A 288358-nucleotide genomic window follows, 5' to 3' on the forward strand; every position below is an offset into this window, starting at 1 on the left:
GTTTGGTGTGTCTGTGGGAGGAGGTGAGTTCAGGATGCTCCTGTGTCACCATCTGGAACAGGAACCTTTGTGATGGTTTTACTGGATGTCACTGGATGGCTTTTATTTCTTTCGCTTGCCAGGTGGCTCTAGCTAGGTCTTCCAATGCTGTGTTGAATAAAAGCGGTGAGAGTGAGTATCCTCGTCTTGATCCCGAGGGATATTAGAGAAAAAAACGTTCAGCTTTTCATAAACAATATATTTTTGGGTTGAGGGCTTGGTGTTTTTGGGTTTTTTTTTTTTGAAGTTTTATACCTTTATTTGACAATCAGCGATTAGTTCTCATCCACATGAACTGTCTGTAGATTTGTGAAAGTGGTGACAGGTGCATCAGTAACCAGCACTAAGCGCTTGTTTGGTGAATCTTCATCCTCATTACGTTTTCCGGACAACCACACACGGAAACAGTATGGAACATTCCTTATTCCTTTGGCCCAGGCAGTTCTGTTGAGACTGGAGTCAATGTACACATCTGGAGTTCCTCTGTCCTTCATGGTAAATTTCCAGATCTCTTTGAGTGCCCGAGGGGCATGCTTCTTGAAACCCACTCCATGCATGCGATTGTCAATGTTCTCTGGTCACTGCCTCAGTGATGGCAGAACAGCCGTTCTTCTTCTCCCCACCCTTCCTTGAGGGAGCCATCCTGCCAGGCCCTGGCCCGAAAGGAAGAACAATGTTTGTTTTGTTTTCAACATGTGTATATGTATGTATGTATGTAGGTAGGTAGGTAGGTAAGTAATCTCTACACCCAACGTGGGACTTGAACTCACAACCCCAAGATCAAGAGTCCCATGCTCTAGGGCACGTGAGTGGCTCAGTTGGTTGAGTGTCCAACTCTTGATTTTGGCTCAGGCCATGATCTTACTATTCATGAGACCGAGCCCCCGCTCAGGCTCCATGCAGACTTTGCAGAGCCTGCTTGGGATTCTCTGTCTCCCTCTCTCTCTCTGCCCCTTTCCCAGGCTCATGCGCTTGTGCACGTGCACTCTCTCTCTCTCTCTCTCTCAAAAGAAAAAAAGAGTCCCGTGCTCTAATGACTGAGCCAGGCACCCCAGAAGAATGTTGTTTTAAACTGGAATTTGATATTCACAGGATAAAGAAATAGGGCTTTCCCTCCGCATTTTACAGATTCCATTCAGAACTGGAGCGCACTGCCTGTATTTTTACTCAAGTGGGTCTTGGATCCCCAGTGGTAGAGCAAAACCTTTCAAATATCCCAGTATAATACAACTGCTTTTCTGGTAAGATCATTAAGTATGTAGGGGCACCTGGGTGGCTCAGTTGGTTAAGCATCCGACTCTCGGTTTCGGATCAGGTCATGATCTCATGGTTCATGAGTTTGAGCCCCTCATCAGGCTCTGTGCTGACACTGTGGAGCCTGCTTGGGAGTTTTCTCTACCTCTCTCTCTGTCCCTCCCTGGCTTGCCTCTCTCTCTCTCACACACTGTCTCTCAAAAAATAAACATTAAAAAAAAAAAACTTAAAAAAAAATTTTTTTTAACGTTTATTTATTTTTGAGACACAGAGAGAACATGAACGGGGGAGGGGCAGAGAGAGAGGGAGACACAGAGTCAGAAGCAGGCTCCAGGCTCCAAGCCATCAGCCCAGAGCCCGACGCGGGGCTCGAACTCGCGGACCGTGAGATCGTGACCTGAGCTGAAGTCGGACGCTTAACTGACTGAGCCACCCAGGCGCCCCTAAAAAAAAAACAACTTTTTTTTTTTCAACGTTTATTTATTTTTGGGACAGAGAGAGACAGAGCATGAACGGGGGAGGGGCAGAGAGAGAGGGAGACACAGAATCGGAAACAGGCTCCAGGCTCTGAGCCATCAGCCCAGAGCCTGACCCGGGGCTCGAACTCACGGACCGCGAGATCGTGACCTGGCTGAAGTCGGACGCTCAACCGACTGCGCCACCCAGGCGCCCCAAAAAAAACACTTTTTTAAAGATAATTAAGTATCTCACCAAATAACTTTATAAATCTGAAAAAGGTTATGTCAAACTCTGTGGAAGTCCAATGTAATTTTTCTTAGATATTCCACTGTAAATTAATTGAAGACTTTGCCCTGCTATTATTTTTGTCACTTGAAAGGTTGATGAATAGTGTGTTGGGGATTTTAAAGTCTCTTGAGTACAAAACTATAAGAAAATGGTAAATTTTTTCTCCAGCTTTATGAAAGTATTTCTGACAAATAAAATTGTACATATTTCAAGTGTACCTTGTGGCGATTGGATATACATATACTTTGTGATGTGATTACCACTGTTATGTTACTTAACGTTCATCACCTCATAGGGTTAATTTTATTTTTTGTAGTAAGAGCGCTTAAGATCTGGTCTCTTAGCAGGGATGCCTGGGTGACTCTTGGTTTCAGCTCAGGTCATGATCTCACAGTCGTGAGATGGAGTCCTGTGGAAGATTCTTTCTCTCTCCCTCTGCCTCTCACCTCCCTGTCAAATAGTAGTAATAATAATAATAATAACAATAATAATAAAAGATCTATTAGCACATTTCAAGTTTACAATACAGTTATTAACTGTAGTTACTATACTGTACGTTAGATCCTCAGTACTTATGCATCTTATAGCTGAAGCCTTGTGCCCTTTGACAAACACCTCTCCATCTCCCCCCCACCCCACCCCAGTCCCTGGTAACTATGCTACGCTCTCTGTTTACATGAGATGAACTTTTTTGTTTTTAGACTCTACATATAAGTAAGATCATACAGTATTTGCTTTTCGACCATATCGTCTGCAAATAAAAATTTATTTTACTTCTTCCTTTTTACTTTGCACTCCTCTTATTTATTGTTCTTGCTAATTGTTCTGGCTAGGACTTCCAGTACCATATGGAATAAAAGTGGCAAGAGGGGCCATCCGTGTCTTGTTCCTAGAGGAAAAGCTTTCACCTTGAATATGATGTTGGTTGTGGACTTGTCACTTATGACCTTTATTATGCTGAGGTACATTCCTTCTATACCTAATTTGTTGGGAACTTTTATCATAAAAGAATGTTGGATTTTGTCACATGCTTTTTCTGCATCTATTGAGATGATCCCGATTTTTATCTTCTATTAACGTGGTGCACCAGTTTAAAGACAAAAACCAACTTTCTTCAGTCTTCCATTTCCTTCCATTTTAATTATTCTTCATTTTAGCTTTCAAATATACACAAATATATACAAATAAATACTGGCCTGTGCTCCACTTCCCGACTCTCTTCTCCACTTATCTTTGCCACCCTCTATAAAATTACTATCACCAAGGTTGCCAGTGGGTTTGCTACTAAATCCTACCTTGTGATGCTTGTCTCACTGAGTATTGGAAAATATTATACATATCAACTCTTTTATTTTTTTTCAACTTATTTTTTTGTAGCCAGGAGTTTGTACTTTTGAAGCCCCTTCACACCCATTTTGTCCACCCTCCAACTCCTTGTCTCTGGCAGCCACCAGTCTCTTCTCTGGGTCTATAAGCTTGGGGTTTTGTTTGTTTCTTTGTTTCTGTTTTTGTTTCAGATTTCACATATAAGTGAGATTGCATAGTATTTGTCTTTATCTTACTTATTTTAGCATTTAGGTCTATCCATCCATGTTGTTGCAAATGGCAACATTTTCTCTTTTTTGTGGCTGAATAACATACCACTGTGTGTTGTGTACATGTCTGTGTTTGGGTGTGTATGGGTGTGTGTGTGTGTGTGTGTGTGTGTGTGTGTGTATACTTTCTTTATCCATTCATCCAGTGATGCACACTTACGTTGCATCCATGTCTTGGATATTGTAAATAATGTTGCAGTGAATATGGAGGTACATACATCTTTTTTGAGTTGCTGTTTTTCTTTTGTTTAGAAAAATACCCAGAAGTGAAATTTATGGATCATATGGTAGTTGAATTTTTAATTTTTTGATGAATCCCCATACTATTTTCCATAATGGCCACTCCAATTTACATTCTTTTTTTTTTTTTAATTTTTTAATGTTTATTTTTGAGACAGAGAGAGACAGAGTATGAGCAGGGGAGGGGCAGGGAGAGAGGAAGACACAGAATCCAAAGCAGGCTCCAGGCTCTGAGCTGTCAGCACAGAGCCCGACGTGGGGCTCAAACCCATGAGCTGTGAGATCATGACCAGAGCTGAAGTTGGATGCTCGACCAACTGAGCCACCCAGGTGCCCCTCCAATTTACATTTGTTTTAAAAGTTTATTTACTTATTTTTGAGAGAGAAGGAGAGAGAGAGTGGGGAAGGGGCAGAGAGAGAAGGAGAGAGATCCCAAGCAGGCTCCACACTGTCTGCACAGAGCCCAATGCAGGGCTCAAACTCACAAACTGAGATCATGACCTGAGCTGAAATCAGAGTCAGACACTTAACTGACTGAACTACCCAGATGCCCCCCAATACACATTCTCATCAAAAGTGTACAAGCGTTCCTTTTTCTCCACATCCACACCAGTACTTGTCATTTCTTGTCTCTTTGATAATAGCTGTTCTAACAGGTATGAGGTGATATCTTACTGTGGTTTTGATTTGCATTTCCCTGATGATGCGTGATGTTGAGTATCATTTCATGTATCATGTATCTGTATGTCTTCTTTGGAGAAATGTCTGTTCATGTCTTCTGTCCATTTTTAATTGGATTATTTGCATTTTTGGTGTTGAGTTCTGTAAATTCTTCTTAATTTTTTTTAGTTTGTTTATTTGGCGAGAGAGAGAGAGCAAGAGAGCGAGAGAGCAGGAGAGGGGCAGTGAGAGGGGGAGAGAGAGAAAATCCCAAGCAGGATCTGCAGAGCCCAATGCAGGGCTCAGACTCATGAACCAGGAGATTGTGAATTGAGCCATTGTTTATTTGGAAAGAGATAGAGACAGGGAGGAAGGGAGGGAGGGAAGGAGCGAAGGAGCGAAGGGGAGAGAGAGAGAGAGAGAGAGAGAGAGAATCCCAAGCACGATTCGAGAGCCCAATGCGGGGCACGAACTCACGAACCGGGAGATCACGAACTGAGCCAAAATCAAGAGTCAGATGCTTAACCAACCTAGCTACCCAGCTGTGTAGATTCTTTATATTTTTTGGATACTAACCCCTTATTGGATATATCATTTACAAATATCTTCTCCCATTCAGTAGATTATCTTTTTGTTTTGTTGATTGTTTCCTTCACTGTACAGAAGCTTTCTGTTTTGATGTAGTCCCAGTAGTTTATTTTTCATTTTATTTCCCTTGCCTTAGGAGACCTATCTAGAAAAGTGTTGCTGTGAAATGCCTTTTAATTTTGTTGATGATTTCCTTTGCTGTCCAGAACTTCTTCATATGATTTAGTCCCACTTGTCTGTGTTTGCTTTTCCTTCTTTTGCTTTTGGTATCAGATCCATGAATGCCCACCAAGACCAATGTCAAAGAGCATATGCCTATGCTTTTTTCTAAGATTTTTATGGTCTTACATCTAAGACTTTCATCCATTTTGAGTTAATTTTTGTACATGCTGTAACACAGTGGTCCAGGTTCATTCTTTTGTATGTGTCTGTCCATTTTTCGTAGCAACACTTATAGAAGAGGGGCGCCTGGGTGGCTCAGTCAGTTGAGCGTCTTCAGCTCATGTCGTGATCTCACGGTCCATGGGTTCGAGCCCCACATCAGGTTCTGTGCTGACAGCTCAGAACCTGGAGCCTGCTTCAGATTCTGTGTCTCCCTCTCTCTCTGCCCCTCCCCTGTTCATGCTCTGTCTCTGTCTCAAAAATAAATAAACATTAAAAAATTAAAAAAAAAAACACTTATAGAAGAGACTGTCTTTTCCCCATTGTATATTCTTGGCTCTTTGTCATAAATGAATTGACCATCTGTGTGTGGGTTTATTTCTGGGCTCTCTATTGTGTTCCATTGATCTATGTGTCTGATTTTATACCAGTACCATACTGTTTTGATTACTATAGATTTGAAATGGAGTTTGAAATCAGGGAACTTGATGTCTCTAGCCTTTACTTTTTCTCAAGGTTACTTTAGCTATTCACAATATTTTATGGTTCCATACACATTTTAGGATTTTTTTTTTTTCAGTGAAAAATGCTGTTGGTATTTTGATAGGGACTGCATTGAATCTATAGATTGCTTTGGGTTATATGGACATTTTAACAATATTCTTCCAATCCATGATCATGGTATATCTTTCCATTTATTTGTGTCATCTTCAGTTTCATTCACAAATGAACATCATAGTTTTCTGAGTACAGGATTTTCACCTCCTTGGTTAAGTTTATTCTAAGGTATTCTTTTTGATGTAATTGTAAATGGAATTGTTTTCTTAATTTCTCTTTCTGGCAGTTCATTATTACTGAATAGAAATGCAACAGGTTTTTTTGTATATTAATTTTGAATCGTGCAACTTTGCTGGTTGACTAGTTCTGACAATTTATTGGTGAAGTCTTTAAGGTTTTTTGTTTTTTTTTTAATGTTTATTTATTTTTGACAGAGAAACGGAGCATGAGCAGGGGAGGGGCAGAGAGAGAGGGAGACACAGAATCCGAGGCAGGCTCCAGGCTCTGAGCTGTCAACACAGAGCCCGACACAGGGCTCAAACTCACAGACCGCGAGATCATGACCTGAGCTGAAGTCGGACGCTTAACTGACTGAGCCACCCAGGAGTCCCTGGTTTTTAAATATAATATGTCATCTGCAAATAGTGACAGTTTTACTTCTTACTGATATAGATGTCTTTTATTTTTCTTGCCTAATTGCTCTAATACTATCTTGGATAAAGTGGTGAGGAAAAGCTTTCAGGTTTTCACTGTTGATTGTTCACTGTAGGCTTTTCATATATGGCCTTTATTATGTTGAGGTACATTCTCTCTATGCCCACTTTGTTGATTTTTTTTTTTTAATCATACATGGATGTTGAATTTTGTCAAATATTTTTTCTATAAGTGATTTTATGATTTTTATCCTAAATTTTATTAATGTGGTGTATCACATTGATTTTTAGATGTTGAACCATCCTTACATCTTACATCCCTGGAATAAATCCCACTTGATCATGGTGTATGATCCTTTAATGACTGAATTAGGTTTGCTAATATTTTGTTGAGAATTTCTGCATCTATCTTTATCAGGGATACTGGTCTGTACTTTTCTTGTATTGTCCTTCTTTGGTTTTAGTATTAGGGTATTGTTAGCCTTGTAAAATGAGTTCAGAATTGTTGCTTAATGTCAGGTAGAATTTACCAGTGAAGCCATCCATTCCTGGAATTTTGTTTGTTGGGAGACTTTGATTACCCCTTACTAGTAATTGGTCTGTTCAGATATTCTATTTCTTCATGATTCAGTAGTTTTGATAGGTTGTAAGTTTCTAGGATTTATCCATTTCTTCTGGTTGTCAAATTGTTGGCATGTAATTGTTTCTGGTAGGTTCTTATTATTCTTAGTATATCTGTTACCAGTGGTTTTGTCTCATATCTCATTTTATTTGAATCTTCTTTTTTTTTCTTAATGATTTCAGTTAAAGGTTTTTCAGTTTTGTCTTTTCAAAGGGGTACCTGGGTGGCTCAGTTGGTTAAGCAACTGACTCTTGATTTTGGCTCAGGTCATTATCTCATGGTTTGTGAATTTGAGCCCTGCGTTGGGTTCTGCGCCGACAGTGCAGAGACTGCTTGGGATTCTATCTCTCTCTCTTTCTCTGCCCTTCCCCAGCTTATGCTTGCGCTCGTTCTCTTTCTCTCAAAATAAATAAATAAACATTAAAAATTAAAAAATAACCAGCTCTTAGTTTCATTATTTTCTATTGTCCTTTTAGTCTCTATTTCTTTTATTCCCACTCTGATTTTTGTTATTTCCTTCCTTCTACTAACTTTTTTTTTCTTTTTCTAGTTCCTGTGGTGTAAAGTTAGGTTGTTTACTTCATTTATTACTATGAACTTTCCTCTTGGAACTGCTTTTGCTGCATCCCATAAGTCTTGGTATGCTGTATGTACATTTTCATTAGTCTTGAGGTATTTTTTATTTCTCTTTGACCCATAGGTTGTTCAGTAACATGGTGTTTAATTTTCACATATTTATGAATTTTCCAGTTTTTTTCTTATAATTCTAGTTAGTGCTATTTTAGTTGTAAAGATGCTTATGACTTCAGTCTTCTTAAATATATTAATGCTTGTCATGCGGCCTAATAAATGATCTATTTTGGAGAATGTTGCATGTGCACTTGAGAAGAATGTATATTCTGCTTCTTTTGGATGGAATGTTTTGTATATATCAGTTAATTTCTTCTGGCCTAATGTGTCATTTAAGGCTGATGTTTCCTTATTGATTTTTGCCTGGATGATCTATCCACTGATGAAAGTATGGCATTAAAGTCTCTTATGATTATTGTATTCCTGTTTTTCCCTTTAGATTTGTTAATATTTGCTTTATATGTTTAGTTGCTTTTATGTTGGGTGCATAGGTATTTAAAATGTTCTGTCCTCTTGTTGGAGTGATCTCTTATTACAGTCTTTGTTTTAATTTCTATTTTTGTCTAAGTAGAGCTACCCATTTTGGGGTGCCTGTGGTGTGGCTCATTTGATTAAGTTACTCTTAATTTCAGCTCAGGTCATGATCTGACAGTTTGTGAGTTCAAGCCCTGCATCAGGCTTTGCTCTGACAGAGAATCCCTGCTTGAGATTCTCTCTCCCCACTCTCCTCTCTCTCCCCCCCACCTCTCCCCCCGCCACCCCCCCCCGCCACCCCCCCCCCCGCCACTGGTGCACTCACTCTCACATGCGTGTGCTCTCTCTCTCAAATAAGTAGAGCTACCCATTTTATTTCTGGTTTCCACTTGCATGGAATATCTTTTTCATTTTCACTTTTAGGCTGTGTGTGTCATAAATGACATGAGTCTCTTGTAGGTAGCATTTAGGTAAGTCTTGTTATTTATCCATTCAGGTACTCTATGTCTTTTGATTGGATAATTTAGTCCATTTCTATTTAAAGTAATTATTTAAATGTATGTACTTATTGCCATTTTGTTCATTGTTTTTGGGCTGTTTTGTTCAGTTCCTTTCTTCTTGCTCTTTTCCTTTGTGATTTGATTTTCTGTAGTGTTATGATTCCTTTATATTTTGTGTATCTGCTATACATTTTTGCTTTGTGGTTACCATTAGGCAAGCTCAATTTCTTATAAAGCTTTTTACTAATAACTTTGTATGTGTGTGTATATATACATATATAGAGAATACATATTCTATATTTCTGGGAAGGAAGCTCACAGGCATAAAATTTTAAAATATTCTTAGTGATGAAGTTAAAATTGTCAAACACAAACATTAATAAATTTTGTTACATTAATTCAGCAACCACCATGGTGTTAATATTCACAGTGGCTTGAACATAAAAAATCTTGGGATCCAAACAGCATCTTTCAAGTGAAGGAAAAAAGACAAAACTCTGGAAACAGACACCAGTAAATTTGCAACCCACAGTAGTCATGTGCCTTAGATGTGCAAGTCACTGGATATGCAAACTTCCAAAATAGCTGCAGGTATTAGAACAGAGAAGAAGTCATTTATGGAAACTGCTGTATGTCATTGGTGAGAGGCAGGGTTCATGCTAGGTAGTTATGCACAGGTGTGAATTAAAATATAGAAATATGTCCATGTTGGTTGATAAATGGCTGCTTCCTAAAATCTCCTGAGCTCCTCATCCCAACTGTTCTCATCCCTTCTTCAGGGTTTACCACAGTCACTCTGAGATAGGGGCCTCTTGACCCTCTCCTGCACTGTGGCCAGTATTTGTTCTGACTTGGCAGAACCCATGCCATATCTTCTGGAGAAGCTTGTGAACCCACTTCTGGTGCCAGGTGCCTACACAGCAGGTGCTTTTAATGTAAACAGTTTAGAGATAAAGAAGGTAAGCCTAGAGAGGTTATTGGCTTATCTAAAGTCACACAATTATTAAGAAAGGTGGGATGCAGGGACCCGTGGGTGGCTCAGTTGGTCAAGCATCTGACTTCAGCTTGGGTCGTGATCTCGCAGTTCATGGGTTTGAGCCCTGCGTCGGGCTCTGTGTGGACAGCTCAGAGCCTGGAGCCTGCTTCAGATTCTGTGCCTCTCTAGGCACCCTCACTCTCTGCCCCTCCCCCATTCGTGCTCTGTCTCTTTCAAAAATAAACATTAAATTTTTTTTTAATTAAAAAAAGAAAAATAAAGGTGGGATGCAGAGTCAAGTCTGACCTCAAAACCAATACTTTTCACATTTTTAAATTATCTTCTGAACACTTTCTTAAAAGGAAGGTATTTGGTTATTAGCAGACAAAAAAAAGATGTACTAGGATCCAATATCAATGACATAATTTAGAACACCAAAAATGACTAATATTCAGAACACTCTGGCCATACTCGTTTTTTGGATCAGGTTATTTTAGTACGTAAATTTTAGTATCTAATTTTAGTAAAGTTAGTATCTAAATTTAGTATAATTTTAGTATAATCTAATTAGTATCTAATTTAGTATAATCTGTCATATTCTAGAAATAAAGCCTCAATATCTCTTTTATCATGTGAATGGTATTTACTCCAACACACCACATGCTCCATTAAGAAAAATGGAACGTTGATCATGTTTATCTACTCTTTAGCTCAGTTAGGTGTATGGTTACTTTTTAAACCAAAGGAAGAGTCACTTGATGAAGTCAGGATTACTCATTTGTGGTCTTGGTGATGGAGCAGCATCACACATGAGTAGTGTCACCAGACTTAAAGACTTTTAGACACAAAGTTTAGGGGTCATGTATAGGCAACTAGTGAAGTTTCCCTAAAGTTTCATGGCCTAATTTTGAGAAAGTTATTGTCCTAATATAGTCAATTTTATAAATTTTTAAAATTAGAGACCACCTGGTACCACTGCAGGGAGAAAAGACAGGATATATCTTTTGTGTTCATAAGAGTGGGCCAAGGATGAGGAAGGTGAACCGATGTCTACAAGTTAGGCGAACCAGATCTGATCTTTGACTTAAATAAAAATGTGACAAAGAATAAATGTGAGGACAAGAAAAGGTTTGCGACCCTTTCTCCACTTTACCTAGAATGAGCCTGGAACAGAAGCCCTTCTCAAATGGCAGCCATCAAGGTACAGCTCAGATTTCATTCTGATCTAACAGGTGAAGAATTGTTTAGATTTGCTCTATTATGATAACAATGATCTGTTCTGTTTGGTGTCACCTTTGAAGAGTCACAAAGATTTAACACACTAAACAAGTTTTATAATAAATAGGCAAGATATTCACATGGTAAAGCTGTGCTGTAGTTCTGACATTACTGTGTATGTGGCCTTACCTAGTAATTTCTTTTCTACAAATTTGTTTCTTCCTCTGTAAAACTGGGATAATACTGCCTGTTCTACTTCAGTTGGTTGCTCCTAGCAAGGAAAACTGGAAAGTATGGTAGAATGGCCTCTGATGAAATAGCATAAGTGGTTAGGGTGTGCTCCTTTTGGAGATTGCAGTTTCCAGAGTTACTTTTTTTTTTTTTTTTCAAATTCCTATACTTGCTTACCTTCCATTTTCAGGTAATCTAATCATCATTTGAAACCTGAGTGGAGCATTGTAAACTATTTCTTAAAAGAATTTAAATTATCACAGGAAGCAAAGCAGGCTGCATTTTATGTATAGGATAAAAGCAATAGAATAATCTGTGAGTTTTAAAAAAGAATCATAATATTTTATTCTATGTGGTATTACAATGTTCTGGGCATGGGTCTAAGTACTTTTTCTATATGAACTCATTTATACCTTACAACCACAATATGGTGGGTACTATTCTCATTTCCAGATGAGGAATCTGAAACACAGGTAGTAAATGACAGTTGACAATTGAACCAAAAAAATCTGGTTCCAAAATCTGAGTTCTTAACAGTATATTGTATCGCCTTTCTCAAAACAGTCATGGGTATGTAGATAATCCATGTTGCCAGTATTTTAAATGAGGATTTCCAGGTGAAAACCATGCATTTCATCCTAAATAAAAACAACTCCTCTAAGTTCTTCTCTGGCTCTGTGCAAATTTTTGAAGTTGGTTTATACACATTTACTCAAGTCTTTCCTATTCAAAACTTAATTCTCAGGGGGAAAAATCCTCAGAAAAAGGGGCAGGGGAGATAAGTGAAAGCAGGGTAGGGTAAATGAAGATGTGTACATTCCAGAAAATCTAATTCAAGTAGACCAATTATTTAAATTCTAAAGCTATTGTAGAGTTCCTGAAATATAGGAACTAGAATTCCACTAATTTGATTTAAAAACTAGCCTCTAAAGCCCTTTTTTACTTTTCCATCTTAACCATTTTTAAGTGTACAGTTTCATGGCATTAAATATATTCACATTGTTATGTATCCATCACTATAATCTATCTCTGGAACTTGTCATCTTACAAAACTGAAACTATCCATTAAACAAAAACTACCCATTTCCCCCGCCCCAGTACCTGGCAACCACCATCCTACTTTCTACGAATTTGATTAGTCTATGTACCTCATATAAGTGAAATCATACATTATTAGCATTTTTGTGACTGGCTTATTTCCCTGAACATAATGTCCTCAAGGATCATCCACGTTGTAGCATACTGGAATCAGACACACTACCATTGCACCCCCAGGTCACTGTGTTGTAGCATATTGCAGAATTTACTACTTTTAAGGCTGAATAATATTCTATTGTGCACACATCACATTTCATTTATCCATTCATCTATGGGCAATGGGTTGCTTCCACTCTTTGCCTATTGTGAATAATGCTCCTATGAACATCAGTGTAGAAATATCTTGATAAGTCACTGTTATCAGTTCTATTGTATAGATACCCAGAAGTGGAATTCCTGGATAATATGGTAATTCTATTATTTTTTTTTAAATCACTCTATTTTTTTTTAATAGTGGAGACACCATTTTACATGCCCATTAAGAGTGTACAAGTGTTATCAATTTGTCTACAACCTTGCCAACACTTCTTATTTTCTGGATTATTTTTTTTTAAACTGAGGTATAATAGACATATACTATTATATGAGTTTCAGGTGTACCACATATCGATTTGACATTTACACGAAATGTTCACCATTATATATGTAGTTATCATCTGTCACCATAGAAAGTAATTGCAATATTACTGTTTTTTCTATGGTATTCATTACATCCCAATGACTTATTCATTTTTTTAAAGTTTACTTTTATTTATTTTGAAAGAGAGATGGAGAGCAAGTGGGGAAGGGGCAGAGAGAGAGGGAGACAGTAATCCCAAGCAGGCTCTGTCTTGTCAGCAAAGAGCCTGATGTGGGACTTGAACCCATGAACCATGAGATCATGACCTGAACCAAAGTCAAGAGTTGGATGCTTAACTGACTGAGACACCCAGGTGCCCCGACTCACTCATTTTATAACTGGAAGTTTGTATCTCTTAAGCCACTTTACCTATTTTGTCCATCCCCCAACTCTTTGTCTCTTGCAACCACCAGTTTGTTGTCTGTATTTATGGTTCTGTTCCTGCTTTTTTTGTTCATTTGTTTTTTAGATTTCACATGTAAGTGAAACCGTATGGTATTTGTCTTAGTCTGATTTATTTTGTTCAGCATAATACCCTCTGGGTATTGTCATAAATGGCAAGATATCATTCCTTTATGGGTAATCTTCCAGTGTGTGTGTGTGTGTGTGTGTGTGTGTGTGTGTATTTTACACACACACACACACACACACACACATGAATGGATAAAGATGTATATGTATATATATACACACATACCACATCTTTATCCATTCGTGTATCAATGGACACTTAGGTTGCTTCCGTAACTTGGCTATTGTAAACAATGCTGAAGTGAATAGGGGTGCACTGTTTGTTGTTGTTGTTGTTGTTGTTGTTGTTGTTGTTGTTGTTTTAGAGACAGCATGAGCAGGGTAGAGTGGTGGTGGGTGGCGGGGGGGCAGAGAGAGAGAGAGAGAGAAACAATCTTAAGTAGGCTCCTTGCTTAGTGTGGAGCCTGACATGGGGCTCAATCCCATGACCCTGGGATCATGACCTGAGCCAAAATCAAGAGCTGGACACTCAGCCAACAGAGCCACCCAGGTGCCCCAAAGGTACGTGTATCTTTTTGAATTAGTGTTTTAATTTTCTTTGGGTAAATATCCCATAGTGAAATTACTGGATCATAAGGTCTTTGTATTCTTCATTTTTTAAGGAATTTCCATACTGTTTTCCACAGTGGTTGCACTGGTTTGTATTCCCACCAAGGGTGCACCAGTGTTCCTTTTTCCCCCCACATTGTCACCAATGTGTTTGTTAATTCTTGTCTTGAATTTTAGCCATCCTGACAGATGTAAGGTGATATCTCATTGTGGTTTTGAAGATTAGTGATGTTGAACACCTTTTCATGTATCTGTGGACCATCTGTATGTCATTTTCAGGAAAATGTCTCTTCAGGTCCTCTGCCTGTTTTTCAGTTGGGTTGTCTTTTTGGGGTAGAGTTGTATAAGTTCTTTATATATCTTGGATTTGGATATTATCAGACACATCATTTACAAATATCTTCTCCCATTCAGTAGATTGACTTTTGATTTTTTTTTCTGTGCATAAGTTTTTATTTTGCTGTAGTCCTGGTAGTTTATTATTGCATTTATTTTCCTTGGTTTTGGAGACCTATCTAGAAAAATGTTGCTATGAGAATGCCTTTTAATTTTGTTGATGGTTTCCTTTGCTGTCCAGAATTTCTTAATTTGATATACTCTCATTTATCTATATTTGCTTTTGTTTCTTTTGCTTTTGGTATCAGATCCATAAATGCTAAGACCAATGTCAAGGAACATACTGCCTATGTTTTTTTCCCAAGATTTTTATGGATCAGGTCTTACATTTAAGAGTTTCATCTATTTGTAGTTTATTTTTGTGCATGGTATAACATAGTGGTTTAGTTTTAATTCTTTTGTATGTGACTGTCCATTTTTCCCAGCAACACTTATAGAAGAGATTGTCCTTTCCCCATTGTATATTCTTGGCTCTTTATCATAAATGAATTGACCATCTGTGTGTGGGTTTATTTCTGGGCTCTCTATTCTACTTTGATCTATGTGTCTGTTTTTGGGCCAGTACCATACATTTTGATTACTACAGCTTTGTATTATATCTTGAAATCTGGAATTTTGATACATCCAGCTTTGCTATTTTTTTCTGCAGATTGCTTTGGCAATTTAAGGTCTTTTCTGATTCCATATAAATTTTAGCATTAATTGTTTGAATAATATGAAAAATGCTGTTGTGGGGGTGCCTGGGTAGCTCAGGCAGTTAAGTGTCCAACTCTTGGTTTCGGCTCAGGTCATGATCTCACAGTTTGTGCATTTGAGCCCCACATTGGGCTCTGCACTGACAGTCTGGAGCCTTCTTGGCATTCTCTCTCCCCTCTCTCTGCCTCTCCCTTGCTCACATTCTCTCTCTCTCTCTCAAAATAAATAGACTTAAAAAAAAAAAGAAAAATGCTATTAGTATTTTGATAGGGATTCCATTGAATATGTAGATTGCTTTGTGTAGTATGGACATGTTAACAATACTAATTCTTCCCTGAGCATGAAATATTTTTCTATTTGTGTCATCTTCAATTTCTTTCATTAGTGTTTTATAGTTTTCAGAGTAAAAGTTTTTCACCTACTTGGTTAATCTTATGTATTTTATTCTTTTTGGTGCAATTATAAATAGAATTGTTTTCTTAATTTCTCTTTCTGCTAGTTTGTTATTAATGTATAGGAAAATAACCAAAATGAATAAAGAAGCAATTTCTGCATGTTAACCTTCGTACCAAAAACTATTAGATGTAATTTACATAAAGCCTTTAGGGTTTTCTAGATACATTTATCATGTCTTCTGCAAACAGTGGAAGTTTTCCTTCTTTACCAGTTTGGATGCCTTTTATTTCTTTTTTCTTGTCTGGTTGCTGAGGCTAGGACTTCCAGTACTATGTTGAATGATAGTGGCAAGAGTAAACATCCTTGTTCTTGATCTTAGAGGAAAAACTTAGTTTTTCACCACCGAGTATGATGTTAGTTTATTTATTTATTTAGAGAGCAAGTGGGGGAGGGGCAGAGAAAGAGATGGAGAGAGAGAGAGAATCCCTTAGCAGGCTCCACACTGCCAGCACAGATCCCGATGTGGGGCTTGAACTATGAACCATGAAATATGACATGAGCTGAAACGAAGAGTCAGATGCTTAACCAATTGAGCCATCAAGGTGCCCAGTAGCTGTGGGGTTTCCATATATGGCCTTTATTATGTTGAAGTATGTTTCCTCTAAATCCACTTTGTTGAAAGTTTTGTATCATAAATGGATGTTGAATTTTGTCAAATGCTTTTCCTGCATCTATTGAAATAATATGATTTTAATGTTGATTTATTTATTTTGAGAGAGAGAGCATGCATGAAAGTGGGGTAGGGGCAGAGAAAGAGGGAGAGAGAGAATCTCAAGCAGGCTCCATGCTGTCAGTGCAGAGCCTGACACAGGACAGGGCTCAATCCCACAAACTGTGAGATCATGACCTGGGCCGAAACCAAGAGCCTGATGCTGAATTGACTGAGCCACCTAGGCATGCCCAAGATGATATGATTTTTATTTTTCATTTTGTTGATGTGGTGTATCACATTGATTTGTGAATATTAAGCCATCCTTGCATCCCCAGAATAAATCCCACTCTATTTTGATGAATGATTCTATTAATGTATTGCTGTTGTTTAAGATTTTATTTTTATGTAATCTCTGCATCCAACATAGGGCTCAAACTCACAATCCCAAGCTCAAGAGTCATATGCTCTTCCAACTGAGCCAGCCAGGAGCCTCCTATTAATGTACTGTTGAATGCAGTTTGCTAATATTTTTTAAAAGGATTTTTACATTTACATTCATTAGGGATATTGGCCTGTAGTTTTCTCTTTTTTTTAGTGTCTTTGTCTGGATTTGGTATCAGAGTAATAAGGCTGGCCTTGTAGAATGTATTTGGAAGCTTTCCTTCCTCTTCTAGTTTTTGGAATCGTTTGAGAAGAGTTTAGTATTAACTCTTTTTAAATGGTTGGTAGAATTCACCTGTGAATCCATTTGGTCCTGGACTTTTGTTGGGAGTTTTTTGATTACTGATTCAATTTCATTACTAGTAATTGGCCTATTCAGACTTTCATTTCTTTCTGATTCAGTTTTGGAAGTTTGTATGTTTCTAGAAGTTTATCCATTTTTTTGAGGTTGTCCGATTTGTTGGCCTATAATTTTTGGTAGTATTCTCTTATAATCCGTTCTATTTCTTGTTACTTCTCTTTCATTTCTGATTTTATTTGTGTCCTTTTATTTTTTCTTGAGGAGCCTGGCTAAAGATCTATCAGTTTTGTTGTTTTTTTTCCCAAAGAATCAATGCTTAGTTTTAATGATCTCTTCTATTGTTTTGTTTTAGTCTATCATTTACTTTTGCTTTTACCTTTTTTATTCGTTTCTTTTTTTAATTTTTAATTTTTTTTCGTTTCTTTTTTTTTTTCGTTTCTTCTTTTTTAATTTCGTTTTTAATTTTGTTTCTTCTACTGACCTTGGGCTTTGTTCTTCCTTTTCTATTCCTTTAGGTGTAAGTTAGATTGTGTGAGATTTTCTTGTTTCTTGAAGTAGGCATGTATTGCTGTAAGTTTCCCACTTAGAAGTGCCTTCTCTGTGTCCTAAAGATTTTGCACCGTTGTGTTTTCATTTTCATTTGTTTCCATGTATTTTTTAAAATTTCCTCTTTGATTTCTTCATTGTCCATTGGTTGTTTAGTAGCACATTATTTAGCCTTCACACATTTGTTCTTTTACCATTTTTTTTTTAGTGATTGATTTCTAATTTCATAATGCTGTGGTCAGAAAAGATGCATATGATTTCTCTTTTGACATTTATTGAGACTCGTTTTGCAATTTATTGAGCCTAACATGTGATCTATCCTGGAGAATGTTCCCCATGTGGCTTTGAAAAGAATGCATATTCTGTTGTTTTTTGTTGGAATATTGTTTGTATCTGTGATGTCCAAACAGTCTAATGTATCATTCAAAGACACTTTCCATGTTGGTTTTCTGCCTGGACAATCTAGCCATTGATGTAACTGGGGTGTTAAAGTCCCCTACTGTTATTATATTGCTGTTAAGTGTTCCCTTTATGTCTCTTAATATTTGCTTTATGTATTTAGATGCTCCAATGTTCAGGGTGTTTAGATACATACAATTGTTACATCGTCTTGTTGGATTGACCCCTTTATCATTATGTAATGCCCTTCTTTGTCTCTTATTATAGTCTTTGTTTGTCTGATAGAAGTACCCTATCCTGGCTTTTTTTTTGCTTTCATTTGCTGGGAATATGTTTTTTCATCTTTTCACTTTCAGTCTGTACCCAGTATCCCCAAATTAATAGATATTTTTCTCTCTCTTTTTTTTTAAGTTTATTTATTTTGAGAGAGAGAGAGAAAGAGAGCGAGAGCAAGCAGGGGAGGAACAGAGAGGGAGGGAGACACGGAGTCCGAAGCAGGCTCCAGGCTCTCGGCTATTAGCACAGAGCCTAATGTGGGGCTCGAACTCACGAACCATGAGATCATGACCTGACCTGAAGTCGGACGTTAACTGACTGAGCCACCCAGGCTCCCCGGCTCTTCTCTTTAATCCATTCTGTCATCCTGTGTCTTTTGATTGGAGTATTTAGATCATGTACATTTCAATTAATTATTGATAAGAACTTACTGCCTTTTTGCTAATTGTCTTCTAGTTGTTTTTATAGTTCTATTCTGTCCCTTTCTTCTTCTCTTGATCTTTCCTTAAGATTGATACCTTTCTGTAGTGGTTGGCTTGGCTTTCTCTTCATTTTTTTGTGTATCTATTATAGGTTTTTGGTTTGTGATAACCATGAGGTTCATCTATAACATCCTAAGTATATAGCAGTCTAAGTTGATGGTCAATTAAGTTCTAACACATTCCGAAAGAACCTCTTTTTTGCTCTCTACTCCACATTTTATATATATGTTGTCATATTTTATATCTTTTAATTCATGATTTCCTTTTAATTATAGCTTTTTTCTTTTCCACTTAAAGAAGTCCCTTTAGCATTTCTTGTAAGGCTGGCTTTAGTGTTGATGAGCTCTAACTTTTGTTTGTCTGGTAAGCTCTATCTCTCCATCAATTCTGAATGATAACCTTCCCTGATAGGGTAGTGTGTTCATTGTGGATTTTTTCATTTCAGCTCTTTGAATATATCATGCTACTTCCTTCTGGCCTGCACCTTCTGCTGAAAAATCAACTGATAGCATTATGGAGTTACCCTTGTACATGATGTTTTGTGCTTCTCTTATTACTTTTGAATTTTTCTCATTATCTTTAACCTTCAAATTTTAATATGTGTTGTAGTGTGGACCTCCTTAAATTCTTATTTGGAACTCTCTGTGATTCCTAGATCTGGATGTCTATTTCCTTCCCCAGCTTAGGGAACTTTTTAGTTATTATTTCTTCAAGTAACTTTTCTGTCTCTTTTTCTCTTCTTCTTCTTCTTTGAGGACCCGTATAATGCGAATATTTGTTCTTTTGATATTGTCCAAGAGATCCCTTAACATATTCTCATTAAAAAAAAACCAAAACATTCTTTTATTGTTTATTTATTTTTGAGAGAAAGCGAGAGAGAGAGAGAGAGAGAGAGAGAGAGAGAGAGAACGAGAACGAGAAGGGGAGGGGCAGAGAGAGAAGGAGACACAGAATGAGAAGCAGGCTCCAGGCTCCGAGCTGTGACCACAGAGCCTGATGCAGGGCTCATACTCACAAATTGCTAGATCATGACCTAAGCCAAAGCTGGATGCTTAACTGACTGAGCCACCCAGGTGCCTTTCTATGGCTGGATTTTTTATATACTAGTTGCTCTTTTAAATCATTGCTTGTGGGGCGCCTGGGTGGCTCCGTCGGTTAAGCATCTGACTTCGGCTCAGGTCATGATCTCACGGTTCGTGAGTTCGAGCCCAGCGTCGGGCTCTGTGCTGACAGCTCGGAGCCTGGAGCCTGCTTCCAATTCTGTGTCTCCCTCTCTCTCTGCCCCTCCCCTGCTTGGGCTCTCTCTCTCTCTCTCTCTCTCTCTCTCTCTGTCTCAAAAATTAATAAACATTTAAAAAAACAAACAAACAAACAAACCATTGCTTGCTTTTTTTTTTTTTTTTTTTGGCGTTGTAAGGTGAATCTACCTAGTCCCTCGGTACTATCCCGCCTCACTGCATTTTGCAGCATTGGGGGTGGGGGTTTCCTTTGTTACTGAGTCTCCATCTTTCTTGCCATTCTCTATGATGTCTATCTGCTGTTCATTCAGCTCTGTTTTTATTCAGGAGAAACTACTTATAAATACATATAGATTTGGTGTATCCATGGAGGAGATGAGTTCAGGGTCTTCCTACATTGCCATTTTATACTGTAAACCCAGGTCTTTAATCCATTTGGAGATTCTTTTTGTTTATGGTATGAAAAAGTGGTAGTCTCTCATTCTTTTCCATGTAGCCATCGAGTTTTCCTGATACCATTTGTTGAAAATAATGTATTTTCTGCATTGTATATTCTTGCCTTTTTTGTTGCAGATTAATTTACATATAAGTGTGGGTTTGTTTCTGGGGTCTCTACTCTGGGCCATTTATCTATGTGCTGTTTGGAGGCCAGTTCCACTCTGTTTTGATTAGTATTGCTTTGTAGTATAGTTTGAAATCTGGGGATGTAACATCTTTAGCTTTTTTCTTTTTTTCTTGGTTGTTTGGGATCTTTTGTGGTTCTGTACAAATTTTAGGATTATTTGTTTTAGTCCTGTGAAAAGTGCTATTGGTAATTTGATAGGGATTGCATTGAATCTGTAGGTTAATATTAACAATATTAATTCCTCTAATCCATGAGTATAGGCTGTTTTTCCATTTGGGTCATCTTCCATTTCTTTCATCAGTGTCTATTAGATCTCAGGGTACATGACTTTCCCCTCCTTGGTTAAATTTATTCCTATGTATTTTATTATTTTTGATGCAATTGTAAATGAGATTGTTTTCATAATTTCTCTTTTTGCTAGTTATTAGTATATAGAAACACAACCAATTTCTCTGTGTTAATTTTGTATCCTGCAACTTTACTGAATTCATTTATTAGTTATAGTAGTTTTTGGTGGAGTGTTTAGAGTTTTATATATATATTATCATGTTATCTGCAAATAGTGATAGTTTAACTTCTTCTTACCAATTTGTAGGCCTTTTACTTTTCTTGTCTGATTGTTGTGACTAGGACTTCCAATACTATGTTGAATGAACATGGTGAGAGTGGGCATCCTTATATTCTTCCTGATCTTTCAACTTTTCACTATTGTGTATGATGTTAGCTGTGGGTTTTTATATATGGCCTCTATTATATTAAGTATGTTCCATCTATACCCACCTTGCTGAGATGTTTTATCATGAATGGATGCTGAATTTTGTCAAATGCTTTTTCTGCATATATTGAGATAATTGTATGATTTTTAGCCTTAATTTTGTTAATGTGGTGTGTCATACTGACTGATTGCCATATGTCAACCATCCTTGCATCCCTGGAAGAAATCCCACTTGATCATGGTGAATGATCCTTTTAATTTATTGTTGAGTCCAAGTTGTTAATACTTTGAGAATGTTACAGTTATGTTTATCAAGAATATTGGTCTATAATTTTCTTTTTTGTCCTTTCATTACTTTTGGTATCATGGTAATGCTGGGCTCATAGAATCTATATGGAAGCTTTCTTCCTCTTATAATTTTTGGAATAGTTTGAGAAGTATAGGTATTAATCCTTTTTCAAATATTTGGTAGAATTCATCTCTGAAGCTGTATGGTCCTGGACTTCTGCTTATTGGGAGATTTTTGATTGCTCATTCAATATCCTAGTAATTGGCCTGTTCTCATTTTCTTTTTTTTCCTGATTCAGCCTTGGAAGATTGTATGTTTCTAGGAATTGATCCATTTCTTCTAGGTTGTTCAATTTGTTGGCATATAATTGTAGTAGTCTCTTATAACCCTTTCTATTTCTGTGGAGTTGGTTATAACTTTCATTTCAGATTTAGTCCTTTTTCTTGATAAATCTAAATGTTTATTAAGTCTTATTTCTCTTTTCAGGAACCAGCTCTTAGTTTCATCTTTTCTATTGACCTTTTCATCTCCATTTCATTTATTTCCACATTGATCTTTATTATTTCCTTCCTTCCACTAACTTTGGGCTTGTTTTATTTTCTGTTCTTTTGGGGGTAAGGTTAGATAGAGAATTTTCTTGTTTCTTGAGGTAGGTCTCTATCACTATAAACTTCCCTCTTACAACTGCATTTATTGTGTCCCAAATATTTTGGAATACTTATTTTGTCTCCACAATTTTTAATTTTTTTTTTTTTTACATTTATTTGAGAGACAGAGACAGAGCATGAGTGGGGGAGGGGCAGAGAGAGAATGAGACACAGAATTGCAAGCAGGCTCCAGGCTCTGAGCCATCAGCACAGAGCCTGATGCAGGCTTGAACTCACCAACTGTGATCATGACCTGAGCTGAAGTCGGACACTTAACTGACTGAGCCACCCAGGCAACCCTGTCTCCACTTTTTTAAAATTTAATCTTTGATATCTCCATTGACCCATTAGTTGTTTAGTAGCATTTTTAGCCTCCACAGGACTTTTTTCCAATTTTCTTTTATTTTTAGAGAGTGCATGCTCTTGAGTAGGAGGGGTAGAGAGAGAAAGAATCCCAAACAGGCTCCGTGCTGTCAGCAGAAAAACCAAGAGTCAGACACTCAACCAAATCACCCAAGCGCCCCTTTCCAGTTTTTCCTTTAATTGACTTCTATTTTCATAATATTGTGGTTGGAAAAGATGCTTGACATGATTTCAATCTTCTTACATTTACTGAGTCTTATTTTGTGGCCTAACATGATCTCTCCTGGAGAATGTTTCATATGCACTTGAAAAGAATGTATTCTGCTATTTTGAATTCAATGTTCTGTATATATCTGCAAAGTCCATCCAGTCTAATCTGTCATTCAAAGCTACTCTTATTGATTTTTCTGTCTGGATGATCTATCCATTCATGTAAGGGGGCTGTCCAAGTCCCCTACTATTATTGTGTTACTGTCAATTTCTCTCTTTATGTCTCTTAAAATTTGTCTTATAGATTTAAGTGCTTCAATGTTGAGTGCATAGATACATATAGTTGTTTATGTCATCTTGTTGAAGTGACCCCTTTATCATTATGTAATATCCTTCCTTGTCGTCTTACAGGCTTTATTTTAAAGTCTACTTCATGTGATGTAAGTATTGCTCTCCTGGCTTTTGTTTGTTTGTTTATTTTCATTTGCATGGAATGTCTTTCTCCATCCCTTTACTTTTGGTTTCTGTCATTAGGTCTGAAGCCATATAGATGGCTCTTGTTTTGTTTTTGTGTTTAGTTTATTTAAAAAAAAAAATTTAACATTTATTTTTGAGAGACACAGAGCACGAGTAGGGGGAGGGGAAGAGGGAGAGAGGGAGACACAGAATCCAAAGAGGCTCCAGGCTCTGAGCTGTCAGCACAGAGCCCAACGTGGGGCTGGAACCCACGAACCGCAAGATCATGACTTGAGCCAACTTAGACACTTAACCAACTGAGCCACCCAGGTGCCCCTAGTTTATATATATTTTTACAGAGAGCAGGGGAGGGAAGATAGAGAGGGTGAGAGAGAATCCCAAGCACACCCCACACTGTCAGCACAGAGCCCAATGCAGGGCTTGAACTCACAAGCCTGTGAGATCATGACCTGAGCTGAACTCTTAACTGACTGATTCACCCAGGCATTCTGATGGGTCTTGTTGTTTTATCCATGCAGTCTCCTAATGTCTTTTGATTGGGGCATTTGGTCCATTTACATTTAAAGTAATTATTGACACATCACAATCCCAGACTTCAAGCTATACTACAAAGCTGTAATGATAAAGACAGTATGGTTACTGGCACAAGAACAGACACTAAGATCAATGGAACAGAATAGAGAACCCAGAAATGGACGCACAAACATATGGCCAACTAATCTTTGACAAAGCAGGAAAGAATATCCAATGGAATAAAGACAGTCTCTTCAGCAAGTGGTGCTGGGAAAACTGGACAGTGACATGCAGAAGAATGAACCTGGACCACCTTCTTACACCATACACAAAAATAAACTCAAAATGGATGAAAGACCTAAATGTAAGACAGGAAGCCATCAAAATCCTTGAGGAGAAAGCAGGCAAAAACCTCTTTGATCTTGGCTGCAGCAACTTCTTACTCATAAAATGTCTCCAGAGGCAAGGGAAACAAAAGCAAAAATGAACTACTGGGACCTCATCAAAATAAAAAAGCTTCTGCACAGTGAAGGAAACAATCAGCAAAATTAAAAGGCAACTGACAGAATGGGAGAAGATATTTGCAAATGACATGCAAGATAAAGGGTTAGAATCCAAAACCTATAAAGAACTTATCAAACTCAACACCCAAAAAACAAATAATCCAGTGAAGAAATGGGCAAAAGACATGAATAGACACGTCTCCAAAGAAGACATCCAGATGGCCAACTGACACATGAAAAATGCTCAACATCAGTCTTCATCAGGGAAATACAAATCAAAACCAAATGGCTAACATTAACAACTCAGGCAACAACTGGTGTTGGCGAGGATGAAGAGAAAGAGGATCTCTTTTGCATTGCTGGTGGGAATGCAAGCTGGTGCAGCCACTGTGGAAAACAGTATGGAGATTCCTCAAAAAGTTAAAAATAGAACTACCCTATGACCCAGCAATTGAACTACTGGGTATTTATCCACAGGATATAGGTGTGCTGTTTCGAAGGGACACGTGCACCCCTGTGTTTACAGCAGCACTATCAACAATAGCCAAAGTATGGAAAGAGCCCAAATGTCCATTGATGGATGAATGGATAAAGATGTGGTGTGTATATATATATACACTCCATTGTGTATGTGTGTGTGTGTGTATACACACACACACACACACACACACACACACACGCACACACACACACACACACACAATGGAGTATTACTTGGCAATCAAAAAGAATGAAATCTTGCCATTTGCAACTATGTCAGTGAGGACTTTAAGACACAGAACAGATGAACATAAGGGAAGGGAAGCAAAAATAATATAAAAACAGGGAGGGGGACAAAACTAAGAGACTCTTAAATATGGAGAACAGAGGGTTACTGGAGGGGTTCTGGGAGGGGGGATGGACTAAATGGATAAGGGGCATTAAGGAATCTACTCCTGAAATCAGTGTTGCACTATATGCTAACTAATTTGGATGTAAATTAATAAAATTAAAATTTAAAAAAGTCATTGATAAGTACTTATTTCCATTTTTGCTAATTGTTTTCTGGTTGTTTTTGTAGTTCTGTCTTTTCTCCTCCTTTCCCAGTCTTGTTATTTGATGACTTTCTTATGCTTGGATTCCTTTTTATTTACTTATTTATAATATAAGGTTTTTAGCTTGTGGTACCATGACGTTTATATATAGCACTTTATCTATATAGCAGTCTATTTAAAATTGATGGATGTTTAAGATTGGACAAATTTTAAAAGTGCATTTTTTTTTGTTTTTACTCCTCGTCCCCCCCCCCCCATGATTTATGTATTTGACACATTTTACATCCCTTTGTCTTTTAACTGTTTTAGATATAGTGGATTTTACTACTTTTGTCTTTTAAGCTTTATCCTAGGTTTATAAGTGATCTACCTTTACTATAGGTTTGCTTTTACTAGGGAAATTTTTTCTTATGTAATTTTCGTCTTATACTATTTTCTCTCCGTTTAATGACCCTTTGATATTTCTTTGAAGGCCATTTTGGTGGTGTTAAGCTCTTTTGACTCTTTATATTGCCTCAATTCTGAATAACTTTGCCTGGTATTTTTGTAGACTTTCTCTTTCAGCACTTTAAGCTCTATGTCCAATGTGGGGCTTGAACTCACATCCCCAAGATTGAGTTACGTGGTTTACCACCTGAACAAGCCAGGCGCCCTTCCCCTTCAGTACTTTGAATATATCATGCTACTCTCTTCTGGCTTGTAATGTTTCTGCTGAAAACTCCGCTGATAGACTTATGGACATTTCCTTGTACATAATTAATTGCTTTTCTCTTGTTGCTTTTCGGATAGTCTTTAACCTTTAACATTTTTATTATTATGTCTTGGTGTGAACCTCTTTGGGTTCATATTGTTTGAGGTTCTCTGTGATTCCTGGACCTGGATGTGTTTCTTTCCCGATTACTATTAATAAATTTTCTGTCCTCCCTTTTCCCTTCTGGGGCTCCTGTAATGTGAATGTTGGTGTGTTTGTTGTTGTCACAGAGGTCCCTTAACCTAGCATCATATTTTTTTTTTTTACTGTTTAGTTTAGATGATTTTGTTTTCTGTATCCTCTATTCTGCTGTTGATTGCTTCTAGTGTTTTTCATCTGTTACTGTACTCTTCAGCTCTGGTATGCATGTATATGCATGTGTGTGTGTGTGTGCACGTATTATTTATTTTCTACCCCTTTGTTGAAGATGAGCTTATCTTCTCCCAAGTTCTGTGAACATCTTTATGACCATTACTTTTATCAGGTAGATTGCTTATCTGTTTTATTTAGCTCTTTGCAGTTTTGTCTTGTTCTTTCATTTGGACCATATCCATGTGTTTCTTTTTGTCTGGCTGTTTCTATATAATATGTAGGCCTGCTACATCTCCCGGTTTTAGAGGTATCAGTATGTAGGTGTCCTGTGGGGTCCAGAAGCACAATCCCCCATGGTCACCAGAACAAGGCGCTCTACAGGTGTCTCCTGTGGGCTGCATGTACCCTCCAGTTGTGACTGAACTGTCTTGACTTTTGTGGGTGTGCTGATGGGTGGGCAGACTCCCAGTGTGGGTGGCTGTAAGGCCCTGCAGTGATTTTGGGATGTGTTGCTCGGCAGGGCTGCCCCCATCCACAGGGCCAGAGGTGCTTTAAAGGGGAGCCAGTCTTGGGACGCTTGGGTGGCTCATTTGGTTAAGCGTCTGATCCTTGGCTCCAGCTCAGGCCGTGATCACTGTTCCTGAGTTCTCTCTCTCCATCTGTTGTTCACATACACTGTCAATAAATAAAACAAATGGAGAGCCAGTCCTAACCAAGACTTCCCACCAGACTGTGGTGGGGCAGGCGGCAGCTACCTTGGAGGTATGCTTACTGAGAGATGGGTTAGGTGGGTCAGATCTGCAGGGAAATGCAGGATTGGGCCTGCTAGGCTGAACGAAGGCAGGAACAATTGCGCCCATCAGCACTGCCCTTCCCAGAGAATATTTCTACAGATCTGTGTTCCTTGTGTTCCTCTGGCACTGGCTTTAAAATGAGTCAATAGATCTCACTTACATAGAACCTAGGCGCTTTTCAATCTGCTGCTTCTGTGCTGGGTCTTAGACTTTGAGAGTGCATTGGCCTTAAAGAGCAGACTCCGTTTCCTACAGCTCTCCCGGAGTTAAACCTGGCTGATTTTCAAAGCCAGACATTATGGGGGAATACCTTCCTGGTGTAGATTCCCAGGACAGGGAGGGGGACCCAATGGGCTTGAACCCCTCCTTCCTCAGGCAAGACCTCTGCACCTGTGATAATCTTTTCTACTTGCAGGTTGCTAAGTGCTTTTCAAACTGCTGTTTTTCTACCGGGTCTCAGGGTGAGTCAGCTTGCATGCAGGCCCTCCAAGCAGTGATTCTGTTTTCCTATAGCACTTTGGGACCTCCTACAGGTCTACCCCGTTCCAAGCCAAATGTTCTGGTGGCTTGTCTGATGCAGACCTTGGAGTCTAGAGTGCCCAGTGTGGGGCACCAACCTCTTGTTCTTCCTAGAGAAGCATCTCTCTAGTGTGAGATCTCTCCCTATTGTGTTGCCACACTGGAGTTTGTTTTGTTTTGAGACCATGTCTCTGCCTCTCCCTTCGCAATGTGATCATTTATATCCTTTGCTGTGGAGGGCAAAGCACAATCCCCCATGGTCACCAGAACAAGGCCCTCTACAGGTGTCTCCTGTGGGGCTGCATTACCCTCCAGTTGTGACTGAACTGTCTTGACTTTTAATTCATTTAGTTTTCAGATCTTTTTCAGAGGGAGATGATCCATATGTAGCTGTAGACTTGGTATGCCTGTGGGAGGGGGTGAGTACAGCGTCTTCATATACCACCATTTTCCCAGTTGTATCTTTTATTTATTTTTGAGAGAGCGAGAACAAACCCCAAGCAGCACGGAGCCTGATGCAAGGCTCGATCTCACAAACTGCAAGATCATGACCTGGGCCGAAATCAAGAGCCGGATGCTCAACCAACAGAGCCACCCAGGCGCCCCTTCTCAGCTGAATCTTGAAAATTAGCTGCTAAAGCAATTTTTGGGTTAGATTAAGCCTTCAGAACACTTAGATTCGGTTGCATTAGGGAAGAAAATGTTCAGATAACATATTAAAATTTAAAGTGAGACTGCGGAAAGACTTGCCAATATCAAAGTATGAGGTTTTTTTCACATCTCAAACAGCAATGTAGTAACTAAATTCTTAAAAGAACTGCTGTCTACATTAGCACTAAAACATAGCTAATAACATCTGATGTTAACATTGTATTTAATAAGTAATGAACAGCAAAACAAACAATATACTCTTTAAATGTTTCGCTGAAACTCTCCACCATTTTGGCTTCATGTAATGAGGTATTTGTAGAATATACAGTCGCATTTGATGTACATTTAAACTGAGTTTTTTTTGGTTTTTGTTTTTAGAAGGGGATGGTGGTAAGGAAACAAACCTGACTTTATTTTTGAAAGACAAAAACCAAAAATCTACGCAACTCCCAATTTAGATTAGGGTGGTTTCTACACTTCCTCTCCACATGCATATACTAAATAAAGCTAATTCACATCAAAGAAAGGTTTTTAAATTATATGCAGAAACTATACATTTTACCTTGTATCATTGCTGACTCCTGATGGGAGACCTTGGCTTTGTCTTAGGGAAAAAAGACATGCTTTAATTCTAAGGACAGAATTCTGTAGATCAGGCAACAATGTATGCTTCAAAAGATATTAGAGCCATAGACTGAAATTATTTAGTGACAGTTACCAATATCCCATATGAAGGTAACAGTAAATGATTCAGTTTGGCTCAGTTAGCCATCCTATACCTGCTGGGTTACTGGCATATGACCCAAAAGCTGTAGCATTTGTTGGGAAATACTTTAGGAAGAGATGGCGTATAAGTTGATTCATCTTTGACTCCAAATGACTACCTAAACTCAGGTCAGGGAAGCAGTGTCATTTCATGGCTTGTTTTCCTGCATTTCCACACTACGAGGCATTTTCACTCACTTGAAAATAGTATGATAACGCAGTGATCTAGTCCATACCACTTATTCGACCTAGTGTTAGCATCTCACTAAAACTTAGAAAACCAGGCATTTTCTTTTAATTCAGGACTTTAAGTGACAATTACTATGTGAAGACAATACTTTATGATTTGGAAAGACGAAAACTCAACAAAACTGAAAAATTTGCAGGCAGCATCTAAAGCACTCAATGAATGCTAACATTCCGTTACCATATCAGTATTTTTTAAAAATAAGATTTCTGTCTTAATCTATGGAAGAACAGGTATAGTAGCCCTTAGGCCACTCCTCATGGTGCTAAATGTTACTTACCCAGGACTAGCCTTGATAATGATTATTAGATTTACTTAAACAGCTTGAAGCACTTGATACTTGAAGTATACTTAAAGAATTTACTGAGCTGATTCTTAAGGAGCCAAGTCAGTTAATATCCTAAGTCTTGAAAGCTCCCTTCAAATGTAATTTTCATAGTCCTTAAATTTTAATTGTCACTGTTTATTACTGTTTTGGCTACATTCTCTACAATTTCAGCAGCATCTTAAAGAGACAATGTGTCTATATGTACAATGAAAAAACAAAATGGCTTGCAACATGAGAAATAAGAGCCACAGTTTAACTGTACAATATTAAGGAGAATCTGTGGTATCACCTCCTTTTTCCGCAACATGGACAACTTACATGTAAGTATCAGCATTATGAATGTGACAAATAATTCTTACAGGAGTAAAATACAACATCCTGAAAAATAATGGTTTCTACCATACAAGGCAGTTAGAAAATGTTCACATTTTAACAAATCTGTACAAACCACAAGAAACTTGTTTATGGGACCATCATCCCACCTTGCTGATAAGAACCTTCTAGAAATGTAGGATAAACATGAACAATTTATAAATCTAGTATCTATGTGCTCCACAGCCCTAGAACCCAAGAAACTGATTTAGTGAACCCTAATATGTCCAAGAAGGATCATTTTTACATGCCTTGATTGTTAATGAATGCCAACCTTTAATATCTCTCTATGATGTACAGTCAACTTGCACCTTTAAAGAGGTCATTAAATTTTTTAGCAAAGAAGCAACGTCATTTAGCAGCAATTAAAGCGCCTTCAAGAAGACTTAAAAAAAATACAATATCCAATTAGAAAAGCCGTATTTTTAAACATTTGTACAAGAATAAGCTGCTGAAACTTGGTAATTGAAATACAACATCTGTACAACAATTTACAATAGAGCTAGAAGGGAACTTTATCATTATCCTGCATAGAACTGGTCTGGTCCACATTTGGTCACATACTATCACTTGTTTATGAACAAGGCCTGGTAATAAAGGGAAAATAATCTTAATTCTAACATGTTGAAAACACCAGAGATAATGCAATTTAGTGAATTCAACTGATTTCAAAACAAGCAGCTCATTTTGTCAAAGGTGTAAAGTATCTAGAAATAACAGCTCTCCCATTAACATGACTAGTGTGTGTGGGGTGGGGAACGGACATGTGACTCCGAGGTACAACTTGGTAAAAGCCAGAATAGGCAAGTGACAAAGTCTAACTTTGTCCAAAGATGCTAACTCTCACATTCTACTACTACAAAACACAACTGTCACTGCCATTCAGTTCTTACTTTGGTTTCAGCAGGTTAACTGCTGAATGCTGAAGAATGTATCCAGGCACTATAGTTCTTGTGTTAGAAATATTTTTTCCGTGTGTTTTTAAATAATGAAAAACTACCCTTCATATTAGAACTCTCTAGTAACAACCAAATGTATTTAAGTATTATAAACGTTATTTACAGTGTTCCCCCAAACAACGATTTTTCTCCTTAGTATGGTATTCCTGTTTCTGTGCAACAGGCAGTCATCTTTCACTGCTTAAGGTTACAAAGTGTACACTTTATTCATTGTCCATGATCCACTCTCATACAAATGACGCTATGAAGAACTTCAGTTCACAAACAACCATGTCTGTGTGAAAAAGGAAACAAAAACAATCAAATGCTCTCAAACTCAAGTGTGTATCTGGAAGCAATTCAAAGATACCATGCCAATTTTGGAGGAAAATCAGTAAGTAATTATGCTTGAAGAAGGGGGTGTGGGGGATGCTGTGAGGCCAGCCATGTGTAAGTTTCCTGAAGAATTTGATCTTCTCATGTGCGGGAGAAGGTATGGGTCATTTGCCAGTTGGTGCACATCAAACCGATCTTCTTTTCGGTAGGCCAAGCAGCGTCTTATAAAGGCCTTAAAAAAAAAATTCAGAAGTTAAAATTTTTGTTTTTAAAAAAATGTATTTTGGGGGGAGGGGCAGAGAGAGGGGGACAGAGGATCTGAAATGGGCTCCGTGCTGACAGTAGTAAGCCTGATGTGGGGCTCGAGCTAAAGAATTGTGAGATCATGGACACTCAACTGACTGAGCCACCCAGGTGCCCCAATTTTTGCCCCTTCTAATCATCCTACAGAAGGATGAACACATTTAATAAATATATTTCATTTCATTAGTATTCAAATCTTTAAAATTCTGTAGCAATAAAATTCTTCAAATTCAACTCAATTCATCCTTAGTGGTTCACTTTAGTCTAAACGATTATTGCTACCGTTTAAACTTCCTGTTGGAGAGATGCATCTCATTTTTTAAAAAATTTACAGCTAGAACAAAAATTAGCATTTTAATCCCTTTTGGATATGCAGTTAATTCAGTGGCATTTTAAGTACATTCATCTTGTGAAACATCAAGATTGACCATGTCCAGAACATTTTCATCATCCAAAACTTATCCAACATCCAAAGCAGAAGTCAAAATTCTGTAGCCATTAAACAAGAACTCCCCACTCCTCCTTCCCCCAGCACTTGGTAACCACTATTCTACAAGTAGAGTAAGATTTGTCCTTTTGTGTAAGGCTTATTTCCCTTACCATAACGCTTAAGAGTTCTCCATGTTGTAACATGCATCAGAATTTCATTTCTTTTTAAGGCTGAATACTCCATTCCATGCAATTACCACATTGTATTTATCCATTTATCTGTTGACTGACATTTGCATTGTTTCTTCCTTTTGACTACTGTGAATAATGCTGCTGTGAGCAATGGTATATAAATATCTATTTGATCCTTGCCTTTGGCGGGGGGGGGGGGGGGGGGGGGGCATATACCTAAAAGTGGAATTGCTGGACGACAATTATTTTTAAAAACTGAAGTATAACTGACTGATCTATAACATATTAGTTTTAAGTGTGCAACCTAATAATTCGATATTTGTATATTGCAAAATGACCAGCACAATGTAACTAGTTAACATCCATCACCAAAGTTACAACTGTTCTTTAAGTTTATTTACTTTCAGAGAGTGAGAGTGAGCAAGTCAGCATGAGTTGGGGGTGGGGGGGTGGCAGAGAGAAAGGGAGAGAGAGAATACCAAGCAGGCTCCACACTGTCAGCACGGAGCCTTATGCAGAGCTTCACTTCATAAACCCTGAGATCATGACCTGAGCTGAAATCAAGAGATGGATGCTTAACTGACTGGGCCGCCCAGGAGCCCATTTTTCTTTCATTTGATAAATTTAAAATCTTATTCTCATAGCAACTTTCAAATATATAGTGTTATTAATTATAGTCACTATACTGTACATTACATCCCCATGACTTAATTTTTTAATTTACATCCAAATGAGTTAACATATAGTGCAACAATGATTTCAGAAGTAGATTCCTTAATGCCCCTTACCCATTTAGCCCATCCATCCTCCCACAACCAACCCTTTGTTCTCTATATTTAAGAGTCTCTTATGCTGTCCCCTCTCCCTTATTTTTGCTTCCCTTCCCTTATGTTCATCTGTTTTGTATCTTTAAAAAATTTTTTAACATTTTATTTTTGAGAGCATGAATGGGGAGGGGAAGAGAGAGAGGGAGACACAGAATCTAAAGGGGGCTCCAGGCTCCGAGCTGTCAGCACAGAGCCCGAATCGGGGCTCAAACTCATGAACCGTGAGATCATGACCTGAGCGGAAGTCAGTCACTTAACTGACTGAGCCACTCAGGTGCCTTGTATCTTCTGTTTTGTATCTTAAATTCCTCATATAAGTGAATCCCCATGACTTATTCTGTAACTGGAAGCTTTGACCCTACCCTCATCGCTTATTCTGCTCACCCCCTACTCCCTGCTTCCCACCAGTCTGTTCTTTGTATCCATGAGCTTGGATTTTTTTTTTTTTTTTTAGTAAGATTCCATATACAAGTGAGATTAGATGGTACTTGTCTTTCTCTGACTTATCTCACTTATTTAGCATAATGCATTTAAGGTCCATCCATGTTGTTGCAACTGGTGAGATCTTCCTTCCTTCTCATGGCTGAGTAATATCCTGTAAATGTGTGTGTGTGCATGTATATATACATATACACGCATATATACATACACACACACACACACATGTTCAGCTACTATGTTGTTTTCATGTCTTGGCTACTGTAAATAATGCTGCAGTGAACACAGAGGTGCAGGTGTATTTTCCAATTTGTGTTTTCCTTTTCTGTGGATAAATACCCAGAAGTAGAATTACATGATCACATGGAAATTGTATTTTTAATTTTTTGATAAAACTCCATACTATTTTCCACAGTGGCCATACCAATTTACATTCCCACCAAACTGTGCACAAGGGTCCCTGTTCTCCACATCCTTGCCAATACTTGTTTCTTGCCTTTCTAACAGCCATTATAACAGGTATGACGGGATATCTCACTGTGGTTTTGATCTGCACTTCCCTAATTAGTAATGATGAGCACCTTTCTGTGCCTCTGTTAGCTATATGTCTTCTTTGGAAAAGTGTCTATTCAGATACTGTGCTCAGGGCAATCAGATTATTTTCTGCTATTGAGTTGTACAAGCTCTGTATATATTTTGGATATTCACCCCATATCAGCTATGATTTGCAAATATTTTCTCCCATTTAGTAGGCTGCCTTTTTATTTTGTCGAATCCTTTGCTATGTAGAAGGTTTTTCATTTGATGTACTCCCACTTGTCTATTTTTGCTTTTGCTGCCTTTGCTTTTGGTGTCAGATCCACAAATCCTCACCAAGGCTGATGTCAAGGAGCTTACTGGCTGTGTTTTCTTCCATTCGAGACTCTCATCCATTTTTAGTTTATTCTCGTGTATGGTGTAAGACAGTGGTCCACTTCTCACAATATCATTTATTGAAGAAACTGTGCTTTCTCTACTGTATAGTCTTGGCTCTTTTTTGTCATAAATTAATCATCTATGCATGGGTTTACTTCTGGGCTCTCTATTCTGTTCCACTGATTTTTCCCTTTTTTATGCCAATATCATACTGTTTTGATTGCTACAGCTTTGAAATATAGTTCAAAATCAAGCAGTTTGATGCCTTCAGCTTTGTTCTTTGGCTATCCAGGGTTCTTCTGTGGTTCCGTACAAATTTTAGGATTGTGGAGTCTATTGTGTGGGTTGTGTGAAAAATGCCATTGGAATTTTCATAGGGAGTGCATTCAGTTTTCAGATTGCTTTGGGTAGTAAGGACTTTTTAATATTCTAATTCATGAGCACAGAGTATCTTTCCATTTATTTGTATTGTTTTCAATTCCTTTCATCAACGTTTTATAAGTTTTCAGCATACACATCCTTCAATTCCTTGGCTAAATTTATTCCTAATTTTATTCTTTTTGATGCAACTGTAAATGGGACAGTTCTCTTAATTTCTGTTACTAGTGTACAGAAATCCAATAGATTTTTGCGTACTGATCTTTATATCCTGCAACTTTACGGAATTTTTTTATTAGTTTTGGGTGCAGTCTATTTAGGGTTTTCTATATATATATTGTCATCTGCAAATAGTGACCTTTTTACTTCTTCCTTTCCAAACTGGATGCCTTTTATTTCTGTATCTTGCCTACTTGCTCTGGCAAGAACTTCCAAATACTATGTTGAATATGGAAAGCTGCTGCATTTTTCCTTATACAATTGTAAACTCCTAGAATTTTTCTTCTGCTGAAAGACTCCTCTCACCCTCCTTCCATTTTACTATAAGTTTATTCTGGCCACAGGGTATGATGCCGCTTTTTGTCATATTTCTTTCCTTTTTAAACATCTTTCTTTAGATGAAGGGAATGCTGAAGTGATACTTCTATTGGGGTTTATTTCTTAGGTTAATATGTATCAGTACACTTTTGAAAAAATTAATGGAATATAATCCGTATCTGTTTTTCCTTCTCAAACTGGTTTTATATTGTCCTTCAAAATGGCCTTTTATTTTTTAAAGAAATCTAACATTTACAAGACAGTACACAAATCCTGAGTGTATAGCACAAAGCAAATCTACGTAACTGGCAACCAGAACAAGAAAAAGAACTTTACCAGAACCTGTAGTCTCTTCATGCCCCTTTCCAGGCACTGGCTCTGTCCACAATAATCTCTTTCCTGATTTCTAATACTGTAGTTGAGTTTTGGTTGTTCTGAACGTTATTTAAGTGGAATTATAGCTTATGTTCTCTTTTGCCTGGCTTCTTTCACTCAGTACTATATTTGAGAGATTCATCCAATTTTTTTAACAGATAAAACATTCTCAAGGGATAACTGATTGTTTCCTTTTAATCCTGACACTAGAAATAACTTTAGCAGCTTGTCTTGAAATTCCCAACTTCCAGATACATTCATGAATGAAAGCATTTGTAGGGAAACTACAAGTAAGAGACATAACTTTAAAATCAAAGCTTAATCACCTTAAAAAGCATTCTGCACCTTCTCAGTTTGAAATTCATTATAAGTAATTTTTTTTTTTTTAAAACAAAACCTAACTTTTCTCATCATTATACCTTGGGTATTAGCTAATATTTACTAAAATTTTTTCCGAATCCTTAGGTCTTAATCATTTTCTGAGTGGTCACTGAAACCCAACATGGAGAAAAAAATATCAAGAGTGACTGATATGTTCAAGGCAGAGTTTTAGAAGATGAAAAGCTGCTGACAGCAAGGTTAGGAAGTCTACAAGGAGAAAATGTACTTCAGATGCCCACACCAGGTCAGTGGAGGTACTTGGTAAAGGTGTACTCTGTAAGGATGAGATCTGAAAAAGAACACATGCCAAACCCCACAAAAAACAATGTGATCTTCCCCATCCCAGATCTGAGGTGGGGGAGCCTAGGAAGAGCCTAAGGCTAGACTCAGGGATCATCAAATGGGACTTCTTTTTGGCACACTACATTCATGCCTGGTCATTTAGTTGATTCATTTAGTTTCTGTTCTCATGAAGGCAGAATTTAGATGCCAACATTGTCAGGTTCCTTTTAAAGGAGACATATTTACCTTATGAAAAATACGTGATATTCTTATTCTGAAGCATAATGAATTATCTTCTAAGAGTCATCCAAATAACTTGCTAAAGCACCAGTTAAGATGTAACAGACAAAATGAAATACAAGACGGTTCCAAAAAGCACAGAGTACAAAAAAACCCTAGTAAGTACATCTTCAGTTATGAAGGTCACTATGACCTCAATGAGTGGTAACATCTAGCAGTATTTTATCTATATTCTAAGAAACTATATAATGCCTGTTTATGAATTATCCTTATGGCCTAGACTACTCACACCAGAAAAAATGGGAACTTCATGTGTTTTTTTTCTCAGCAATTTCATAGGTTTTAAAAAGGAACAGATGCCAACAGGGCTCACAGAGAAATGAGCTTTGTGAGAAGGATAACAAAGCAGGAGTGAAAATACAAATGTGAAAGGCCAACAGGATGAAGGTGGGAAGATATAAGTACCGTAAACATTCTATTAATTAGAAATGGCTATTCTGTGTTACCACACAGACGTATGGATTAGAACTACAGGAAGCCACTATTACAGATTCACAGACCGCTACATGGGAAGCACAGGTGATGAAGAGGTCAGGCTTTTTCCACAGCTACTGTAGGGTGGCATACGGTCAACAGTGAATTCTGGAGTCTAGCATAAGTGAATACTTTGGTCCACAGCTCTCCTACTTACTAGCTAGTTTGCTTCTGGACAACGTACTTCTACGGTGGCTTAGCTGGCTTCCTACTTTATAAAATGGGAATAACAAGAAACTGATCTATACCTCATAAGGTTGTTAATAGATAAAGTATCAACACAATGCTTGGCACACAAGCACTAAATAAATGGTAGTTATTACTACTTTTATTACTTCTTATACACTTAAAATACTTCAGTATTAACCTAAGTTTGTGATTTTCCCTTGCTCTCCACAAAGCAAGCTGGTGTGATCCAAGAATCAGGGACTGTATTTGGGTCTTGAAAACTATCAAAACCAAAGACCGAAGAAACACTTTTCCAGAGCAAATAACCAGTCCCAACGGGACAGATTTCACTGTGGTAGTGATCCCTTTTACTTTACTTGTAAGTACAGTTGACCCTTGAACAATGTGGGGGTTAGGGGCACAACTGAAAATCCAAATATAACTTAAACGCCCAAAAATGTAACTACAAATAGTCTAGTGTTGACTGGAAGCCTTACCAACAACAAACAGTTGAGTAATATATATGTTGTAGGTTATACCTATTAAATGCTGTATTCTGTCAATAAAAAATTAGAGAAAAGAAAATGTTAAAATCATAAAATACTTTTACAGTATTGTACTGTTTACTGAAGAAAATCCACATTAAGTAGACCTGTGTGGTTCAAAAGTCAATTGTACTTTGTTTTAAGCACAATTTATGAAAAGAATTACTTCACAAAACCTATTTACACATAAATTTAATACCTTTGCTTCACTGCTTACAACTGGTTTTACAGGGAACTGGACTTCTGTGGCTTTTAATATTGTATTTTCTTGAAGAATGTCTTGTTGAGATTGATTGTGACCAAATGGCTTAAAAAAAAAAAAAAAAGAATAAAATGTTTAAATATTTTGTGAGAAATTTCTAAGAGTAATTATCAGTGAATCCCCAAGATACAAATGATTTGTATTCTAAAAAATCTTGTCCTCAGTTATTTGGAACTTGGGATGCATTTTCTTAAAACAAGGTTCTGAGAGCAGGCTGAGTAAACCCATCTAATCAGTCCTCCACATAGCTTAAACGTTGTGAATAAGCACAGAAAATAATGCTGTTACAATATAATCAAGATAAAAATATAAAAAATCAAAATTATGACTGGTCAAAAAATTGAAATATGATTAGAGGAGTAAGAAGCAGTGAAAACGTCTGTGAAAATTCCAAAGAATAAAATACTTGATCACAATACACTCCCTTCAATGACAACTCAGGGATGGGAAAGTGTCTATGGCAGCTCACAGTTCTGACTTCAATATAAAGAGAGGTTTGGAAAGAATTAAGGCTAAGTTTGATGAAGTTTCCCCGAGAAAGCTAAACTGAGTAGGAGGAGGGGAGACAATGTGAGCAAATAGAGAGAATGGAGAATGAAAAGTGTTTTCCACTTTCCAATATCCCTAAATAGCAGAAAATGTTAGCACTATTAACAGCTTCTTTTACTTTAAAAAAAAGGGGGGTGGGGGTGGGTAGGGATGCCAAAAGCAACTTAAATAAGCTGCCTGGCTTTCCTTAGAAGGATCTACACTGACTTGAAGTTAGTTAAACTTTGCATTTAAAAAGGAAATTCAACTTATCTCCACACCGTACTTTAACTTACCTTTCTACCATAAAGACACTGAAAGAAGATGACTCCAACTGACCATACATCAACCTTGTTGGAAATCTTTGGTGGTTCTTTTCCAACCACAAAACACTCAGGAGGTAAATACCTATAGTTTTTTTGGGGGGTGGGGATGGGGAGGGTAGAAAACAGGAAAGGATACTGTTAAGAATCTGTAACTTAAAGCCTTCTCAATGTACATTTCGAATACCCAGAACACTCCTATCATCTATACATAAAACCTTAGGACTTTTATCAATGAAAATGACCAAAACTCTTGAAGCATTTACATCCTTGTGTTATCTGACTCTAGAGTCAAAACCTACAACTTTGTGATGAAGTCTGCAATATACACATATTATGTATATGTATTATATATACTAATAAATTTTTCATTTCTGTAAACAATATATATATAATCATTAGAAATTACAATGTTCTAACTTGAGCAAGCAATAATAAATGCTCTCCCACGCCCTTTCACCTGAGTTCAAACCATAGACAATTCTCTTCCTAAAGCACCTATCTGACCACCTGGTTCTTCCTGTTTAAAAAACTGCAACATCATGAACCACCAGCTTAAGACCTCCTAGCTCTTGTTGGTACACACAGACCCATCCTAATCTAGAAGCGACTTAAAATTTCCAAAATCTGCACTCCCTCTTCTCCTTCATCCCCACACCTCCTCAAACTGGCTAGGCAAAAACAATTCACTTGGTTCCCCAATAATGCCCTCTGCTGCATCCACCCCCCCTACCCACCACCTTCCTATGCTTAATATGAATCTCTAATGCCTTCCCTGACCACTCCAATTCATTTGGTGAGTACCTTCTCTCTTTTAAGAGCCACTGGACCTTCATAAGCCTTCTCTGTTTCCTCCAGGCTGAGCTTTGCTCCCTCCCTACGTAACCAGCAGATGTTATGGTACCTCTATTATGGCATTAAACTAAAATCCCACTAAACTGTGAGCAGAGCTCAAGGAGCTCTTATTATTCAATGTGTAGTTTTTGAACATAGCAGCATCTGAAATATGTTAAGAATTCAAAAATACTATTTTCTATTTTTAAGTTCATAATTTTATATAAAGGAAAAGTAAAAATAAATTTGTCACACCTTAGATTGTAAGTAAAAAAATCCACCAGGGATGCAAGCATCTCCCACCTTAAAATTTAGATAAACTTAAAAAATCCTGGAAAGGAGTTTTTTTTTTTCCCTTTAGTTTTATACTATGATAAAATCATTTACATTTCAGCAGAAATGGATAGATTTCTTAAAAAAAAAAAAAAAAACTTTTTGAAAAAGAACCAACAAAAATGACCAATAATTTATTTGGAATGTAAATCCTTTTCTACCCCCCAAATCAAGTAAAAAGCCAGACTTGTTTTATGATAAAAATATGTATTTTGTGTATATTTATGAAACAAGAATGGCTTGTGAACACTATACTGCACTGTCTCTTGAGGCAAAAGGGTAGAACCAGAGAGAGAAATTGTAGGGAGAGAGACCCAAAGCTGGAGAGAAATGACCACCAGGACTTAGTGAAAAATTGCATTTGAGGCCTGAGAGGAAAGGGGGGACAAAACTGATTTTCTTCTAACTGGTAACTGACAAATAGTTTATACATTTCTGGGGATGAGATGTAATTTGTGAAAGTACTATATATATGTATTGAAAAGACTGTAGAGAACATCCCAGTTTACCAAACACACAGCTAAAAAACTTATAACCATTTTTAAAAACGTTTCTATGGGAAATACATTCCAGGTTACTACATGGAAATGCTCCAGCCCTCCTGTCAGAGGTAAATCTCCTTGCCCAGACCTCCACTAGCAAAGCCGGAGTGCGAGGGAAACAACATAGCAGGAAACTCTGCAGAGGAAGGACGATCTATTATTTAGAACTGTCTAAATCGACTACGTCAAGCTGTCGTCCATAGAATCCAGGGTTCTATAAAGGAGACTCGATGCTGCAACTCTAAAGACTGCTGATTGAGAATACTAACTTTTAGGGGGTTACTAATTTGATAATTTTCTTTAAATATGGAAGAAAAATCCATGAACTACTATCTTACTCATATTCCTAGAAAATGGTACAAGCAGAATTTGAGAGAAAAATGGTTTTAGAAGAATATAGGGAAAGTGCAGTTCACACAGACCGGCGGCATCCTGTGGAACTGGTTATTATGTGCCCAGGCTGTGTGAAGACTGTTCTAGAAACTAGTCTCCATCCTGTTCAATGAAGTTGTGTACAGTTCTCTCTCCAATTAAAATTTTACTCCTTTTGCTAAACGAAGTTTGTTTTGAAATCTTATAGTCTTATGTTCTCCACTTTGGTGAATTTGACCAGAAGTTTGAAAATTCACTGAGAAGTGATTTTTGTCAACACCTTGGTACTCTGAAGGGAATGACACTCATTTAGACTTAGATCTATGAATCTATAGTTCTATCCAGAGTTTATACATATGAAGTTATTAAAAGGGATTTCTGAGAGTCAAGTCCAAAGACCAAGAATATGCTAAACTTCTTTCCCATTGTAAGATCAATGCAATCTTCATCTTCAACAAAAACCAAAAAACTTCTACAATGAGGGCTTCATGCTTATGACTATTGCTTGTAATAGTTATGTTGTTTTATTCACGTAAGTATTTTTACTCATGATACACATCACTTGAATATACAGAAAGAAAATCCGTAATTTTCTATGTGAGGCGTTTCTGGCTGGTAGATACTGAAGTCACTCACTGATGCCAAGTCATTCTTCCTTCACTTACGTCATATTTATAGTTAAGAGCAGATGAGAAAAGAAGGCTGATGACAGGAATCTCCCTCTTGACTCAAACTTCGTATTAGTACCCCCTCACCACAGTAATCTCCAAAATACATGAACATAAAAACTAAACTCTCACAAAAAGTAGTCTACACAATTTCCATTCAAAATAAATTATACATTTACCAGTAAGTGCCTGCCCCTTGAGAAGTTAGATCCATTCCATCTACACCATAGCTATCATCATCCATAATCTTCGATAGACCAAAATCAGTGATTTTGATTTCTCCACATGCTGTGCCATCTACCAGAAGAATGTTTCCTAAGAACAAAATATAAGGTTTTTTTTTTTTTTTTCAATGACACATAGATGAAAAACATTACTATGCTAGCTGACTTGTGGGCAACAAACAGATATTTAAAAATACATAGTTAAAAATGTAATCAAATTATAATTTTAAAGTGTGGTAACACAATAAACATTTTAAATTCTTCTAGTATTCCATGGAGTTTTTTGTAAAAAGCTAAACCACAAAGCATATTTGCAGATAACTTAATAAATAAAAACCACAGTCTTTAAAGCTTAAAAAAATAAAATTATTTTGACAAATTTTATTAATTACCTGGCTTAAGATCATAATGTATAATAGGGGGTTTGATTTCATTGAGATATCTTAGTGCATTTACAATTTGCATTACAATAGACCTAGCTTCCTTCTCTGACATTAATTTATGTTGCTTCAGATAGAAATCCAAGTCATTGCCTTCACAGTATTCTAACACTGTACAAAACCTACAATGAAGAGAAAAAAAATTAGACTTAAAATATCACCCAATAATTATCACAGTGGAGAAATGAAGTGTATATCATAACAGAATAGGGAAAGCAAAAAAGCAAACAGTTTTTCTTAAAAACTAAATCCTTATATTCACTTACGTATCTGTATCCAAGGAAAAATAATCATAGAGTTTAACTATCCTAGGGTGATCCAGTTCTTTATGTATTCTATATTCTCTGCAGGCATGTCTATGAGAGAAGAGAGTATATTCATTCTCCATGACTATTAAATGTACTTTCACTTGATACAAACCAGAAAGTATTAATATTTACTTGTGGTAGTTTTCCTTCTTCTCATCCCTCCAGCTTTTATTAAGCTGATGGATCTTCACAGCAGCATATCTTTGTTCATAAAGGTCAAAAGCCTAGAATTCAAGGCATAGTAGAGTTAGGACCAAAGATCAACTGAATAGCTGAAGAGATTTCTACAAATTTTTTGGTGATGATTTTTGCAGTAATATGGAATTAGAACGTACACTACAGTTTTTGAACTATGATTATATATAGTTCTATGACACATTTATTACTGGAAACAAGATACAAATTCCATCATACTACATCAGAGAAAACTTTAATGTGAATTTTCATATTCAAGTTCATAAATACCAATATACTGAATCAAGATAAAACAAAGTTATTGTTTTCTTTCTTTACACATGAATCTGGCCCCTCTCTACCGGCAGTAGCAGTAAGCAGCCAACAGAACAGATGGCTATAGTGTGTTTTTTATGGGCCGGACAAAGCAAACCTTTTTCCTCTACCTTTTTCTAGCAACTCCCCACTTCTTTAAAAATAAACAGGTTCTTGGGGCGCCTGGGTGGCGCAGTCGGTTAAGCGTCCGACTTCAGCCAGGTCACGATCTCGCGGTCCGTGAGTTCGAGCCCCGCGTCGGGCTCTGGGCTGATGGCTCAGAGCCTGGAGCCTGTTTCCGATTCTGTGTCTCCCTCTCTCTGCCCCTCCCCCGTTCATGCTCTGTCTCTCTCTGTCCCAAAAATAAATAAACGTTGAAAAAAAAAAAAAATTTAAAAATAAACAGGTTCCTAACAATTTCCAACTGTTTAAAAAATTATAAACTTTGATTATGAAACTGTTCAAATATAACCATAACCATACCACATATCATTTTATCACACCTAACTACATCAATAATTTCTTAAAATCTCTTCTAATACCCAACTTGTCTTCAATTTTCACTGGTTGTCTTAAAAAAAAGGTTCTTATACTGGTTTGTTCAAATCATCAGCCTAATTCTTACATAAAAAAATTAAGAATGATTAGTATTCTTTTAAGGTCTTGGGTAATTTATAAATTAAAAACAAACCACACTTGACTGTCATTAAAGAGAGATCTACTAATTTAGGTTCTGTTGTGATTTATACATAAAGGTGTCCCTTTATAAAACTTTTTAAAAAATATTCATTTTTGAGAGAGACAGACAGCGAGGGAGTCACAGAATCAGAGGCATGCTCCAGGCTCCGAGTGTCAGCACACAGCCTGATGCGGGGCTTGAACTCACAAACCACGAGATCATGACCTGAGCTGAAGTCAACCACTTAACCGACTGAGCCACCTGGGTGCCCCTGAAGGTATCCCTTAAAAAAAAAACACTTAAGGGGCGTCTGGGTGGCTCAGTTGGTTGGGCATCCAACTTCGGCTCGGATCATGATCTCGCGGTTTGGGAGTTCGAGCCCCACATCGGGCTCTGTGCTGACAGCTTGGAGCCTGCTTCGAATTCTGTGTCTCTTTCTCTCTCTGCCCCTCCCCCACTTGTGCTCTGTCTCTATCAAAAATAAATAAATGTAAAATACATAAATAAACACTTAAAAGGTACATATTTGTAAGAATGAAGGTCCCCAGTCCCTACTCCCCACACCCCCATCAACTTAACCTAAAAATAAACAGGAAACACAAACTGCTTGTCACATAAGCCTGAGATGAGAAATAATATAGGATTCAGTAGTTAAGAATATTCACTTTGGAGGCAGAACTCATCAACTATATGGGGCACCTGGTGGCTCGGCGGGTTAAGTGTCTGACTTTAGCTCAGGTCATGATCTCACAGTCCATGAGTTCGAGCCCCACATCGGGTTCTGTGCTGACAGCTCAGAGCCTGGAGCCTGTTTTGGATTCTGTCTCTCTCTTCTCTCTCTGCCCCTCTCCTGCCCACATTCTTTCTCTCAAAAATAAGCATTAAAAAAAAAGAACTCATCAACTATAGAACTTTGTGCTAATAGCTTCTTAGCCTTAGTCTCATTTGTAAAGTTTGGGTTGTTGAGAGGATTAAATAGGGTAGAGCATATAAAATGTTAAACATGAACTAATTACAATATTAAAAGTTTAAAGAAATAGAAAAGGATAAAAGTAAAAGAAGCTCATGTGAAAGGATGCAAAAAAAGCATAAAGGATAATAGAAGAGAATAAAACTTTAAGTACACTAATAAAAGTTATCAATATATATTTGATTTATATATGATACATCTTTCTCTCAAGATTAGGGGAGTATAGTATACCCTTCCCATAGGCTAATGTGGTAATTACTGAGCAACTGATTCAGTATTTTCCACCTTGGTATAGATAAAAAAGTGTATTTTTTGATTTACAGTCTGCTTCTTTCCCAGTGGACCTGGCCACCACGAAAAGGCTTTTTGAATGGGTTGGAAAGAGTGGTGTTTAGTATTTAGATCAGTATTGAAGATTCAAGTTATTAGGCCCAATCTGCATTTTCTATTTGCTATATAAGTCTTTTCTTCAAAAAGAAAAACCCCTTTTAGCCCCCACCTGTGGCATTAAAAACAGTGCAAATACTGTAGGGCAGTGGCAGAAGGTTGTCATGAAAGGTGTTAGCAGGCTCAAAAATTGGGCAACTCTAAGGCTGAGCTAGTACTAACTGTACTTTGGTGATTTTTAGATCCAGAGTGAGCTACTATGATCTTCTTTTCTACTTCGTGGCCTGGGTAAGCCTACTTGAACCATTAAGTGCTTGAGGATGAACTATTGTTAGAATCAGAGAACCAGGAATTGAGAGAGAGCTCACAGATCACTCCTGATGGGTGAGGAAAGTTGGGCCCACGAGTCTTAATGCTCATCCAACTTAGCAAAACAAAAACAAAATGACTCATAGTTGAACTAAGATCAGAACTGAAGTTTCTTGAATCCAAATCCCATATTATTTCCCAGAGTAAGAACTAGAATCTAGGTTTGTTCTCAGTAAACCAAGAAGGCACAGTCCTTGTTTCACTGAACAGAGAGGATTTCTAATAATAATCTGATGAGCTTACATTTGCTAAACACTAATATTCTATGTGATTTCCCTGTGATAGCTCATTTAATCATTACAACAATTCTATGATGTAGGTACTGTTATTATTCACAGATGAAGACTGAAGCAGAGTTGGTGTCATAAGGCCAAGTATATACAGTTAGTAAATAGGAGTCAGAACTAGTCAGGATTCAAATCCAGCCTGTCTGGCTTCAGAACCCAAGCTCTTAACCACTGACTACACCAATACATAACAAAGCACAAAGTGTCAACAAAGAACTATAAAAGGCAGATCAACTGTGAAGCCTTCTGTAAGAATCGAAATTTAAGGTGAGTACAACCTTCAATATGACTTCATCCTAGCTATGAGCAGATGGGAAGCCCCTGGGGCTTATAAGCAGGAGAGTGAGATGATCAGATTGCGTTTTATAAAAAGGCCACTCTAGCTACAGTATATACATCAAAAATTGGAGAAACTCAGCGCCCCAAAGAAGGTGATTAAGTACGAGGCGCAGGCAGCAATGCAAGTAAGAGACAAGGAGACCTTGGGCTAAGAGAGGACAAGGGTCATTGCTGGATTTGAGAGCTTAATGACATTAGTAGCAGTAGGCAGCAGGGACTGGTTTTATGTGGAGGGAAGGGAGTTAAGGGAGAGGTGGAATGAAGAATGGCTCCTGTGTTTTTCATCTGGGCAGATGAATGGTAACGCTATGTACTGAAGTGGGGAGCAGTGTTAGAAGAAAAAGGTTTTGGAGAAGAGGAAGGTAACTTCTATTTCAGACCTAAGTTTTCAGTCCATATGAAGCATCCAAGTGAGGCAAACAGACTAAGTTATGTACACCAACAGGTATGGAGCTCAGAAGGAAGGGGTAGAATGGCTATACGTACACTGATACAGTAATGGCATTCATTCATTCATTCATTTCATTTATTGAGAGAGAGAGAGAGAGAGAGAGAGAGAGAGAGAGAGAAAGCACAAGCAGAGGAGGGGGCAGAAAGAGAGGGAGACACAGAATCCAAAGCAGGCTCCAGGCTCTGAGCTGGCAACACAGAGCCCGACGTGGGGTTTGAACTTGTGAACCATGAGATCATGACCTGAGCCAAAGATGGACGCTCAACTGACTGAGCCATTCAGGTGCCCCCAGTAATGGCTTTTTTTGTAAAAGTGAAAAATCCTCTCTGGATTTCTTTCAGTTAGGGAGCACAGGCACTAATATAGGTCTTTTTTTTTTTTTTTTTTTTTTAATGTTTGTTTATTTTTGAGAGAGACAGAGCACACAGAGAGCGAGAAAGACACAGACTCCGAAGCAGGCTCCAGGTTCTGAGCTGTCAGCACAGAGCCTGATGAGGGGCTCAAACTGTGAGATCATGACCTGAGCCAAAGTTGGACTCTTAACTGACTGAGCCACCCAGGCACCCCCTCTAATATAGGTCTTTTGTAAAAAGTGAAGAAGCCTGACAAAACTTCAGAAAGCAGGAGATACGCTTCCCTTTACGCCACTCTTGGCTTATGAAAGGTTTCACAGTAATGTTCTATTTTAGATAGCTGGGGAAACCTGTATTTGAAAAGGAGTATACAGAATGATAAAAGACCGTAGGAACTACAGAATTTTAAAGGTTGGGCAGAAAGATACAATGTAAAGTGAAAAAAGGTTAAGATACAAAACACTAAACATGGTGACTAAAACTTTTTCTACATTTACAGAGATGCATTTAAGAAACACTGGCCTTGGGGCGCCTGGGTGGCGCAGTCGGTTGAGCGTCCGACTTCAGCCAGGTCACGATCTCGCGGTCCGTGAGTTCGAGCCCCACGTCAGGCTCTGGGCTGATGGCTCGGAGCCTGGAGCCTGTTTCCGATTCTGTGTCTCCCTCTCTCTCTGCCCCTCCCCCGTTCATGCTCTGTCTCTCTCTGTCCCAAAAATAAATAAACGTTGAAAAAAAAAAAAAAAAGAAACACTGGCCTTAAAATAGGTAGAAATTTGGGTAAATTCAGGACATGTAATACTTGTGACACATGTTTAAGGGGTACAATCTTTCCATAAACGTACTATATTAGATGGCTACCTGCCACTCTTGATTCTAATGACTGTTATCAGATTGGCTACTGATAACTAGGTGTCAGATATTAGCATGACACAAGGATAGTGTCCAGATTCTTGAGACAAGACAACATAAGCCACCAGACTATTTTGTAATGAGAGCTGAAACATAAAAATCAATCAATAAAAGACATGTACCTCTCTCTTTTTTTAAGTTTATTTGTTTTGAGAGAGAGAGAGAGAACATGAGCAGGGGAGAGGCAGAGAGAGAGAGAGCAAGAGAATCCCACACATGCTCCGTGCTACCAGCATGGAGCCTGACATGGGGCTTGAACTCACATATCATGAGATCATGACCTAGCCTAAATCAGGAGTTGGATGCTTAACCAACTGAGCCATGCAGGCACCCCAAGACAAATACCTCTTTAACCATGTACTCCTGTATCTTTGCTCTATTAGTGTGAAGAAAAGAAAAAAATTTACATTACCTTATACACTTCACTAAAGCCACCTCTACCAAGCAGATGAAGTAATAAATATCTTTCATTTAACGTTGGGTGATCTTTGAACCTTAAGGTGGGAGAAAAAGACACTTAGGCATGCAAAAAACACACACAAAAAAGATTTCTTCCACAATAAAGTTCCACTCTCTCTTCTACTACTCTGAGTTATTGTTCTCAGTTACTCCACTACTAATTTCTAATTCCATTCTATACTGCTTTTCTTTCTCTACTTGCGTGACTACTTTCCATCTTAACTCTTTGGTGTTCACTAAGCTGAACATTTACAGCTGAATATTCAAGTTCAACAACCAAAATTATAGCACTCTGATAAAGACTTTTCAACTATCTTACTTCCAAGATCTTTATGAAATCCTGTAACTACTCAGAAGAAATTATTTCCCTTGTAGAAATATACTTTTATATTGAGAGGATGGTTAATCCAGATTTTACAGTACTGACATATGATTAAAAATAATTGTATTTATAAGTTGGCCTTCATACATGATTAAATTTTACTCTTTGGACTTGTATAAATAAAATTTCAATTCCCAATTAAAAAAAGGAAGCTTTAAAACGAAACTTAAAAATCACTCACAGATAATACTACTCTTATTACTACTTAACACTTATTGCTTTTGCTATATATTAAGCATTCACATGTATTAACTCATTTATTTCTCAGCCAACCCCTTCTAAAGCAGGACTTGCTACCATCTCTTATTTTACAGATGAGGACACCACCACACAGAAAGGTTAACTAACTTGCTCAGGTCAACCAACAGTTAATACATGACTGCACTTAGCAGAAAAATGTGATTCCAAAATGTGTGCCCTTGACATCAAGAAAACAAAACAAAACAAAAACAAGAACAATGACAGCTCTATTTTTTTTAATTTAAATTTTTTAATTTAATTTTTTATTTTTTAAAATTTACATCCAAATTAGTTAGCATATAGTGCAACAATGATTTCAGGAGAAGATTCCTTAATGCCCCTTACCCAGTTAGCCCATCCCCCCTCCCACAATCCCTCCAGTAACCCTCAGTTTGTTCTCCATATTTATGAGTCTCTTCTGTTTTGTCCCCCTCCCTGTTTTTATATTATTTTTGTTTCCCTTCCCTTGTGTTCATCTGTTTTGAACAATGATAGCTTTATTAACTCCAGGTGCAAATACATTATATTTTGTTCAAAATCAACTGAATGTAACTTTGACAATTTTTTTTTGTTGAAGAACTTGTTAATAAAAGAGATTTTGCTTGGTTTTTTTTTTCTGTTTAAGTAAACTCTACCCCCAGTGTGGGCTCAAACTCACGACCCCAGATTGAGAGTCACACACTCTACCCACCAAGCCAGCCAGGCACCCCTCTGCTTGGTAAAGCTGTAACAATTCACTTGATTTTCATCAAGTGGACTAAGTCATATCCATAAATAAGTTTGAACATAATTTTCAGAACAGCCAACTGTAAATTAGTTTTGTCCTACCTGCTTTATTAGAATTTTCATCTGGTACATTTTAGGTTATTCCATAACTATATCATTTCGTTCACCTTATACAGAAGAATGATCTGTGTATTTATGAATTATACAAATACAATGATCATGGATAGGCCTTCTTTTAAGCAAGATTATTTATAGTTCACAAGAGAAATTGGCCATTTCCAATTCTGAGATTCAAATTAAGTCATGAAGCTTTAAATGACATGACAAATCTCACAGATAAAGGATAAAAAGACCACCCTTCCTTTCCTGTACATCAATTAAATCCAAGTAGTGCCTTGCTTAATTTCTATCTTCTTCATAAAGTTCCCACCAGTCATCTCCTCTTCTTTTGAATTTCTTTAGCATTTAGTATCTATGGCACTCATTCTGATAAGCAGGGATTAAGGACAGAGGCTATACCTTGAAACTTCTTTTCTGTTTCTTCTACAGTTTTTGCATAATGATGAAAACACGGCTTACTGAAGTCCCGTTGGTTGAAATAATTTCTCCTTCACTACTGTAATACTAACTTTGGTATTCAGTCAACAAACATTTATTTTGTGCCTATCATGTGCCAGGCACTGGTCTAGGCTCTGGGGATACAGCAAGAACAAAACTAAGCCTCGGCTCTCATGTAGCTTATGTTCTAATTGGAGGAGATAGACAAGAACTGGAAAATAAATCTGTAATTCCAGGCAGTGATAGATGCTATGAAAAAATAAAGCAAGGTAATGATAGAGAGGGAATGGAGTGAGTCAGAGACTGCTATTTTAGAGGGTGGCCCAGGGACAGCCTCTCTAATGGTCATTTGGAGTGCAATAAGGAGTAAGCCACTTAGATATTCAGAAGAACAACATTTCAGGCAGAGAAAATGGTAAGCATAAAAGCCTTGAGGTGGGAATGTGCTAGACATGTTTGAGGGGGCCAGCTTATCTACAACATATAAATAAGGGGAGGATGAGAGAGATGGGAGTGGTGAGGTGGCCAGAGAAAAGATCATACAAGGCCTTCTGAGCCATGGGAAGGACTCTGGATCGTTTTCTAAGTGTGATGAGAAGCTACCCAATATGGAAATATTGTGTTTATGCTCTTCACAGGGAAGGAAAAAACTTTTATCATGTAAAACTGTAAAATATGAATAATGACTTACTGTGAATTATCTTCATTATTTATTCTTTTGAGCTCTCGAATGTGAAGATTTCTGACTCTTTCCAAACGTTCAAGTTCTGCCTGGATTTCTGCCTCTTCCTGAAAATGAAGAGAGGGGACTATAACAAGCTCAATTTATTTGCAATATAAAAAAGATATTTTTACCCATGCATCAATTTTTTACAATGACGGGAAGAATAGTATATTATAAAGTACCACTGAGTTAAAAGACCAAAGTGCACTTTCAATGCCTGAAAGATGGAAAGAGATAAGGCAAAAAGCCTATTTCAAGAAACCATCCTCCACATAAAAATCTATACCTAATGAGATGCTGAGTTTTATTCTGTACTACAAGAAATCTATTTTTATAACATCTAAACTGAAAATGACTGCAAGGTAGTCTGAAACTGACTTATAACACAAAATGAGAGCTTTATTTCTGATACATCCTGATTTTAATTTAAGAGGGAATAATTTAGCAATACAAAACAAATGAAATGAAGGTATTTTACAATAGTTAAAAAAAGGAAGAAGACAGAACCACTGATTATTTCTAGGCCTTATAGTGTTTGATATACACAAACATGCACACACATACAATCTGACCACTCAAGTAAATCTCTCTGTAATCATAAAGAGACTAAAATAAAAACTGCACGGATAGCTGTGGCAGATCCTCAGTTATTAGAGCAGATAGAGGCAAATCCTAATGAAATTTTCTTTCACATTTGATATAAAATTTTTGAAAATACTTTTCATGTCTCAAAATATACAATTTTGAGAACATTAAAAAAAAAAATAAGATCCCAAATAAACAATCACCCATCTTACATATCTCTTTGTCAATATAAATTTGAATACTACATAAGGGACAGATAAGAATATATCAAATTTCGGTGGAAAATTCTAGAAATGCCCAATTTTATAGTATTTTTGAATTAGTGTTTGTTGAGGAAATAAACAAATACAAATTGCTTTGGCCTAAATGTGTATCCGCTATCATTATAAATCTATACCAAATGGAATAGAGGTTGTTTTTTAGTATTACACTTAAATATTTCTGTATTATATTAGCTCATTTTCTTTTAATGATTTATCTTCTGATTTTAAAAATCCTTTATCTAAAAAGCAATTTTCAAGTTTACTATGAAAATATTAATATCATTTCATTCCAAAGCAAATAATAGACATATAAAGTCTGTAACACCTTTATCTAAGGCTTAAACTGAAAAGAAGATTCTAATTAAGATAAAGAAAAACAAATGTTCACAGATTAAAACAACTAAATCTAAGTATGTTGTTTGTATTCCACTTGACCCTTGAGGTTATTTTTTTATTGTTTTAAAATAAAACTCAACCACTACTTGTTACAGAGATATTTAATATAAAGTAAAAATTAGATGACAAATAGAACATTTAAAAATAAATTTAAATGAAGATCAGCCTTCCTAGAATTTTGGAGATCTTTAGAAAATAGACACACTAAACAGACTGTCTTAATTTAACTGAAACTAATGCACTTAATACAGCTTCAGTCACAAATATTCCTTATTTCAATGAAAGAAAGAAAGGTAATAGTCTAGGGAATTAAATAATTGAAGACTCATTATAAGGACATGAAATAGATTAAAAACTTCTGGAACGATACTCAAATCACAGTTGTCTTAATTTAGTCATATGAAGTACAGTAAGGAACTGGCTGTAGAAAATGTTTGGGAGTATGAAAAAATTCAAATTCATTTCTAGCACAGAACATAGAAAGTGGCAACCTTTTCCTTTCATATTACTAACATTTGCTGTCTTAAAACTTGCCATTAATTTGATTCTTACACATGCAGGAAACTACTAAACACTTGGTAGTTTATAAAACTAAACACTTGGTGGATTTTTAAATATCTGATAAAACTATGAAATGCCTATTAGGATACCAGATGAAAAATTGTTTTAACTTTTATTTGAAATTGTGGTAAGGGGATACTATTTCAAAAGTGAATTTACAGAAACTAAATCTTACTGAATCAATAAATATATAATTATGAGATCCAACTAGATTGTTGACACATAGTTACATGTGCTTAATATTTTTTGTTAATCTTCAGAGGTTTATCCAATGGCAGTAACCAAGATCACAAAATACTTATTAAAGAAGGTAAAATGTCCATCCGTGTCAGTTAAGTAAACTTTTTTATCCTCTATAAAACAAGACAAATATGTCCCATAAAATCTTACAATACAAAAAGCACAGGCAAGCTGCATTTGGTTTGAATTATAAAGTTTACAGGAAAAAACAAAATGATGCCAGAAGCACTAAAAAAAAAACAAAAAAAAAAAACAAAAAACAAAGCTAGATCCTATGTATTTAAGAGGAAATGTCAAGGGAAGGAATTATAACCAAGTCTTACATACAGATAAATATAAATCCTCTATAGTCAGTGAAATATATTTACAGCTCCCATATTCTAGTTTACTATTTATTCCACAGTATCTTGGACCTTAAACCAAAGTGACATACTTCTGGGGGGAAGATAATTCTGCAACTCTTATAAATAATTTCTCTTAAACCCCACTGAACAAAGGATATATACTGTTATGGACTAAAGGTTTGTGTCGTCCCCCCCCCCCCTGCCCCAAATTCCTATGTTTAAGCCCTAAACCCCAATGTGATGGTATCTGGAGATGGAGGCTTTGGGAAGTAATTAGAATTAGATTAGGTCATGAAGGTGGGTCCCACATGATGGGATTAGTGGCTTTATAAGGAGGAAGGGAGAGACATCTATCCTCCCCATCCTGTCCCCTCTTTGTGAGAGCAGAGAATAAGACAGGTGAGGACTTGAGAAGACAGCCATCTAAAACCAGGAAGAGATAGATCCTCACAAGAAACTGAACCTGCTAGACCCTAATCTTGGATTTCCAGCTTCTAGAACTGTGAGAAAAATTTTAAGACACCCAGTCTATGGTATTTCATCATTACAGCCCAAGCAGATTAATACACATACTTTTGGGCAAATGTTAGGGCAATACTACCTAGTACCCTTTCCTTATACAAAGAGGCAAGACCCAATTTTGGTATGGCCCCAGGGTACAACAGTCTAGAATACAGTAGTCTCATCAACTAACTTCTATTTAGCGCAGATCATGTCCAAATATAAATAATTTATATTTAGTGCAGATCTATCCTACAGACTACACTCTCCTTGCTTGAGATCAACATTAATCTCTGGGCCATCCTCAGAATTAATCGTTTTCAGAGGGTTCAGGAGAAGCAAGTATGACCCAGGCTCACAACTAACCTGAGTTCATTACAGAACAGAATCCTCAAACCATGGCAAAACTAGGCAAGCTTACTAAAATATAAGAGAGATAATCCAACCAGATAGCTCATGCTTAATAAGAATACCAAGTAAAAATTCCGGAGTCATCTACTAGCTGAGCAGTTATCTAGAAGATACAAAGAAATAGCATCTCTGGAAAGGAACTGGTCTCTGTAGGCAATTATGGCATACAAGGGACATGGGTAAGAAGAGACGGTTTTAGAGAGAGAGGTAGATTTGGTGATCACATACAGTTTTAAAAGGACATGGCTCCTTTCTGTTGAAACAGAAAGCTGTAGCAACGGACAATTTAACAGTATTTCTACCGCTATTTTAACAGTATCTTAAAATAAGCTCTTAATATTCTGAATTAAAAACCAAGTCATACAAGTATACAACAACAGATCTCAATATTGCCTTACTGTCTAAGCAACCTGTGAAACACACCTTCCAAAATTTACAGCTTTTAAATTTTTACGTGGAAGGTAAATTTCACAGCAATTCAACCAAAAACGTTTGTCTCTCAGCAGAAGTTTGACATAGAAATGCTTTCTATTTGTAATCAAAGTCTTTTCTTGCAACTTAATGTCCTCTTGGCTCAACACTCTAAGCCAAAAGTCAGTCACGGTACTAGACAATCTCTGCAAAATGCCAGGTGAAAACTGCTAGGTGAAATTCTGAGCATTTCCCATAATGGCAATTTTTAAAAGAGCAATTACTGAAAGGTGGGGTATGTAGGCATTAAAGCTATAAAGCTTTAAGAGTTATAAAATGCATTATCACAGGTAAAACTGATACATTTCCTGAAAAAATTAAACACCTGAGTTTATATTTCTTTAACAAATCTTGAATATGTTACATGTTATACACACAAAAAACCTCTTTTTGAAGTGCTGCTTTTCTATAAAGGAAGATAAGATAGAAAGGATTTTAATGTATCATTCTCAACTTGCCTATATTCCAAGAGGGTTGGTAAAAAAGAAATTCTGCATAGTGTATTATGAAGATTGTAGGAGAGAAAAAAGCATATCACTTCCAACAGTCTATTCAACAGCACTATAAACGTTGCTTGGTCTAGGAAAACAAGTTCAGAATGAGGTTTCAAAAAGTTTAACTCCAAATTCATTTCAGTAATATGAACAAATATTAATCCCTCAAAAGTTAGTATCTGCAGGTCCTCAAATTTTTAATGTCATAAACTATGTCATTCTAAAAGTTTATCACCAGAAAGGGAAAGGAGAAATTAACAAAAGGCACTATTAAAAGCTAATGGAAAGAAAGGGCAGTGCAGAAAAAAGAATTAAGAAGAAAATCATTACCAGTTTACTTCAACTTTATCCCTATTGTGTGTTCCCAGATTATGTCTATTACATGCTTTCAAATATCCTACCTATGGATGTGAGAGATATGAACCATTGGAAATACGAACCAACCAACAAACCAAAAAACCATGCAGATAAAGCAAATCTGAATTTATAGAGATTGGTTTTCAAACTATTGCCCATAATCCTATTTTTGCTTGAGTATATTGTATAGATGGAGGACTGGGGTAGGAGGAGAAGGGACAAAAATTACGAAATTCCTTGGGGAGTGGAAGGTTTCTTTCCTAACTACATAAATCCCGTCACTCCTATTCCCAATCACGGAGCTGGCTATTACTGATGGGAGAATACTCTATCTCCCTCAGGTGTATTTCACTGCCTTACATAATTATTTTAGAACCTTAATGTTTTCCTTTCTCTGCACTTCATTTCCTTGTTTTTTAGGGGGACGGTGTGGGGTATGGCGATTGGGGTGGTTTTTTATTCTCTCTTCAAATGCATAAATACATACATTAAAACCCCTGAGAATAACTGTTGAAATAGGCAGGGTTTGATTCCATTAGTTCCTCCATTCTATTTAAACAAAACAAAATAAAACCCTTCCCAGAAGCAAATAAATATAACAATTCAACTGATCGGCAAAATTTAAATATTTAGTACATTTCTTAAGAAAGCAATTACAGCTGCTGTATTAGGCTAGGAGTGAAAATCCTTGATGTTCAACACAAACCAAAGTGCTGACAGCATGCCACAGCATGTACAGGCACCATGCCCTACTACAACATATCGTAGCCCTTCTCCCCACTGCAGGCTTCCTTTCAACCTTTTTCAGGATATGGGTGGATTCATACCTCTAGCTCATTTTATTGTAAGAATACAGTATTATATATAACAGAAAATTTGTGTTAGTTGACTGCTTATGTTATTGGTAAAGCTTCTGGTTAACAGTAGGCTATTAGTATAGTTAGGTTTTGGGGAGGCAAAAGTTATATGCAGATTTTTGTGCACATGGGGGTAAAGAGGGATCGGTGCCCATAACCCCTGCATTGTTCAAGGGTCTATCGTAAATGGCATGGAGTTATAGTTCTCATTGGGAAGGGCCAGTGGTCAAGCAATTGTTTTTCTTTTTTTTGTGAAACAGTGATCTTTAGACTGAATTTACAAATCTGAATTAAACTCTGCTCTGACCAATTGCTAACATGACTTCTAAAATTCTTTCCAAAATTAAAAAGATTCCATTGCTTATAAAACAACTGGATTAATATTAAACATTACAGAAGCAAAACACATTTTACCTCTAAAGTTTCATTTTGGTCACTGAACATCTACTACCAAGTTAAGATAAATGACTGCAAATGTGGAAACACAGGGCAAGGAATGTTTATGGTTTCATAGTAAGCACAAGAGATAAAATACGAACACTGGGAGTTCTCCTATTGACAGCCAGTTCCATGATCTCTCGGCACGGTCAGAGTCATCTGTTATAGACTACCACTTGTTCTTAAAAGGGAAGCAGTAGTAAGGACAAAATGTCAAGTTTAGAAATCTAACACTCCTCTTGGCACTTTTCTTGCCCACACATGCCAAGAAGTCAAGAACCTCATGACATTCTTCATGGGCTTAATCATGACTTTTTCTACTATAGTGCATTTTCATCAGACTTCCACTTAAAACTACTGCCTGTATATACAAGTAGCCTCTTATGTTCTAGAGAAATATAATGTACAATGTGGTTGGCTTTAATTGAGAGAAGAATTCCCAAGAGATTTCTTCTAGTCATGGCCATGAATATAAAGGGGAACACACAGATTTAGAAATTAAGTCCTCTAGAATTATACTGTTTTTTTCATATTTTTATTCAAACCTAAAGTGACAAGAAATGTCACGTATGCAAATTTATTCTTTGTGGTTATACTAAGGATTTGATAAATCAGATGACAATGGTATTCTAGAAAGACCAAAGGAGATATCAAACTTCAAGAATATTTGGGGGTCAATTCACCTAAAACCAATGCCCTGTATTCTCCACTGTTCAAAAGGCTTGTAGACAATCCATTGTCTTCCATTTCAACTAGATGCATGGTCCACTGTGAAGGAGTGAGAAAAGAGCTGTGTGCTTGTTCTTGACCTGTAAAGATTTCATCATGGAAGATTAATACTGATGCTGCTGCTGCCTGTTACTGGTTGTTTCTCTTTGCAGGTGCCAATATCGGTCAGAGAACAGGATTTCAATGGCAGAGTTGTTGCTATACTGTTATCTCTTCAGAACGGAGGCACAAGGAGAGATGAATGCCACATCGCAAGGAGCAAAAGAGAGAGAGAGAAAGAAATGGTGTCAGGTGGCATGTTGGATGTGATTTTTGTTTTAGTAGAGATTGAGATGACTGCAAATTGTTTAGCTGATTCCTTCGGTCTGCAAAGATACATTTGTGTTGGTGCTGAGGATTCTTGCCTAAGCCTGTTTCAAATTACAAATTGGTTATATTTTTCAAAATAAACTTCCAGCACTTATATTCAGGGCTTATAAATCTCTCTCTCTCTCTCTCTCTCTCTCTCTCTCACTCTCACTCTTACTCTCCCTCTCACACACACAACCCAAAACACATACAACATTAAGGCCAATCCCTACTAACATTATTTAATATTCCATACTGAGATGTCAAATTTCCTATATGTATTATTTTCTTTAGTTAATCAAGTATTTTAAATATAGAAGAGGACAAAACTTAAAGACTAAAAAATAAAGAGCAACATATGCATGCTGTTCACATCACAAACTTAAGTAACAGCAGGGGCAAGACATAGTTATTAGTTCTAATAACCTTCAAAATTCTTATTTCCTCATCATTTTGGGATGCCATGATGGGTAACTAGGATCATTTAAATAACAGTATGACTACAGAGAGAATCTATTACAAGGATGATGGTTTTTCAGGGATTTTTAAAAAATATATTTGTGTTAGGGGCACCTGGGTGGCTCAGTCGATTAAGCATCTGGTTCTTGATTTTCGCTCAGGTCATGATTTCACAGTTCGTGAGTTCGAGCCCTGCACTGGGCTCTGTGCTGACAGGGCAGAGCCTGCTTAGGATTCTCTCTCCCTCCCTCTCCACCCTTCCCCTACTCACTTTCTTTCTAAAAAAATAAACTAAAAAAAATTAAAAATATATATATATATATTTGCGTTAATTTAGTAACAATCCTAGAAAAGCATATCCATGTAGTTTTCTTCAATTCCAGAATTATCTGAATACAAACAACAATCTAGCAGAACTCCTCAAATCAAAAAGATAAACTGCCTTCCCATAACTAGGATTTATCAAAGACTGGTATCAAAACAGGATTAACCATAAAAGCTAACTGACATACAGTCTGTTAGTTTCCTTAAATCCATATTCCACATGTGGTACAGGTACATAAAATGGGACAGTTAGTAGTCTTGCTTCAAAGAACCAACCTCTTAAAGATAGTAAATTATTCCTATTGCAACTACTAGCTTTTAGTAAGTGATAACTGGGTAAATTTGCACATAATTACTACCAGTGAAAGGTCATTTTTTAAAAACTGTCTTGGGTATAATTTGCATAGTCCATGTATTTTATTATATAGTTCTTTTCTGTTAAATCCTTAAGCTACATAAAAGGTAAGATTATGTTAGAGTATTTATACTTTTTATTAAAAATGTGCTTTTCAGTTGACCTTTAAAAATAAATTTAGAGTGAAAAGCAAATGTATCAGCTAATAAGAAATACTGTAGCTGATACAATCATCACTAACATTACCCAAGGAAAGTAATACGTGAGGGAAAGAGTATCTGTGGGTGAAAAACTATACTGCTCTCCTTTATCTGCAATGAAAATGAAGCATGTATCTGAAAAAACAAAAAGCCAACATCAGCACTATTCTAAGACAGATGCGAAGAGAGCTACAAGTGAATGAATTCTTCTGAATACAAAGAATCAACTTGCTATCCTAACTACAACAAAAAAATTGTAGGAATAAGTGTATAGGTATTGCCATTGAAATGGGAGTGGAAAAAGGTTCGTGTTTGGCTTTGCCAGTTACTAGCTTTTATTAATTTCTACAAAACATAGAAGATCCTGGCATTCAAAAAGTTAACATCAATGTTCACTCTAGAATGGTTAAAACTTCAAAATCCATCAAGTGCAGTTATCATGTAGTTCTTCTGAAATGGGGATACGAATCATGCCTGTATCAGGCAGAGTGTGGAAATAAGTCACTGAGTGAATGAGTGAGCAATGATTTCATAAAGTGAGAAAAACTGAAAATATTGAAGAATTCTTGATATATATTTAAAAAAAGGGTGCTGCACAGCAATTTTCCTAATCTCAGAAGAAAAAACTAATAAGCCCCTAAGCCCCAGAAATATCTATTTGTTAGCCATGGACTTACTTTTGGAGACTTCTGCTTACCTTTCATTCCTTACTCTATCACTTTCACAGCTTTGGATTTATTGTATTTCTAACCCCGCAGAACAGCACAGAATGTGAACTGAACTTTATGATTTATTCAATGGTAAATATACTTTTTCATATTTCAGTTTACCTATTCAATTATTATGATGATCTTTACAAAATACAATGCACATCATAAATTATTCATTTCAAAAAAAAGTAAGTAGGTCTTCTAGTCCCGTATGTCCAAATAACATGGGCCTCCTCAATAAAATAAGTTCTCTTTCGGTGCCCACAAATTTAATCTAGCAATTTGACTGAACTTTAAGAGCCTGCTTCGGCTTAAAGACAGGATGAAAGCGAGAGTATGTCGGGCTCTAAATCTAAACCGTAAGCTGGCATACTATAGGTTAATTCCTGTGCAGGTTACAAGGATCTCAAATATACACAGATCAGATCTAGCCTATGGTAGAAACCATATGGTAGTTACAACTTGGGTACAGTTCATGTTAGCTTAATAAACCCAGGAGCGAAGGGAACTGCTAAAACAGAGGTCATAACATCTTTTCCCTTAACTGAAGCTTGTTCTCTGTGTATTAAAAGTGTCCAATCTACTTTTTTAGAAAACAGAATGACCTGTTTTAATGGCCTATTTTCCAGTTGTGCTTTGGAATGCCAAATAACTTTTTAAAACATGTGACTTAATGCTTATTATTTAATTGTGCAACTCAAAATTTATATCCAAGTAGTAAGCAGGCAACTCTTGTTGACTTGTGCTCTGAGATGACACTACTTACTCAATTCTGTTCTCTGTATGTACTACCAACAACTTTCTTTATAATGCATTCATACATTCTTCTCACCCAAAATAGCCTCTTAGAAGAATATGCGAGAATTCAAGACATGAAAGCATATTTCAGCATTAGTAGTTTATCCACTCTCCCAAAATATTCCATGATGTTGGTCAAAGAAAAGTACTGTTGTAAAATGGCTAAGAAGATAAAGTTAGAAATCTAGAGCTGCTCAGTAAATATGATAAAAGCTGAAAAAATAAAGCAGGAAAATGATTACGGAGGGGACAGTTATTAGAAAGAATGAGTAATACAAAACATGGAGAAGTCAAACACAGGGAAAGAGGCTAATATGGAGGTTAGAAGAGAAAGGGTAGTATTTTACAACAGTTTGCAACTATTTAGATAGTGTCTAGATGTGTAAGTATACCTCCCTTAAGAATACTTACAGAAGTGTTTCAGAGAAACCAAATATTTTCAAAGAACCAGGAAAGCTTTAAAGTCAACCAAACACAACCAACCAAGACCAAAACCAACCCTTCTCGGAAGCTTTTCAAAAAGCAAAGTATTTTTTGTAATACAAATAGCCGATTCCTAATATAACTGCTTTGTAATTTCAGATTTTATGTAACAGGTTTTCATAAAATAAGATACACATGTACAATCTCATTATTAGAAAGAGTAATTTAAAATGAACTATTTTATTATATGTAAAAATAATAACCCTCCAGTTAAAGTATTCCATTATCATGAAAGGCTGGTTTGAAAATAATTGATAAATCTTTATAGGGGACATCAAGCATAGGTCTCTATGAATTCATTATGACAACTGCTTAGGTGGGCACACAATACTTATACTAATTCTGTATTACAAAATCCCCCAACAGTCTCATTACAACTCCATCTGTTACAGAGAATAGACTGAAGTTGTCTACTGTAACCCAAAGAGCAGGAAAAATAGTCAATAATTACAACAGAAGAAAATACACTTTAAGAAGAAAAAAAAAAAAAAAAAAAAAAAGACCAGAATAAATCATTTCACAATTTACTGTTAAAGTATTTGGGGTTGAAACTTTTCTGAGTAGGGGCATAGACAGATACAGCATAGTTAAAAATGCTAATGCAAATTACACATATATGTGGACACATTTATGTATCTTTTTCTATTCTCTGTAATTAAATGGCAGGGGTCTGAAAGCAGGTTGATGGCATTCCAAAAACAAAACAGTACATAGTATGATGGCAGCTGCTACCAGAATGGGTTTCTCTGTCCTACCTCACAGGAAGACAACTTCACAGAAGCTATCTTCGATTAGTTCACTAACTCACTTTTAGCAATTATGCAGCCTATTAAAAAAAATATGTAAATGATGTGACAAGCAAAAAGCAGAATTAAAAAGTTTGGTCAAAGAAAAAGAATTTTACATCTGTCATTAAGTTCATTTTGAGTGGGAAAATCTATTATTTATTTGAAATAGTTTGAACTAAAAAACTGTAAAAACAATGAACTGATTACAATTTCGTAGTTTACAAATCAGTACAAAGCTATACATTTAAAAAATTTTACTATAATAACACGTAGCAACATTTTAATAAATTATATCACTTTATACTATTATTAATGATTAAGGCTCTTCTAAATTTGCCAATGTACATATTTTAGTTGAAACATTTACTCAAGCATTTGATAGCTTAAAAGTTAAGCCAAAGAACCAAGTTTGTTATTAATTTATAATTATTTCAGTTTATTATAAATGGACACAAACAATATGGAAATTTACATTTCATCTTAAAAATGAAGCATTTTTACAAAAATAGTACTTAAACACAGTAATCTTAAGACCCTGAAAGTCTGGCCAGGAGTCACTTCTCCACTACAGGGACATGGTATTATCAGCATCTCAATGTTTGTAAGCTGCCACAAGGTAAAAGGCATGTTATTTTAACATATTCAACTTAAAAGGACAACTTTAATGCCCCTCTTTTTTTTGTCTGAGCTTTGGGTATTTTCTCTCTAAGCTGACTTCTCCAACGAGAGACTTACAGTAACAACTCTCCATGACCTCTGGTAACAAACTAAAATTCGAGCATATGCTTCACATACCTTTTTGAGATGTCCTAGTCTAAGTTTGAAAATTTCTTCCTGTTCATGATATTCTGCCAAAGTCAACCTGTCAAAAATGAAATTGTAATTCTAGATATTAAGATGAATACTTATTACTTCTTATTAATAACCAGCAAAAGAAGATTAATGTTTCTCAAAATGCTAAAATGTTGACAACTTTCAGTCCAGAATATAAGCCAGAAGTCCTTTAAAATATTCTTCAGAATATTTCTAACACTTATAGATGGAACACCTAATTGATAAATTCTGCAACTATTTAATGTAGTATCAGGTGCTATGTATCAGGTGATGTTCTAGAATTTCAATCCTAAGGATACAATGGAAAAGACATTTTCTCCTTTCATTTTAGTTTGAACTTACACTCTATAGTGGGGATAAGGAGGCAGAAAACAACTTAAAAAAGAAATAAAATAATCCCAAATAATAGTAAATACTATGAAGAAAACAAAAAGGGTGGTTGACAATGACTGACTATATTACACTATTTGCAGTGAGTATTAGGGAGGCGGTCTTGACCTAAAAGTCAAAAAGAAAACTACAAGAGAACCTGGGGGAATATGTCCTAGATATAGGACAAGTGCAAGTGCAAGGATGCTAACATGGACACAGGGTGGCATACTGTAAGAAGAGGGAAAAAAAAAAAAAAAAAAAGCATCAAAACAGTCAAAGGGGCTGTGAGAAGGAGGAGAGGTAAGCAGGGGCCAGCTTACAATGGACTTCCAGACCAAGGAATGAATTTCATTTTATTCTAAGAGCATTAGAAAATTACTGCACAGTCCATCCAGTTGAGTACTGGTTTAAAAAGAAAAAACCAATACATTTTTCTATTTTCTGTTTCCATGTGTTAGTGAGAAAAAAGAATGCTAAAACTATAGTCAAAGCATCAAATTCTTAATAAAATATAAATAGACATAAGAATTTAAATCCTGAAAAGTACTTTATGGTTATTTTATTATTAATTTCAAACATTCCTATAGAACACTGAAAAATAACTAGCTTATTATGTAGGTCTATAGTAAGACATACATATATAACATTTCCTAAGGAAAAATGATTCTGTTTTCTGATAAAGTAAAAGAAGAAAAACCACTCTACAATAAAACAACTTCCATTTCATACCCCAAAACTGAAAGAATTGCTTTTATCCATCATACTCAGGGCCCATTCGTTTACTTATGTGTTCTGGGGGTACTTGGTGAAGCTCCTAACCTAGGTATGATTTATTTACGTTTTTCATTCAGGCCCCTCAGCAACATTTAATATAAATGCTACTCTCCTTTAGCTAGATGTTAGTTAAATTTACTAATTCTAAAGAAAGGGCATTCAAAGGAAACAAACAAAACCCTCCAAGAAATTCAGTTAGTATTCCACTAGAAATATCTTAAAAGTGAAAAAATAAACATTTAAAATTAAATCAGTCTTAGGTTAACACAACTGCTGGATTTTGTTATACCAAATATAACAACAGTGGATAGTAGCAGCAGATGCTTAAAGCAAATTTAGAGAAATAAGTGTTGCAGTGTGAATACAGATGGATTGAAAGAGGGAGAAGAGGGAAAGGTGATGTTAAAGGAAAAGGATTTGGAAACAAAAATTGATAAAAATCTCTACTAATCCAATAAAGAAAAGCTGTAAGAATTTTTGGTGAATGGTTTTTGGATAGGCATATACACCACCAGTGAAAATTTGGTACAATTTGAATTTCCCATAATTTTTGAAACTGTTTTCTACTAAGAAGTTTGGCTCTCATGCAAACTTGCAAAGCCTTTACATGTACAGATGGCTGAGAATTTCTGTAATTTGGAGGTAAGGATATTTTGTTGTCTTTAGTTGGTGTAGTTTCAATAGCTACTATTCTTGTGAGTCAATAATGAATTAATATCAATTAGCTCCACGATGACTTAGTTTGTTGAATACTGTCTGGTTAATCTTATAGCATAATGTAATGCATACTTGCTTTTAAAAGCACTCAGTTCCAGTTGTTAGTATGTTTTGTGTTGTGGTTCAAATCATCCACATCCCCATAGCTGAAGCAAATGCATACAAATACTCCCTCCCCACATTTACTTAGTAATAATTCTTCACTGATTTAAGAACTTGGACCTTAGAGCATTATTTCATAGGTCTCACATTTCATAGGTCTTTATTGTATGTGTTAAACACATACAATTCTCACTAAAGCTTAATGGTAACTTTCATCAGCAGGAGAATTTAGCTATTTACTTCCTGCATTTTAATGACTACTACTATAACTACTAACTAAGCTTCAAATAAACAGCAAAATATATAAATTTACCAATTTTTCTCTGCTTGGTTTTGATGCATTAATAAGCAAATTCTATAGAAAGCACTAAATACTAGGCTACTGACTTTCTAGACAGTGACTCTTACCACTTTATGATCGTGGATATCGAAAAATAATCTAAGGAAATTTATAAACACTCTCTCCAGAAAATATCACATATACATAAATCAGGGGGTTCACAGATCTCCATTTGATAATTCCTATTCCAGGGTCTTGTCTCACTAAATAAAATGCAAAAGAGACATTTCTTACATTTCTCTGCATTTCTCTATCAGGAGGTACTTGACGTATTAGAACTTTTTAGATATCTCTGTTGTCTACTTCCAGTAAGGAACAATGTTTTTAGATAAAATGTGATTTTAATACACAGAATGAGAAGAGGTAAGCTAGGATAATGTTAATTTTAATGGCTACATAATTATTTTTATGATGTGTTTTTAAAGATCCTAAAAAAATTCACATTCTTAAGCAAGTCTGTTGGTTAGGTTATTTAGCAAATCTTTTATTCACAGATAATGAGAAGATAAAGTCCAACTCCTCCCTGTATGAGTCATACCTGATATTATTGCCTGAATGATTAATATTTTATTATGTTCAAATATACGTATATGTGTTTATTTAGGGGCATGCTAAAAGCTCCTAGAGTAGGTTTATATAAAACTTTATTTTAAAAGCCAAGAAATTTAAAATAAGACTTAACTCTTGATAATCTTTCATAATGAGTCTAAATGGATGAGCATTTTCTTAATGTTTAATTTTTATTTTTGTGACAGCATGAGTGGGGGAGGGGCAGAGAGGCAGGGGACAGAGGATCCGAAGTGGGCTCTGTGACGAAAGCAGCAAGCTCGACACAGGGCTTGAACTCACGAACCAGGAGACCATGACCTGAGCCGAAGTCGGATGCTCAACCGACTGAGCCACCCAGGTGCCCCTAAATGGATGAGAATTTTATTTCTAATTCAAAGAGCTGTTTTACAATAGTTTGATAGAAATGTGAGATGACTGTAATAGAACTAGAACAAATAACAGGAAAAAAGGGAATACTTGATAATCAATTCTTCAAAGACATCCTGTTTAAGAAGGAAATTAACCTTAAGTCTCAAAGTTAAAGAATGCAAGCTATGGTAAAGAAGACTGTTACAGGCATTGAAGAAAAAAAAAAGGCAAGCCCATTTATTTGCATAATTTAGTAACAGGCTATGAGCCCTGCATTGAGGATTAGATTTTTTTTTTAAATTTTTTTTTTAACGTTTATTTATTTTTGAGACAGAGAGAGACAGAGCATGAACGGGGGAGGGTCAGAGAGAGAGGGAGACACAGAATCTGAAACAGGCTCCAGGCTCTGAGCCATCAGCACAGAGCCCGACGCGGGGCTGGAACTCACGGACCATGAGATCATGACCTGAGCCGAAGTCGGACGCTCAACCGACTGAGCCACCCAGGCGCCCCGAGGATTTGATTTTTTAAATGGAGGAAGGTGAGACATGAGACTAGTCTTTTTTTTTTTTTTAAGTTTATTTATGAGAGGGAGACAGAGAGAACGTGTGCACACATGTGAGCACGGAGGAAGAGCAGAGAGAGAGGGAGACACAGAATCCCAAGCAGGATCAGTGCCCATGTGAGGCTCGATCCCATGAACCATGAGATCATGACCTGAACCAAATCAAGAGTTGGACACTTAACCAACTGAGCCACCCAGGAACCCCAAGACTAGTCTACCTTTGAAAAGCCCCCCAAAAAACTAGGAACAGAAGTTCCTCAACATGATACAGGGAATTTATTAAAAACCCACAACTAACATCATACTCAGTGGTGAAAGACTGAAAGCTTCCCCCTTAAGGTGAGGAAGAAGACAATGATGCTTTCACCATTGCTACTCAATATTGTACTAGAAAGTTCTACCAGAGGAATTAAGGAAAAAAAACAAAAATGTAACATAATGCATGAGAATTAGAAAAGAAGTAAAACTATCTTTATTTGCAGATGACATAACTCTAGATGTAGAAAATCTTGAAGAACGAACAAGAAAAAACCACGAGAGCTAATAAATTCGGCAAAGTTGCACGATATAAGATCAACCCACAAAAATAAGTTGTGTTTCTACACATCAGCAACAAACAATCTAAAAAGGATATTAAGAATACATTTCCATTTATAATAGAATCCAAAATAATAAAATACCTAAAAACAAATTTAACCCAGGAAGTGACTTGTACACTAAAAACTAGTAAACAGTGCTAAGGAAATTAATGAAAACGAATTAAATGAAATGACTTCTATGTTCATGGATTAGCAGACTTAACATTGTTAAGAGACAATCCTCTCCAAAGTGATCCATATATTCAGTATAATCCTGATCAAAATACAAATGGCTCATTTTGCTGAAATAGAAAAGCTAATTCTCAAATTCATAAAAAATTGCAAAGGAGGCTCAAATAGAAAAAACAATATTGAAAAAGAACCAAGTTATAGGACTCCCACTACCTATTTCAAAACTTTCTACTACAAAGTTATGGTCATTAAAATAGTGTGGTGCTATCATAAAGACAGACATTGACCAAAGGAATAGAACGGAGTGCAGAAATAAACCCAAATATCCATCGCCAGTTGATTTCTGACAAGGGTACCGAGACCTTTCAATGGGGGAAAGAATGGTCTCTTCAACAAATGGTGCTGGGACAACTAGATAACCACATGCAAAAGAATGAAGTTGGACTCCTGCCTCACTCTATATAAAAAATTAACCAAAAAGGAATCTATAATTTACATATAAGGACTACTAGAAAACTATCAGAAGACAGCACAGGGGTAAATCTTTATGACCATGGATTTGATACCAAAAGCATGAATGAAAAACAAAACAATAAACTTAAGCCATAAAAATTAAAATAAAATAAAAGGACTTTATCAAGAAAGCAAGACAACTTACAGAATGGGAGAAGATATCTACATATCATATATCTGATAAGAGTGTTGTATTCAGAATATATAAAGAACTCTTATAACTCAACAACAAAAAGACAAACAGCTTGATTAAAAACTGAGCAAAAGACCTAGATACCTATATAAAGACCAGCAAGCCCATTAAAAGACATTGAACATAATTAGCCACTCAGGAATATAAATCAAAACCACAATAAGATGGCCTTTTATGGACACTAGGATGACTGTAATTTAAAAATGGAAAATAGGGGCACCTGGGTGACTCAGTTGGATAAGCCTCTGATTCTTGATTTAGGCTCAGGTCATGATCTTGGTTTGTGGGCTCGAGCCCTGCATCAGTCTCCTCAATGACAGCATGGAGCCTGTTTGGGATTTTCTCTCTCCCTCTCTCTCTGCTCCTCCCTTGCTCTCTCTCTCCAAAAGAGGGGGGGGGGGGGGAAGGAAAATAAAAAGTGTTGCCAAAGATGCAAAGAAATAGGAACTCTTGTTTATTGCTGGTGGCAATGTAAAATATTGCAGATGTGAAAAAGTTTAGCAGTTCTTCAAGAATTTAAACACAGAATTACCATATAATGCTGCAATTCCAGTCCTAGGTATATACTCAAAAGAAATGAAAACATATGTCTACACAGACACTTGTACATAAATGTTTATGTCAACATTACTCATAATAGCCAAAAGGTGGAAACAATCTAAATGTTCATAATAGATGAATGGATAAACAAAGTGCACATGTACATGCATATACATACAATGGGATACAGTCAGACATAAAAAAGAATGAAGTACTGATACATGCTACAACATGGACACACCCTGAATATATTATGCTAAGTGAAAGCCAGTGAACTCTCCAGAAAAGGCAAACACATAGAGAAAACTGTTACCAGAAAATGAGGGGAGGAACAAAGAGGAATTAATGGGAATTAATGATTATTTAATGGGTATGAAGTGTTCCAAGTTAATAAAGTTTTGAAACTAAAAGGGTTGCATACATTGTAAACGCACTTAATGCCACTGAACTGTACACTAAATGGTTAACTGTTATGTGAATTTCACCACAATATTTTTAAAAAAGCATCATTGTGAAAAAGAATGGAGGTGTGTGGGAAGGATGAAACTAGTCTGCCTCCGAAGAGACCAAATGTTCTCAATGCAATTAACAGTTGAATTGAGAATAACTTATACCAAGTGCTAATGTGGAATGCAGAATAATGGCCCTCCAACGATGTCTATGTTCTAATCCCTGGGACATGTGAATATGTTAAATTATACAGCAAAGGAGAATTAAGATAGTGAATGAGTTGACCTTAAAATAGGGAGTGATTTTGAGAAGAGATGACCGCTTCTTGAGGTTCACAGATTAAGAGGAATTGTGTTTTGGAGTGGATTATACAGATTCTCACCCATACCTGATTTCGATAATGAGATTCAGAACATTTGAGATGATGAAATTTAGATGAGATTTTTGAATACTGAGTTGATGCTGTAGTGGGGTTGATTCTTTTGGGGATGTTGGAATAGGATGAATATATTTTACATGTAAGATATGAATCTTGGGTCAGAGTAAAGACTGGTAGGCAGAATAACTGCTTCCAAAGTTAATACATCCTAACCTTTGGAATTTGTGGACATGTTACCTAACAGGGCAAAAGATTAAATGGGATAAGGTTGCTAATTAGCTGACCTTAACATAAAGTAATTATCCTGGATAATACAGCTATGAGTACACAGAACAAAGACAAAAATTTTTTATCTAAAGGAAACTAGGAAAAGACACAGAAGAGGTAACATCTGGGCTTGATTAAAGAGGAGAAGCAGAAGGAAGCCAGGAAAAAGAAACGGTATATAAGGCCATTGTAGCTCAAGAGCACAGCATGTAGATATGCATGCCAAAAAAAAAAAAAAAAAACCACGAATGTATAGTGTATGTAGATTAAGGAAGTTTTTCTACTGATTCCTAAGAGTTTTAATCAAAGATTAATGCTGAATTCTGTCTGATGTTTTTTGTTTTGGCATCTGTTAAGACTATCATATGATCTTTCCCCTTATATGGAAAATTACACTGATTTTTTTTTTTTTTAATGTTAAACCAACCTTACATACCTAAAATAAATCCAACTTGGTCTTGACGAATTAATACATGGAAAAATCACACTGATTTTTTTTTTAATGTTAAGCCAACCTTGCATACCTAAAATAAACCAAACTTGGTGAAGATAAATTATCATTTTTACATTATTATATGTTGGGTTGCTAATATTTTATTTAAGATTTTTACATATGGCTTTATAAATGAGATTAGGCTATAACTTTCCTTGTTTGTGTCATCCTTATTAAATTTTGACATCTAGATTATGCTGGTCTCATAAAATAATCTGGAAGTATTTCTGACTTAACTATTCTTTAAAAAAAGTTTTAAAAAGAGTGGCACTATTTCTTCCTTAAATGGATGTTACAATTCATAAATGAAGTCATCTGTACCTGGAGTTTACAATTCATAAATGAAGTCATCTGTACCTTTTTAATTACAGATCCAATTTCTTTAATAGTTATAGAACTATTTAGACTTTTGTTTCTTCCAATGTCAACTTTGTTAAGTTAGATTTTTCTAGAAATTAACCCATTTCACAAAAAATTTCAAATTTAAGCCATTTATTTATTTTTTTAATGTTTATTTATTTATTTTGAGAGAGAGCAAGCATGAGTGAGGGAGGGGCAGAGAAAGAGGGAGAGAGAGAATCCCAAGCAGGCTCTGCACTGTCAGGGCAGAGCCAGAGTCTCCATCTCAGGAACCATGAGATCATGACCTGAGCTGAAATCAAGCGTCAGATGTTTAACCAACTGAGCCATGCAGGGACCCCTTAAGCCATTTATAATATGTATTTTGTTTTCCTTTAAATATCTGTAGACTCCGTAGTAATATTCCTTTTTTCATTCCTGATAATGGTTGTCTTCTCTCTTTCTCAATTTTATTAGTTTAGCTTTTAGGGGGAAAAAAACACAATTTTTTTGGATTGGTTGATTCTCTGTATTGTATGTATTTCCTGTATTGTTAATTTCTGCTCTTATCTTTTCCCCTTTTCTTTGGTTAAGTCTATTGCTCATCTTCTAACTTACTGAAATGGATGCTTAATTTATAAAGTTTGAGTTTTTCTGCTTTTCATATATATGTACATGAAGCTATTAATGTCCCCCAGATACGGTGTCAGATTTATCTCACAAATTTGGCCACGCAGCACTTTCACTATCACGCATCCAAAAATATTTTTCTCATTTCCATTGAAAATTTTTTCAATACCTTTTTTGTTACTGATTTCTAGTTTCATTCCACTGTGATCAGAGGTCATATTCTATGATTCTAATCCTTTAAGTTTCACCCAGGAGTTCTACCAAACATTTAAGGAAGAAACAATGCCCAGTCTTATACAAACTCTTTCAATCTTTTGAAATTTGTTGAAACTTAACTTTATGACCTAACATGGTAAATTCCTATAAAAGTCCGTGCTTAAAAAAGAAGATGACATATTCTGCAGATGTTAGGAGATATTCTGCAAGTGTCAAATTTGTCAATCTCACTGACATTTTCTATACCTACACTGTTTTTTGTTTTGTTTTTTTAATTTTATCTATATGTTCAGGGCACCTGGGTGGCTTAGTCGGTTAAGCATCCAACTTCAGCTCAGGTCATGATCTCACGGTTTGGGAGTTCGAGCCCTACGTAGGGCTCTGTGCTGACAGCTCAGAGCTTGCAGCCTGCTTCAGATTTTGTGTCCCCTTCTCTCTCTGCCCCTCCCCAACTCGCATTCTGTCTCTCTCTCAAAAATAAACAAACATTAAAATATTATCTGTATGTTCAATTACTATAAAATGTTGTATGCTGAAATCTATTATGATTTGTGGATCTGTTTATATCTCCTGGAAGTACAATTTTTTATTTATCTTGAGGTCATATTATTACATGCATGCAAATTTAGAATTACCGTATGTTCCTGGTGATTTGAAATTTATTTATAGTTCTGAAATAACCACTATTTCTTCGTACTTTTTTTGCCTTAAAATTTTACGGAGTCTCATACAGCATTTACCTGGAATATTTTTGTCTTAACTTATAGTCCCAATATCTTTTTTTCATCCTTTGGCTACTTTTAAGAATTTTTCCTCTTTGCCTTGCTTTTTCTGAAATTTCATTATGATGTTCCTAGGTGAGTATTTCTTTTTATTCATCCTACTTGGAATTCTTTGGCCTCTATAAATCTATAGATTGATTTTGTTAATCTGTTTTTAAATATTCTCAATTATCTAATCTTCAAATATAGCTTCTGCTCCATTCAAGATGGTTTTTCTATGGTCAGGTGACTTGTCTAGTAAACAAAAACTGAGCAATCCAATAAAAAGAAAAAAAAATGGGTCAGGGATGAGGCAGGATAAATCAACAGTACAAATAAAGACCAGATTTAAGCCCTAATAAATAACAGATGAAATGAAAATAGATTAAAATGCTCCAATGAAAGATTTTTCAGGCATGATTAAAAAAAAAATCAATTAAATATTTATCAAAGCCAATAAAATGTAAACTACCAAAGGTGAACTTTAATGTACACTGTAAACTCTGGGTGACAATGATGTGTCAATGCAGGTTCATCAACTGTAACAAATGTCCCACTCTAGTGGAGGGTACTGATAGTGGGGAAGGTTATATGTGGGGACAAGGAATAGATGAGAACTCTTCTACTGTCTGCTCAATTTTGCTGTACACTAAAACTGTTCTAAAAATAAATCTTATTAAGAAAAGTCTATTATGTTATTTATAGAAGACAAGTAATCCATTAAATAACTTTATGCTACATAAAATATAATCTTGAGCTAAAATTAAAGCTTTCACGAGAAAACACAGTAACCTCTAAAACTTCATTAATATAAAATATAAGGTAAAATATTACTGTTTACTTTGCAATCATCCTCTGTGAAACATGAAATGCATAAATAAAATAAGGATATTGAAAATATATTTAACATGAGGCCAAATCTTAATTAAAATTAATTACAAAGGTCATTAATTAACCCAAGGGTCATTTACACATCCATAGATAATACTATCTTATGCAAACTACTCTGAATAATAGAAGTCTTTGTGACTAAAATTAGAAACTACTACCTAAAACACCTGACTGAATCTTGCTGGTAGATAAAAATCTGTAAAGAGCCAGGAACCATGCAAGTACTTTACATTTACATGTATTACCTCATATCATCTTCTCAACACTATGATGTAGGTACTTTTAAAAGTGAAGAAATGTAGGCTCAAAAAATATAGCTTACAAAAAATAACCACATCTGACCATCTACAGAAGTTAAAGTCCTAACCACTACATAGTAGGTAACTTCTTTTTCTAGATTAACTTCTTGACAGAAAAATAATTAGGGGCACCTGGGTGGTTCAGTCAATTGAGCATCTGACTTCAGCTCAGGGCATGATCTCATAGTTTGTGAGTTTGAGCCCCGCACTGTCAGCACAGAGCCTGGAGCCTACTTCAGGTTCTCTGTCTCTCTCTGGCCCTCCCCCGCTCACACTTGGTCTCTCTCCAAAATAAATAAACATTAAAAAAAATTAAAAAAGAAAAATAATTAAAGATTCAAAGTCTCTATGCTAATTATACCAGATGTTTTACAAACACACTAGATGTTCTAGTTACCACTAAACAGTGATTTAAAAGGAATTTTTAGAAGACAGTTGCAAAGACTTGGGCACCTGGGTGACTGAGTCGGTTGAGTGTCTGACTCTTGATTTTGGCTCAGGTCATTATCTCACGGTTGTCAGACTGAGTCACAAGTCAGGCTCCACACTGACAGTGCAGAGCCTGCTTGGGATTCTCTCTCTCTCTCTCTCTCTCTCTCTCTCTCTCTCCCCCTCTCTCCCTCTCTCCCTCTCTCTCTCTCGAAAAAAAAAAAACAAAAACAAAAAACAAAAAAAAAAGGCAGTTGCAGAGTATAGCCACTAAAATCAAAGTATAATAATATATGAATCAACGTCCTTCTACGGCTTCTTTTCCCCATTTAAAGCTGCATTTGTATAAACATGCAATAAAACTACTATGTAGTATCACTTCATTTGCCATTCCAAGAACACAGAGCAGTATAACTTCAGGGTTAGTTCTCAGTCAACATATACAATAAAGTGTGGTGGAAATGAGATAAGTCTATGATTATTAAACTATAGTTAGGGCTATCAGCACCTTGGAAGACAAGTAGTAAGCAAAACACCTGTAACAAACCAGAAAAATGGTCTACTGAGGAGAAAATGAAATTCAACCCAATGCTTATGTACTGGAATTTAGCATATACTGACCACTTTCCATATGCCAGGAAACTGTGCTACATATTGGGAATATAGAGCTAAAAAGGTGAGATAAATGCTACAGTATATACACAGGCACATATAAAAGGCTATGGGCACCTAATCTGAGGGGAGAGACAATGGGAAGAAAAAACATCAGAGGTGGCTTCCTATTGAAAGTGGTATGTGAGCCAAGCCTTAAAGGATGGATAGGAAATGAGACAGGTGAAGAAAAGGAAAGAACAAGATGTATGAAGGCACAGAAACAAGAAAGCTCAACCCATTTAGAGAACTAAAAGAGTTTAACGTAAGATGCAGAAGGCAGATATTGGGAGTGAAGTGAAAGAGAAAAATGAGAAAAATAACAAGGCCTACAAAGAGTCCTTCATGAGGGTGAATTTTATCTTAAAGGCCAGTGAAGGAGGTTAAAGGTGAAACTGACATGAAGAGAATCAATTTTAACAGTAATCTAGGTTAAAAAAAAAAACGAGATGAGGTTCAATACTAAGATAGTGGCAATGATGGACAAATACAAGACGCTATAGAAACAGACACAGAGAATGAGGCAAAGGGAAACATCTACAATATTTCTAGTGTCATTAACTGAGTGAATGGTGATGCTGTGACTGAAGAGACAGAGGGCACTATCACTTTACCTTACAGTGATCATTAACTCCTATTCTTCAGGGATCAAGGAAAAGCTTTTAGGAGGAAATACCTAGCATGGGATTTAAACGATGAACAGAAATTAAAAGAATGGTTTGGAGTTTGAAAGTCGGCAGTGAAGGGTAGGCAACAGTTAACGACAAAAGATGAGGCTAGAGTGGTCAGAAGATGCCAGATCAAGGTGCTCTGTGGCACAAAAACAGACATTCAGATCAATGAAACAGAACAGAGAACCCAGAAATGGACCCACAAAATTATGGCCAACTAATCTTCAAAAAGCAGGAGAGAACATCCAATGGAAAAGTGCTCTGAAGAAGTCATCTTAGGGTGGTGACCCATCCATCTCAGCCCGGTGGCTCGGGTGGTTAAGCATCCAACTCTCGATTTTGGCTCAGGTCATGATCTCACAGTTTGTGGGATGGAGGCCCACATCCGGCTCCGTGCTGACAGTGTGGGGCCTGCCTGGGATTCTCTCCCTCTGTCCCTCCCCTGTTTATGCTCTCTCTTTCTCAAAATAAATAAATAAACTTAAAAAAAAATTTTTTTAAATAGTCATCTTGGGACTTTTGGATTTTATCATTCAAGTAACAGAAAGCTATGTTAGGGTGATAAGGAAGAGAACGAAAGGATCGTATTTTGCAAAAATGATTCTGATTGCAAAATGAAAATGAATTGGATTGATGCACCAATGTTGAAAGGAGAGGTGGGGTAAAAAATAACCTAAGTAAGAGATGACTAACCTGAGTTAGAATGGTGTCAGTGGGGACTTGCATAGGTGGATATAATTGAGATCTGGAAGGACTAGTGTCTTACAGGAGTGGGGTTAAAGCTAACACATACTGTATTCTATATAACCACTTTTCTACCCGCTACCTTTTATCAAGCAACAAATTTACTGATTTACAAAAAGTTAACCGTTTGCTAAATTTAAAAAAATATCAATAGCTGAACGTTTCAATTCCAATTTACAAAAGCCCTCTGCTGCCCCCCAGTCAGGAAAGGCTTGAAGATGGAGGTAGATTTTGAGATGGAATTTGAAAAATTATCACCTATTTTTGATGAAAAATAATAAAGAAAAATAAATGGAATCTTGATCTATAATATTAAGGATGATAATCAAAATTTGGCATGTGAAACTCAGAGAATGATAATACAATTTACTAACAGAACACAGGAAAAGGCAAGGGGTGTGTATGTGGATGTGTGTGTGTAGACAGAAAGAGACAGACTAGAATGGGAATAACAATAAATGTTTTGTGTTTTTAGTAAATATGGTTTTGAAAAGGCTGCATTAGAGGTTCCTGTGAAGCACTGAAGTACCAATATCAACTATGCAAGGATATGACATTCAAAACCGAGATACAAATATTTAATACTCAAGAGAAAAGTGTACTGGAGATCAAATCTTGGATGTCAGTAGCATGTATGTGGTAACTGAAATTCTAAGAGTAGCTAGTTTTCAAGAATATGTAGGGGAGGAAGTAAGATGGCCAAGACAGATCCTTAAAACACCTACATTTTGCAAACTGGTAGAGTAAATAATGTCCACAGAAGAGACTGAGAAGATGAGCCAGAAGAGTTAAAATGAAAATTAGGATAACAAGGTATTTCAAAAGAAATAGGCAAGAAAGAGAACTGGGAAAAAATAAGAAGTCAACAATATTCAACGTTGCCAAGTTAAAGACTTAAATGTCTAGGACACTGAGCATCAAAAAGATAATGTTTAAAAGGCAATTTCACTTAAGAAAGGACAAAAGAGAAGTTGAGGCAGAAGAGACTGGCCCAAGTAAGTCTTTTGGAAAACCTGGTTAATAAAGATGACAGAATATGGAGACTAGGGTAGAGATATAAAATGGCAGCAGAGTTTTTTGTTTCATTCTGTTTTCTAAAAGGAAGGAATCAGTAAAGAACAAAGTCAACGATGTAAGATAAAGGAGTATCAGATAGAAGAGGTCCCTCATGTAGCCAGGGATGGGAATCAAAGCATAAGCGAAACACGACCTTCTAACAAAGGAGAGAAAGAATACATCCACATAAAAATATCAAACGGGGATGGGTGGGTGTGTATTTTCTACTCATAAACTTAAGTTCCTGCAGAACAGAAAAATTATAGAAATTTGGATGTATCTTTAAGTCAACATTTTAAAAATGGTCTTCTCTGTGGGATGGGATCATGGTCTATATTGTTTTATTATGTTCTTTCATATTTTCCCAATTTTCTATCATAAGCATTTAATGATTTAAAAATGTCTTTGTCCCTTGAACTATAAATTCATCATTAATGCAGAAAATTCAGAAAATAAGTAAAAGCAGGAAGGGAATAAACAATACCTACAACTTACCAACGTATTGCTTTCACAGGTTAAAAAAATACGTCAGTTATATTACTTAACATTTTCTCAGAAAAAGGAACATTAATGGAAACACTGAATTGAAATAATCAAAACTGATAACTGACTCTATCATTCAGACATGAAGAAAGAGTGGATTCCAGTTTCCTCTTAGCTACCTAAATCTCTACTTTAAAAGAGGATTAATAAATCTCCACTTACAAAGGCAGAATTCAGATATCTGGAGATTATTAATTTAGTCATAAATTTCAATACTGCCTTCATTGCTGGCCATAACTACTTTTAGTATTTAAGTATTAGTTTAACTACAAATAACATCTATCACAAACATTCATGCTCATTGGCAACAATTAAAAAAAAAGAAAAGTTAAAATGGAGGCTTACAGTTGTGGTAAATTTGGTCTAACAAAGGGATCATTCTCTGCTCCATTGACTGCTTTGTTTTTCCTTTGTTTTGGTTCAGAATTGGTAGAGGGTGCCTGAGAATTATTAGCTGTGGGAGGTTTGCGCTTGGCTAGAAGTTTCCTTTGCCTTTCAATATCTTCCCTTTGCTGATTCACCCATTCTTGTTGCCTGTATAAAAATAAATGTAAAAAACCGTATTTACTTTTTATTTACTCTTCACAGTTAAAAAATGAAAATACATTAATAAACATGAAAAAAATCATTTAACAAATCATACAACATAAACATAAATTATGGTTCCACCTTTCTGAACTAACTTGTACTCACTTTCTAGGTCTAATTTGAAGCATTCATTTCTAAATTCCCTAAATCCCTTGAACTAGGGAAAGCTGTGTTGCCATATATAATCTCATGGTAGCTTGTAGATCTCCGCTTCCTTCTTTCTAATAAGCAACAATCCTACAGACATTTGATTAGAATGTCTCTAGTTAGACTACATTACTCCATGAGAACAGAGACTGCATCTATTTTCTACCCTATTGTATCTCTGGTGCGACCACAATAATCAGCACATACTAGGTATTCAGTAAATATTTGCTGAATGACATAAATGGGCTATTAAAAAAAGAACAGAGGTAAGCAAGGAGTATATTTTAAACATGCATCTGATCACTTACTGTTTGTAGAAAAACTTACAAAAGACAAATATGAATTTTTTAAATGTGTAATATTATTTATTTTCTATAATGTATTTATTTTTTTATAATTTACATCTAAGTCAGCACACGGTGCAACAATGATATCAGGAGTAGATTCCTTAATGCCCCTTATCCATTTAGCCCATCCCCCCCAACCCCTCCAGCAACCCTGTTTGTTCTCTGTATTTAAGAGTCTCTTATGTTTTGTCCCCCGCCCTGTTTTTATATATAATTTTTGCTTCCCTTCCCTTATATTCATCTGTTTTGTATCTTAAAGTCCTCATATGAATGAAGCCATATACTTGTCTTTTCTGACTAATGTCGCACAATACCCTCTAGTTCCATCCACCTAGTTGCAAATGGCAAGATTTCATTCTTTTTGATTGCCATCATCCGTTGATGGACATTTGGGCTCTTTCCATACTTTGGCTATTGTCAATAGCACTGCTATAAACACTGGGGTGCACGTGTCCCTTCGAAACAGCACACCTGCATCCCCTGGATAAACACCTAGTTGTGCAATTGCTGGGTCGTAGGGTGGTTCTATTTTTAATTTCTTGAGGAACCTCCATACTGTTTTCCAGAGTGGCTGCACCAGTTTGCATTCCCACAAATATTAATTTAATAAAGTGTTATTTTCTAAATTTATCTCTGTTAAGAAGATTTGGGGAATGTGCAAGTGCTATCTTGAAACAAAAATTGATCTGAATATGAGAAATTTAAGAAGAGGAGAGCCTGGGTGGCTCAATTAAGCATCTGACTATCTGACGCTTGATTTCTGCTCAGGTCACGATCCCAGGGTTGTGGGATGAAGCCCTGTGTCGGGCTCTGCACTGAGCATGGCGCCTGCTTGAGAGTCTCTCTCTCCCTCTCCCCACATGCACACCCACGACTGCTCTCTCTTTCTCTCTGCCCACCCCCCCTCCCCCCAGCCCCGACACACACAGTTTAAGACATTTATGAAGAAAGAGGAAATTTTCACTACCTGAAGGAAACAAAAATTAGCATGGCTTTAAAGAATGAGCAATTAATAAAAGTAAATAAATATTACTGTTTCCCATTCAAGAATCTAAAGCTTACTAATTGTAAAAAACTACTAAATATCATGTCTACTATAAAAATACATGTTAGAGATTTCAGCAATCTGACCAGAGCAAGAGTAGGTTAACAGTGAAGCTTTTTTTTTTTTAACGTTTATTTTTGAGATGGGGGAGGGGCAGAGAAAGAGGGAAACACAGAAACCGAAGCAGGCTCCAGGCTCTGAGCTGTCAGCACAGAGCCCAAAACGCAGGGCTTGAACCTATGAACCGTGAGATCAAGAGCTGAGCCAAAGTTGGATGCTTAACTGACAGAGCCGCCCAGGCAAACTTGTTCTCAAAGTAACCGGTTCCCTTTTAGGTCACCTCAACATGCTTAGAAAAAGTTTTAAAAACGTTATACGGTTATAAGACTAAGATTTAAAACAAGACAAATGTTTCAATTCCTTGGCTCCCCACCCCCACTCAAACCAGAACTACAGAACTTCTACTCTGCTGATGCAAAACTGACTTCATGCACACTGCCTTTTCCTATGGTTCTAGCCAGATGGTAGTAGAATATGACCAGAATGAAAGAATCACTAACCACCCACAGAGAAGAGTAAAAGGGTGGAGAAAATTCAAGAATAGCAAAGCTAGAACAGGACTTTAATCCAGTTTCCACTTGGAAGTAGGAATAACTTTATTTAAAAAGTTAACTTTTAAAGCTACTTTAGAACACAATCAAGATGTTATAAATGAAAATAAACAGCAATTCTCTCTGCCCCTCCCCCGTTCATGCTCTGTCTCTCTCTGTCCCAAAAATAAATAAACGTTGAAAAAAAAAATTAAAAAAAAAAAAAAAAAAAAGGGGCGCCTGGGTGGCGCAGTCGGTTAAGCGTCCGACTTCAGCCAGGTCACGATCTCGCGGTCCGTGAGTTCGAGCCCCGCGTCGGGCTCTGGGCTGATGGCTCAGAGCCTGGAGCCTGTTTCCGATTCTGTGTCTCCCTCTCTCTCTGCCCCTCCCCCGTTCATGCTCTGTCTCTCTCTGTCCCAAAAATAAATAAACGTTGAAAAAAAAAAAATTAAAAAAAAAAAAATAAACAGCAATAACCCTACTGATCAAAATCCTAACAGAAAGTAAAGAATTACTGGAATGAATATATAGCAAATATCTGATTATTCAGGAATGACTACACATTTTAGAGATTAATTTACCATTACTAATACTTATTTATTTCTCTTATCTGTCAACTACTTTGGGTTCTATCACTGATAAACTACTTGATACACACTGATAAGTAACTTGATATAAGATATGTATAACAATACGCAGTAGGCCCTCAATTCAAGAAATGCAAGTAATTTTTTAAAAACTACATTACTTACTTATCATAAAAAGGCACAAAGCAAGAACAGCCAGACTGAAGAGGTGCACAGGGCAAGGCACAAGGGAAGGGCACAGAGCTTCCAACGCCCTCTCCATTTGCACCACTCTCCCCAGACTTCCATGTGTTCACCAACCCGGAAGCCCCAATTTTGCTCTTTTTTGATAGCTCAGTGAAGAAATTTTAACTACTAACAGAGCTTGTGTTTTAGATTTATATTTAAGGTTATACACTGTAACCTATTTTATTCATTACCAGGACAACTGTAGGTCTGGGTTTAGCAGCTGAGGTTCTTGCTTTTAAAATACTCAAAAATCATGGTTTCTACCTCAAACGTATCTCTAGTTTCACTGTCAATATTTTAGCTCAAACCTAATCATCTTTCATTTGGAGACCTCTCCCCATCTCAGTTGTCAATAATTTATCTTCTTTCCAACATCCCCATATTATCATGAGTTATCTTTCTAAAACTCAATTCTGACCACACACACTACAGACAAACCTTTAATAGCTCCGTATTATCCACAGAATTAAAAGCCAAAATCTCTAGCATCACAAGAACAACATCCTTCATTATGGTACACCTTTCACCCAGCACAACTGGTGCTGAACAAAAGCTGAAGAAATCAACTGAGATAGAGAAGGCCATTCTGTGCTAAGTCCTGGGAACCAGTGTTTAAAACAGCGATGTTTATATAATACGGGAGATACAGCTTTGCCTCCATTTTGCACATAACTGAACGAGTTCTAGGAAATCTGATATAGATGCTGCCACTACTCCTGCTTTTCAGGTTTTAAAATATTTCCAGCAAAAAAAAAAGGGGGGGGGGTAGCATAGGTCTTGGCTTCTTAACAGAGTCAATCATTTAAACTCAATAACTTCTCTGTTTTAAAGTTTACCTCAGAAACACTAAAGCCACATGTTCAGTTCAACTGATTTAGAATTATTGTATCTAAAACAGAACAGAAAAAGTTCTTGTCTTTTCCATAGGAACAGAGAGCAGACAAGGGCTGAATACTAAGACTAAAGTAAGGATTGGAGAATGGGGGGAGAAAACTAAGTAGGCAAATCCCAAGATATATATACATATAGATGTAAATCTTCCAATGACAATTACAGGTCCCTCCCAAATCATCTATAAAGCTGGAAGGTCAGTTTATATTTTGGAAAGTCATGTTTAGAATAATACATCATGCTGTATGGATGAATGCTAACTAATCAAGAAATTTGCTAAAGCTGAAATTGTAATACTTGTGTTTTACGTTCCTTTCGAATGTACTAAATTCTGTGATTTCAAATAGTAAGGAGTAGATGTAGAACACAACTCCAAATGTACAATCTTTGCAAGTAATAAAAACTCAAAGGAACACTACATTATTTAAAATGTAAGAATGACTAACTTCACGAGATTCTGAAACGCAAAACCATCTGTCCATTGTTCAGTAAATGAAGCACCATGTCTAACTGTTGTGAAGTGCCCAAGGCGTAATCTGTCTTGCATACTCTTCTCTCGGCTTGACAGTTTTTCTTGCGTACTCTGGAAGGAGAAGGAAAATATCATCAATTTTATTTATTTAAAATTTAAAACTGTACAAGGCAAAAACGGGGTCAAGCGGAATGAAAAGGAAACAAATCACTGAACTTTAAACCTACCTTTTCAATAAGCAGTTTTTTGCTCATTGATATGCACTTATTTAATCGTTCTTTGTATTTTTCAAGTAATTTTTGTTGTTCATCTATTTGTCGTCTGAGATCACAATTAGCCTACAAAATAAGGAGAAAATGGAAAAGGTCTAGAATTTGTGTATATGAGACACTGATGAATATTTTTAACATTCTGAATAAAGTATATAAAAAGAAAGGGTTAATTAAGGATTTGAGTATGATACTAAAAATTTTTTTTTCAACACCTACTTATTGTGGCATAATACTGTTAAATGTTGCCTAACTGTGCAGTGGAAAGTACATGGAATTTGTATCCATATTCCATGGTTCAAATCCACATCCTAAGGTATATAACCTTGGCTAAGTTTAGTCAGTTACCTGAACCTTAGTTTATTTCTTTTGTATTTCTAAAATAGGGGCAATACTATCTATCTCACTTAGTTAAAAATAACTAAAATGTATGTATATAAAATGACTAACACTTAAAAATGAATGTAAGTTCTCTTCCATCTTTTGTAACTGATAAAACTGTTTTCTCCATTATACTTGGGGCTGACACTACCGATGCCTACCCAATAGCTAACGATTTCCACCATCTTTCTTGGCAATAAGATACCCATTTTGCTGACTTTCTAGGCAGCCATATGCTCATGCAAAGGCCCTTATATAAACTCAGGAGATGAGTCAGATTAGTCTAGGATAATGACAGAATAACCTGGAGGGCTTGTTATAATACAGACTGCTGGGTGGGACACACTCCCCAAGTTTCTATGTAAGTCAGTCCGGAGTAGGGTCTGAAAATTATTTCTTTCTTTCTTTAAAAAAATTTTTTTAATGTTTATTTATTTTTGAGAGAGACAGAGACAGAATGCGAGTGGCTTGGGGCAGAGAGAAAGGGAGGCACAGAATTTGAAGCAGGCTCCAGGCTCCGAGCTGTCAGCACAGAGCCCGATGCGGGGCTCAAACTCACGAGCTGTGAGATCATGACCTGAGCCGAAGCCAGACGCTCAACTGACTGAGCCACCCAGGCACCCCTGAAAATTATTTCTAATAAATTCCACAGGATGCTGATGCTTCTGGTCTGGGAATCATACTTTGAGAACCACAGTTCTAGGCCAATCATGGTAGAAGCCAAAAGACATAATATATGGAAGATGCTAGGAGAAAAGAGCTACCAATCTGAAATTATATACCTAATAAAATTATTTTTCAAGGAAAAGGGTAAAATAAAGAGATTCTCAGAGGAACACAAATGGAAGTCAGTACCAAGAAACCCTCCTCATTAGGCACAATTCAAACAAACTGTGGTGTGTGTGTGTGTGTGTGTGTGTGTGTGTTCAAAATTTGATTCTAACATTTCTCTAAAACTACAAAAGGCCAAAAATAGCGAAAAAGAAAGGATATTTCTTCAATCACAAATCAAGATTTAATATAAAGCTACAGCAATTATGATCACCCAAATCTATTTTCTCTTTCTTTATTAGCAATGAAAGCTTACGTTTTATTCTGGATTGATATGTACCTAGCTAACCTATCGTAACTATGAGACTCTAATAAATATTTTACACCTTGATATGACCTTCAAGATAAAAGCCATACACTAAGGATAAAGGAATAAAAAACTGAAGGAGTCAAGATCCCATAAGACACTATGAAGACATCACCAGTTTTGTGATGATCGAACCAGTCCTGTTCTACTCTCAAAAACTAATATTGTATCTCATTTAAACTATTGCTGTTTATGTTCTCTGGTACTAACAAAGACAATTGCTAAATGATAAGAGATGCTATACCAGTGTAGGAATACGCAAACAGAACATGGAACACAGAGAATACAGAAATAGATCCACTTGTATATGGAACATAGATTACATGATGGAACTGGCAGGAAAGAGTGGAGTTTCAATTAAATGAGCTGGGCAACTGATTATCTATATAGAAAGAAAATAAAATGAAACCTTATTTACACCATACCAAAAAACAAATTCCAGTGAGATTAACAACTTGTCTTGAAAACCCAGACTACAAAGGTTTTAAAAGAAAATATAGAGGGATATCTTTATGATATTAGAAATTAAAAAAAAAATTAGTTCTTGTGGTATACCTTTGATAATAACTTGGTACAAACATAACATAAACTACAAACAAAAAGATGTATTTAATCATATAAAATTTTTAAATGCATCTAATCATCAAAAGACAGCATGAAGAAATAAAGAGGCAATTTGCACACTGGGAGAAAATCAATATATATGAACAACAAGAAACTGACATCAATAAAAAAAAGGTAGCAACCCACTAAGAAAAAATGAGCAAAAAACATCAGTTATTTCACAGAAGAAACACAGTTAATAAATATTTTAAAAGATGATAAAAGAGAATGCACAATAAAAGATACCTTGTTTCCCTCTATCAAATTGGCCAAAAAAATTTCTTATATCTGATTATAATAAGCCTTGACAAAGATAATAAGCACCAAGATTATTTCTTGCCCACTGCCGGTAGGAGTGTAAACTAATCCAACCACTTTGGGAAAAATTTGGCATCATTATAAAGCAAAATTGAAGATGTGCATGCCATGTACTCTGGCCACATCTCTCTTAAGCATATAACGTAAGACAAATTTTTCCACATTTGCGCTAGAAGACATGTATTAGAATGTTGTTAGCAGGACCATTCGTATTAGCAAAAAAGTAGAAACAAAATGTCTACCAACAGCAAAAAGATGTATTACGGTATATTCATATAAAACCTTACTATATAACATGAAACAAAGTACGTGACAATTCCACATTTAATGTTTAGTGAAAACAAGCAGGGCAAAAGGGTACATACAGCGTAATTTTTTTTAAATGTTTTTATTTATATTTGTGAGAGAGACGGAGCAAATGGGAGAATGGCAGAGAGAGGGAGGGAGACACAGAATCCGAAGCAGGCTCCAGACTCTGAGCTGTCAGCACACAGCCTAACGCGGGACTCGAACCCATGAGCCATGAGACAATGACCTGAGCTGAAGTCGGACGCTCAACCGAGCCACCCAGGTGTCCTCAGCGTAATTTTATGCAAAGTTCAAAAAAACCCTGAAATATGTTGTTAAGAATGTATAGATACATGTGATAAAACCATAAAGAAACACAAAGGCATAATAAATACAAAACTTAGACCAGTAGGTAATGGTAAAGGGATGTGAGAAGTGACTGGGATAGGATCAGGAAAAGGCAAGCTGGGTGTTTCAAACGTATAGATCATTATGGTAAGACCACAGATGTTGATTTCACTGAGTTTCTATACCAACAGTTCTTAATGCTGGCTTAAATTATAATTATCTGGAGGAGTTTTTAAAACTACCAATGCCGAACCCCTGACCTCACATCAACTTAATCAGAACCCCTCAGGTTGGAGTTTAGGCATGGCCACCTTTATAAAGTGCCTCCCACCTTTCCCATTTGGTAATTCTAATGAGCATCATGGAGTGAGAACCACTGCTTCATTATACTCACATTATAATACTTTCTGATGTGTCTTTTTGCATTAAAAATTTCACAGGATTGCAGCAGTTACTTCATCTTGTATAATACCAAATATCAGAGGGTTTAAGACAAAATCAATTACACCCTTAAAACTAACACAAAATGGCTATCTGTCTTATGATAGTTGATCAAATAAAAATAAATTTTATAAACTTCCCTCTATTTCTCCAACTGTTTCTCAATTCACATTTAAAGAACTAATAATTTGCACTTTAAAATAGTTATTTTCATGTACTTAAAACTACCAGAAAAAGCTTATTCTTCTCAGCTATAGAATTTTTTTTTACGTTGCTAAGTATTTCCTCAACTTTTACTATTGCCAAATAATCCACTCAATTTTCCCTCTATGACTTATTACTTACCCTGAGCAAGTCATCTATACGACCCTCCTTCTTTTCCAGGTCCTGGTTTTTATTACTTTCTAATGCTGCTAATTTCAGCATTGTGAGATCAGTCTAAATGAAAGAAAACTATTTGATTATCTTCATTATATATATCACTGCATGCAAATATAAACTAGATTTTACTCTGATTCTAAAAAGCAAAGAAAATATTTGAGTTTGTGTTCATAAAAGTTATCCCAAAAGTCTTAGTACAGTTTTAAGTTTTAATATCTTCAGAAGTATAACTTCTATAAGGTTACAAAGAAATATTTAAAAGACTGATTACTAAAAGTTTTAGAATATTGTTATGTTCTTCATTAAAATTCAATATAACCACTGCTTTGTGCTATCAACTCTAGCTGACTTTTGAACATGGCAAAAACTTTCATGAACTATTCATTGACTGAAAGCAATGAATAGCCTGAAGTTTTGATGAATGTACAACAATTTGCACATGACCTAACAGAAAAGTCTAATGGCAATAAATTGGGTAATAAAGATGGCTAAGCAAAAACATCTACTCTTCAAATCCCCCTGGTTTGAGACAGTATCATCCCCAAACTGTCATATGTAAAAAGTTAAAATGAAAAACTTAGTAATCAAAATTCATAAAACCAAATAAGCATAAAAGATATCTAATATTCAATTTTCAAATATTTTAAGTATATAGCATATATAAATTTATGTATAAATTTATTATATATTTATTAATTTATTATATATTTATTTATTAATTTACCATATATGTATAATTTTATAAATTTATAAATTATATAAATTTATACATATATATAAATTTATATGCACACATATATATGTATGTATATAAATACATACACCCAAAATGAACACCTTTTATGTCCACGTATGACAAATGTAATAGCTTCAGGAAGACAATGATTATATTTTTGGATGGTATGTTCAAAAAAAAAAAAAATCAGTAAACAAAATTGACATGTTATGGTTGTTCTATTTAATATGCTTAAACCTTAAACATCTAGATATTTTTAAAAAGTTTTTAATGTTTATTTATTTATCTTGAGAGAGAGAAAGAGAGTGAGAGAGCGCGCGCGCAGGGGAAAGGCAGAGAGAGAGGGGGAGAGAGAGAAAGAATCCCAAGCAGGCTCCGCACTGCCAGCACTGCGAACTCACAAACCATGAGATCATGTACCTGAACTAAAATCAAGAGTCAGACACTTAACCGACTAAGCCACCCAGGTGCCCCAAAACATCTACATATTTAACCAGCATGTAACAAAGGACAAGCTGATAGTAAACTGGGTGTTTCAATTTCTCACCCCCTACAAACTACTTTTTTGTCTAGTAATTAGCTTTCTTGATGTATAATTTTACTTTATGACTATGTCCACTAGTTTCTACATTATACTAAGTTTCTTATAAGTCACTAGTTTCTTACAAATCACACAAAGAAATTTCAATTACTATTTACCTGAGTAATTTTAAAGGATAACTGCTTTGGTTGTAAAATAGGGTGGTCCCCAAAAGCTAATGCAGTAGGAGAAGGGCTATTCGGTCGAACCTTAAAAAAAAATATTAAAATTTTTACATTAGCAAGAAGAAAATAGGCTTCTCCTCAGCAACAACTACTTAACACCTCCTATGTTTTTATCAGGATAATAACTGAATTAAAACATAATTGACTTTTTAAAACTTTTTATCATTGTTTATTCAGTTAGCATTCATTTTTAGAGTACCCTCCCTTACATAAAGGTGCAATGAAAGAGACAACCATATATTCCTTGCCCTCAAGAAGCTTACATCCTAGAACCATCAAAAACATTTTAATGCTTTCAATCTGTTAAACAAGGCCAAATACATTATTTCAAAACAAAAATATTAAAAACAGATGACGATGGCTCAAAAAGTAAAACTGAGAAGATCTTAATATAGAATTCTTATTAATAGGGACAACAATGCATGCCCATATATAGTATAATATCAATTTACTGTTGAGTTTCATGGTTTATCTAGTGACTAGTTTTAAAACACATCATTGAAAACAGATTGTATCATTGTATCACTGCTATCACTACAACTCAAAATTATTGAGTCTTATAGTTTATTTTGCATATTACAATATAATGTGTCCAAGATACAAAATAAGTAAGATACAACTAATTATATGTCTACCAGCAAGGACCAGAAGGGAACACTGGAAATAAAAACAAGGTATTTGAATAAATAAGAGATACTTTGATTTTAAAAAACCTTCAATTCATTTTTAAATTACTGAGAGCCAACACTGCTTTTCTGGTTAGACATTAAACTTTCATATAATGAAAGATAAGGAAAAATGAAATCCAATATGCAAAACAATGCATATAAAAAGGACTAGGACTTAAATACACTAGAAACAAACCAAGAAGTTGTAAGATAATTTTTAGATCCAAGATTCTTCTCCTATGCTGAAATAAAATGGTCCAAGGCTAAAGGCTTCCTACCTTTGTCTAGAAAGGAATCATGCTATCATTTTAGTGGTTAAGAAATTTAATTTCTAAGAGAATTAGAAATTAGAAATCAGTAACTGAATATGGACCGATACAAGAGTATTCATTGTAGTCCCCTAAGTTTGACAGCATTCTTTTATAGAAACATTACTTCTTGGATATAATCAATTCAGGAAATCTTTAACTTAAGGATCTCACTTTGAGAAATAACGTTCTAACAGCATCAAATCATTAAAAAGAATTTAACCTACCTCAGAAAATAATTTTCTTAGAAGATAAATACAAATAAATATATATAGAAGTTCTCAATGAAAAGATATTCAGTATACATACATACATATGTTAGTAGATTTAAGACTCCCTACACATGTCAAAACTTACAGATGAGGAAGGAGTGGAATGTGAATGTGAATTTTGAGGAGAACGGATCGCAGGAGGTATGCCTCTTACTGGACTTGAGCCATTCCCACCTTGGTACTAAGAAAAAAAAGAAAACACTTTATGAAAATAGGTTTAGACAGATGTTATTTTAGACATGATATTAATAATTAATTTAAATATATTGTCTTTTAAATTAAATTCAGTAGTGATTTAAATGGGTCAAGAAAAAGCAAAACTAAGGTTACAGCCAAGTCCTAAAAGACTAAAGAGAGAATACTGATCACAAGAATATGAAAAGACTATGTTTAGCAAAGACCCTTATTTTTTTTTAACATTCTGGTTTTAATTTGTTACTGCAGCAGACTCAAAAATCCCCCCCCCTCCCCAACAATGAACATATATTATTTTTCCTTCAAATTTTAATAGTTCCTTATAAATGTTTGTTGAATGGGTATAATCCCTAACACCCCCAAAATAACATATTTACAAGTAGAAGTTAGTGAATGTAATAAGCCATCTTAAAACAGAATCAACATTCTCTAGATCTGTTAAAAATACAAATGTTTGTAGCACTTAATATAAAAAGTTACACAGACAAAGTCTCTTCTGTTTAACAGCACAAAATCTAATAAAAATTAATCCTTTCTTTCATGCATGAGATGAATTACAGTGCATGACTTAGGTGCCTATGAAGAGAAGCCTCCAAATCTATTCCACAGCTACCTTTCTCACTTCTCTACCAAGAATGGGAAGAGAAAACTGCTACTGGATTCCTCTCAGGGTATTAGGAGAAGAGCAGAGATGGGGACCTCCTAGTATGTCTTCCTGCAACCTAGGGACTTGGTCTCATTTATTTTTTACTCTACAGTGACTAGCAGAACTAGTGGCACATGAGGAATATTCAACAGACTCGAAATTTGTTTATTTGAATTGATCCAACCTTTGGCAAAGATTCTTATTAACACTGAGGGACTGACCTTAACTAAAGAGCACTAGGTTAGCAATACAAGACCGTGGTCAGCAATAGTTTTACCTTAGATTCTGTAAATCCAATTAAGAAACACAATGGATGGTTAAAAAAAAAAAAAAAAAAAAAGCTTTTAATGCAGCCCTTCCCCTAACTGGCAAATTCTGCTCTCACACTCAAGTAAATATAAGTATTTTTCAACTGAGTAGATCATGTTTGTTGTTTTAACAATCATATTAATGTACTGTAATGTAAAACTGGTAGCCAAAAGTATTTCTGTGTAGAAGAATAAGGTAATATTCTTAATTGGGTAAGAATCTAAATTTATCACATTTATTATTTTCAGGGGCTCTTAGATTCACATTTCTATTATTTAACTTCCATCTACAGGACTCAAATGTTGCTATGGTGCCATAAAGGCTGCACTGATAGCAGAAACAATTCTAAACTAGAGGTTATTCAAGTTCTCTCTTTGCACTTCCATTTAGAATTTGACTTTAAATAGGCTACTTTACATGTCTGGTCCTCAGTTTCCTCATCTGTAATATAGAAACCCTAATATCTCCTGTACCTATTTCCTGGGCTGTTATAAGCAAGTATGTGAGGAAGTACTTTGAAAATTACAACAATAATATCGAATATAAAAGTAAATTTTAATGTTCCTAGGAAGACAGGACATTACATAGTACTGACACTCTGCTCTAATCACGTAATCAAAAGTTGACCTTGTACTTCAAAGAAATTACTTCAGCCCATACCAAAATAATATTAAGAACTGGAGGTATTTATCAATAAACTTACTTCAAAATAGTCGCTAATTTTGTGGCCACGCCCCCCAATACTTTTTCCTAGAATATAAAAGTAAAAAACTGTTACAGATCTGGTCATGACTACCTATCATACTATATCAGAAAAAGAATGTGTCAAACTTGATTTTGCTAATACACATAAAAATCATCTGCTTAATAAAAAGAACATGATATTTTAGTTGGGTAGTGATAGACATTGAAAGAATTATATTATGAATCCTCAGAGGGTAAGATGCCAACTTCAGAAATCCAAAAATCAAATGACATTTCAATAGAAACATGTCAATTTTTAAAGTCCCAATTACTGGAGAACCACATATATAAATGACATTAAAGGATTTTGTTTTTAAAACTACATTATTCATATTGCTTAATGACTGCTAATTTCATAAAAGCAAATCAATGAATTAAAAAAAAAACAAGTCGCAACTGTATAACTAACAAACCAATTTATACCTGTAAATAATATAAAAGCTTTGGTTAACACAAAACCATAACAAACTGACAATAACAAGCTTTAATATGAACGTTATTTTGTAAAAGTTTGGATTTTCTAAAGAAAGTATTCCCGGGGTGGGTGGGTGGCTCAGTCGGTTAAACATCCAGCTCTTGATATCGGCTAAGGTCATGATCTCACAGTTCACTGGTTCAAGCCCGCATCAGACTTCCCGCTGGCAGTGTGGAACCTGCTTGAGATTCTCTCTCTGCCTGCTCACACACCCTCTGTCTCTCTCAATAAACAAAATAAACTTGAAAAAAAAAAAAAAAAGTATCCCCAAATCAAATCAACAGGATGTTCTTCTTTTTTTTTTTTAAAGTTTATTTATTTTCAGAGAGAGAGAGAGAATGAGTGTGTTTGCACACAAGCAGGGAAGGGGCAGAAAGACAGGGAGAGAGAAAATCTCAAGCAGGCTCTGCATTGTCAGTGCAATGCCAGACGCGGAGCTCAATCTCACAACACATGAGATCATGACTAAGCCAAAACCAAGAGTCAGATGCTTAAATAACTGAGCCACCCCAGGCACTCCTGTGTGTTTTTCTTTAAGTTTATTTTGAGAGAGAGAGAAAGAGCGTGCACACATGCAGGGGCGTGGCGGGGAGAAAGAGAGGGGGGCTGAAACTCCAAAGCTGGTTCCATGCTGTCAGTGCAGAGCCTGATGTGGGGCTTCATCTCACCAACCATGAGATCAAGAACTGAAATCAAGAGTTGGACCCTTAATCAACTGAGCCAGCCAGGTGCCCCCAGAGGATGTTTTTTAATAAACTAGATTTTCAATATTGCTCTTATGACCATATTGATAAAGTGGTCCAAATCATTACATATCACAGTTCTTTGATTAAAAATTTTGCTCTAAAAAGAATCAATTTTATAAATCCTGAATTAAGGGCAGGGGATAGGCTAAATGGGTGATGGGGATTAAGGAGGGCACTTGTGAAGAGTACTGGGCTGTTATATGTAAGTGACGAATCACTAAATTCGACACCTGAAATCAATTTTAATATGTATGTTAACTAATTAGAATTTGAATAAAAACTTGAAATAAAAAAAAATATTGAATTAAGAAGGTGCTAAGAAATACTGTGTTTAAAGATACTTTTTTGGATAAGAGGCACCCACCCTTCATTGGAACTATACAAAATACAGGATTTCTTCAATACAAATAAAACCTGATGACACCATGAAGTCAAAAGCTTCGGATAATATAAACACACACATTTATCAATTTAACACTGACTTATATTAATTTATTCATCTATTTTATTTACATAACAAATATCTGAAGTGGTTACTATGTGCCAGGCACTACTGAGATGAACAAAGGTTACATTTTAAGGGGTGCCTGGGTGGCTCAGTCAGTTGAGCATTCAACTCATGATTTTGGCTCAGGTCATGATCCCAGGGTCGTGAGATCAAGCCCTGCATCAGGCTCCACACTAAGCATAGAATCTGCTTAAGATTCTCTCTTTCCTTCTTCCCTCTCCCTGGCTTGATATCTCTCTCTCTCTCTCTCTTTTTCCCTCTCTCCTTCTCTCTCTCTCTCTTTTTCCCTCTCTCCCTCATAAATAAACAAATCAATCAATCAATAAGATTTGAAAGTTCAGCAACCTTAAATTCTTTTTTATTTTTTAATGTGTATTTATTTTTGAGAGAGAGCGAGCGAGCACTGGAGAGGAGCAGAGAGAGAGGGGGACAAAGGATCCGAAGCGGGCTCTAAGCTGACAGCAGAGAGTCCATTGTGGGGCTCAAACTCAACAAACCGTGAGATCATGACCTGAGCTGAAGTCAAATGCTCAACTGACTGAGCCACCCACGTGACCTAACAACCTTAAATTCTTTTGTTTAACAAGAAAAACTAAGTACTCACAACTATAAAAGCTACCTAGAAAGTTTGAACAATAGTTTTATACAGATTTATTTAGAGGTCGGAAAGGAATGTAAAAGGTTTTACAGGCATACCTTGTTTCATTGCACTTCACTGATACTGTGCTTGTGTGTGTGTGTGTGTGTGTGTGTGTGTGTGTGTTTAAACACAAATTGAAGGGTCTATGGCAACCTTGCACTGAGCAAGTCTATAGGCACTGTTTTTCCAATAGATAGCATTTGTTCACTTTATGTCTCTGTATCACACTTTGGTAATTCTTGCAATATTTCAAGCTTTTTCATTATTATTATATTTGTTATGGCAAATAATCACTGTTATCAGTGATTACAACTCACTGAAAGCTCAGATGACAGCATTTTTTAGCAATGTTTTTAAATTAAGAAATGCATGATGCTTTTTAGACATAATGCTATTGCATGCTTAATAGACTATGGTATAGTATAAATATACTTTTATATACCCTGAGAATCCAAAAAATTCATTTAACTTGTTTACTGTGATATTTGCTTTATTGTGATGGTCTAGAACCAAACCTGAAGTTATCTCTAAGGTATGCCTGTATAACCCAAGGAATTTTCCTTCTGCCTATAACAACTTTCCTGCAGATTCTGAGGGTGCTATCCTTTGATGAAGACAGAGACATTTTTGGTTATCTATCCAGAAGCTATTTCCCTAATCCTTTTTCCCTAACTGAACACAAATTTTGCTCTGTTAACATTCCCTCCCCTACATAGCACATGTAATTTCAGAAGAAGCTGACTCCTGTCTGGCCTCCATCCTAATTTCCTCCCCCTACTGATCAGAAATCCAATTTTGTTCAGGTATCGTCCCCTCTCCACAAAGCCTTCATTTCTAAAAGGAATTTTACCCACTTTCAATTTCAGAGATGGACCTGATTTTTGTAAGGGCAATAGTATGTCTATGGACATAACTGGGTTTGGAATGGACTCATGATCCAATTCTGGCTGACCAGATTATAAGAGAAGTTTGCTCTGGACTTGAAGAAGCTAACGTTCAAAGAAAGGGGAAAAACATAGAAAGCCAACTCTCTCTAAAGCAAATACAAGTGTGAAAGCTGAAGCAAGTAAATCCAATCAAAATTGGCAACCATTCTAAAACCGTAAGGAAACCAGACAATTCTGTGGATAGCAGACCACAAAGAAATAAACATGGATTCTTAAAAACATAGGATCTGGGTTGGATCAACCACCCCAGAAGTCCCACCCTAATTTGGGACCTACTTTTAAGTGAGTTTTTAAAACTAGAGTTGAAACTATCATAACTAATGTATCTTTACACTAAATCAAACTCCCAAGTCCACTTGGAACTACACCAAGACCAAAAACAAGCTCAGAGCAGACTGAGATACAAAGTACCACACGTCTACAGAAAGATGCTAGAGTGGTTTAACTCCTTCCTTCCACACAGACAGTTGCTTCAAGTACATTTCTTGATGCCAGTGCCACATGTAAATACTAGGATACCACATGTTCGTGGCCTTAAGTCTTTACAGCTAAAGTAAGTGGCTCTAAAACATGTAATATATGTATAAAGTCATTACATGTGATTGAAGAACCAATTTATTGGATTTAATTTTGAGTAGCCAAATTAAAGGACAATACTATTTTGTTGTCCATTACAAGAGTTGTGTAGTCTAATGAAAACCATCTTCTTAGCCTATATCACAAAGGGTAGGTATGCAACAAAGAATGAAGAACAAACAGATTTGGAAAGAAAAAGTTGGTGCTTTAATAAAAGTCTTTATATATAAAGTCTTTAATAACCAAAGCAAGCTTTGGGTACTTGCACTTTAAAGTGACATCTAATGTTCTTATTCGAAGACAAGAAGCCACTTCAATACCATAATTCAGATAAAGAAAGAAAAATGAAAGGGATAAGATAAGATTTGGACATGATACTTGCCTTTTTAATTCTCAAATAAAAAAAATAAGGGAAATGTCAAAAAGCCTAAAAATAGTAACCATACACTAACTATCTGTGCTACAAAAAAGATTCCAATTTCATATTATTATTTCTTATAGAAGTACATTTCTAAACTATTATTAGTAATGTATAAGTTACACAATAGCTATAGAAATTACAAAAACATAGTATTACTTGTACAGTTAAACTACTGATTAAAAAATCAGAATAATTAATTGTAAATGGTCATTTGGCTCTGAAAGGAGATTTTGTTTCACTTACCCTGACTACTTTCATTCTGGTTTTCTGATTTTCTCTTTCTTCCTCTAGATGATTCCGATTGTTTCTTCTCTGGTGTCTACAGAAAGCAAGTTAACAGAATTTAAAAATATACTGTTTACATACAAAATTATTAGTCACTATACAAATTATTTTCATTTTCAAAATAAAAACGGTTTTGTTCAATAGTGTTCATGTGATATAAATGGTTACTTTTACACAATTTATTAAAAGATAAAATTTTCTACTGTGTAAGCTTTTAAAATTCAAAGTACAGAAGACTTACACACATTACGTGAAATTCACATTTACAGAATCTGATTTGAGGTGGGTGAAAATCTGAGAGTAATTAGCCTTTTTAAAGGCTGTTCTTTAACATCTTTAAAGAAAAATGAAAGTTCTTCACATTCTTAACTGGATTGGGTAAAAAACAACAAAAATAAAGAATAAAAACTTAGTTTTTCCTATTAGCTTTCTATTATTCACACATATTTAGTCTATAAAAGTAAACTCGGATGAAAAAGAAAAGAGCAAACTTAAACTCTGATATATATACAATCCCTACTAAAAAGGACCATTCACCTAAATGTTTAACAATTATTATGTAACAACAATTAGAGCAAATTTGTAGATTGTGCCCTAAATTAGGGGACAGCAAACTACAACCCACTGGCCAAATCTGGCCAGCCACCTGTTTTTGTAAGGCCCAATCTAAGCCTAACTTTTACTTTTTTAAATAACCAAAAATTTAATAATTAAAATACTATGATATGAAAATTTTAAGAAATTCAAATTTGAGTGTCCATAAATAAAGTTTTATTGGAACACAGCCACACTCATTCATTTATGTACTATCTATGGTTGCTTTCAGACTACAACAGCAGAGTTAGTTCCTACAGAGACTCTATGGTCTACAGAGCCTAAAATATCTGGCCCTTCACAGAAAAAGTCTGCAGACACCCCACCCTGGATGATGGCTTATTCCCAAATTAGTATTTTCATCAGGCTAAAATGACAAGTAATTTTCATGGAGTGTTGACAGACTGTTGTTGTGCTTAAAGATTAAAACTAAGAGCAAAAGCACAAGGCAATGGCACAAGGCCCTCAAATTCTAGAAGCTTGGCAAGTACGTCTGGTGCCAGAACAAAGAATGTTTGAATGAATGAAACATCGAGGCAACTTAAAATAAATCTCTAAAGGCAATGTAGTCCCCAAACAAGGAAGGAACATATTCCATATTTTGTTGTATGAATAGTCTATGATTAAACAGTATGAATGACAACACATAACCTAACTCGTGTTGAGCATCTATGATTCCTCTTCACTATTATCACGGAGATTTTAAGTTTTCTTACCCTCATTTTTATCAACAAGATAACAGATTCTGAGAGGATGAAGTGAATGTTTAGAATCTGAATTCTTTAAAACAGGAGTGACACCATCTTCCCACCTCACCTTCCCATTCTCCCATTCCTGCATACAGTTATCACTTGATAAATACATGAATATTAAATAACTTATTCAAGGTAACCAGGATGGAAATCAAATTCAACTCTGTACTTTCAAGGCCGGAATGGTCTTTTTTTCTCTATGTGACACGTTACCTGCCCTATATCCAGAACTGAATGAATCAATTATACAAAAAAACTTCAAAAATTATCAAGTTTGTAAATAAAATTCATTATGTCTATCAATAAACTGCCTATATGTTTTCACAACACAAACCAGATATCTTAAAGAAATCCACTCTAACTTGCAATCTACTCAGCAGACTCATGTACCAACAATTAAGGGTAAGTAGTTCAGAGTTTAGTTATCAAACTCAGACAAACAATAACCAATCTTCTATTTTCTTCAAAATAACACTAAATTAAAAATTCTAGGTTAACATTTTTATAAACAACCCTAAAATCTATCTTAAACAAAAAAAGAACTGATTCGCAAATAATATTTATTCATATCCTTCCCAACTTAATCTATGTAAAAAATATAATTTAAAATCAAGAATATACGGTTTTTCACAAGTTTAACGTTACACTAATTTTTTTTAATGTTTATTAATTTTTGAGACACACACACACACACACACACACACACACACACACGGCATGAGTGGGGGGAAACACAGAATCCAAAGCAGGCTCCAGGCTCTGAGTTGTCAACACAGAGCCCAATGTGAACTATGGGCTCTGAACTATGAGATCATGAACTATGAGATCATGAACTAGAGATCATGACCCAACGCGAAGTCGGATGCTCAACCAACTGAGCCACCCAGGCACCCCAATGTTATACTAATTTTTAAGCATGACAGGATCCCATCTGAATTCCATTTTAAGTCTTGACTAGCTAACTTTTGATAAACAACAAAGAATCCACACAGAATAATACAATTCTAAAAGTTATACTGGAAACACTGTCTATCTAAATGGTTCCATACTATTTTCTAAAATACATTGCAGGTAACACTGGATCAGTTAGATGAGAGGCTACATTTTAAATGCAGAAGACCGTGGGGTGGTTCAACTGGGGTAAACAAAGTTAGATTTATTTACCACAAAGTTTCTAGGAACCATTAAAATGCTAACATTCACTGGTTATCTCCAAAAAGGGACTGGGATGGAAAGTTACAGTGTATATAGAAATTCTCAAACTTATTTGGAATATCATTTATTAAACACTTCACTGGATATATACTTGAAGATACTGAAGGTCTTTTTTTTTTTTTTTTAAAGACCTACAGATTACTTAGTAAAAACTTCTTTTCTCTGAGGCAACATTTCCCTACCTAAATTTTAAGCCTGATGGAATGGAAAAGTGGGACAGTCCTTTGAGGGAAATGTCATTTTGTTAAAAACTGTTAACAATGAATGATGGGACACCTGGGTGGCTCAGTCCATTGAGTATCTGAGTCTTGATCCCATGGTTTGTGAGATGGAGCCCTGATTTGAATCTGGCCCTATGCTGACAGCTCAGAGCCTGCAGCCTGCTTCTGATTCTGTGTCTCCCTCTCTCTCTGCCCTCTCCCATTGATAGTCTGTCTCTCTCTCAAAAATAAAAAATAAACATAAAAATTTACATAAATAAATAAACTTAAAAAAAAAAACCAAATGAATAATTATTACAGTTAAAACACACACACACAAAAGGAATGGGTTTACCTTGTTTACACCAGAAAAGAATTTGAGGAAGAAGGGGGAAAAAGGATGACTAAAGAACTAAGGAAGTAAAATTAATTTTAAGACTAACATGACTAATGTGGGGTAAGAAGTTGGAAATGGGTAATAAAAAATTGAAAAGTTAAGCAAAATAAAAAATGAGAAAGGAAAACCTAGATATAACTAAATTTGCCTATAAAGTAAATGTTTCCATTACAAACACACCATTTTGTCCCTTCCTATGAACCTTAATCTTTTTTCACTGATGCTGTAGTATGACCACCTCATTCCTCACTCTCACCCCAGATTATTTTAGGCTTGTTCTGTCAGCCCAAATGAACTGTAATTTTCTAAAGAGCAAGTACCATGGCTCTCTGAAGAAAAAGACTAGGACTAAGAATCAAACTCTGGATCCATTATTTACCATAACTCTTAGCATGTTACTTATTAACCCGACTCAGATTTTCTCATCAATTTTTTTTTACATAATGTCTATGCCCAATGTGAGGCTTAAACTCAGGATGCTGGGATCAAGAGTCACATGCTCTACTGACTGAGGCAGCCAGGTACCCTATTCCCATCAATTTTAAATGTGATAATACAGGTATAGGATTGTGGGGATTAAATGAGAAACATACCAGAAACACACTTGATACAGCATCTGGAACAGATACATAACTCTATAAATGTCAGTAAGTACCCAATAAATTTTCTTATCTGAGTAGCTATCCTATTATTACAAATATCCGTGTACTTTCATATTTCTGAAGTTCAATCATGTGCCACCTGTTAAATGATTAGCAGATTCTGCCCTTATAGCTTACAAGTAACTTGTAGGGCTTGCTTGCAAAATAAGTGGTTTCCTCTCTAAGGTCCCATTCAACTCTGTTCTCAATTACAAGCCACAGAACTGGCAGTCTAGGCCCTAAGTGTTGTATCACTAACCTTCAGGACAATGTGCATTAGTTATGTGGTTTTAAATTTAAATAATCTCAATAACACTTAAACAAAACAAAAATTCTCAGTGAAGGCTACTGCTGCCAATTCTCCTGTCACTCATTTCTATATGGATTTATTTGGGAATTTAGAAATGTGGGAATTTAGGATATGTGGAAACTTGGCAAATATTTAATGGGTCTAAAATGGCTCATCGGTGAAGAAAAATTCAGAATGCTATCTGCAATTTTTCAGACAGTACTCCAGAGATACCTTAAGAGAAAGGAGGTTGTGCCTCAAAAGTTTAGTTAAAGAGGAGAGAGAAGGGAAGAAAGAAGCAGGTGGCTGAGCTAAGGCTCTAGCTTATCAGACACATCCTACCCCACCTCCACTTCTGTGCTTGCAAACACTGCATTTCTTATTTTAACACTCGAAATTCTATATTTGACTTACTTTGAAGAAAGAGTTCTATGGCTTAAAAAAGATTTGAAAAACCATCAATCTTGACCAGTGATTTCCAAGAAAATCCAAGGGACATCAACCACGCCAGCTTTGTATTTGCACGAGGCATAAAATTTGCTCATATCAAGCATTTTATATAAAATAATTCCAAGCTTGCTATTGCTCTCGTGGATGCTGTTATTTCATTCTTTTCTTCTGTTTTTTTCTCAACTGTTGCATTACACTTGACCACAATAACAGAGGCAAAATAAATATAGAAGGCAAAATAATATCATTTTGCTTTAAAGCAAAGATGGAAAGATTACAGCAATTATAAAAAGTCAAAGAATTATCACATACAACAGAACAGTGGTTAGGAGAAAATGATGAAAGGAGAGACTGGTACTATTTAAAAAATCAGTTTAGCTTCGTAAGTGCTAATTTGTAATCATACCAAAACCTGAATGATTACTCTGGCATTTAAATGTTCTAAGATATTAGTGAGAATTTAACACAGTACTTCCTAGCAGTTGAAAGTATGTTCAAAAAACAAAGACAAATCTAAAGGATTTAAGAGGTGACTGTGACATAATTGAACTAATGCTTCTATTTTACTTGGAATTTAAGCCAGTGATTATTAAAAAAAAAGGTTTTCATATCTACTACGGGATCTTGTTTTATCTGGCTCCTTGACGTATTTTTAGGATAAAAATACATGTGTGTTTCTTCAATGCAATTAAGACAAAATATAAGAAAACTAGAATCTTAACACTGTCACAGAAGGAGGCAGATAAATCAGTATGGATTGTGTCATGAAAACAGATAACCACCTCTATCAGCCTCCAACTAGAGGTATTTAAAATTATTGGCACAAATGCATTACAGGAAATTTTAACATTATGTGAAAAGATACCATTCTAACATCAACAAAAGAAGAGTGGATATTAAAATTTATTCTTCGCCTCCACCTTAAGCAGAACTCATCAGCCCTGACTAGACAACAACAAAAAATCAGGTAACATCATCTCTAATAAAATTACTACAGTTAACCGACACAGATATATTTAATATTTTCCTGTTAAATGAGAAAATACTTTAAATCAGAAAGAAAAGTTACTCTATTATTAAATAATATCTATAACAGAATATTCAATCCTTAGACTTGTCAGAATGAATGTTTTCCAATCAATTCATTTAGCTTAAGATAGGTTTCAAAAATACAACTCACTGGCTATTCAAATGATTCACAGAGTTACTTAGGTATCAAATTTAAGGTCACTGTACTTTGAACAAATGGCATGACAAATCTTTTTGCCTGAAGCTGGTAATACCAATGTTCAATTTTATTCCACATTTCTAGGCAAAATTTGTTAAACTAGATGTAAGACAGAAAAATGCTGGAGAAGTCTGTTACTTTAATGGCATATATCAAAACAGCACTGAACTAGAAAGGAAAATCTGGAGCTTTATAAAAATAGTCAATGTAAAATAGATGTTCTATTCAAGAATATCAAATGTACAAGATACTGTTCCTTCCAACTTTTTGCTATAAAGATTTGGTTAGAATAATGCACTATAAGAAAACTAAAATTCTATTGTAAAAATTTCCTTGCTGCTTTGCATCAAATTTACATTTAGATAAAACTATCATGAGATATGTACATCCTAACACAAGGATGATTTTGAGCTGGCAGGACCTGAAATTCACAGTCTGACTCTGCCCAAGAGTCAAAACTTTAATATTATTATCTGGAAGTATTTGCTTGAATCTTTGACACCTAAAAGAAGATCGACATTATACTACTGATTTCAATATTTAGTATAAAAAGTTTATATATACATCATTTTGGGGATCCTATCATGAAATAAAAGCACTTCCTTGCTGTCTGAAGTTATTCCAATCAACATGTCAGCAATTTTGAGTGTAGCCTATTTTCTGCTGTACTGCCTTTATTATTTAATAATATGTACTATCAAAGATGGTAGAGAGCCAAGAAGATAAACTTGGGTAACTGCCTAACTAAAATGTGTGCTCTTTTTTTTTTTTTTTTTTTTTTAATGTTTACTTATTTTTGAGAGAGAGAGAAAAAGACAGTGAGACAGAGACAGAGTGCAAGCGGGGGAGGGGCAGAGACAGAGGGAGACACTGAATCTGAAGTAGCCTCCAGGCTCTGAGCTGTCGGCACAGAGCACGATGTGAGGCTTAACTCAGAAACCATGACATCATGATCTGAGCTGAAGTCAGGCGTTTAACTGATTGAGTCACCCAGGCGCCCCAAAATGTGTGCTCTCTATAGGTAACTTAATCTGTGCCAGCTCATAACATTTTTAAAAGCCTGAAGATTTTTACTCTGCTCACAAATATACAGTACCTACAACCGCATTAGCACCTAAAAGAACTATAATACTAAAGCAATCTTACTGTCAATTTTTTAAAAACTACCTTAGCTCGCCATTCTCACAGCCTGACTTTTTAAGCTCCTATCATCTGGACCCATTTTAATTTGCATTCACATATGTTTAAAGGAGCATACCAAGTCTTCAATATTGATGAAATGCAATTTTATCTCCCATTTTCTTACAATTTACATAGCATAACTATTTCTTGGCATTTTCCCTTCTCTGGCTTTCCTTTTAAAGGCTTTATTTGTTGAATAATATAGACTAAAAATTAAAATAAAGTTGGACTTTCTCCCCTATTCATATGATCTTGTAAGTTTTCAAATCATACAATCAGAATAAAACAGCCATATAGAGCAAACGCTGTGGGAGGAAAAAGCAAATTTTCAAGATAAGTTATTCTGGAAATGTTGGCATTTTGAGAGTGCTTACAATAGTAAAATTTAGAGCAGTGATTTCACAACTTTTCTCCCGGTGTGACACTCATGATGGAGTAACATACTCCTGTATAATAGCCCTACAGACATTTCCTTGAACGTGAATCCCTAGATCCTTAAACAATTTCTTTGGGATAGACAAACTTACGTGTAAGTTTTGTGACACAGAATATGCACACTAATAATTTTAAACATATTGCCAAAGTGCATTTTCAGAGGCAATGCCAATCTACACTTTCAATAACACTGTGAGAATGCTCACCAATCGTTAAGTATCTGTCTACCTGATATGTTAAAAAAAAAAAAAAAAAAGGTGGTATTCCATTGTTGTTCTCTATAGCAATACTACATTTATAACCCAAAAAAGTGAGTTTGTTGTAGAAAGAAATCATTCTATCATTCAACCATTAGCCCTGATTTTCAATGTTACTATACATCATAACCACTTAATGCTTTTATGTAAGCTCATGCTCAAGTCCCCATTCCAAATTTAACCATCTCTGGAGAGAGACCAAAGGAATCCTCACTTTTAAAGAGCTCCAAAAGTGATGCCGATGTATCCAGGATTAGCAATAATCTATGTATATAATAATAAGACCTGCATATTCCATACTGGAAATTGTCTAAAATTAAGAAATTATTCTTAATATATTCTTCTATTAAAAATTAAAGACCAAAATTGTGACATATAGCTATAGCAGAAAACTCATTAGGATATAAGTCCAATGGGTTGTCATGGTTACTCACTTATTTTAGAAAATGAGAATTAATCATAATACTGTGTGCTGCTGACATAAAAATACATCTAATATTTTTAAAACTCTACTATAGTATAACACACTGAAACCGAATTTCTCAGTAATGTCAGCTTGTGCTGACTGCCCTTAAAATCCGGACTAAAAGCAGTATTTATCAGATAAAAACATTTGTGAAATGCTTTTAGTCCAGGCATACCTTGGACTGGCAAATCTGATGTTATTATAAATCATTTTAAATCTAAATATTGCCAAAAAAGAATACCTTTTTTTTTCTTCTTCAAAAGACTAGCTAGGATCATTTATCTAACTAATGAGTTATACATTATCTTAGTTATACAGAGAGAGGGTACACACAGTAGTTGAGAGTATCACTTTGAAATAAAACAGATACTTAGGTACTAGAATTTTGACTGTTAACTTACTATCTGTGGGCAAATTAATTAACCTCTCTGGACTTCTGTTTTCTTACTTAGGAGATGCGAAACTTACAGAGTTGTAATCTAGCTCCACAGGTAACATGCTAAAACTATTCTCTCTCCTTCATTAATAGGGTGGTACTCAACGAGAGGATTTCTGGCAATACCTGGAGATATTTTTGGTTGCCACAAGGGAGGGCAGTTGTGGAGGAGGAGAGAGGGGCTACGGAGATCTAGTATGTTAGGCAGAGACGCTGATGAACAACCTGCATTGCACAAGACAACCCTACCCCTAGCCCAGGAATTCTCCACCCCCAAATGTCAATAAAGTGAAGAGATGAATATGTAAGAACCACCTGTAGTTGTTGACGCAAAAGCTACCTGTATAGTACGGTACAACTAGAGTGGTGTTAAATTTATTCATTCAAAAAATATTCACTGAGCATATGCTATGGTCAAGCACTAGGCCAGGTTCCACTTTAAAGTATGTCTTCAGTCTTAGAATGACTTGGCATTTTTCTCTTCCAATCTTATTTGCATCAATCAGCTTAGAACTTTCTTGTCCAAAGAACAACCAATCACTGATGCTAAATGCACTTGTACAAAGGGAAACTTTAACAGCTAGCTGTTTATTTGCTTCCAAAATAAAAGGGTTACAGAATCATCATTTCAAGATTTCATGATTTATAAGAAACTGAAAGATTATCTAGACAGAGTATATAAGAATTTCCAAGCAGGGAGCCTGAATACTTTTCCTCTGAAAAAGCTTCTCAGATGATTTCGACACATACAGTCCTCTAACTTTATGGAAAAAGAGGCACAGTGACAGTATCAAACCCACATTTGATTTCAACTTTTCCTTCCAGGAGACTAAGGACATATATATTCAACTGGATAGATCCACTTCCTTTGCTGTGAACCCTGTCATATAACATATTTTAGGGTCAAACACTAACTTTTAGCTGAATATAACTCCTATAAAAGCATGTCCTTTAATGGATAGTAGTATAATTATAGTTTTCTTTTTAAATAAAAGGAAATTTTACAAAGAAATTCCAGGAATTTCACAGGAACTTCAAATCTTGTAATTTAGAAGTATGATTATTAGTCTTATAAGGGAAAGAAAAAAAAAAAAAACAAACTTACTCTTCTACTGAGAAAATGTCTTTATTAGTGTTATAAAATACACCAGTTTGCATGCACACAGAGTACTCTCCCCTTCAAGATGACATTGTTATTATACATATTACATACTGTATATAGCAACACTGTCATATACAGTGTTTTGGTTTGGCCCTCCTAACATAGTAAGAAGTAATGACAAAATATTACTAGCACAAAGACAAGAAAAGACAGAGGAACCCAATCAAGTAGAACACCACAAAAATTATTTATCAGACTAAAACATTTTAGAAAACAATTTAGGCAGCAGGATACAAAGAATATTTCTTAAAATTGATGAAGGTACTAAACTAGGTGTCTAACAATCTTGAGGAGCTAACAGATTTAAACAGAATAAAGTGAAAAACAAGGTAATTCACCAAAGGGAGGAATAGGCATGAAAATATAACTTTCAGTGATACTTAACAACACAAAACTAAATTCATTTTTCAAGTTTTCTTCTTTCTTACTAGGTGTTCAGACTAAGACATTAAAAAATTCTCTGGGTTATAAAAAATATACATAGACAAGTAAAACTTTAATGATTTTTTTTAACTCAATCTAAAACCCAAAATTTAAGGCCAGTATTTGCAGGCAACATGGATGGAAATGGAAGGTATTATGCTAAGTGAAATAAGTCAGAGAAAGACAGATACCATATGTTTTCACTCATAGGTGGATTTTGAGAAACTTAACAGAAGACCATGGGGGAGGGAAAGGGGGAAAAAAAGTTACAGAGAGGGAGGGAGGCAAACCATAAGAGACTCTTGGATACTAAGAACAAACTGAGGGTTGATGGGGGGTAGGGGAGAGGGGAAAGTGGGTGATGGGCACTGAGGAGGGCACTTGTTGGGATGAGCACTGGGTGTTGTTATGGACACTAATTTGTCAGTAAATTATATTAAAATAATAAAATAAAATTTAAGGCCAGTATTATCTATATTTTCAAAGAGAATCATAATTTCCAACCAACCTAGGATACCTAAGCATTCACTGCAGAAACATTTAAGCCAAACACTATTAAGAGGGCAAAAAAGAAATATGAAAAGTAGAGATGGGTATGAATAAAAAAAAGTAAAAACAGGAAATACTCTTACCAGTATTACCATAATCTAGCCAGTTAACTAATATAAGAAGATAACCCATTTAAATAATTCATACATATGTATAAGTTACACATGGAATTTTTAAATACCGTCTTCAACAAAGGAGATTTTACATTAAAAATAACCTATTAAAGAACTCAATACACAATATCCCTAGCTCTAGAAATGGAAATAATACCCTGCTAAAGCCAGGTTCAAGTTAGCTTTAGGTCTAATTCCCTAGTGTCAACTTCTATTTCCTCCAAAATATGAAAATAAGAAACCACACATGATGTGGTCCTTTGAAAATTCTTTTTAAAAAAGAACAAAACAAGCCATTAATGTTTTAAAGTATCTTTAATGCTATCACTTCAACTCGAATGAGAAAAAAATCTCATTTAAGTTTCAAGACTTCTACAAACTTAATTCAAATGACAAAGCTAATCAGAACTTTCATAAAATGACCTTCATTAATCAACATTAGAGGTAAATTAAGACAATCAAGGCACCATATCATATTTATCTTTCATTACAATCATTACAATTCTAAAAACGCATGTAAGTTTAAATGTCTAGATGCAACAGCTGTGCTGGCTTCCGTATATCTATAACTTAAAATCCTTAATCCTAAATAACTCAGAAATCAAATTCAGTTGGACCAAAAATAAACAGTAATTCAATGCCAGCGGACAGAGGGTTAAAGGATTAAACTTCCTCAAGGGCGGGGGGGGGGAGAGAAACATTCGGTTCTAGAAAAGAGAAATAATTTATTTTAAAATGATTAACTTTGATTCAGGTTATATAGAAGTACTATAAAAGATGAATATTAAACATTAAATTGAGGCAAAAATAAAGCAATTTGACATGTGTGTTTGCTTTACCAACATTATGTAATGTGTTGAATGTAAGCACACAGGTATAAACAGACTTACAGTGTGCTTCTCCAATATTATTAAAGATGACATAATTCAATTATATTTATATTCAGTCACAAATATTTCAACCTTAGTAAGAAATAAAGTAAGGCAGAGAAATATAAAATATATTCTAGGACATCAAGAGGAGACGGAGGGAGAAGAATTATGTTATTAGTATTCATTATAAATTCCAAATGAACTATACAATACATAATTTATCTTAGGATCTGGGGTAAGGCTGGGTGGGGACAGTAACTGCAAAGAATTTATAGAAAGTAGCAAAGGTCTTTGTGCTTAGAGAAGGGTCCTTCAAGAAGAACTGCAAACAGGTGAATAAAGGCAGATTTTAAAACTTAGAAAACACTGATAACCAAAGAATATGGGCTCCATTCTCTTATCCTCATAAAATAATCTGGACTCTCATCCAGCAGACAACGCACGTATATACTGTTTCTAACTCCTTGAGGCATTCTAAAACATTTAAAATAAGATGAACGGCCATCTCCCTCCATTCCCTACAAACTCCTTTTCTGGTCCGTCCCATAAAATTTTTATCATTCTCACACCCACAACCCATTCGTGATTCTCTCCTCCAGCTGATAACCTCTATTTCACTGTGAAGTATGAGAAAGGTCGTTTGGCTGGAAGTTTGCCCATCAGGGGAAAGGATGTACCCAGTCAATTCTATCTACAATGAACCCAATCAACCCAGGGTCTGGATCTTGGCATTTCATACCACCTCAAAAAACAAGTTTAAGTTTGATTCTATTTTCTCTCTTTACAGCACTTTTCTTGTCCCACTGTCACAGCTCTGCTATGAGCCCTTCCCTAGCACATAATATGTCAAGCCTGTTAAGACTCTAGATACCGTCTCCCTTCCTATATCATCAAGATTCTGCCAAGAGTAGTCAATATTTGCTGTCACTATTTCCTCACTATCCAATGTCTCCTTAACAGACTATAATCTGGCATCTTGTTACCATTAGTCTACTAAAACTAAGCCTAAGTGACAATTCTTAGTCACTTTTTACAGTCTTTATCCAAACTGACTTCTGTGACATTTAATTCTCCTTATTATTCTTCTCCTCCACTTTCTCCTCTTTTTCTTCCCACTGTCTGTCTACTTGCTTACCAGACTACTATTCTTTCTCTAGCATACCTATCTCACCTGCTAACATTTCCTAGCATTACAAACACTATCAAGATGAGTTCAGCTACAGAAGCAGTTTTTAAACTTTTGGGTCTCAGGACTCCTCCACAAACTATTAAAAGTGTTGAGGACCCCAAGAGCTTTTATTTATGTGGGCTATAATTATCAATATTTACTATTCTAGAAGTTAAAACTAAAGTTTTGAGACACCAGAATATACAAGTCATCAGAGTGATGATGTCATCATGTGTCATTACACACTAGAAATTTTCACACTGTAAATTCATGAGAAAATGAAAGTTAAAAAGCCAAACATGTCTTAGCATTATTGTAAAAAAGGCAAATAATGTCTTAGCATTACTATACAAATTGTTCTGACCTTCAGAACCCTCCGAAAGAGTCTCAGAGACACCCCCTTCCCCATCCCCCACCCAGGAATCCTTTAACACTCAAGGATTTAACACCCACACCAAAAATTCCTCTAAGTCTTCATCTCTAACCTGACCTCTTTTCCTGAGCTCCAGATAGCTCCTACCACCTAACTGAAGTACCATCTTCATTTGGTCAGTTCACAGATATTCAAACTCACTGTTGTCCAGAATTTAATTCATTACCTTCTAAGCCAAATCTATGTATCTTCCTTCTGTGTTATCTATCTTCATCAAAGGCACTAACATTCACCTAGAGCCAGATAACTCTAAACAACCCTAGGTTCTTCCCTTTCCTTCTTTACCCTCATTCAGTCATCAGACCCTACTGATTCTACTTTTAGAATCTAGTAGAATGTGAGAGCTTGTTAGAAATGCAAACCCCCACTCCAGACCTAAAGGCATAAGGAACCGTTGGTAATTCACTTGCACACTAAAATTTGAGAAGCATAAGCCTGGATGGTGATAATATCAATAACCAAAGTTAGAAAATCTGAAGGAGAAGGCAGAACCCAAAAGGTAAACTTGAGAACACTTTAATTAGCACCCTGCCCACTTTTTTCCCTCCTACTATTAAACTGTGGAGGTGAGCAGTTTCGTAAAGGTGGCAGTATTCCTTAACTAAATGATCTTCCCAACTTAGGTTTCTCCTCTCTCCCAACTCTATTCTCTGTACTGCCACCTGGGGGAGCCTTCCTCATCTCTACTTTGCGTTTTGTTTCTCCTGCTGAAATGGCTCGCCATTATCTAGACCAAAGTCCAAATTCCTTAGTACAAAGAACAAGGGCTTTCAAACCCTGATTCCTACCAATCTTTCACCATCCTTGCATATCCTACCTACACCAGAAGTCTGCAAACCAGGTGAATCACACAGGCAGATTATGTTTTTTAAGCTTCTTGGGTGATCTAAAGTGCAGTTGGGGTTGAGAACCACTACACCATGTCTTGAACAAAACTATTTGCCATGCTTCCAGGCAAACGCAAAAAGCATATCATAGTACTCTCTGCCTGCCTTCTCATACTTTGCCCTTGTGTTCTGGGATGAATTCATAGCCTTTCTAACAACTCAATCACCAGCTCTTCTTTAAAGGAAGACTTCTCTTTTCTCCCCTCTTCTCCCCTGCAGGCAGATGGAATTGGGGGGTTCTTGCTCTTTGCTCCCATACCACCTTGAACTTCTATCATAGCATAATCTACACTGTTTATGAAGTAGTCTGTTCTACTAGACAATGATCTCATGTGAACACAGGGATTGTATCGTACTCATCTTTTATATTCTCTGTGCTTGGACACAGAGGCTAGAAGATAACAGATATGTAATAAATGCTTACTGAAAACACAGCAAATTTTTGGAGCCTATCAAACAGACCTAGAATGATGTAAAAAAAAAAAAAAAAAATGAAGCAAAAACAAGACCAATCTACTTCCTATCTACTAGGCAATTTCATTAACAAAGGGAAAAATCTCTGTTCTAAATTCTACATTTAGTAACAAAAAGCAAATCTATGTATGAAGTAATTCACATCTGAGCTGAAATGAGAAATTTCAGTTGAAGTAGATTCAAATCAGCCTAACAGTGAATATCAGATGCTTTCAGTTTTAACAGTACAAGGATGGAAAACAGAAGGGTTCTGGGTGTCTGAAAAGAGTACTGGGTAGGAGGAAAGAGCCCAATTGAAGAAACAAAAGCTCAGGATATATATTAATATGCACAAATAAAATGTGAAAATAAGTAACAGGAAGAAGGGCTAAAAGAATTGAGGATGCGGTAGGGTAGAGGTGGGTGGCAGAGAACTGCTATTTTTTTTTTCAAATAAACTTCTAGTACTGATTGTTCATAAAAACAAAAACTATTATTTAAGAAAACGTAATGGATCAAGGGATGGATTACCAAAAAAATAAAATGACACCAGAAGACAATGAAATACTACATAAACTTTACTACGAGGTGTATCAGGAAAAAAAAAGCAGTACTCCACCCTACAATTGTTTACTCCCAATAACTTCATTTAAAGACCTACAAATACCTGTATTTTGAAGCGTGTAAAATTTCATCCCAAGGAAATTCATTAATTAAAGTATCTTAATATAGAAATAAAACCTGGAAACCATTTTCCAGATAAGTAGCTTCCTAAATGATAAGACAAAAAAAATTCCTTCTTCAAATCTTAAGGAAAAAGTGTAAGCTGTAGACCTTTCCAATACTGTGCCACTTGACTTAATGATTAATTTTTAAAAATTCCAGATACAGAACACAGAACAGCAAAAGCTCCAAAATTTTAAGACTTTCTATTCCTTCCTGAAATGTCAAATTTCTATACAAATTAAGCTAAGTATATGCAATGCTTAGCCAAATTGTACTTCACTGTAAATTACACTATGGTCTTAAAAGAAAAAATTTTAACTACAAATACAGCCAAAAGCGACTCTTAGAATTCTTTAAAGGGAAGTGGTACTTTCTTATAGACTCATTCTTTTAAAGAATTGAAATACTCTATCTATGGCTTATATTGGGAGCATGGGTACCTATAAAGGACATGGAAACATATAACTACTTTAGGTGATCTAATTACTAAGTTTTGCCATTAAAAAAATCTCTCAAAAATATCAGATTTGGTGAAGAGAAAAGGGAAATATCTAAAACTATTTTATTACCCTTCATAACGTAACAGCCTATGAAAGAAAACACATGTGAAATTACTAAATAGACCAAAATCTGGAAATATCAAGAAATGTTCCAAAGTCCAGGAGATATAAAGTGAAAACATTCTTGATGTAGCTTCTGAAAAGCTGTACTCTGACTAAATCTAAACCTACACTTTGTAAGGACCTAATGTAAATGTGCTAATTTGAGAACAAACTAAACTGCGATAATCTGGTACTACAGGGGCTACTAACGCTTACCTCAAGGGAACCTACTGCAGATAAAGTCCCGTCACTTGCACAGTCCTTTCAGCTGCCTGCCAGTTGTCTCTGTGGAAGGGAAAGCCTGATGAGTGAAAACCCTATGCCACACTCCTCTGGAGTGTCAGGGTGCCTGCATAGAACTGCACAAAACTGTCTACCTAGAGAGTCCTAGATGTTTTCAATAACACAGGACTTAAAAAGATGCCACCTTTGACATTCTCTTTCCACGAACACCAAAACCAAATGGCTAAGAGTTACTAAATGCTAATGACCTACTGATATTATCAAAGAGATATATCTACACTAGCCCAAGTAGGAAAAAGACTAAAATGGATCAAAGAGAAATAAGTTAACATTGAAAGGAAAACACAAACACACATACACACATACACACATACACACACACATGCATGCGTTGAAAAGTAACACAATGCTATAATCTGAGCAGAGGTTGTATCCACAAAAAGTGATGTTGTTGCATCAGCAAGTGAATGCTAAAACCCAAAGAACTTCCTATCTACATATGTCAAAAAAGATGCTATTAAGTACATCATGCCCATTGTTAACTATACCATGGATCCAAATGCCTACTTATAAAATCCCACGTATTTTCTTAGTGGGGTCAGTAAGTGGATGGGAGGGGAGAGGATTTTCCAGGTAGTTTTAAATATGAAAAGTGAAAAACAACAGCATGAAATTCCACAAGAAATTTCCAAAAGAGAAAAAATATGTGTATCTACATCTCAGTACACAAACCCTTACTCAGAACCAAACTAAGAGGGGAGTATAACAAAAAACAGTGGAAAACTGTAGTACATAGTTCAAAAACCACTTTCATCTACTAGAATTATAAATGGCCAGTAACTGTCTTCCATCAAGAACACTTATAACACTAATGTATAAGTTCAGCTACATAACCAAAGAAACTATATTTTCTTACTAATGCCAAATAGTCTTCAGTCTGAATACTGTGCTTCATAAGGCAGAACAAAAATGCTCCCATCAGAAACTTTAGCATTAATGCTTATTAGCACAAAGATGGGGGGGGGGGGGGACTATTAAAAGAAAAAAGGTGATTCCAGCTTTTACTTTAATAGCACCATATTTAAAATGAAGTTACTTACCTCAGATTCTTTGTCACTTAAAGATCCCAAGCTTCCAAAACTGTGATTAGAACTTTCATTATTTGTTGAGGCCTGTTAAAGATTTTTAAAAAGGTAAAAATTAGGAATAATTTTAAATGAAACATACTACAAAAGGTAAACTATCTTCATAAGTGAAAATAAAGTATGATTCCTTTAAGCAAGGAAGTTAAATGAAGTAAAAATGAGAAATATCAACTTCTTAACACTATAAATATCTTGGAAAGTTTTATCAAGTCGATAAAGATCTGTATTTCAGGAACTGACTTGTTTTAGCTGACTTTTTAGAATACTAAATTCAAGAACAAAGGAACTGGGCTATTACTAGGATAACAAGATCCCTAAAATTAGTACCCAACATATAAAAAATGATGCTTCCTTAAAAAAAAAAAAAAAAAAAAAAATGTATTATTTGTGCTCCTTAATTCCCTTCACAGTCTCATCAAATTCCATTATATACCATCCACACCCCTTTGCCTTTTTTTATATAAAACAAACCAGGCAATCCCTGGGGTTTTGTTTGTTTTGGTTTAGGCTTGATCCCACAAACCATGACCTGATCATGACCTGAGCCGAAGTTGGACGTTTAACCAACCGAGCCACGCAGGCACCCCTCCTTTATAATGTATTTTTAAAATTTTTTAAATGTTTATTTTTGAGAGAGACAGAGAGAGAGAGCGAGCAGGGAAGGGGCACAGAGGGAGACGCAGAATCCAAAACAGGCTCCAGGCTTTGAGTTTTCAGCACAGAGCCCAACTCGGGGCTTGAATTCACAAACTGCAAGATCATGACCTAAGCTGAAGTCAGATGCTCAACCGACTGAGCCACACTGGCGCCCCTCCATTATAATATTTTTAAACAGTGACGGGATGACATTTGCTATGTTTCCAATATGTTTCTATGATGCCCATTATTTTGTATACTTTTTTAGACCATCAGCTTTAGATCAGTGTCTTCCAGGAGTGTTCAGATCAGAGGATGACAGACTATGGCATATTTATCAAAGATGATGCATGAATAACCTATGTGTACAGGCAGGCCAGTTGATATCCCTGTTTTTCTCCAATCTGTTAAGAGTAGGAGCTAATCCTACTGTTAAAAGGTTGGAAGTTGGCCTACAATTACTCTTAGGCTAACTTCTAAACTGATGACTCTTGAGTCCTTGCATACATGTCTAGTACTATGCTGGACAATGTAAAGGCTGTTTTCAACACAAACCACCAGCAGTGAAAGTGATTAAGATTCAAGCACTATTTGGAAGAAGGTATAATTAGAGCAAGATTATTAAACACCATAAACAGCCATTAAGAAGTGATAAATTAGATTCAGAAACAATGGAGGCTGTACCCTGTTTTTGAATATCCCCAAATCCTCAGATAAAAATATAAACCCAAAACCCACAGACAACATTTACAACAAAACTGGCTGACAAGGAATCTCCATGAATTCCCCCAAAAGAGAAGGTAGGGACAAATCACCAATAACCACAGGAAATGCATCATAGGAGAGGAAGCAAAAGGAAACAATGACAGATCTGAGAAAAGAGACTCTGAAAACAGCAATTTAAGTACAATGGCTGTCATTGGAAGGGTTTCTGTCCTTTCCAACAGAGATTAAGTATGGGAGGACCATGGTGAAGTGTGAAGAAGTTGGAGCAATCTAGCCTCTAGCTACAAACTCTTAACACATCCCTCAAAAGGGTATCACAATGAAGATAAACTACTGGGTGCAGAATCAAAATTGAGCACAAGAGGTACAATGAAGATAAAGGAAAGAGAATATTCAGATAAAAGTGAGGAAGGGAGCAAAGCCTAGAAATTTCAGAAAGCAGATGCCACACTTTTGAAGAGTGCCCAAAAACAATAGCAGAGAGAGCTCTGTAAGAAAAGCCATTCTAAACCACAAAAATGTAAACAACCGAAAATGATGTAGGTCAATCCCATGAAGTTATCATAAGAAAAAGAAGAAAAAGAAAAAGGAAACATGGGATAACATCCTGATAATAAAACCATACCAGGAATACATATCCACAAAAGAGTATGAAAACTATACCTACTATTTCAAAATGAGCTAAAAAACATTACAAAAATGACTCAAGACATGAAAGAACATAAAGCTGGTTTCAAAAAACTGAGATTTAAGGTTAACAGAAATCAGGAAAATAACAGAAATAAGAAAAAAAAGTTTCAGAAATGAAGATTAAGCCTGAATGAACGTAAGAGAAAATACATACATGTAATGCTTCAAGAGAACTAGAAGGTAAAAAGGAGAAACATTTCTGAAATTCAAATGAAGGGATAAAAAGGACTGAGAAGGCAACAACTAATGAAGCAATAAAAATTCAACATTCAGGTAAAATAAGTCTTTAAAGAATAATACCAGAAGAAAACAAATAGTAAAAAGTATAATTCAAAAAATCTCCTTGAAAATTAAAAAAAAAAAAAAAAAAAAAAAAGGAAACTACCAACAGAAAAGCACACCGTACACCTAAGAATACCAACCCAGAAAGCCAATATCAAATTTTTCTAAGGAAACACTACATGCTAAAAGAAAATGGAGTAACATACTTAAGATATTCAAGAAAACATAAATGAAGAGTTTTATATTCAGTAAAATGGATTTTGGGGACGCGTGGGTGGCTCAGTCAATTAAACATCTGATTCTTGATTTCGGCTCAGGTCATGATCTCACAGTTCATGAGTTTGAGCCCGTCATTGGGCTCTGTGCTGGCAGGGTGGAGCCTGCTTAGGATTTTCTCTCTCTCTCTCTGCCCCTCCCCTGCTCATGCTCTCTCTCTCTCTCTCTCTCTCTCTCTCTCAAAATAAATAAACTTAAATTTTTAAATTGATTTTTAACACATAGAAGGCACTGATAAACTGCTATCAAAATGTCGGGAATCAATACTGCTCCCATGAGCCTTCCAAAAGAATCTAGAGAACAAGTATTAGATAACCAAAATGAACAGAATTTCAACCTAAAAACTAATGGCAAGCAACATTATTTACTTGTTGATAAAGATTAAATGAGAAGTACAAGGAAGAGAGCATAAAATATAATGGCTAAAGCATGTCAAGTTGTTAATAATAAAATACTGTTTTAAAATAGGAGATGGAAGAGTATGGAAAGCACAAGCAAAAATGGTAACGGTTTTTGGTAATCTCTTTGGTCACGATGATAATACAACTATTATTTTAAGACTGCTATGTGTAAGATATGGAAAGGAGTGAATAACTATGTGACCTTCTAATTCTATCATCTGCTTTATGTCCTTGAGAACCACAACTTTTAGTACAGAAGAAAGAAAATAGAGATGTTAAGTAAAAACCTTGTAAGTTCCGATTTGAATTGAAAGTATAAATATAAATTCATAAGGTGTTTTTAACTTTTACAACAAACAACAAAAAAATATAATGGAGATTCTGTAACAAGTAATTGAGTATCTCATCATACCAACATTCCCTCAGAAAACTATATATTCTGGAAAAAAAATAAAAAACAACTACCTGAAGGTATCTGAGCAACCAAAAGTAGGCAGAATCTGGATAGGATATAATATCTGGAAGAAAGGAATAGAACTGGGTAGGTTTCCTATTTCTACAGCTTTCACCTGAAGAAAGGTCCTAGTCTGAACAGCACAGAACAGCTGGAACTTGGATCAAAATATGCAGTCTTACCGGCCTGAAAAACCAGAGGTTGGAGCTACTGCAACAGCTGGAAAGTGAGAGGGCATACGCTGGAGGAGAAATAACCACAAAACAGAATCCCATATTCTACATATTAACTCTACCCATGTCTATGGCTGGTCACTAATATATACATGGGTGAAACAGACTCTAAGCAGTCCAAATAAGGCTACAACAACTAAACAGAATAGTCAGCCACTGTCTCCTGTGGGGAGAGACAGCCTGGAGTTTAGTCCAGCCAAAGTAACTGCTTGTTAACACAAATAAAGACCAAAAAATCAACTTTCTCCAGAAGAAGACACCAAACCCCACAGTCACTATAATGTATCATTTATACTGTGAAGGATATAATACAAAATTCTTAAACATATAAAGAAACAAAAAAATGTGATACATACTCAAGAGAAAAGACAATCAATAGAGACCAACCACAAGTAACCCAGATACTGAAATTAGCAACAATCTCAAAGCAGCTACTGTAAGTATGCTCAAGATGACAAAGGAAAATATGCTCGTAATAAATGAACAAATTAGAACTTTAAGCAGAGAAATATAAAAAAGAACCAAATGGAAATTCCATAACTGAAAAATTCACTCTCTAAAATAAAAAATTCAATGAATGGGCTTAATAGCAAAATGGAGAAAGTACTGAAAAGATAAAAAACTTACTCAAACTAGAGAGAGAGAAAAATATTTAAAAAGAGTTGGCTCTTGGACACTGAAGCAGTCTAACAAAAATTTACTTGGAGTCATAGGAGAAGAAAAGGGGCAGAAAAAATATGTGAAGAACAGCCAGAAAATTCCAAAATTTGGTTAAAGACATAAATGTACAGATTGAAGCAGCTCACTGATTTCTCCAAACAGAAATACAAAGAAAACCATAACTATGTACATTATAGTCAAACTACTGAAAACCAAAACTAAAGAAAAAAATCTTACCACAGTAAGATATCACCTCACACCTATTAGGATGGCTATTACCAAAAAGACAAGAAATAACATGTTGGCAAAGATGTGGAGAAAAGGGAACCCTTGGCCACTGTTGGTAGGAACGTAAACTAGTACAATTCAGAACATTTCATCCTAAAGCAGCAGAATATACATTCTTCTCCAGTGCACATGGAATGTTCTCCACAACAGACCACATACTGGGACACAAATCATCTCTCAACAAGTACAGAAAGATCGAGATCATACCGTGCATATTTTCAGACCACAACACTATGAAATTCAAAATCAACCACAAGAAAAAATTTGGAAAGGTAACAAATACTTGGAGACTAAAGAACATCCTACTAGAGAATGAATGGGCGGGGCGCCTGGGTGGCTCAGTCGTTGAGCGTCCGACTTCAGCTCAGGTCATGATCTCACGCTCCGTGAGTTCGAGCCCCGTGTCGGGCTCTGTGCTGACAGCTCGGAGCCTGGAGCCTGCTTCAGGTTCTGTGTCTCCCCCTCTCTCTGCCCCTCCCCTGCTCATGCTCTGTCTCTGTCTCAAAAATAAATTAAAAAAAACATTAAAAAAAAAAAAAAGAATGAATGGGCTAATCAAGAAGTTAAAGAGGAAATTAAAAAGTTCATGGATGCCAATGAAAATGATAACACCACAACCCAAAACCTCTGGGACGCAGCCAAGGCGGTCACAAGAGGGAAATATATAGCAATCCAGGCCTTCCTAAAGAAGGAAGAAAGATCTCAGGTACACAACCTAACCTTATGCCTTAAAGAGCTGTAAAAAGAACAACAAATAAAACTCAAAACCAGCAGAAGACAGGAAATAATAAAGATCAGAGCAGAAATTAATGCTATCGAAACCAAAAAAACCCAGTAGAACAGATCAATGAAACCAGAAGCTGGTTCTTTGAAAGAATTAACAAAACTGATAAACCACTGGCCAGTTTGATCAAAAAGAAAAAGGAAAGGGCCCAAATAAATAAAATCAAGAATGAAAGAGGAGAGGAACATAAACTAGTACAGCCACTATGGAAAATAGTATGGAGTAAGGTAACTGGATGACTCAGTCAGTGGAGCATGCAGCTCAAGATCTCAGGGTTAAGAGTTCGAATGCTACGCTGGGTACAGAGATTACTTAAATAAACTTAAGGAAAAAAAAAAAAGACAAGCATGGAGGTTCCTCAAAAATATTAAAAAATACAATTACCAGGGGCACCTGGGTGGCTCAGTCAGTTAAGCTCCCAGCTCTTGATTTTGGCTTAGATCATGATCTTACAGTTTATGAGACTGAGCCCTTTGTTGGGCTCTACACTGACAACACAGGGCATGCTTGGGATTCTCTCTCTCCTCTTCTCTCTCTGCCCCTCCCCTGTTCTCGCATCTGCCCACTCACTCTCTCTCTCTCTCAAAATAAATAAATAAACTTAAATATATATATATATAATTACCATACAATCCAGCAATTCCACTTCTGGGTATTCATCCAATGAAAATCAAACACTAATGCAAAAAGTTATCTGATCAGCAAAACTGAAAAGCAACCAACAGACTGAGAGAAGGTATTTGTAAATGACATGTAAGATAAAGGGTCAGTATCCAAATCTATAAAGAACTTATCAAATTCAACACCCAAAGAAAACAAATAATCCAGTGAAGAAATGGGCAAAAGACATGAATAGACACTTTTCCAAAGAAGACATCCAGATGGCTAACAGACACATGAAAAGATGCTCAACATCACTTATCATCAGGGAAAACACCAAACAAAACTACAATGAGATACCACCTCACACCTGTCAGGATGGCTAACATTAACAACTCTGGCAACAACAGATGTTGGCGAGGATGCAGAGAAAGAGGAACCCTTTTGCACTGCTGGTGGGACTGCAAACCGATGCAGCCACTCTGGAAAAACAGTATGGAGGTTCCTCAAAAAATTAAAAATAGAGTTATTTTACAACCCAGCAATTGCACTACTAGGTATTTACCAAAGGATACAGGTGTGCTGTTTTGAAGGGGCACATGCACCCCAACGTTTATAGCAGTAATTCTGACAACAGCCAAAGTATGGAAAAGAGCCCAAATGTCCATCGAATGATGAATGGATAAAGAAAATGTGACATATATACAATGGAATATTACTCAGTGACCAATTCTTGCCATTTGCAAGAATGGAATTAAAGTGTATTATGCTAATGTATTATTTGTCAAAGAAAGACAAATATATGACTTCACTCATATATGGAATTTAAGATACAAAACAGATGAACATAAGGGAAGGGAAGCAAAAAATGTAAAATAGGGAGATAAACCATAAGAGACTCTTAAATTACACAGAATAAACTGAGGGTTGCTGGAGGGGTGTTGGGTGGAGGAATGGGCAAGGGGCATTAAGGAGGACACTTGTTGGGATTAGCACTGGATGTGACACATAAGTGATTTTTTTTTTTTTGACACATAAGTGATTAATCACTAAATTCTATTCCTGAAGTCATTATTACTGAAACCATATTAACTAACTTGGATTTAAATTTAAAAAAAAAAAAAAAAGTGTGCTTGTGATAAGCACTTGGTGTTGTATGGAAGTGTTAAATCACCAAATTGTACACCTAATATTAGACTGTATGCTAACTAACTGGAATTTGAATAAAAACTTTAGTTAAAAAAAAAAAAAGAATTATCTGCACCCCATGTTCACTACAGCATTATTTACAATAGCCAAGACATGGAAGAACCAAAGTGTCCATCAATGGAAGACTGGATAAAGAAAATGTGGTGTATATATATACAAGGGAATATACTCAGCCATTAAAAAAAAAGAAAAGAAATCTTGCCATTCACAACAACACGGATGGACCCTTCAGGGCATATGCTAAGTGAAATAAGTCAAAGGCAGACCAAAGTTTATGATCTCACTTATATGTGGAATTTTAAAAAAATAAACAAAACCCCCTAAAACCCAAGCACACAGACACAGAGAATAGATTAGTGGTTCCCAGAGGCAGGGGACAGGGGTGGGTGAAATGGATAAACAAGTCAAAAGATACAAACTTCCAATTATAAAATAAATAAGTGCTGGGATGAACAGTATGGGGACTATAGTCAATAATACTGTATTCCATATTTGAAAAATGCTAAGAGATTAAATCTAAAAAGTTCTCATCACCAAAAAAGAATTGTAACTGTGTGGTGATATTTTCACTAGATTTACCGTGATGATCATTTTGTGATATATACAAATATGATATATATATTATATATATATATATAATATATATACAAGTATGTTGTATGCATGAAACTAACATGTTATATGTCAATTACACCTCAATAAAAAATTAATCCGCTAAAAATTTTTAAGAAGAAAAAAATCTTTAAAAAGAAAAATCTTTTAAAAAGAAAAAAATCAGCCAGCACTGGCTGGCTCAGTTGGTGCAGTGTGCCACTCTTGATTTCAGGGTTGTGAGTTTGAGCCCCATATTAAGATGCAGAGATTACTTAAAAATAAAACCCTAAAATATATATATAAAGAGAAAGAAAAAAAATGTTGAAAGCAGCCAGAGAAAGCTAACATATTGTATACATAAGGACAAAAAAGGGTATGACTGACTATTATCTCGTCATCATAAATACTGCAAGCCAGATTTAATCTCTGGAAATGATGAGCCAGAACTATGGATTTAGGCACATCCGGCACACCTGAGGAACTAGAAGGTATTAAAAGCAAGTCTACACACTAACTGAAGAGACCCTGAGCTCTCTTTCCATGGTCAATTCTGTAAAGTTAGCAACCAAACTTATACTCCACAGATAGAAGACTATAGACTTTCTCTCTAAAAAAACAGCATCTCAAGATATAAGACCTATAGATATGAAGAATTAAAAATCTCTCAGAAAAATGACCCAATCATGTCATCCTGCTACAAAACCTATCGGTCAATAAACCCTCCCTACTCATACAAAGCTTCCAGTAAGTGTTTCACTGCCCGGGCGCCTGGGTGGCTTAGTCAGTTAAGCATCCAACTTTGGCTCAGGTCATGATCTTGCAGTTCATGAGTTCCAGCCCCATGTGGGGCTCTGTGCTGACAGTCCAGAGCCTGGAGCCTGCTTCTGATTCTATGTCTCCTACCTCTCTCTGCCCCTCCCCTGTTCATGCTCTGTCTCTCTCTCAAAAATAAACAAACATTAAAAAATAAAATGTGCTTCAGTGTCTAAAGCATGTACATGAACAAAGCCCAGTATCACCAGATATGTGAAGAGATACAAACAAAAAATATAAAGAAACTGGTAAGAAATAAAGAAATAAACTTCACACAAAAATAATACCACTATTAAATATCCTAGGATAGCAAACTAAAAATGAAAAAAAAAATCCTCCTGGCAAAAGAAAATACTATAGCTAAAAATGAAAGAAAAAAATGGATGGATTCAAAGACAAAGCTGAAGCAATCCTCCCAGAAAAAGACCAAAAAAATTCAAAGAAAAAAGAAAACTAGAGAATCTATCCAAGAGGTCCTGGTTCAAATGATGTGAGTTCCAGAAAAAAGGACAAGAAAATCAAGGAGCTGAAATTATCAAAGAAATAATTTAAGAAATTTTTCTAGAACTGGAAAACATGAATTTCTGCATTGAAGGACATACTTTTGACCAAGCACCTGGCTCAAGGAAGAGCCACACCAAAACATATTGTAATAAAATATGTTAAATGCCAGGGATTAAAGACAAGATCCTAAAAGCATTTAGGGGGAAATAAACAGGTTACTTACAAAGGATCAGGAATCAGAATGGCATTGGAATGCTCAGCAGTAACACTGGAAGCTAGAAGGCAATGGAACAATACCTTCAAAATTCTAATAAAATGATTTCCAACCTAAAATTCTATGTGCAAACCAAAGGGAAGAAGAGAATATGCAAGGTTTCAAAAATCTGCCTACTAATTTACCTTTCCTCAGGAAATAACTAGAGAATCTGTTCCACCAAAGCAAAGGAGTAAACCAAGAAAGATGAAGAGATGGCATACAGAAAGCAGAGCTCACAGGACAGACACAAATGGAATTCCCACGATGGTCAAGAAGGTAGATTCCAGGATGACAGGCATCCAGCAGAAAGAGAGAGCAACTATCTTAACAAAAGAGCTACAAAATTTCAGGGAGGATGTCTAAATAAAAAAATAATAACAAAAACTTGTATGTGAAAATAATGAGAGATCTGCACACCTCTGCTGGAGAGTATTTAGATGCTTCCACTAAATACTAAAAAACTAAAGATATAAATCAACTATTAACTCCGGTGAAAACAGAAAATTGTATAAAAGAAGAAATGTAATCATGGAGCCTTCACAGCTGTGAATAAAATTTACAGTCATACTGTAAATAATGAAATAACAATCCCAAAATTGCAGTACTGTCTAAGTTAGGATGGAGTCAGGGAAATGTGAATATTTTTATAGAGGTAGAGGGTTGGGTCATTTAAAAGAGTTAATGCCTCATCTTCTATGATACGAAGTCAATAGGCATGCCTGGGTGGTTCAGTCTGTTAAAGCGTCCAACTCTTGATTTCCACTCAGGTCATGATCTCACCGTTTGTGAGATGGGGCTCCGCACTGGGTTCTGTGCTGTCAGGGCAGAGCCTGCGTGGGATTCTCTCTGCCCCTCCCCCGACTCATGCCTGCTCTCCCTCCCTCAAAATAGGTGAACACACACACACACACACACACACACACACACACACACACACACACACACACAAAAGGGAAGTATTAAATACCTAAAACTGAAAAAGACAAAGAACCAAGAACAAAGAACCTATATTATATAACCTTACTTAGAAATACAAATAAAACAAAACCTGCGATAAAAAGCTGTAAGATAAGGATCACTTCTGTGAAAAATGAATATAGGGTTGGAAGAACAGGACATAGTTCTACTACTTTTCATTACAGGTCAGGTAGAACAATTTGGCTTTGGCAACTCTGACCATGGATTACATGTCTTTTTCTTCTTGGTTTGTAGGAATTCTTCACATAATTCTCAGTATGAATCTTCTATGACTTGCCTCTTCACTCATCTTACTGGTGTCATTTGAACATAGTTACATTTATTAAATCTTTTCACTTTATGGTTAGTGCCTTTTGTGGTACACTTATGAAATCTGTCATTCTTATTAAATATTTATAGTTTTACCTTTCATATTTGGATCTTCAAGTCACCTATTACTGATTTTTGTATGATGGTAAGAGTTGAGGGTCAAGAATCATTTTTCCCCATATGTATATTCAACTGATCCATCATCTATTATAAAAGACTATCCCTTTCCCCACTGTACTGTGGAACTACCTTTATCATATATCTAGTTACTATATATAAATGGATCTGTTGCTGGACTCCATTCTGTTCCATTAGTCTATTTTTCTTTTCCCATGCTACTATCACAGTGACTTAATTCCACTCCTTGATATACACCTAAGAAAACTGAAGAAAACCTGTACCAGAGTTTTCAAAGCAGTTGTACTAGTGTTAATTCAAAGACTATTCACATCAAAAAATAGAAACAAGTCAAATATCCAACAACTGATGAACGGATAAACAAAACTTAATACATCAATACAATGGAATATTTAGTCATAAAAAGGAATTAAGTACTAATATATGCTATAATATTCATGAACTGTGAAAACATTATGCTAGGTGAAAAAAAAAACACACACAAAATGGTACATATTGTATATTTCCCTTTATAGAAATGTTCAGAATAGGCAAGTCCATAGAGACAGAAAGTAGACACAAAATGCTGCATTTGTATGAATCCATTTGTATGAAATGTTCAGAAGAGGCAAACCCATAGAGATCGGTAAGACTAATGGTTGCCAGGGGCTAAAGTGTAGGGTAGGAGAGCAGAATGGGGAACTGCCACTAACGTGTAGGGGGTTTCTTTTTTGGGTGATAAAAATATTCTCGAATTAGAGAGTGGTGATAGCCACATAATTGTGATATACTGAAATCCCCTGAAATGTACACTTTAAAATGGGTCAATTTTATGGTATGTGAATTATATCTCAATACAAAAAGATTTTATAAAAGTTTCAAATTATTGAGGAGAAAGGAACACAGAAGGAGGAAGAAAGCTTGGTAAAACCTAGTATATAATCACTTATACACTCAGATACATAGTTATACACACATGGCAAGCACACACTCAGACTTTCAAAGCCTTCAAAGCAGATTTGGTGGGGCAAACACTCATGAGGTATTTTTTAAAATATAAAAACAACACAGGCACATGGAAAAAAATTTCATTACTGAAACATAAATTTCTCCCTCCCATGCTAGTCCCAATATTGAGGCAACCATTTTTTTAAAAACTATTTTTAAAATGCAATTTTTGAATAAGCAATACAAACAGGCTACTTTACTTTCTTATTATCTTTCTAGAGGTTATCTGTCTACACTAACAAATCAAACATACAAACTTGGTTCCTTCCTTCTCATACAAAAAATAACATTATGCAGACTATCCTGCACTTCTTTCTTTTCTCTTAATAGAGACTGGGAAATTCCTAATCAACATATAATAAATTCTTCATTCCTTTTTTCTTTTGCTAATTTCTTTCTTTCAAACAGGGGCAGAGTATTCTACTGTATGTACCTCTATTTCAATAAGTCCTTTATTGACTCTGCCATGAATGATGAAGAATTTAGTTCACTGGCACCACAGCTTCCCCTTCTTCCTGATATATTCGCATTTTTTATTTTACATTTTTCAAATGGTTACCTTACCCTTAAATATACACAATTTTTAAGTTCTTTAAACCATGTGTGACTCCTCACTATATAAGAAAATAAATCTTTATATTTAGCTCCTTTTCCTGACATGACAGCCACACAATAACTTTTACATCAGTCCATAACGTTTACCTTTACCTTCTATTTGTAACCCTACAACAGAGTCACAAACTCATGCCATAAGGATCTGGGACAAGTAAAATAAGCAGGTGAAGCAGGCTTGGGCTAAGATAAAAGAAGTAGAACATGATGGAATAAAAGTTCTCTCTCTCTACAGTCAATTTTTGTATTAGCTGTGAACACTGAATTAAGTGAATGCTGAATCATCGCCACTTGGGGAAATACACAGTTAGGGTCCTGCAAGCTTCTCATCACATTTTTTGTTAATTAATACATAATCTTGTTTTGTATAAAAGTGTGTTTCTGTTTTAAGATGCCTTATTTAATATATATTGTTGATTCATTCATACTGAATTCACAGCTAACAGTACTATAACTCATGCTTGAACAAAGCTTACATAATAACACATGTATTTTGTCCCTAGGGCATATCACAGCCTTCTTGTGCTTAGAACACTAGATAGCAACTCAGCAATACTACCCCTGGGGGCCATTTTAAACAGCAAAATTACCAATAAAAAGCACAAAAAAGTGAAAACATGGCACTGAGTAAACTGTGAAAAGAACACTTGTTTAAAGTATGAGAGCTGAAACACGGAGTGTTGTTTTGTTCAGCCTCAGGCAGCTCAAATTTTCCAACACTGCACATGCACAGGTTCTTGAATGATTGGCAAAAGCAATCTGAGTTTTGATTTTGAGGTTACAAATAAATTTTAGCAAGTAGGTGAATTTGCAATTACAAAATCGTCAAATAAAGAGGACTATTGTATGTGTGTTCATTATCTATCAAATCAAGCATATAGATATTGTGCAAACTGCAAATCCTGTATAGCCTACTGTTATATATATGTGTATATACACACACATGCACATATATATATATACATATATGCATCTATACATATATATGTACATATATATAAATATAACTTAGCAGTCAAAATTTCAAAGAATTTAAAATTTAAAAGAATTAAAATCCTTCACTATAATTACACTTTAATAGATTCACCATGTATTTTTAGAACTGTATGACATGTGAAAGTTTATAATTGTCATATCTTCCTTATGGATTATTAGTCCTTAAAGAGTATCTATCTTTGTACCATTCAGGCTTTTGTTCCTGAAGAATAGGCTTAGTACTATTGCTGATGCTAGAAATTTAGCAATGGAAAAAAAAAAAAAAAGACTTAACTCCAAGGCTTATGGAGTTTAACACTGTACAAGAAAGGAAACAAACAAATATCTAGTAGTATGTAAGGAAATAGAAAATTAGAAATTAGGTGGAGAAAGGGGGAGAGTGATATAGCTATCTTCTTACATAGAGCAGACAGAGAAAGCCTCTTTGAAGAGGTGACACCTGAGCAAACATTTGAACGACGGATGGGAGAAGTATGTTTGAGACAAGTGGCAAATATAACAATGTGGGCATAGTGGAATGGCTGTTAGTTGAATAACGTATTTAGTCTAAAGTTAGATCAGAAGGTCTTGTTACAGTGTGATGAAGACATTTAACTTTATTTTAAATGTGATGGGAAGTCTCTGGAAGGCTCCGAGTTGGGGAGAAACTGATCTCAAATTTATATTTAATTGTTCTCCATGATTATCTGAAATATCTTCTTTTCAGTTATTTCCAATCTTTGTCATTTTTGGGAAATGCTTCTTGTCAACAGTCTATAGATGGAGTCTCATTTGTTGTGATAATATATACTTGGCTTTATGCTTTCCACATTATGTAATAGCTTAAAATAGAATTTTTTGTTTCTTTTTTCTCTCTCCCTCACTTTTATTGGATTATTTCTTTTTATTCCACCTTCTACACCCTGTCACAGTAATTTAAAAGTTCTATTTACAGTATCTCTGTTGCCTATACTTATTACTTTCCTACTTTTAAGCAAACATACCTCAATATAGACAAATTTATGATTACTCCATACTCTTAAACAACTTTCTTACCTCTCTCCCATTCCTCCTCTCCCAGAGCACCATCACTATCAGAATTGTGATCCTTGTGCTTTTACTTCCACATTATCAACTCCTGGTTTACCATTATTAAAACTGCCTACCCAACAATACTGCATTTCACAGGCACATTATCACCAGCAATTTGTATAAAATCATTGTAACAGTCACTGATCAACAGTATTTTACATTCTGTAGCTTCATCTATATTTGTTTTTAAATTTAAATGGATATTTTAAAAATGGAAGGCTACCCACAAAGAACAGTAAGCCAACATTAATTCATCATCCAACACAGAACCCATACTCAAATTTCCTGAGCTGTCTCAAAAAACATTCTTTATAACTATTTTTCTCCCAATTCAGGAGCCAATTGGGATTCACAGATTCACAGACTGCATCTGGCTATGTCTCTTTCACTTCAATCAATCTAGACAGAACAGTTCCTCCACATCTCTTCATTCTTCATGGGACTGAATACTTTGAAGAGTCCAGGCCAGTTGTCCAGCAGGATGTTGCAGGAGTATTTTATCATGACTAAATTCAAATAAAATTTTTCCACTATGGAGAAAGAAAATTCCACTATGAAAACTATAGGGCTTCCTCTTGTTGCATCTCCTCAGAGTGCACCTAATTAACGTCAGACTGTCTGTGTCACTACCAATAAAAAATTTGACCTTGATTATGGTGGTGACTAACAAATCTCTCCATTTTAAATACCCATTTTCTCTTTTGTAATAAATAACTCATCTATAGGGTGAAATTTGAGACCCTGAAAATACACTAGTCTCTGAAACATTTCACTAAATGATTTTAACATCTACTGATAATCCTTGCCTTTAATAATAATTACGCTAGGGAATACTGAATGTTGACTTCCTGATTCCACATTCCTTCTACATTAGCTGACATTCTTCCAAAAGACTACCACCTAACAACAAGCATACCTAGCTTGGTTCCCAAGTACCATTCCCCACCGAAATGAAGCACAGCTCCCTCAGAGAAAAGTCCGTTCACATTCACTGAAGAGACCACAGTGATATTAGAGAAACATGGTAGGGGCTTGTGTACACACGAGCAAAATTTCACAAAAATGATTACATCTCTTAAATCTGGATAAAGAATATGCAAGTATTCTTTGTACGGTATTTTCAATTTTCGATAGGCATAATATTTTTTCAAAGTGAAAAGTTATTTAAAAAATAGGGGCTGGGTGGGAAATCCTGCAGGAATACACGAATATCAGTTTGAGTATAAACATAATTAATATAAACAATATAATTAGTATAAATATACACATGAGTATAGAGTATCATCATAATACTAAAAACAAAACATGTAATCTCGAAACATCAGGAAAAACTCCATCTGTCCAATGGAAAGCAAGGGATAGAAGGAAATAAAAGTAAAGTATAATTAGAAGACACTAGACAATAGATAGCAGAGCCAAGTCAGAAAATAACAATAGTTACAATAAATATACTGGACTAAACCCACCATTTAACAGGTAAAAACACTAATATTCTATCAAAAAAGACATGCAGTTGGGGTGCCTGGATGGTTAAGTGTCTGACTTCAGCTCAAGTCATGATCTCACGGATCATGAGTTCAAGCCCCGCATTGGACTCTGTGCTGACAGCTCAGAGCCTGGAGCCTGTTTGAGATTCTGTGTCTCCCTCTCTCTCTTCCCCTCCCCTGCTATCAAAACTAAACAAACATTTAAAAAAAAAAAAAAAAAAGACATGTGGTCTAAAAGAAATACAATTAAAACGAGTAAAAATAAAATAGAACAACATATACCCATGTATCTAAGACAAAAATGAACCAAAAGAAGGCCGAAAATAGTAAGATTTGAAAAAAACAAATAATTAAGGAAAAAATAATTAGTTACAAAAAGAACAGAATAAGATGTATGCATGTAAAAATATAGCCTCAAAATATTAAGCAAATGTTGATAAACTGCAAGCTGAAATACATAAATCAATAATCACAGCTAATGATCTTTTTTTTTTATTGAAGTGCAGTTGACACACAATGTTACATCAGTTTCAGGTGTACAACATAGGATTGGACAACTCTATATGTTATGCTATGGTCACCACAAGTGTAGCTGCCATCTGTCACCATACAATGCTATTACAATACCACTGACTATATTCCTTATACAGCTAATGATTTTAATACACCACTCAGGGAAAAGGTCAAGCTGACAATACAAGGAAATATCTAAGATCTGAACAAATAAAATTAAGAGTTATTAGATATGAAGTGTTTATAAAATAGGGCGCACTTCAAGAATTAATGTCATACAAACTGTATTTTCAAAATGTAATGCAATAAATTAGAAATCCGCAACAAAAGAATAGCTTAAAACATCCCACATTAATAACCCTTGTGTTAAAAAGGAAATAAAGGTGGGGCACCTGGCTAGCTCAGTAGTTGGAGCATGTGACTCTTCATCTTGGGATTGTGAGTGTGAGCCCCACATTGGGGATAGAGCTTACTTGAAAAAAAAAAAAAAAAAGTAGAATAAGCATTATAATATGTAGCCTTTTGAACCTGGCTTCTTTTAAAAGTCAGCATAATGCATCCATTTGAGATTCATCCATGTTGTTGCAGGTCGTCATCAACTGCTAAATAGTATTCCATTGTACAAATATATATATCACACTTTTTAATCCATTTCTTAGATGAGGAACATTTGGGTTGCTTACAGTATTTTGAAAATTACAAATAAAGCTTTTCCTTCCTTTCAGATTTGACAGCTGCTTATGTGGTATAAATACCACTCAAAACAATATAGAGGATTTCCATTTCTGAAGGCCCTGACCAATAAAAAGAAAAAATACATATATGAGGTGTAAGAAACAAAATGATTTTTGAAAGAGTATTATTTGTTAGAGAATCAACAAACTGTTACAACCAAAAAAAAAAAAAAAAAAAAAAAATCAACAACAAGACTGCTACATACAAGACCATACTATAAAACTCAAAAACCTCCAAGGTCACCTGGGTGGCTCAGTTGGTTAATCAATCCAACTTCAGCTCAGGTCATGATCTCACAATTCCTAAGTTCGAGGCCCCCAATGGGCTCCACGCTGACAGTGCAGAGCCCTCTTAGGATTCTCTCTCTCCCTCTTTCTCTTTACTCTTTCTCTTTCTCTTTCCTCCCTCAATTAATCTATAAATTCAATGTATTCAAAATAAGAATTCTACTTGAATCTTTTAAGGATAAAAATACAAATAAACCATTATATAAAAATTCCCAAATGTTAACAAGCAAGTGAAGAGATACTCAAATTCTTTATGAGGGAATAAAGATCCATAAATAACTAACTCAACCTTAGAAAAGAAGATTAAAGAAGAGACTTGCTTTACCGTATAAAAAAAAAAAATACAAAAATACAACAGTATTTTTTTTTAATGTGATACTGGGACAGGAACACAGACCACTAGAATGTAAGAGAAACCTCAGACAGATCCACCTAAAGACATGGCAACTTAACATACACGATAACGGTGGCATCACCAATCAATGGAAAAATACGGATGATTTAAGAAGTCTTGTGGAGAAAACTGGTTCACTAGATGGTGAAAAATAAAACTGGGTCCCTATCAATACTATATAAAAGATAGGGCCTAAAGTGCAAATATGACAGTAAAACTATAAAATTAACAGAAGAATCTGTAGAATTATCTTTGTAGCCCAGGGGTGGGGAAGATGTATTTAACTCTTAAAATACCTCATGGTCCACTGGACCCAATTTCAGTGTTTGAGCTTTTTTTGAGTAGTTCTAGCTATTTGTAAAAATTGGTACTTTGGGACTTTTATTCTTTCTTAGAGCTCATCCAAAGCATAAAAATAAAATTTATTTTTAATAGAATAAAATGCATTCTATCTGGTCATTAATCACCAAACATCCACAAATTTCACAAATTTAAAATACATTATGTGATCTTATGGATCTAATTTTTCCTATATTTTGTTATTACATCATCCTCGAATTACTTCATCATTACTCATCATTGTTCATCAATTATTCCCAACTATGCTGAAACAACCAAAAATCATTAAAAAAAATAGAATGATGATACGATAGGCAGAATAATGAACCTCCAATGATGCTCACACCCTAATCCCTACAACCTGTGAATGTTACCTTATATGGCAAAAAGGACTTTGTACATGTAAGGGTAAGAACTCTGAATTGGGGAAATTACGCCAGACTATCCAGATGGGCATGAGCCCAATTCTAATCACATGAATACTTAAGTGAAGAACCTTTCAAGACTGATCAGAGGGAGATGTGACTTCCAAAGAACAGTGAGAGAGATGTATGACTGCTGGCTTTGAAGATGGAGGAAGGAGACCACCAGCCAAGAAATTTAGGCAGGCTCTAGAAGCTAGAAAAAGGCAGGGAAAATTATCCCCACCTAGAGCCTCCACAGAAGGAATCCAGTCCTCCACACACCTTGATTCTAACCCTATGAGACCAATGTCAGACTTCTGACCTTCACAACTTTTAAGAAAATAAATGTCTGTTGTTTTAAGCAACTCTGGTAATTTTTTACGGTAGAAATAGAAAAACAATACAGAGTTAATGACCTAAAAGAGTGACGCAATAGTGAAATAAATTATCATCTTTCAGTTATCTTCTTGTCTTGCCCAAAGTACTGCACCATCTTCCAAGAACGTATGAAAGACTGGAGATATCACTGCAGACTGATTTTAGATTGCACTGACTCCAGTGGAGAATCAAGAAATTTTCATCTTCCACCCAAGATGGTCAAGAGAAGAAAATGACAGAAGAAGACATTTTATAATTAATTATAAGACAAATCAGAAAACAAAGAGATAACACCTCTAGATTCTAAAACTGATGGCAATGACCATATAAAATCTCAGTCATTGAATGTTATTACCCGAGATGAATTTTCCCAAATTCAAGAATCAATGAATCAGATAACGCATTTCTAAGGAAAAAAAGGAAACAGAATTTTCACCATTTAACTGAAGAATTTCATCATATAATATTCTTCTACAGGAACGTGGACCACTTCATGCTCAAAGGATGCATGACAATATCCTTCATCCTTTATGATGCCTGTGCTGCTTGTGCACCAAGATTTACTTGACACAAAGAGCTTTTTAGTATGTTTAAATTCTTATTGAATTTCTAATAAAGTTGTTTTTCATTATACTATTATTCCTGCTATAAATTAGTAGCAAAATAACTTAAAATGTGAAAATAGCAAAAGGACCTATTTGACCAGATGGTTCATGATTAGGACTATTTTTCGTAGTATACCAACAGCTATTTAAAACTTTACAGTTATAGGCTCTAAGGCAAAAAAAAAATTGGTAAGTTTGATTATAACAAAATTAAAGAATCCTCTACAATGATCCTGTACAATGCTGGATACCATGAACAAAGTTGATAGACATGACAAAATGGGAAATGTTATCTGCACTGTATACAACTAACGTGGAATTGCTATGTAGAATATACAAAGAACATGGGAAAATCAGTTCAGTTTGAAAAAGTAATCACTAATCCTTATTGGAACAATTTATAAGAGACTCCCAAAAAGCCAACAAGCATATAAAAGAAATGTTCAAAGTAACTGGTGGTATGAGTGAAAAAATGAGATACTATTGAGATACCTGTTAAACACTATCAAAAATGAAGAATCCAGATAATGCCAAATGTTTCTGAGATGTAGGGTTATATAAATGCTCATGCATTCTGTTGAAAGTGCAGATTAGTTGTATACAACTGCTCTGAATAGCAATCTTATACTATTTATTCAACTTAACTCTATACATTCCCTATGACAGAGCAGTTCTGCTCCTGGGAACATAACCTCAATAAATGATCACAAAGGTCCATAAGAGAACAAGTACATTAAAGTTACTACCGTGTGAGGTAATGGGGAGCTGAAGACAACCTGATGCCTATCACTGGAAGGCCTAACAGATACACTTAATTTTTTTTTAATGTTTGTTTATTTTTGAGAGAGAGAGAGAGAGAGAAAGAACACACAAGTGGGGAAGGGACAGAGAGAGAGAGGGAGACACAGAATTTGAAGCAGGCTCCAGGCTCTGAGCTGTCAGCACAGAGCCTGACGCAGGGCTCAAACTCACAGACTGCAAGTCGTGACCTGAGCCGAAGTTGGATGCTTAACTGACTAAGCCACCCAGGCGTCCCCAGATACACTTATTTGTATTATCTGCTGTACAAATAAGAACATATACAGATAGGAACAAGGGTGACAGGGGCAAGGAAGAGATAAAGGACAGGAAAAATAAAAATTATATAATGGGAGAAAAGAACTACAATCTACTAAACTCATTTTTACTCCTGAAACCTATTAAGCTACAACAACATATATTAACGTATATATATTAACACATATATATTATATATACATATATTATGTATACACACATATATATATATATATATATATATATATATATATATATATATATATATAACATAATGCCCCCAAAGCATGTTATGCTGTATTAAAAATCAGATTTATGGGGCGCCTGGGTGGCGCAGTCGGTTAAGCGTCCGACTTCAGCCAGGTCGTGATCTCGCGGTCCGTGAGTTCGAGCCCCGCGTCAGGCTCTGGGCTGATGGCTCAGAGCCTGGAGCCTGTTTCCGATTCTGTGTCTCCCTCTCTCTCTGCCCCTCCCCCATTCATGCTCTGTCTCTCCCTGTCCCCAAAAAAATAAACGTTGAAAAAAAAAAATTTTTTAAATCAGATTTATAAATACTTTTTCCCTATACATTATAAAAATTAAAGTAAGTAATAATTTGCTTTTAAGCACATATGTAGGGATCCTTTACAAAATATATTTTAGATCATTTAATACAAGGAAAGAATGTCAAATGAAGATTACAATCTTACTCACTTTTGCTCCAACACTGCAACTGCCAGTGCTTCCAGTGCTCCCACTTGCAACTCCTGTAAATCTAGCTTCCAATAATTCTTGCCTTCTTGGATCCAGACTATGAAGCTCATCCATTGCAACTATTAGGAAAAACAAAAAACAAAAAAAAAAACATACACATATATATCTTCATATACACACAAACACAAATACATAGACATGGTCAGTTGAGATGTCAATATAAACTTAATGAATCAATTCTACAAACAGATGAGAGAGACTTTAAAATTTTTGTCCTGTCCCACACTCATTTAACAAAACAATCTACAGTGGATTTCCAACAATTTTGACTGCAATCCACAGTTAGAAATATATTTTCCACACATCAGTACACAGACATATACATACATATATTGAAAAATTCCGGGGGTGCCTACATGGCTCAGTTGGTTAAGTGTCTGACTCAATCTCAGCTCAGGTCATGCTCTCACAGTTCGTGAGATCGAGCCCCACGTCAGGCTCTGCACTGACAGCGTGGTACCTGCTTGGGATTCATTCATATTCTCTCTCTCTCTCTCTCTCTCTCTCTCTCTCTCTCTCTCAAAATAAATAAATAAATATACTTTTTAAAAAATTCTACAAATACTTCTTACCACATGCAGTGCACTCGATTATTTTCTATTTGTCTATTAGAAAAGAGAAAACACTGGTTGTGAGCTATTAAATTGATTTCATGAGCCATTAATGGACCATGGGTCCACAGTCTGAAAACATCACCCTCCTAGTAAAATCTCCCTATTCTTAGCTTATACAGAATTTTGACACTAAGTAACATTAGTAATTATTTTGTTTATATATACCTTATATCTGACTATATTTTCAACTGGGAAGAATTCTTTTGACTGTCACATCGCAAAGATTTTTTGGACATTGGATAGTTTTCAGTTTCTATCAAGTACATGAAAAACATACATATATTAAAAAGATCACTGAAGTAACATCTATTACTAAACAATCACTGGAGAATTAAGGGGGAAAAATTAACATCCTCATGCAATTGTTAGTATGTAGACTAAAGCACCACAAACTCTAACTAAAGTGCAATTAAACTTGTAAAATTCTTTTATTTATGTCTGTCAATTCTCTACTGATAAAACCTTAGAACTAATATTAAATGAGTGGTTCTCAAAAGGAACAAGGAAAATATTATCAGAATCCCAAATCACATGTGGACATTTTCAAACTACTCTAGACCCCTTCCACATACTCTGGCATTCCTCTATCTTAAAGGCTAACAATTATTCCTATAGATCTTATCTTTTAAAATTCCTTTCCTTACCTTTCATCTTTATCTGGACATAAGACTAGATGGATAAGGACTATCCTACCATGTTTACTTGCATCTCTGTACCTAAATATATCTTTCTTGCCCACTCTTCTTTCTTTCAACTCAAAAAGGTAACTATGTTTAAAAAGCTAAAGCCTTCAATTTTTGCTTTTCATCCTATTCCTTCTTGATATCCAAGGGATCTCACATTTGCATATACAGACCTAAAACTATAGATTCTTAGAAGAAAACAGGGGAAAGCACCATGATCTTGGATTTGTCAGTGATTTCTTAGATACGAAACCAAAAGCACAGGCAACAAAAGAAAAAATAGGTAAGTTGTAATTCATCAAAATTAAAAACTTTTGTGTATCAAAGGACACTATCAAAAAAGCCAAAAAACAACCAACAGAATGGGAGAAAATTATCTGCAAATCATATACCTCATAAAGGACTAATATCCAGAAATAAATCTTACAACTCAACAAAAAACAAACAGCCCAACAACAAAAAACAAACAACCCAATTTTAAAAATGGGCAGAGGATATGAATAAACATTTCTTCAAAGAAATACAACTGGCCAGTAAGTACATGAAAAGAGGTTCAATATCAATCATTAGGGAAAGGCAAATCAAAACCACAATGAAGTATCACTTCACATGCATTAGGATGCTTATTACGATAAAACAGAAAATAGCAAGCATTACAAAGGATATGGAGAAATTTGAACCCTTGTGCATGGCTAGTGGGAATATAAACTGGTGCGGCCACTATGGAAAACCAAACAGCAGTTCCTTAAAAAATTAAACATAGAATTACCATATGATCCAGAAAATCCACTTCTGAGTATATATACACCCAACAAAAGTGAAAGCAAGAACTGGAATAGATCTTTGTACATCAATGTTCATAGCAGCATTATTCACAACAGCCAAAAAGTAGATGCAACCTTCATGTCCACTGATGAATGAATGGATAAACAAAATGTAGTATATGCAAAGAATGGATTATTCAGCATTAAAAATGAAGAAAATTTTGACAGAGGTCACAACACAGATAAACTTTGAAGACATTATGCTAAGTGAAATAAGCCAAACACAAAAGGACAAATACTATGTAATTCCATTTATATGAGGTTCCTAAATAGTAAAATTCACAGACACAGAAAGTAGATGGTGGTTGCCAGAGGGAGAGGGCCATGGTGGAATGAGGAGTTAAGTGATCAATGGATACAGAGTTTCAACTAGGGAAGACAGAAAAGTTCTGGAGATGGATGTTGGTGATGATGGTACAACGTGAATGTACTTAATGGCACTGAGCTGTACACCTAAAAAATGGTTAAAATGGTAAATATTATATTATGTACACCTTATCACAATTCTTACAAATAATTTTTTAAAAATAAATAAAAAGGACTTCAAATTTTAACATAAAAATTAAAAGGCAAGCAAGAGACAGGAAGAAAATATTTGCAAAACATTTATGTGCTATATACTATTTCTACTCTTTGGCTTAGTAATGGGTTGATGGCCCACTGAAATTTAGCAAGGAAGATGAGAACCTAAGTCCCTGCTTTGACCCTGACCAACTAATAATGTATTTTGTTTCCGATTGTTTTTGTTTCTTAGATATATAGCTTCCTCTAGACCTCAACACTTCCCCATGAGGTCCTACAGGAAGCTATACACTCAAGGAAAAGCAAACAAACAAACAACTAGTTTCTAACCAAAACTCCTTACTAGGGGTCCCAACCTCATTATAGTCCTTAACACCATCTAACAAGTTTTTATGACATTTTAATAGCAATATATGCAAGAACCCCTGGTATAATTCATAACAAATAATAGATGCATAAGAAATATTAGTGTACTTATCTAAATAAAAATGTAACCTTGAATACTAAAGCCTTGCTTCCCAAAATGCAGTCAATGACCAGTAGCATCTATTCTCACCTCAGATGCTTATAAGAAATGCAGTATCTTAGGTCCCATACCAAACCTACCAAATCAGAATCTGCATTTTAACAAGACCCTGAGGTAATTATTATGTGCACTCATGTTTGAGAAGCACTACTTTAGAATCTGGGTTCTCAAACTTTTCTGAAAAGGGCCCAATCATAAGTATTTCAGTCTTTGCAGGCCAATAGGCAAAATCATGTAGATACTTACATGAGAGAGAAAAACTTACTACAAACTTTTTACTGATAAATTCAGGATATAATAATAACAGTATGATACTTTTTAATGTTATAAAATAGAAGTCAGTTAATGAAAAATATTGGAATTGGGGAGTGGTAACATTTTACTTAATTTGAGTTTCCAATCATCAAAATGTATTGCAAATACTCAACTGATAATGTTGATCAGGTTTTGTGTTTATCTTTGAACTGTTTTGTTGTTGTTGTTGTTGTTTTGACGCATAGGTACTGCTAAATACTGAAATCAACCCACAAGCATATGATTTTAATGGAGTATATTCATTACTTTGAAGGCAGCTACAGAAGTCTCTTGGATTCTTCCTTTGATATTTACCTTTCAATGTGTTATTACACTACAGATTAATCATTTCCAATTGAAGGTTAGGTAGAAGTTCCTCAAATGCACAATTAAGTGGATTTTGAGATATGGAAACTTTCTTTGCACTTGCATCAATGTCTGAAAAATGCTGCCGGAGCTGTATTTTATGATGAAAAATATATTCATGCAAATTCATATGGGAATGAAGATCTCACTTTGACAGTATAAGAAATGTATAAAGCAGCTTGATGTTACTTGTGATTTCAAACATCAGTTCCCACTGAAATGACTTTACTGCAGCTAAATTTCACATGAAAGCACTATTTTGCCTCATAATTTTAGGTCTGATTTATTTAAAAATATTTCCAAATCTCCAGAAAAAGCTAATTTCAAAGCCAATCAGTATTTGACTAGTGGTTAAAGGCCATCTGCTTCATTCAGAAAAATTTCAATCTCAGTCCTAAACTCAAAAAATTGCAAAAAAATTTACCACTGCTAATAAGCCAGTCAAGATATTCAGCTTCTCTATGTCTAACAAAAATTCAGGCAGCTGATGCTAGTTAAATCCATGAGAGCAAATGAAGTTCACCACTGACAAACTGATTCAAGAACACAGCATGAATTCAAATTATTTTCTGCAAAGTACCTACTGATAAATAACACAACAAATAACCATAGCTTTGAACCTCTCACATTTGTACAAGCCTTGTAAAGTTGTCCAACTAAGCCTTTTTCTGTTCCACACATATTTTTACCACCATCAGTTGTAGCACATCTTAGCAGATTCCACTTCAGATCGTACTTAAGTGTTTTCTCAACTTCAAAATATTCTCGTCTGTAGTTGCTCTCCACAGACTATTCACAGAGGTTAACTGTTCTGCCACTTCAAATCCGGCATGGACACCTTGAATAAACAACAACTGAATAGTCTCAATAACATCTGTTCACTCATTAAGAGCCAAGGAAAACCATTATAAATTACTTGCCTTGTTGTTGTTGTCTTTTTTTAATGTTTATTTTTGAGAGAGAGAGAGAGAGAGACAGAGCATGAGCGGGAAAAAGACACAGAATCTGAAGCAGGCTCCAGGTTCTGAGCTGTCAGCACAGAGCCCGATGCGGGGCTTGAACCCACAAACCATGAGATCATGACCTGAGCTGAAGTCGGACACTTAACCAAATGAGCCACCCAGGTGCCCCACTTGCCTTGTTTTTTTAATACACTATTAATGTTACTTCAAATGTCATCAATTCTTAAATCAAGTGTTCTTGCCCAAAAAAATCTATGGTCTAAAACAAGTTTTTGTCCGCCCCCTCCCCCCGGACACATTTCTTTGTTACAATCAAACACAATTTAATTAACTCACCATCAGTAAATGGCTTTCCTTGCTTGGCTAACAAATGAACCACTTGGAAACTTATTTTGGTGGCAGTCTCATTTTCAATTTTTATTTTTATGAAGAAATTATGCTGTGATAAGATATTCCATTTTAAATTGACTGTTACTTTAAGAAAATTGAGGGTTGAAAAAAAAGAAATATAGAAATAAAGAGAGAAAATGGAGAGTTGAGAAGTGTGGTGTATGCTTAGTCTAATAATGTCAACATATATTCTTCTCTAACAGCTACAGTGTCACTGCATAATAAAAAAAAATGTTTTGCTCTCTGATTCAACAAAATAATACACACTCCACTGTGCCTTAAAAGTATGCCACTCATAGTCCATTTTTCTTTCTTTTCTTGTTTTGACATGATAGATATGCACTGGTATAAAAAAAATAAAAGAAATATCGCAGGCTGGCAATACACATGGCACTCAAAACACCATCAAGTTATAACTGCAGCACTGAAATTTGTAGTGCACCAAGAGCTGTATGAAGTGCTGAGAATGCCATACAGGGTCTCTGTCACAACTACTCAGCTCTGCCATTAAAATGCAAAAACAGCTGTGTTCCAATAAAACTTTATTTATGGACACTAAAATTTGAATTTCACATGTCACAAAGTATTATTCTTTCAATTTTTTTAACCATGCAAAAATAGGCAGTTTGCAGACTTGTTATAGCAAGTACATTTCAAAGATTTTAATCTTTTATGGACTCAAACTATCACTTCTGACACTTATCCAAAAATTTGGTCCTAATTACAAGAGGTGCGATTTTCTGAAGAATATGTAATTTCACTATAATCCAACAAATTCTTTATTATATGATAAATGTTTATACTTTTGAAAAAGAAACAAAAGCCACTATAAAGACCATACCATCCTTAAAGAATACCTGTCTCTAAATAGAACCACATGACTCATAATTATGCTACTATTCTTACTACTCAATAAAATTTATTATAAACCCAAAATTTCACATAAAAAACATAACAAGATATCACTACCTGAATTAGAAATCACATCCCATTCTATAAAGAAAAATTTTAGGGAAACATAAATGAAAGCCACAATTTTACACAGTTTGTCATGGCCCCTATTTCTCTCTCTCTCTCTCTCTCTCTCTCTCTCTCTCTCACACACACACACACACACACACACACACACTCACTCAATTTTACTTTTTATAAAACTATAGTCTCCCAAGGTGACCAGTCTAAAAAAAAGGATGTATTTGGACACAGTATTGTTCTGGTTAGTCAGCATTATTTTATAATTCTATCACCTTTTTTATAACAAGGAATCTACCTTTCATTGTATCATTTTTAATTACCTTAAGACTTCATCTTCCTTGGCAGATAGTCAAAACAAAATCACGGTATCTAGAAAGCATGTTTTCAAAAGGTTAATACTAGTTACTAAAAAGTAAAGGAAATGAGTTTGTTAACTTAGACCTTCCTAATAGATTCAGCTGCTACTGAGCCATTGCCTCACATTTGTAAATTTAAAACTTCCTGAAGTCTGAAAATATTTTAATTCATTCCAGATTTTAATTGTTACTTTTTATATTTCATCTGATAAGCTGATTTATACAGAACAGTTAAGGTCTTTGTTCTATTAATACTTTTCACATTATGCCTGATAAGGCAAAGAACTCTGATTAAAAACAGAAACACTATGATAAAGTTAGAAATTATTTTCACAAGATAAAATATTCCATTTAAATCATTCCTTTTCATTAGTTTTTTAATGCATTTGAAAATTTAGGACACAAAAAGAATTTAAGAAATCTACACTGTTCAACACTCCAGAATTACCTCCAACTCTTGTCTTTAAACATCCGTTTTATTTTTTTTTTAATGTTTATTTCTTTCTTTCTGAGAGAGTGCAAGCGTGCGTACATGTATGTGCAGGGGAGGAATAAAGAAGGGGAGACAACATCCCACGCAGGCTCCACACTGTCAACGCAGAGCCCGATGCAAGGCTCTAACTCAGGAACACTGAGATCGTGACTGAGCCCAAATCAAAAGTCAGACTCTTACCAACCACCCAGGTGCCCCTAAATACCATTTTAACATGGTTGATAGAATATATCTATTTTCATATACAGTATTTTCTATCACATATTTAGTGAACATAGCTATAATTTTTGTTGAGTATATCACATTTCAACATTTATTCCATGGCTTGATTTCCAATTTAAAACCAAATATCCTGGGGCACCTGCATGGCGCCACTGGTTAAGCGACTGACTTTGGCTCAGGTCATGATCTCGTGGTTTGTGAGTTTGAGCCCCATGTCGGGCTCTGTGCTGACAGCTCAGAGCCTAGAGACTGCTTCAGATTCCGTGTCCCCCTCTCTCTCTGCTCCCTGCTGTCCCCCACACTCAGGCTCTGTCTCTCTCTCCCTCTCAAGCTCTGTCTCTCTCTCCCTCTCAAAAACAAATAAACATTTAAAAAAATCAAATAAACAAATAAATAAAACTAAATATCCTAATTTTTTGGTAGTTAAATCAACATGCTAAATAGCTATCATAAAAGTAGCCCAATTTCCTTCATAACCTTTTCCCCCCATGAATCTAATAAAAACATCTCCCACATTTTTTCTAATGATTTTAAATATTAGCATTTGAAATTTTAATCCATTTAGAGTTTAATTGTCTATCACTAGAATTTTTTTCCAAAAGAAAATGTTACACAACTTCTCAGAAATGCAACCTCTCCCAGTGATTTGAAATATTTTTCTGGTCATCTATCATATTCTCACATAACCATCGGTCTGTTTTTGTATTTTATTCTGTTTCATGAAACTATTTCTGAGCCATATACATTTATCCATCTACCTACACAAATACATATGTACTGTACACATATACATAAATATACTCACACCAAATATTTCATGTAGAATGACTTAAAGAGTAAGCATAGAAAGTCAAGTTCCTCAATCTAGAGCACACATTTAATTATACAAGCCTGTGGTTAAAGAGAAGACAAGTCTGATCTAGAATCACACTCCAAGTCAGATTAATACCTCAGCTTATCTTTAAGATACTTAGTCATTTTAAACAGTTTTGTTGTAACCCTTACAGCAAAGAATTCAGACATACTGAGACCAAATTATTCAGAAAAGGAAATATAGATTACATCAGGGGTAAAGCAGAGAGTCCTAGTTTTTGCTTCTCTATCCTATCACGACCTTAGAAAACGAGTAATAATTTAATTTCAATTTTACTCTTACAAATTAAAAAAACAGGGAGGCTGGGTAGCTCAGTCGGTTAAGCATCTGACTCTCGATTCCGGCTCAGGTCATGAACTCATGTTTTGTGACTTCGAGCCTCTCTACTCTGATAGCGCAGAGACTGCTTTGGATTCTCTCTCTCCTTCTCTCTCTGCTCCTCCCCCACTTGCATGTGCACGCACGTGCACTCTCTCAAAATAAATCAATAAAGATTTTTAAAAAATAATGTCTGACAGCTTTTTTTTCCCCAACAAAAATGAACACACAGACAGGTTGTATAAATATGGCCAAGTTCCTTCACCATGTTTTAACTTTTTTTATATGTAAAATGGATAATAAATGTAACTGTTAGTTGTTAGAGTAAAACAAGTGTATATGCAGAGTTTTAAACTAAATCTGTCACTTAGTAAGTATTCAATAAAGTGTGAGCATATATGTATGCTACAATACAACTGCTTACTGAAGATTGACCTATTTTACACACACACACACACACACACACACGCTCCCTTCTAGCTTTCTCCCTGAGGTTAGAATTTCTGGTATGTAAAACGACATGTACTTCAGTGCCTAAATTTCTTCTGTTAATGTCAAAGTAATATGACTCCTATTCTTCTACCTTCATGTTTATAATTACTTGCTGTTTTTAAAACCAATCTCTCTCATGTACACACATGCATATACATATAAATGTGTGTATATATACACAGACACATAAATGTATTTTTATATTAGGCTATTTCTCTATTTTAACATATAGTTCTCATTTTAAAGATAACATTGAGACGCTGAGAGATAAGTCATATTACCTTTTGTTAGAACTTAAACCCACTCAGCTAAGCACCCCTATCCCAAAAGAGCAGTAAGAGTATGGTATGTGTGGTGTGTGGTATGTGTGTGTGTATGAGAGAGAGAGAGATAGAAAGGGAAAGGAAGAGGGGGGAGAGAAAGAGACAGAACGCATGTGCTTGCTCATGTAAAAAGGAATGTTTTCTGAGAAATCTCCAAAATAGGCATTTGGCTGAGACTTGACCTAGTTCACTTTCTTCTTACTACCACAAAGTAAACTGGTATCCTATCCCCAACCTAAGTACTAATTACTTAAGAATCTTTTTTAGTTTCATGCCTTTTCCCATTATTAATGTAATACATGCTGGATGAAATGATACAGAAAACTAAAACTGAAAGGCCCAATACTCCCCGTCTCCCAAAATCCCACTCCTCAGAGGTAACCATTTTGATATACCTTCAAAAGGACAGTGATGATTTACTGCCCCACACTACTCCTTTTTGGTCTGTTCTATCCCAACAAGGCAGAGTGAAAGAAGGGCTACTGAAAGTTACTTCATATGGTCCATGTGCATCAGGGAAATAAATCTCTGACAAGGAAGGAAGTTGCATTCACTCTACATAAGAAGTCCAAGTTGAGCACTACCTACCCATTAAAACACTTCTTAAAACAATGTATTATAATAAATAAGGATAAAATATCTTAATGTTTACACAGTGATTTCAACATAAGTATTATTTTACCAACATCATCTCTATCATGTCCTCAACAAGACTCCTAAAATGGATTTCTGTGGAAATTTATTGTAGCAATACAGCTTTAGGGTTAAGAACATGGGTTTAATCAGACTGAGTTCAAATTCCAGCTCTGTCCTAAAATCCTGGTAATAACACAGCCTACTTCACGGAATTCTTATGCAAATTAAATGAGATGATACTTGTAAGCCTTGTAGCAGGTTCCTGGAATATATAGCCTCCACAATTTTTACTTAACTATAACTGAGTCCTAGAAAAGTAAGCAACTTGCCCAAAACCACACACGAAGTTAAGTCATGTGAGAAGAGAAAGCAACAGAAGAATATTAACAAACAGTGGAGTATTCTAATTTACTCACTTTCAATTTCTCTAGCCTAAGTTTTCAAATAAAGAAAAAAAAATACTAAAGTCTTCAAATTAATAAACCCAAAAGATTCCCAACAAAACAAACCACTCTGCCTAGGAACCCTACCTGCTCTCAATGCCCACACAGACATGTTTAACATAAATTATCCTGCTCAATGAAAATAAAAACACACTTAGCCATCATTCCCAACTCTAAATGGCTATACAACTCCAGAGTATGCCAACAGTTTAGGTGCCAGATACATAAATGTGTGTATAAACCCATTAAGATCATAACGTGCCTCTAGAAAGACACATTTCCAAAGACCAAACCACCAAACAAAATTTTTAAATTTTAGTAATATTTCCTATTACCTGCAACCTTAATAGAAACACCAACCTGCAATTCCAGATAAATATGTAAACTAAGAAAATCAGTTTTAATGAAGGATGAGAAATTATAATTTTTGACAGACTGAACCATATGCAGCAGTATCGAAACATTTTTAATCTACAAAATGGGTTCATATGGTTCAACCTATGTACTCGATGACCTGAATGGCCTAAAGTATAATCAATCCCCTCGTATCTTTACAAATGATTATGACTGCCATTTTTCAGTTTTCAGTGATTCAAAGAAACTATGGGTGACATCATTCTCATACATCTTTTACTTGTGTATTATCTCAAAGCTGCCAAAACAGAGTGATACATGCAAAGCCTTATTAAGTATAAGGCTTACAAGGTAGCATTAATATGCAATGAAATTAAATAAATATATAAGTTTATAATTTATCTGAAGCTTTGGCCCTCAAATTTTACACCATAATGTTCCAGCAAATCTATACATTTAAAACCTCTGACTTATACCAAGTTTTCTTTCTATTATACCAATTTTCTGACTTAACATTTCCCAATATCAAGCTATCTGCCTTATGAAAAAAAGGACATTATCTTTATAAAATAAGGACAAGAAGCAATTTCACTCCTTTCCTTTTTTACCACTGGTCACGAACCCCAAATTGCCAACAATAAAGAAAAACACAAAAATGTAAAAAAATTGGAGCCTAAAATTCCCACCCATAATCCTACTACCCAAAGATAACCAAAGTCAACACCATTCATGTTTATTTTCTCCCAGTCTTTTTTCTATATACCTTTTATCCAACAACTAACATTATACTTCATAGTAGCCCCTGGCATTCAAAAATGTTTCCACGTTCATAATATCAACCATTTGCAAAAGACCCTAAAAGTAATGACATAATAAAATTATCATTTTTGAAGTGCTGCTAAATGAGACACTTCTATAGCCTCCACCCATTCAATTCTCACTTTGGGTTTGATTTTCCTTATCTATAGTCATATATCTAGAAAATCACAGAGTTATCCCAACCCCCACCCCCGACCACCAAAAAACTATTTTGTTTTTGAAAAATCTTTCCCCCAAATAAACCCAATTAATAACATTAATAATGAAAATGGCAGTGGCAGTTCTTTGCCATAAAAAAGCTTCAGATAAATTATAAATTTATGTATTTAATTTTACTGCATATTAATGCTACTACCCTATGCAGTATACATGTTTTAATGAAATTTATTTAAATTTCCTACAAGCAACTTAAACTTTTGTATTAAAACTGATGATTGTCAAACTGTGTGATGGGTATGTTAAGGTTCACTGCAATATTCATCCTACTTCGATAAATTAAAAGATGTTTCCATAACAAAAAATTAACAATTTTTTATATTTTCCTGCATTCCTATGAAGGAACTTGTCTTCTCTTCACAAATTTCAGAACTAAAAGCAGAATCTGGTAGCCATCACTGTCAAGATTCTACACTAATTACTATTTTGTATCTGCTGTTCTTACAAAAGCAATTTTCCACATTATGACATGTTTTCATGAACATTATTTCATGACTACCTAACATTCCATTAAATGGATGTACAGTAATATATTTAATTATTTCTCTACCACTGGTGATTCAAGCGTTTTCTAATTTCTTGCTATTGAAAACAGTGCTGCAACAAACATCCTTCTACCTAAAATGCTTTGTTTGGATTAGAATTATTTCCTTAAAACAATGACTCCCAAGGCATAGTAGGAAAACTACTATGTAAGTATTCATTTATCTCTCCCAGATCCACCTCAGCAATCTCCATCCAGAGTCAAAAGGTAACTGCAGAAATGAGTTAACCAAGCATAAGGATGCGATCTTTAGAAAGGCCTGCTGCAAAGAAATTCCCACCTTTCCATAATTGATAGGAATTATGTGCCTGACCAGTGCCTGAACTGGTCGTGGAAACAATGTGGTTGGTATATGGTAGGAAGAAGGTATCCCCAATAAAAACCTTGAAAGCGGAGTCTCTAGTGAACTTCCCCAGATAGGCACACTGCACACTTGTTGCTGCACTCTCATGGGGGAAGAGTGTGTACTCTGCGTGCCCCCTCTAGTGAGGGAGAGAACTTAAGGAAGCCTCCATATGGATTCCTCTACTCCTGCCTATGTATTTTCCCTTAAGATCCAGCTATGTATCTTCACTATGTTATTATAATGCACATCAAAGATGAGTACAACTATATGCTGAGCCCACTAGCCTTTCTAACTAATCTCTGAAATAGAAGTGGCCTTGGGGACACCTGACATAGTATGTGAAGCCCCTTTCAGCCTACTTGACCACTCTAAAACAGGCTGACACCATGTTCATAGCCCTAAGTAAAAACTAGAGACTACCTGCCATTTGAAGTTATGGAGAACCCCAAGTAAAGTTAAATTTCACAAATCTCCCTTCCCCTGCCAAGACAGGGAAACACTGTAGTTCTGAAACTCCCTGGCAAACAGTCATTCTGAGTCTGCAGCTTTATCAACGAGCTGGCATATCTCCTCTTACTAGAAGATAAGTTCCAAAAAAATAGGAACTTGGGGGAGTTTGTTTACTAAAATATCAAGGTGCCTAAAAGAATGCCTTACCACATAGAGACTCTCAATAAATATTTCTTGAATGAATAAATGGATATTCTCAGGCATCCCCAAAATTTCAAACTTAAGAAACCTGGTCTAAAAGACAACCAAATCGGTATTTCAACTCTACTGCTTTAGTAATTCTCAGCCTCAGTTTCCTCATTCATAAAATGAAAACAACCATGTAACCTACTGGCACGAAGACAAATGCAATACTTCTCCTGGCATATAACAGACAGTCAGTAACATGAAGACACCTTATTTAGAAAGCCAAAGAACTACAGTTTCACATAACTCAATAAGAAAATCAACATAATAAAAAAATTACTTTAGTCAGGTAGAATATTAAATACTGTCACTTGGAAAGTATTACAGTTTCTATGTTTCTTCCTAATTAGAGATTCCAGGGTGGATTCACGGACACCAGTTAGGAGTCCACTATAGTGATCCAGGTAAGAGGCACTAGACTGAACTAGTGTCACAGAAGATCAGAAAGGTACCCAGGAGATGAAAAAAAAACAGGACTTGGTAGTAGACTGAATGTGAAAAGTAAGGGAAAGGGGAATGTTTCTGGTTTACACATGGATAACTGGCAGTAACAGTAAGTAACTATAAACGGAACTGGTTTGGGGAAACAGATCACGAGTTCCTTTTTGAAGACACTGAATTTGGTGTGTTTCAGCGACAACAGTGAGTTTCTTCCTGCAGGTCTCACTTATCTGGTCACCTGACAATAAACACTAAGGCCCAGTTACCTTTTTATGGGCAATGGTTCCATTATCATTAGCAAAAAGTATGGGGTAGCAGGAAGGAAGAATAGGTACAAAATAAAGCCCAGTTCAATATACAAACAAGTACAAAGGATGAGGAAAAACTGGTTTCACTGACCTTTTAGACATTTAAAAATGCATCCATACTATGGATCACTTATACAATCAGCAGTATTGTAAGTCACTGGGCCTAAAAGAAGACTGTGCTCACACGAATAATTCTATATGATGCATAAAATCAATCCTGTGTCTTTTTTAGTCATATTATATGTACTTCATCTTCCCAAATTGCTGTTCATGTACTTTAAAAACAATGATGGGGGGGGGGGGTGCACCTGGATGGCTCATCAGTTAAGTGCCCAACTTCAGCTTAGGTCATAATCTTAGGGTTCATGGGCTCGAGCCCTGAGTCTGGCTGTGTGCTGGCAGCTCAGAGCCTGGAGCGTGCTTCAGATTCTGTGTGTGTGTGTCTCTCTCTAACCTCCCCCACTCACACTGTCTCTCCCTCAAAAATAAATAAACATTAAAAAGAGAGAGAGACAGAGGGAGACAGAGAGAGAGAGAAAGCTGCATTGGAAAGGTAGGATTTGTTCATCAATAGATTGTCCTGTCATAGTAAAAGGAAAAAGTAGTCGCAGATATCATTTACTTAACTATGCATTCATTATTACCACTGAGAGGGTGAAAAAAATTTCAAATTCACCCAAAATTTTCAAGCCAATTGAAATATTAAAAATAAAAGCAGGGGCACCTGGGTAGCTCAGTCAATTGAGCTTCCAACTTTATCACTCAGGTCATGCATGAACTCACAGTCTGTGAGTTTCAGCCCCAGGTTGAGCCCCGCATTGAGCTCTGCAAGGAGTGTGGAGCCTGCTTGGGATTCTGTTCTCTCCTTCTCTCTGCCTCTCACCCACTCACATGGCAAACACTCTCTCTTAAAATAAATACACTTAAGGGGCGCCTGGGTGGCGCAGTCGGTTGAGCGTCCGACTTCAGCCAGGTCACGATCTCGCGGTCCATGAGTTCGAGCCCCGCGTCGGGCTCTGGGCTGATGGCTCAGAGCCTGGAGCCTGTTTCCGATTCTGTGTCTCCCTCTCTCTCTGCCCCTCCCCCGTTCATGCTCTGTCTCTCTCTGTCCCAAAAATAAATAAACTTGAAAAAAAAAAAAAATTTTTTTAAATAAATACACTTAAAAAAATAAATAAGAGCAAACAAGAAGTTTCTACTTCTAGTAATGGTGATTAGGTAAATCAGACCAATCTTCTGGCTCAGGAAACCTGAAAAGTTGGACTTTTTTTTTTTTTTTTTTTTTTTTGTCTACTAAGAGATATCAGGTAATGAAGAATCATGGGGCCAAAGTTCAAGAAAAGAAACTCCAGAGAGTGGAGTCTGATATACCAAGCTTCCCCTACCTGTAGAAGCATCTGCTGATTCTAGAACTAGTGACTTAGAAGCTGAGATGCTAAGCAAAACTTTGGCAATATCACTGGGCCAGCCAGGCAAAAAAAAAAAAAAAAAAAAAAAGATGAAATCCAGAGCCTCCCCCAAACACTGCACTGGGATCCCAATCTTGGAGCAAAAGTGAACAGGATTAAAGCCGAGCTTCTAATCTCAATCCTTAAAAGTAGATCAAGAGAATCTGAGATTTTACAGTGCCCCTGTATTTCTGCCAAAATTAATGTAAATCCTCTGTCATAGAAGACTGCCATTATTCTAGGCCCCAAATTATCTCTATGGTTTTTCATTAAAAATGTCCCGAATGCAATTAAAAAATAAAACAACAAAAAAGAAACCCAAGAAAATAACACATGACTGAAAAGCAAACAAAACATGGAACAAGACTCAAAGGGATCTAGATAATAAAGTTACCAGACACAGACTTCCAAATAATTACACTGAAAAGTAAGACTGAGAACTTTGACAGAGAACCTGAAACTAAAAAGAGAACCAAACTGATTTCTAGAACAGTAAAAGGACCTAAGTTAAGAACTCAGCAGATGAGTTTGACACATATTAAACATAGCTTAGAGAATTAATGAGATAGAAGGTATCTTAGAAAAATATACCTTTTATTTTTTTTTAATGCTTATTTATTCTTGAGAGAGAGACACAGAGTGACAGTGGGAGAGGAGCAGAGAGAGAGGGAAACACAGAATCTGAAACAGGCTTCAGGCTCCAAGCTGTCAGCACACAGCCCAATGCAGGGCTCGAACCCACAAACCGTGAGATCATGACCTGAGCCGAAGTCGGACGCTCAACTAACTAAGCCACCCAGGCACCCCAGAAAAATATACCTTTTAAAATGTACATTAGGAATAAAAAGATGAAATACAGAAAAAGGCATAAGAAATATAAGGCACACAGTAAGAAAATCTAATACATGTATAACTACAGTTCCAGAAGGAGAGAAGATGACAGGGCAGAAGAACTATTTGAAATGGTATGGGCTAAAAATTTCCCAAAACTTATAAAAGCCCTCAACCATGCTGTCCAACAAAATATTCTGCAGTGATGTGATGAGGGAGCATAAGGCAAGCTGACACCCCACAAACCACTCCCCTCCCCCACTAAAAATGGGATATGTGTGATATTCCTCAGGTACTCCTGGCTGCCCAAGAACAAGGGAAAGGACAGAAAACAATTGGTTAAACTGATAGAAGTTCCATCAGTTTACACAAATCTATCAATGGCCTCATCTCCAAGAACTCTCTACTACCTTAATTATAATGCTTTGCTAGAGGGAAAAACAACCTTATTAGCTAGGCCTCCAGTAATCTGTTAAATCCTCTTTAGCATATGGAAATCCTTTCAAGAAATTTCCTCTTGGGGGGTGGGAGGGAGGGGAGGGTGGGTGATGGGTATTGAGGAGGGCACCTTTTGGGATGAGCACTGGGTGTTGTATGGAAACCAATTTGACAATAAATTTCATATACTGAAAAAAAAAAAAAGAAATTTCCTCTTGACTTTATCTCCCCCAAATCCACAGTATATAAGCAGTCACTCTTCACAAACCCAGTGCAGCTCTTTCTGCCCAGGCTCCTGTCCCCATGCTTTAGTAAATTACCTTTCTGCACCAAAGACAGGTCATCTCTACACTCCCAACCCACTAACACCCCCAAACCTCATCAGAAAAGGTTTTCCATCTGCCAGTAAGGCAGCCAATAACTGCATATAGCTACTGAGTACTTGAAAAGAGAGGAACTTAATTTCTAACTTCTTAAATGATCATTTATCATTTAAATAGCCACATATAGGGGCGCCTGGGTGGCTCAGTCTGTTAAGCGGCCGACTTCCGGCTCAGGTCATGATCTCGCAGTCCGTGAGTTCGAGCCCCGTGTCAGGCTCTGTGCTGACAGCTCAGAGCCTGGAGTCTGTTTCAGATTCTGTGTCTCCCTCTCTCTGCCCCTCCCCCGTTCATGCTTTGTCTCTCTCTGTCTCAAAAATAAATAAACGTTAAAAAAAAAAAAAAGTTTAAATAAATAAATAAATAAATAAATAACCACATATAGGTAGTGGCGCACTGGATAGTACAGCCACAAGTCACAGATCTAAGAAGTCCTACACACACCAAGTAGATGAAAAGAAAAGCATACCTAGACACATCATGATAAAACTGCCTAAAGCCAAAAATACCGCCCGGTCCCCCCAAAACCTGGAAAGCAACCAGAAGCTGCAAACTAGATTACCATCAAAGGAGCAACAATAAGACTGATAGCTGACTTTAGAACAAAACAATGGAAATCAGGTCTCGACTGGATAACACACAATGAGCTGAATGAATGAAAAGAACTACCTATCTAGATTTGATGTCCTGTCAAAACAAAAACTTTTCAAGAATAAAGATGGGGAAAAGACTTATGGGATAAGCAGTAACAGAGAATTCCACACCAGATAGGCCCAAATAGAGTAAACACTAAAGAGCATTCTTCAGGCAAACAGAAAATCAACTCAGCCTAAAAAAAAAAAAAGTAAATGCAACATCACTATATAAAACACTATTATCTTATGGATGGCTAAAATACATGTAGAACCAAACTATGCAGTAATAATAGTATATAATTCAGAAGAGGGAAATGTACAATTCATTTTTCCAAAGTTGTTGCATTGACCAGGAAAAGGAAAAAATACTTACACTGAACTTTACTAACTCAAGGAGGTATGTATATATGTTAAGTTTATTTTAATTTTTGAGAGAGAGAGAGTACAAGCCGGGGGGGGGGGGGGGGGGGAGCAGAGAGAGAGGGAGAGAGAATCCCAAGCAGGCTCCATACTGCCAGTACAGAGCCCCAATGAGGGGGGCTTGAACCCACAAACCGTGAGTTCACAACCTGAACCAAAGTTGGACACTTAACTGACTGAGCCACCCAGGTGCCCCAAGGAGGTATATTTTAATTTCTGGGATAGCCACTAAAAAAAAAAATTAGGATAGGGGCGCCTGGGTGGCTCAGTCAGTTGAGCATCTGACTTTGGCTCAGGTCATGATCTCACAGTCTGTGGGTTCAAGCCCCACGTCGGGCTCTGTGCTGACAGCTCAGATCCTGGAGCCTGTTTCGGATTCTGTGTCTCCCTCTCTCTCTGCCCCTCCCCCACTCTCACTTTGTCTCACTCTTTTTTTTTTTTTTTTTAATTTTTTTAACCTTTATTTTATTTTTGAGACAGAGAGAGACAGAGCATGAATGGGGGAGGGTCAGAGAGAGGGAGACACAGAATCCGAAACAGGCTCGAGGCTCTGAGCCGTCAGCACAGAGCCTGACGTGGGGCTTGAACTCACAGACCACAAGATCATGACCTGAGCCAAAGTCGGCCGCTTAACCGACTGAGCCACCCAGGCGCCCCATGTCTCTCAAAAATAAATAAATGTAAAAAAAAATTTTTTTAAGAAAAAAATAAATGAAAAAAATTAGGATATAACCATTAAGCCACCTGTGGGGAACTGTCTGAAATTAAAAATAATAACAATCCAAAAGAAAGTTCAAACAAGGAATAAACAGAATTAAATATATCAATTTAAACCCAAATATATCACTAAGTATATTAAATGTAAATTTACCCAACACTACAATTAAAACAAACATGGTCAAATCAAACTAGTTATTTTTTAAAGAACGTATGCTACTTACAAGAGACAGCTAAAATATAAATAAGTTGAAAGTAAAAGCATGGAAAAAGATTTACCATTCAAACATTCAGTAACTGAAAGCTAGTGTTATCTGTCTTAACACTGGATAAAATACACTACATAAAATACACTAGGCAAAACACATTACAAGAGATAAAGAGAGGGGCGCCTGGGTGGCTCAGTCGGTTAAGCGTCCGACTTCGGCTTAGGTCATGATCTCACGGTCCGTGAGTTCGAGCCCCGCATCGGGCTTTGTGCTGACAGCTCAGAGCCTGGAGCCTGCTTCGGATTCTGTGTCTCCCTCTCTCTCTGACCATCCCCCGTGCATGCTCTGTCTCTTTCTGTCTCAAAAATAAATAAACATTAAAAAAAATTAAAAAAAAAAACGAGATAAAGAGAAATATTTCATGATGATAAAAGATATGATTCACCAGGGACATAAAAAAAAATCCTTAATTTGTAAACACCTGTAACAAAAAAATATATAAATACATAATACAAAAAATGACAAACTATACAGAGAGACAAATCTACAATCATTTTGGGACATTTTAAACCTTTACACTCACTTTAAACCTGTTCTGGGGGTGCCTGGGTGGCTCAGTTGGTTAAGAATCTGACTCTTCATTTCAGCTTAGGTCATGATCAAGCCCAGAGTCAGGCTGGGCACAAGCACGGAGCCTCTCTCTCAAAATAAATAAATGCTCACTCTCTCTCAAAGTAAATAAAGCTTAAAAAAAAGTTTTTAAAAATAAAATAAACCTGTCCTTAATAAGAGCAAGCAATCAAAACAAGTAATGATAATTTTAAAAAGGAAACAAACTTGACTTAACTGATACACATATTTTACCGCATCTAACAACTATAGCCTCCAAAATTTTGGGAGCTCCTATACAAGAATATTTACCAAGACCATAGGTCATAAAGCAAGTCTCAAATTTTAAAGAATTGAAATCTTACAAATTTAGTTCTGACTACAGTAGAGCTAGGTCAGAAACCAGAAAAAGCCACTTGAAGTATATAATACTTCTACAAAATATGTGCTAATCAACTATTTATGTTATTGGTAAGGTTTCCAGCCAACAGTAAGCTATCAGTAATTAAGTTTCTGGGGAGTCAAAAGTTATAGGCAGATTTTCAACTGTATCAGGGGTTGGTTCCCCAAACCCCTACATAGTTCAAGGATCAACTGTATTTCTGAATAATCCAAGGATCAAGAGAAATGATGGAAACTGTAGAATGTTTTCAGCTGAATGAAATACATACACATACATACATAACATATATCAAAACCTGGGGGAGTAAATTAAAATGGTTAATTTTGGGGGCACCCGGCTGGCTCTGTGGTTAAGCAACTGATTTCGGCTCAGGTCATGATCTCAATGCTCATGAGTTCCAGCCCAGCGTTAGGCTCTGTGCTGACAGCTCAGAGCCTAGAGACTGCATCAGATTCTGTGTCTCCCTCTCTCTCTGACCCTCCCCTGATTGCAATCTGTCTCTCTCAAAAATAAACTTTTTTAAAAAACTTAAAAATAAAAAATAAACAAAATGGTTAATTGTACGTTATGTGAATTTTGGAGAGAAGGCAAAAAAAAAAAAAAAAAAAAAAAAATCAGAGAACAAAAGCCAAACCCATGCTTAGGTAACCTGATAACCTCAAACACCTGGGAGGTGGGGAGGAGGGGTAAAAATCCAAGAACTAAGCATTTGTCACAGAAATCTAGAAAAAGAACAGCAAATTAAGCCCAAAGAAAGTCAGAAAAAGAAACAAAAATCAGAATAGAAATCAATCAAACAGAAAACAAACATTAAAGAGAAAGGATGAATGCTAAAAGTTGGCTCCACGAGAAGATGAATAACCTAGTAAGAGGGATCAAGAAAAAAAGAGACAGGACACAGTAACTATCTGGAATGAAAAGAAGACATCATTATAGATATTAAACACAGAAAGATCACAAGGGAATACTATTTACAATTTTATTCATACACATTTGAAATTTTACATAAAATGTAGGCAATACTAGAAAATACAATTTACCAAAACTGATATGAAAACTGAAACTCTAAAGAGTACTATGACATTATAGAAACTGAAGTCATTATTTACAACTTCTCCAGAGAAAACTCCAGGCCTAGAAAGCTTCCTCAGTGACTTTCTACCAAATATTTAAAGAAGCTTTAATACCCTTCTTTAAAGGGGGAGAGAGAGGGAGAGAGGGGGAGAGGGAGGGAGAGAGGAGGAGAGAGAGGGAGAGAGGGAGAGAGGGGGAGAGAGGGGGAGAGAGGGGGAGAGAGGGGGAGAGAGGGGGAGAGAGGGGGAGAGAGGGGGAGAGAGAGAGGGGGAGAGAGGGGGAGAGAGGGGGAGAGAGGGGGAGAGAGGGAGAGAGAGGGGGAGAGAGAGGGAGAGAGAGGGAGAGAGAGGGAGAGAGAGGGGGAGAGAGAGGGAGAGAGAGAGGGAGAGAGAGAGGGAGAGAGAGAGAGGGAGAGAGAGAGAGAATAGCAAGCAGGCTCCATGCCCAGCGCAGAGCACAACACTGAGCTCTCACAACCATGAGATCATGACCTGAGCTGAAATCAAGAGTCTGATGCTTAACCCACTAAGCCACCCAGGTGCCCCAAACGTCCAACTCTTGATCTCAGCTCAGGTCTTGATCTAAAGCCCTGCATTGGGCTCCACACTGGGCATGGAGCCTAATATAAAAAATTAAAAAAAAAAAAAAAAAAAAAAAAAGATACTATTTACAATATCAGAAGATAAAAATAAAAAACCAAGAAGTGTAATAAAATTATGCAAGATCATTACAGAGAAAAGTATAAAAATATCGAAATGATGAATTTATACTATCTACATGGACTGGAACATTATTGTAAAGATAAAACATTATTGTAAAGATAAAATCAACAGATCCAGCGCAATCTCAAACCCTCATAGATTGGTTTTGATTTGGTTTGTAGAATGTATCCAGAAACAGCCAAGGCAATCTTGAAGAAAATCAACAGAAAATCAATAGAATGTGTATTGATTTTCTATTACTGTTCTAACAAGTTACCATAAACTTAGCAGCTTGAAAAAACACATGTATTATCTCCAGTTTCTGTGGGTCAAGACTCTCAGCACAGCATGGCTCAGGGGGTTCTCTGCTTAGACTCTCACAAGGATGAAATCAAGGTATCAGATAAGCTATGTCTCTGTCTAGACACTCTAGGAGAATCTATTTCCAGGTTCATTTAAGATGCTGGCAAAATTCAGTTCCAAGCAATTATAGGACAAAGGTCTCCATTTCCTTCCTGTCGGTCAAGCAAGAGCTTCTAGAATACAAGCTACTCTATATACAAGAATATTGTGTGCCTCACGGCCCTCTTTTCAAGGCAGCAACAGCAGGCCAAGTCCTTTTCATGTTTCTGAGCCAAATTCCTCTGATCTCTCTTGATGCCCCATCTCTCTTCTGCCTTCTTCCCTTCAGCCTCTTTTGTATTTAAGGGGCCTGAGTGGTTAAACTGGTCCCACCAAAATAATCCAAGGTAATCTCACTATTTTAAGATTTGTTGCCAATAACGTTAATTACACCTGCAAAACCCTTCAGAGCACTACTGTAGATTAGTACTGAATTGAATAACTGGAGAAAAGAAATCTTGGGAGAACATCTTTAGAATTCACTTATCAAAAGGCGGGATAGTTTGTTTTAATGGATATCAAGGTAATTATATTTACTGGATATCAAGCTGGTAATTAAAACAGTATTGATGAGGGAGCATAAGGTAGGCTGAGGGCAAAATATGAACTAGCACACACACACACACACACACACACCCCAGGTGGGATATGTGTGATATTCTTTGGACACTCCAGGCTACCCAAAAACAAGAAAGGACAAAAAACAAATGGTTAAACTGGTAAAGAGTCTCCACCCGTTTACCAGAAAAAGGCAACCTCATCAACAGCTGAGAAAGTCCAGGACTCCCTATGGTCTTCATGTTAATGCTTTGCCAGAGGGAAAAACAACCTTAGCTTGACAGTAGCTAGGCCTCCAATACTTCGTGACTCTTCAGCATATGATAATCCCTTCAGGAACTCTCTCTCCTCCAACTCCATAAAATGGTCACCCCACACTTAAAGTGCAGCTCTTTCTGCCCACAGGTCTTGTCCCCATGCTTTAGTAAAATCACCTTTTTGCACCAAAGACGTCTTCAAGAATTCTTTCTTGGCCGTCAGCTACAAACCCCACCATCACCCCTAAACTTCATTGGCACAAGAACAGACAAATGATACAGAATGCACGGCCGAGAAACAGACACGTTCCTGGGTACAAACACTTGATTCATAAAAAAAGGGGGCACTGCAAAACAGTGGGAAAGAAGAGTCCATTTCAGTAAACGGGTATCAGGACAGCCACATGGAAATGACACTTACTACTACATCACACCACACAGAAAAAACCAACTTCAGAAAGAAAAGCATATGAAAAGCATAACATGGGTGCCAGGGTGGTTCAGTCAGTTAAGCATTCGACTTCGGCTCAGGTCAGGACCTCACAGCTCATCATGAGTTCAAGCCTGCATCGCGTTCTGTGCTGACAGCTCAGAGCCCAGAGCCTGCTTCAGGTTGTGTCTCCCTCTCTCTCTCTGCCCACCCCTCCCCAGCTCCCGCTCTGTTTCTCCCTCTCTTTCAAAAATAAACAAACATTAACAAAATAACAATAAAAAAGAAACAGAAAGAAAAGCATAACAACGAAGTTTCTGAAAGACAATATTGCAGAGTGGGACAACTTTAGGAATAGTGGCATAAGAAGCTCAGTAGACTATCCCTCCCATCCCTCCAGTGAAACAACCATTTAACTGGTGAAACTTTTTTTTTAACCTGTTTTGTTTTTTTGTTTTTACACCAACCAACCAACCATTTAATGTTTCTGGAGATTGTCCTAAGGGCATACAGCAAATGGAGAAACACAAATTCAAGAAAATATACCAAACTAAGATGAGAACAGCACCTCATCTGAGCCACAAGTCACTCCCATTCACACGTCACAACTATACCAGATGGGTTCTGCATGAGCTCCGCTACCCCAGTCCAGGAGTATAATTTCACCCTGGAGGAGAAGGATGCTGGCATCTCCCACCACCCACCCCACCCCCACCCCCAGCTCCATGTTGCAGAAACTATGTCAGGCAGGCATGGATGAGAAAACTAATGGGTCCCTCTTCCCAACCAATTCCCACTAATACAGCAGAAGCTCTACTCCAAAAATACTGTGTCACAATTGCTCACTCATAAGCAAAACTTCTTTGCCAGGAGGAGCAAGCTGAGAATACTGATTACCAACCTCATCCAGGGCCCTACTCCTACAGCTGGGTGTCAGTTTAAGAGAAGTTATCTCTTTTCTCTATCCCTAACTCCACTGAAGCAAGGCAGAGATTCTTCCCAGGAGGAAAAAACAGGCTGTAAGAACTGAGAGCTCTGTTCTCCACCTAAGGAAACAGACTTTATTTGGCAGATCATAGGGAAGTTCATTCCTAAGGGAATTTTCCAAAACTATGAAGATTTTGGAGGTAAACAACTAAAAAGAGGATTGTAGTTCCATGACAGAAGTAGCAACAAGCAAAGCTACAGACCATCTAGAAGTTTAACCGTGAGAATGATGCAAACTGTGAGAAATGCAGTTACCTCTCAAAGCAAGTACAAGTCTCAAAGACTGGCAACCCTTAAGCTTCTGTAGAAACCTGACTTAATGCAATCAGACTGTGGAGCAATTTATGCTCCGGGAAGTTGATGAAAGCAACAGAGCAATCAGCTAGCAATTAATGGAGGCTGACAGCTGAGTGTGATGGCAGTAGAAGCAGACCAGCCAAATGCTTAATGGAAAATCAGGGAAAGACAAAAAGAACAGGGTCAAAACCACAGTCATCTCTGGTGGTCAGAAGACTATGCACATGCCTTTGAGAGGGCCCAGATGTTGGATTCAGCAGAGTTCAAAGCAGCTATTATAAATATGTTCAAAGAACTAAAAGAAACCATGAAAACTGTGTTTAAAGAATTAAAGAAAGGTTATTACGACAGTATCTCTTCAAATAGAAGAGAATGCCAATGAATACAAAATAATTAAATTAAAACTCTAGAGTTGAAATGTAGAGTAACTAAAATGAAAAATCCACTAGAGGGGCTGAAGAGCTGATTGGAGCTGGCAAAAGAATCAGTTCTTCTGGCTACACCATACAATAATCTGAGTCTACATGAGAGAACCTGAGTGTCAGCAAAGGCAGCATAATTGCATATTTCTCCTTAATTCTCTTAACCAACTTAAAAAAGTAACCACATACAACATGCATATAATTCTGTCATTAGGCCTAAAACATTTAGAAATGGGACATCTGATAATAATAGCATAAAGGAAGCAGGTGGAGACAAACTTTATTGGAGTAAGGAAATGACATTAGATAGTAAACCAAATCTACAGAAAGAAATGAAGAGAACTGAAATGATAAATGAGAAAGTTAGTAAAAAACTATTATATGTACATGTTTTCCTTTCTTATCAGTTTCTTTAAAAGACAGAACTTATATGAAATAATTATAATAAGGTGTTTTTTAGTTTGTAACATAGCAATGTGATTTAAAGAAAAGGATGGAGTAGAACTAAATAGAAATAAAGCTTCTATATATCACCAGAATTATAACTCTGAAGTAGATTTTGACAAGTTGTGTCATGTATACCCTCAAGCAATCACTGAGAAAATAACCCAAAAATAATTTAAAAATCATTAAAGGAATTAAAATGTTACACTAGAAAATAATGCAAAAGAATGCAATAAAGAAGGCACAGAAAGACAAAAAGAGACCCACAGAAAACAAAAAGCAAAATGGCAGATGTAAATCCAACCGTACCAATATCATTATCAAGAGGCAAAGACTGGGGGCGCCTGGGTGGCTCAGTCAGTTGAGCATCCGACTTTGGCTCAGGTCATGATCTCGCGGTTTGTGGGTATGAGCCCTGCGCCGGGCTCTGTGCTGACAGCTCAGAGCCTGGAGCCTGCTTCGGATTCTGTGTCTCCTTCTCTCTCTGCCCCTCTCCCACTTGTGCTCTGTCTCCCTCTGTCTCTCAAAAATAAATAAATAAATGTAAAAAAAAAAAAAAAAAGAGGCAAAGACTCTAAGACTGGATTAAAAAAGGACAAGATCCGACTAAATGCTGTCACACTTTAGATTCACAGACACAAATAGGCTGAAAGTAAATGGATGGAAAGACACGATGCAAATAGCAATGATTAAAAAACTGGAGTAGATATACTACTATCAGACAGCGTTTAAAACATTTCTAGAGGTGAAGAGGAACATTTTATAACAATTAAAAGGTCAAGCCATCAGGAGATAAAAATTATAAACATGTCTGCACCATATAGCAGAGCTTCAAAATACATGAAGCAAAACTGGCAGAATCAAAGGAAGAAACAGACAATCCTACAATAGTTAGAAGACTTTAATACTCCATTTTCAATAGTAGAACTAGACAGAAATTAATAAGGAAAGAGAAAGCTTAAATACTATAAACCAACAAGACCTAACAGGCATGTAGAGGATACTCCAACAACAGAACACATATTCTCCTAATGCACACATCAACATTCTCCAGGACAGACCACATGAGAGGCCATAAAACAAGTATCAACAAATTGAACAGGGCTAAAATCAAAGTATATTCTCCAAGCACAAATGAATTAAATCAATTACAGAAAGAAATTTGGGAAATCCACAAATATGTGAAAATTAACATACTCCTAAATCAGCAACAGGTCAAAATAAGAAATCAAAAGGAAAATTAGACAACACTTGAGATGAGTAAAAGCAAAAACATAACAAGGGTGCCTGGATGGCTCAGTCGGTTAAGCTTCTGACTTCAGCTCAGGTCATGGTCTCGTGATTCACGAGTTCAAGCCCCGTGTTGGGCTGTGTGCTGACAGCTTGGAGCCTGGAGCCTGCTTAGATTCTGTGTCTCCCTGTCTCTCTGCCCCTCCCCTGCTCTCTCTCTCTCTCTCTCTCTCTCTCAAAAAAAAAAAAAAAAACACAAAAAAAAATAACAAAACTTAATGATGAACTGATAGCTAACTGAGTGCTTAAAGGGAAATTTACAGCTGTAAATGCCTATATTAAAAGCAAGAAAATACAGGAAAACATTTTTATGAACTTGAGATACTTCTTAAATACCATAAAGGGAGGGAAATAGCAGGCCACAGAAAAGGGGAAGTAATAGTAAAAGAAAAGAATACTTACCCAAAATATAAAAAGAATTCCTTTAAATACATTACTGTTTTTTGTAAGACAAACACCACAAAGGAAAACTGACCAAAAGATTTGAACACTTAACATATGTTAGACACCCAAAAGCCAATAAACTTATGCAAAAATGGTTAGCTCATCAAGGAAATGAAAATTAGAACCATAAAACCACCTCACACCCATCAGATTAGCAAAAATAAATAATACTAATAAGACGTGGAACAATAGGAATTCTCATAAATTGCTCATGGGAGTATAAATTGTTACAGCCACTTTGGGAAACCAGTAGGATCTACTAAAGGCAAATAAATATCCTATAAGCCAGTAATTTACTGTTAGGTATATACTCAATAGATATTAATAGTACACGCAGAGACAGGTATAAACATGTTCATACAGCATTATTAGTAACAGTCAAGAAGTGGAAACAATCTAAACATCCATCAACAGATTATATAAACTGTGATACAGGCACACAAAGTAACATTACAGAGCAATGAAAATGAACTACAGTTACAGGAATTAACATGGATATCAAAAAACAACGTATATACTGTGTGAATCTATCTATATAAAGCTCAAAACAGGCATAACCAAGTCAGAATAGTGATTTCTGTGGGAAGAAGAGAGAAGGTAGTGACTGATGGGAGAAGGAAGAGGGCTTCTGAATGTTTTGTTTTTTTTTTAATGTTTTTATTTATTTTTGACAGAGAGAGAGAGACAGAACACTAGTGGGGGAGGGGCAGAGGGAGAGGAAGAAACACAAAATCGGAAGCAGTCTCCAGGCTCTGAGCTGTCAGCACAGAGACCGATGCAGGGCTAGAACTCATGAACGACGAGATCATGACCTGAGCTAAAGTCTGATGTCTGAGCCACCCAGGCGCCCCTGAATGTTCTGTTGACTGAGTAGTAGTAGTTACACAGATCATGGTTTATAATAATTCACTAAGCTAAAATATATTTGTGGGCATTTTCTATATGTCTTATGCTTCAATAAGATAAAGCAATATACAAAATTTAAAAAATCAGCTGCATCACAGCAAAATTAGAGTACTTGGACTTTAAAGGGCAATATCACAAGAAAATACTTGTGTTGAATTTAATAAAAGTATAAAACTTTATATAATGGAAAATTTACAAATATATAGAAAGAAAAAAATGGAGAAAATGGTCCCATCAAATATAACAAGGACTGACATCACTACCATATATTCTATTGCCTAAGGTAAAATGTATCAAGAAAGATCAGCAATGGGCTCTTGATACAAATACTAAGTTCAAGGGGCGCCTGGGTGGCTCAGTCGGTTAAGCGTCTGACTTCAGCTCAGGTCATGATCTTGAAGTTCATGAGTTGGAGCCCCATAATGGGCTCTGTGCTGACAGCTCAAAGCCTGGAACCTGCTTCAGATTCTATGTCTCCCTTGCCTCCTCTCTCTCTGCCCCTCTCCCACTCATGCTGTCTCTCTCTCTCTTTCTCTCTCTCTCTCAAAAATAAAGATTAAGAAAATTTTGAAAAATATTAAGTTCACTCTCACTAGCAATCAAGACATAATTGTAATTCCCTTCTCTAGGGAGCACTTTGTTCATACCTCTATGATAGAAATACAATTCCCTCACTTGCTACTTTTCTTTCTTAGAGAACTTTCCTTCATAGCTGCAAAGGGTTGCTCTATGATCCACAGGAGAATAGTGCTGCCTTGATTCCTGAATGTCCAGTTTCTATTTCAGTCCCCCTGAGGTCTGCGTTCTAAGATATACCCAGCTGTATATCCTTCTAATAGGAAATCTTATTTGCTTAAGTTTTTTTTCTAGCAACCAAATGACAAATACCTTGATATAGTATATGCTGCAACTACATCACAGTTCTTTTTATATCGTAAGTTGAAACCTAGTAACACAGAAACTGTTTTACTTGATCCACAGTGTGTTTTTTTAAAAGTATATTTTGTAAAAGTACGAATTACATGTTATGAATTATAGTCTTCCCCATCAGATTGTGACCAAGCTCCTAAGAGGCAGGGACTCTATTATGTATCTTTGTTTTCCCAGTACTAGGCTCTAGGTCCAAAAATACTTGCTGAGTAAATAAACAAACTACACCAATAAGGTTTCTATAAAACTCTAAAGCTATGACAATTGATTCATAGCTGAGAAGCAATAACAGACTTTAAAATCCTAGTTATCCCACTGGGAAGAAATAATAATACACAATAAAATATATGACGCTTAATATTTGTCTCCTTCTACCCAATAAACCAAATCCTTCAAATATACACTAAAGAAGCAATTCAAAGGAAGAAATATTATTGTATGCATAATAAATGTCAAATATTATACAGTGAAATAACAATTATGATTAAGTTTTGGTGTACATATCAACTAAGTTATGTTAGTATATATTAAATATATTTATTTAATTATATTATACATTTAATATAATTAAAGTATAATTATGAAACCTACAATACAAGAACACGTAGAGATGAGGGAATGTAACCTAAACATTAGTTTTCAATGACTCTCTAATATGAGCTGGTTTTTTTATCCTTGCCTTTCACCTCAAAAGAAAAAATTGACCATTGCATGAACATACATACACAAACACTAACAGCAGCAGCAAGTAACTTAACCAAGGTCACACAGCTCAGAAGTGACAGAGAATGGATATAAATCCAGGTCTATCTATAGTATCCCACAATCCTAACCCCTGGACTACACTGCCTACACACCCACCAGTAAACAAACATTGTTAAGCACCTACTGCACATAAAGCAATCTCCTTGGTATACACATAAGAACACATGAAAAAACACAATACAAGGCACTTTTACAATTTTCAATGCAGTGCTTTCAAGTATATTTCTGCATATCGAAAGCAATATGAAAAACAAGATGAATCATAAACACTGCTAATCCAAATATATACTGCTTGATGCTTGCTTAAATGTTATAAACATGTCTCATAAATTTGATCAATTCTCAAGCCACAGAAAATTACAAGAACTAAAATAATGAAAGTAGCAATTTTGAACAACGTTCGAAATCTGCCTCTGTCAGACACAACTTCACTAGAATTCTTCAACAGCCCAGGGAGACAATCCATGTGAATTAAATGTGCTCCAGCAACAAGGGACCTCTATCCAGATAGTACTTGTTTCTTATTCTTGCCATTTATATATATTTTTAAGTTTACTTATTTATCTTGAGAGAGAGGGAGAGGGAGCACAAGCAGGGAAGGGGCAGAGAGAGAGAGGGAGAGAGAGAATCCCAAGAAGGCTCCGTGCTGTCAGAGCAGAGCTGGATGTGGGGCTTGAACCAATAACTGTGAGATCATGACCTGAGTCAAAAGCAAGAGTTGGACACTAAACCGACTGAGCCACTCAGACGCCCCATTCTTGCCATTTGAATAAAGAAAAAAATTAAATTCTAAAGCATCATTATATCTATATATAATAGTAATATTTAACATATAATGACTGCTTAATGTGCCACGAATTTCTCATTTAATTCTCACAACCTTGTGAAGTAGTTACACTAGTATCCCAACTGACAATCAAGAAAATCTATAGGTGAGGCACTGAGAGGTTAAGTAACCACAGTTTAAGTGACAAAATTCAAACGGGAACCCAGGTCTGACAATTGCATGCTTATAACTATTACTTATGTTACACTAACTTACTACATCATAATGCTTTTTACATATGGTATCAATATCCAAAAACTAAGGACAATGCTGTCAACGAGGTCAAAGAAATAGGAGACACTAGACAGAAAGAGGAGTAGGAGCCAAGAGCTTGCAGGATACTGCCACTTACTAGCCTTAGGTTTTTACTGTATAAAAGCATAAAAGTTTATTAAAATGTTTAAAAGTATAAAACAAAAAGTTTTTAAATAGAGTAAGAGATGCCCAGAAAAAATATAATAAAGCATTTGACAAACTTGATTAGATACATGTTCCTTGTCAGGTTTGCAACCTTTCAATTAAGTGCAAAGCACTGTGTTAATAATATTTAAGCCCAGTACTTCATAGGATGAGTTGAACCTCATCTGCTTCAAAAATACATGCCCATCTCATGCACTGCAGATACATGAACTCAGTACAATCCTTCATACAATATTTGACAACACTCATCAAAAGTCCTAAAATTGTCGTATTTTTTGCCCTGACAATTCCACTGAAAACTGTCTTTAAGAAAAAAAAAAAAAAAAAAAAAAAAGCTTTTATTCATTATACCACTACATAATAGCCAAAACAATAAAATTTAAATTAAAAATAAATAAAAAGAAAAAAATAACCTAAATAACTACCGTAGTTGTTTTTGTTCACCATAATCCCTTTCTCAGGAAAACTACCACTCAACTAATCTGTGTGATCTTAAGGGGATTATCAATCATGATTTTCTGTGGGTTCCCCAACTCACCCTACCCACAGCCACAGCAGCTAGTTACCTTGCAGAACTTCATCTCCCAGGTCCCAGTGACTGGTTAAGAAACTGACAATTAGAAACATCAGCATCACGGGTGTAGGGATGGCTCCGTTGGTTGAGCATTCAACTCTTGATTTCAGCTCCGGTCATGATCCCAGGGTCATGGGATCAAGCCCCATGTCAGGCTCTGCACTGAGCATGGAGCCTGCTTAAGATTCTCTCCCTCTCTCCTTCTGCCCCTCACCCCCACTCTCGCACTCTCCCTCTCTAAAATTAAAAAAAAAAAAAAAAAGCAGCAACCCAAAACTGACTGACATGTGGACATCAGGAAAGGGAAGCCATCTTTCAATTGTGGTTGCTACACTAAAAGGTATGTGTCTCAAAGTTCCAAAAAGAGGCTACAAGAATCCAGAAATGGAAACAGAGACTCAATGCCATTATGTGAAATCTTGAATCTAAGCTATTTCCAAAGCCATTCCAGCCTCTTCCACACATACAATTCCCAGTTACATAAACCAATACATTTCTTTTGTTTAATTTACCAAGGCATATGTTAAGTTTTTATCACAGGTAAGCAACAGAACCATGACTAAAACACTACCTAAAGAAGAATGCTTAAGTTAGTAAATTATAGTACATTCATCCAATGGAATACTGTTGACAAAACAGCGTAACTGTAAGAGCATGCACTCAGGAGCCTAGTCTGAGTCCTGGCTCTGCTACATGTTCTCTATGGGTTCTTCAGTAAGTTACTTAACCTCAGGGATATAACAGAACTTACTTCGTATGATTGTTACAAGTAAATGAGTTACTATTTACAAAGTACCTAGAATAGGGCCTACCATTAATAAGTATATGAATATTTTAAATAAATGAGGGCGCCTGGGTGGCTCAGTCGGTTAAGCATCTGACTTCCGCTCAGGTCATGATCTCATGGTTAGTGCATTCAAGCCCTGCATGGGGTTCTGTGCTGAGAGCTCAGAGCCTGAAGCCTGCTTCAGATTCTGTGTCTCCCTCTCTCTCTGCCCCTCCTCTGTTCGAACTCTGTGTGTCTCTCTCAAAAAATAAACATTAAAAAATAAGTAAGTAAGATACATAAAACAAGTAACATACTAAGTTGACTAAATCATATAATTACCATATTTTTAAAAACGTGTGCACAGAAGAAAGGAAAAACTGTATTTTTAAAGAGGCAAACACACTATTTATCCAAAGAGAAAAAAAAGTGGAACATGCCTCAGATCTTATGAGAGACAGGAGGAATCTGACTGGCCTCATACAAATCCCTATGACCTTCACAAGTGTCACAATATTTTATCATCAGATGGGAAGCACATACACAGTGTCAAGTGTCAATCATAAAATCACACAATGTATCACATTTAACAAAACTAGCGATACTCTTAACAATAAAGCTTAAGAATTTAAATCTAGAAAAAGTTTGTCATTACCTCCAGCTGAATCAGTTTCCAAGGAAGGCACAAAGTTAGGAGTGTAACCAGTGAAGAAGAACAAATGTTATCCCAGAAGTCACTCATATTTGGCTTTGTAATGCATCTTTGTAGAATACACACATTTTTGCTTAAATATGGGTATAACTTGTCTTCTTGGCAGTCCCAACATTTCAGAACTAATAATGAAGCCACAGGAGAAGATTTAAGTTTCAGGGCACCTGGGTAGCTCAGTGGTTAAGCATCCAACTCGATTTCGGCTCATGTCATGATCACCCAGTTTGTGAGCTCAAGCCCTGTATCAGGCTCTACGCTGAGGGCATGGAGCCTGTATGGGATACTCTTTCTCCCTCTTTCTCTGTCCCTCCCCTCTCCCCCCAAAAAAGAAACTTTAAAAGTTAAAAAAAAAAAAAAAAAAAAAGATTTAAGCTTTGTAACCTACCCACTGGATCAGCTCTGTCTTTCCTCATCATGCTTTGAATTCCTAGTAACCTAGTCAAATTCTCTGTCTCCCGTTAGATTTACTAAATAATACATATTATCAAGAGATTTTTTTTTGTAGGCAATAAAGTAATTAAAACTAAACACTTTAAAAAATGCTTCTTATAGACAAGCCATAGCTTCAAGCCTCTTGCTTCAAGCCTCAAAGCACCTCAACTTTGTTCAGGACCTTATGTACCAGGTTATAAAGCCTCCTGTACTCAGTAGGAAATTCTTTGTTCCAACCCTAATGTTTATTTGTTATGGCTGTGGTGGGCTTATGAAGCCAAATGGGAAGATAAATGGCATTCCAATTTAGATTATTAAACATAAAAATAAGGTTTTTTCACTAGTGTACCTCTAACATTTCCCATGAAAGAACTAAACATATCTGAAAAAACGAAATGTAAGATTTGCACAGCTGGCATAACTTTCTAAATTGGGTTGTTTGGTTTGGGATTTATTATATGTGTCGTTTTTTAATCTTATCTTCATACGTGTATAAAAACTCATGCAAAGGGGCACTGGGTGGCTCAGTTGGTTGAGCGTCCAACTTCGGCTCAGATCATGATCTCGTGGTTTGTGAGTCTGAGCCCCGCTTCGGGCTCTGTGCTGACAGCTCAGAGCCTGGAGCCTGCTTCAGATTCTCTCTCTCTCTCTCTCTCTCTCTCTCTGCCCCTCCCCCACTCACACTCTATCTCTCTTTTCTTCAAAAATAAATAAAACATTAAAAAAAAACTCATGCAAAAAAAAAAAAAAACAAACTAACACAAGTTTATAGGTAAACTGAATGGGCCTAAAAGATTAGTAAATTAAAATCTGTGAAGGAAAAATAACTAAGAAAGTAACCAAAACCAAATTTCTGTATCTTAGGTAACATATCCTCATGATATGTTACCTAAAATGTAGACACTACATTAAAATGCAGACTTTGCTCAAATTTCAGCCCTAGCATTCACTGCTGCATCACACAAGTTTCTTCACTTCTCTTGTGCTTCGGTTTCCTCATCTATAAAATGAGAATGAAAGTTGCGTACACCTCACAAAGTTACGAGAATTAAATGCATATATGCAAACAATAAATTGTGGCTATTATTGTTGGTGCTATCCATAATATCACTCTCTAAAATATAACCTAAGAATTACTAACATAAGCATCTTCCTGGGTCTGAAAATATGTGCACCTTAAGATACATAATCACTCAATTTTTAAGAAGACTTAACAGTCTTTCAACAAAACTTTGTGTTGGGTGCCAATACAGAGGACATCCTGGTATGCACTAAGAATACAGAAATGAACAAAACACAATCTCTGAATTCAAGACCTCTCCATCTAGCAGGCAACACAAATAAAACTGTGATAAAAGGCAGCACAACGGACGTGCTATTAAATAATGACAATCCTAACTCAGGGGGGGAAACACTCCAGAACCTAGCTACTTCACTTCAGAGTACCACACTGTTATTTATGTAACTAACATTGTTTTTAATATATTCATCACAGTGTTTTAGAAAGTAGATCATTAAAAACAAGGTCACTCAGCACACTACTTACCAAGCTCATAAACTTGAAAATTTCTTCCATAATAATGAAGGTGATATCTTCCCTTAACAAACCCAAACATAACCTTGAAAAAGTCACACTGCTTCTTCAAGAAACATCTCTTTCACCAATAAATAAAAGCTACCAAACTTTCCTCCAATAAGTTATATTAGGACAAATGTCAAAAGAATAATATTTTTGAGCTGGTCAAGACCTCTGAGAGCCTCGAATCCAAACCCCCTCATTTTACAGATGAAAAGAAGCCACAAAGTATAATGGAAAAAGCACTAAGTTGAAAGTCAGAAGAGTGAATTTTGGTCCCAGGTCTCTCACAATAAAAGCCTGGGTAAATTATCTAAGTTTCCTCATCTGTAAAATGAGAGGTTTGGACTCAATTGCTTCCAAGGTCCCTTTCAGCTCTACAATTCTCATTTTATGAAACTGAAGCAGAGAGATAAGCAACTTGCCCAAGGTTACACAGCTAGTTAACGGCAAAGCAGGGACTACACTTGGATTTCAATTACGATCAATGTACTTTCTGCTTCTCTTACTTCGTAACACTATTCTTCTAAATTTTTCTTAGATTTTTGGAAATGATTAACAAGCATGAAGCGTTTTATGAAACTAAACGATTTATTCCTATGGCTCTTCTATAAAAACAGCTCTAAATCCAACTGCAGCAAGTTCATGAAGTCTCGAGCTGTGTGTCACTTACTACACTTCAGTTGAACTTCAACGAAGTTATGGGAATTTATGCTTAAGTTCCCTAAAATCTAACTTTTCAATCCAACTCATAAAAGAGATTATGTTCCTTATAAAATTAAAATATGAATTGTTACAGGTAATGGTAAGTATTACATGCATAATTCTCTGAATACGAGGAGAATTAAAATTCTTCATTTTACTTTATGTCCTGGTTATATTTAATAGGCATTTTTAAATTCAAGAGTAATCAATTTCAACACTTTTCTTTCATGTATCTTCTTTTCAGACTCTCTAGCTTTAAAACCATTAGAACAGATTAAGCATATTCCTTCTGAAATCACATAAACAATTACAAATAAGACTATAAAGACCGGTGAGAGTTTCTCTTTCAAAATTGAAAACCAGCCCCCACAGTATTCTAAAATTCTGTGCCTGAATATATTACAAACTCTACTAAACTGTATCATAAGCAGCATCTGATTCCCTAAAATGCCCTCAAAGCTTATTATATTTCACAGGGAATTTAGCAAGATTTCAGGAAGACTAATAGCGTTGATTCCAGAAAATACAAGAAAATACTCAGAGGAAAAGCACAATAAAAACACAAAATAAAGTCAACAAGAGTTTCATACCAGTGACTGAAGAGAATATTCAAATCATTCACACACATATAAGTACAGTTTAACTATAGAATTAAGTGATTTTCAAAGAATCACAGAATGTTTATGTTTTTAAATTGGATGGGACCTGAAGTCACTTAATCCAATAGCACTCAAAATAAGAATCAACAGAATTTATCTCTGCCTCGCCCAAAAATGTCCCTGTAGACTGCTTTAAATTCTTATTGCTAAATACTTCCAAGAGCAGTTTTTTCCACTGTTGGACAAGTCTAGCTGCTATACAGTTCTTACTAACATCCTTGCCAAAAAATTATACTGAATTCAATCTATGCCTAACTTTCACCTGCTGGTCTACATTCTAGAATAGCAGAATGAATCTACTCACTCTGCTATTTACATTTTTGAAATACAAGACAGCTATCATGCTTCCCACCATTTCAGTGGTCTCTTCTTTGGGCTATAAATGTATAGTCCACAGATTTCTTGTGGGTTCTGGAGACATTTCGGAAATACGGTGTACTTCCATGCTGAAATAACGTTTTAAAAAAACCTGCCACTTGTCAAATTTTGGTGTAATATCAAAGAAGAATAGATACAATTTCTTTAAAAAGACTATCTATTATAAAATACATCATCTTTTCTAATTACCTATCTATATGAAGCTGGATTTTCTTCACAATACCTCAATCAAAATAAATCATAACAGACTGAAAGCAGAAGCAAAATGCAGCTGTCTCCTAATAAGCCAGAAATTAAAGTGATGTAAAACTATGAAACAATGCCACCACTCTCACTCAAGTTTTTGTTTTACAATACTTTTTCTTCATTTAAAAACGTTACCAAGTAATCAGTTTTACTATTTTTAGATAAGTTAGTACTTTTGAAATTGTTTCTAAAACAGTAAATATTGATAGGCATATCCCACATAAAATCTCTTTAGAGTTCTCAGTAATTTTTAAGACAGCAAAGGGTTCCTGAAACCAAAGCAAGTATTTCCCAAGGGCAGATTCCCAGACCTCTAACTATCCTGGGATGCTCTCTTTTCTCTCTCCTCTAATTCATGAATGTGCCTCTGTAAAGAAGGCACCAACTACATACCGATTCCTAAGCTAAAACCCTTAAACATACAACCCTGTCCTCCAGCTAGTGACTACAAGCGATTAAATGGCCATCTGGTACACCTTTATTTTTAACATCTCCCTACAGGTATTAATCATCCAGAGTCAAATACTTTAATTCTTCTTTCTAAGGGATGCAGTCTGTAAATATGAAAATAAAATGAGCAACAGTTTAATCACAATGTGGTATTATCTTTTTAACCAAACTACTTTCACTGTTTACATAAAAATAAAGCAAATTATTCATATCTAGTAAGATGGAACAGAAAGAAAATCCAAGTCTTCTGTATAATCATTTGATTCTTAGCAATAACTTATTCAAAAGTACCCATGTACTGATAGGCAAGAAAAACTCCATCTGTTCTTCTAGCCAATATGACACTAGGTTCCTAAGCCTCAGTAAAGCAAAACTAACCTTTATTTGGAAATGCACTTAATTTCTTCTCATTTCCTTAACCACAGGATTATTAGAAGATAAAATGGGATAAAGATTGGGGCACCTGGGTGGCTCAGTCAATTAAGCCTCTGACGTTGGCTCAGGTCATGATCTCACGGTTCATGAGTTCGAGCCCCGCACTGGACTCTGCTGTCAGCACAGAGCCTGCTACGGATTCCCTGTCCTCCTACCCCCACCCCTCCCCAGCTCATTCTCTCTCTCTCAAAATACATCAATAAACTTTTAAAAAATGGAATAGAGACCACAGGTTTATAAGATCCAACATGAAATCCAGAGTGAAAACTGCTGACACCTCTCAGGGAACTTCAAGACTGATAAAGGAAAAGCCTTGGGACTCTTAGGAATAGAAGTGGTCTATCCTCTATCACACAAATTACTAAATTCCAACAAATCCCTAATTCTTATAATATTTAAAGGTGTATTTTATTTGTAATCAAGTAAAACTATATTAATATGAGAATAGAGTGAGAAAGGAAAGGAGAAAGTCAAAATATAGAGCATTGAAAATAAGCACAGTATAATATTAAATTTTTGGTTTCAAATATATCAAAACTTCAAAATAATCAATTTTTACAGTTCTGACACATCTTCAAAAACAGCCCATGTTTTTGAACTCCATGAAGGAGTTCCTCACGTAACTTTGTACACATACATCCATGTATCTTTTGAGTTTAAATTTTTCTATTATGTTACATGAAATTGCTTCAATTCTTCAGAAACAAAGTTTGTTTTCACCTTGATCCATATATCCTTTTCTTTTTTAAATGTTTACTTTTTAGAGACAGAGAAACAGAGAGAGCGAGAACGGGGGAGGGGCAGAGAGGGAGGGAGACAGAGGATCCCAAGCAGGCTCTGTGCTGACAGCAAGAGCCTTACGTGGGGCTGGAACCCACAAACCGTGAGGTCACGATGTGAACCGAAGTCAGCCACTTAACCGACTGAGCCACCCAGGTGCCCCAGATGCATATATTCAAGTTCTACTAATATTAACGGTTCTTAGTAACAGTCACCCTAAGTCCAAAACTCCCTCAACTTACATCAACTTATACAATATACTAACGTGTATATCCACAAAAGATGTTAAACACTTGTTAAAATGAACACTGGGATCTCACTCAAAAGTAAATGTCTCCATCATTCTGTCTAAGGTTTCATATATGCAATTCCTATTAGCACTAATGATATCCGAAAGACAATAGCTTCAGAATAAATACATAGAACCCTAGAGAAAATTAACACAGTTTTAACTTACATGCTGGTTGGTCAAAAAGAAATATACCACTGTGGCCACAGAAGTAGTTGATGAAATATAAATGTTCACAAAAGCACGTCTTGTTATTTTATTAATAAACAAAAGATTCACTAATTTAGTTTACATAAAAGCCTACTGTAATCCAAACTGCTACAAAGAATTCTAGTTATTTGGAAGCTCAAGCTAAATTATTCTAACCCCTCAGGATTTTCAAACATCAGGAAAATTGCAGAATGACATAGAAGTTTTTTAACTAGAGTTAAAGTAACCTCAGAAACTCACAATCTGGACTTTGTAGCCCCTAAATTACTAATACTGATAATTGATGTTACAGATGAACAATTCAACACTACGTCTTGGCTCAGTGAAATGGCTCAATACATACTTGAGAAATAAATGAATGATAAAAAGGTATAGCCTTTTAAAAAGACGGTCTTTCCCAAGACCATCATTTACTATCACTCATTACACTATTACTGATAACACTATCATTAAGTATCTTAATGAAACTACAGATAAAAATAAAAGCATACTAAAAGCACGAACTGCTCTATTTACAAAATAGAATTTGGAACATTCATTTACAAATTTTCAAGTGCAAAAAGAAAAATCGCCAGATGCACTAAATTTGAATTAGTCAATAAATAAACTTATCTTCTAATAATCAGAACTCAGTGTTGGGGGTAAGATGGAAAAGGGGAAAATGTCTCTCAATGTACTCAGCATGCTTAATGGATGCCATAAATCAAACCTTTCCATGAATTTTCTGGAGCAAATTCATGCCAATCTTTGAGCCTATTGTCACTTTCACACATGCTCACAGGAACAAGATGACAAAGAATGCTATGCCTGAACCACTAGATTCAGGGCACAAAACACTTGATTAACAATTGTCAAGGCTGGGTAGTAAATATTGACAGATATTTTCAAAATAAATTAACCCCACCAATACCTACATAAACCAAAGCTCCTGGTTTCCTTGAAGGATTCACAAGACTATTGGACTTCCAGACATTTATTGAAAATGTGGTTACAGTCTCCTTGTGTGACACAACTGGGAGTGAACAACCCATTTACCAACTGCTGATGAATACCGCTAAACGTTTTCCCAGACAAAAGAGCGTTAAACGTGATTCCATGCGCATTTCTTCCTCCCCCATAAATGCCTCTTCTTCCAAATTTCATTTTATGTCGTATACTTAAAGTTAAATACAGCAAGTTGAAATCTTGGTCAAAAGCACTCCTGTGTCTTTACTAGCTGTGTAACTGCTACATCTGGTGGCAGCACACTTGCATGCAAGAAACCAGAAAACTTAGAAAACAATTGTAACCGATTTGGTGCGTGTTTGCAGTAACCTTTACGCCGATATTTCCCACAAAACCCACGACCCTGTCAGGGAACAGTAGCCTACTTGCACAAGACGGATAACGCACCAACACGCAGTGGGTGATGGCGAAGGAGAGAAAGTTGCAACCATCTGGAGAGGGTGGTTTCAAAAGCCTGCCCACGAGTCAGTCTGCCGTTTAAATTGCTCTAAGGGGCCAGGCAGGGGATCAAAGTCGGCTCTGATAATTTAAGCGACTCTCCCCCAAAGGGCAGGGACCCTGCTAGCGAGGGGCATCCTCCAGGTCCCGGGCTGCAAAGCTCGCAGAGCGGGGACCGCCTCTATGGGAGGAGTGCGCGAGGGAAGGGGAGGGGGCTCGAGGATGAATGCTTCAACGGGAGGGAAAACCCACCAGAGACCGGAGGCCAGGAGGTTAAGAGTACTGAGTGTACTAGCAAATGGAGCAGAAAGGGGCTGGCGTCCGGGGGGAGGCTTCCCACCCTAGCAGCACGGGCTCTTAGGAACCCCATGCGAGTCTGCGCGCCTCGCCCCGTCCCCTCCAGCGCGCACCCCCTCGTCCGTCTCCGCCGCCACCCGCGAACCACCACCCACAGCCAACGCACTACCTCCCCGGAGCCGGGCGGCCTCGCGTCCACCTCGTCACCATCCCCCACCCCGGGGTCGGCGGAGGAGACCCGGGGGGCGCGGGGGCCGCGGCGCGAGAGACGAGGCCCGCGAGCGGGCGCGGGCGCGACGGCGCTTACCTTCCCTGGGCCTCCCGGATGGCGGCGTGTGATTCAGCAGGGACCTGGCCGCCGCCGCCGAGCCCGGGGTTGGAGACGTGGAGAGCTGGGACCAAGATGGCGGCCCCTCCAAACTTCCACTGCTACTTTGGACACTCATCAAGCTACTTTCTGGGAACCCGACTCCCCCCCTGCGACGGCAGCGGCGGCAACGGCACCGGCACCCGCCTCCGTCATGGCGGGGGCCGCGCTGAGGGCGAGCGAGGGAGCGAGGGCAGGGAGGGGAGAGTCAAGGGGATGGGGGAGGAAACCGAGAAGGGGGGAGGTAGGAAGGGAAGAGGTGAGGGGAGGAGAGGGGACGGGGAGGAGGAAAAGGGGGAGAAGCGAGGGAGCAGGCGGGCGCGCCGGGGAAGAGGCGGAGGGAAGGAGCGCGGCGGCGGAGGCGTCGAGGGGGCGCCCGGCGGAGTGCAGGCGGAGCGCGGGCTGCGCCGGCCGAGGAGACTTCCGCGAGCGGAACCTGCCGGCACCTCTGCAGTGCGTCGGCCCCCGGCGTCGCCTGGGTGGCGGCGGCGGCGGCGGCGGCGGGCGGTGGGTGGCGGCTGAGGCGGCGGGGTAACCTCTGCATCAGTTACAGGCGGCGGCGGCGTCACGCGCCGCCTGTGCAAACACTATCGCGAGGCTCCTGTGCCTCCGGTAGCGGCGGCGGCGGCGGCGGCCGCGGGAGCAGGCATGGGGGAGGGACCTGCCAGGGGTTGGGGGCGGGGGGGGGGGTGGAGAGGGAGCGAGCGCGTGAGGGAGGAGACGCGGGTGCCGGGCGCCCCTGGCGCACCCGCGGATCTCAGCGCGGCGCGGGAGCCCCGGGCCGGCTGACTCGAGAGCGCGGGGGCGGCCTCCCCGCGCCGGCCGGAGGGAGGCGCACCCCGCACGCTCCCCCGCCGGCTCTGGCTCCCGCTCCGTTGCCACCTGACTCCCCCTCCCTCCCGCGGAAGCGCGCCTGGCTCCCGACCCACACCCAGCCTGGGGAGAAATGCTTCTGCTCTCGCTGGGCTGTCCTTCTCAGGAGTTCGATGTGATCATTTCTCAAAATGGAACTGAAAAGTTAAGAGTTGCTTCTTTCTTTCCCCTTTGTAGTGTGCGAAAAAACCTGCGTGCGTTTCCCCGTCTGCAGAATTGTAGTGATTACCGAATAGAAGAGCTACGAAAATAAGTTGGGGGCGGGGGAGGGCGAAAATAAAACTTTATGAATGTTTTCTAAAAAGAATCTTTACCGGTGTTGTGCACTCTATGTGTGGTGTACAGTTCTTTGTTTTAAGACGGTAAGTGGATAATCTGGATAGAAAAAAAACTTGATTAATGAATTCACGTATTTAGGGAAACTATCCAGTGTTCATCTTGTAGGAGAGTATGGTTTCTAGAAAGTTCCAACTTGTTTTCATGCCGCCGCTGAGTTACGGCTAGAAAATCCCGAAGCAAGTTACAGCATTTGCCAAAATGTGTAGATACAGTGTAGCCTCCACACCTTCACACCCACACACAGAAGACACACCACGTATTGGGCATCTTGTACATAAAGTAGCTGTGTAATAGCTCAGGAAAAACAACAAGGTTATTGCTCCCTTTAAGAAACCAAATTGACTAGAACACTAAAAAGATTATGATATAGAGCAACTGTACAGGCATGAGGAAATGGTATGATTACCAGGGGGACAAAAATGTCATTTCTATTTTTTATTTTTATGACTTTGCATTTCTCATAGTAATGTTATGTTCAGATAAACTATCATACTAGAATAGAGCCTTGGTTGTCAGTTATCACCAGAAGTAATTTTAGTTTTCTTATATTTCAGATTCTTCAGTGAGTTCTTAGTCATGTTCTGCATTTCAGACTTAAGAGGTGGATCTCACAAATTAAACAACTTTTTGAAGTATAGCTGATCTACAATAAACTGCACATATTTAAAGTATACAGTATAGGTTTTGATGTGTATACAACCGTGAAACCATTTCTATAATCAAGATAATGAATATATCCATCAGTCTCCAAAGTTTCCTCTACCTTTGATACTCCTTTTGTACTCCCAACTGCATCCCCAAGTCACCACAGATCTGCTGTCACTTAGTTTGCATTTTCCAGAATTTTGGATAAATGGAATCATATAGTTTGTACTCATCCAGCTTCTTTTTCTCAACATAATTGAGTTTACGTTGTTGCACTTAATATTTTTGTGTTGTTGCCAGAGTAGCCCATTGTATGAATAGAACCCTGTTTATCCATTGACCTGTTAATGAACATTGGGATTGTTTCCACATTGAGACCATTACAAATAATGCTACTATGATCATTGGTTTGTGTAGAAGTCTGTGTGTGGACATATGTTTTCCTTTTTCTTGGATATGTATCTAGGACCTTACCATTATTAGACTTTTATACCACAGTACATGCACTCTAAGGGGGAAACAGAGTTCCTGTAAGGACATGTAGGTAAATATATGCTCTTTCTGTATTTTAAGAGTAAGCTTGGGGCACTAGGGTGACTCAGTCGGGTAAGTGCCTGACTCTTGATTTTGGCTTAAGTCATCGTGGCAGGATCGTGAGATTGAGCCCCACATGGGGCTCTACACTAGGCGTGGAGGCTGCTTAAGATTCTCTCTCTTCCTCTTCCCCTACCCCTCCCCCCGCAGCTCATGCTTTCTCTCTCTCTCAAAAAAAAAAAAAAAAAAAAAAAAAAGCTTAGTCAGCTGAGTATGATGAAAAGAGAATAGGACAGAGGAAGTCAAGGTACTTGGGTATTAGTCTCAGCAGATAACAATCCCTTTTGATTTAATTTCCTCACCTGTGTAAAAGGTTAGCACCACTAGGTGGTCTCTAAATCTCCTACCAATGCCAAGACTTCTTACAGAGTTTAGCTCCTCTCCTGTAGTAAACACAACCCAACCAGAGATTTGATGGTGGGTTATCTTCCAACCTTCTCCACAGCTTCCAGTTATCTTTATACCAACCTAGGTTACATTTTATGCTGACCTGCTCCTTTTATTTTAAATGGTAAATAGAGAATCACAGCATATACATAATTCAATGTAGATATATTGTTACAAGTGCTGCCTAGGAAGGACAATAAAATGATTGATTCCTGCATTCCTGTAGTTTACATTAAAGATCATCAACGCTAACTTACTTATAAAGAGGCTGCTGCCAGCAGTAGAGTTAACTAAATAAACCGTGGCGTAGCCTGAAAATGGAATATCATGTCATCATTTAAAATCAGATTTTGAAAGAATACTGAAAAAGATGATAAAATTTTCACACTGTAGTAAGTGAAAAGGTGGGTATGATTCCAGTTTGTAAGTATGCATAACAAATGACTGCAAGGGTGCACCCCAAATAGTTCCTAATTGCTAGCCTCGGATTGTGACATTAGATAATTATTCTTTCTCCTTTATGATTTCCAAATTTGGTACAATAAATCATTTTATTTTTTTAAGTAAAGCATAAAAATTATACAAATAGATGGTTTTATAAAATGATTATGATAATGAAAACGTAGAGGGTGAGTAGAGGCTCATCATCTTGCACATCAGCTAGTACAGAGGCATTCAAAAATTATTTGATAGAGATAGATAGGATGGCTAGAGTGGCAATTTACACAATAGGAAAAGGTACAGAAAAGTCAGGAGAGTCCAGGTTTGGACAGAAAGGAACACCTGCCACTCTGGGGATGGAGAAATCTCTGGAAAAGCAAGAAAGGATCATTGAAAGGGGAGTTTTGGCAAGCTTCCTTGGGAAAATATGCCCAGAGGGAAAGCCAGCATGAGAACACAGGAGTGAACTGAATAAGTGAGAAGGCAGTAAACCTGCCTAGAAAGAATCAGGATGAGCTGGGGAAAGCGTTCTTTCTGTGAATTGAGTGCTCCATGAAGCCAGACGCAAAGCTTTAGTACAGTGCCTGGCACAGACACTCTGTCAACATTTATGGGATAAATGAATGATGAGGATTAGCTGGGATACAAGTGAGGGAGCAATGCAGGAGGGTCTCCTGATAGGTCATATACCAAAGGGGATATCTTAGCTCCCATCTATATACTAATCATAATTTAGACTCTGTATATGCCATAGTAAAAATAGTTACAAAGCAGACAAGACTATAGATATAATAAATGCATTTTATATTTATTATTTGATTCCTTCCAAAGTTGAGGAAATACTTAATGCCCAAGTTCCTTTTCCCCAAACCAACCAGAAAAGAGCCTACAGAATGGAAAAAGTGCCCTGAGTATTCCCCATACAGTGTGGTGTCAGAGCCCGTTCATATTGCCCAGAGAACAGATTGGGTACATCTCTCCCCAACTCAGAGTTCAGTGATGTCACACTGGTAGCTTGAAGACAGCCATGGTAAGAGTATTTACAACCCCAAAGTCATCAAAGGCTACAAATCAGGGCTTCCTCACCAGCATACCGCTGTTCCCATAGTGCATAATCATTTCTTTACTGTTCTCTGTTTCCCCACCTTGGCTAAAAGCCTAGAGAGGACAAGGACCTTGTCTTTCATGTTTACAGTTATAGTCCCAGCATCTAGCACCTGCCTGGCATTGAGTTGATGCCGTATGCACATTGGTTGAGCCAATTAGTTACCCATATAGTTGGTTAGCAAGCATTTGAGCACCCTGAGCTAACAACTGGGTTGGCCGCTCTCGCAGAGGGAAAAAGGACCAAATATTCCACCACCCCCTCATGTTTCATTGGCCAATGTTTGTGATTCGGTAAAGTTTACTGACCTTGTTAGGGTTGCCAGATGAAATATAATTTTTTCATGGACCATACTAACATTAAAAAAGTATTGGTTGGGGCGCCTGGGTGGCGCAGTCGGTTAAGCGTCCGACTTCAGCCAGGTCACGATCTCGCGGTCCGTGAGTTCGAGCCCCGGGTCAGGCTCTGGGCTGATGGCTCAGAGCCTGGAGCCTGTTTCCGATTCTGTGTCTCCCTCTCTCTCTGCCCCTCCCCCGTTCATGCTCTGTCTCTCTCTGTCCCAAAAATAAATAAACGTTGGAAAAAAAATTAAAAAAAAAAAAAGTATTGGTTGTTCATGTGAAATTCAAATCAAACTGAGCATGCTGTATTTTTATTTATTAAATCTGGCCCTTTTGAACTAAGCAGAGAGTAGTTAATGAGTACTTTCTAGTAAAGTTGAATTCTATGACCTGAAAATTCCATTCCAAAGAATATATCCTAGAGGAATTCTTGCTTGTGTGCAATAGGACATAAGAACAAGAATGTCCAGAGCAGCCCAAAACTGGAAACCACCCAGATGTCCATCGACAGAATGGATAAATAAATAGAAATATGTATCTTCACACAATAGGAGATTATTCAACAATTAAAATGCTCACAAGCAAGGCCCCTGGGTGGCTCAGTCGGTTAAGGCATCCGACTTTGGCTCAGGTCATGATCACACAGTTTGTGGGTTCAAGCCCCACGTTGGGCTCTGTGCTAACAGCTCAGAGCCTGCAGACTGTTTTGGATTCTGTGTCTGCCTCTCTCTCTGCCCCTCCCATGCTTGTGCTCTGTCTGTCTCTCTGTCTCAAAAATAAATAAACATTAAAAAAATAATAAAAAAATAAAATGCTCACAAGTATAATACTGATTTAAAAGAACAAATTAAAGAATGATGAAGTCAGTTTGACTCCATGTATAAACATTCCAACTAAATGATATATTGTTTAGGAATGTATATATGGCAAAACTAGGAAGAGAAAAGAAAAGGGAATGAAAAGCCAAAATCAGAGTGGTTACTTCTGCCAAGGAAAAGGAGTGATGTACTCATGGAGAACAGACAGGGGCTTGATAGATAAGCATCAATAAATGTGCTACGTGTTAAGTTGGGTGAAGGTACAGAGGTATGTTTGTCTTATTCTTTTTATTTAAGCTATGCATGTATGTGATTTACTCTTATATGTACGAAATATTATCTTACAAATGTTTAAGAAATGAAGAAAGCTTTGCCTTCTCATCAGACTGAACTTAGATGCCCACCCTGTCTCCTCTGCTTGGACTCATCCCCAGATTTGATTTCCTTCTTTGTCCAAACGTAGGCACACAGACGGGAGCTCTAAAGATGCCTGTCCTACCATTGCAATATGCCACCTCCATAGTCTTTTTGGTAGATGCTTAGACAGATGACTCCATCACATTGGATTATGAAGAATTCTCATTTTGCTGTGCCCTAACTGCCCTGCACAATTCACAAAGCCTGCTTGAATATTTTGGTTTCCACATCCCTGTAGAGATTGTTCCAGTGTTTTGTGCATTATATGCTACGTCACACTTCCTCTGCTCTCTCCAGCATTGGAAACGGCTTCCTTCAGGTTTATCAACTTATGGGGGAGAGGGATTGATCTATATGTAACAAAACTGGAATTACTGGATTTTCAAAACTGATTCATGTTGCCTGAGGTTAAAAAACCATAATCAACTTCAGAACAATATTACCTCCCCAGAGTGCGCTAGAGGCTGTCGCCAAGGACATGAGTATTACAACATGTTTACAAAAACAAAGTACAACAAGCAAACAGTACTCAAACAGCAGATTTAAAATCAACAGTGTATCTCTTAACTAAGCCTACTTAGAAAAGTGATTAAGAAAACATATAAAACCAAGTAATCTAGTGTTCTACTTCACTCATTCTGTTTTACTGATTAAATTGAAATATAAATTTATCACATTAGAGGGAAGATCAAAGATTTTCAACACCTTACACTGAACTTTGTTTCTGCAATATGAAATTTTTTGTAGGCACAGAAAGTGACAGTGGTTTTTATAAAAATTAACATCAAACACTCTTGACTTTTTGACAGTATCTTTCCAAATACACAGGTTTAAGATTTACAAAATCAGGTGCCTGGGTGGCTCAGTCGGTTAATCATCTGACTTTTGATTTTGGCTCAGGTCATGATCTCACTGTTCGTGAGTTTGAGCCCCACATCGCGCTTCTGCGCTGACAGTGTGGAGCCCGCTTGGGATTCTCTCTCTCCCCCTCTCTCTGCCTCTCCCCTGCTCTCTCTCTCTCTCAAAAAATATACTAATGAAGATTTTTTAAAAACCAGATTTACAAAATCACTTAATGCTTTTCCAAGGAATATAAAGTGCTAAATCTTTCTTAATTAGATACATGACAAAAATAAGTAGAGATGTCTATAACCTCATACATATTTAGAAACTTTGAAACACTTATAGAAATGTCAAGGTTTTTTTTTTTTTAATTTTAATTTATTTAAGTAATCTCTACCCCTAACGTGGGGCTCAAACTCACCACTCCAAGATCAAGGGTCACATGCTCTTCTAAGCCAGTCAAGTACCCCTATAGAAATGTCAAATATTGATGAGAATTTCTTTCCCCTCCAAAAAGAAGTAAAAAATGCCACCATAAAGCAAGTAGAGGCTTTCTGAGATGCAAGTAATATTCTGTTCCTTAAGCCAGGTGCTGTTTAGAAGCATGTGTTAAACAGTTTGTGAAAAGTCATCAAACAGTACACTTATAATAAAAAGTTAGAGGGACACCTAGGTGGCTCAGTCGATTAAGCATCTGACTCTTTTTTTTTTTTTATACATTTTTTAAAATGTATATTTATTTTTGAGAGAGAGAGAGAGAGTGCAAGCCGGGGAGGGGCTGAGAGAGGGAGACACAGAATCCGAAGCAGAATCCTGGCTCTGAGCTGTCAGCACAGAGCCCAACTTGGGGCTGGAACATAAAAACCATGAGATCACGACCTGAGCCAAAGTCAGACGCTTAACTGACAGAGCTACCCAGGCACCCCATTAAGTGTCTGACTAGATTTCAGCTCAGGTCATGATCTCATAGTTCATGAGTTCAAACCCCACATCAGGCTCTATGCTGACAGCATGAAGCCTGCTCGGTGTTCTCTGTCTCACTCTCTCTGCCCCTCCCCTGCTCACAAACACACAAAAATAAATAATGAAAAATAAAAAATAAATAACAAATAATCAAAAATAAATAAACATTAAAAATAAATAAACAATAAAAAATTAGGAAAAAATGAAAAAAAACCCAAAACCCTGGCACTTGTAATTGTAAGTGAATATACACAACACATATAAACACACATTTAAGGGCAAATAAATTGTTGTTTAATGAGAAAATGAAAAGGAGGGTTTTTTTTGTTTTGTTTTTTAAGTTTATTTATCTTGAGAGAGACAGAATGTGTGAGTGGGAGAGGGGGAGAAGGAGAGAGAGAGAATCCGAAGCAGGCTCCAAGTTCAGCACAGAAACTGATATAGGGCTCCATCCCACGACCCTGGGATGGTGACCTGAGCAAAATCAAGAGTCAGGTACTCAATGGGGCACCTGGGGGCTCAGTTGGTTAAGCGTCTGACTTCGGCTCGGGTCATGATCTCACGGCTCGTGAGTTCAAGCCCCATGTTGGGCTCTGTGCTGACAGTTCAGAGCCTGGAGTCTGCTTTGGATTCTGTGTCTCCCTCTCTCGCTGTGCCCCTCCCTCATTCATGCTCTGTCTCTCTTTCTCTCAAGAATAAATAAAACATTAAAAAAAAATTTTTTTTTAAAAAGAGTCAGGTGCTCAACTGACTGAGCCACCCAGGTACCCCAGAAGGTTTTTTATTTATTTATTTATTTTTTTAAGGAAAACGTTAATATAAGGGAAAATGAATGGTGGTTTCTCATGAGAAGAAGATAAGAAAACAATATGTTAAAATCAATAAACATACAATGAAATTTCTAAAAGAGCCACTATGAGAAAATCCTCAAGGAAATATCTGCTACTTCACTATTGTTCATCTTGGGCACTTTGTAAAGAAAGTTGTTTGGGAACACTTGACCTGTATAGTCACTGGTAAAAATAGTTATGGACTGATAAACATTTGTTTCAGGAAATACTTATCGAGCACCTACCCTGGGTAAAGCAATTTGTCAGGTGCTGTGGGAGTATAGAGGTGAATCAGACATGGAGCTTAGTGGTGACAGCAAAGAATAGTCAGGCAAATGACTACCATCCCAAGTAAAAATGATTCATACCAAGGGTAAAGTATAGGTAAGTGGGAGAATTTAGAGGCAGGAGAGATCACATTTGAGGCTCCCTAAAAAAGGAGCAATTCTAGCTGGGCCTTGAAGTGTATCAAAAAGTGATCTAATTATTCTTTCCTTTTCAAGATTCAAAATTTAACCATCAGAACCCAGATCTTTTCCATAAACAAACTGAAGATATTTTCAGTTTCATACAGTCTTAAACTTTTAGTTCAATCTTTGCTTTTATCCCCCTCCCTTTTTTTTTTTTTTTTTTTTTTTTTTTTTTTTTTTTGCTTTGTTTAGAGGCCACAACACACTTTCCAATCCCTCCTAGAACTGCATCTTTAATTTAGCATTCTCTTTGCTCTATGGGTTGAGATGGGTTGGGAGAGAAAAGGGACACTGGTAACAAAAGTAATTTTCTCCACTGAAACTAAGTCATCTATTACTCAACATGCAGAAGAGAAACCTTCTAATTAAGTCAAAGCATTATTTTTATTGGTAATCAACAAAAAAGCATACAGGAACATTCTCCCATAAATTGACACAATTTGATGAATCATAAAATCATGAATCACTGCATCATAAAAAGAACTCATGATTTGGAAGATAAGGGTTGGAAATAATTGGCAGAGATATCTAAAACAGACTTTAGCTGCAGACATAGTTAATATAAACACTAATAATGAGAGAAGAATTGGTGGTGCTAAGCCTAATTGAACTATGTAAAATGTAATTACATTGAGATTTTCTTTATAATGAAGGGATTTCTTCTGGGAAGCAATTTAGCTATATGCATCAAGAATCTTTTTGGGGTTCCTGGATGGCTCAGTTGGTTAAGCATCCGACTTCAGCTCAGGTCATGATCTCAGTTTGTGGGTTCTAGCCCTGCGTCAGGGTCTCCCTCTCTCTCTGCCACCCCACTTGCACTGTCTCTCTCTCTCTCAAAAATAAATAAACATTTTAAAAAATCTTTTTAAAAAAATTATTCCTTTGACCCACTGATTTCATCTTGGGAATGTATTCTAAGAAAATAATCCTAAATTAGAAAAACAATGTGATTTTTTTCTCTTTCTCACAAAGATAATCTTTCAACATTATTTGTAACAATAAAAAATTGAAAATATCCTAAATGGACAATAATAATGGTATGGTAATAACTTATGGCTCATCTACTTTATAGAAGATAGTAAGGTCATTAAAACGATTGTGAAGATTTTACAATAACCAAAAACAACTGATTTGCTTATAAGAGCATTACAGTGACTAGCACAGAATATAAAAATTATACATACAATATAGTCTCAATCATATAAAATGTATATGGTAAAAAAAATTGGAAGGAAATATACTAAAATATTAACAGGGGTTTTCTCAACGTGTAAAATGATGGCAGATCTTGTTGCTGGCCTTTGTACTATTGGATATTATCCACATGTTTTGTAGGAATAACAATTACTTTATGGGAAAAAAAACCTGTATATTTTCAAATGATTGGATTTACTAACCCAGATTAGATTAATAAAGAGCAACGAAAGGAAGTATTACCAGGAGATGGGGGAAAAAATGTTTGGTACCTCCTTTTCCATAGAGCTTCCAAGGACTATTGTTTGACTTTTCGTGGATACAATTAAACAAATGTAGATTTTAAAAGTATTTGTGTAAACCTCTAAGGAACCCACCAGCAGAACCAGAGGAATGCCGACCTTCTAAAATCACAGTAGAAAATAAAAGCAAACAAAACCAGGTCCGCAGAGCAAATGACAAAACGGAAAAGAAATAGCATGCATACGTGAAAACAGAGGCACAGAAACATGGCAATAGTGAGACTAAGCCCTGTAAGTTTAGTTATTAAATTTAGTTTCCCTATTAATAGAAAAAGATTCTCAGATTGTGTTAAAAATTAAAATCCAATACTTTGCTGCTTATAAAAAATACATCTAAATGAAATAACACAAAAAGACTAGAAAAGACAGGATGGGTACAAATGTAGTAAGCAAGCTTGCACTATATTAGAGATAGCATTAGTAAGTTAAAATAGAATTCAAGGCAAGAAATTTTAAAGGTTATTTTGATTTAATACAAACATTAGATACCCCTTGTGCTTGCAATAGACACAAGCAATTCACAAAGTGGAAAATAGGATTAGTTAATTATGGGAATGTAGTCGAAACACCACCTCTCTCGTATCTGGTTTTCCTCTCCACCCAGAGCACAAGGGAAAACCATTCCCAGGTTACTTGCAGTGAGAGGCGGCCATGTTACCAGGTATAGACAATAGAACTGGAGCAAAAATCAGGCGTGTCCCATCCAGGCCAGGGATCTGAGAGTCTGTGTGCCACCGGCACACTCCCCTCCTTTAACAGGGATTACAAATGCCACACAATAATGTGAAGCCACAAGATGCGAGTAACCTGGGTCTCCCAGTCACTACAAGAAGCCCAGCTGCCTTATAAGGTGGTAGGTACACTGGCACTGGACTTTGCATGCAGAAAAAAAAATCCGATGTTTTTTTTAACCCTTTGAAATTGGGTGCTTTATTTGTTATTTATAGCCTGTCCTGTCTTAATTAATACAATAGAGAAATGGCAAATGGCCCAAATAATCAAGAAATTGAAATTATGGGGTGCTTGGGTGGCTCAGTCGGTTAAGCCTCCGACTTCAGCTCAGGTCACGATCTCGCAGTTTGTGAGTTCAAGCCCTGCGTCTGGCTCTGTGCTGACAGCTCAGAGCCTGGAGCCTGCTTTGGATTCTGTGTCTCCCTCTCTCTCTGCCCCTTCCCTGCTTATGCTCTGTCTCTCTCTGTCTCAAAAATAAATAAAACATTAAAAAAATTTTTTTAAATAAATAAAAAATTAAAAAAAAAGAAATTCAAATTAAACAATGAGGTACCACTTTCCATATGTTAAACTGGAAACAACAACAACAACAACAAACAACTTTAAGTACTAATACCCAGTGCATTGGGGGAAAAGACAATCTTTTCAATAAATTAGGCTGTCAAATAGATACCCACATGAGAAATATATTCCAGATAGATTGTAGATCTAAATATGAGAATAAAAAATAAATCTGTGAAAAAAGAACATAGGGAAATCTCTTTATGACCTACAGGTAGGCAAAGGTTTCTTAAATAGGACATAACATGTGCTGACCATAATGAACAAATTTGACAGATTAAACTATATTAATATAATCACCCAAAAACTCTTGATCACCGAAAGACTGAATTTAAGGTAATGAAAGCAAACATAGAGTAGGAAAATACACTCGCAATACATATATCTGTAAAGGACTTATATTCAGAATATGTAAAACAACAACAACAACAAAAGTGTCCTACAAATCAATAAGAAAAGACAAACAATATAGTAGAAAAGTGGACCAAAAAACTTGAACAATTACTTCACAAAAGAGAACATCCAAACGGCCAAAAAACATATGAAAAGATGCTAAACATGTTTGGTTAATGAAGAAATGCAAATTAAAGCCAAATGAAATACCACTCACCAGAAAGGCTAGAGTGAAAAAGACAAAATGTCAGCTAGTACGTGGAGCGTTGGGAACTCCCATACACTGGTGGGAATGAAAAGTGATGCCCTTAGAAAACTGAGGGCTGTATAACTACCAAAGCTAAACATTATCCATCAGTTCTATTCCTAGGTATACTCCCAACAGAAATGCATACATAGATGCATCAAAAGACATCTACAAGAATTTCATAAAGCAGCACTGCTGATAGTAGCCCCAGACCAGAAACTACCCAAATGTCCACCAGAGTAAATATATTATAGAACACTCACACAATGGAATGCTCTACGACAGAAATGAGAATTAACGAACGACTACTGACAGTGACATGGATGAACTGTATAAACATAATGCTGAACAAAAGAAGATAGACAAGAAAAATTACATACTACGTGATTCCATTCATGTAAAGTTCAAAAACTGGTAAACCATTCTATGGTGTTAAAATTCAAGACAGTGGTTTGCCTTGGGGGTGTGTGAGGGAGACTTCTGAGATACTGGTAATGTTCTGTTTCTTGATTTAGGGTCAGGTTACATAGTGTGTTCACTTTGAAAATTCATCAAACTGTGCACTTGGATTTGTACATTTTGGTGCACGTATATTTTACTTCAATAAAATGTAAAACCTATATAATAACAATATATGCATGCCACAAATGTATAATACCAAATTATGGCAAGTACCTAGTTAAACTTGCATTATTTGGGGGGAGGGGAGATTTTATTTTTAAGTGATCTCTACGCCCAACGTGGGTCTTGAACCTACAACTCCGAGATCACATGCTCCACTGACTGAGCCATCCAGGCTTCCCTAAACTTTTATTTTTATACATTGTTGGAATCAAGGATAAACTGGTACAACCATTTTGGAAAGTAATTTGGATATACATATACAACACACATTAACTATATAACACACAAATATATTCTCATTTCTGAGAATCTTTCCTAAGAAAAAAAATCCAAAATGTGGGGGGGGGGGGGGCGGGAGGGGAAACTATGAATAAAAATGTCTATCACAGAGCTAAAGTCAACTATATAGCATATCCTCTTGGTATATTTTTATTCAGCCACAGTTATGACTGCTTTGAAAACTCTCATGAAACATGACAAAAGCTTTTGGTATAATGTCAGGTGAAAAAAGGAAAATGAAAATTGTATATACCCAATTATTATAATTGAAGATATGTTAGAAGAAAATAACTAGAAAGGAAAGCACACAAATGATACATGTACAACTTCCCTGCCTAGTCTCATCCACTCGTGTAACTCCAAGAATCACATATGTAATGATGACACTCCAGTCTGTATCTCCAGCTCACACATCTCTCTTAGGATTGGAGTTCCATGAGTCCCTCAATTTCTTTGTCCTATGTTTGTTATCTTGGGAAGAAAGGCAGCCAGGAGTAAGAACAGGGACAGGGATTCACTTATCCAAACGAAAGATCTGAGAGTCAACCTTGTTTGCCCTACTCCTCCCACCCCATATCCCCATCCTTTTACCATTCCCTAAGTCCACACTGTCTCCTCAAGAGCACTTTGAATTCATCCCATCCATCCATCTATCCATCCATCCAACCTTCTGCCATTGCCTTTATCATTTCCCACCTAAATGATTGCAAAAGCTTTCAAACTAGTCTCCCCATCATGAGTTTCAGCCCTTTTCAGTCTGGCTGCTGTGGTTCTATTTGTAAATCCAACTCTGAGTCTGCTTTTCCATTTTAAAATTCTTCTGTGGCTACTCCTAAGTGATTGGATAAAGCTCAAACTCTCTAATATAGTCAATGTGATTCTTTTTATCTTTTTTATCTTGTCATCATCCGCCTGTCTTTCCAGTTTTATTCCTGGTTACTCCCTCATGAGAAGCCCACACTCCAGCCACACCAAAGTTATTACAGTGGCCAAACAAGTTATACTGTGTTTCCCTTCTCTTGCCTTTTCCCAGCTCAGAACTCTTCCCGCCACCCTTCCCCCCAACTTTTCCTGACCTCATTTGCCTGACCCATCATCTAAGACTCAATTCAAAACTTACCTTGACTGGGAAACCTTTGGGAATCACATTTTTACGTGGTTGGAATCATGGGCTATGCCCAATTTTCCATCTCGTTTTTCTCACTAAAATTAAAACGTGAGCAATTTTCCAGTTTGCCAAGGTACTCTTCATAATTATCATTTAATACCAAGTGTTAAGTTCTCTAGCTTCTCTGCTCCCTCGGTATACCGAATATAACCCTTATCAGATCACTTATTGCTTTTTTAAATTCTTTTTTTAATGTTTATTTAGTTTTGAGAGAGAGATAGAGACACAGCGAGAGCAGGGGAGGGGCAGAGAGAGAGGGAGACACAGAATCTGAAACAGGCTCCAGACTCTGAGCTGTCAGCAAAGAGCCCGATGTGGGGCTCAAACTCATGAACCTCAATATCATGACCTGAGCCGAAGTCGAATGCTCAACCGACTGAGCCATCCAGGCTCCCCTAGTTTTGTAATGTTTTTGTAAAGTATTCACCTCTTCTACTAGCCCCTGAATTACTTGAGGGCAAAGATTTTTGTTGTGTTTATTTCTATGTCCCCAGCAGAGTCTGCTGCCGAGTAGGAATTCACTGAATGAAAGTGAACGACCAATTAATGGTGGCTGTGTTAGTCCAATAGAATGTGAGTAATAGTTTTTTGCTTTTTCTCAAATACTCATACTTTTTGTGGCTATTTATTTATTTAGATTCACCATCTTAAAGAAAAAAGGAGTATATTTAGTATATTTAGAATATAATTTTCAGTAATGTGATCTTTACCGTCTTCAATTATTTTTGATTTATCAAACATCTCATGATTCCCAATTCTGTCTAATATGTATATATACAACGAAGAAAGACTGGAAGAGCATTCGTTATCTCCTTTCTGTTTGTAATACAATCATCATGCCTAATTAACAGTTAACTCTCAGTCCTTATCTTACTAGTACTTCTAGCAGTATTTGACTCAGCTGATTACTCCCTCCTCCTTGAACCTCTGTCTTTATTGGACCTCTAGGACACCATCCTAGTTTCCTTCCTGCCTCAAGGGCTTCTTTTGATCTGTCAATCCTGTTGCTGAACTCTCTGCCTCCTCTTCTGATCCACTAAATGTTGGAGTCCGCCAATGCTTAGTTCCTTGATTCCCTTCTCTTCTTGTCTCATCCCTTCTCTTCCTACTGTCAGCTACCTCCTTTCCTTTGGTCTTGGTTCTTGAGCCTGGCTATACATTTGAGTCACCAGAGAACCATTTTGTTTGTTTGTTTGTTTTTTGTTTTTGAGAGAGAGAGAGAGAGTGAAAGCGAGAGGGGGGCAGAAAGAGAAAATCTTAAACAAGATCCACACCCAGGGCAGAGCCCATGGCCGGGCTGGATCTCACTACTGTGAGATCTTGACCTGAGCCGAAATCAAGAGTCAGGCACTTAACCAACTGAGCCACCAAGCACCCCAAGAGAAACTTTTTAAAGCATATCAAATCCAGTGTTGAGGATCATATTGGGTGTGTTTAAATACCATCTTCATGCAGATTAGTTGAAAATATATGTCCCCAGCCATGACCTTTCTTTGAACTTCAACCTCAAATATCCAACTAATTCTCGCCAACTTCTTTTGGCCTCATAATTAGCATATCCAAAACTAAACTCTTGATTTTTGCCCCCCAAATCTTCACATTCTATAAATGGCCCCACAACTTAGTAGTTGCTCACACCAAAACTCTGGGAATAATTTTTGATTCCACACTCTCCTCACTTTCCATATAATTCAGTCCGGATCTGCTGCACATGGAAAGTATCTTCTAAATTTTACCATTTCTCCTCTCCTCCAAAGCTACTGCCCTAGCCTAGGCTATCATCATCTCTCACAGGTAATCATCCTTCCTTCCACTCCTGGATTCCTACCTTTCATTTCCCACACAGTGGCCAGAGAGATCTCAACAATTATAAAGTTGATCATATCATTCTATTTAAAAATTTTTAATGTTTATTTACTTTTGAGAGAGACAGAGAAAGACAGAGACACAACAGGAGGTGGGGAGGGGCAGAGACAGAGAGAGACACAGAATCCAAAGCAGGCTCCAGGCTCCGAGCTGTCAGCACAGAGCCCAACTTGGGGCTTGAACTCATGAGCGGTGAGATCATGACCTGAGCTAAAGTCGGATGCTCAACCGACTGAGCCACCTAGGTGCCCCAATCATGCTTAAACCCTTGCTTAAAACCCTTCAGTAGCTATCTTCATGCTTCCAAATTTAGTCTACAAATGACCTGGCCCTGTCTAGATCTCCAGCCCTCCTCTTGCCCCCCTGTGCCTTGCTGCACACGACATTGGCCTTCTCAAAGTTCTTCCTTAAACAGAGCAAGCACACTCCCAACTCAGGACCTTTTGTTTTTGTTTTTGTTTTTGTTTTTGTTTTTGTTTTTGTTTTGTTTAAGTAAATTCTACCCTTCAGTGTGGGGTCTGATCAAGAGTGCATGCTTTGCCAACCGAGACAGCCAGGCGTCCCTCACTTCAGGACTTTGCCCTTTGTTTCCTCTGCCCGGAAAGCTCCTCCACCAAAACTTAACATGGCCTATTTCCTCACTTCATTCAGGTCTATGCACAAATGCTCCCTCCTCAGTAAAGCCTCCCTCAACCACTCTATCTATAGTACAGTTCTCCCTCTGACCAGCTGTATTTTTCTTCAGAGTTCTTCTTCACCACCTGAAATTATATTACATATAGATATTCTTTCTTTGTGAATATTCTGTATTTTTCACTCTAGAATGCAAGGTCCCAGAGGGCTGACTTTTATTTGTTTACATCTGGTTTCCCCGCATCTAAATCAATATCTGTTGTTACATTTAACATATCTGAAACTGGGATGCCTCTTACAATTAATGGCACGATATAGCGAAATTAGCTGTGTTTCTTTTTCTTTGTTTGTATAATAGAAAATAAAAGTGTATGTTATAGTCAACATATTTTACTTTTTTCCCTTTTAATTTTATTGTGGTATAATTGACATGTAGCACTGTATAAGTTTAAGGTGTACTGCATAGTGAATTACATATATTGTGAAATGATTACCACAGTAAGTTTAGTTAACTTACATCACTCCATATACCTACAAAGAAAAAGAAAGAAAGAAAGAAGGAAAGGAAAGAGAGGAAAGGAAAGGAAAGGAAAAAAAGTTTTTCCGTGTGATGAGAACTTTAGGAGCTGCCCTGTTAGCAACTCTCATACATACGATACAGCAGTGTTACTAGGTCACCATGCTCTTAGTACATCTTCACTACTTATTTATCTTATAACTCAAAGTTTGCACTTGTGCCCCCTTCATCCAACTCCCCCATGTCCACCAAGAGTCAATGCATTTTAGGCTCAATGAAATAGGGTGGTAGGCACTCAATAAATAACATAATGGGTTGGGAACACTGAATAAACATATAAACAATTAGAATAAATATGGGGTGCCTGGGTGTCTCAGTAGGGTAAGTGTCTGACTCTTGATTTCAGCTCAGGTCATGATCTCGCAGTTTGTGGGTTCGAGCCTTGGGTGCTTGGGATTCTCTCTTTCTGCCCGCACTCACTCTCTTTCATAATAAATAAATAAACTTAAAAAAATGTTAATATGCCTGGGCCCCCCAAAATTATACCCGGGTTCCCATATACATAGAAGAAATGTACCATAGAAAAAGGAGATTTTTGTTGGTGTGAAGGGGACAAAAAGCCCTGGGTTTACCTCAAACACTATTGTGGGATCCCTTGACAGGCAGACCCTAGGCGGTCTTGAGGGTAGAGGGAGAGTCACTAGAGAGAGACATCAAATTTGAAACAGAACTGGTCATCAAAGAAAAAGAAGTATCAAAGATACTGGAGAAAGCTGTGTCCAAAACCTGTCTCTTCTCAACTAATAAAGTGATATAAGTACAGCACTTTTTGGGTTCCACGTCATTTCTGAATAAAGATATCCCCAAAAGGATATGGGAGCATCTCCTCCCAATGGTATCGGGCATTTTTAAACCAAAAATATTTTTATATTAATAGCACCAATGTTTTATTAGCTAGCATGTTTTAATGCTTACCATATGCCAGGCACCATGTAGTGTTTACATGCATTATCTAATTGGATCCTATCAATAAACTCTACGTGATAGGTACTATTGTAATCCTTATTTTACAAATGAGAAAACAGAGGCTTGGAGGGATTGCAGAACTTGTCGAAAGTCATGCAGGGATAAGGGAAGAAACCAGAGGGGCGGCTCCGTCAGGTAAGTGTCCCCGACTGACTCTTGATTTGGCTGGGGTCATGATCTCAAGGTCGTAAGATCGAGTACTGCATCGGACTCTATGCTCGGCGTGGAGCCTGCTTGGGATTCTCTCTTGCTCCCTCTGTCTCTGCCCCTCCCCTGCTAGCACTTTCTCTCTCTCTCTCTGTCTCTCAAAACAAATAAATACACATTTTAAAAAATGTGTTTAAAAAAGAAAAAGAAAAGAAACCAGAATAGGGACCCAGGTCTCCCTTGAGGCCAAGGTCCTTGCTTTCAACTGTTCTGCACACTGACTTTTATTTATTTCCATTTCCAAAGACTATGCTTCTTAATTTCTGGATGAAATGTCATGGAGCTTTCGATTACAGGCAGGAGCTGAAGGGGCGTGTGGTCTTTAGCTTCTCACCCTTTTCTACTTCGTGACCATCTTTCTTCTTCTTTAAAGAAGAAACATAAGAGAAGGCTTGGGTACAGGCAAACTTTGTGACAACAGTGGTAACAGAAGCTCTAGAATAGGCAAAAAAACAGTGAAAAGATAACTCCAAGGCTGACAATCATAGTAACCAAGACATATTTAAGTAAACCATTAGCTGAAATGGATTGAGAATCAGTCAGCTTTATAAGGAAAACTACCGAGAAACCAAAGGTCTTACTTGTCCAAGTGGAGTCAAACAAAGCTGTTGTAATGCATATTGCTTTTATTCTTTTTGTTCAACATTTATAGACTTATTAAGCTGAAGAAATATCAAGTGGGTTTCAGCTTTGTATCACTTGCCTGGTTTGGGGTATGGGTTTAACTAAACATTATCAAAACAGTCTTAATTTTCAAGTATTATGGACTTTTTACACTGATGATTATCAAATTTTATATATACTTTTTATTACATTGGATAATTCCGTGGATTTTCAGTGCTATAATATTGAATGACTCCTTCCAAGGTTCTGAGGTAGTTTGCACCTGCTCTAGTTACAGCTTTTTATAGCTTCGTCTAAAGATGGATTTGAGACTATTCTAATATTTATCGTTACACCAGAATGGGTCTTATATTCCATGTAAGAAGATATGGAATAGCAATTACCAACTGTATAGGGAAATTGGCAATGCTGCTGTGATGACAAGCAGAGTTGTAGTGGTGTGACCGATTTATTCATTTCCTTAATAACCTTCAGAGTTGTAATGAGTCATCCCTGTCTCTTATTCTAAATTATAGGGCACCCTTTTATTCCCAAACCAAATGAATATACATGATGGCATTTTTTTTTCTTCCTCGCTCTGATTTCAAAGACCTAATTTTTCATAATCTAGCAGTTAAGAGAATCAGACAGACATGAGTTGGAATCCTAGCTAAGAGGGAGAAAAGGTTAGAGAAGGTGTGGTTTCCTCCACTGCCCCCAACTCGTCCTCTAGACGTCTTTCAGAGGCTTTGAAACATGGCCAGGCTCTGTGGCCGTGAGTCTGACATTTAAGCAGCTAGCCCCTTCTATTCCTTTTACAAGGAAAAAAAGGAGGAGGAGGAGACGATGAAGTAGTTTTTGGTTTGACATTCAAGCACACAGTGTTTGCTTTATACATCAACTTCATTATTCACAAACGAGGAATTTTTTAAGGAGCCATTAAAGAACAGTCATCTGAGAAGGCAGGAAAACGCATCCACCTTCCAGGTCCCGGTGTGTTAGTAAGTGGTGTTTGTCATAGAAATTAAAATGCTGAGCTGATGAGAAAGAAAGCCCCAGCGCATTATTAGCCGTTGTATCCATATTAATACCTTTCGTCTTGAGCATGGATAATTGAAATCACAGATTAGCAACATAGTAGTGCTGCAAACTAAGGAGACCAATTGTTTTCTCTTATGATTCCTGGAAACAGAGGAGGAACTGTGTGGGCTGAGAAGATTGCAACATGTTTTAACTTGTTGCTTCAGTAGTACACAAGGCTGTTCTACACTGGCTTGAAGATGAGTGACTGTTATTTAGACAAAGACTTGAAACCCAGTTTTCCATCATGTAAATTTTGCAAATGAGTCACTTGACATATTAGAAAGACTATGTGGGCATAAAAACAATGGTAAGAAGAAGTATTTTTGACTTTAACACAAAGTCCAAAGCTAGAGAAGATGCCTCTCATGACATATATAAAACCATAGGCCTAATGAAAACGTTGAAAAGTTCAGGGATGATTAACTCTGATAATGATGACTGAGAAATTATATTTAGATCAAGGAATAGATTCATTCTGTAAGAAACCTGGAGCACAAGAGAGTTTTTGTTTGGATTGTGAACAAAAACAGTAAAGGTCTGCCATTTGTTCTGATCTTTCAACAGAAGCCAGAAAAATTACTGTCTCATTAAGGAACATAGTAGCTGAAACAAAATATGGTGTTTCTTTTATGAACTGGAAATAAAACATCAAAGTTGGTGGTGTAAAACTGTAACGTCACCAAGACCCCTAAATTGTCAGACTCACAAGTGAAGGCAATGTTGATTTGTTTCTTGACTTCAACTAGTATGAATCATTCTGTGTGCTTAAGCAATGAGGTGTAAACATAAAGGCTCTGAAAAATTAATGAGCAGCTGAGAAATCCAAAGTCAAAAGCTGAGCCAACGCTTGAACCCAAGTGTTCTAAAGTCTTCATACGTCTCCAGAGCTGATCCTCCACCGTGTTAGCAACATGGTTAACTTCAAGGTTCTAGGTCCTCACCTCTTTCCATTTCTTCCTAATCAGTCAGCTGCCTCTGGCTTCACTTCCTACGCTGTCCAGCCAGATCCCACAATCCATCCCTTCAACTCCACTCTTGCCAAGACAAGCAACTTCATATTTTTTTTGAAAGATTATTCACAGAACCCACTCTGGGTCAATCCAACCATTGTCTTCTCCCTCATACACCTAAACATCTAGAGAAAAAAATCCTCAGACTATCAAAGATTAATGTTACTAATGGATATATCTGAGGATAGGGCCATGGGGAAATTTCACTCTTTTTTTTTAAGTTTATTTTTATTTATTTTGAGAGAAATAGAGAGAAAGAAATAGGGAGGGACAGAGAAAGAGGGAGAGAGACAATCCCAAGAAGGCTCTGCACTGTCAGCACAGAGCCCGACGTGGGGCTGGAATTCATGAACCGTGAGATCATGACCTGAGCTGAAATCAAGAGTCAGACACTTAACCGACTGAGCCACCCAGGCACCCCATCCATCTCGTCTACCCAATTCAAATGCCAATCACAAGTCGGGGTTGTTACCTGTACTTCTGACCAACTGGCTATAAATCGGAGGTTCCGATAACCCCCCCTAGGAACAATTACTTTCCTAGAGCAGTTCACAGAACTCATGGGAACATTTACTTATGTTTACTAGTTTATTATAAAAGGATAACAGCCACATGGAAGAGATGCATATGCAAGGTATGTGGTAAGAGGTGAGAAGCTTCCATGCTCTCTAGGTGTACTACTATCCCCTCAACTCCATGCATTCACCAACTGAACTCCATCCTTGAGGTTTTTATGGAGGTTTCATTATCTGGGCATGATTAATGAAATCATTGGCCATTGGCAATTGATTCAACCTCCCGCCCCTCTCCCAGCAAGAGGTCAGAAGGGTGGGACTGAAATTTCCAACCTCCTAATTGCCTGGTTGGTTCCCCTTGGCAACAAGCCCCCATCCTTAGGGGCTTTCCAAGTCACCTGCGGTTGAAAGCGGTTTGTAATGAATACCAATACACCTTTGTCACTCTTATGACTTAGGAAATTCAAGGGTTTTAGGATCTCTGGGCCAAAAAAAAAAAAAAAAAAAAAATGGGATGAAGACTAGATATACATTTTTTATTATAAATCCTAATATCACAAACACATAAACCTGGAGTCGATCCTTTTACTATAAAGAATATCATTGAGACATTGCCAAACTTGAATAGATTCTCTGAGCAAAAGATATATGGGAATTCTTTGCACAATTCTTGCAACTTTTCTGTAAGTTTGAGATTGTTTCAAAATAAAAGTAAACAAAACAAACAACCTGATTTTCCATTTTTAAAATCACGAACCATTGGATACATATACATAAAAAATGAGTTTAAAGTATATATAAGTTATGACATTAAAAATAAAAATGAGTGTCTATGAATTTACCACTCAATTTGCAAAATAGAACATCAATAATACTAAAGTTCCCAGCATGTTCCTCTCTACCTCACTCCTCTGTCCAGGAAGCACTATCCTGAATGTATTTTATTATTTCTTGCTTTCTTTAAAGATTTAGTGCATATATAGAAATTCCTAAATAATATTTTCTAATAACTACAGGAGTTTTGCTTTCCCTTCCTTCTTTGTTTATTGATTATTTTTATTTCTTCTTTAAATCATCTGTTTTATCCTTTGCTCATTTTTCTGTCAGGTTGGGCTTTATCCTTATTGGTTTGGAAGTAATCTTTACATACTATATGAATATTATCTTTGTCTGTTATATATGTTGCAAGTATTTTTTCCAGTCTGATGCTTGTCCCTTAACTTTGTAGGTTTTGTGGTGATTTTTATCATACAGATGTTTTGAATATTTATTGGGTCAAGTCTGTTTCATAAATTTATTTATGACCACTGGGTTTCTTACCCTATCCAGGAAGGTCTTCTGCTTAAAGATATCCTCCTATATAGTTTTCTATATAGTTTTGGTAGTTTTGTTTGTTTTTATGTTTAGATCTTTAATCCATAAATAATTTATTCTTTGTTTATGGCGTAAGGTAGGGATCTAAATTGGCATCTTCTTCACCTGTGATAGGCAGAATAATGGTCCATAAAAGAGGGGGACACCCTAAACCCCAGCACCTTTAAATGTTACCTTACATGGCAAAAGAGATTTTACAGATGTGATTAAGGTTATGGAATTTGGAATGAGGAGATTACCCTGAATTATCTGGATGGGCCCAATCTAATAACAGGAATACTTAAAAGCAGAATTTTTCATGGCTATGGTCAGAGGGAAACATGACTATAGAAGAATGCTTACAGAAATACAATGCTGCTGGCTTTGGAGATGGAAGAGGAGGCCAAGAACCAAGGAATAATGGTGGCACTTAGGACTGGAAAAGGCAAGGAAATAGATTCTTGTCTGTAGCCTTCCAGAAAGGAAAGCAGTCCTGCTGACACCGATTTTAGCTCACTGACACCTATGTCGGACTTCTGACCTATAGGACTGTAAGATAATGAATTCTTATTGTTTGAGGGACTAGGTTTTTGGTAACTTATTAATTAGAAACTTAATATACCCCTCTCACCAACACCTTTTATGAAATATTCCATCCTGTTCTTACTAAATTAAAATGACAGATTTACTGCATAAATAATTCCCATGCACATGTTGGTTTCTGAACTCTCTATTCTGATCAACTGGTCAGAATGAATCTTTTTTCCTGATCCAGAACCATATTGTTTTAGTTACTGTTACTTTATAATTTTTTTAATGTCTTGAATCCTTCCTCTACTTTTAATCCCCACTCCTATCTCTTTATTTAAGACCTCATCATTCCTCTTTCCTCAAATCTTTTTTTTTTTTTTTTTTTAACGTTTATTTATTTTTGAGACAGAGACAGAGCATGAATGGGGTAGGGTCAGAGAGAGGGAGACACAGAATCTAAAATAGGCTCCATGCTCTGAGCTGTCAGCACAGAGCCAGACGCGGGGCTCGAACTCACGGACCGTGAGATCATGACCTGAGCCGAAGTCGGCCGCTTAGCCGACTGAGCCACCCAGGCGCCCCTCCTCAAATCTTAATAACACTCTATCTCCAGTTTCACCCTCCTCCAGTTCATTTTCCATTATATTACTAGCATGATTTAAAATGCAAGTATTAGGGCACCTGGGTGGCTCAGTTGATTAAGTGGCCAACTTCAGCTCAGGTCATGACCTCGTGGTTTGTGAGTTCGAGCCCCTCACTGGGCTCCATGCTGATAGCTTGGAGCCTGGAGCCTGCTTCAGATTCTGTGTCTCCCTCTCTCTCTGCCCCTCCCCTGCTCATGCTGTCTCTCTCTCAACAGTAAATATTAAAAAAATTTTTTTTAATGCAAATATCATCAGATTTCTACCCTTCAGGTCCTTCATGGCCATCCTTCATCTTCAACCGAAGTCCAAATTCTTTGATAAGGTACATAAAAATGGTAGGATGAAGGATGTTGCCCATCTCACAGGGTCATCCCAACCCCTCTGCTCCAGACATCAAAGAACGTGAAGCTCACAGAGTGCACCACACTTTGCGTCTTTGGAGCTTTGCACAGTGGCAGTATCGTAGCCAATGAGGTTTATCTGAGGCACGATTATTGCTAATTGAAAACTTTGTATCTTTGGATATGTTGCTGCTTCTTCATAGAATACCTTCCATTCCTCCTCCAAGCTAATTAGCACTGTACATTCAAAACTCAGCTAGAGCATCAAATTCCCTCGGCAAACTTTCTGCATTCTTCACTGGTAGACTGAGCTAGTGCCCCTCCTTTACCCTCCCAGAGCAGCACAAATATATCTCTTCTAGCCTGCACTTACACATTTTGCAATTGCACTTGTCGGTTTGCTTGTCTACCTCCCTTACTAGATAGTGAACTCCTTAAAGGCAGGAATTGTCTTTCATTTATGTATCCCCAATGCTTAACAGAGTGCTAAAATCTTGTAATAATAAGAATATGAAAAATAGTGAAATCAGGGGTACCTCTTATTAAAACCTGGGCTAAGTGCTCTTCATTATTCAATAACCACTAAGTGTCAGCTCATAATTTTGTGTTCCGTGAAACTGTTTTTAACTAAAAATAATATTGTCCAGCTTGTTCGCTTGTCTTATTCACAAGACTTGGCTACAAGCAACTTTGGGACGTTTCCAAAGGAAGAAAGTTTCCTATGTTGAACAAATTCAAAAGAACATGACTCAGGCTCTAAAAGTAATCCAGAAAAGAATTTCTAAAATATTTTGAATAGGAATGGTATTACTGGATTATTTTGATAGGAAGAACCCTGATTTAAATGCCTGTGAGAACCACCAGACTTGGTTAGGTGCCCCCACTCTGTGCTCCCATAGCAATGAACACAAACATTTAGCCAAGCACGTATCGTGTCATGTGGAAGTGATGTGTTTGCTTATTTTTTTCCCCATTACCAGTGGTTTTCAATCAGGAGGACAATGCAGCCCCCTTCCCTGGCAGGGGTGTTTGGGAAAATTTTTGATTGTCATAATGACGGGAGAGAGATGCCCCTGTCATTTAGTGTCTACAAGCCAGAGATGCTGACTATCCTACATTGTGCAGGACGGTCTTGTACCACAAAGAATTATCCTGACCCCATTAAGAAACTGACTTTATTTATCTCTGATTTCTCATTGGCTAGGAGAAACCCAGCACTAAAAGTCACTCTGAACGGAAACTACAAAGTAATGGGCACAGAACACCTTGTCATAATGTGTAGGTTATATGGGTTTAAATAATCAGATTACTTTGTAATCACCACTCATAGTTACTTCTATATTTCTGTATTATATAATTGTTGAAAGACAAATGATAAGAGAGTAAGGTCATTAAATCCAGATATTTCTTTTTCTCGTTTTGGTCCAAGTAAACTTTTCTAATAGAAATAGCAAAATAGCAAAATAAATAAATAAATAAATGAAATAATAAAATAACAGTAATAAATGAAAGTTCATCTTTAGTATTTTGTTCCATCAATCCACTCATGTCAAGGCGTCTCCTTCATATTTTGGCATCCATCTGTAGAAACCTTCTCAATTTGGCACCACCAAAGAAAGACATCCTGGCCTGGATATGTACACCTGATATTCCATTCCATCAGGGTCCAAGGGCGAATTGTTTAAACTGATAATCCAGGTGGATCCCAGATAATATGGCTTCCATATTACCTCTAAATTCCCTTCCAGCTTTGGGGCGCCTAGGTGGCTCAGTCGGTTAAGCATCTGACTTTGGCTCAGGTCATATCTCATGGTTCGTGGGTTGGAGCCCCATGTCAGGCTCTGTGCTGACAGCTCAGAGCCTGGAGCCTGCTTCAGATTCTGTTGTCTCCCTCTCTCTCTGCCCCTCCCCCACTCATGCTCTGTCTCAGAAATAAACATTGAAAAAAAATTTTTTTTAATCTACAGTGTTTCACAAGTCCTTCCTAAATTTATTCATGACTCTAAGCCATTAGTGAGCACTTATGGTTTGTGCCAGTGCCATAAGTTGAAGGGCAAGAGAGAATTTTAAGGAGAAGGGGGCACAAGACCATTTCAGTCAAGGGAGATATTTTCCGGGCTGCTGGATTCTGGGTTTTTCTGATTATGATTTTTAGGAAACCTGTTTCCACCATTCCCTAGGTCCATTCCTTGCCGTAAAACAGCATGGTTTATTGTCTGCTTTTGCTAGAATGTCAACTTCATAAGAGCAATATCCTTGTCAGCTTTATTTGAACTGTATTCCCGACACCTAGAACTATATCTGTTATATCATGGCACTCTTTAAATATTTGTTGAATAAATGAATGGATGAATAAGTAATTTACTATAAGTAGAGATTTAATCATTTATGAATAAAAGAATAGAGTAGCATATCTACAACAAAAGGAAACTTCACGTTGAGGGGCAACTGTGTGACAGATTATAAACTCTGTACTGAATTGCAAAGTCATGGGAGGGACGAGAAACAGGAACCTATGAACATGACATGAAATATAAAAGCAGATATCACTGAATTATAAGGAGCACTTAAGCCTGGTACAAAGGTCAAATGAAATTCGTTTATCCCTCAAGTCTGATCTGGGTGAAGAATATCTGATAGGCTCTCAGCAAAAATAAGATCAGTTCTCAAGCACTACCCTGGAAAATCCAAAGTCCATTAGCTTAAGCAATAATCCTGGACATACTTAAAATCTTATATTACAGGATCCTCATATGCACATTAGGAACCAAGCAAAATATCTCATAGGAGTAATGTTGAATAACTTCCAAAGGCATACAGAGAAATTACAACTCATTTACATCATTTGAGTTTCATAAGAACAAGTAATTATTTCCATTTTCCAAAAGGACAAAATAAAGATATATGAAATATATAAGTCAACCAGGGATCATGAAAACCATTTTAAATCAATATACCACATCCTAAGTGAAATTTCCATGCAACCAGAAAATAGTAAGGGAATTTAAATAAAATTTAAAAATCAACTCAAACATTGACAGTACCATAATTTTAAGACTTCAAATATTTCTTGATTTTAAAATGTCAATGAGAAATATGGGAAAGACTTGTGAAAACAATGTGCATTATTCATTGCATAGGCTGACAAATTTTTTAAATGTTCAAAGTCCCACAGAGAGTTGCAAAAGAAATTCTGTCTCCTGGATCCTTAATTCAAAATCACTACCATGGGAAGTGTTTCAATTTACAATTGTTTTCAGCAGCAAGAAACAGAAAAACATAAGTTTTTTTCAGGTAACAAGGAGTGTGAGGGTTGACAGTGACATCAGGTCAGAAGCCTTCCCTTCTATCTTTCTGTGTCTCTCTCTCTCTCTCTCTCTCTCTCTTTCTCTCTCTCTTTTTTTTTTTTTTTTTAGTTTATTTATTTATTTTGAGAGAAACAAAGACAGCACAAGCAGGGGAGAGGCAGAGAGAGACAGTGAGAGTATCCCAAGCAGGCTCCACATTGCCAGCTGTGGAGCCTGACCTGGGGCTTGAACTTACAAACCATGAGATCATGACCTGAGCCGAGACCAAAAGTCAGATGCTTAACCAAGTGAGCCACCCAGGAGCCCCTGCATCTCTATCTTCGCATATGGTTTTTTGCCCTCATGTCATTTTGTGGTCACAATATGGCTGCTCCACCGCTGGCATTGCAGCTGAATTCCAAACAAAGGGCAAAAGGCATGTGCTCACTAAAACCTGGAAGAGATTTTTTCAGAAACCTCCATTTAGTGACATTTCACTAATGCCTCCTTGACCAAAGCTTGTCTCACATGGCCACCTCAAGCTGTAAGGCAAGTTGTGAACTGTTTTGTTTCCTGGAACATTGCCATACTCTTGGTTTCTATAGGATATATGCATAGCAGACTGTTCAAGTTAGTGCAGTATTGAAGATCCAATTCAGAGGCACTTGATCTTGAAAGGGTATGAACTTCACAAGGAAATTGCCCCTGATGCTGATGAAGCTGATACTTTAGTTCCTTCACTTATATGGACCCCCTCCAAGGCCTTGGGAAACATGTGTTCACGATGTCATATATTTTGGTAGATTTTTCACCTTAAGATATTTTAATGGCAATTAATTAATATCTATGTTTTTCCCACTCTGACTTTCCCACCCTTGTGACAGGTGAGTGTTGTTGGAATGGCCACGGGCATTTGGGGAACGAAGCTAAGTCAGAGCTAAATTGAGAACACATTCCATTTGAATTTAATGGGATATATCAAGGAGACTCACACATTAAGTAGGTTCTGTGTATAGTTGAGTCATTGCCAGCATAGGAATTGTTTCCAGGAATACTCCCGCTGCCCACTGTGCTAATTCACCTGGCACCATGATGTGAAGGTACAGGGCTCAACATAAAGCTCGTTAATAAGCCACTACAAAAGGACATTGGGGACAAACAGCCAGTGAGTGTCTTCAACCAAAGAGTAGTCAATTAGTCAGTGACTACTGACAAGAAGACTTGAGATGCTCTCATATATGAAAGAAACTAGGTAAAAGTTCCCCAAATTTGACAATAGTCCTAAAATTTTACATGGCATTTCTGATAAGATATGCTGCTGAAAGAAACTTTTTTAGGGGCACCTGGGTGGCTCAGTCGGTTAAGCGTCTGACTTCGGCTCGGGTCATGATATCTCAGTTCATGGGTTAGAGCACCGCATTGGGCTCTGCACTGACAGCTCAGAGCCTGGATCCTGCTTCACATTCCGTGTCTCTCTCCTTCTGCCCCTCCCCTACTCGCGTGTGCATGCGCGTGCTCTCTCTCTCTCCCAAAAATAAATTTTAAAGTGTCAAAAAAAAGAGAGAAACTTTTCTAAATTTTCAGTAACACATTTCAAGCTTGCTACAGGAAAGCCTCTATTATCCTTCTAGTCTACATAAAATCTTTGAAACCTTCCTATGAAGAGGCAAACAACAAGCATGCAGCAAAAATAAATAAATAAGTAAATAAATAAAATTTTAAAAATTTACAAATTATGTATTAAAAATAGAAGTGCGTCAGGCAGGAAATCAAACTTGTGTTGTTTTCCCTAGCTATTGTGATATTCATGGAGTTTGTCAGTTTAAAAAATCCAATTTGTTTTACTTTCTTTCCTCATTTTAAACAGTCACTTTTGTCCCTAATTTTGTATTCTTTCTATGAACAAGTTTCCTTTAACTAACAAGTTACTACAAACTGAGTAACTTTCAAGCCTCATGGAACCTGGATCTGCCCTTGAGCCTCAGGAGCCCTGTGAGTCCCCCAGTGAGAAGTAATCTTGAAGGCCTTCCAGATTCACCTTTACATGTAAAGGTAACAATCTACCGACAAGTCAGAATCAAAGCTGGCTGCAGATGCCCATGTGAAGTGCCCTTTCGCCTGAGCTGTACCCTGAATTCGCTTGGTCTTCTTAGGTGAAGGTCACTGTCAGGTATCCCACAGCAGCCAAGAGAGGGCCACAGGACAAAGCAAAAGGAAATTGAGCTGTTAATTCCCTTACTCCTCCCACTGTATCCTTAAGAACTCCATTTATCATGTACCCATATTAACATTCTTTCTGCTTGGATGTTAGAAGGGGTTTACCCGGCAAGGTCAACACCCCTCCCTAAGGATGTCCAGTAAAACATCAATCTCACAAATTTCTCCTTCTTCGGTAAAATACATTGTAGGAATGCTGCCCATTAGAATGTTCTCTGAAGATTCCCAATGCACTAGCATCTTCAGAGCTTTGAAAAGTGCAAGGGGACTGACTTTGATTCCACATTTTCCCAATCTAATTTAATCACAGGATCCTATTTACCCTAGAATACATCTTCAGAATTTTTGCTCAAAGTGGATGTACAAATATTTAATTCATATTATTGTTATGTTCATACCACAAATGGCAAGTCTCCAAAGGGCATTTGGACTTTAAAGAGCTCTCGATAACAAAAGAAACCAATCTTGTAATAATGGACTTTAGGGTGCCATGGCCCAAAGGGCAGAAATAGTTTAAGACAATGTTAGAGGACCATCTGTACACATTTCAAATTCCAACATGATGCTGACTGTTTTTCTAGCCATTCATAAGGCAGGTCTTGAACCTGTTCACAAAAGAGAAGATTGTAATGGAGGATGTTGTTACTTGATTATGTTTCTATATTATTATTATTCTCAGATTTGGAATCAGTCACCTATTGCATCAATAATACTTACGGGCGCCCGGGTGGCTCAGTCGGTTAAGCGTCCGACTTCAGCTCAGGTCACGATCTCGCAGTCCGTGAGTTCGAGCCCCGCGTCGGGCTCTGCACTGACAGCTCAGAGCCTGGAGCCTGTTTCAGATTCTGTGTCTCCCTCTCTCTCTGACCCTCCCCCATTCATGCTCTGTCTCTCTCTGTCCCAAAAATAAATAAATGTTAAAAAAAAATTAAAAAAAAATACTTAAACACATGCACTTGATAGTTTTTAGTTACAGAATCCGTGTAATGATTACGGTATAAAAGCCTGCTAATTTTCCTTGGTTACTAATAAAGCCAGTTTGGGTTGCTTTTGGATTGCTATAAGAAATCTTATTTACGTTTACATTTCAAAACATTCTGCTCAGGTATAAATTTGTACAGTACTGACAACAAGCATTTGATCAAAGAAGGGAATTTGTGACCTCATCCATGTGCTAAGATAAATCAAGTGCCTGAAGTTAGCGGCCATGCTTAGAAATATCAATCGTAGGGGCGCCTGGGTGCCTCAGTTGGTTAAGTGACCAACTCTTTTTTTTCAGTGCATTTTTTTATTTTGAGGGAAAGAGAGGGAGAGAGAGGAGGGACAGAGAGAGAGAATTCCAAGCAGGCTCCATGCTGTCAGTGCAGAGCCTGAGGTGGGGCATGAACCCACAAACCCGAGATCATGACCCCAGCCCAAATCAACAGTCGGATGCTTAACTGGATTGAGCCACCTAGGCACCCCAAGAGAGTGACTCTTAATTTTGGCTCAGTTCGCGATTTCATCATTTTTGAGTTCAAGCCTTGTGTAGGGCTCCACACTGACAGCACAGAACGTGCTTGGGATTCTCTCTCTCCCTCTCTCTCTGCCCTTCCCATGTGCACACATGCATGCTCTCTGTCTCTGTCTCTGTCTCTCTCAAAATAAATAAATAAACTTAAAAAATACTCTTTAAAAATATATATAAATCCTAAGGGAGAATGAAAGGCCTACTTTAGGAGGAGTGGAATCACTACCATCATGACTTCATAAACCTTGTATCTTAAATGACACAAGATACATCTCCATGACTCCGAGCTCAAAGACTTTGAGCTTTCTATTTGCTTTTATTATTTATTTATTGCTTTAATAATGCAATTGTCCTGGTCTTGACATATTTGGATCTTTTTTTTAACCTCTTGTGTTGAAAGCAAATAGCTTATATGCCACTGCATGGAGGGCATAACTGGAGCTTTCTATTGATGAGATATATTTCTTTGGTTCCTATTCTTTTTTTTTTTTTAAACTGAATTGAATCCTCAGCAGCTTTTTTTTTTTTTTAAGTTTATTTATTTTTGAGACAGTGAGAGACAGAGCATGAACGGGGGAGGGGCAGAGAGAGAGGGAGACACAAAATTGGAAGCAGGCTCCAGGCTCTGAGCCATCAGCCCAGAGCCCGATGCGGGGCTCGAACTCACGGACCGCGAGATCGTGACCTGAGCTGAAGTCGGACGCTTAACCGACTGAGCCACCCAGGCGCCCCTCTTTGGTTTCTATTCTTATTAGACTGCAAACACAAAGCCCAGGAAATGTAGGAAGATAAGCCTCTGCAATCAGAGCTGTCCCATACGATTGTGCAGGTTGTGGACTGTACAACCTGCACAGCTATATATAGCAGCCTAGTGCTGCAATCTTTCATGGGGACCTGTGCTGTAATCATCCATACTTGCAGAAGTAAGTTAACTGAAGAAGAGGAGTATGTAAAGAAATCTTATGAAATCCTGTAATTTTTTTTTTTTCACACATGAAGCAAAGTTGATAACTTATTATTTAACTTTGAGTTTCACAGTCTTTATTATGGAGTAATTTTTGTAGATGAAAGAAAAGTTCAGTAAAATTTGAATAAAAATTAGAAGTCGTGGGGGCAGGGAGGGGGATGCCTGGGTGACTCAGTCAGTTAACCATCAGACTTTGGCTCAGGTCATGATCTTGAGGTTCTTGAGTTGGAGCCCTGCATCAGGCTCTGTGCTGATAGCTCAGAGCCGGAAGCCGGAAGCCGGAAGCCGGAAGCCGGGAGCCTGCTTTGGATTCTGAGTCTCCCTCTCTTTCTGCCCCTCCCCCGCTCACACTGTCTCTCTCTGTCTCTCAAAATAAAATAAAAATAAAAATAAAAATAAAAATAAATTTTTTTAAATAAATAAAATGATTGCTCTTATAAGATTTTTCTGTTAAGATTCCAATTAGATCAGGGGCGCCTGGGTGGTGCAGTCGGTTAAGCGTCCGACTTCAGCCAGGTCACGATCTCGCGGTCCGTGAGTTCGAGCCCCGCGTCAGGCTCTGGGCTGATGGCTCAGAGCCTGGAGCCTGTTTCCGATTCTGTGTCTCCCTCTCTCTCTGCCCCTCCGCCGTTCATGCTCTGTCTCTCTCTGTCCCAAAAATAAACGTTGAAAAAAAAAATTAAAAAAAAAAAAAAAAAAAAGATTCCAATTAGATCAAAGGCATTGTAGCTATTTTAAGAGAGACATGGTGGGATTGTTTACTTTATTTACATTTTTTTAATTTTGAGAGAGAGAGAGACAGAGAGAGACAGAGCACAAGTGGAGGTGGGGGAGGGGCAGAGAGAGGGAGACACAGAATCCAAAGCAGGCTCCAGGATCTGAGCTGTCAGCGCAGAACCTGATACGGGGCTGGAACTCTCAAAATGCGAGATCATGACCTGAGCCAAAGTCAGTCATTTAACCGACTGAGCCACCCAGGTGCCCCTGTTTTATTTTATTTAAATGTAATGTGGGTAATTGTCTCCTGCTTATTAAAAAATATCACACAAAGAAAAATATCATATGACTTCACTCATATGAGGACTTTAAGAGACAAAACAGATGAACATAAGGGAAGGGAAGCAAAAATAATTTAAAAACAGGGAGGGGGACAAAAACATAAGAGACTCTTAAATATGGAGAACAAACAGAGGGTTACTGGAGGGGTTGTGGGGGGGGTGGGCTAAATGGGTAAAGGGCATTAAGGAATATACTCTTGAAATCATTGTTGCATTATTTGCTAACTAACTTTGATGTAAGTTTAAAAAATAAATTTAAAAAATCATACAGATTTTTTTAATGCTGTCAAAAATTGACATATATACACCAATATCATATATAATCATATATATGGCAGCCAAGTAACTGTCAATTTATATGTAGGTATATATACATCCTTAGCTGCATGGATACAGTTAGTAGAGAAGTTAGGACAATGGATTTCCTCTCAGTAGGGTGAGCAAGGGCATCCCTCTAAGCAGCTCTAAAAGCCTAAATAACTTGCAGTTGAAATGCAAAAAAGGTATGAAAGTAGTCTAGAGGCTGATGTCAGCCTGGCTGTAGGAGAGACTTCACAGTGATATGGAAAAGAAGGTTGAAGATGGGGGGGGGGGGGGGTGAGTGGGGGTCCGGCTGGGAGTGGGGCCTTTGCCTGATCAAACTCAAAATACCAAATTTTAAAAGAAAACTACCAAATTCTACACAGCCATCACTGTTGGTAATTAGAAAACACTGTCAAAAGTATTTTTTTTAATGTCAGGATGTAGTCACATCAACATTTTCCACCCTAAATTGCATAATATATGTAAATGTCATTGCTTCTCTACTTTCTTAAGTCATTAAGGAAATTTTGAATTACCGAATTCTACTTTCTCCAGATTTTCTGGTTTTGGCGAGACAAACTGAAATAAACTCCTGAAGCATTAAAAAAATAAATAAGTAGGCCCCTAAAAACAATCTCTTTCCAAGTAGAGCACATATGGCTAGCAGCCACATCTCAAGCAAATCATAATTTAGGCCTTTAGTTGGACTAGAAACACTAAATGTTCCTCTCCTTGAAGCCGGAGACCCTACGTGCAGGAAAAGTGTCTACAAAGAAAAAGCAGACTCAGAGTAGTAAACTTTGAAAGCTAAACTTTTACAGAGTGATAACATTGTTGTAACAGTGTTACAAGGTATTTAATTTTATGGGTTAATGCTGGGGGGAAAAATACAGGATAAATTTCTAGGCTTCTAGTAAAGTATTTATACTTTAAATATATATATTTTTTAATGTTTATTTATTTTTGAGAGACAGAGCATGAGTAGGGGAGGAGCAGAGAGAGAGGGAGACACAGAATCGGAAGCAGGCTCCAGGCTCTGAGCTGCCAGCACAGCCCCTAAATCTTCTTATTCTTAACTGGTAATCTCAGAATATGAGATTTCTTATTTTTAAAAAATGATGAAAAAAAAATTATGGAAAAGGAAACTGGTTAAATAACATCTTCCTTGAAATAGCATTTTTCTTAAACATTCAATAGAATTTAGTGTTGTGTTTTAAAAGTGTTTTCAGGGGCGCCTGGGTGGCGCAGTCGGTTAAGCGTCGGACTTCAGCCAGGTCACGATCTCGCGGTCCGTGAGTTCGAGCCCCACGTCAGGCTCTGGGCTGATGGCTCAGAGCCTGGAGCCTGTTTCCGATTCTGTGTCTCCCTCTCTCTCTGCCCCTCCCCCGTTCATGCTCTGTCTCTGTCTGTCCCCAAAATAAATAAACGTTGAAAAAAAAAAAAGTGTTTTCAATGCAGGGGTGCCTGGGTGGCTCAGTCGGTTGAATGTCCGACTTCAGCCCAGGTCATAATCTCACAGTTCATGGGTTTGGGCCCTCATCAGGCTCTGTGCTGACAGCTTGGAGCCTGGAGCCTGCTTGGGATTCCGTGTCTCCCTCTCCCTCTGCCCTTCCCCCATTCATGCTCTTTAGCTCTCTCTCAAAAACAAACAGATATTAAAAAAAAATTTTTTAAGTGTTAGCAACGGACTGTGCACATCAGAATCACTTACTAAAATACAGATTCCTAAAAAAAAAATAAAAAAATAAAATAAATAAAATAAAATACAGATTCCTGGGCCCCACCCCAAAGTTTAAAAATAGGGGTAGGTGAGAAATCCAGAATCCGCATTTCAACTAATAACCCTCACATGACTCCTAAGAATGCTAAGATATGAGACCCACTGCACAAAGTTTCTTGTAGATAGAATAGACATTATGTGCCCGTTAGGGCTAGGTATCCTTAATACCTAGCATGCCACCTGGCCCAGAGCAGATGGTCAATAAATGTTAACATAAGCAACTTATATAGGGGAGATGGTCTTTCCCCTCTTAAATCACAGCTCATGTCCAAAAGTTTACCTAAAGAAAGTATTCATCTATGTTCTATAGTTACCGAGGATAAACAAGTACAAAAAGAAAAAAAGAGACACAGAGAGAAAGGCAAAGGATGTAGGCTAGCCAACTGGAAATACATTATGAATGTATTTGATGTGCATATCTAACGTGTGATATAAATGCACAGGCTCAATTAATGTGCTACAAATGTGTTAGTTCAATTAATTAAAGCATGAAACTTTTCTACTCACAGGCACCAGTTAAGAAAACAATGGATCCATAGAGCCCCAATATCTCAACTGCAAAAAATATGTAAAATATTTGCATCTTATGGATGAGAAGAATAATTTTCAATATAAAAGTGTGCACATTTAAAACTACAGTGGAGGGGCACCTGGGTGGCGCAGTCGGTTGAGCGTCCGACTTCAGCCAGGTCACGATCTCGCGGTCCGTGAGTTCGAGCCCCGCGTTGGGCTCTGGGCTGATGGCTCAGAGCCTGGAGCCTGCTTCCGATTCTGTGTCTCCCTCTCTCTCTGCCCCTTCCCCGTTCATGCTCTGTCTCTCACTGTCTCAAAAATAAATAAACGTTAAAAAAAAAAATTAAAAAAAAAAAAAAAAAACTACAGTGGAAAAATCCTAGAATGAATGTGCCAAAGTAGAGGAGTGGAGTGGGTTTGGATAGGATGTATAAAAGGGCCATTATAACTATTGAAAGAGCAGGTTGTGAGAGCAGCTGGGCTGGATAGAGTTGGTGGTTGGGTTGGCGGTGATGAGAATGGGAAGTTAGACCAGTATCCAAAGATGCATCAGAAGTAGGTCTGATTGACTAAGGGATAGAAATGACAAGTGATTACAAATGGCCTTCAAAACCGTGCATGATCAGAAAAATCTGACCATAATAAATTTATCCTTCAATCCAAAAAAAAAAAAAAAACAAATGTTTGCTTATTTCAGTTCTTTACTGATTTTTAAAAAATTTTTTACATTAATTTATTTTTGATAGAGACAGAGCACAAGTGGGGGAGGGGCAGAGAGAGAGGGAGACACAGAATCTGAAGCAGGCTCCAGGCTCCAAGCTGTCAGCACACAGCCTGACGCGGGGCTCGAACTCACAAACTATGAGATCATGACCTGAGCCAGAGTTGAACACTTAACTGACTGAGCCACCCAGGCACCCCTGTTTTTTACTGATTTTAACTTAAAGTCTTTCCTCTCTATTTACCTACTGATCAATGTTAACACAAATTTATAGCACATTTCCATATTTCAGTGCTTTGTTTTAATAGATTAAAATGAATAAAGCATGGCTCTGATATCGCCAGAATCAACATTTTTGGTAATACGTAACATAAGTTACTAAAAAATAAACCTCAAGTCCTGTTCACCCAGTAAATTTCTAATGAAAGGGCCATGTCCCTAAATTCTTTTTCCAAAATAATGAAACGATTATTTTCTAAAAGGGCATCTGTAACTATTGTTTGTTTATCTTAGAAGTAGTATTTTATTAGCAATGTGTATGTGTGTCTTTTAGGTTAGTTTTCTAGGCTAGCCCACAAAATCATGCCAGGGTCACTCTGAAATCTAAAAGCCCCAGGAATATTGAGTCTTTCTGAGCCTTGATATCTAAAGCCCAGAGTCCCTTGGAAATTCAAAGGATCACTCAGCCAGTGGGTTTTCCTGTATATTTGTTTTGGGAGTGGGGCATAGCTAAAACAGCAGATCTAGTGGTCCTCTTTGTTGGGGAAGTATTTTTCAGTCATGAGGAAGGATTATCTTGCAAATTCAAAACAGAACCTGTAAATTTTAGAGCCTAATCTCTCGAAAATGTTCTACACAGTAGAAATCATGGAATTTGAGGTCTCATATTTTTGTGTCTTCATGTACAGACTACAGTGAACAAGTAACCTGCAATTCTGTTGATATTTTATCTTCCTAAAACAATTTCTTTTTTTTTTAAAGTTTATTTATTTATTTTGAGAGAGAGAGAGAGAGAACATGTGGGGAAAGGGCAAAGAGAGAGAGGGAGAGAGAGAATCCTAAGCAGGCTCCTTGCTGTCAGTGCAGAGCCCAATGCAGGGCTCGATCTCACGAAGCGTGGGATCATGACCTGAGCCGAAATCAAGAGTCGGACACTTAACCAACGGAGCAACCCAGGCACCCCTTGTTGATATTCTAAATAGAAAAAGTCTAAGGGGGAAGAACACTATTCCACAGTGAATAATTAGTAACTGCCGAGTAGATGGAACACTTTGACACAGCTTACAATAGTGGCTCATGGACTCCCTTTTCCTAAAAACATGGGAGCCACTAATATAAGTGTGAAAGACTGGAAAGAGGGCCAATGTGGCAAGAGCTTTTCTCCTCATTGAGAGGACCAGTGCTATTAGAAAATAAAACCCCATTGAAATAGGCAAATAAGCATACCCCTTCTTTGGAAAACACAATAGAAATAGAAATAGTGAGGTTTTCACTTCCCCTCCCATCAGAGTTGCTATTTCTCAGCATTGCACAGTAACATTATATTACTTAAAATGCTTCAATGCATCCTTCAGCTGTTTCTTTCGCCATCCTGCATGCTGGGTAGTTAAATTTCAACTGAGTGATACTATCACATAAAGGAGTTTTAAATTTTGGTCTGTGCAACAATAATGATTTGAACATACCTTTATCACATGACTACGTGGAAGCCATGATTCTTTTCTCTGCATTCCATTAGGATGACTTACATAGCCCACATTTTACAATCCTGGTGTGATGTATTGGGATCCATAAAGGTAGGCTTGATCTTAGAAATTTTAAAATTCAGTCGAGCTAAATTGGACAAAATCGAAACTATTTGGGAGATTCATATCGGGTACTGATTAGTATCAGAAATATAGTAGGATCAATCAGTTTCAGTTTATATTGTTTTTTATTTGAAATTTGAAAATTGCTTCTAAGTCACATAAGGCACTTGACTAAGACCCGTCTTATATTATCTGTGTTCCTCATCCTAATTTCATCACAAAAGCCTGCACATTTATAGAGTAAGTTTGTGATTCATTTTATTTTTTTTAATTTTTTTATTAAAAATTTTTTTAATGTTTATTTATTTCTGAGACAGAGAGAGACAGAGCATGAGTCGGAGAGGGGCAGAGAGAGAGGGGGACACAGATCCAAAGCAGGCTCCAGGCTCTGAGCTGTCAGCACAGAGCCCGACACGGGGCTCGAACTCACAGATTGCAAGATCATGACCTAAGCAGAAGCCGACGCTCAACCGACTGAGCCACCCAGGTGCCCCAAGTGATTCATTTTAAATTCACTTTACCAATGCTTGTTAATTGTGACTTAATTGCCATCTCATTGTTTACAGATATACATATAATATTTCATCATCAATCACTGAACATCCTTCGAAATTCCTGGATGAAGAGTCATTATTTGGTAAGAGTCACATTATAAACACCAACTCTGCCTGACCTTATTTTGGAACATTTGGGAGGACAACTGGGCCATATATACAACCATTCAATTAGGAAATCACCTTTGTGACACTTTTTTTTTTGTTTTTTGTTTTAACCTCTGTGACACTTAAAAAAAAAATTTTTTTTTAATGTTTATTCATTTGAGAGAGAGAAAGAGGGGAAGAGAGAGAGGGAGACATAGAATCTGCAGAAGGCTCCAGGCTCTGAGCTGTCAGCACAGAGCCCAATGGGGTTCAAACTCCCAGAGAGTGAGGTCATGACCTGAGCTGAAGTCGGAAGCTTTACCAACTGAGCCACCCAGGCGCCCTGACCTTTGTGACACTTTTGACAGGAGTCACCCAGCTACAGTTGGTGAGAAACTCAACTGCTCTTTAGGTTTTAGCTTACTGGATGTATAGACTGATGTAGCTCTTGAGAATTTTCCTCACAGTTGCCTAACAGCCGCTTCGAGGTCAATCTTCTACTTTGGTTCTAATTTTTACCTTGGTACAACTCTGAAGAAATCTAAGTGGTTCTTAAAGGGAGTTTTTCCATCACCCTGAACTCATCTTTTCTGCTCAAGTCTTCCCGAATTTTACTCTAGCTTACTCAAACCACAGGAAAGGGAGATGAAACTCAGTTCCCTTGGCTGGACTTCACCATTAATTTAGCCTAAAACTACTTATAGCCAGCTAGTTAGCCAACTATTCAAGCATTTAAACAACCTGCCTCACACTCAGGGCTCATGTAGAAGCTACAGTTTGGGACTGTTACTGGGTTTCGTTAACATTTTTTGAGTTCCCACCATGCCTAAGACATAGGATTGCCAGACAAAATATAAAACACTCAGTTAAATTTGAGGTCAGATAAACAATGAACTATTTTTTTAGTGTATGTCCTAAATATCACATGATTATACTTATATGAAAAAATTATCTAAAATTTCAATGAAAACATAAAATAAAATTTAAATTTAACTGTGTGTCTTCTAGATTTATTTGCTAAATGTGGAAACCCCATTAAGACATTAACTCATTTTACCTTCATCATAACATGATGAAATCGGGGACAGTTTTACTCCCATCTTATAGATGAATCATCAAATGCTAGCAGAGTCCCCCAGCTAGTGACATGAGAGTGGGGATTCAATTTTAAGCTGTCTAAAACCACAGTGCTTAACCCAGGACAAGGGTTCATTAGCAACAACTGTTGAACTTCAGAAAAATACAGATGCTAAGGCCTATCACAGACCTACTGAATTAAAGTCTTCAGCGCAGTAGCCCAGGCATCTATATGTTTGGATAGAGCTGCGGATAATTCTGATGTGTGGCTGAGATAGAGAAGATTGCTCTTACTTCCCCAGATGTTTTCACGTGAAGTGCGATTAAGCTGGGGTTCCACTTGAGAAATTAATTTTTTGAACATAAAAGCAGAATTTTGTATTTACCTGTTAGATTGCTACATCTGGTCTATTTTGGTAGCATTTTAAATTATTTTCAAATCTCAATTCTGGCACTTTTGAAGATTTCTATTTCTGTAGAACAATAGGATTAAGCTCCTTTTAGAGTCACATAGATTTTTGTGAATTTGATGTAAACGATAGATTCTCTCTCAGGGGGTGGAAAACACATATGAACACCCATGTGATTTGGCACACAAGCTCAGGGGTTCTGCAACCTGGTGATAGACCTAAAAATCCATGGGCCCTCAAGTTAAGAACCCATTCTTAGAGGGTGTTTTCACTCTCCATCGCAAAATTTACAAAAAGTGCTTAACAATATTCGTATATTGTTAAGGATGGTTAATTCTTCCAATCAACTTCATTAAACTTTGAAAAATAAAATTAGTTGCTGTTTTAATTATAGAAGTAATTTCAGGAGAAATAAATACTCCTATACCCTACTGATGAAAGTAGGAATAAAATTTTGTTTTTACTTGTGGGAAAATACACTCTACATAAAATTTGCTATCTTAACCAGAGTTAAGTAGGGTTAAGTACATTCACATTGCTGTGTAACCAATCTCCAGACGCTTTTCATCTTCCAAAACTGAAACTCTATACCCATTAAACAACTCTGCGTTCCCCCGTGCCCAGCCCTGGCAACCACTGTTCTACTTTCTGTCTCTATGAATTTGACTACTCTAGGTAACTCATATAAGTTGAATAATACAGCATTTGTCTTTTGTGCAACCAGCTTATTTCATCTATGTTGCAGCACAGATGTTGTCAGAATTTCCTTCCTTTCAAATTAGAATAATCTATTATGTTATGTATGTACCACATTTTGTTTAGCCAATCGCCAGTCAACAGACATTTGGGTTACTTCCACCTTTTGGTTATTGTGAGTAATGCCAGTATGAGCATGAGTGTAGAAATTTCTTGAAGGAAATTTAGCAGTGTCAAATGAGGTACTACAGATTGGTGAATGATGAATTATATAAGGATTATAGGAAAGGATATGAGGGGTGCTTGGCTGGCTCAGTCAGTGAAGCGTGTGACTTTTGGTCAGAGGTTGGGGATTCGAGTCCCATGTTGGGTGGAGAGATCTCTTTTAAAAAAAAATCTTAAAAAAAAAATAAGAGAGGGGATGATAAAACTATGGTTAAGTGAGGGGTTAAATACTTAAGTAGTATGTTGTATAGAAAACAAATTCAAAATTTCTATATGGGCGGGCAGGGTGCCTGGGTAGCTCAGTCGATTAAATAACCAAATCTTGATATTGGCTCATGTCATGATCTCACAGTTGTGAGATCAAGGCCCACATCTGACTCCATGCTGAGCCTGCTTGGGATTCTCTCTGTCCCTCTCTCTCTGCTCTTCCCCAACTCATACACAAGCGTACTCTCTCTCTCTCTCTCAAACAAAAATAAATACATAAACTTAAAAAAATTCTTTATTGGGTCAGAACTTAGAGGACCTAAAGTTAGATTGGAATGTTACTGCTAAAGTGGAGAAATAAATGTCAACTCAAGATTATCAAAGAGAAATAATTTTTTCCAGCTCTGCTATCAAAGTGGCCTGTCATAGTCAATGTCCTGGATACACCAGGCATGGAATCTAATTTGTTACCCCTAGGTTATGCCCAGATTTTGGTCTTTAATTCTAGCAGCCATTAAAAGTATCTAATTTCACATCCTACAATAGAGAGAAAAATCAAGATAGGCTTAATATATCTTAATGTTTTCAGAAAGCAAGGATGTTTATAAAATATCAGGGCAATGTCAAAAGGATGATGAAGCCAACCTAAAGAAAACAAGATACAGCCAACTAAATGAGTTTCATCTGTGAAAACCCATGAATCTTTAATGATACACAAAAAAGGAAAAGTCTACATATATTATATAAAATGAAAGTTGTAACCTAAATATGGCAAATGCAGTAGAATATGCTTAATTTTTTGGGAGAGAGAGAGAGAGAGAGAGAGCAAGTGAGCATGAGCAGGGGAGAGGGGCAGAGGTGGGGAGAGAACCCAAGGTAGGCTCCATGCTCAGTTCAGCATGGAGCCTGATGTGGGGCCTGATCCCACAACCCTGGGATCATGACCCAAGGCAAAATTAAGAGTCAGATGCTCAACCGACTGAGCCACCCAGGAGCCCCTATGCTTAATTTTCTAAAGTGTATTTAAAAAAAAATTTTTTTTTACTGATAATTTATTTTTGAGAGAGAGAGAGAGAGAGAGAACCCAAGTGGGGGAAGGGCAGAGAGAGAGGGAGACAGAATCCAAAGCAGGCTCCAGGCTCTGAGCTGTCAGCACAGAGCCCGATGTGGGGCTCGAACTCACGAACCATGAGATCATGACCTGAGGCAAAATTCAGAGTCAGATGCTTAACCCACTGAGCCACCCAGGTGCCCCTAAAGTGTATTTTTAATAAATAGGGGAATGTTGACATTTACGGGTGTTATGCTTTTTCTAATGGAAAATGACAATTAATGAGTTATAGATACCTAGTTATTGATTCTAAGATAACTTTTTTTTTTTAGAGAGAGAGTGTGCAGGGGAGAGGGGCAGAGGGAGAGAGAAAATCCTTTTTTAAAAAAAAATTTATTCATTTTTGAGAGAGAGAGAGAAAGCAGAATCAGGGAAGAGGCAGAGAGAGAGAGAGGGAGAGGGAGACACAGAATCTTAAGCAGGATCCAGGCTCTGAGCTGTCAGCACAGAGGCCAACACGGGGTTTGAACCCATGAACTGTGAGATCATGACCCAAGCCGAAGTCAGATGTTTAACCTACTAAGCCACCCAGGCACCCTAAGAGAGAAAGAATCTTAAGCAGGCTTCATGCTCAAGCACAGAGCCTGACGTGGGGCTCAATCCCATAACTCTGGGATGGTGACCTGAGCCAAAACCAAGAGTCAGATGTTCAATCAGCTGAGCTACCCAGATGGCCCTCCCCCCCCCTTTATTTTTTTACATTTTTAACATCTCTAAAACTGTGCTTCTACTGTGAATGGCTTTATAAATTGCTGTTGGTGAAGAGCTGCGTGTTCATACTTGGTCACAGCTGTTCATGATGTTTTCACTTTCACTAAGTAACGTACATTGTTGGTATTTTACAGGTTGAATTTAACTGTCATTTGAAATGTCTAAAAAAAGTTTCTTCTGTAATTTTGGCATTTGTTGAAATGAGGTATTGTGTACATAGAAAGGCAGTGAAACAGAGCAATGGAATGTGCATTTGATATTAGTGAGGACTTCATCTTCAGAGGAATGGCAACATATTTTTCATATTTTTGTTCAATGAAACAACCAAGTACTTTATGGAAACTGAGAAAGAAAAATGCCCACAAATAGATGGAGCTGGTTATATTTTGTTACTAAGATACATACAAAAAGATTCTTATCACACACCAAGAAATATAACTGAAGGCAGGAAATATTGCCAAATCCCTTGTAAGAAATAAAAGAATTTCAGAGTGTTGAGAGGGTAGTTTAACTAGTTCCTAAGTCATCCCAGACTATTGTTAAGGCATTGTGTATAGTTTAATAAGATTTTTCTTTCTTAGAGGTATATAAAATAATGACACAGCTGATGATACCGTCTTATATTTGATAAAATATGGTACATATTTTCTCTATTTGATTAAGAAGGAAAAAGGAAAGTCATGGAGCTGTGAGATAGCCAAATAAAATGAAAAAAGTAGAAACTCTACCAAAGATAGGAAGAAGTAGGAGAAGGGGGTCCATGAGAGGGTGGAAAGATGATGGATTAGCTACATGCTCTGAAGAGGGAGGGAGGCAGTATAATCTCTATCCTTGTCCCCATGGAGATGAACCTATAAAGGGCTTATTACTTCCAAGGCCTAGTAAGTTTCCCTATAGTGCTAGAAGACCAGGACTTAATACTTAACAGGGACATGTTACTGGTTTATATAATGCTGACCAAGCAAACAAAAAAGAATACATTATTTCAGGAAAAGAGATCATCTTACAAGAAACTAAAATCTATATGAAAGCGTGGACATGAAAAGTTCCCTTGATATGAGTAAAATCTAACTATTAAAAAGGGGCTTATCTTACCAAAGAAGACATACAGATGGCAAATAATCATATGAAAAAATGTTCAACATCACATTTCATTAGGGAATTGCAAATTAAAACAACAATGAGATATTACTACACACCCATGAGAATGGCCCGAATCCAAAACACTGACAACATCGAATATTGGTGAGGATGTGGAGAATAGGAACCCTCATCCATTGCTGGTGGAAATGCAAAATGATACAGCCACTTTGAAAGACAGTTATAGGTTTTTTACAAAATTAAACATACTCTTACATGCCCCTTGGTATTTATCCAAATGAACTGAAAATGTCTGTCTACACAAAAATCTGCACACTGATATTACAGTAGCTTTAGTTAGAGTTGCCAAAACTTGGAAGCAACCAAGATGTCTTTTAGTAGCTGAACAGACAAATAAGCTGTGGCCCATCCAAACAATGGAATATTATTCAGCACCAAAAAGAAGTGAGCTCAGAACATAAAAGACACTGAGGAACTTTAAGTGCAAATTATTAAAGGACGCAAGTCTGAAAATGCTACATACTGTATGATTTCAACCATATGTCACTCTGGGAAAGACAAAACTGTGGAGATAGTAAGAAAAGATCAGTGTTTGTCAGGGCTTAGGTGGGACGGGAGGATGAACATTCAGAACATAGAGGATTTTTAGAGCAGTGAAACTACTCTGTACGATACTATAATGATGGATACATGCCATTCATTTGTCCAAACCCACAGAATGTACAACTCCAAAAGTGAACTTTTGGTGAGTTAAGGTAAACTATGGACTTTAGGTCATAACGATGTGTCGGTGTGGGTTCAGTTGCAACAAATGCACCTGTCTGGTGGGGGATGTTGATAGTGGGGGAGGCTGTGCGTGAGTGAGGGCAGGGAGAATATAGGAATTCTCTGTACTTACCACTCAATTTTGCTGTGAATTTAAAACTGCTCTAACAAAGAAAGCCTATTGAAAAAAAAAAAAAAGGGCAGAGGGAGGAGGAGTATTCAGATGACAGATGATTTAGGTTTGAATTACCTTAGAAGATAAAACTACAAGTCAATGAAATTGACAATTCAGGCTCTCTAACCTAGTCTGAAGCAGTCTATTTTCTTTCTGTCTTTTTAAAAATTTTGTCTCTCATAAAATTACCAGAAAAGTATAATCCCAGGAAAGTATAGAAATTGGTACTGTTGCAACCTTAGGAAGGTATAAAAACAAGTATACAAATAATTTTTTTTAATGAATTGAGGACACCTGGCTGGCTCAGTCCGTAGATCATATGACTCTTTATCTCGGGGTTGTTGAGTTTGAGCTCCACACTGGGTGTAGAGATTACTTAAAAATAAAATCTTTTAAAAAATAATAATAAAGGGGCACCTGGGTAGCTCAGACAGTTGAGCGTTGGACTTTGACTGAAGCCATGATCTCATGGTTCATGGGTTCAGGCCCCACAGCATGCGGTACAGAGCCTGCTTCAGATTCTCTGTCTCCCTCCCCTGCCCCTCTCTGCCCTTTCCCTGCTCCTATGTTCTCTCTCTCTCTCTCTCTCTCAAAAATAAATAAACGTTAAAAAAAAGTTTAAACAAACAAAAATAATAATAATAAAAACGAACTGAATTCAGGGTATTGCTGTTTTAAAATTGTAAATGTAAGTTTTATCACTGCTGTTTAAAGCATTTGAAATATTCTAAATAATTCTTTATATTAAATTTATAATTAAATTTTAAACCATTCAAGAGATTTTGATTAATTAAATTTAAAATCATGTTTAAATGTTTAAAGAAAACTGATTTTCTAAGTTTTGTTTATTAGCTATACAAGCTTAGCACATTAACTACGTTGCAGGAGGGGAGAGTGCTCCTCTCCATGCTTGAAAGCCCAGGAGACTTCAAGAATCCCCCAAGTAAGTACAGTTAAAAAGCTCTAAAAATGCAGATACTCCTGGAACAACATAATCAACTTTGAGAAATTTATTTTAAGGGAATAATTAAAACATGAGCCAAGGTAAAGCTATAAGGATATTAATCATAGTGTTAAGTGTAGTGAAAGTGGAAGCAACTTAAATGTTCAAAAATGAGGCATTTGATATTGATCAACATCCAAAAGTTTGTAGCTCATCCTACTAGGGAGGCTGTGAAAAATTAGTCGCTGCTCACAAAATGGCGCAGCCCCTATGCAGGGCAACGAGGCAGTGTCTATCAAAACTACAAAGGCATTTTGACTCAGCAATCCCGCTCCTAGGGATTTATCTTAGCAATACACCTGTAATTGTAGGAAATGACATATGTATAAGTTTATTCTTTGTCCCACTGCATGTAATAGAAAAAGATGAGAAATAACCTTCTGCAGAGGACACTGGTTAAATAAACTATGGTTCATTCACACAATTGTATGTTTTGTGGCTGTAGGAGAATGCTCTTGCAGTACTGATAATGGACACGGTCTAGAAATATATTAAGTAAAAAAAAAAAAAAAAAGGTGCAGAGAAGTGTAAACAGTGTGTTCTCTGTTGTGTAAGAAAGCAGGGGAAATACGAATGTATATTTGCATTTGCTTTTTTATTTGCATAAGAAAACACTGGAAGGAGACACAAGAAACCAATAAAAGGAGTTATTTATGAGGAAAGGGGGATAGGATGGGAGTGAGACTTCTTAGTGTTTACCCTTTCTATACTGTTTTGATTTGCAACTGTATGCATGTATTTCTTATTCAAAAAATTAAATTAAAAATAGAAGAATTGTTAACTAAATTACAATGTGTTTGTATGACAGAATACTAGATAATGATTTAAAATTGATGTTATAGGGGTGCCTGGGTGGCTCAGTCAGTTGGGCGTCCGACTTCGGCTCAGGTCATGCTCAGGTCATGATCTTGCGGTTCATGAGTTCAAGCCCCGCGTGGGGCTCTGTGCTGACAGCTCAGAGCTGGAGCCTGTTTTGGATTCTGTGTCTCCCTCTCTCTCTCTGACCCTCCCCCGTTCATGCTCTGTCTCTCTCTGTCTCAAAAATAAATAAACGTTAAAAAAAATTTATATAAAAAAATAATAAAATTGATGTTATAGGTGTTTCAATACGTAGAGAAGTATTAAAAATATGTAATGAGTAAGAAATGCAGATTATAAGAAAGTAATATATATCCTATAATTTGAGGAATTATACTGTCCCTTTTTAAGTCCGTTTGTTGAAGTCCTAACCCCCAGGACCTCAGAATGTGACTGTATTTGGAGGCAGGCTCTTCAAAGAGCTAACTAAGTTAAAATGAGGTCGTTAGAGTGGGCTCTAATCCAATATGCCTGATGCCCTTACAAGAAGAGAACATTTGGACACAGATATATACAAAGGGAAGACCATGTGAAGACAGACAAGATGAGCATCTATAAGCCAAGGCGAGAGGCCTCAGAAGAAACCAATCTTACCTACATACACCTTGATCTTAGACTTCTAGCTTCCACAATTATGAAAAAATAAATTTCTGTTGGTTTAAGATACCTGGTCTGTGGTACTTTGCTATAGCAGCCCTAGCAAACTAATACACTGTGATCCACATTCTCAAAAGGTTTAGGAGCTTGTACCCATTGGTGATGTATGATGATGCCTGTTTCGTGCCTTCTACTAGCTACTTAAGTAAGTCAAAATATGATATTGTGCCCTAATTTGCATTTCTTTTCATTTTCTTTGTATTAAATAGTTCTATTATGGCTCTTCTGAATTTGAATATCTTTCCACTGCCATGATCTGTGAACCAATTGATTATTCTTAGATGAATAAAGCTGTGCTTGAGTGTGGTATATTTATAGTGCTCCCCTGAAGAAGGAATAAGGTTATAACGCCACCCATACCTTCACGGTCAATATTGTTCCCTTTGTGTGGAACAGTCCTGGTGGGGCCGCTCCACTCCATCCCTCTCTCCACCTCCCAGACCTCATTGTGACTGCTGTTTTTCCAGCTTTAACACCAGTTCTCCCAGAGACCACACCTAGGAAAGTATGTGGGACAGGCAGGTATTTCAATCCCAGAAATAATCAGAAAAATCTCCATAATGAGCCTGTCTAATGGTCTGAGCACCACATCAGCAAAGACAGTCTCCCTATGCAAAAAGAGCAAAGCAAAACAAAACAAACGAAACCCGAAAGGGCAGTGTTAAAGCTCAGGGATAGTTTGGACTTTCAAGTTTCTTCCATTGTATTGCAACATCCTTATATCAGAACCATCTAGTGACTAGACCTAGGATGCTTTACAAGGAAGAACTTGCTGGCTAATTAAGCGAGGGCAAGGTTAATTCACTGACAATGCTGTGAGATGTAAAGAGGGAAGCTAGGAACTGCTAACAGGAAATAGTTTTTCTGACTTACCAGCAGGAGAAAGGAAGCTGCATTTGAACCTGAATGCATCCCAGAGGCTGTTGAGTAACTTCACCCAGCAGATATATACAGCTGCGCATACCCAGGAGAGCAGTTATGACCAGACAGTCCCAAAGGCACTTCTAAAGACAAGTCTATCTCATAAGATCTTTGCGGTGACCTCCTTTGGGCTCATGAAAACCTTACTTCTGGTTGATTTCTCTACTTCCTGCCCCATATTACATTCTTAGAAACCAAAAAGTGCTCTGAAGACAGATGTTCAACAATCCAGAGAACTCAAATCTTACACAATTGTCAGCGCCTGCAACACGGCACATACTGTCACAGAACCTTTTGTGCAACAGAAATTTAAAGTTTTGTTTTATTTCTTAACTGGCTCATTTTCTGTAACAGATTTTGGTTGTAAGAAGTCTTTTGGTGTTCACCACAGATTATTTCAAACTGTTTGTCATGGCAAATTCACTTCCTCTTCCTTTTTTTGCATAGTTAAACTCATTTAAGATGCCACGGTGTGGTTACCCCATATTTTAACACAGATGTATAACAAATAAAGATATTTTGCTGATGTGCACACCGAGGTTTAAATTTTCAATACTGTTATCCACTGACCACTCTTAGTCCAGTATTCTACATCACAAATATATCTGGTGATATATGAGTTAAATGGATGCTCCTTCCCCCTTTCCTCTTGGTTTAAAGCCTGTCTAACAAGACTTGCCAGTTTGGAACTCCAGAAATTGATTGGTATCTGCATAAGTGCAGCCTGGCCACGCCAGAGGTTGCATTTTATCATGCAAAACATTTCTGGCTCCCTCCCGCAAACTCCAGTCCTCCTTTCCTTATGCTGCCTTTTTGCCACTTGAACCTAGAATCCCCAAATTTCCTGAGATCTCTTGGGTTGATATTATCTTTATATCTTGTAATAAGTCCTGACGTTTGATTTTATCATATCGTTCTTGCCTGGGTAAGTTAATATGTTGCCTCAAGCACATAACAGACATCCTATTAGACTTCCTTTATCAACATCAGTGTGGTCTAAAGGTGAAGGATTTGGAACCAGGAGATAGACGATTTCAATTCCAGCACCAGCTCTTTTTATAACTGGTTATGTGACCTTGGAAAAGCAATTTAAGTCCTCTGTTCTTCTAGCATGTAGTTTCCCAACTGTAATAAATATTATAAATCCATTCTGTCCTCATCACTTTTATCATCAAAAAACATTTATCAAATGCCCACTTGGTGATGGCACCTTGCATGGTGAGGCAGGTAGTCAAGGCCCCTGTTAGTTTCTAAGGCAGAGCATTTGAGCCTCCTATGAGCATTTGCTCACAAAGTTTTCCTGCTTTTGGGGGGAATAAGAGAAAAACACACAGCAAAAAACCATTTTTTCCAGAAAAAATAGCCAAATTTATTTAGTGTTTTAAAAGATCTATCTTTTATTTTAAGATACACAAGGGTGCCTGGGTGGCTCAGTTGGTTAAACATCTGACTCATGATTTCAGCTCAGGTCATGATCTCATGGTTCATGAAATTGAGCCCCACACCGTCTCTGTGCTGACGGCATGGAGCCTGCTTGAGATTCTCTCTCTCCTTCTCTCCCTGCCTCTGCCCCACTCAGGTTCATTCTCTCTCTCTCTCTCAAAAATAAATCAATAAACTTGAAAAAAGATTATACCTAATATTTTATTTTGGTGTAAAAATGACACTTCTTTTATGAAATTATGGTCATAGCAGATGCTACTTTCTAAAATTGTACTCAGCGAAATGAAAAATTTTCACTTTAAAAAAATTTTTTACTCCAAAAGATTTTGCTAATGGTTGAATTCCAAGTCTAAGCTCTGGACTGGACCATATCCCTCTTGAGAAAGGGTTTGCATCCTGCCTCTAGCAGCCATCATCCTCTTCCAGACTCTGTGGTTGTGGTTTTAGAACATTCTAAGCTGGTGGTCTGTGAGCAAACCAGGGCCTCATGTAGGCACTGTAGCGTCCATGTGGTATGGGTAAGTCCTTTAATCCTTTTGTGCCTCAGGCTCCTTATCTGTAAAATGGGGTCAAGAGAGGTGTTGGGGAGGGAAAAATTTCTTCCTTCCCTCTTAGTTCTTTTGGCTGTTGAATAATTAAAATGACATAAGACAGATTAGCAGGAGTAAAGCAAATTTAATTACATACTTCCCAAGAATCCACATAAACATGAGAGATTCCAAAGACAGGCAAAACAAGGTATATAAGTCATCTCGAACTAAGGAGAAGGGGGTAGGGGTCTGGGACTTCAAAAGGAAGAAATGCAATTCACAGGAAGAGGAAAAAGAGTAAATAATTGGTAAATGTTCGCTGGACTATATGGACACAAGAGGACACAGGAATTTGTATGAAAAAATTTTGTTAAATTCCTCTCTACCACACCTAGTTCATATTATACTGTAGCATGTATGGTGATAGCTTCCTTCTGGGAGCAGATCCTCCCTCTAAACCTTTTAGGCAGTTAGGGGAAGGTTAAAGGTTCTTCTTGAGCCTTGTTTTTCTTAAAAATAATCAGCCTAAAATAAACCATATGCCAAAGAGATATATTTTTGGGGTGGTAAATTTTGCTTCCCTGTAGTGGTCACTTTTTATCCTAATGAGTGACAAAGACTTTCTCCTTGACCTAATTTTATTCTGGCTCCTCTAAACTCTCAAGGCCCTGACCTTGGGCTCTGTCCTTGAGCCATTAGTCCAGTTTTAGCAAGAATCCTGTTGGGTCAATTTAATGGAAAATCCTCCCTCCTCCCCCCCCCCCCCCCCCCCCCCCCCCCCCCCGCCCACCTTGATATCTGATCAAATTCTTCATTTCGCTCCTTCCATATCTTATCGCTCTGGCCTGCCTTCAGCAAGAATCTTGTTCAGTCAGTCTAGCAAGAATCCCATTAGCTTTGATGTTTTATCTTAGTAATTTTCCATATGCTGATCCCCACTCTGCTCTTTGGCTATAAATCTCCACTTGTCCTTGTATTCAGAGTTGAGCCAGATTTTTATTCCCTGTTATAAACCCCATTGTGGTAGTCTCCGGGAGTAAAATCTTCCTTTTAGCAAGTGTCATGAATATATTTTTTTAACATGGGCATTACATGTGCACATGCATATCTCTCTATGCCCCATTCCCTAGACAGTAGGTGTAGCATATTTCTTCACCCCTTTCGCTCTCCCTTGATAGAGCACATCTGGGTGCCAGGTGAATGAAATTAATGCTGCTTTAACAATGGTTCTCACACTGGAGTGGGCATCAGAATAAACTCCAGCACTTTGTGATCACACATTGCCCCTGATTCGGTAGGTCTGGGATTGGACTTGAAAATTTGCATTTCTGTTAAATGCAAATGATCAAATGCAGCTGCTGCTGGTGGTCCTGGAACCATAAAGAACTATCATGGGAAGGGTGCCTGGGTGGCTCAGTTGCCTGCTTCAGATTCTCTGTCTCCCTCTCTCTGCTCCTCTCCTGATTGTGCTCTCTCTTTCAAAAATAAATAAACATTAAAAAAAAAAAGAACGAATGTAGGAGAAGAACTTTGAATCCACAAGAATATAGTAATCCACCAAGTCTGTCATTCACAAACTGCACTCACTTATAATATATTACTTTCTACATTTTTGGCTCAACTGCTGAGTTAGCGACCTCTCAAGGACCTTCCATCTAAAAAATTTTATGATGTTTAAGTGAAGCAAGACAATGAGTTCAATAATTGATGCCTGGCTCCTGCTACAATCATATCCTCTTTCAATTCTTCCCGGGATCCCCTCCACCCCACCCACCTGAAGACTCTAGCACTCAGTGTCCTAGGGACCAGGGGTGGCACAGTGTAGTTTAGTTTCCTGCATGAATACAGAACAGTGTGCTCTCCTACAAGTCTCGTCAGTCATGATGAGAATCTTTTATTCACCTCAGGCATCTCTTGAAGGAGATCAGATCTACATTCTGACTTTTCTGGGCTGGAGGGAGGTCATTCCAGGCCCAGCAAATGTTGCAATTTGCTTTTAAGAATGTCCAAGGCAGGTACCACAGTGAGGTATTGCCCTCAGGTCATCTTAAATTTTTTTTTTTTTCAACGTTTATTTATTTTTGGGACAGAGAGAGACAGAGCATGAACGGGGGAGGGGCAGAGAGAGAGGGAGACACAGAATCGGAAACAGGCTCCAGGCTCTGAGCCATCAGCCCAGAGCCTGATGCGGGGCTCGAACTCACGGACCGCGAGATCGTGACCTGGCTGAAGTCGGACGCTTAACCGACTGCGCCACCCAGGCGCCTCAACCCTCAGGTCATCTTAAAGGAAACAAAGGAATCCCAAAGGAAACGAAGAAAATTTAAATTATATGTATGTAGGCTTTCCTAACAGTGATGTATTTTCTGTGGAAACATTTCAATCAATTGTTCTTCAGAGGCTGACTGTCCAAAAGAAAGGAGAAATGCTTCTCCAGGACTGTCAGAAGTCTATCGGCTTTATGGTCTGCAAGCAGTCAGGAATGATCACTTGGCAGCATTGGGAGTGAGGAGTACATTGGGTCCCTGCCCCTCACTCCAGGTCCAGTTTCTCTTAGAAGGAAGCTCTGATAGGTGCATTCATACAGTGGAAGGCTTTATTCCCCCAGGCCTTTTTACAACATACCCAGCACCACACCTTTCTAGTGGGAATTAATGATAAGAATAGTCAGTTCGGTGTACCTGACTGGCTCAGTCAGTAGAGCATGGGACTGTTGATCCTGGGGTTATAAATTTGAGCCCCATGCTGGGTGTAGAGATTACTTAAAAATAAAACCGTCAGGGGTGCCTGGGTGACTCAGTTGATTGAGTGTCTGACTCTGGATTTCAGCTCGGGTCATGGTCCCATGGCCTTGGGATCAAACCCCACTCGGGCTCTGCATTGGGAGTGGAGTGTGCTTAAGAGTCTCTCTCTCCCTCTCTCTCTGTCCCTCCCCCACTCTGATGCATTCTCTCTCAAATAAATATAATAAAAGAAAAGAAAAGAAAAAATAAAACCTTCAAAAAAATAAGAATAGTCAATGTATGGTTGCTTATTTTTAATACAAAAAGCTAATATGTATCAAGTTATCATAAGGACTTGCCTTGCATTAATTCATCTAATCCTTACAATAGTCCCATAAATACTATTACTATTTCCATTTTTCAGACAAATAAACTAAGTCACAAGGAATTAATTAATTTGTCCAAGGTCACATGTTAGTAAGAAGTAAAAATCGAATTAAAACCAACTCTGGCCTCAGAGTTGCATTCTATGCTGCCTTTTTTTTTTTTTTTTTTTTTTTTCAAACAGGGAACAACAACCTTCTAAAATAATTAAATCCATAGTTCAAATGTTTTATTGAACCATTTGATAATAAGAATCTGTTATGGGTTGAATTGTGCCCCGCCCCACCCCCGCCAAAAAGATATGTTGAAGTCTTAACCCTCGGTATTCCAGGATGTGAACTTCTTTAGAAATAGGGTAATGGCAGATATAATTAGTTCCTTCATACTGAAGTAGAGTGGGCCCTTAATCCAATATGAGTAGTGTCCTTTTAAGAAGGCCATGTTGGGGCGCCTGGGTGGCGCAGTCGGTTAAGCGTCCGACTTCAGCCAGGTCACGATCTCGCGGTCCGTGATCGAGCCCCGCGTCAGGCTCTGGGCTGATGGCTCAGAGCCTGGAGCCTGTTTCTGATTCTGTGTCTCCCTCTCTCTCTGCCCCTCCCCCCTTCATGCTCTGTCTCTCTCTGTCCCAAAAATAAATAAACGTTGAAAAATAAATAAATAAATAAATAAAAAAGAAGGCCATGTAAAGACAGAGACACACAGAGATAACACCAAGTGACTACAGAGGTAGATAGTGGGGTTAGGCAGTTACAAGCCAAGGAATGCCAAAGACTATCACAAACCATCAGAAGCCAGGAAGAGGCAAGACAGGCTTCTCCTTTAGAGTTCCGAGGGAATGTGGCCTTGCCCTGACACCCGGATTTTTAACATCTAACCTCCAGAACTATGGAGACAAACATTTATTATTTTAAGACACCCAGCTTTGGGTAGCTTGTTATGGCAGCCCTAGGAAACTAATCCAGAATGGATGCATTTGTTTTCTCCATTTTCCCCATGTCTCCCTCCTAACTTTCACAGGAATGTTACAGAAGAGCAGATCCACTCGGTAGGACAAAAGGCAAACATCTGTGTTGTTCATTCATTCAGAGCCTGCCTGGCATGATTCCCAGTGCATTGTAGGTGCTTAATAAATGTTTGTTGATTGAATTCTTCTAACATTTACTAAAGGACCACTCTTTGCCACAATTACCTAGAAATGGCACACCAAGTTTTAAAAATCAAGAATAGGCAGTGAATTCCATTCCTCCTTTCAAATCCACCGATGACTTAATAAACATTAGCCACCAAAGTGTCTTCCAACCATGCCCAACACAAGTAAAAATGCCTGTGTTAAGATTTTGTTTCTGGGCCCTCTTGTTCCACTGATCTATTTTTGAGCAATGCTTCACCTCTTTTCCATTTTCTTGCCCCCCTCTGGTGGACGTGCTAATAAACGGAGAAAGGTATGAAAAGCAGACAGCAGGAGGGAGAAGTACAACCCCAAACTTGATCATGAGGGCTTGGATAATTGAGAGGACACCACTGTCAGACTGTAGAAAAAGCCCTCTGAACACGTTTTAGACATTAATATCTAACGAAAGCTTATGCAGGTACTTTAAAAAAGGTTTGTCCAAAGACAAAGAATGAAATGATTTTTCTGAAAGTAAATTTATTAAAGATGTTGAGAGCAAAAGAAAAGTATATGTAATATGGTCTCATTTTTATAAAACAATGACAAAAATCCCTATGTATATATGAATGTATAAACTGCTTATGTTCATACAGGGTATCGCTGTTTCTAGGCACTGTCAATGGAAAAAGCTGGGTTTTCTGGTAGTTTTTAAAAATAAAGCATCCTAATTTATAAACTTACAAGACACTCACCCACTCATTCACACTTCCCCTTCCCCAGTAGTCTCCTGTGAGTACTTATGGATTTCCCTTGGTGGGGTCCCACATCCTGGAGCCCCAAGGAAATAAATTGCCTGGTAATCTATAGAGCATGTTGGAACATACAGCGAGAATAAGAAATAAGCTTTTGTTATTATAGGCCATTGAAATTTGGGGTCATTTGTTGCAACCACAGAAGCTAACCTAATCTGTTATAGTAGTTATGCACAAGGCACTGGGCTAGGTACAAACAGTCATTTTCATATAAGTGGCAAGAAATCCTAGAAAATTAATATCTTGTTCGCTTTCACATAAATTAGTAAGATATCAACAGAGCAGAAGACCTATTAGAGATTTAAAACTGGCCACATTTTCTAGAAGGCATCTGGTATTTGATTCGGATACAATGAGGGTCAGTCTCCATACAACAGAGGTTAAAACCCCAAGAGAAACAGAGTAACAAGGGTATGTTTTCCATATAAAAGTCACTTCACTAGAATATGAGGACTCCATGTCACTGTACAGATTTATGAAGAAAACAGAATTCTTAATAGAGCCTTGGGCATCTGCTCCTATCATGGAGGGAAAGCACTCCCAGAAGCAAGTAGACAACATTTGCCTAGAACCTGCTATTATTACACTCTGTGCATATGGTAGCTAAAAACTCATTAGTTCTATAATTCTGGCTGAAGTTGGCAAGCCACCTCCAGAAATATTTCATAGAAGCAAAGTGACAGATGGCAATTTCCTTTGTTATAGGATGAGCTGGTTAGGATAGTGGTCACACACAAGTCATCTAGATAAGAGTGAACGACTCTTATGTAAAGTAATTTACCTGCAACTTCCGATAAGTCAATCTTCATAAAGTTGGCCTCATTTTTCTCATCCAGGAATACATTATTGGTCATACTTACAGAATTTCTCTCAAATAGGTTAGAAAATATATTTCAGTCGACATGGTGACATAGATCTATAATTACTTAGGGATTTTGTTTGCTTTTTAAAATTTTTTAAAAATTAATTTATTTATTTTGAGAAAGCCAGAGAGAGCAAGCAGGGGAGGGGCACAGAGAGAGAAAGAGAGAGAACCCCAAGCAGGCCTTGCACTGTCAGCTCAGATCCCGATGCGGGACTTGAACTCATGAACCGTGAGATCATGACCTGAACCGAAAACAAGATTCGGATGCTCAACTGACTAAGCCAGTCAGGTGCCCCTATAATTATTTTGTAGCAGCAGAAAACCAGAGGGTAGTCATTTTGTTCTAATTTTCCTCTACACCTGCAGATCCTTCTGTAAAGGACTGTTTGTTTTCTTCTCCCACATACCATCCCCATCCTCTTTCTTTTAGTCAAAATGTACAATACTTTGAGGGTCCCTACCAACCCTCCATGTGCTTCAGGTAGAGCTCATCCCCACTCCCATCTCCAGGCTCTAAGTGTATGACCCAAACCTGGCCAGTCAGAATACTATATCTCTTGCCCTCATAATTCATTGAGATGGACATGTGATCCAGCTTGGACCAATGAGAGTCTTATTCCAGTTTTGTGCTAGAACTCTTAAGATAGAATGCAAGCCTGAAGTTGTTTTTGGAATCTTGGCTGCCACTTCAGGAGAGCCTGTCAGACAATGCAGACCTACTGAGGAAAGCAGAACCAAGAGATTCCTGGCTTCATTTTTTGTATACATGGATCCAAATAATCTTGAAGCCACCATGCCTTAGACTGTTTCATTTACATGAGTCAGTAAATTTCCTTTTATGGTTTAAGCCAGAGGATTTTTTTTTTTTCATTTGCCACCATAAGAGTTTTGACTAATGCTCTCACTATCACAGGACAAAGAGCCAGAAAAAAATACTATAGTCTTCCTTGGTCTTACCTCTGTGACCTAGTCATTGAACCAGAAACACAAAACAAATAATAAAATTTCAAATAAAATTTCTTCCCAATATAGTACATTTTCCCAAAGAATCTCAAAGCCATTTACAAACCTTGGAGAATAATACCCTGGAGTATACAAGGCACCTTGGAAGAACACCTAACTCTTGTTAGTAGAGTTATGAATAACATTGACCTTTTCCTGAGAATAGTATACACCAAAAACTGCACAAGCCATTTTGTAGCTTTACCTTATTTAATATTAACAACTATTTTATTAGTTGTGATATTTATTATTTACATATTTATTATGCCCAAATTATAGATGAGGGAGTTGAAATCCTCAGGTGATTTAGCTTATAAGTGACCTCTCCTGCATTTAAGCTCATATCTTTCTGACCCAAAGTCTGTGCTCTTCTAAGAAATATTGCTTGTGTCTTTTCTTATGTCTATATTGACCTTTGTCTCAATACCTCCCTTCTTACCCCTTTTGACTGGCCTTCATCCTTCTGAGGTCTTAGCTGTATAGGCCAGAAACAGACACCTGACCTGGGCAAGGTAATTATATCTACTCCCTTGAGAATTTAAATATGAGACACAGAAGGAAGTTCTACTCAGTGGTAGATTTTTGAGCTGAAATAGCATATGTGTTACTTGTAAGACATACTTTTCCAGCTTTAGGAAAAATATGGTCTTAAATCTTTTATTTTTCCAAAGAGTTACTTAAATTCTCACATGTTCTTTCCCAACATCCCCTCTGTGGGGACTTCCCCCAAGACTCTTAGGAGCTTTCTTGGTACAAAAGGATCCACCCATCAAACCTCAAAAATAATGAACTTGAAATCTGATTATATCACTGCTAGTATTAGTCCTGTTTCTGCCCTTAGTTATTTGCATAACTAAGTTGGAGGGGGCAGCATTAAAAGAATTACTTTCATAGTAATGAAACTGCTCCTGGTTCAGTTAATTGTTTCCACCTGAGAATACAGACAACCCTAAATGTTTTCTAAAATTGTATCTCAACAGGTATCCGGTGCCATCTTGGATCAGAAGCATGATGAGTTAGCTAGTGGAGGAAGTCGACTGATGAGCTAGACAGAGAAAGAGGCTTTCTGACTGTACATAAAGCTCCCCATTCTACAGTGCAAAAGGCTTTGATGTTCTTTTTGCCTTTCCTTAGGTTCCACCCATGTTAGTAAAGTGCCACCTCTGTTTAGTAGTTCATGTTGCAGGTCAAATTTGTGTTCTAGGAAAATGCAACTTAACAGTACTAAAGGCTGATAAAGGCTGATTGTTTTTATAATAATTAATATGAAAAATTAATATATGCTTCCAAAAGCTCACCATCCAACTCTATCCATTAACTGACACAAAACACATTAGCACTTCATTGATTTGCATAAATAATAGAGAAATAATAAAAGACTTTGTGTAATCATTCTCAAAAATGTTGGTTTTGGGCTTGATGCAAGAATTTTAAAATTATTCTATGGAGAACACCAAAATCAAGGACTATAAAAACTTTTTTGGTCAAATGGCTGGAATCAGGCAAAGGAGAAATGAAGCAGAGGACTGACTTTATTCTTCACTATAAAGTCTGCAAGTATATCTGGAGTCAGAAGCAGCTGAGAGACATGAAAGAGCATTTTATCATAGGCTCAGTGGACCTCCCCTTCCTATATATATAGCAAATATACACTTTTAAATGATGAGTTATTTGTACTATATAGAAAAATACAGAGAATAATACCCATAAACCTTCAAGTGACATATTTTGACTTTTTGCACCACTACATTAATTTCCTAGGGCTGCCATAACACATTACCACAAACTTGATGGCTTAAAACAACAAAAATTTATTCTGTCAAAGTTCTAGTTGCCAGAAGTCCAAAATCAAGGTGTCACCATGATTGATTCCTTCTGGAGGTTTTGAGGAAGAATCGTCTCCATCCCTCTCTCCTGGCTTCTGGTGGCTGCCAACAATGCTTGGCATTCCTCTGTGTATTTTTTCCCCTTCTCTCCTCTTTGGAAGGATAGTTGTCATTGATTTAGGACCCACCCTGATTCAGGATGATCTCATCTGTAGATCCTTAACTTAATTACATCTGCAAAGACTCTTTTACCAAATAGGGTGATATTCACAGGCTTTTGATGGAACATATTCTTATGGAGGCCACCATTCAACCCAGTACAACTATTTACTTTAACCCTTACATATTAAAAGGTGCAGATATCATTGAAATTCCCTCCCCAAAATCCTTCTATCTATTTTGCTTCATCCCCAGATGTAACAGCTATCCTAAGCATCACTGCCATGTACATTCTAGTATTTTTACTACCTTTGTATGCACAAAGAATATGCAGTTGTTTATATAGACACTACCTTTATTAGACTAAAAGATTTCTGTAAATGATATCACACAGTACATTTTCCTTTGCAACTTGTTTTTTTCACTGAACCTTAATATTTTAAGATTTATTTATGCTGATACATGTAGTTTGATTTATCTATTTTGACTATGGTATGAATATCCCACAATTTATTTATCCAGTCTTCAGTTCAAAGAGATTTAGTCTTTTATGATTTGGGGTATTATAAACTTTATGGCCATGATCATCCCAGGATGTATCTTCCTATCCTTCAAAAAATTTTTTTCTTTTTAACGTTTATTTATTTTTGAGACAGAGAATGAGCAGGGGAGGGGCAGAGAGAGAGGGAGACACAGAATCTGAAGCAGGCTCCAGGTTCTGAGCTGTCAGCATAAAGTCTGATGTGGGGCTTAAACCCACAAACTGTGAGATCATGACCTGAGCCAAAGTCGGATGCTTAACTGACTGAGCTATCCAGGCGCCCCTTTTCCTACCCTTATATATATATATACCTGTGTGAGAATTTTTTTTAGGGTGAATACCCTGAAGTGGAACCAGTAGTCCCCCCCTCCCCATTTATATTTCTATTCCCTTGAAGAGAATAGGTAAGTATTAAGTGTTGTTTCTTAAAGGTTTGCTAACATTAGGTTATAAAGTGTCTGGGCCTCATTCTGTTTGGGGGATAGATTTTTTTTTTTTCACTATACTTCAATTTCTTTAATGATTATAAGTATACTAAAATTTTTAAATTTCCTTTTTTAGTTGACTTCAGTCATTTACATTTGTCTAGAAAATTATCCAATTTATGATTTCAAATATTTGGCCTTAAGGTTGTTTATAACAACATGAAATTGTGGTTTTATAAGGTCAAAAGTTTGAATATTGGCAATTTTATATGACTTGACTAATTTCTTGTGGCTTTAAAATTTTCTTCTTTCTCTGCAATTATAAGCTCTATTCGCTCTTAATAACATTATTGTACCCTTGGATATTTTTAGTGTTATCACTAAACATTTCTTTATTAGTCTTTCAAAATACAATTTTTTCATTTTTTATTTTATGAATTCTACTTTTTAAAAAATTTCTTCTTAATACCTTTGAATTTGCTCTGCTTCTCTTTTTCCAACTTATTGAACTGAACATGGAGTCATAGATTTTAATATTTCTGTTATCTTATACACATATATTTAAGGCTATACTCTCCCAGGTGTACCCAAATTTTAATAAGTAATAGTTTCATTGTCATTTAGTTCTACATATTTTTTTATTTCTATCTTAATTTTTTTGTTGAAAAGTAAGTTATTTTAAAATGTACTTTTTATTTACTATAATACATGAGGCTTTTTTTCATTCATTATTTACCATCTTTTTAACAATTCACTTTGAATTTTATTACATTTTTTTCATGGAAAATATATCCATTTTGGGGGATTTCTCTTCTTTTATGGCCTAATATATGATTTGTTTTTGAAAGAGTTTATGTGTGTTTGAAAATAATGGGCATATTATAATTTTGATGATAGAGTACTGTTTTTGTATGAAGCTGATAATTTTGTGGTTCAAGACTTCTAGAGGCTTACTGATTTTTTTGACTATTTGACTTACTAGTTTTGGATAGATGTATTTAAATTTTCCACTATGATTTCAGATTTGTAGAATTTTCTTGTGATCCTGTTCGTTTTTGCTACTTATATTTTGGCTTGGTTATCAGGTATATATGAAAATGGTAGTTACTTTCTCTTAGTGCTTTTACAACTTTCATTGCTTTTGCCTCTGACCTCTATTGTGTTGTCTATCCAATTGCTGATTCAGTGTCAGCAACCTGTCTTTCCATCCTCCTTGTTTTTAAAGATGTTTCCCCTTGTCTTTAATGTTCTAATATTCCATCATGATGTTTCTAGGTAGATTCCTATTTGGAAATCTTATAGGGTCCCAAGGTCACTCAGCACTTATACCCTAGGGCCAATATCCTGGTTTGGTCTTACCCTGAGCAACTGGCAACTTTTGGATCTTACTACTCTAGCTTTGAGTTTTTGCTTCATTTCCAGACTTAATTGTTTTCTTCTCACACTTTTTTTTTAAATTTTATGTTTTTAATTTACATCCAAATTAGTTAGCGTGTAGTGCACGCTAAGATTCCTTAATGCCCCTTACCCATTTAGCCCGTCCCCCCTCCCATAATCCCTCCAGTAACCCTCTGTTTGTTCTCCATATTTATGAGTCTCTTATGTTTTGTCCCCCTCCCTGTTTTTATATTATTTTCGCTTCCCTTCCCTTATGTTCATCCGTTCTGCATCTTAAAGTCCTCATATGAGTGAAGTCATATGATATTTGTCTTTCTCTGACTAATTTCGCTTAGTATAATACCCTCTAGTTCCATCCACGTAGTTGCAAATGGCAAGATTTCATTCTTTTTGATTGCTGAGTGATACTCCATTGTACATATATATATACCACATCTTCTTTATCCATTCATCCATCGATAGACTTTTGGGCTCTTTCCATACTTTGGCTATTGTTGATATTGCTACTATAAACATGGGGTGCATGTGTCCCTTCAGAACAGCACAGCTGTATCCCTTAGATAAATACCTAGTAGGTCATAGGGTAGTTCTATTTTTAATTTTTTGAGGAACCTCCATACTGTTTTCCAGAGTGTCTGCACCAGTTTGCATTCCCACCAGCAGTGCAAGAGATCCTCTTTCTCTGCATCCTCGCCAACATCTGTTGTTGTCTGAGCTGTTAATGTTAGCCATTCTGACAGGTGTAAGGTTTTGATTTGTATTTCCCTGATGATGAGTGATGTTGAGCATTTTTTCATGTGTCGGTTGGCCATCTGGATGTCTTCTTTGGAGACATCATGTCTTTTGCCCATTTCTTCACTGGATTATTTGTTTTTTGGGTGTTGAGTTTGATAAGTTCTTTATAGATTTTGGATAGTAACCCTTTATCTGATATGTCATTTGCAAATATCTTCTCCCATTCTGTCAGCTGCCTTTTAGTTTTGCTGATTGTTTCCTTCACTGTGCAGAAGCTTTTTATCTTGATGAGGTCCCAGTAGTTCATTTTCTCACACTTTTTTCTTCATTCATTTCTTCCATTAAAAGACAACTTAGTAATATTTCTCTCCAGCATTTCTTTTTTTTTAATTTTTTTTTCCAACGTTTATTTATTTTTGGGACAGAGAGAGACAGAGCATGAACGGGGGAGGGGCAGAGAGAGAGGGAGACACAGAATCGGAAACAGGCTCCAGGCTCTGAGCCATCAGCCCAGAGCCCGACGCGGGGCTCGAACTCCCGGACCGCAAGATCGTGACCTGGCTGAAGTCGGACGCTCAACCGACTGCGCCACCCAGGCGCCCCTCTCTCCAGCATTTCTATGTGTTTCTAGTGGAAAGAGGTGCTTCATCAGCTGTTGTCAATATTGATGAATCTGGAATCATCTTTACTCTTATGTGAGATCATGAAGAAGCAATGAAGAGTCAGCTGCTTTCCACTGAGAACTTGGCATTGAGAATCAAGAAATAGTATTCTCTTTCACTCAAAATCCCCATCTGACTTAATATCACTGTAATTTAAAAATATAGACAAAAATGCATAAAAGTAAGTAATGCTATTGTGAAAGAACATGTTATTATTCACATTTTACAGAGGAGGAACTGAGGCTCAGAAGTTAGGTAACTTGGGGTACCTGGCTGGCTCATTTGGTAGAATGTGTGACTCTTGATCCTGAGTCTGAGTCCCACACTGGGTGCAGAGATTATTTAAAAAAAAAATCTTGGGGAGCACCTGGGTGGCTCAGTCGGTTGAGCATCGGACTTCAGCTCAGGTCATGATCTCACAGCTCATGAGTCCGAGCCCCGTGTCGGGCTCTGTGCTGACAGCTCAAAGCCTGGAGCCTGCTTCAGATTCTGTGTCTCCCTCTCACTCTGCCCCTAACCCACTAACACTCTGTCTCTGTCTCTCTCAAAAATAAATAAACATTAAAAAATTTTTTAAATAAAATCTTGGGGTGCCTGGGTGGCTCAGTCAGTTAAGTGTCTGACTCTTGATTTTGGCTCAGGTTATGATCTCATGGTTCATGAGTTTGACCTCTGCAACAGGCTCTGTGCTGACAGTGCAGAGCCTGCTTGGGATTCTCTCTCTTCCTCTCTCTCTACCCCTCCCCCACTGACGTGTGTGTGCACTCTCTCTCTCTCAAAATAAATAAACTTTAAAAACTAAAACTAAAAATAAAATCTTAAAAAAGTAAAAGAAGTTAAGTAACTTGCCCAAAATTACAAAGACTATAATTGAAAGAAGTGAGATTTTAAGTTACGATTCTGAGAACAAAGCACCTACTTTCCCTGCTATGCTACTTCCCAGGAAATTGTAATCTTTATAACAGGAAGAGACATGTTTAAAAGGTGAAAACTAAAGAATCAGAATACATTTAAGGGCTAAAACGTGTAGTATAGAGAATCAGAATACATTTAAGGGCTAAAACGTGTAGTATAGAGAAAACTATAAAAGGAAGATATCAGTGTGGGGTGTGTGTGTGTATATATATATATATATATAATTTATATATTTATATATTTATATATTATATATTTATATATTTATACATTAAATATATAATAAATATTTATATATCTATATATTTATTTTTATATTATTTATATACATATATATTTATTCCTTTTGAGAGAAACCAAATAGCTGCATGTCAGTTGAATGCATTCCTCACAGATAGATTTACCTGTCGAGTATGTTTGGACGAGTTCACTAGATGGCATTCCAAATGAGAGAATGCCCACATGGACTGTGAAGGCATAATGGTTTTCCAACATCTATGACTGTCTCTCTGGCAAATGACATTGCTTTGAAAGGTGCATTTTTTTCTTTGTCTTTTGAAGCCTATGTCCATTTTTAAAGAGAAGCACATCTGCCTTATATTGATTGGATCTGTGTAGATATCAAATTGTGTGTGGCAGTTAACCCAATGACAGTGGGTGATTCTGAAAGCAGAGATACTCTAGCTGATTACCCCTAATATTCTCATTCTTACTTCTTCATAAGACAAAGGGATATGATTTTGCAAGTAAATATGATATTTTCTGATGTAAAGTTGATGATAAATGATGTCCTGGATTTTAATTCTAATGGTTTTTGGCTGTATATAATAGAAAACCCAACTAAAAGTGGCTTAAACAGTAAGGATTTAATTTTTCCATGTAGGCATTCTGGAGATAGAGTGGTTGGTTAATTTAAGAGTCCAGTAGTGCCATCACAAACTTTTTCCATGAAAAACATGGCTCTTTCCATGTTTTCTTGTTCCCATCTCCAATGTGTTCGGTTTTGCCCTCGTGTTTTTCTTATCATGGTTCCAAGATGGCTGCCTCATCTCCAGACATCTTTCCCTCATACAGCAATGTTGAGAGATCAAAAGTGGCAGTTTTCCCTCATAATCACAGAAAAGTCTCTCCCAGACGCTGTCACAGAAAAGTTTCTTTCAAGTCTTGTTTGCTAGTATCACCGCATACATTCATTCCTGAACAATCAATGGCAAGAAAAGTGGAACTTCCACAATGAATCTTCCTAATGGTGACTTACTCTTTGGAGCTAGAGAAGGGCTCCTTCACTGAGCACATGGCCATGATAAGGGTGAACCAAATCACGGTTCTGTTGGTAAGCAATATGGGATGAACTGGCTGTTGATAGGCAACTAACAGTATTTGTAACACTTAAGTCCTGTTAGACAAGGGAAATGTGCTAACAATTATTAGCTCGGTCAGTTGTTTGAAGGAGGAGGAGTATCACTATTTAACTACCAAAGTGCTATGAATGACATTTTGGTTTTGGCCACAAATATTTTATCTTTTTTAGTTCATGAAGCTTGAGCCTATATCTTAAAATAGTATTTAGTTTTTTCTGCTCAAAAAGCATTCCCACATTTTTTTTTTGAAAATCAAAATTTTCACCACTCCAAACAAGTGAATCTTTTGCATTGCTAATCACTATACCTCCTTCCCTAACCATAGAGCTGAGCATCTGATTCAGGATGGTCAAATATATTCATCTCTCTGGCCACAGTGATTGGTCTGTGATGGGCGCATGGCCCAGACTAGGTCAAGTGTCCTTCTAAAGATTTATCTAACTGGAGATGAAAGAAAATAATCATTTTTTGAGAGTTGGAGTAGGATTCAAACAGAATTATAAAGCCTACACACAAATGCAGCCATAATTCTGGATGCATAGTTGTAGCTGGCCTGAAACAATGAGAGAATATGCAGAAGAAAAAGGAAAAAAACAAACAAACAAACAGAAGCAAGATATGGAATGGAGAAAGGGAGAAAGAAAGGACAGAGACAGATATATGGTAGCATTTAATTCCTTGAACTCCTCATTTCTGCCCCTTTTAAGACTTGGTGATTTGAACCAATGAATTCTTTTTTGTTTAAGCTAATTTGAATTAGATTTCTCTTAATTGCAACAAGAAGAGTCCTGATTAAACAGAGTCTTTAATTACCTAAAGTATAGTTAGTTAAACTACAGTTGAGGAGGATCCATTGTACAATAGAGGAACTGTATCCGTCAAGATTCAGTCAGGAGGTAGATGCCAAATAGTAATTTGAACAGAGGAAGTTTAATATAAAGAAATATTAACCATAACAGAGAATCAGAATAATGAGGGAATGGATAGTAAGAAGTAAAGGGAACTCTAAGTAATACAGGAATAACAGCTACAATGGAGCAGCCCCTACCCTACGGCTGAAATAGAGTAACTGTGGAAGCATCTCCCAGTCTTTCTAGGTTTAGAGCCAGACCTTGTTGGAGTGGGAGGGACAGGCAGCTCACTAGAAGGCAGAGAAGTCTCTGTAGTGCTATGTTAGTGCAACTTCCTGGAAATACACCCTGCTAAGAAAAGCTGTTAAGGAAGAGGTATCTCGCTGGAAGCATTCCACTACAGAACCACATGAGTGGGGTGGGGTATTGCTGACACCTGACCCTGCAGTGGTCTAGTTCTGGAGAAAACTCCCGTATTGCTGGTTGCCAGAGTTACCACCTATACATACTCCAGGAGCCTGCTGCAAGGCACAGAGGGACTAGGAGGGAAAACAACTTTTTCCTGCAGTGTCTCTCCAGCAGTCCCTGCTGTGAAACCTTGATATTGTGTCAATTGGCAAAAGAAAAAATATTTAAAATAGTTAAATATCAAAAATATCAGAACCTGATAGGAATTTTTTTAAGGTTTTCTCCCATAAGCTAAATTGAAACCATGTACCCAGAGAGAGAGAAAACCTGAAGCCTTTGTGGAAGAATTTGCTAAAACATTTCAAAGACAAATAGCTCTAAATACAGAACACAGAAGTCTTTTGATTTCCATCTTAGTTGGAAATCGTCTCTCTGATACAAAGAAGCAAATTGAGGATAATGTAATCAGATGGGTGGATCAACCTGTGATGTGATTTAAATCGAAACCCAATTCCTGGAGGAACAGAAAGCAACTATCCTCAACTTACAAATCTTTGCAAAACCAACAGTTCAGCTGCAGACATAATTTAAAGTCTACCTATCTTCTTTACCAATGCCAAAACCTCCGCCACTTATCTCAAAAGGCTTGCGAGTATGGTAAAAATTCTGGCCTTAGGAAACAAAAATCCTTCCTCAAGGAACTGGCTTTCTTTCCCTGTGCCTTTGACATGTGAATGTTCTGCCTGGTCTTCTCCAGTAACTGTTATCTAGGTCATCTCTTTGAAATACCAACTTCAGAGAGATAATTCTTATTAGAAGAAAAACAACAAGGGAAGGTTATATAAATGAAGAATCTGAAGATTCTTCATATAATAGAAAAAGTTTTAGCCATCAGAGCAGGTTAATTTATTCTCACTGTTCTTTTTTTTTTTTTTTTTTAATTTCTTTAATGTTTATTGATCTTTAAGAGATGGAGAGACAGAGAGTGAGTGGGGAAAGGGCAGAGAAAGAGAGGGAGATACAGAATCCTAAGCAGGCTCCAGGCTCTGAGCTGTCAGCACAGAGCCCCATGTGGGGCTCGAATCCACCAGTTGTGAGATCATGACCTGAGCTGAAGTCGGACGCCCAACTGACTGAGCCACCCAGGCGCCCCCTAACTGTTCTTTTTTTAAGCTAATGAGTTTTGCATGATCATACATGCCTTATGGCTAGAACTTCAAAATGAAAACTATAAGGTCTCTGTTTTTATGTGTGTGTTTACATGTATCTCTATATAAGTGTTATAAGTGTGTGGGATTTTCTACTAGGGATTGTATTGTTAAAATTAATTTGTAAAAGAGTTCTATTTAATTGGCTTAAAGAAAACTAAGCACTTATATAATTGAATATTCATAAAATTCTCAAAAATATAATAGAAAGTCACCCAAATGCTTTTCAGGTTCATGTGATATTGGAAATATTTGGCCTTAAGGCTAATTTAAATTTGTTGGGGGGTGCCTGGGTGGTTTAGCTGGTTCAGTGTCCGACTCTTGGTTTTGGCTCAGGTCATGATCTTGAGGTTCGTGGGTTCGAACCCTGCATCAGGCTCTGTGCTGGCAGGGCAGAGCCTGCTTGGGATTCTCTCTCTTCCTCTGTATTTGTCCCTCCCCTGATTGCTCTCTCTTTCTCTCAAAGTAAATAAATAAAGTTAAAAAATTTTGTTTTTAATTTGTTGGTTTAATTAAAATAGAAATGTCTTTAGAATCACTAACATTGAATGAAATGCAGACATACAATGTTTATCCTACCTGGAATTTATAAGTCAAGTAAGTTCATGTTATCCCTTTTATGAAATTTGACAGCAAGAAAAACGACTTGGTCTTTATGATAGGTCTACTTTTAAAAAGTTCCCAAATCTTTTTGTAACCTAAAACTTTAAAGTTTTCTAAGTTAAATTAAATGACAGAGAGCTATTAAATATCTACATAATTTCCAAATAAGATAAAATACTGAAACCTTAATTACTGAACATAGGTTTTCTATTTTGGTTTTCTTCCACAGAGAAAACTAAAAATAATGTGTATTAGGAAACATGTCTAATATATGAATACTGGAAAAGGTACTATGGGAAAGTATGCATTTTTAAAATTATAAAAAGAATGTACAAGTCTGCCAATCCACAGACAGCTAATGTAAGAGCTAGCTCACAGTTGTTTTCTTCTTAATTTCCACTAGAAAATAAAGTTTTAGGGGTTAAAAATTCTAGGATATGCAATTAAGGCTACTAGAAATACTAGGGTAGACATCTCTATACGTGCAAGGATGTGTGTTTTCAGTAAATGAAGGGATGAGAAACGGAGACGTGTTTTGCCAAGGGGAAAAATGTAAATTTGTCCTAAAGTAAAACTGGTTATTTCAGAACAGGAAAGAGAAGAATAAAATACAAAATGGTATAGAAAATTGGGAAGAGAGAGAATTTTACCTTGTGTAGCCAAGTTGGATAAAACTGGAATTTTTATTATAAGGGCTTAAAATATAAGCTTTAGTATTAATAGTGTACTTATACAAAACTAAAACTTGATTTTCTTTCTCCCTCCCTCCCTCCCTTCCTCCCTCCCTCTTTCTTTCTTCTTTCTTTCTAGATTTTATTTTTAAGTAATCTCTATGCCCAATGTGGGGCTTGAACTCACAACCCTCAGATCAAGAATTGCATGCTGCACCAACTGAGCCAGCCAGATCCCCCTAAAACTTGATTTTCTTTAATCTGCTAAAAGGATTGGGGTTTTTTTTGGTTTTGTTTTTTTGTTTTTCTGACTACTGAGCTGTTCCTAATAAGAGATTGTCAAAGGTTTTTCTTTGCCTTTTAAGTAATTTGCCTAGAAAACAAAGATTTTGTGTTTTGTCAAATAATTTCCTATACTTTATCAGGTCCGATGTGTTTTGCTCACAACTATGTAACCTTCTTTATTTGCCTTTGAAGCCTTTTATTGTCGCTTTGGTCAAATAGATGATTAAATATTGTTTCATAATGATTTGCAATCCTAATTAGTCATATGTCCAACACCTTTTGATGTTTTGGACAAAGTTCCCAAATTCAAATTCTAAATGAAGTCTTTTTGACCTCAAACTAAATGGGATTTTAAAGAGGGTCCTGGAACATCTCAAAAGATTTGTTCTCTCTCTTTATAAAAGAGAGGTGTTTGGGTGCCTGGGTGGCTCAGTCGATTAAGTGCCAGACTCTTGATTTCGGCTCAGGTGATGATCTCATGGTCATGAGACTGAGCCCTGTGTTGGGCTCTGTGCTCTGTGCTGGGTGTGTAGCCTACTTAAGATTCTCTCTCTCTTGCCCTTTGCCCTTCCATCTCTCCTGTTCATGAATGCAGTTTCTCTATCCAAAAGCAAAAAGAGAGAGAGGTGCTAAACAAACTGGCCTAGTTGATATGTTAAATTACATAAAAAGCACTGTCAATTAAGTAATGCTAACCTTTAGATTATATTTGTGTAGATATATAAGTGTCCCAGAAATTGTATGAAATTCTAGAAATCTGATATGTCCTGGTATAATGTTTTTAGTCATAATTTTAGTAGTATCTTGTAATGTTTTATGACACAGAAATAACCAAATGCCTCTGTCAATTGTATTATAATGAACTCTAATCAGATCTTTAACTGTGACCATTTTTAAATCTTTGTCATTTACAGAAGCTACTTGTTTTAGTGTGATGTTTTTGCAGATGTGTTTCATCTTTTGCAGATAGATTCATAGAAAGAACTCTGACAAATTACACACTTCTTATAATTTTAAGATCATACCACTGAGCTGAATAAGAAGTCATAGAACTCTAAGGGAAAACCTGATTCATAAAACTGCCAACGGAGAACAAGAGTTAATAACATGGGATTGAATGAACTGATGAGGATGATCGTAATTTGTTATGACTTTTTGTTTGACACACCACTGGTCCTTTAATGTTTTGTTTTTCCAGATTTCAGGAAACGTTTTTCTCTTTCTCTTAACCTGTCTGTGACCTACAGCAATTTGATAAAGTATACCTTTGTGAACAAAAATGAAACATTTACTTTTTCTCCACACCTGATCCCTCCAGAATTTGGAAACTAAGATCTTAATGAGTATTCCTGTTTTTCATGTCAATATAGTTATTTGCATAAGTCAATAAGAATCTGTTCTTCTTGTAATGGGACACAGTTGGAAACATTGGTTATATTACTAAGGCTTTGGATGGAATGTCATATTTGAAAATGATGTACATAAAATCAGATATGACCAAACGATTTAAATAAACTAAGGTTGACTTTATGGAGTCAATAAAGCCTCTTGGTAAAACATCCTGGTATCTTGCTTAGAGGGTTCCTGACAGCTTTACCAGGTGAGTAAGAAAGGTCACTTCCTGGGGCACCTGGGTGGCTCAGTCAATTAAGCATCCAACTCTTGATTTCAGCTCAGGTAATGATCTCACAGTTCATGAGCTTGAGCTCTGCAAGGGGATCTGAGCTAACAGTGCAAAGTCTGCTTGGGATTCTCTCTTTCTCTCTCCCTCTCTCTCTGCCCCTCCCCCACTCATGCTATCTCTCTCTCTCAAAATAAACAAATTAATTAAAAAAAAAAAAAGAAAAGAAAAGGAAGGTCACTTCCTGACAGATACAAGAACCCCAGGATATTTAGGAGATCTTGGCAAGAGAGGAATTCACTCAAACTATAGGTATTGCAGGCAAAATCTGATAACAAGTCTGTGGCTTGGCTTCCTAGCCTCAAGAGGCTTTTAAAAGACCAATTTTGAGATTCCTATAAAAAGTTCCAGCAAAGCATATTTAAAAGAATCTATATGGGAGTGCCTGGCTGGCTTAGTTGGTAGAGCATGTGATTCTTGATCTTAGGGTTGTGAGTTCAAGCCCCATGTTGGGTATAGAGACTACTTAAAAACAAATAAACAAATAAGTCTATACGGCCAATCACTATTTTTGTTGCACTTACTTAAATAACCAGGACAAGTTTATTTTGTAAACAAATTTGTCCTAATTTGGCTATCTCTGGTAGAAATGAGGGTGGTTTTAGAGGGAATAATTGTGTTTCAGTAGAAACTATAATATATACTTGTGGATCTCAGATTTTAGTTCTGTTAATTGTCTTTGAGGTTTTGTTTTCTGCATGTAAAATGGACTGGATCCTAACTTTTAGTTTCCTCAAATATCTAGCTACATTTCTCCAAACTGTTTGCAATTTTCCCCTATCCTTCCAATTTGGAATTACTACAAACAATGACGGCCTTTGAATCTCCTGGGACAGGACTGTATCAGGTGTCTTCACTAGCCAGATAGCAGCCAACTTCAGGGACTTGAACCTTGGGTACACATCTCACAGCTAAAAAAAGCTCCACCCAACATCTAGTCCTGTGCAGACACTGGAGAACTCTGAATCACATTGACTAGGAAGAGAAGTAAGTGACATCAATGTAGCCTGCTTCTACACAGGGTGCTGGGGCAAGACTTTATACCCTAACTAAACATAAACCGTCTCTTCTTCTCTTTCCTCCCTTTGCTCTGGCATTGGCCTGGAAAGATAATACCATCATCTGTATCTCCCAGACCATTGCTAAGGGAGGTAACCCCCAGACTGCTGGATTTGTCTTCAGAAACTCTGATCTTTCCATTAACAATGTCACCTTAGTGGGAGTGATTTGTGCCCTGACAGGATTTATCTTTGCCTGTGGTTTTTATCATTCTCCTTGGGCCTTTAAATGACTAGATGGCTGGTGCATAAGTGGGCAATGCCTCCTAGGTAACCTAACTGTGCTCCTAACTATTCACACACAAAGACAGTTCTTTTGTCAAGTCCCCTGAATTGACACTGTCAGGTTAGAAAAGACCTAGCAGGAAACCCTCATGATTCAGGATTTATCTCCTTTGCCAGGCCCCTGTATCTTTTGTTAAGAACAAATGTATATGAGGCAATGATCAGGAACCCCTCCTTAACTTTTGAAGATAGCGCAGAATCTGCTACTAAAGTAATAGCTGCCCGATAAAAATCCTCAGACTCTCTGCCCAAAGTTGTTCTGGATGATAGGATAAGCCTTGATTGTCTTTTAGCCAAGCAGAGGGTGTCTGTGATGTGATCAGCACTACTTTCTACTGCTGGATTAACACTTCTGGGGAAGTTGAGTTGTATAAGATCACTGAGCAAGCCACATGGCTTAAAAAGGTGACTCTTCCAACAAGGTCTTTCTTTGACCTATTTGATTTTTCTTTAAAGATTATTTTTATTTTTAAGTAATCTCTACACCCAATGTGGGGCTCAAACTTACAACCCTGAGATAAAGAGTCTCATGCTTCACTGACTGAGCCAGCCAGGCGTCCCTGACTCATTTGAGTTTTGATTGATTTGAGTCTTGGGACCATGACTTTGAAGTATCCTCTAGACATTGTGAATTATCCTGCTTATAATAATCATAGTAGATCCTCTGGTAAGCTGTATTTTCTCAGAAGTCTTAAATGTATGTTTGCAGCTGCTAACCACCAAGCAAATGATTTCCCTAAGACTGGAACATCAGAAAAGAAATGAAGAGAACCCCTGACTTAAAAAAAAAAAAAAAAGTGAATGTGAAGTCATGACCTGTGAACACCACACAGAGTATCAGCAAAAACTGCAAAAACTTCAGAGTGGTAGCTGGGAGTAGTGCTGATGCCTTAAATTTTGATCACATCTCTCAATTAAGCTGAGAGTCTGATGAAAAGGGAGTAATTATTTAAAAAAAGACAACAGGTCCAAAATGGAGTCACTGGTGCTAAGCCCGCCCCATCAACAAACCAAGACTTAATATCTAACCTAATTGCAGTTTCAGCCTCTCGTAGGAATAATCTTAACCTGGAATTACCTGGTCAGCACTGGTGAAGTAATTTACCTGATAGACTGCTTTCTTCCCCCCAAAGGAAGGTGACCTTGCCTGAAATAATCCACTGTTTGCTACAGTAACTTCCTTGCCCTGTCTTCTTCTGCATATAAAAGTCTATAGGAATTTTGTACAACTCCTTGGAACTCCTTTCTATCTGCTAGATGGGGAATTGATAACTTGTGAACTGTTGAATAAAATAATTAGATCTTCAAATTTACTCAGTTGAATCTTTTTTTTTTTTTTTTTCTTTAACACTATGTAATGGACAGAGTGCAGGATCTGGAGTTGGGTAGCCTGAGTTTGAATCTTCATTTGGCCTTTTACTAGCTATGCAGGATACTTAACCATTCCCTTCTCTATTTCTTTCATCTATAAACTGATGATAATAGTATCTCCCTAAATGGTTGGTATGAGGATTGAGGGAGTTGATATGCTCAATTGCTTAGAACAATTCCATGCCTCATAGTAAGTAGTGTGGGGGAGGGAAAAGAATTTTTGCTCTACCCTTCCAGATTCTTGGCTGAGACATCCCAGTAATAAAAAGTCAGATTAACAGGAGAAAAACAAACAAAAGCTTAATAACACACGTACTCCCCATAAACATGGGAGAGAAACTCAAGAAAACTGAGTAACTCTCTGAAGTGGCCCAGGCCATCACCTTAAATACCACCTTCAGCTGAAGAAGAAAGAAAGATGATGGAGTTGAGGAGCCACTTATGGGAGGTGACCAGGAAGGCACAGTAAACAAGGGTATGGTTGCTCTGCAGATTTGTCCCTGTGCTGTCTCCACTGATAAGAGTTTCTTGAGATTTGGTCATTCGCCTCTTGCTACTACAGCAAGGAAGTCACCCTTACAAATGGAGAGTTCCTTATACATGTAAATGTCTTTTACAAAAGGGTGACTTCTACTTGGTTTTTAGAGCTTCTCCCATATCCATTATTAAAAAAAAAAAAAAAAAAAAAAGCTTAAAATGATCAATATGCCCAAGAGACATATTTGGGGGTGACAAAATTCTGCTTCCCTTCAGTAGCAATTATTATTAAAATCAGACCCTGGAAAATACAACCACCAGAGGTTATAAAAGAAGACAAGGCTAAATTATTTGCAAACTCAAACCCTCATGGGCTCTTGACACTTTTCTCTACCAAAAGAGTGGGTAAAACAAAGAGAGGCTAGAGGAGAGAGGAGAGACAGGCAGATAAAGACACAGAGAGATACTCTAGGCCCCATTCATCAAGTGTCTTGTCATTCCCTCAGTAATCAAGTGGCCAGTTTCTGCTCTATTTTCCCATGCTCCTGATTAGGCTCTACTTGACTGAAGAACCCATGATTCTTCGATTTCTATAATGAAGACTGGGTCAGTGGCAACAGGAGTCGCTATCCTCTTTGGCTGACATTTTCTTAGAGGAGGGAGATGCTCTGTTCTGATTTTACTATGTAACAGATGATTGATACAGTGAACAGTCATTGTGTGAATTTAAATTATGCCCTCCATCCTGACCCTAAACAAGGATTTGCAAAAGATCCTCTCTTCAAATTGCTATGGTCAGAAGTGCTCTCTCTGTGAGGCTTTTCCTTCTATTCATGGACACCAAAATGCAGCAGTGGGACTGGCTCTAGCAAGAGAGATTAGAAAAGAGGGGGCCTATGGTGGCGGGGGCAGGGCCTATCTGCAGATTGAAATAAGGAAGGGACTTGCAGAACAAAGACCCAAGGGTAGAAGTGAAGGGCAGATTTTGGCTGAATATAAGGTAAAATTTCCAAATAGTGTTACTCTAAAACAAGATAGGCTACTGTACTAAGTAGTGACTTCTCCAAAGTAGACAGGTTCAAGCACAAGTAATAGACATTGTAAAACAGGTTCTTACTTTGGTGGGAAGAATGGATGAGGTGACCTCTAGACTGTCTATGAGTCCATGGCACTTGATGGAACAAAGGGACCGCTATCCTCTAACATCAGTCTTACAGAGAGCTGCTTGATGATATTTATCAACTCAAAGGCTCCGGCATTAACCGATTCTTTTTTGGGTATCTGACTGACCAGCCATCATCAAGGCTTTCATAATTTAATCTTCTCAGCGAGCCAGTATCAATTATTATGGCGCTTTTATAAAGGAAGCAACTGAGGCTCTGAGGATTTAGGTTGCCTATATTAAATCAAATCCAGTCTTGTCTTTGAAGATTTTTTTTCTTAAACACTTTACTAAACTGAAACACTGATTACAAATTTGTAAGCATATTTCAGATGCTCTACAAAATCAAGCAAACTTTAAAGGTAGTCAAGCAAATTTAGATACAAATCATTGTTACTAACTACAGCATTAACAGCCGCTCCTTAACAAAATCTTGATGTTTCTCTTCCGCTTTTCAGAAAACCTTCCTTTCCCCCTCCGCCCTCAGTTTTAAAGCTTCCAGGCCTATGGCATGCTATGAATGAATCACTATTTACAAGTCTTAGTAGACGTTACAGGGTGTCTCCTTTTGTGTATGTTAATTCAGAATTTTGAATAGTAAGTTTTCCACGTCTTTAATGACATCACTGTTGCTCTTATGTCTTCTTTCCCTACCCCTTCTTGTTCCTGTTTAGAAAAAAAAAATCATGTTCTTATAGGCGAGGAAAATGTTTCCCTTCTACACTTCTAGGTTCTGTGGCTGGTCTAAGAATTAAGTTGACATAAAACAGATTAACAGAAGGGGAAAATTTTTCTTAATTATGGGCATGGGAGCTTCACAAAGATCTGAGACTCAGCAGGCAGCCAGGTGACTGAGACTTGTATACCAAAGGAAGCTCAGCTAAAGAGAAGGGTTTGGGTTTTCTAGGTGCCTGGTAAATAACATATACCTTGTTATGCAGATAATTCTCTCTGGTGAAGCAAGTTCTCTCTGGTAGTAACTCACTCCCTTGGTCCAGGTACCCATTCTAATGGAACTTTCTTTTATAAATGTAGATCTATCCAACAAATGGGGAATATTTTACCTACTTTTAGGCAGTTAAGAGGGAGATAAAAAGCTTCTCCTGAGACTTCTGGGTCTTGATTCCCTTCTGCTCAAAATAATCCATATGCCAGAGTGGTATATTTTGGGATGGCATGTTCTGAACACCTTCACTCTCCTTGTTTTTTTTCTTCTACCACTGTCCAAAGTGTGTCTAACCAGTTTGTTTCCTTTAAACCAGGAAAAATTTACTCTAGTAACCAAGTTACTAATTCACTTAATTAACTTCCTCTTCTATTACTTCTCAATTAGCTTAAGTGACTTCTTTGCTAAATCCTGCAGTCTGACAATCTGCGGTTGCCAACCTGCATCTTCAAAGAGACTTTTTTGCCTAATAAAAATACTTTAAACACTTCTTAACAGAATAGAACCATTTAAAAATAAGTTATGCATGATAAAGGTATAGGGGTGGGTCCATACACCTCACTTGATTTATCTTCTTAAAAATGATGCTATCAATAAAAATGATGTAAGCTGAATCTGATTTTCCCCTTGGAAGCCATAGGAAGGCGATGAAGCATCTGACGAAGGGCCTGGAGCCCATGATTTAATGAATGCTAGGAATTCATTAAAATGAAAGAAGTGAGAAACTGGAAGGAATTTTAAAAATCAACCAGAGACTCCATCTCTTCTGTTTTACAAATATAGAATAGCAACCTTATACTCCACAGTCCATAAATCATGTATTTAATGCTGAATAGTGTATAGTTTTCAAAAATATATGTAATCCAAATACTAATTCATCACACACAACTTCCATTTTCATGATAAGAACATATGAACACACTATAAAAAGTCTTTTTTAATATTTTTCATAATTTGTTCCTTATTTTTACTGTAGCAAAGCAAAAATGGAAGGATCATTACACCTTGAGCCAAGAAACTGTAAACAATTTCTAGGGATTTTGAGAAAGCTTCTTGGGAAGGTAACTTTGGGGGATATTTGGGGGAGAGTTTTGGGTACATGGTTTAGGAAAGTTTGTTTTATTGTCTAATTTCCTAGCGTTATATCTGAAATTAATGGTGTTACATTGAGGTAAAATAAACTTATATATTTGGTCTTTGCCCCCAGTTCCTGCTACAGATCTCTTAAAATGCTTGGAATTTCCTGAGTGATTGGAGTGTCTTTTTTGGTCCTAAGGAGCCACTTTCAAAGATATCAACGTATATGCTAGTGAAATGACCCAAGGTGGGGCCCCTAGATAGTTTCAGTATGGGGGCTGGTCACCAGAACGATCAAACAGGTGATTACAGCCTTGGAATTTTCAGTTTCCCTTTCCAGTGAGGGGGTGGTGGAGAGGAGATGGAGTTCAATCACCAATGGCCACTGATTTCATCAGTCATGTCTACTTAATGAAACTTCAATAAAAACTCTTGTGAACAATGAGATTCAGAGAGCTTTTGTGTCAGTGACATCAATGTGCCGGGAAGGATGGCATGGGGGCTTGGCACTGACACCCACTCCCGCCTCCAGTATCTCCCACATATGGCCATTCCTGAGTTGGATGCTTTATAATACACCGGCAAACATAAGTAAAGCTCTTTTCTAGGTTCTATGAATTGTGCTAGAGAATTATTACACCTGAAGGAGGGTCATGGAAACCCCTAAATTCGTAGCCAAGTTGGACAGGAGTGCATGTAGCCTAAGGATCTAGGACGTTTAACTGGCATTTGAAGCACGTAGTCTTGTGGGGCCCAGCCCTCTAGGTGGTGATGGAATTGAATAGAATTTCAGGACCCTCAATTGGTGTGAGAAAATTGGAGAACTGGTGTTGGAATAAGGCATTTGTTGTGAAAGAAACCACCTGGTTGGTGTCCGAAAAAAACACACATGGTGTATGCAAGGTTAGGATCTATTCTGGGATAAATGTTTGCGCCCATGAGAAATTCATACATTGAAGTCCTAACCCCCAGTGTGATGGTATTTGGAAACGGAAATGGGGCCTTTGGGAGATAATTAGGTCATGAGGGTGCTACCCTCATGAATGGGATTAGTGTCTTTTAAGAGGATGAAGGGACCAGAGTTTTCTCTTTTAGCCATGTGGGGATACAAAGAGAAGTCCCAAGTCTGCATCCTGGAAGAGGGTTCTCACCAGAACTTGGTGCTGGTGCCCTGACCCCAGACTTCCAGCCTCCAGAACTGTGATAAATCAATTTCCCTTGTTTATAAACCACTCCATTTTTTCCCAGTTGGTCGGATGATGCTACATTGCAGCACTTGTAACACTGTATCAAACTGCTTGTTTCTTTATCTGACCTACTGACAGGTGAGCACTTGGACGAGTCAGTTGGGCCTTCATGCATCTGTGTTCCAAAAGCCACACATCAGGGGCAAATCTGAGTTCTGTGGGCTTAAGGCTTATATGGTTTGGGGAGGGGAGGGTTTTCAAAAGAATGCAAAATTCGGTGGGAAGAAATCACAACAAATTACAAATATTAAGAGCTGATAAATTACCACAAAATTTATAAAAATGAAATTTTTTCATTTAACTGCCTGACTGCTCTATAATATTTTTTCCTACTTTTTTGATTCATACTTTTTGATTGCAATGTATGACACCAAGTTAGAAGTTCATTTTCTATAGGGATTAGAAAGATAGTTCATGCTTTTCTCCAAAATAGTTGATCAATAAGTTTTCTATTACTGGTAATTTTATTTTATTTTATTATTAAAATTTTTTTTAACATTTCCTTATTTTTGAGAGAGAGAGAGAGAGAGAGAGTATGAGTGGGCAAGGGGCAGAGAGAGAGGGAGACACAGAATCTGAAGCAGGCTCCAGGCTCTGAGCTGTCAGCACAGAGCCTGACATGGGGCTTGAACCCACCAACCATGAGATCATGACCTGAGTTGAAGCTGGATGCTTAACTGACTGAGCCACCCAGGCACCCCTCTATTACTGGTTATTTTAAAAAGTATCTTTCAGTTTCCCAACTCACTACTGACAAGTCATGTACATTTCTAGGAATGTTGTCTACTTTGGGAAAACCTCTTAACCAGGTTTCTCTCATATATAGGCTGATATTTCAGGGCACTTCAAGTTTTGTTTTGCAGTCACTAATCTTTTTTGTTTTTTAAAGTCCATTTTCATTTTGAGACAGACTTAGAGAGCAAGCAGGGGAGGGGCAGAGAGAGAGGGAGACAGAACACCAAGCAAGCTCTACACTGTCAGCTGTCAGCGCAGAGCCCAATGGGTGGCTTGAACCTAAGAATCATGAGATCACGATCTGAGCTGAAATCAAGAGTCAGACGCTCAACTGACTGAGCCACCCAGGCACCCTGTATACTGACTAATCTTAAATATTGTTTGAATTGACCATACTCTCATTTACCAGTGGATGTATCATCAATGGCCCCGCACCTTCAGGTCACAACAATGGTGAGTTGGCATAGTGAAGGGTAGGAGTATTCCTACAAGGCATTCCTGAGCTGGGATGGCCAGCAACAACTGAACTATCCACAGAAATGACTGCCAACCACATAAACATATCCCACTGAACCCAAACAAAATGTATTCCTAACTTAACTTCCCTTAGATGGGTCCTTAAAGTGACCACGGACTTTATCCAAGGCCATCAGACAAAAGGGAAAATTGTGATAGAGGGTATGTCAGAGTTGAAAGAGATAACAGCCCTAATCAATTGTGGTTAAAATATTTCACTTTTGCAAATTCTGTAAAAACCTATGACCACATGAATATATTGCTAGGTGCCACATGAAATAGCGAGTCCCTGAAGATCGAGCTTTTTGGGCTTCATATCAAATTCTCCTCTGCCTAGCACAGTGCCAGGCACAAAATAGGTCCTTAATAAGCACTTGAAGGGTGCATAAGTGAGAGAGGTCATCCGTGTGCTGCCTGTCAAAGGGAAGTAACTACACACGAGTGGGGAAGGAGGAAGGAAGCACTCTGAGTTCATTATTCTAAGTCAGGGACTGTCTGAGCTTTCCTGTTAAATGTTTGTTTCAATGTAGTAAAAGTAATAATAGGGTTCTCTGGTTGAAAACAGTGAAGTGATTACATCCCAATAGCTCTGAAAATAACTTTTGTAGCACATACCTCATGGTCTCTTCTTGCTACGTAAAAGCAAAGAGAGGGCTGGCAAATCCACTGGGGGATAAGAAGTTTTTCCAGTTCCTTGCTGCCTTGATTCTGAATATTCCTCTAGTCACTTAATCTCATCGCCCTGGTGAGCATAACCATAATTTGGGGAAAAGTTCTTTAAAAACTTTGATATGATAAATTGTTTCTCATCATCAGATTAGGGCTTACATTTTATATGTGTCAAATAAAAATGTGAAAACAAACTTTAAAAAATTTAATTGGCACTCATAGGCACCATCAGGAAAATGCCTTCACAAACTGCTTAGGGAACATTTCTGATCATGAAAATAACAAACATTTCCAAAGTTTGAAAAAATAATGTTAAAAGTTCATATAAAATTATACCCCATCCTAATTATTTGGGCCATTTATATTCTAGCTGAAAAATGAGCTATGTGCTAATATTATGGAATACATTAAAGGTCTATATTGCTGTGTAGCTTATTGTTTCTTTTATAGTCTCAATTCTGGGTTGTGCCCTAACTTGTGACTTATGGGGGCAAACAGTTGTGACCTTGTTGGGAGTCAGACAAGTCCAAAGTTGGAGAAAAGTAAAGCTAATAAAAATGAAAATAAAAATAGGCTATGTAAAGGATAAGGGCTCACAGATAGGCACACTGGGAACATACCCAGGTTAGAAGCCGATCCTTTGGATGTGTGCTTGTAGTTTGTCCAACACTAGGTAGTCAATCCTCTTTAAAGACTCTACCTAGGAGGTATTTACTATCGTTGGGGTGCTACACAGCATCGGACACCCCCTCCTATGTTTGGGGATTGAATGTCCTTTTGTGAGTCTTAGAGGGAAACAGTGCCTACTTCTCACTTTAGAAGCAGAAAATCCCAGAGGCTCACGTCCCAGCTTCCATACCGGAAGACTGTGTCACAAAGTGGGCAAAGCCAATGAGAAATACCTTATACTTTGAATCAGTGGTGGAAAACATACATATTGCAGAGAATCTTTGTGTATGTGTGTGTGTGTGTGTGTGTGTGTGTGTGTGTGTGTGTGTGTGTTGGGGGTTAGAGAGTGACAGTGTCACCACCTAGACCCCAAGACCTGGCTTTTACAATCCACCTGCTTGTACTTGCTAACCTTTGTCTTACATTTTCCCCTCAACTCTTCTTTCCCACTTTCCTCTTTAACTCAGGCAAATGAAACCCGAAACCACCCCCAGATGATGGCAAGTGCTCTAACAAAAATCTCTGGCCGGCCCAGACCTCCCAGATGGGTGCCTAAACTAGTGCCTGTGCAGATAGACCACGAAGTGACCTCTGGGATGCCCTTGAATTACCTTTACCTGATTACAGTACTAAAATCTCTGCCCAAGGAGGAGCACAAGCCTCACTTACATAACATACAATGTATGTACGGAGGCATATTTCCTTAAGGTGCATATGCGACATTATGCCTGCCTCCACATAGGATGACAAGGCTTCCCTATCTAAATAGTCACCCTGGGGTGCCTGAGTGGCTCCGTCTCTTGATTTCAGCTCCAGTCATGATCTTGTGCTTCATGGGTTTGAGCCCAACATCAGGCTCTGCACTGACAGTGTGGAGTCTGCTTGGGATTCTCTGTCTCCCTCTCTCTCTGCCCCTCCCTCTCTCTCTCTCAAAAATAAATAAATAAAAAGTATAAATAAATAAATAAATAAATAAATAAAAGATTTGCCTTAACCCTAAACAAAAGCAACTCATCCACTCACCCTCTCTCAGGGAGTCATGGCTTTGGAAGTCATTCTCTGTGATCTCCTTATTGTTTTCAATACAAGTTTTCTTTGTGTCACAGCTCAACCTGGTACAGTTTCCGACTCACCAAGGAGCCAACCCACGTTAGTTTGGTTACAGCACCACCGAGGCGGGGGCAGTGTTGGGTGACATGGTTTTGGCCACGGTCCTGGCTGCTTTGTGCCCTCCTTGTTCTTACCCATTTTTCAAGCCTGGAAATTGTAGGAGTTACTCAAAATTGTTTCCAATTACTTTTTTCTGTCGCGCTTTCTTAAAAAAAATTGTTTTTTGCTTAAATCAGCCAGAATTAATTTCTGTCGTGTGACATGTGTGACCAAATTGTAGCTCTGACAGCTTGGTCACAAGTAAATTGTTATTTTAGCGGGCTTGAAGGGCACTTTGAAATTTTGAGTAGTCTCTTTAAGTACAGTAGAACCTTGGATTGAGAGTAACTTGTTCTGCGAATGTTCTGAAAGACAAGCAAACATTTCTGATAAATTTTAACTTGGTAAACAAGTGATGCCTTGCAATAACCACTAGTACGTGATGCCAAAGTCACATGATCACAACTGAGCCAATGGGTCTTGAAATTCACTTTGATACACAAGTGCTTTGGATTATAAGCATGTTTCTGGAACGAATAATGCTCACAAACCAAGGTTTTCCTGTATTTAAATATAACTTTGTCCTGAATTTTAACCTTAAAAAAATGGCAACCTCTGTTATGATCATTGACCCTCATGGTGACTAATTGGGGTACATATTGTAAATACAACTTTACAGCTTTGGAAACTGAGGCACAGAGAATCAAGTGCTCTGCCCAAGTAAAAAAGCCCATTTAATAGCAAACCTGAGAATGCTGAAATCCAGTCTTAGATCCTCTTTTCCCTTTCTTTCTTTCTTTCTTTCTTCTTTCTTTCATAATCTTTTTAAAAAGTTTTTATTTATTTTGAGAGAGAGAGAAAGTGAAGGTGGGAGAGGGGCAGAGAGAGGGGCAGAGAAGGTGGGAGAGGGGCATATTGAGTACCCACACTGTCAGTGCAGAGCCCAATGCGGGGCCCCAACTCACAAACTCACAACTCACAAACTCAGGTCATGACCTGAGCCGAAGTCCGACACTGAACTGACTGAATCACCCAAGCACCCCGCTTTCATAATCTTTATTGTGAAAGCAAAAGAAAAGCAAAGAGAAAGGTGCAGTATTAGAACTCCATTCATATAAAGAGCAGAAAGATGAAGATCAGCATATCTGGAGGTAGCTGATAACTTGAGGTAGCTCCTTCTGTCAAGGCAGCCCCCAAACTCTGAAACCAGGACCCGAAGGCAGCAGAAAGGGGATTGCAAGTCCCTCACTCGTTTTGCCGCTAAAGAGGCAAATGCAGAGATTCCTCCTTTCTCTGTGGCCGGGTGATGTAGACTGTGACCAATTGGTGGAGGACAGTCTCAAGATAATCAATCATCAGTTCTCTCTGTTCAAGAATGACCTCTGTAAGGGTATGTTAAGTGGAGCAATCACTTCTAAAAACACAGCCATGGAGTAGCAATCAGAAAGGTTTTCTCTCGCACAATTCCCAAAGGAAATATCTGTACCGCGTAACATATTTAAAACAAACCTACTCTGAAGAATACATTTCGGTTCCCTCCTAATGCTTCTGCTTTATATAAAACTCAACCCTGTACAGGGTAACGTGAACACTCATCGCTCCCAGGATATCAACCCCCAAACGGTAATGTGCATTTAATGAGAATTTCAAGGAACGTTCCTTAATTTGGAAGAGGTGCTGTCTACAGGCAATGGTTGTAGTTATTGCAGACAACCACTGAGAGTTCAGCTGTTGTGTTAAAAATAAAAGGTCGGATTCCATCTTGGAGTTTCTCACAGATGATGTTCTATTCACACTGACACATAACAAAATGGTTTGGGAAGTTATTCTTTTGTGTACACTGCTCTAAATCCAGTTTTTGTCTAGATGTAGTTTAGAAATGTACGGCTGCTCATTTATATCCTCTATTATCTAGCTGCAGATGATGAACGGCAGATTGAACGCCACGTCAATACAACTGCTGTCTCTGCTTGTGGCTGCAGGGCCGGGGAAGAAGTCTGGCGAAAGGGAAAGCCTACTGTTTTCTTTTGAATAAGCTTTTTATTTTAGAACAGTTTTACATGTACAGAATTGTTGTGAAGAAGGTACTAAGAGTTCCCATATCCCCCCCGCATAGTTTCTCCTCGTGCTAACATTTTATGTTAGTACATTTGTTACAATTAATGACCCAATATTGACATATTCTTGTGAACTAAAGTCCATAGTTTACTCAGACTTCCTCAGTTTTTCCCTAATGTCCTTTTTTTTGTTCTAGGATCCCATCTAGGACACCACATACTTAATTGTCATGTCTCTTTAGGCTCTTGGCTCTGAGAGTCCCTCACCCTTTCCTTGCTTTTGATCACCTTTTGAGGAGTACTGGTCAGGTATTTCATAGAATGTTCCTTGAGTGAGATTTGTCTCATGTTTCTCTCACGATGAGACTGGGGTTATGGGTTTGGGGGAGGAAGACCACAGAGGTAAAGTGAAATTCTCATCCAGTCACATCAAGGGTACATGCTATTAACATGACTTCTCATGTTAAATGTTAGGGAAGGCCTACTCTTTCTCCCACGCTTTGGTACTTTTTTCCAGGCCCCCAAATAACACTGACTTGATTTCTCTCCTGATTACTTAATTATTGTAATTTAGAAAGTAAAATTGAAGATCTAATATTCAAAGGTAGAGAGAGTCCCTAATGCAGGCAGGAAGTCTATAAATTCCAAACCTGCACCCGAGGAGAAGGCAGGGAGAGGCTTTTTTGTCTGAGCCTTTGTCTTCTCATTGTTCCCCTGACAAATCAAATCACCCCAGACTGATGAGACTCTTCTCACATCAGAATATGAACCAGGCGATACTTGTCAGTAAAGGACAAGAGGAATTGCCAATTGTGTCAATCATATTGTCCAGTAGATTTTTATACAGCTTTGGTCTAGCTAAATATAGTTGTAATCCATTTCTGTTGCTAAGCGTCATATTTTTATTAGACAAGTTACTCTATTTGAAAATGCAAACAGAGTCTGGGTTTTGTAGTGAGGTGCCTGGAAAAAAAAAAAAAAGGACTAAATGTCAATGACTTTGGTCAGTTGGGCTTCCAGAATGACGTGGTACAGTTTCCTAAATCCACCTTACAAACGAGTCCAGGGAATGACCTGCTTTCATCTTGCAGCCTACTTTATTTTATTGCCGTCTCTGTATGTCTTATTTCACATATCTTTCCTGTCAGCTACAGAAAGGCTGAGCTACAGCTATGGCTGCTGAGCTCTGTCTATCCACAGTCATGTGGTTCAGGTGACAACGAAAGAAATAGCTCACTCAGATGAGCGAGGGCTCTCCAGAGCAGAGTAATCTATAGGAGAGGGAAACAAAAAGCTGTTTAAAATCCTTCCTCATGAGGAGACTCTGGAAATATATTAGACAGTGCAAGGAGTCTATGGGTTGCTAAAAATTGCAGCAGGTGACCCACGGAGGTTTATGTAGAAAATTCTTCTTTGGCAGCTGAAGAAAAGCAGAGTGGGTATTTGTCTATCTCAGTGGCTTAAGAATAAGCTTCTCTTAAAGCAAGCATAGACTAAATGTATTAGTCAGTGTTCCCAGTTGCAAATGAGAAACCAACGGTAGGTTGTTTAAGCGGAAAAGGAATGTTTTTACAGAGGTCAACAAACGTGACCTGCCATTTCTTTCTGTATGGCCCGCAAACCAAGAATAATTAAAAATTTTTTGAAGAGTATTTCATGACCCGTGAAAATGATATGAAATTCAAACTTTAATGCCACAAGTAAATTGTTACTGGAAAACAGCCACGCTCATTTGTTTATCTATAGCTGCTCTCATGCTATCGTGGCAAAGCTGAATAGTTGTGACGAAGACTGTATGTCCCATAAAGCCTAAAAAATTTACTAATGTCTTAGCCAGTTTGGCTGCCATAACAAAATACCACAGACTGACTGTCTTAATAACAGGAATTTATCTTCTCACATTCTGGACACTAGAAGTCCAAGATCAAGGTGCCAGCATGGTTGGTTTCTGACGCGTGCTTTCTCCTTGGATTGCAGATGGCTGCCTTCTTGCTGGTCCACGCATAGAAAGAAAGAAAAAAAGAGCAAGCTCTCTGCTGTCTCTGATTATAAGGGCACCGATATGGGCCCCACTCTCACCACCTCATCTAAACCTAATTACCTCCCCAATTCCCAATTTGAAATATCATCACATTGGGGGTTAGGGCCTCAACATAAGAATTTGGGGGTGGGGAGACATAATTCAGTCCATAGCCCATTCTGTAAACTATCCCTTTACAGAAAAGTTTTGCTAATCCCTGTATTCAATGATACTAGGACACACACGGATTGTCCAAGAGGGCCAGAGTATCATGCTACACACTGTTGGTGTCAACACAGCCAGGAAATTCACAAAATCACACTGTAAACTTGTTCAGGGAGACTCCATTTCCACCACCCCAAGGTACTGCTAATACTTCCAAACCCAGGCACTGGACAGAACTCTAGGATCCTCGGCAGTGCCGCCTCTGCGAACTGGAATGTTGCTCTTAGCACCTCATCAAAACAGATGCAGCCAGTGCCTCCTACTGGCCCACAGACATTTGATTTAAAGTCTGGTGTGAGTGGGGGTACCGGGCTGGCTAAGTCAGAGGAACATGTGACTCTTGATCTTGGAGTCATGAGTCTGAGCCCCACATTGGGTGTGGAGATTACTTTTTTTTTTTTTTAATGTTTATTTATTTTTGAGAGAGACTGAGACAGAATGCAAGTGGGTTAGGGGCAGAAAGAGAGGGAGACACAGAATCCCAAGCGGGCTCCAGGTTCTGAGCTGTCAGCACAGAGCCCGACGCGGGGCTCGAACCCACGAGCTGTGAGATCATGACGTGAGCCGAAGTCGGACGCTCCACCGACTGAGCCACCCAGGCGCCCCTGGGTGTGGAGATTACTTAAATAAATGAACAAGCAAACAAGCTTTAAATAAACAAATATTTAAAGTCTGGTAGGGGTAGATCTGATCAGTGTATTCCAGATCACATGTCTATGTTGCCCACAGCTGCAAGGGAGGCTGAGAAGAGTGTCTGGTTTTTGCAATGATGGGGGTAGGGAACTCATAATGTGGGGAATTCCCTAAATACCTTATGATACTATCTAATAGCAGCACATAGTGTTAAAATGACTTGTTTCCCTTCCCTTCACATTGTTTCCCTTCACATTGTTTCTCTTCACTTGTTTCCCTTGTCATTTCCCCTGACAATTGTTACCTCTTCAACGAGCTCCTGCTCTCTTTGGGAAGTATCCCCATGTGGCATCCCGATAGGACAAGTCTTCGTGGATCCAGAGATTGTTCTTGACAAAATGAGAAATGGAATAAAATGGGGACTCGGTGATTAGGAACCCCTCAGCAGTGGCATGACACGCTTGTGTCTCTCCTCCCTTTCCTTTCTAAATTCTCTTCACCGGAGATGAGCTGCTATCAGTCTTTCCCACTTTGGAATTAGGATTTTCCCCCTCATTCTGGGCCAGAATTTACTTTGATTCTTTTTGATCAAAACAACATGGACATTTGGGAATAACTAGAAAGCGAAAAAAATCAGAGGACCTCTTTAAAATCCCATGTCAGGTGAATTTCCACTTTTAGCCAAGGTAGGGTAACTAACAGACCAGCTTTGCCTTTGTGCCCAGAACAACCAAATCTACCCCTCCACCAAAACAAAAACAACAGCAACAATGACAACAAACAAAACCTCAAACCACAAAACCCCACATGAAATATATAAAACAGTAGGTTTCAAAAACTGGACGTCAGGCATTGTAAGATACAAGATGAGCCCTATCATCTACCTAGCTTACTGCCTTGGGAGAGTTTCTAGGTAACAGTGCAGGAAGGGGGCCCTGGGAGGACTCTGGCCCATTCTTGGTGTTGAGGATGGCCAGCTGAGAGTCCTGGGTGATCAAGAAGTCTAGTATTCCAGGGACGAAAGAGCTCCACAGCCAGAGGACTCTGGCAATCTGCAAAGAGTACCACTTGAGCATTAAGCAGAGTACTTGTCAGCCCAGATGAGCAAGAGAAGTGTCCCAGGCCGGAGAAAGAGCAGTCTTAATGATTTGAAAGAACAGTGCCCATTGGTAACACAGGCTCAGGAATACTGCCTGCTCCCACCAGCTATACTGGTAAACCTCAAAGTTCACAGGGCATTTAGGAAAGTATGCAGTAAGGTCTTAGTGGGGAACTGGTCTCACCTAACAAAACTTAAAAGCAAGATAAAAAATGTTTAATCTGTTTCCAAGTAATTTAACTGTATCCCAGGACAAAGCTCAAAAATATTTATAAGAATACAAAAATATCCAGCACCTAATAGAGTAAAAATCACAATATTTGCATCTATTGTTAAATAGTTAAATAGTTAAAACCTACTAGGCATACAAAGAAGCAGGAAAATACAGCCCCTGATAAGGAGAAAAATCAACCAATTGAAACTGATACAAAATTGACACAGATATAGGAATTAGTGATAAGGACATTAAAACAGTTATTATTATATTCCAGATGTTCAAGAAATTAAGCAGATACATGGGGGGAAAATGAAATTTCTAGAGATAAAGACTATAATATCTGAGATGAAAATTACACTTATGGGATTAGTGGCAGAAGAAAAGATTAATGAACTTGAGACACAGCAATAGAAACGAAACAGAGAAAAGAGGATTATAAAAAAAAGTGGAAAGAGAATCAGTGAGACAACTTCAAGCTTCCTCGTATACCTGTAATCAGTGTTCCCAAGTGGGGGAGGGACAGAAAAACTATTTGAAGAAATGATAGCAGAAAATATTCCAGTTTATTCAAAACCTATAAACCCAATAGATCCAAGAAATTCATTGAATTCTAAGCCCAAGAAAGATGAAGAAAACTACACTAAGACACCTCAGAACCAAATTGCTCAAAATTAGCAACAAAGAGAAAATCTGAATAGCAGCCAGAGAAGAAAAGATACATTTTATATAGAAACTCAAAGATGGGGTGCCTGGGTGGCTCAGCTGGTTAAGCGTCCAACTCTTGATTTCAGCTCAGGTCATGATCTCATGGTTCATGAGCTCAAGCCCCACATCAGGCTCTATCAGTGCTGATAGCACAAAGCCTGATTGAGATTCTCACTCTCTCCTTCTCTCTCTTCCCCTCCCCCACTCTCTTTCTCTCAAAATAAATAAATAAAACTTAAAAAAAAAAAAACTCAAAGAGAAGAATGACAGAAACTTCATGGGAAACAATACAAGGATAAGATAGTGGAGCAAAATCTTTAAACTGTGGAAAAAAACCCACTAAACCATGACTTAGAAATTTATACCCAGGGAAAATATTTTTCAAAGAGGAAAGTAGAAGAAACACTTGTTCATATATACAAAAACTGAAAGACTTTATCACTAATGGACAATAAATTATCACTATAATAAATTTAAAAGGAAACCTTTCAGGCAGAGGGAAAATAACATCAAACAGAATTATGGACATACATAAGAATGCAGAGCAACAAAAATGGCAACTACATGAGCAGATATGTAAAATTTGCTTTTTTTTTTTTTTTTTAGTAAGCTCAATGTTCAGCATGGAACTTGAACTCAGGACCCCAAGATCAAGAGTTGCATGCTGTACGTACTGAGCCAGCAAGGTGCCCATAAGATTATTTTTTAATGATTTGAATATCTTTAAAAGACAAAAATAATTCAATGTATTGTGGGGAATTATAACATATGCATGAGTAAAACATGAAAACAATAGCATAAGTGTTGGGAGGGAGACATGGAAGTATACCATTATAAAATTCTTAAAGCATATGTGAAGTGGTATAATATCACTTGAAAGTAAACTCTGATACACCTCCTATCTTTCAAAATGGCTAAAATCAACAACACAAAAAACAACAGTTGTTGGTGAGGAACTGGAGAAAAAGGAATTCTCTTGCACTGTTGGTGGGAATGTAAACTGGTGCAGCCACTGTGGAAAACAGTATGGAGGTTCCTCAAAAAAGTTAAAAATAGAACTTCCCAACAATCCAGCAATCACACTTCTAGCTATTTACCCAAAGAATATAAAAACACTATTTCAAAGGGAGACATGCACTCCTATGTTTATAGCACCATTATTTACAGTAGCTAAGATATGGACCAAGTGTCCATTGGTTGATGAATAGATATTCATCATATCATGATGGATATGGATGGATGGATGTCATATATATGGAATATTATTCAGCCATAAAAAAGAATGAAATCTTGCTATTTGCAGTGATATGGATGGGGCTAGAGAGTATAATAAATGAAATAAGTCAGTCAGAGAAAGACAAACACCATATGATTTCACTCATATGTGCAATTTAAGAAACAAAACATGAACAAGGGAAAAAAAAGAGAGACCATAAAACAGACACTTGGGATGCCTGCGTGGCTCAGTCAGTTAAATGTCCAACACTTTTTTTTTTAATATTTATTTATTTGGGGGAGAGTACAAATGGGGAGGGGCAGAGAGAAAGGGATAGGCTGACAGCAGTGAGCCCAGTGTGGGGCTCAAACCCACGAACCACAAGATCATGACCTGAGCCGAAGTCAGATGCTCAACCAACTGCATCCAACTCTTGATTGCAGCTCAGGTCATAATCCCAGGGTCATGAGATCAAGCCCCGAGTTGGGCTCTGTGCTGGGTGTGGAGCCTTCTCAAGATTCTCTCTCTCCCTCTCCCTCTGCCCCTTCCCTGCTCTCTCGCTCTCTCTCTCAATAAATAAATAAATAAATAAATAAAAATAAATAAAAAACAGATTCTTAACTATAGAGAACAAACAGATGTTGGCTGGACGGGTGGTGGGTGGGGGATGGGTGAATTAGGTGAAGGGGATTAAGGAGTGTATTAGTTGTGATGAGCAATAGGTATTGTACAGAAGTTCTGAATCACTATAACATATATCTGAAATTAATATAACACTGTATGTTAACTAAGTGGAATTAAAATAAAAACTTAAAAAAAAGAAGACTGTGATACGTTAAACATATACTGACAACCCTAAAACAGCCACTAAAATAACAAAACAAAAAGTTATAGCTAATAAGTCAACAAAGGAGATAAAATGAAATCAAAATACACTCAATCCAAAAGAAGACCAAAAAAAAAGAGGAATCAAGAATATAGGGGTCAAATAGAAAACAAGTGGCAAAATGATAGATTTAAACCTAACCAGGCAATAATCACATTAAATATGATGGACTAAACACCCTAATGAAAAGTCAGAGATTGTCAGGTTGGATAAAAAGGCAAGACCTTCCTTTATGCTGCCTAAAGGAATCCATATTACATATAATGGACACAAATAGGTTAAAAGAAAAAGGAGCGGAAAGTATATACCTCATTAGCCCTAGTGAAAGAAAGCTGGAGAGCCTGTATAAATAAATGAAAAAGAAAATTTCAGAACAAATAGTATTGCCAAAGATAAAGATTATTTCATAATGATAAAGGGATCAATTCATCAACAGACCAAAATGATGAGCTGCAAGGAGAAAACAACAATTACGTCCAGAGATTTCGATAGTACCCTTTCAATAATTGATAGAGCAATACTAGCATCCAAGATTTAACTGGTTCAACCATCAGCAAAATAACATTCTTTTTAATTTCATACAAAATATTTCCCAAGAAAGACCTTGGTATACATCTATATAACAGGTCTCAATAAATTTAATAATTTAAATATATTTTCTCTGACCACAAGGAAATTATAGTAGAAATCAAAAAGTTCCCAAATATCTGGAAATTAAATAACCACCTCTAAGTAACCCATGGGTCAGAAAAAGAGTCAAAAGAGAAATTAGCATTTTGACTTGGATGTAAATCCAAGCATTTTGACTTGGATGTAAATACAACACATCAAAATTTGTACAGTGCTGTTAAAGATGTACTTAGAAGACAATTTATGGATCCAAATGCCTATATTAGAAAAGAAAAAAAGACCCAAATTAATAACTTCACTTTCCACCTTAAGAAACTAGGAAAAGAATGGGGCTCAGAGCCTGGAGCCTCCTTTGGATTCTGTGTCTCCCTCTCTCTCTGCCCTTCCCCTGCTTGCGCTTTGTCTCTCTGTCTCTCAAAAATAAACAATTAAAAAATTTTTTTAAAAATTTAAAAATAGAAACTAGGAAAAAAAGAGCAAATGAAACTCAAAGCAGGAAGAAAAATGGGAATAATGAAGATAAGAGTGGAAATCAATGAAATAGAAAATCAATGAAACCCAATACTGGTTTATTATCCTTATTCGGAAATAGAGTCTTGCAAATGGGATTTGCAAGGCTTATATCTGATAAAGGACTTGCATCTAGAATATATTTTTAAAAAGACTTCAAAGCTCAACAATAAGAAAATAACCCAATTAAAAAAAAAATGGGCAACAGATTTGAAAAGACATGGATGGCAAATAAGCATATGGACAGTCAGCATCATTAGTTATTAGGAAAATTCTAATTAAAACCACATTTAGGGACACCTGGGTGACTCAGTCAGTTGAGTGTCTGACTTTGGCTCAGTTCATGATCTCATGTTTCATGAGCTCGAGTCCCACATCTGGCTCACTGCTGTCAGGGCAGAACCACTTCTGATTCTCTTCTGATCCTCTCTGTCCCCCTCTCCCCTGCTTTTGCTCTTTCTCTCTCAAAAGTAAATAAAACATTTAAAAAACACAATTAAATATCAGTATACACTTACTGAATGGCTAAAATTAGAAAGACTGACCATACCAAGTGTTGGTGGCAAAATAAAATAGTGCAACCACTTTGGAAAACAGTTTGTCAGATCCTAAAAAGTTGAACATACACCTACCATATGATCCAGACATTCATTCCTAGGTATTTACCAAAGAGAAAACAAAACATACATCTACAAAAATGTATGCATGAATGTTAATAGCACCTTCATGTGTAATGACTCCAACCCAAATGTCCATCTATAGATGTGTGGATAAACTGTGGTATATGTACCGAATGGAATACTCCCTGGCAATAAAAAGGAATCTACTATTGACACATGGATGAATCCCCAAAAGAACCAGACAAAAAAGACTACATACTGTATGAGTTCACTTATATAACATTCTAGAAAATTCATACTAAATTCAAACTAATGTAGATAAGTGGTTTCCTGGTGGATGAGGAGATGGGAAGGTACAAGAGGAAGAGATTACAAAAGAGCATGAGGAAACTTTTGGAGGTTATGGATATTTAAACTATCTTGATTGTGGTGATGATTTCATGGGTGTATTCATGTCAAATTGTGCACATCAAGCATATGTTATTTATTTTATGTTAACTATACCTAATAAAAAATGAAGTATAAAAATAATTAATATCAGTTATGAAAAAATCAGTGTTAGGCATTGCCCATACTGTGTTTGACCTCCTAGCTCTTTGAAGCTGGGATTTTTAATCATCATAATGGTTCAAGCTCCAAACTGGTCGTTCTTTTGTGGAGTTTTGTCTGTTCTCTTACAGCCATGTCTCTACAAGCCATCCAAGGTGATAGGAAGGGGTGGGGGGCCATAGTGTTGAGCTTTTGTATTTCTCTCTTCAAGGCAGAAATTAAGGTCTCTTAGGGTCTTCCGATCACAATTCTGTTATCTCATTCAAGTCACTGCAGGCAGGTTTCTTTGTTTTATTTTATAGAAACATAAAGAGTGAGCATGATTCCTAAACAAAGTAGTATATTTGTAGATGTTCTTGTCCCTTGATGCAGATATAAAGCCTATCTTGTGAGAAAGGACAAAAAGATTCATATGTGCCTTGCTTGAGAACAATAGACAAATGTCACAGCCTGTTAATTCCATCTGCTTTCCAAGAGAAGAAAGAATTTGTACAATGAGGTGTCAGAGGGTCTTCAGGCCCCATGGTGGAGATTTTCCTGAGGGGATCCCTTAACAACCTTTTCTGTGTATTTAAGCCAATATGCTCTACCTCCTAGGGTAGTTTGCCTTATCTCTAACTATGGAATAAAAGGCTTTGTCTCATTAAGAGAATTTGAGGCATGGGGAGAATGGAAAGTATTTTGGTTGGTGGGGGGGGTGGTGAAGTCACATGGTTGCATACTTCACCCGGCCATGATGAAATCATTCGTGTAGGGAAGAAACATTCAAAGTACCGTCATCTACCATATTCCACAGATCATTAGCTTTCCTGAGGCATTCAGTGACTGGAGCAGATAAATTGCTAGCAGAAGATAGTAAGGATCAAAAAAAGAAAAAAAAAAAAAAGAAAAGCAGACAGGTTCAACTTTATAGGCCATACTTCTCCATTCTTTCTTTTCTGGATTTGTGGGGATATGTCTGCATAGCAAGGGGTGCCCCTTTCCTCCCTTGCTTAGCAAAATTTCCCAAGCCTCGGCTGCTTCCCAGTCTCCAGGATCTCTATCTCAGCATGTCAATAGGCAGGCTACTCTGCAATGTGATGTGTGGGTGTCCAAAGGACTCCCCACCCAACAAACTCTATTCCTTCAGGATGATTCTAGCATGTTTTCTAGTCTTCTGCCCATGTGGAGTGTGTCAGAGGGATCCTCGAAGGGGAGTCAGGACTGCAAACCCTGGCAAGTTTTCCTGACAGGGAATTGGGCTTTGGTCCCAATCAGCTGGATGGGGCTGGGATGCATTTTGCATGCCCAGGCCCCCAGGATATGGGTTCTTGCTTCATGAGACTACAGAACTGAGGGTCAGTTCCATGGCTGGGGATATGTGTGAAAAGTAGTGTGGGGATTTCGTATTATGCCTGAAAATGACTATGGAACTCTAGGGAGAGCCTCAAAAATGAATAAAAATAAAAATATTATTTCAGTAATGTAAGTTCTCCTCAGAGGAAGCACCTCAGAGAATATTTTCAAAGGTAAGATGGTTAAGATCGGAATAAAGTGAAAAGTGTTACTTTTATCTCTGTTACTTGATGGGCAACATTAAGCTATTCCATTCTTTAAGGCCTAGTCATCAGTCCCAGAAATCTACTGAGTACAGAAAAACTGTCGGTGGACATAAAACATTAAAATAAACCATATTGTTCAACCTTCAGTAAAACTCAACTCTACATTTTGTTCCCCTTCAAAAAGTACCTAGTGAATTCGTTTGAACAGAAACGAACCCAAAACGTAATTCAATTGAGAAATAAATACACAAACGTGAAAAATATTCAACAATAAAAAAGGAGACTACAATGAAAGTAGTTTCTCATCTAATCTCTGTCCCTTGTTCTCCTGTCTCCTCCATGGAGCCTTGTTAACAATGACTTAATCTATACATAATCTGTACCTGATATTGATGTATACATTGTGTGCATACGTGTATACACACACATACGCAGAGCACACATAGCACTAGGTAGATATACAGATATCTCCTATGTCCTTTTTATGGTTGTCAATTTCTTGACAAATATATATAATGTATAAATGATGGACAAAGATTATGACTAACATGAAGAGCCATGGTACTGCAAACAGGTGGCATGCTCAAACGGGGAAGTCACTGTAGAGTTGAATAAAATAAGTATTTACAAAATTGCAAGCAGGTTTAGGGAAACCAGTAAAGGATAATGCAGTACTCAATGGTTTATACAGGTTTTGTGTGATTTTGTGTCTAAGGCATACTCAATTTTTAAAACCTTTAAGAAAAAGAAGGCAAAGTCATTGATACAAAAAAAATGTAGAGTTTAAGATGAGAAAGAAAGCATATCAAATCACAAATCTATAAAACTATAAATACCACATGTCATAAAATCTAGGTAATACTATCCTCTCATATCACTACTAAATGTATCACATCTCTTTAATACTCTTTGCCTACTTTTTTGTTTTTGTTTTTATTTTGCTACATGCTCTTTTTTTTAAAAAATATATGAAATTTAGTGTCAAATTGGTTTCCATACAACACCCAGTTCTCATCCCAACAGGTGCCCTCCTCAATACCCATCACCCATCCTCCCCTGCCTCCCACCCCCCATCAGCCCTCAGTTTGTTCTCAGTTTTTTGTTTTTAATTTTTTTTTAATGCTTATTTATTTTTGAGACAGAGAGAGACAGAGCATGAACGGGGGAGGGGCAGAAAGAGAGGGAGACACAGAATCGGAAGCAGGCTCCAGGCTCCGAGCCATCAGCCCAGAGCCTGACGTGGGGCTCGAACTCACGGACCGAGAAATCGTGACCTGAGCCGAAGTCGGACGCTCAACCGACTGAGCCACCCAGGCGCCCCTGTTCTCAGTTTTTAGGAGTCTCTTATGCTTTGGCTGTCTCCCACTCTAACCTCTTTTTTTTTTTTTTTTTTCTTTTTTCCTTCCCCTCCCCCATGGGTTCCTGTTAAGTTTCTCAGGATCCACATGAGAGTGAACACATATGGTATCTGTCTTTCTCTGTATGACTTATTTCACTTAGCATAACACTCTCCAGTTCCATCCACGTTGCTACAAAGGCCAGATTTCATTCTTTCTCATTGTCAAGTAGTATTCCATTGTATATATAAACCACAATTTCTTTATCCATTCATCAGTTGATGGACATTTAGGCTCTTTCCATAATTTGGCTATTGTTGAGAGTGCTGCTATAAACATTGCTCTTTGATCACTACTTCACATGGCATTGACATTATCCTCCATGGAAAGAATAGAAAGTTAAATTAGTCTTTCCTCTCACATAGTCTCTTCCTGGATCAGTTGGTCCATGAGTTCCTCCCTACAAAAATGAAGAGAGTCCGGTGTCACAGTTGGAAAAACAAATTATAGCACATGTCCTGCCAAGCATTGGTCAGAGACACCATTTTTTTTTTTTTTTTTTTAGAGAGATACCTTTTATTTTAAGTGCAAAGGCCAAGGCATTTTACAAAACTGGGGAAACTCAGTCCACCTTCCATGCCTAAGAATGGTTTTGTCACTTCCTTCTGCCTTCAGTGGCTCCTTATCCCTTCAGGATAAGATCTAAACTTCTCTGCACGACAAAGGAGGCTCTGCATCCTCCTATTCCTTCTCACCAGCTTGGCCTCACCCCTTACCACCTTCCTTGCACCACCTCCGCCCGTTCTGTACAGGTTTAAATAATTTGCTTATGGCTACTTCAACCTGGTTCTGATGCCAGAAATTCGTGTTGTTTACCACATTATGCTATTCTCCTTGCAGGTAAATTGTGTAGTTTGGGTAGCACTCAAGCCAGCTGCATACGGCATGCTGATCTAACTTTTTCTGAAATAATGTACTGGTCTTCGTTTCTTGACAGATCAAAACCCCATTATGTTTCTGACCCATCCCCACCCCCTCTCCCCCACTGAAATTGCTCTTTTTCAAGGTCACAAGTGATCTCTTGGCTGCCAAATCTATTGGCCACTTTAATCTTTTTGACTCTCAAAAGTTTTCCACTAAGTTGGCTGTCTCTTCATTCTGGAAATAATTTTCTCTCTCTTCTTTTGTGACAAACCATCCTCTCAGGTTTTTTCTTGCCTCACTGGGCACTCACTCGGTCTCAGTTCCCTTTTCTGACTCTTTCTCCTCTTACCTACCTAAATACTGACCTTCTTCAGAATGAGGTTTTGAACTAAACTCTGCTTACCCCCTGCCCTGAGTGAACTCACCCAGTCCCAGGAAAGTAGATAGGATCCATATGCTGTTTGCCGATTAGCATGTCTCCGGCTCAGTTGTCTGCTTATGCTCATGTGTCCAACAAACTACTTGATGTCTCTACTCAATTGCTTCACTTTTATGCCCTCAGTTTTCACTGGCATCTCTTCATTTCTCCCTTCAAAGATGTTCCTCTTCTAGTGGTCCAGTTACTACTTGCTGTGTGACAAACCACTTCAAATCTTAATAGGTCAGGAATTCAGACAGGGCATAGCAGGAATGATTTATCTCTGCATCAAGATATCTTGGGTCTTCAGCTGGGAAGACTCAGGGACTGGGGGGTGACCTAATAATGAGGGGCTAGAATTATCTGGAGACATCTTCTATCACACATCTGACCGTTGATGCTGGCTGTCGATTAGGACCTCAGCTGGGGCTGTTGACCAGAAAATTTACACAGGGACGATTTATGTGCCCAGGCTCCTTCATAACCTAGGAAAGCCTCAGGATAGGTGGACTTCTGACATGGTGGATCAAGCAAAGTTCCCGCAGAGAAGGTATGGCCTTCTGTGGTCTAAAGGCAGAAGTCCCAGGGTCAACGCCAGTGTTACTCTATTGGTAGAAGTAGTCACAAGCCTGCCCAAACTCAGGAGAAAGGGATGTAGATCCTGCTTCTTAGTGGGATATATCTATCTATCCCTCATACAAGTTACCATTCCCTTGCACCTCCTAACTGGTCTCCCTGCTTCCATTTTGTTCCATTCCAATACACTTTCCAATATCACAAAGTGATCTTACTAAAATGTCAAATTTTTTTCTCTTGCTTGAAAGCCATCAATTTCCCAGTGCACTCAGAATAAGATCTTAGCTTCTTGTCTCTCCAACCTCATCTAATGTCACTCTTCCCTTGACTCATCATACTACATCAGATGTATGCTCCTTCTTTTCTATTTTATGGCCTTTGTACTTGCTGTTACCTCTGCCTGAGACATTCTTTGCTTCCCTGGTGTTGTTTACATACGGCTAGCTCCTCCTCATCCATCAAGACTTGGCTCTATGTGACCTAACCACTAATTATAGTGAACTTTATTCACTTTAGTGACCTTTTTGTTCACTCTCTTATCACCCTGTTTATTTTCCTCAGAGATCATTTACAATATTTAAGTATAATATTTATTTGTGTTCTTGTTTATTTTGGGACTTCTCCATTAGAATGTAAACTCCATGAGGGTCTCTTTAACTGTTTTATCTTCAGCACCCACAGTACCTGGCACATAGTAGATACTGAGAAAATATTTGTTGAATATAATAAATAGATAGATGATGGATGGATGGGTGGATGGATGAATGGATGAATGATCTATTTATCCAATGGCAGCAAAAGAAGACACACTTCCTCCTGAGTGCCTTTTTAGCCAAGAAGAAAAACAGTTTCCTTAAGAAGTCCTTCCCCCATGAGATCCCAGGTCCATTTCCCAGCCTTCTTAAGATTCCCAGGCTTCTTGAGATTCTAGACATCAGATCCAGGACCTAGAATGGACCTGCCATCTTGGATCACACTCTGTCCCTGGAGGAGGTATGCTTATCAAATGATCAAAGCAATAGGTCACCTGCTCTCTCTTAGAGGCAGTGACATTAAACCATGCTGGTTTCTGGAGCTTAGAGAGGTCCTTAATGGGTTTCCTAACATCCTCATTTTCATTCAGGCAGCCATTTGAGGCCAGGCCTGACCGTCTACTTTTAGATCATCATCTTTGCAAACATCTTGCAATTCCAGTCATTCAAAAACACAGACACAATGGTTTCCAAATACTCTGAGCTCATTACAACACCTCATTTATGCTTTTAATCCCGGCTCATCTAAGAGCTATCGGCATCTATTTGATTTTCTCAAACAAAAGAGAATCAGAATGAAGTAATTTCGAAAGCATTTTTTGAGACTTTGGGTATTTCCTTAAGCTTAGTAAACACCTTCAGGTGTCAAAAGACCAGCACTCCAAATCACTCATCTAAAGGCTTTTTTTTTTTTTTTAATGTTTATTTAGTTTCGAGAGAGAAAGAGCACGAGCAGGGGAGGTACAGAGAGAGAAGACACAGAATCCAAAGCAGGCTCCAGGCTCTGATTTGTTGGCACAGAACCCGTTGCGGGGCTCAAATTCATGGACCACAAGATCATGACCGGAGCTGAAGTTGGACGCTCAACCGACTGAGCCACCCAGGTGCCCCTACAGGCTTCTTGACAATCTCATCAGTACTGAAGGTTGGTTTACCCTTTCATTTGGCCTTATCAAGATGTTATTTTTTTCTCTTTTATTCACACTGGGTGTTCAGCCAAGGAAATGTATTTCCAGTTTCCCTTCAAGGAAAGTTTTGTTTTTATTGTTTTCACTGCACTTCTTTTTCTTTATTTTTTTCTTACTTTATGATAGCTTGCCATGTTCTCTCTATAGTTTATTCTTAAAACAGCATTTAAGCTTTTTACAACTTGCTACCTTTACTGATAACAAAATGGAAGCTTATTTGTCTTCTTCCCTTTGAAACTCAGGGTGGATTTGTCAAGTGTGATGTTTAAAAAAAAAAAAAAAAACCCAACAAACCAACTGTATCTGTTTGGCAAAGATTCACTGCTGCATTTGCGATTCTCCTCTCTAGTACATTTCCTGGGACTGACAGTTTTTTGGTCTATTTCACTGGCTGCTGTTAACATGTTCCCTTACACTGTCTCATTCCCAATGGTTTGGTAGCGATGTCTGCGATGAATGAGTTCTGGTGAACTGGAAAATAGATTTAACACCTGGAACTCTCCACACTGTCCCTCAGCCCTTGTATAAGCCACTTCTCATCCTTTACCTGTTGCGAAGAGCCAGGCAACTTACTCTAATACCAATTCAACTGTCTACAAGTGGAGATTGTGAAACTTTTATGAGCGCAAAGCATGGCTGCTATGTATGGGATTTTCTCTGCTACGTTTTCCCCTTGGAAAGTTTAAAATTTAACTTTTCTGATAGGGAAAAGTTTTATGGTAAGGGATAGTGTTATGGTAAGGAAAAAGAGAGAGTGAATGTTAATGAGCAACATTTTTATCAGTTCTCTCAGGCTTTACCCAAACTATTCAACTATCTTATTTCTAAGAAGAATTCTACAAATCCTTTTCAGATGGAAATCCTTTGGACGGGTGCCTTATAGACCAACCTTGAGAACAATTTAATGTGACTGGGCTTTTATTGTTTTCAGTTCCTTCAAAGAAAGACAAATATTTACTACATCTGATACTTTGTCTCTAGTCAACTGATTTTCTAAAAAGACAAGGTCTTTTTGAGTACTTTATTTTCTCCTAAGTACTCTGAAAAGTATTCTGTTTTGCAGTGCTCTTCATAATGTTCCATCTGTTCTGATTTTTCAGAAGCTTTTTTTTTTTTTTAATCTCCTCAGAAAATTCAATGAAAAAAGGTAAAGGCTTTACTGCCAGTAAATTTTTGTTTCTCTTCTTTCTGGGAAAGAGCCAGTTTGAGTTTAAAAATAGACCTGAGAAATGTCTACAGCTTGAGATTCATTCAATCCACTAATATTTGCTCTAGAATAATAAGGATATTTGATACATCTGAACTAAAATGATCCCCATATTTGTCACCTTTCCATTTCACATCAGATAAAACACCATAGCAGCCTTCTGTCAAAGCGAATTCCATTTTGTTAACCACCCCCTCTCTCTTATTTTTAATTTATCCTGAAAAATGTGAAGCTGGTAGTTTAGGTCATTCTAAGCATCCTATGTTAAACATTTGCCCATTGATGCTGTTTATTATTAATTTCCAATAGCAGTTACTGTGGTCCTAATATCAGATACCCACTAGGATAAAAATATTGGGGCAATAAAAAGAATAACTTAATTTTAAAGTTTTTTTTTTTAATCAGCAATATTGAGCAATAATTGACTACAGTAAAATTCACAAAAGGTAAGTGTACAATTAATGAATTCTCATAAGTGCGTATATTTGCTTAACAGCCCTCACAGTTACGGTATAGAACATTTCTGTCAAACTAAAAGATTCCCTTCTGCCCCTTTGCAATTCTCTTCCTATCTTCGGCACCAAGGAACCACTAATCTGCTTTCAGTAACTCTAGTTTGACTTTTCCAGTATGTTACATAAACGAAATCACACACTGTGTGGTCTTTCATGTCTGCCTTCTTTTACTTAGCATAACACTTTTGGATTCATCCATGGTGTTGTGAATATGAGTAGTATGTTCCTTTTTATTGCTGAGGAGTATTCCACTGTGTGGACATGGCAGCCATTGTCTATTCAGTCATCAGTTGGTGAACATTCAGGTGATTCCAGTTTTTGACGATTATCAATAAAGTTGTTAGGAATATTCAAGTACGAGTGAAGTATATTTTCATTTCTCTTGGGTGACTGTCTACGAGTGAGACTGCTGGATCGTATGGTAAGTGCATGTTTCATTTTGTAAGAAATAGCCACATTGTTTTCTATAGTGGATGCACAATTTTGCATTCCCACGGCAATGTACAAACATCGTGTCTGTTCCACATTCTTGCCAACACTTGGTATTGTCAGTGTTTTTGAATTTTAGCCATTTTACTGCCTGTGTAGTGGTATTTTATTGCCATTTTAATTTGCACTTCCCTAATGACTAATGATACTAAACATCTTTTTATGCACTTGCTATGTTCTTCTTTGGTGACATGTCCTCAAATCTTTTGCCTTTATTTTATGTATTTTTAAAAAATATCTATTTATTTATTTTCAGAGAGAGGGAGTAGGGTACAGCTCAGAGCATCAGCACAGAGCCTGACGTGGGGCTCAATCTCACAAATTATGAGATCATGACCTGAGCTGAAACCAAGAGTCAGAAGCTCAACCAGCTGAGCCACCCAGGTGCCCCTCAAATCTTTTGTCTTAAAAAATAAATCAGGTTATCTCTTTGGTACTGAGGTTTAAGAGTTCTTTGTTTTGGATATAAGAGCTTTATCAGATTTATGTTTTAGAAATACTTTCTTCCAAAAGAACGATGTAGGTTAGCCAAAAACCAGAGGATTTCTGATAAGTTGGTAAACCTAAAATTGCAGCTACTTGGGGCGTCTGGGTTACTACTTGGTTAAGCTTTTGACTTGGTTTCAGGTCAGATCATGATCTCAAGGTTTGTGGGTTTGAGCCCTGCATTGGACTCCATGCTGACAATGTGGAGCCTACTTGGGATTTTCCCTCTTCCTCTCTCTGACACCCACCCCTCCACACTCATGCTTGCACTCACTCTCTCTCAAAATAAATAAATAAAATTGTGGCTTCTTGAATTTCTAATGTCAAATTAGAGTTCTATATATTAATACATTGATACTTTGATGTAGACTTAGGAACAATGTCGAAAGACCTCTATAAAAAGATGATTTGGATGCTTTGCCCTTGAAGCAGTTCATCTATGCATACAAAATCAGTTCTAAAGGAGCTGTAGGTAAATTCTCATATAAAATGCTTCCAGACTGAAGTAAATATTCCCCACAGTGGGGATGGATTTAAATTATGGCAGCTCTAATGCTTACAGGAAAAGTAGAATATACTCTAGGAAGGGAGGGAGATAAAGGACACTTAGGTAGGCAAGCTCCTGTGTGTCCTCTTCTGGTTTTTCTCTTAATCTCCTTAAAATACATTTTTTTCTCTTTTTCTTGGTAGCTTTTAAGTTTTACATAATTTCAAACTTACAGAAAAGCTGAAAGAAAAAATACAAGGAACTCCTAAATACTCTTTATTTAAATTCACCAATGTTTACATTTTACCCTAACTTAAATGCATTTTACATTTAATTTTTTAAGTATTTCATAGAGAAATTATGGTCTAGTTCTTTTTTTAGTGTTTATTTATTTTTGAAAGAGAGAGAGAGAGAAAAAACATGCTTATGTGGGGGAGGAGCAGAGAGAGAGGGAGACAGAGACAGAGATTCCTTGCTGTCAGCACAGAGACTGACTCAGGGCTTGAACTCATGAACCGTGAGATTATGATCTGAGCCGAAATCAAGAGTTGGACACTTAACCAACTGAGCCACACAGGTGCCCCAAGGCCTAGTTCTTTTTGAAGTTTTTATTTCCATTCGTCTCTAGCCTAAGTGGTAGAAAAAGTAGCAATTAACACCCTAATTAAAATCCTGAAAGACAGAGACACAAAGAATCCTGTCACAGAACGCTGGAGACCCAGCACTATCCATAGCCACCGTCATGAAGCCAACCACCATTCAGCTGTGTAGTCTAGCTTTGCAGCCCGTTTCCTGACCTCTTCCTGGTATGGTTGGCTCCTACTACAGGCCATTGTACTTGACTTTTAGTTTTGATGACTGATATTGCTTTTAACAACCTAATCTTTGTGTGTTCTCAACCATTGGTAATTCTGGGAAACAGCCAACCCAGTTCAGCTCACCAGGGACCTTAACCTGGTACCCTGCTTTGCCTAAGCCCGAACAGCAGGCAACTTAGCAAGCAGTAGTATTTGCAAGGAGGCACAACTAGTGATACTAGGTATCCCAGCACTGAGAACCAGAGAACCAAGACATATGAGTGCTGAAAGGACCTTGAAATCATTCAATACAACTCTTTCATCTTCAGACGAGGACACTGAGACCCCAAGAGATTTAATACTTTATCCAAGGTCACAAGTAAGTTGGTAGCCAAGGCATGACTAAAATTCTAGTTTCGTGCTTTTTCTGCAATATAACGCTGCCTCTAATAGTTATTACTACTAATAATTAATTTTCAGCTGCAAAAACTCATGTGTTCACTCATGAAGTTAACATATATTTATTGAGCATTTACAAAGTTCTACATACAAGGTATACAAGATATTTAATCTGCCTTCCCAGATCTTACTTTCTGGCAGAGAAATAGATGATTAAAAAGTAATTATGCACAGCAGAAAACAGTAGAGAAGTTCCTCAAAAAATACGAAGAAGTTCCACTTCTGGAACTGAAAGCAGGGACTCGAACAGATATCTTTATACAGTATTAGTTCAAACTGCCATAAAAAATACCACAGACTGGGTGCCTTACACAACATAAATTTATTTTCTCACAGTTTTGGAGAAGTCCAAGACCAATGTGGTATCAGGGTGTGTTTCTGATGAGGTCTGTCTTCCTAGCTTGTAGACAGCTGCCTTCTTGTGTCCTCACCTAGCCTCTTCTCTGTGCATGCAGACAAATCAATCTCTGGTGTCTTTCCTCTTCTCTTAAGGACATCAGTTGTATCAGATTAGGGTCCCACACTTATGATATCATTTAACTTTAATTATCTCGCTAAAGGCCCTATCTCTAAATATAGTCATAATGCGGGCTAGAGCTTTAACATGAATTTTATGGAGACACAATTTAGTCCATAACATATACCAATATTCAGAGCAGCATTAATCATAGACAAAAGGTGGAAACATCTAAATGTCCATTGATAGGTGAAGGGATAATCAAAATGTGAAATATACCTACAATGGAATATTATTCAGCCTTCAAGAAGACAGATATTCTGACACATGCTACAACATGGATGAGGCTTGAGGCTATGACACTAAGTGAAATAAGTCAGACACAATAGGATACATACATGATTCTACATACATGAGGTACCTAGAATAGTCAAAATCATGGAGACAGAGAGCAGAACAGTAGTTCTCAAAGACTGAGGAGAAGGGGAAATGGGAGTTATTGTTTGATGGGTACTGGATTTCAGTTTGGGATGATGGAAAAGTTGTGGAGGAGGATGATGGTGATGGTGGCACAACAGTGTAGATTTACTTAATGCCACTGAACTGTACACTTGAAACAGTTAAATGTAAGTTTTATGATATGCATATTTTACTATGGTAAAACAAAAATGTAATTTTGACTTCAGTATGTGGCCATAATACTGAGAAACTGGATTTACTCTCCACTTAAAATTGAGAAGCAAGTGTTTGCTTCAGCAGCACATACACAAAAATTGGAATGATACAGAGAAGATTAGCATGGCCACTTTTGCAGGGATGACACCCAAATTCATGAAGCATTCCATTAAAAAGAAAAATTAAGGGGCACCTGCGTGGCTCAGTCAGTTGAGCATCCAACTCTTGGTTTGGGCTCAGGTCATGATCCCGGGGTCATGGGATCCAGTCCTATGTCAGGTTCCATGCTGAGCATGGAGTCTGCTTGGAATTCTTTCTCTCTCTCCCTCCTCCCTCTGCCCCTTCCCCGCCCCCCCCCCTTTTTCTCTCTAAAATAAAATTAAGAAACAAGACAAAATATGAAGCAATGGTTTTTAGATACCGGACACTCAAAACCTAGGACAATAATCCCTCAGAGAAAAGAAATAGATGAGGTGAGCCCTACGATAGCTAGTTTAATGCCTACAGAGTTTCCAGGCTGTAGCACAGGGAGGAAAATCCCAAACAGAGCCCAGAAATCTCCCTGAGTTGAGTAGCCAGGGTTGTGAATTTGGAGGAACCAAGGTATACAGAATTCACAGGGTAGGGCCAGAGAAGAGAGAGCTGCACACAGAGAGAGAGCAAGGGCTTCAGAAAACTGTGGTTCCTTTTTAGTCTTCAGGCAAGAACTAACTGGACATGGGAATGAAGAATGTACCCAAATAAGGGAAAGACCCACTGGAAAGGAGCACACAATCATCAGACTTCACGCAGGGCCTGGAATAATTTATGTTCCCAGCACCCTGAGTGGACCCTGAGTGGATAAATCTTGTGCTACACTGGTCATCGAGAAGAATGCTCATAAGAGTATTGGTATTTGTATGGCCAAACTCAAATCCCTAATCTAATCATTTAAAAAATCAGGAAATCTAATAAAGGAGCATCCTGTTATAACCTAACCAGTGTCTCTGAAAACCTCAAAGGTCATCAAAAACAAGGAAATTCTAAAAAACTGTCAGCCAAGAGGAGCCTAAGGAGACATGACAAATAAATTTAATTTGATATACTAGGAGAATCCTGAAAAAAAAGTATATTATGGGAAGGTTAAAGGAATCTGAATAAACTTTAGCTGATAATAATATATCAATATTGTATCAATATTGGTTCATTCATTATAACAAAAATACCATACTGATGTAAGATGTTTATAATAGGGGAAACTGGATGTCAGGTGGGAGTGAGTGCCATGGTTAATATGAGAACTTTTTATACTATTATATTAGTCTTCTATAGTTATAACAAAATACCATAGATTGGGGGCTTAAACCACAGAAACTTATTTTCTCACAGCTCTGGAGGCAGGAAGTCTAAGATCATGGTGCCTTCAGGGTTGGTTTCTAGTGAGATCTCTTTTTGGCTTGTAGACAGCTGCCTTCTTACTGTGTCCTCACTTGGACTTTCCTCTGTGCATGCATGTGGAGAGAGATTGACCTCTGGTGTCTCTTCCTCTTCCTACAAGGACACATGCTATGGCCTCACCCTTATGACATCACTTAACCTTAATTATCTTCCTAAATGCCCTATTTCCAAATACAGTCACATCAGAGTTAGAGCTTCATATGAATTTTGAAGGGACAATTCAGGCCATAACAGAAGAAAGAGATGGGTGGGGCGCCTGGGTGGCTCAGTTGGTTAAGTGTCTGACTCTTGATTTTGACTCAGGTCATGATTTCACGGTTCATGAGATCCAGCCCCACATTGGGCTCTGTGCTGACAGCACGGATCCTGCTTGGGATTCTCTTTCTTCCTCTTTATCTGCCCCTCCCCCACTTGTGCTCTCCTCTCTCTCTCTCTCTCTCTCTCAAAATAAATAAATAAACTTAAAAAAAAAAAGAGACAGAGAAAAAGAGATGGGAGTACAAGACATTTTGAAGAAATAATGGCTGAAAATTTTCCAAATTTAATGAAAATCCTAAACCCATAGATCTAAGAAGCTCAACAAACCCAAGTGTAAGAAACAAGAGAGAAGTACACCAAAGTAAGTACACATCCGAATCAACTTGTTCAAAACCAGCAAAAAGAGAAAAATTTTAGAAACTGCCAGAAAAACAAAGATAAGAATGACAGTAAACCAGTAAAGTTCTTGTCTGAAAAAATGCAAACAAGAAGACAATGAAGCAACATGTTTAAAGTACTGACAGAAGGGCTCCTGGGTAGCTCAGTCCATTAAGCATAGGACTTTTGATTTTGGCTCAGGTCATGATCTCACAGTTTGTGAAATTGAGCCCTGAGTCAGGCTCTGTGCTGACAGCATGGAGCCTACTTGGGATTCTCTCTCTCTCCCTCTCTCTCTGCCCTTCCCTCCCTTACATGCACATGCACCCTCTCTTTCTCTCTCAAAATAAATAAATTTATAAAAAAAAAAGTACTGAAAGAAAACAAAAAACGACCAAAAAGCAAACCAAAAAACCCTGTCATCCTAGAATTTTATACCCAGTGAAAACATCATCTTTCAAAGCAAAAGGACAAATAAAGATTTCTTCAGGTATACAAAAGCTGAAAAGATTTGCACCAGTGGATCTGTACTACAAGAAATGCTAAAGGACATTCAGGAAGAAGGAAAATTATACCAGTTGAAAATCAGGATTGCACAAAGGAAACAAGACCACCAGTAATGGTAACTCTATGGGAGGATATAAAAGACTGTTTCTGGCTGTTCTTTTTAAACATCTCTTTAAAATATAATTGATTATTTAAAGTAAACATAACAGGTTATGGTAAATAATTACAATAAAAGTGAGTTCAGAGTGATGCTATGGGAATGACCTGAAGCTATGAAATAGCAAGAGATATAGGAGTTTTAAATATATCTGCTTGCTTATTCTGTCAGCTTACCAAAAAAGCCATTTCTAAGCTCTTTCAGCATGAGTTTTAAAACAAAGTAAGATGATTACATTTCATCTGATCTTTTTACCACTTCATACCCTTAGTGATCCCTAGGCTCACAGTTCCTCTGGGAATAAAGTCTCTTTTAATAAATAAAAAATAAAGTGTCCTCCTTTTTAATAAAGTCTGTGTGGGAAAACTGGGGCAGCTCACAGTCCTTTCTTCATTGATTTCAACTCAATCATTTAAAAACTAAACGTAGGCTTAGTTTCTAGTACAAACGTTCTTTCTTTCTTTCTTTCTTTCTTTCTTTCTTTCTTTCTTTCTTCCTTGAATAAATTAAGAAAGGGAGGTAGAAGTATCTCTTTAAAAAACTAGAGGCAGACATTTGGTCAGGGGGATTGTACATGGCACAGCTAACTCTTTTTTCAAGCAACTTGAGGCAATGGAGAGATGGAGGGGAAAATTGGACACAATATTCTGGGTTAAAGATAGGATAGAGGAAGGATGCCTGGGTGGCTCAGTTGTTAAGCATCTGACTTTGGCTCAGGTCATGATCTCACGGTTTGTGAGTTTGAGACCCATATTGGATAAGCTCGAGCCCTGCTTGGGGTGAGCAGGAGCCCCACTAGGGGTGAGCATGAGTCCCATTTGGGGTAAGCTCAAGTCTCATTTGGGGTGAGCCCCACTTCTCTGTCTCTCTCTCTCTCCCTCTGCCCCTCCTGGGATTCTTTCTTTCTCTGCCCCTTGCTCACTTGTGCCCTCTCTTTCTCAAAAAGATAGAGAGAGGGTCTGGATTTGTAAAATGATCTGTATTTTCCTTATTCCCACATATGTCCTTATTGGAAGCACCACTTTGGATCACTTTTTTATAGCCTTATCTTTTTGTCTTTTTTCCAAGAATGTGGGTCTTACTTCCACAAGCAGAAGGCTGACTCCTTGATGGTAGGGGCCCCACTCTAAAAGTAGAGCACTCTAAAAGTACTGCTTCATGGTAGGTTTGGCAAAATGAAGAAGGAGAAAAACAATGCTTCAAATTTATATAAAAATAAATGAGTTAAAAAGTGATTTTCTGTAGGGATTAGCCCTCTGGGTTGGACGAGGTTTGAGAAGAAAGCAGTTACTATTTGGTAGCTGTTTGTTTTTTCCAGCTTTATTGAGGTATTATTCACAAATCAAATTGTAAGATATTTAAAGTGTACATCGTGATGACTTCATATATGTATACATTATGAAAAATGTAATATGCTACTTAATAAAATAAGCAGGTTACAAGATAGTGTATAGTGCAGAAAGAGAAATATTCATCAAATCGAGTGGTGAGATTTTAGATCTTTTCTTCCTTGTTTACTCATGTGTACATTCTACTTTCTTCATAAGATATATGTTTTATTTACAAAAGTAGGAAGAAATTACACAGAGTGTTTTTTTAATTGAATGAAATTCTGGACTCTTATTGAGAATTTGGATGCTCTCAATTCTCACCTGTTTTCAATGGTTCAAGGGCGTTCTTACCTGGAAGAAGTATGTGAGCACATTCCCTTCATTGGAAGATAAGCTGCTCATCCAATAGCCCAGGCAGCTCTTGAAAATGTGAGGCTAAGGAATCCTTAACAAACCAACAGAGAAGTCTCAGAGAAGTCCCAGGAACATTGGAAACAACCTAACGGTCCAGTGGTATGAGATTTTAAAAGTAAATCATGATACCTCCAGATAATTGGAATATTTGCAGGCATCTATGTTCCTAAGAGCATTTAGTAACATGGGAAGATGCTCAAATTTTAACATTAAATTTAAAAATTTATATGCAGCATTATGCTATTTGAAATGAGTATTATATATGTAATTTAATTTCTTAAAGGAAATAGACCCAAATATTAATAAACCTTATCCCTGGGTGATAAAAATATGAATAATTTTGGCTTCTTTACTCCTCTGTTCTCAAAATTTTCTACCATGACTTACTTTTATAATTAGAACACATACAATGTTATTATTATAATTATTTTTAAAGAAGTTGGCTTATAGGGCTGGAGAGTGGTTCATTACA

General features: G+C 37.2%; 1 protein-coding gene, 1 non-coding gene and 2 pseudogenes across 3 annotated transcripts; 2 read left to right on the plus strand and 2 right to left on the minus strand.

The window, feature by feature from the left end:
• Positions 1-284: 284 nt before the first annotated feature.
• On the minus strand, positions 285-767 carry LOC123596769 (annotated as a pseudogene).
• Positions 768-29903: 29136 nt separating this feature from the next.
• On the minus strand, positions 29904-176922 carry TLK1 (tousled like kinase 1). 2 transcript variants are annotated; one of them, XM_045480166.1, is made up of 21 exons: positions 176313-176922; positions 134714-134832; positions 113281-113352; positions 95966-96041; positions 91369-91415; positions 89601-89696; positions 88202-88291; positions 86731-86823; positions 82827-82937; positions 82574-82710; positions 78050-78238; positions 63043-63109; positions 51103-51200; positions 48459-48540; positions 42946-43037; positions 42772-42861; positions 42458-42627; positions 42021-42156; positions 39066-39177; positions 38179-38286; positions 29904-31667 (listed from the first exon to the last, which is right to left on the minus strand). In XM_045480166.1, the coding sequence occupies exons 1-21, from the start codon at positions 176449-176451 to the stop codon at positions 31491-31493; spliced, it is 2301 nt and encodes a 766-aa protein (XP_045336122.1). In that variant the 5' UTR covers positions 176452-176922; the 3' UTR covers positions 29904-31490. The 2 variants fall into 2 exon arrangements, with proteins under 2 accessions (XP_045336122.1, XP_045336123.1); XM_045480167.1 differs by lacking the exon at positions 113281-113352 and having other exon boundaries at positions 176313-176589.
• A 24444-nt stretch (positions 176923-201366) lies between these two features.
• On the plus strand, positions 201367-201572 carry LOC123600084 (annotated as a pseudogene).
• Positions 201573-283472: 81900 nt separating this feature from the next.
• On the plus strand, positions 283473-283580 carry LOC123600170. Its single transcript, XR_006713544.1, has one exon. It is a non-coding gene; the product is annotated as a U6 spliceosomal RNA (small nuclear RNA).
• The last annotated feature ends 4778 nt before the right edge of the window (positions 283581-288358 follow it).

The sequence above is a fragment of the Leopardus geoffroyi genome, chromosome C1, assembly GCF_018350155.1.
Source record: "Leopardus geoffroyi isolate Oge1 chromosome C1, O.geoffroyi_Oge1_pat1.0, whole genome shotgun sequence".
Classification (NCBI taxonomy): domain Eukaryota; kingdom Metazoa; phylum Chordata; class Mammalia; order Carnivora; family Felidae; genus Leopardus; species Leopardus geoffroyi.

Coding starts and splice junctions, on each gene's coding strand:
- TLK1 (XM_045480166.1), bottom strand. CDS start 176,451: ATGAGTGTCCAAAGTAGCAGTGGAAGTTTGGAGGGGCCGCCATCTTGG. Junction 113,353..134,713: donor GTTGCAGTGTTGGAGCAAAA/GTGAGTAAGATT, acceptor AATCTTTAACAG/GCCTCAACAAATAATGAAAG. Junction 42,628..42,771: donor TTTTCCTTGGATACAGATAC/GTAAGTGAATAT, acceptor TCTTCATTGTAG/GTTTTGTACAGTGTTAGAAT.